The 288,358-nt window shown below is 43.2% G+C and overlaps 13 protein-coding genes across 16 annotated transcripts; 7 read left to right on the plus strand and 6 right to left on the minus strand.

Moving 5' to 3' along the window:
- Positions 1 to 51,085: 51,085 nt before the first annotated feature.
- LOC123483132 (urokinase plasminogen activator surface receptor-like) lies at positions 51,086 to 58,894 on the plus strand. Its single transcript, XM_045212628.1, has 6 exons — positions 51,086 to 51,143; positions 54,045 to 54,072; positions 54,486 to 54,602; positions 54,735 to 54,875; positions 55,212 to 55,322; positions 58,004 to 58,894. The coding sequence occupies exons 1-6, from the start codon at positions 51,126 to 51,128 to the stop codon at positions 58,204 to 58,206; spliced, it is 618 nt and encodes a 205-aa protein (XP_045068563.1). The 5' UTR covers positions 51,086 to 51,125; the 3' UTR covers positions 58,207 to 58,894.
- A 32,438-nt stretch (positions 58,895 to 91,332) lies between these two features.
- LOC121556973 lies at positions 91,333 to 107,351 on the minus strand. The gene is made up of 9 exons (XM_041870859.2): positions 107,219 to 107,351; positions 106,898 to 106,958; positions 106,416 to 106,790; positions 106,270 to 106,317; positions 106,065 to 106,100; positions 92,671 to 92,782; positions 92,423 to 92,503; positions 92,199 to 92,280; positions 91,333 to 91,883 (listed from the first exon to the last, which is right to left on the minus strand). Exons 1-9 carry the CDS (start codon positions 107,282 to 107,284, stop codon positions 91,809 to 91,811), a joined length of 936 nt encoding a protein of 311 aa, XP_041726793.2. The 5' UTR covers positions 107,285 to 107,351; the 3' UTR covers positions 91,333 to 91,808.
- Positions 107,352 to 111,106: 3,755 nt separating this feature from the next.
- LOC121556965 (TBC1 domain family member 15) lies at positions 111,107 to 124,571 on the plus strand. The gene is made up of 10 exons (XM_041870849.2): positions 111,107 to 111,703; positions 113,235 to 113,420; positions 113,672 to 113,790; positions 115,907 to 116,010; positions 118,211 to 118,278; positions 118,722 to 118,868; positions 119,003 to 119,093; positions 120,418 to 120,566; positions 122,548 to 122,689; positions 122,857 to 124,571. The coding sequence occupies exons 1-10, from the start codon at positions 111,406 to 111,408 to the stop codon at positions 123,017 to 123,019; spliced, it is 1,467 nt and encodes a 488-aa protein (XP_041726783.2). The 5' UTR covers positions 111,107 to 111,405; the 3' UTR covers positions 123,020 to 124,571.
- Positions 124,572 to 125,096: 525 nt separating this feature from the next.
- Positions 125,097 to 132,296, plus strand: LOC121556974 (heat shock cognate 71 kDa protein). Its single transcript, XM_041870860.2, has 9 exons — positions 125,097 to 125,227; positions 127,050 to 127,255; positions 129,136 to 129,341; positions 129,774 to 129,926; positions 130,054 to 130,609; positions 130,704 to 130,906; positions 131,013 to 131,211; positions 131,391 to 131,623; positions 131,860 to 132,296. The coding sequence occupies exons 2-9, from the start codon at positions 127,051 to 127,053 to the stop codon at positions 132,058 to 132,060; spliced, it is 1,956 nt and encodes a 651-aa protein (XP_041726794.2). The 5' UTR covers positions 125,097 to 125,227; position 127,050; the 3' UTR covers positions 132,061 to 132,296.
- Positions 132,297 to 136,475: 4,179 nt separating this feature from the next.
- On the plus strand, positions 136,476 to 140,910 carry LOC121556976 (chymotrypsin-like protease CTRL-1). The gene is made up of 7 exons (XM_041870863.2): positions 136,476 to 136,627; positions 136,909 to 137,009; positions 139,021 to 139,100; positions 139,229 to 139,310; positions 139,458 to 139,638; positions 140,088 to 140,218; positions 140,515 to 140,910. Exons 1-7 carry the CDS (start codon positions 136,513 to 136,515, stop codon positions 140,674 to 140,676), a joined length of 852 nt encoding a protein of 283 aa, XP_041726797.2. The 5' UTR covers positions 136,476 to 136,512; the 3' UTR covers positions 140,677 to 140,910.
- Positions 140,911 to 143,124: 2,214 nt separating this feature from the next.
- Positions 143,125 to 145,036, plus strand: LOC121556975 (C3a anaphylatoxin chemotactic receptor-like). Its single transcript, XM_041870861.2, has 2 exons — positions 143,125 to 143,198; positions 143,780 to 145,036. Exons 1-2 carry the CDS (start codon positions 143,189 to 143,191, stop codon positions 144,817 to 144,819), a joined length of 1,050 nt encoding a protein of 349 aa, XP_041726795.2. The 5' UTR covers positions 143,125 to 143,188; the 3' UTR covers positions 144,820 to 145,036.
- A 443-nt stretch (positions 145,037 to 145,479) lies between these two features.
- LOC121556977 (protein lin-37 homolog) lies at positions 145,480 to 150,301 on the minus strand. 3 transcript variants are annotated; one of them, XM_041870864.2, is made up of 10 exons: positions 150,246 to 150,301; positions 149,827 to 149,880; positions 149,633 to 149,708; positions 149,441 to 149,488; positions 149,285 to 149,314; positions 149,099 to 149,184; positions 148,473 to 148,633; positions 148,221 to 148,352; positions 148,054 to 148,127; positions 145,480 to 146,264 (listed from the first exon to the last, which is right to left on the minus strand). In XM_041870864.2, exons 2-10 carry the CDS (start codon positions 149,858 to 149,860, stop codon positions 146,177 to 146,179), a joined length of 729 nt encoding a protein of 242 aa, XP_041726798.2. In that variant the 5' UTR covers positions 149,861 to 149,880; positions 150,246 to 150,301; the 3' UTR covers positions 145,480 to 146,176. The 3 variants fall into 3 exon arrangements, with proteins under 3 accessions (XP_041726798.2, XP_041726799.2, XP_041726800.2); XM_041870865.2 differs by having other exon boundaries at positions 150,265 to 150,284; XM_041870866.2 differs by having other exon boundaries at positions 150,229 to 150,252.
- A 179-nt stretch (positions 150,302 to 150,480) lies between these two features.
- LOC121556969 (proline and serine-rich protein 3-like) lies at positions 150,481 to 161,069 on the plus strand. Its single transcript, XM_045212629.1, has 14 exons — positions 150,481 to 150,728; positions 150,965 to 151,049; positions 151,166 to 151,277; positions 151,402 to 151,697; positions 151,925 to 152,076; positions 152,561 to 152,667; positions 153,244 to 153,329; positions 153,458 to 153,591; positions 153,825 to 154,039; positions 154,171 to 154,682; positions 154,876 to 155,023; positions 155,197 to 155,368; positions 155,907 to 155,988; positions 160,007 to 161,069. Exons 2-14 carry the CDS (start codon positions 151,039 to 151,041, stop codon positions 160,044 to 160,046), a joined length of 2,067 nt encoding a protein of 688 aa, XP_045068564.1. The 5' UTR covers positions 150,481 to 150,728; positions 150,965 to 151,038; the 3' UTR covers positions 160,047 to 161,069.
- LOC121556971 (alpha-crystallin B chain) lies at positions 160,083 to 162,757 on the minus strand. Of its 2 annotated transcripts, none has more exons than XM_041870858.2 (4): positions 162,592 to 162,757; positions 162,024 to 162,189; positions 161,642 to 161,764; positions 160,083 to 161,418 (listed from the first exon to the last, which is right to left on the minus strand). In XM_041870858.2, exons 2-4 carry the CDS (start codon positions 162,180 to 162,182, stop codon positions 161,251 to 161,253), a joined length of 450 nt encoding a protein of 149 aa, XP_041726792.2. In that variant the 5' UTR covers positions 162,183 to 162,189; positions 162,592 to 162,757; the 3' UTR covers positions 160,083 to 161,250. The 2 variants fall into 2 exon arrangements, with proteins under 2 accessions (XP_041726792.2, XP_041726791.2); XM_041870857.2 differs by lacking the exon at positions 162,592 to 162,757 and adding an exon at positions 162,395 to 162,499.
- A 3,752-nt stretch (positions 162,758 to 166,509) lies between these two features.
- Positions 166,510 to 170,690, minus strand: LOC121556967 (gamma-secretase subunit PEN-2). The gene is made up of 4 exons (XM_041870850.2): positions 170,548 to 170,690; positions 170,040 to 170,150; positions 167,110 to 167,214; positions 166,510 to 166,803 (listed from the first exon to the last, which is right to left on the minus strand). Exons 2-4 carry the CDS (start codon positions 170,098 to 170,100, stop codon positions 166,664 to 166,666), a joined length of 306 nt encoding a protein of 101 aa, XP_041726784.1. The 5' UTR covers positions 170,101 to 170,150; positions 170,548 to 170,690; the 3' UTR covers positions 166,510 to 166,663.
- An 820-nt stretch (positions 170,691 to 171,510) lies between these two features.
- Positions 171,511 to 220,921, plus strand: LOC121556964 (histone-lysine N-methyltransferase 2B-like). The gene is given in 35 exon segments (XM_045212630.1): positions 171,511 to 171,908; positions 177,765 to 177,843; positions 180,937 to 185,436; positions 185,620 to 185,813; positions 186,041 to 186,154; positions 186,400 to 186,562; positions 186,712 to 186,946; positions 187,056 to 187,354; positions 187,528 to 187,631; positions 188,281 to 188,391; positions 189,612 to 189,725; positions 189,906 to 190,052; positions 190,445 to 190,655; positions 190,791 to 190,904; positions 202,263 to 202,447; positions 202,793 to 202,894; positions 203,054 to 203,164; positions 204,906 to 204,982; positions 206,096 to 206,331; positions 206,445 to 206,599; positions 206,832 to 206,969; positions 207,130 to 207,288; positions 207,389 to 207,506; positions 207,631 to 207,709; positions 207,802 to 207,962; positions 209,241 to 209,384; positions 209,564 to 209,894; positions 209,897 to 212,851; positions 215,088 to 215,200; positions 215,343 to 215,480; positions 215,808 to 216,060; positions 216,752 to 216,859; positions 217,318 to 217,401; positions 217,822 to 217,951; positions 218,151 to 220,921. Coding segments are annotated over 33 exon segments (8,871 nt in total). The 5' UTR covers positions 171,511 to 171,908; positions 177,765 to 177,843; positions 180,937 to 184,424; the 3' UTR covers positions 218,427 to 220,921.
- A 1,148-nt stretch (positions 220,922 to 222,069) lies between these two features.
- Positions 222,070 to 226,338, minus strand: LOC121556963 (IGF-like family receptor 1). The gene is made up of 7 exons (XM_041870847.2): positions 226,126 to 226,338; positions 225,817 to 226,009; positions 225,627 to 225,666; positions 225,247 to 225,355; positions 224,971 to 225,072; positions 224,666 to 224,815; positions 222,070 to 222,816 (listed from the first exon to the last, which is right to left on the minus strand). The coding sequence occupies exons 1-7, from the start codon at positions 226,232 to 226,234 to the stop codon at positions 222,494 to 222,496; spliced, it is 1,026 nt and encodes a 341-aa protein (XP_041726781.1). The 5' UTR covers positions 226,235 to 226,338; the 3' UTR covers positions 222,070 to 222,493.
- A 13,822-nt stretch (positions 226,339 to 240,160) lies between these two features.
- LOC121556980 (zinc finger and BTB domain-containing protein 16) lies at positions 240,161 to 257,309 on the minus strand. The gene is made up of 5 exons (XM_041870868.2): positions 257,248 to 257,309; positions 251,342 to 252,558; positions 243,472 to 243,572; positions 241,298 to 241,471; positions 240,161 to 241,150 (listed from the first exon to the last, which is right to left on the minus strand). Exons 2-5 carry the CDS (start codon positions 252,457 to 252,459, stop codon positions 240,921 to 240,923), a joined length of 1,623 nt encoding a protein of 540 aa, XP_041726802.1. The 5' UTR covers positions 252,460 to 252,558; positions 257,248 to 257,309; the 3' UTR covers positions 240,161 to 240,920.
- Positions 257,310 to 288,358: the final 31,049 nt, after the last annotated feature.

The raw sequence follows: 288,358 nt of genomic DNA on the forward strand, positions 1-288,358 counted from the left end.
CTTTTATGCACTCACTGGGTTATTTCAACCATAAAATACCCTTTTAGACATACCTATGTTCACATTCGCGCTAAGAAATAAGCAAACAGCTTAACTCAGGAATATTATAAATAGTGCAATAACATTTTATTTTATTGATTTATTTAATTTTTTATTTAATTTTTTAATCTGTCAACATATCTTCTCATTTATAAATTAAATAGATCTCAATCAAATAGTTTCATAGTTAAGCAACAGCCGATTTAACAAACAGAATACTTTAATCGTATGTAAGTCTCCCCCTTTCTTCTCTGTCTGCATGTCACAGCAGCTCAGTGCAGGCAGGGGAGTGGCATATTTGCTCTACATAACTCTAAACTGATAAAATCCCACGCATGCGCAGCTCTTTCACCAATGCGATTTCAGAGTGAAAGGAGCTCTCAAAAGCAGCTCTCTCCAAGCTAAACAACAGAAAGCAGACAGACCAGCTGTCCCTCCGTTATTTCCAACACAGACAAACAGTAACACTTAACAAAACTCACAAACCAACACAGAACATAGAACAGTTTCTTATCTTCACTTATTCTAATCTGCAGATTTATAGTTATTTTCTTATCAATTACAAATAATCGTCCTCCCAGCGGCTCATAGTTTTTTTAACAATTTTTTAACTATTCTCTCTAATGGAGACTCATAAGATTTTAACCGTAACGTCCTCCCAGGGGCTCATATATAGTTAACAAGTATTAAACTTTCTCTTCTATAGAATCAAAGGTCCTCCCGATGGCTCATCGTTTTTTAACAATTATTAAACATTCTCTTCTATAGAATCCAAGGTCCTCCCAGTGGCTCATATATAGTTAACAAGTATTAAACGTTCTCTCTAATGGAGACTCATAAGGTTTTATCCTTAACTAACATATTTCCTTACAAAAAACTAAAACCCCTGTTGTCATAGCCTTAGTCAACACACAGCAGAGACCTCCTCATTAACACACACACGCATAGGCTGTCTGCCTCTCAAACACACAATTCAAGAGGAATGCATCCGTTCATACAATACACTAAGCATGCTACCGTCGCTCCTTATTTCTTATTGTTCCTTCCTAAATTTCTGCTACCTCGAGTTGCAGATATTCAATGAGAGGTTACTTCGAACATATACCTCATCAACTATATTTCGAGAGGTAACGTGCAATTGAATGTATCTTCCACAAACTCACAGTTCCCAGAACTGACCCGAAAGTCAACCTAGTGACTATCCTAGGATTTATGGCCCATCTTAATGATCGCCTCGTTTGAGGGCTTCCTTAAATCAGCGACGTCCTAAAAGTATACTTTTTCCTTATTTTCTGGCCTTATTCCTTCATGCTATTCCTGGACACTCCTTTTAATTTTAGTCAAGCCAAATATTCGTGTGCCCAGTGTTAACAATTCCTATAGACACTCCCCCCTGTTTGCGTTGTTCCCAACGCAAACAATTTAGAAATTTAGAACGGATTCTCATCACACAGCAAATAACAGCAAAGCGCACACACAAGTCCTTTGACGGTACATCTCCTCAACGCACACACACAGCACACGAACCGACCAGCGCCCAAAGTTGTGAGAAAGCTCACCGTATCTGCATGCCTCTTGAGCGGGAGTCACTTCGTAGCCCATGAATGGAACACTGAGAAAAGACGCAACACGTCCCAAATCCTCATCGCCATTCTGTGGTGTCCGAGACAACGATGCCGATATGCTGTGATGACAAGAAATCCGCTGATACTGTGCTTGTTATAATGGTTTATTACATCAAAGATCACAGTATCAATTTACAGACTCCTGCAGCAGTCCGGAGAACAACTGACCCAATCTCTAATATGTTATTCTCTCTCTGTCCTTTGTTTAAAACATGGTATTTATATCCTATGTAAAATAAGATGGGTGGTTTTTGATAGACCAATCCCTGGCCTCCCCATATCTCCAAATGTCCTCTATTCCAAGAAGATGTAGTAATGCTTTCCAGCTGTTTCAGCAAAGCAGAGTAAAGTTCATATATTACACCATTTGCAAATGTCAGCAAAATCATAGACTTTCAGATACTACACTGTCAATTAACTTCTGGGCCACATCCTGACTGAAGGCAGCCCATTCTTGCATAATCAATGCTTGGAGTTTGTCAGAATTTGTGGGTTTTTGTTTGTCCACCCGCCTCTTGAGGATTGACCACAAGTTCTCAATGGGATTAAGGTCCGGGGAGTTTCCTGGCCATGGACCCAAAATGTCGATGTTTTGTTCCCTGAGCCACTTTGTTATCACTTTTGCCTTATGTCCTCCCAGGGGCTCATATATGCTGGAAAAGGCATTGTTCGTCACCAAACTGTTCTTGGATGGTTGGGAGAAGTTGCTCTCAGAGGATGTGTTGGTACCATTCTTTATTCATGGCTGTCTTCTTAGGCAAAATTGTGAGTGAGCCCACTCCCTTGGCTGAGAAGCAACCCCACACATGAATGGTCTCAGGATGCTTTACTGTTGGCATGACACAGGACTGATGGTAGCGCTCACCTTGTCTTCTCCGGACAAGCCTTTTTCCGGATGCCCCAAACAATCGAAAGGGGATTCATCAGAGAAAATGACTTTACCCCAGTCCTCAGCAGTCCAATCCCTGTACCTTTTGCAGAATATCAGTCTGTCCCTGATGTTTTTCCATGGAGAGAAGTGGCTTCCTCACTGCCCTTCTTGACACCAGGCCAAGTATTTTCCTCACTGTGCGTGCAGATGCACTCACACCTGCCTGCATCCATTCCTGAGCAAGCTCTGCACTGGTGGTGCCCCGATCCCACAGCTGAATCATTTTTAGGAGATGGCGCTTGCGCTTGCTGGACCTTCTTGGGCGCCCTGAAGCCTTTTTCACAACAATTGAACTTCTCTCCTTGAAGTTCTTGATGATCCGATAAATGGTTGATTTAGGTGCAATCTTACTAGCAGCAATATCCTTGCCCGTGAAGCCCTTTTTGTGCAAAGAAATGATGACGGCACGTGTTTCTTTGCAGGTAACCATGGTTAACAGAGGAAGAACAATGATTTCAAGCAGAACCCTCCTTTTAAAGCTTCCAGTCTGTTATTCTAACTCAATCAGCATGACAGAGTGATCTCCAGCCTTGTCCTCATCAACTCTCTCACCTGTGTTAACGTGAGAATCACTGACTTGATGTCAGCTGGTCCTTTTGTGGCATGGCTGAAATGCAGTGGAAATGTTTTTGGGGGATTAAGTTCATTTTTATGGCAAAGAGGGACTTTGCAATTAATTGCAATTCATCTGATCACTCTTCATAACATTCTGGAGTATATGCAAATTGCCATCATAAAAACTAAGGCAGCATTAATTTGTGAAAATTAATATTTGTGTCATTTTCAAAACCTTTTACCACAACTGTATAATTCCGAGGGCACCTTGTGTGCCTGACCCATATACTTTGTTGAACAAATTGAAACCTGAGAATGCTTATTTTACAGTGATAGATGTAGCTAATGCATTTTTCAGCATACCGGTACACCCAGATAGTCAAGGCTGGTTTGAGTTTACTTTTCAAGGTCAGAAATGGAAATATTAAAGACTTCACCAGGGATTTTCGGAAAGCCCCACGATATTTAGTCAGGCAACAACCCGTAATCTAGGCCAATTTGACCCTCAGGAAGGCAGCCAAATTTCAGTATATGTGGATGACATATTAATTGCTAGCCCCACCCAGGAAGGTTGCAGGACAGATACAATAAAATTGATACTGTTCTTGGCAGAGCAGGGCTACAAAGTCAGTAAGAAAAAGTTACAACTGTGGCAGGAATAAGTAATCTATCTGGGACATACACTAACTCAGGAGGGGAGGACTTTGAACGCCTCTAGGAAGAAGGCCATCTTAGAAGCTCCAAAACCTATAAACAAGAAACAAATGATGAGTTTTTTGGGAATGATAAACTACTGCATGGCTTGGGTACCACACTTTGCTTTACATACAGGAAAGCTAAGTGAATTAATCTACGGGAAAGCAATGGCTGCTAAAGAGAAGATTGAGTGGACAGAGGAAGCTGAGGCACAGTTAAAGTGACTACCAGTTACACAGGGCGGGGTTCAGACCCAGGGCCCCAAGCTTAGTGATGAGCTTTGAGGGCACTCTGGTGCTGAGCTTTAGTGATGAACAGCATTCTTACATAGGTATTTGTCTTGTCCAGATGGGATATGGCAGTGTGCAGTGCAATGGCTTCATCCGTGGATCTGTTGGCGCGGTATGCAAGTTGTAGTGGGTCTAGTGTTTTCGGGTAAGGTGGAGGTGATATTTTATTTGTCACATGCGCCGAATAAAACATGTGTAGACATTACCGTGAAATGCTTACTTACAGCCCTTAACCAACAATGCATTTATTTTTTAATAAAAAAGTAAAATAAAAACAACAACAACAAAAAAGTGTTTAGAAAAAAAGAGCAGAAGTAAAATAAAATATCAGTAGGGAGGCTATATACAGGGGGGTACCGGTGCAGAGTCAATGTGCAGGGGCACCGGCTAGTTGCGGTAGTTGAGGTAATATGTACATGTCTGTAGAGTTAAAGTGACTATGCATAAATAATTAACAGAGTAGCAGCAGCATAAAATATGGGGTGGGGATGGGGGGGGGGGTGGGGGGTGGGGGGGCAGTGCAAATAGTCTGGGTAGCCATGATTAGCTGTTCAGGAGTCTTATGGCTTGGGGGTAGAAGCTGTTGAGAAGCCTTTTGGACCTAGACTTGGTGCTCCGGTACCGCTTGCCGTGCGGTAGCAGAGAGAACAGTCTATGACTAGGGTGGCTGGAGTCTTTGACAATTTTGAGGGCCTTCCTCTGACACCGCCTGGTATAGAGGTCCTGGATGGCAGGAAGCTTGACCCCAGTGATGTACTGGGCCGTACGTACTACCCTCTGTAGTGCCTTGCGGTCGGAGGCCGAGCAGTTGCCATACCAGGCAGTGATGCAACCAGTCAGGATGCTCTCGATGTTGCAGCTGTATAACTTTTTGAGGATCTGAGGACCCATGCCAAATCTTTTCAGTCTCCTGAGGGGGAATAGGCTTTGTCGTGCCCTCTTCACGACTGTCTTGGTGTGTTTGGACCATGATAGTTCGTTGGTGATGTGGACACCAAGGAACTTGAAGCTCTCAACCTGTTCCACTACAGCCATGTCGATGAGAATGGGGGCATGCTCAGTCCTTTTTCCTGAGTCCACAATTATCTCCTTTGTCTTGGGGTCCTTTCTGCTTATTAATCATTCTATTGACCCCAAACCCACCATTGGAGTGCATAGCCAAAGAGCTGTTTTTTCATGTCATCTGACCATAGCACCGGTTCCAATCCAAGTGCCAGTGCCGTTTAGCAAACTCTAGGCATTTCCATTTATTGGATGACATTAAAATAGAGCTCTTTGGCAATACACACCAGTGGTGGGTTTGCGTCGAAAGAAGGATGCATAAGCAGAAAATAACCCATTCCTACACCGAACAAAAATATAAACGCAACATCTAAAGTGTTGGTCCTATGTTTCATGAGCTGAAATAAAAGTTCTGAAATTGCACAAAAAACGTTTTTCTTAATTTGTTTGCACAAATTCCTTTACATCCCTGTTATCGGGCATTTCTCCTTGGCCATGATAATCCAGCCACCTGACAGGTGTGGCATACCAATAAGCTGATTAAACAGCATGATCATTATACAGGTGCACCTTGTGCTACGGACAATAAAAGGCCACCCTAAAATGTGCAGTTTTGTCACACAACACAATGCCACAGATGTCTCAAGTTGAGGGAGCGTGCAATTGGCATACTGACTGCAGGAATGTCCACCAGAGCTGTTGACAGTGAATGTCTTTACCATAAGCCGCCTCCAACGTTGTTTTAGAGAATTGGGCAGTACGTCCAACCGGCCTCACAACTGGACTTGAATCCCATTTAAAACCTGTGTTTTGAATTGAAGAGGGCAGTCCATAAGCACAGAAGGAGGATATCAAGGCTCTAGAAAGATTATGTATGAAGGAATGGTTTAGGATCCCTCCCAATGTGTTCTCCAATCTCATAAAACATTTTAGAAAAAGGCTCAGTGCTATTATCCTCGCAAGGTGAGGCATTGAAAGGTACCCTTATCTTTGAGTTTTTTTTATTACTTGTTAAACAAAATCTCATTCTCTGAGCAATTGTGTTAGTATAAAATCATATTGTTTGTTTGGCAGTAATGTACATTTGCAGTGTATACTCAATATTTGTCATCCATATCAGGGAACCGTTCAGAAATTACAGGACTTTCTGTACATAGTCCCCCCATTTTAGGGGAGCAAAAGTATTGGGACAAATTCACTTCTATGTGTATTAAAGTAGTACAAAGTTAAGTATTGGTCCCATTTGTTGGATGCATTTGCTTTGGTGCGTCTGTAACTTTCTCACCATCATTCAGGATTATCCGTAATCATGGTAGCATCCACATTCATGTAGAAGTGTTTAGAAACATATTATATTCTTATTTACAATAAAAGTGACTACAAAATGACAGTAGATTGTTTACAATTCATTTCTATTGGGCACTAAATAATCTGAAAGAACCAAAACAGCAAATGCATCCAAAAATGTGAAGTCACAAGCTTGATGTAGCAATACTTTAATTTTTACTACACATAAGTGAATTTGTCCCAATACTTTTGCTCCCCTAAAATGGGGGGACTATGTACAAAAAATCGTGTAATTTCTAAACGGTTCACCCGCTATGGATGAAAATACCCTCAAATTAAAGTTGTCTGCATTTTCACCTCATCTGCATCTTCACTCATGCTGCCAAACATGCCCTCGTAAAACTGACTATCCTACCGATCCTTGACTTCGGCGATGTCATTTACAAAATAGCCTCCAACACTCTACTCAGCAAATTGGATGTAGTCTATCACAGTGCCATCCGTTTTGTCTCCAAAGCCCCATACACTACCCACCACTGTGACCTGTACGCTCTTGTTGGCTGGTCCTCACTACATGTTCGTCGTCAAACCCACTGGCTCCAGGCCATCTATAAATCAATGCTAGGCAAATCCCCGCCTTATCATAGCTCATTGGTCACCATAGCAGCACCCACCCGTAGTCTGCGCTCCAGCAGGTATATCTCTATGGTCATTCCCAAAGCCAACACCTCCTTTGGCCGCCATTCCTTCCAGTTCTCTGCTGCCAATGACTGGAACGAATTGCAAAAATCTCTGAAGCTGGAGACTCTTATCTCCCTCAATAACTTTAAGCATCAGTTGTCAGAGCACCTTACCGATCACTGCACCTGTACACAGCCCATCTGAAATTAGCCCACCCAACTACCTCATCCCTATATTGTTATTTATTTTGCTCTTTTGCACCCCAGTATCTCTATTTGCACATAATCTCTTGCACATCTAGCATTCCAGTGTTAATACTATTGTAATTATTCTGCACTATAGCCTATTTATTGCCTTACCTCCATAACTTGCTACATTTGCACACACTGTATATATATTTTCTGTTGTATTTCTGACTTTATGTTTTTTTTTACCCCATATGTAACTCTGTGTTGTTTTTATTGCACTACTTTGCTTTATCTTGGCCAGGTCGCATTTGTAAATGAGAACCTGTTCTCAACTGGCTTACCTGGTTAAATAAAGGTGAAATAAAAAATAAAATAAAAAAATAATAATAAAAAAAGCGTAACTGTCCCAATAATTATGTCAAGATTTCCAGCAATATCGTAACTTTACGCTAATATGTCCCAAATTAGACATGCTAACTAACCTTTATTTGGTTATTTGGTTGACAACCTACCTTTTATTGTCCTCAACCTCAAGCTCTGATTGCTGTATGCGAAGTGTGAGGTTGTAACTTTCGAGCAGCACATTCAACCTACAAATATTCCTGTTCTGCAAGATATTTTCTATTCAAGGAAAAATGCATCCGTAATTAGACTGCTATCAAAACTGGTGATGGAGTTGATTCTGTACTATGATACTATAATGATAAATGTAAAATGTTTCATTCTGTCTTACAACAGTTATTTTGCTTATCAAGTGTTGCAATCTGCACTTTTTTCTCACATAAAAAGGTAATAACAAGAACAAACAACAACAAATTGTTAAAAAATATAAGTATTTTATTATTTTCTAAAAGATAATAGGTTCAGTAAGCTTAGTGTGACCGGTTGGACACACTAACACACCCTCTCTCTGTCTCGCTCGCCAAGTGCGTCTCGTTCCTAATCATTTACTGAGACCACAGGCGAGACAGAGAGGGGGCGTTTAACCGGTCACATTAGCTTGTGTGGTGTCGAGAAAACGTTGCTAATTATGCTGTGAGACCAAGAAAATCCGCTGACGCTGCACTCTGATTATAAAGGTTTATTTATATCAAAGGGTTACAGCTTCAATTTACAGATATCTGCCGATATCTGGAGAATAATCGCCCCATCTCAAATATGATTATTCTGCCCTCCTTTGTTCAAAACATGGTATTTATATCCTATGCCCTATGTAACATAATATGGGTGGTTTTTCCTACCGACCAATCCCAGGAGGCCACCTAACAGACTTCCTCTGCTTTAGGGTGCCCCTATAGAACTACTCCCCAGATGCTCCCTTTAAGCTGAGTCAACATCCTGATAGATTAATTATTAATGACTAATTATTACACCCTGAAACTGTGTATAATGTGTTAGAAATGTGTGAGTGTAGGACCAGTAAAGGCTATGGCATTGAGCCACTATTTAGCAATGTGAGTAAGAGTTAGGCCAGACAACAAAGACAACTGAGAAACTAAGATAAAGAGGCCTCCCAATTTAGGGAGGGGAGAAACTGTTATGAAAACATGGTGCAGAATATTGTGAGAACGGCAATAACTGAGTAAAGCAGGGAGTAGGATATGTGTGTGTGTGTGTATGTGTGTATGCATGTGTGTATATGTGTGTGTGTTTGTGAACTGAAGGTCAGTAGAGCAGTTTTAGAGTGGAAAACTACAGCCCGCCTACAGAGGAAGGGATTTCTTTTTGTATGACGTATGAGTATAAAAGATGGACTCTGAAATTGTGATGGCAGAATTCTCAATGAATAAATATCTCTGACTATGCAGACCGGGACTCTGGCCGTTACTTAAATCCCAAAAGACTTACAACCTTTTGGGAGACGCACAGAGACACTAAAATAGTTTGTTAAATAATTCACATAACAGCTTGGTCCTTCTGAGCCGGACTCCAATACCCTGTTTCTGTCATTCCAGGTAACTCTGAAAACCGTTGACGGGCGAATGATACATTCGTAAATAGAAAGTCCTGCCCTTTGACATTAAGGGTTAAAACAGGCCAGAGGACACCTGATTAATGACAGAGACGGTGACGGAATCCAAACCTACATTGAATCTCGGCTGCAAGGATAAGGTCAGTAGTCTTTATTCATTAACTTGGTGAAATTGATTTGAGGACTTGCTAAAATATTGAAAAGTAGCAAATTGATCAATGCGTAGCCATTTTAAGTGAAATGTGGGGTTGACTGTCAGGAATTATCAAGATTACATTGTGAGGATAGACTCCTCCGTAGAGTAGGAGATAATTCTGGGGGACTAGTCAACCTGGTGGTGGGTCCGTAATGATTCACGGTAATAGGCCATTACCAAAAGAAACTACCCGGTGTTGAAATAGAAGGAACTATTAAAAGTACACCTATGGGATGTAACCTGTAAGAGATTATTAAACAGTCAACAAATAATCCGGGTTAAACAAATACAAAAAGTACACCAGAAGGAATTAAAGTAGCATGTGTGAGAAATAGAATATTAGTAAAGTCAAAAGTCACAAACAACTGTAGATTTTGCTGTAACTCTATCCGTTCTGGAGCCTTATAAACTCCAGGTTACCGATACAACACCAATAATCATGTAAGGTTGTATACGTGTGAGACCTAATGTTTGCTCAAAAGTCACATGAATAATTCCAGGTGGTTGTATAGAGGAGGGAGAACCCATTCCTGTTGTATGAGACTGTCAGGAATTATCAAGATTACATTGTGGGGATCATTCCCTCTGTAAAAGTATGAGATAATTATGGGGGACTAGTCAAGATTACATATACAGGAAGGGGTGATTCAAGGTGTTGTTGTGTGAAGCTATTTTGAATTACTTGTTAAATTGACTTGTTATATAGAAGAGGTGGCTAAGGGATTTTTAACAGTACCAACCATGTGGGGGGCAAATCCTCACAAGAGGTCCCAGAATTTACTGGGGACGAGAAATGCTTGATGTGATTAAAATGGAATCCAGGGATAGAAGAAATCTCCATTATGTAACCAGGTGGAGGGAGAGGTATGGTTTTGAGGGACATCTAGACGCAGATAAACTCGAATCCATGCTTAAACAGATACATAAGGTGTGTAAAGGATAAATAAGCAGTGAGAGAGAGAGAGAGTAGGAGGGGGCCAGTACCCACTGATAGCCTTACCTAATCTATTGGCGGGGAATGAAAGGGGCCCCAGCAACCTTAGATGTATACAGTAATAATAATAATATGCCATTTAGCAGACAGGCCATGAACACAGAGGACGTGGCCAGAGCGGTAGAAGGAATGACCCACCCCAAAACAGGAATAGTAAGGTTTGGGCTGCCGTTAGAGGGCAGTGGGTTTCAGGGGATGCCCAGAGGACACTTTTGCCATGGGCCGATCACGGAGAGTATGTTGGGAAAATAACTGAATTGTGTAATAGCCTCAGAGAGACATGCAATCCATCATGAGCAGAATAACAGACAGGACAGAGCCAAGAAAGAAGGCAGGAAGAAAAGAGAAGTGAGTGAGAGGGAAAGAGAAGTGAAGGTTGAGGTCTCCGTGCCTCCCCCAGAGCAGAGGGCAAAAAGGTTATATCCAAACTTGGCAGACCAGGCATGGAGAGAAAATCCAGATGATGAATACGTAGGGAGGAGAAGGAGAGTGCAGGGGAATAATGTTGCCCCCCCCACTGGCCCCACCTCCCTATGAGGAAGAAGGGGCTGGAGGAGGAAGGGAAGATGAAGGTGAGGAAGAGCCAGAGGTAGAGGAGTACAGGACAAGGGCAGAGAAAGTCAGACAGGAGAGAAAAGAGAGAAAAGAGAGAAGAGAGAGAGAGAAGTCCATCCCCCAGCTTTGAGCGTGAGGAAGAGGAAGATAAGGCGTGACTAGTCCTTGAGGGAGAAATAGTAGACTCTAGTGGGGGGAAGTAAAGGAACCCTTTGATCCAAATTGTGAGGTGTTTGAATTGGCTACTATTGACTTAGCACTTCAACAGGAACAGAAACCTTATTTGACATTGACAGTAATGGGTATGAAAATTAAATTCCTTTGTGATACGGGAGCCTGCAGGACAGCAACCTGTGCAACAGACAAGCCAGATGGAGTCAGGATTGATGGGGAGAAAATCATAGTGCGATCTGCCTCTGGTCATCAATTTATTGAAAGGTTATCAGCCCCAATAACCCTAAAACATGACCAATCAGGATGAGAGGCAACCATACCCATCCTGATATCTAAGCTGTGTCGGGTAAATTTACTAGGACGTGATGTAATGACTAAATTGAATGTGGCTGTCATTTCCGCTGAGAGGGGAAGGAAAGTACACATAGTCAGAGACGATATGGTGGTCTGTGGGGAAGGGGAGCCATGTTATTGGTATAGGCAAGAATTGTTAAGGGGGGGAATAATTGATATTCCCCGAACCTTGATGGAACTTGCTGATGATGTAGTACCAGGCCCCACTAAAATGTCCCCCGATGACCTACACTGTACTCTCTGGTATAACAAACACCCAAGTCCAGATGCAATATATGAGGAAGCATTATTTAAAACCACAGAAAGGACTATAGCCTTGAAATGGTTTCACTATGACAACACCCACGCAGTAGTGGAAGTGGAACTAGGGCCCCAAAGTCAGAGACTGTTCAGGGAAATATGGAGCCCACATGTGTCCCTAGCAAAGGAGCCAGCAGAGGACTGGAAAGACATGGGCCAGTGGGTATCCAAGGGTAAGAGGATCACTGATTGGGTCAATATTGTGAATGGCGATCAACACAGCCCATCCACAGATAGTACATTTAGATGAGAATAGCAGATGCTGAGGAGAGGAATACCTGTTGACAGAACAACAGGAGTCAGACTTAAAAGAAGTTCCAGAGCATTTGTGGTCCCGGGGTCCAGCATACGTAGGATTAATAAAAGGGGTAATTCCAGTACAGGTGATACCCAAATCTAATCATAGGCCGTACCAGAAGCAATACCCTATGAAACCAGAAGCAATAAAAGGTTTGCAGTTTACCAAGAGCAGATTGTGAGGGACCTTGAGGGAGGGCCAATTCTCGGGGAGATAGTGAGGCCAGAAACAAAGGTGCAGTGTCCTGGAAATCACAGTCTGTTTTGTTTTTTTCAGTTCTGCTGGGAGTACATTTGATGATGGGGTTTTGTGTTGAATTAGAGACAGTGAGACTATTAGTCAATACCTAGGAGAGAAGAGAGGTTACGGTAGCAAAGACAGACAAGAAGGAAATGGTAATAGTGGAGTCAGGAGTGAGTGGAAGTGTTACAATTGTGACAAAACGGGACATTTTGCTAGAGAATGTGAGGAACCGTGTAGTTACTGTGCAAGGAAAGGGCACCAGTTAAGAGACTGTAGGCAGACCTGGCTGTTTGGTTGTTGTTTTTTAATTGGGGTTTTCAAATAAAAAACAACACACCTAGTATGATGTTTATAAAGGGTTGTTGTTTCAATTTTGGGGGGGTTTCAGCAGGTCAAGGGTGATAGGTCTTGGAGGAGCACGCACAGTGAATTTTATGGAGTTTTTCGGTTTTGGCTGAGTTTGGGGTATATATGATTTCTTATGAGAATGAATGTCATGAGGACTTAATAAACACTTGGGATAAGTAACATTTATTAAATATTTAGAATAATGGTAATGTTTGGTATACTATGGGATGGAATTTCAATTGTCTCTGAACTCTGTTTTAACTTTCTGGTGTTAATTAATCATCCACACTGGTAAACTCTAAAGGCATGAGAGGAGGACTTTAAGATAGTTTATTTTACCAATAAATAAAAATAAGGGATGGCAATTGGATGATAAATTACCAATATTACCTAAGTGATTGTTTAGATAGGTGGTAATATTGACACATGGGCAGTGACATGTGTCAAAAGGAGGGATGGATGGTAGAACAGATTAGACAACACTTTGTTGCACATGGGATTACAAATTATAAAAAAATAAAAATAAAATAATAAAATAACTTTTGTTCAAGATGTGTTATCTGTGCTCAAAATAATCACCAGGGCAGACAAAGGGCACCTCAGGGTGAGTATCCTCCGGCTAAGTACCCTTTCCAGCAATTGGAAATGGATTTTATAGAGTTATCACAGAGTGAAGGGAAGAAATTTAGAGTAACCCCAGATAAAGATGGGTTATCCCCCTTTGAGAAAGTGTTTGGAAGACCTTACAGAATGCCACAGTTGGCAGGCCCAGACAGGCAGACATAGAACTAGAGAGCACCCTAGCAGAACACGCGAGAAGGTAGTTTATTAACCACACCTGTATGTCAGAGGTTTTGTGCCCCACAGGTGAACTAAAGGAGAAGGTGACCCACTCTATCTAACCAGGAGACTAGGTGTGGATCCAGTCTCTAAAGAAGAAAAACTGGAAGCAGGCATGTTGGGAAGGGCCCTACCAAGTCCTATTAGATCCACCTGGGTGCATGTCACACACGGCAAAAAGGTAAACCCAGTTACACCTGACGAACAAACACAGAGTTAGGAGAAAGAACCGATCACCACTAGGGCTCGGGGGTTGGCTCCTTAACGAAGATTAACGAAGATTAACGAAGATTAACGAAGATTCCCTTACCCTGTCTGATCATCCCTGTGTGAGTTCGATAGAAGGTAAAGCAATGGGTTGGCCTCTGGCGTCTGACATCTTCTCAGGGCAAGGGTGGGGATTCACAGGTCTCCTGACGGTAGGTAGCTGTCTGATTGTGGGGGCCATATTCCTAACACACTCAGACCCTCCTGATCCGCCAGAAGTAGTAGTTAACCTAACAACAAGTTGATAAAATAATACCTTAACACAGTCTATGAAGGCATAGGAGACAACTAGACGTAGAGAAAGGGGAAGTACTAGGGACTGTAGGGAAGGACATCACCATATGTATGTCACCATGTACAGTGGGGAAAAAAGTATTTAGTCAGCCACCAATTGTGCAAGTTCTCCCACTTAAAAAGACGAGAGAGGCCTGTAATTTTCATCATAGGTACACGTCAACTATGACAGACAAATTGAGAAAAGAAAATCCAGAAAATCACATTGTAGGATTTTTAATGAATTTATTTGCAAATGATGGTGGAAAATAAGTATTTGGTCACCTACAAACAAGCAAGATTTCTGGCTCTCACAGACCTGTAACTTCTTCTTTAAGAGGCTCCTCTGTCCTCCACTCGTTACCTGTATTAATGGCACCTGTTTGAACTTGTTATCAGTATAAAAGACACCTGTCCACAACCTCAAACAGTCACACTCCAAACTCCACTATGGCCAAGACCAAAGAGCTGTCAAAGGACACCAGAAACAAAATGGTAGACCTGCAACAGGCTGGGAAGACTGAATCTGAAATAGGTAAGCAGCTTGGTTTGAAGAAATCAACTGTGGGAGCAATTATTAGGAAATGGAAGACATACAAGAACACTGATAATCTCCCTTGATCTGGGGCTCCACACAAGATCTCACCCCGTGGGGTCAAAATGATCACAAGAACGGTGAGCAAAAATCCCAGAACCACACGGGGGGACCTAGTGAATGAGCTGCAGAGAGCTGGGACCAAAGTAACAAAGCCTACCATCAGTAACACACTACGCCGCCAGGGACTCAAATACTGCAGTGCAAGACGTATCCCCCTGCTTAAGCCAGTACATGTCCAGGCCCGTCTGAAGTTTGCTAGAGTGCATTTGGATGATCCAGAAGAGGATTGGGAGAATGTCATATGGTCAGATGAAACCAAAATATAACTTTTTGGTAAAAACTCAACTCATCGTGTTTGGAGGACAAAGAATGCTGAGTTGCATCCAAAGAACACCATACCTACTGTGAAGCATGGGGGTGGAAACATCATTCTTTGGGGCTGTTTTTCTGCAAAGGGACCAGGACGACTGATCCGTGTAAAGGAAAGAATGAATGGGGCCATGTATCGTGAGATTTTGAGTGAAAACCTCCTTCCATCAGCAAGGGCATTGAAGCTGAAACGTGGCTGGGTCTTTCAGCATGACAATGATCCCAAACACACCGCCCGGGCAACGAAGGAGTGGCTTCGTAAGAAGCATTTCAAGGTCCTGGAGTGGCCTAGCCAGTCTCCAGATCTCAACCCCATAGAACATCTTTGGAGGGAGTTGAAAGTCCGTGTTGCCCAGCGACAGCCCCAAAACATCACTGCTCTAGAGGAGATCTGCATGGAGGAATGGGCCAAAGTACCAGCAACAGTGTGTGAAAACCTTGTGAAGACTTACAGAAAACATTTGACCTGTGTCATTGCCAACAAAGGGTATATAACAAAGTATTGAGAAACTTTTGTTATTGACCAAATACTTATTTTCCACCATAATTTGCAAATAAATTCATAAAAAATCCTACAATATGATTTTCTGGATATTTTTTTCTAATTTTGCCTGTCATAGTTGACGTGTACCTATGATGAAAATTACAGGCCTCTCTCATCTTTTTAAGTGGGAGAACTTGCACAATTGGTTGCTGACTAAATCCTTTTTTCCCCACTGTACATCCTGGGACTATGTAGTTGCTCATACCAAGCGGGGGGGATATGTCAATCTCCATACACAGTTTAAGGACAGGTGTAGTATTGTGAAAGTAGGGAATTACCAGAAAATGGCAGTGCGACCCATATAAGGGTAGGTGCTGTCTGAAAGTCTGAATTACGCTAAAACAGGTTACAGACCTGAACAAGTGAGATATCCTCTTCAACTGGGGCACCCTATAGAGTAAACCTCTCTGAGGGAGGTAGTGAGACCGGGGCTGTGGTGAAGATAGTGCAAACTATAGACCTGAAGGAAGTCGTACAGGTGGAAACGGGGTATAGAAATCTTAACCTGTGGTTGGAATGGATTCAGTATACGGCAAGAACTATGTCTAAAGAGGACTGTTTTGCCTGTGGGACAGCCAAACCAGGGTTAACAACTACTTCGTTCCCCTTGAAAGGCTTTGACTCTCTGTCAGGTTTATCCTCCATGCCAGCCACCTGGGAATGTGGTGAAAGAGTCTTGTAGTAACTTGCACTTTCTGTATCCCCTGATAACAAAGTCACCCCGACCTAGGTTGCCTCCGTTTGAAGTCTCAGGGGATTATTATTGTTTTTCTAGGACTAGTAAGGATAGGATACAGGGTAGGGCATCTTAGCTCCTGCTCCCACACAGATAATGTCACACCTAAAGAGACCATGACTAATCTCTCCTCTTTGTTGCAGCCAGAGGATTTTAGGAACCAAAACCAGGCCTGTGCTGACATCTGATGGTTGTGTGGTGATAACAGATTGTGAACTCACCTACATATGCAAAAAATCAAACGTGTCAGAGACTGGTGAGTTGTCACGTAGAAAGTAGGACCTCGTCCTGGGATCCTTTGATGAAAGGATATATATTGATGGGATAGCAGTACCTCGAGGGGTTCCAGAACAATTTAAAGCTAGGAATCAGATCGCAGCTGGGTTTGAATCAAGTATTTTCTGGTTGTCAACAATTAATAAAAACGTAGATTGGATGAATTATGTTTACTATAACCAGCAAAGATTTATAAACCACACTCGTGATGCAATAAAGGGATTAGCTGAGCAGACAGCGGCAACTAGCTTAATGACATGGCAGAATAGAATAGCTTTAGAAATGCTTTTGGCTGAGCGGGACGGAGTTTGTGTTCTGTTTGGATCTATGTGCTGTACTTTCATCCCCAACAATACAGCACCGGACGGGTCCGTGACGTAAGCGCTTCAGGGACTCACCACGCTGGCGAACGAACTGGCTGAGAACTCTGGTATTGATAGCTCCCTAAATGGTTGGTTTGATAACATATTTGTTAAATGGAAAACTATTGTTGTAACTATTCTGGGTGAAGTTATAGCTTCTATGGGTATACTTGTTCTTTGTGGATGTTGTCTTATTCCCTGTGTCCGAGGGTTGGTGAGCAAGGCGGTTTCCCAACAGATGGTGAGATACGGCCCAATCCCGGACTCCGACCTAAGGAATGAAGGATATGACCTACCAGGCTTGGTGGAGGACGACGACGATCCAGATAATTTGAGACTGGATGTTTTCCTAGAACTATAAATCTCTAGTTTAAAAGTTATTGTAATGATCTTTTGTGAATTAAAGTCTCATTTTAAGTATGATGTACTAGTTACCATTGCTAAAAAGTAACTTTATGCTTTTAATCATGGGGTAACCCTAATGAACCTGTAATGTTTTTATATGCAAACCAACTTATATACTTCAATGAGTGTGATTCATTTCTATAACAACATATATTTTGTGTGTGTAATATTTAGTCAAAGGGTGGAATTGATAGATTAATTATTAATGACTAATTATTACACCCTGAAACTGTGTATAATGTGTTAGAAATGTGTGAGTGTAGGACCAGTAAAGGCTATGGCATTGAGCCACTATTTAGCAATGTGAGTAAGAGTTAGGCCAGACAACAAAGACAACTGAGAAACTAAGATAAAGAGGCCTCCCAATTTAGGGAGGGGAGAAACTGTTATGAAAACATGGTGCAGAATATTGTGAGAACGGCAATAACTGAGTAAAGCAGGGAGTAGGATATGTGTGTGTGTGTGTATGTGTGTATGCATGTGTGTATATGTGTGTGTGTGTGTGAACTGAAGGTCAGTAGAGCAGTTTTAGAGTGGAAAACTACAGCCCACCTACAGAGGGAAGGGATTTCTTTTTGTATGACGTATGAGTATAAAAGATGGACTCTGAAAAATGTGATGGCAGAATTCTCAATGAATAAATATCTCTGACTATGCAGACCGGGACTCTGGCCGTTACTTAAATCCCAAAAGACTTACAACCTTTTGGGAGACGCACAGAGACACTAAAATAGTTTGTTAAATAATTCACATAACACATCCTCTAAAACCATTTGAAACCATTAGCAAAGTCATAAATTCCTCAGATACTACATATTCCCCCCTTCGAGACAAATTAAGTCTCGAAAACAAAAAGAATAGGATTATGACAAATAACAATTTCTCTTATTGAGTATCTTTAACAATAAACCAAAAACACATTTTTCTATGGAGTGTAAATACATTTCTATGAAATATGAACAAATCTTTATGGAGTGTGAATACATTTCTATGAAATATGAACAAATCTTTATGGAGTGTGAGAGCGAAAAACCAGTCTGGCAGCTTTCTTTCCAAATATCCCTCCATCAATCAAGACAGTAAAATTCTCTCACGGCCCCTCTGCCCCAGGCAACCACTTAAGTACTCCAGATCAATTCATACATCTTTATCAATTCATTTTAAATTATGATGCAATTAAATACACATGAAAGCCTCAGCAAACAAAATACAATTAAAAATGTCCACATTCAGGCTGGTCAACCCATCGGACCCTCCTGTGGATTCTCTCTATCCCTGCCTAGACCCAATATCCCTAAGCTTCAACGAAATAAACAAAAACATCTGAGATCCCCACATGTACCCCATAACAGCAAATATCATTCTTCAAAAATTAATACAGAAAGAATATGACACAAATGATGTATTACACATGCAAATATGTCTATATATAATTGCAGACACTGGAATGTAGTCCACTACACTTCCTCTCCTCAGCAGTGTCGACTTTCAATGCATCTTCGATGATGTAATCTGAACCTTTCCACACCTTCCTTGTTCCACTTCCTCCAGTCCCTTCATATTGTCCTTGTTTGAGTATTTGAATCCCCTCTACACATTCCCCCATATGCTTCTGGAAGAAAATAAAAGACCAAACAGTATCTTTTGCAAAACAACACATTCAAATTAAAACATAATAACATATAAAATTATATATAAAATGAATCACATACCATTTCCCCCCTTTGATTCATCACAAAATACTAACTATCACCATAATATTTAAAAACATTTGAAAAATGATCGGATATTCAAAATTGATATCTATCCATCAAAACTCCTTTGAGTCTTGACAGAAGGTTAAACCCTCTTATCGTTTCATTTGCAAAACCCTTCAAATTATAGGTAATATTATCTATGTTATCTTCCCAAATTTTACACCATACCCATGGAAAAAGTACCCACTTCTCTCCTAGACTTATCCTCCAATGGTAGGCTTCCCAGACTATGAAACTTCTCTCTTTCAGAATCAGATTTCTCTTTCCCCGAGCTTCCCCTCTTTTAATTTTTAAAACCTCATATGGAAGCTTCAACTTCAACATGTAACAACATCCTATCCATCCATAGGGTAAGAATATATTCTCTCACCACAAACCCCTAAATATCTCTAAAATCCCCAATAGTCACATTACCATGCAAAACCTCTCTCCTTACTAAATGAAACCTCAAAAGTTACATTATATTTCTCATTACTAACCTTATGTTCCTGCTTACCCCAAAGTCATCATATAATCATCATCATCTGATATTCCCCTAAACATCCCCTTTCCATCATATGTTTTCTTTCCACAAAAACCGCTTTTAGCCCTCACTGGTTTCACCTCCAATGCTTCATGTAGCGCTGTTAACTGATTTTCCTTCCTATGTAACAAATTCACATAGGTTAATTCATTTAACCAAGAACACTTAAACCTAGGCCTAAACAAATGTTTCCACAACTACATTATTTTCTCTTAATGATTGTTGCTGATACAACAGCCATTATAAAACATAAGATTTACACATACTTGATAGAGGTTTACCTACCTTCTAAGATTCAACCCCATGTTCCTAGTGCTGGAATTCTCAACAGACATGGACCCTCAATGAGGTAACTCCTTGAACTAAAGATTCCTACCTGCCCATCCATCTTTAATTTCCAAACAGAAGAATTAAATCCATATGCCTTCCATTTAGTTTCTCTCTTCCCTAACGAACTGTATTGATCAGATATATCTTCTTGTCTTCCATTAAAATCAAACAACTCATCCTGTACCTCCATGATAGTATTCTCCCTCTAACATTACTCAAAATAAGTTAGCAATCACTCATAACCCTCTTCCACTTCATATTGTTCTACAAAATATACTTCCTTTCACTAGGTGAAACAGCTTCTACTTCTAGTCTTCATAACAACACTTCTTCTCCATAATTATCTCTCCACATGAGAGGAATCTCACCTCTACACATTCCTTCTCTCACATCTACAAGGAAGATGAGCTGTACCATCCATCCTAACCCTAATGACAGTCTTTTCCTCTAAAATTGGTGCTGGAGCGATTGGCTCCCTTGTAATCAAATGTGATACATTTATAGCTTTAATAACTGTCAATGTTGAAAGAGTTGAATTGCTTCTCACTGTTGTTTTAATAGACTGAAGTGTTGATGTCATTGTTGTTGATTCATCCATTCTCTCTAAAGCTTTTAACTCCATTCTCATCGACGGGTCTGTAGTGGAACAGGTTGAGAGCTTCAAGTTCCTTGGTGTCCACATCACCAACAAACTATCATGGTCCAAACACACCAAGACAGTCGTGAAGAGGGCACGACAAAGCCTATTCCCCCTCAGGAGACTGAAAATATTTGGCATGGGTCCTCAGATCCTCAAAATATTCTACAGCTGCACCATCGAGAGCATCCTGACTGGTTGCATCACTGCCTGGTATGGCAACTGCTTGGCCTCCGAACGCAAGGCACTACAGAGAGTAGTGCGTACGGCCCAGTACATCACTGGGGCCAAGCTTCCTGCCATCCAGGACCTCTATACCAGGCGGTGTCAGAGGAAGGCCCTCAAAATTGTCAAAGACTCCAGCCACCCTAGTCATAGACTGTTCTCTCTGCTACCGCACGGCAAGCGGTACCGGAGTGCCAAGTCTAGGTCCAAAAGACTTCTCAACAGCTTCTACCCCCAAGCCATAAGACTCCTGAACAGCTAATCATGGCTACCCGGACTATTTGCACTGCCCCCCCACCCCATCCTTTTTACGCTGCTGCTACTCTGTTAATTATTTATGCATAGTCACTTTAACTCTACCCACATGTACATATTACTTCAATTACCTCAACTAGCCGGTGCCCCTGCACATTGACTCTGCACCGGTACCCCCCTGTATATATAGCCTCCCTACTGTTATTTAATTTTACTTCTGCTCTTTTTTTCTCAACACTTTTTTTGTTGTTGTTTTATTTTTTGCTTTTTTTGTTAAAAATAAAATGCACTGTTGGTTAAAGGCTGTAAGTAAGCATTTCACTGTAATGTCTGCACCTGTTGTATTCGGCGCATGTGACCAATAAAATTTGATTTGTTTTGATTTGATTTGATTTGTATTTCCATCTATCACCACTAGTGTTACTACATTAACTCTCAGTCCCAACTCTAATCCCTCACTTTCAAACTGTTGATTATAAAAAATACATTCATAATCACCTTGATCCCCCTGCTGGGAATTGTACACATAAAGACTACAATCACCCTCAATCTTCTCTTATCATTCAGCAACGCATACTTTCTCAATGCATCTGCTCCTAACAGATCTAAACTCCTACCATATCTATCTTCCCACTGAACTCTAAATTTCCCTTCACCCCTGTTCTCTCTCTCTTCCTAACATTGAAGCTTAGCTGACTGTCCTAGAGTTCCTTCAACCCTAGTTTTCATAACTTTTTAGTCTGACTTTTTCTCCTAATTTTTCAAAAACCATTTCATTGATTTATCCACAAAATCCTTTCCCACTAATTTTAGGATATGTGATCGGGAAGTCCCCACCTGCTTATGACTTCTTTACACAAAAACTTGGCAAACGATTGAGCATCTTTTAGCTTAGTTTGAAATCTTATTCCCCTCTTGATGTAGGAATGTAACCAAGAATAACAGTCACCCCCTGTAAACATTATTTTCAGACAGATTGTCCTCCTTCCTATGATAAAGTCAATATTTCAAGCAAATATGGTTCCCAAAATCCCTACTCCTTTATGATCTTACTCCTAATCACCCCCTTGCAACATTAGCTAACCCCTAGCTTCCTAAATCATCAGACCTAATAGGTCAAGAGGCGCTACTATCAACCCCTCATGGTTTCTCCCCAAAACAACAATTGATTCCTACTCTAAGGATTCTTTATTTTGTCTTCAAAACACCTGCTTTTGAAAGTCCTTCAATTTCTGGTTCAATCCCTTGGATTGCTTCATCTTTCAATGGATACTGATTCTTCCAAGGAGGTCTTCCTCCTAAAAATCTTCACTGAGATTTCCAATCCAGAATACTGTAGACAAATCCATCTCTGTCATCATCCACCATTGGTAAACCTTTTCCTTTGGCACTTCTACCAGACAGCCGTCTGGTGTACATCTTATTGTACAATTCAACTTCCACAATGCATCTCTTCCCAACAATGCAATAGGTATATGTTCTGATACCAGTATGGGTATTGTAATTTTCTCATTTTCATAGCAGAGCTCAATTGGTTCCTTAAGAGTAATCAACTGTTTTACTCCCTCAAATCCCTATCCTAATTAGTTGATTTGACATAGTGAGATGTGTAACCTCTTCAGGCTGAACACAGATAAAAGCAGTTCCGCTATCCATCATCACTTCCCATAGTCCATTGTTTATTTTCACTTCAATTGTTGGATCTTTTTCCCCTAACTGGTGCTACCAGCTGACACCCCCCTTTCGGATCTTCTAGGCACCCCTAGAATCCTTGCCCCTATAAGGGTTCACCTGTCCTCCAGATGATCTTCACTTGCTCCTGTATCTTCCTCTGAAAGTCCTTCTTGTGTTTCCTTCTGGCCCATTACACTCACAGCAAAGTCACCAACCTGTCCACAATCACAACCCACTTCTTAAGATTGCTGGAAGTATGGCTTAAATCTTCCTCCTCTTCCTCTTTCTAAGTCTTCTCGTCCTCTTCCTCTCCAATTATTTCAGTCCAGAAACTATCTATGGATATGAAACAACTTGTACCACTAGTTTTGGCTGGTACAATTGCATTTGACCTTGTTCAGTTGAAGCTGTGGCAGTGATTGTTGATTTGGTTCACACTGATTCTTCATAACCAAAGCTTTTCTTCTCCTTCTTATTCTCCCCCCAGTTGTATTTCATCAAGTTTTCTGAGAGTTTCTTGGTCCTGTTCTTTCTAGTTGTTGACATATTGGTATTCTTCAAAGGCTTATATTCTAAGTTTTGTCCTCGGAATATCATCTTCTTACTGGTGCCCTCTTTCCTTGGCCTCAATGTATACTTTTTCTCCAATTCTTGGGGTCCTTTTCTCAGCAGTTTTTTCCTTCTCTTCTGTATCTTCAGCTTCTTGAGTTGTTCTTTGCAGTTTTCTTACTTCTTCTAAATTATTCCCCTTATCCAGGCATAATACACATCAGTCTATATCTCTTTCTATTTCTTCTTTACTAATCATTGTAGGATAAAATCCTCTTGAACATAAAGCACCTTTAATCTCAAAATCTTTATCGCTGTCTCCATCTTCGCTTTCATCAGAACTAGAATATATTGTATTCTTCTTCTTCAAACATCCATCACCCCTTCTTTCCTCTCTTGCCAACTTCCTTCTGATCACAGAGTCATATCCACCCATGATCTCCTCTCAATCACTCTGATCATCATCATCTTCAAGTTCCATCTTCCTTAACCTCACTCCACCCTTAGTTTCCAGACGTATCATTTTCTTCCTACTTTTGGAGTTTTGATTCATCTTTATGGTAGTTTCTGCTTCTCCTCTCTCTATTATTCAATCACTTTCATCATGTTGATGACGTCAGGGTTAAGAATCCCTTCCACTAGCTATGGTTGTTCAATGTCAGGTCAATGTTTATTCCCTTTCCAGATAACCTTGCAATACCATTAACTAAAGGATTACTATTTTCTACTATATCAACAGGAGTCATTACTTTCATAGTTTTTATGTCCTTTTTCCCCCTTGTAACAACTCTTTTATATTCCTTTATTGTAAATTATTTCATTATTTTAGACTAAGTAGCCTATAGTTCCCTCTTTTTTTCTTCCCCAAATTAATTAATTGATCAATTAATTTATTCATCAATTTACTTATTTATTCATTTTATTTTATTTTATTTTACCAAATAATTGATTAGTGGCAATCTTACCACATCCGATCAGGAAAGTAAATGAAAGTAGTCAACTTCAGAGCAACCCAAAAAATAAAGACCTCTAATCCAGCAACACTACAGTACTCACAAACCCCATTGCTTAATAAGCACCCAATTATCTTAATTTTACAGAATAATGTCAGTACTCGATTTCCCCTCAACTCTAATCAAACCCACTCATGCACAAAAACTCCAAAATGCAATTCTTATTTTCATCAATTGATCAGTCTGTTGCCAAGTCCTTGTCAAATTGTCATAACATCAAATATGCTAGGCAACCAAAATATCCTCTATGGGAAGGTACGTTTTGTAAATAGAACAGTACTAGCCTTAGTTTGACTTGATCCGTTGCAGCAGACTCTGTCGCGTCCTCCTCCTTCTCATCGTCTCTCTTTCTCGTCTCTCATATGACAGAATAACAAAGAAACAGACAATAATTTAGTAGTTTATGCACTCACTGAGTTATTTCAACCATTCAATACCCCTCTAGTCACATTCGCTCTAAGAAATAAGCAAACAACTTAACTCAAGAATAGTATAAATAGCTCAATAACATTTTATTTTATTTATTTATTTAATTATTTTTAATCCGTCAACATATCTCTCTTATTTATCAATTCAATAGATCTCAACAAATAGTTTCATCATTAAGCAACAGCCTATTTAACAAACAGAACTCTCCATTCGTGTTCAAATCCCCCACTCCTCTCTCTCTCTGTCTGCTCTGTTCCGAGTCTGTGTCTCCCAGCAACTCAGTGCAGGCAGAGGAGTGGCACATTTGCCCTACGTAACTCTAAAGTCATAAAATCACACGCATGCGTAGTTCATTCACCAATACGATTTCAGAGTGGAGGGAGCTCTCTCCCAGCTCTCTCCAAGCTAGACAACAGAAAGTAGACAGTCCCGCTGTACTTCATCTCTTTTACCCCCCATAGACAAACAATAACACTTAACAGAGCTCACAAACCATAGAACACAAATCCTACTCTATTCTACACACATACACATACATACATACATACATACATACATACATACATACATACATACATACATACATACATACATACATACATACATACAGTTTAAGAGGCTTATCCCATTCCTATGGACCCCTAAAGCAGTATGCTACCTCCATTGCGCCATTTTTCCTTTGTCTCTAAATTTCTGCTACCACGAGTTCCGCGGACATTCGATGAGCGGTCACATCAATCATATAATTTGTCAACCACATGTTGAGAGGTAACTTGAAACCGAATATATATACCACAGCCTCAAGCCCCCTGGACTTACCTAAATACACCTAACGTGCTTTTAGGATTTTCGGCCCATCCTAATGATCGCCTCCTGAGAGGGCTTCCATAGATTCGCAATGTCCTAATTTGTATACATTTACCTTAGTTCCTGGCCTTACCTTCATTGTATTCTTTTTGAATTTTATTCAAGCAAAATATCCCTATAGACACTCCCCCCTTTTTGCGTTGTTTACCAGCGCAAACAAATTTAGAACGGACTCCTATCCCACAGCAAATAACAGCAAAGCACACACGCAAGTTCTTAACGGTGCATTCATTCAACGCACACACACACAGACACACGAACTGACCAGTGCCCAAAGTAGTGAGAAAACTCACCCTTATCTGCCGGACTCTGGAGCGAAAGTCAGCTCGGCGCCCATGAATGGAACGCTGAGAAAAAACGCAATTCGTCCCAAATACCTCATCGACATTTTGTGGTGTCGAGAAAACATTGCTAATTATGCTGTGAGACCAAGGAAATCCGCTGACGCTGCACTCCGATTATAAAGGTTTATTTATATCAAAGGGTTACAGCTTCAATTTACAGATATCTGCCGATATCTGGAGAATAATCGCCCCATCTCAAATATGATTATTCTGCCCTCCTTTGTTCAAAACATGGTATTTATATCCTATGCCCTATGTAACATAATATGGGTGGTTTTTCCTACCGACCAATCCCAGGAGGCCACCTAACAGACTTCCTCGGCTTTAGGGTGCCCCTATAGAACTACTCCCCAGATGCTCCCTTTAAGCTGAGTCAACATCCTCTAAAACCATTTGAAACCATTAGCAAAGTCATAAATTCCTCAGATACTACACTTGTAAATCTGGTAAATTAGTGTACTGTATATTGTATGCACATATTACCAGCACCTTGATTAGTATAATATATATAGGTCATTCAACAAATGGAGTGCCCATCCTTGAGAGACAATCAGCAACCAAGTTGTCCTTTCCAGGAGGGGTAGAGACCGACACATAAACCTCAGTGCTGAAGAGCCAGTACCAAAGTGAGCGTCTCCTTCTCAACAGTACTGTTTTTGATATGAGTCCAATTTCTTTGAAAAGTATCCCACGTGGAGCTCAACGTTGTTATCGTCTTTCTGTAGGAGCACAGCCACTGCTCCTATGGCACTGGCATCAGTATACAAAGCAAATGGACGACCGAACTCCGCAGCAGCTAACACCGGTGCAGAGACCAAAAGGGTCTTTGTCTTCTCGAAAGCCTCCTTACAGTCAGGGCTCCAACGGAAAACAACTTTCGGACTGGTCAAATCTGTAAGTGGCGCAACAACCTGGCCAAAGTTCTTACAAAAAGCCTGGTAGTAACCAGCCATTCCCAAGAAATTGGCACAGTTCCTGGCGAGAAGCTGGCACTGAAAGGCTATTGATGGCCTCCACTTTTGCCAAGACTGGTCGAACTTCCCCTTGCCCCACGACCTTCCCGAGATAATTGACTGTTGCTCTGGCAATTTTGCTCTTACAGTTTTACTGTCAGGTTGGCAGCTGAGAAATGCCTGAACAGACTCCCAATATCTCGAAGATGTTCGGGCCAGGTTGTGCTAAATACAACCACATCTAAATATGCCTCAGCATTTTCTAGGCCACGTAACACAACGTGCATGAGCTTTTGAAACGTGACTCTGGCATTGTGTAACCCGAACGGGAAACGAAGGTAGGAAAACAAACCGTCAGGAGTGACAAAAGCAGATAACTATTTGGCGTGCTCAGTTAGAGGGACCTGCCAATGTCCCTTCAGCAGATCGAACTTGCTAACGTACTTAGCAGAGCTAACACGCTCAACACAATCGTCGAATTTAGGCAAAGGGTATAAGTCTGACTTAGTTACGGCATTGAGTTTAGGAAAATCTGAACAAAATCGCAGAGATTCATCAACCTTAAATATTAATATACAGGGCGAACTACATGGACTGTTGCCATGTTGTGCAATGCCGAGCTCAAGCATGAACTCCATCTCCCTGCGGAGCTTCTCTATCTTTTCAGGGTTCACTCGATAGGCATGTTGTTTGATCGGGGCCGAGTCCCCAACGTCAATGTCAGGCTTTCCTCATACTCTTGAGGAAGACTATAGTCAACTGTGACAGCAGTGGGCACAGGCAGAACATCACTACTGGTTACCACCGACTTCACTGCCCGATCGTAGCGGGTGAAGTATGGTTTCAACATGTTGACATGACACAGCCGGGTCTTTCGCCTGCGTTCCAGTGTAGCAATGATGTAATCCAGATGACATTTTTTTTTCTCCAACTGGGTAAGGGCCTGAAAAGCGAGCCTACAACGGTGACCCCAGAATGGGCAACAAAACCAGGACTTGGTCACCCACATCGAAAGTGCATTCTCGGGCCTTTCGATCGTACCAAACTTTAGTTTGAGCCCTCTCCAGATTCTCACTGGCAAACTCACAGGTGTGGTGCAATTTGTATCGAAAAGCGCTAATGTGCTACAACAGATTTGTTTTTGTTTAAGGTGTCACCCTGCAACAACCTCTCTCTCAGCAAACTCAAAGGATCTCAGACATGATGTCCAAACACAAATTAATTCAGACTAAAACCGAGAGATTCCTGAACAACCTCACGTGCTGCAAATAGCACAAGAGGGACCCCTTCATCCCAGTCTTTCTAAAACTCAAAGCAGTAAGCTCTCAACATAGACTTCAAAGTCTAGATGAAATCTCTCAAGAGCACCTTGAGACTCTGGGTGGTAGGCACTAGAGGGGCAATGTGTTACCCCCAACTATTGTAGCACTTGCTGGAAGACCTTTGACATGAAATATGAGCCTTGGTCCGACTGCACTACCTGCAGAAGTCCAAACATTGAAAATAATTTCACCAGGGTCTTAACAATACTGGGAGCTGTGATTTTCCTCAGTGGAATGGCCTCAGGGAAATGAGTGGCAGCGCACATAATGGTCAAGAGAAACTGATTACCACTCTTTGCTTTGGGCAAAGGACCAACACAATCCACCAGAACCCTGCTGAAAGGTTACTCAAAAGCAGGAATAGGCTGCAAAGGTGCCATCGGTACTGCTTGGTTGGTTGACCCATCCGCTGGCAAATGCGACAGGATTTACAGTAAGACACAACATCCTTTTTCAGACCAGGCCAGAAGAAGTTACGCAAGATACGGTCATACGTCTTGTTGACCTCAATATGTCCTGCCTTACTACCATCGTGAGCCAACCTCAGTATATCTTGTCGAAGCATAACTGGAACGACAATTTGAGATACAGTGGGCCAATAGTCTTGCCCAGAAGTGGCGCCAGAACGCCATTTCCTCATCTCTGTCAAAGTAACCCACACGAACTTCATCAAACTCCTCCTCTGGACGATCTCAGCAAAAAGAGGGGAGAGGGAAATATCTTTACTCTGTTCCGCAATCAGCTGTTTCCTAGACATCTAAGTGTCAACTGTAGGGACCCTCTCTTCCTCCCTCCTACAAACTCACTCACCTTTGGGGTTTTCAAAGGAGAGGTCAACTCAGGAGGTTTAGCAAAATCAGGATCACCAATAACCGTCTCAGACAGATCGACCATGGTGGGATCGCTGACATCCTCCTCAACACTAGACTTGCTCCCGGCTACTTTCTTCGACATAGCCTGTGTAACGGAACGCTGGGAACACTAGGGTACTTTTCTGATAACCCATCAGGTTCCTCCACTCTGGGTTCCTTACAAACGACAGGACTTGGCACAACTTTCCCTCCAGCCAAATCGTTTCCCAAAATGAATGAGACCCCCCTTCACCGGTAGGCTAGGCCTCACTCCAACGGAACCAGATTGGGCTGCCCCAGTGTCTCACAGTATCTTCATTGGCTGCTTAAAAGCATCACCACTCTGCAGAGACACAAACCTGTCTGAAACAAAGGGTTCATACACATTTGATCCAAAATCTTGTTTAGGAGATACCCCAGTCCCAACCAGAGACTTAATGGGCAGCTTTTTTTCAAAAAAATGTATGTTTCAACTTAGGACACAGAGACAATGTGTCCTCTCTCATTTTTGTGTAGGGATACCTACTGGGTGCTTTGTTTGTGAAGGTAGTTGTATGTGTCAACACAAACTCATCTGCAAGAACTGCAACTTTCTCAAGAGTGAGATCCCTGTGCTCATAAATGTAGCTCAAGAAGTATGAGTGTCTTTAAATCCTCAAGGTCCTTGACTTCTTGAGAACCACACCACTGATCAAAAAGACATGCTTGTTCCCTTGCGAACTCAACATGGCTTTGTGATTCTGTCTTTCGTAATTTACAGAACTGTTGTCTGTATGTCTCTGTGACCAAATCATAAACCCGAAGGATAGCAGCTTTAACAGTGTCATAATCTGAACTCTGGTCAAGAGATAAAGTGGCGTACACTTTCTGAGCTTTTCCCACAAGAACACTTTGGAGGAGCAGTGACCAAATATCTCGTGGCCATTTTAGGGATGTGGCAATCCGCTCAAACAGAGTAAAATATACATCCACCTCCTTTTCATTGAAAGGCAGTACACGTCTGTTATTCCGACCAAGATCAAACTGTTGACGGTGTAGAATGGCCTGATTGGATTCGGACTACTTCCAGATCGAGGTCTTTCAATCGATTGTACAACTTTCTTCTTGTTCTAGTCTGGCTACACGCTCTCGTTCTTGTTCTCTTTCCTGTGCTCAAGCTCTGATAGTTGCACGTCTACGGGATTTACTCTACCCATTTCATCAACCTCTATCTCCGGAAGGATTTCCTCCTCCACCAAAGCAGCACCGATCAACTCTTTGACTACTTATTTTGGATCGCCAGATGCCACCTTGATGCTATGCAATGATGAGTAGATTCGCCTTTGAACATGTATCTAGCATCTCCCATGTAGGGTTTTCCACAAATACTTCCAACTTAATGTCCATGGATTTATTGTTATTAGCCTGTGTGTTTATGCAACTTTAAAAATGATTCCACCAATCTTATAACTTATAACCCCACAAGGTGGATGTCAGTGACAGAAACTCTACCCAAATTTGTATTTTAAACACTCAAATATCTGGTCACAGCAGAGCTTCAGAGTATGTGACTAGAGCGACTACCATACTCATGGGAAACAACATCCCGGATGAGCCCCCATTTTGTTACGTTCCCACAAGACAAATGCATAACGTCGCTCACAACAAATGGAACAAACAAAATCACTGACAACCAAACAAAACAGAAAGGGGTTAAAAAGGGGTTCTGAAAGGCACCCATGTGGGTGCCCACTGAAAGTGCAAAGCCACAAGTAAGGGGTTCTAAAACACACCCACCATGGACACCCACTAGGTTTCCTCCGAAAACACAAACTAAAAGAAAAACCCACAACAACTTAGGATAGGGACTAAAAAGAATATGGAACAAAACAGGGGAAACCAAAACTCAGGCTTCTTTCTAACGTATATAGGTGAGCTAGAAATCGCACCATAGCTCTCCCATCTATCAAACTCAATTGGAGCACTGGGCCAACCACTCCTAAATAGCACCTGGGCCAACACAGGTGAAACACCTTCCCACTAACGAGACGGCAACTATGGTAATATTTTATGTATCATTAAGGAAAATGTTGGGAAATGTCTAAGATAAAATATAGTAAACATGATTGACATTTTATAAGTCCAGATGCATGTTTAAATAAGGAATATAGTCAATACAATGTGTAAACATGCTTTAATGAATGTATGCATTTTATTTTAAAAGTGTCTGAGCCACGTCACCAATATAATGAGATAAGGGGAAGAGGCCATATAGAAAAGCGCCCATGGTCTTTTGGAGTAAACAACATGTGTTGTTGGACTTTGAAAGATAATGGTGGCGTGGCAGTTAAAGAAGTTAATCAGTGATCTTAAGGGGAGTAGCTTTATAAGCTATGTATACATGACTGTGCATTTTTGTGTTATATAAGAGATCTCTAAGCAAAAGAGAGACAGTTGTTCCTTGGAGCAAGCTCGGCTTTGTTATGCAATAAAGTCTAATTCTTGGATTCACAAGCTCCGGTCTCTTGAGAAATATCTTTAAGTTGACTACTTTTCAGTCAAATATTTCTACGACATAATTGGCGAGCTTTGCCAGGAGTTGAAAAAAAGGGTCCAGAGACGGTGTACATCTGCAGTTATGAAACGGCTTGGACGAACCATACAAACAAAAGCGGCCGCTTTTAACAGGTAAGCCAAGTTCTTACTTATATAGTATAACGTTTGTATGGTCCGATCCGGGGCACGGCATCAGCTGCAGAAATACCAAGGAAGGTCTCTCCAAATTTAAGAACCAGAAAATTAAAGACTAGGAGCTTTTGAATTTAAGAATACATGTCGCTGTTGTTTGTCTGAACCGTCTGTTCAATTGATTTGATTCATTTGATTCATTTGATTCATTTGATTCATCCTGCTGATCGCTTTGTCTGGGTCATTTCGGCACAGGCGGTTGTCCATCTGGTTGAGCGATCAGACAATAACATGTTAAGTCCTACAGATACCGCTCTAGACGTGTAGTGGAAGTGAATCGTCTTGAGGAATGCTTAGGTAGGCGAAATCCTGTGCAATAACGCTCTTTCTCTGTGTCGTGAAAGTGTATCAGAGAAAGAGGGCCGAATTTACAGGTCGCTTAGGAAAGCGTAGTAGAAGTCCATGTGTGTAGAGGAAGTGTAACACCTGGGCTAAATAAATAGAAATCCTGTGGATACCGCTTTGGAGAGCTAAAATTAGCACTCCAGAGGTCTGAACGGGCAGGTGGCTAGCTAAATTTGGGACCTACGGTACCGCTCTAATGAGGAATTCATTGATAGAGGTCTGCTCGGGTAGGTGGGGCATCATCCTGTGTTGTGGTGATGCCAAAATTAGGTAGGGTCGATCAGGTAAAAAAGTTAGGTCATCCAGCGTAGGTGACACCATAAATTGGAGTAACACCGGTCATCCTGAGTAGGTGAATGGGTTAAATAGCTACAAGGGCTTCAAAATATTGAGAAAGTGTTAAATAGAGTAGGTCTGCTCATCTCGTATGGGTGAATGGGTTGCTTGGGCGGCTGTGAGTCATTCAACTGTCTGATTCATTTAGGCACAAGTGGCTGCTCATCTGTGTGAGTGAGAATAATAAGAAATCCTGCAAGTAAATAGCCTTTCTGTAAGGAAAGTAAATATATTTGAGGTTGTTTGAAGCTTCTGTCTGATGGAGAAAGGGTGTGCCCAATCTCACATTAGAAAAGAGAAGAATAAATGGTGCGTGGATATTCATTGACCAACTGAGTGTAGAAAATTCACGTTACCAGGAGGGGTAGAATAAAACCTGTTGGAGGAACAGTTCACGTGTACCGGTGTGGTCATATGACGTCTATGCATTGTATTTTGATAAATCTTTTAGGGTATGTTTCTGACATTATATTTAGAAACTTTAGAGGTGATGTAGTATTATGATAAATTGACTACAGTAAAATAATAACTAGGATAGGGTTAATATTCCAAATTTGGGCCCTTTGATAGAATAAATTATTCCTGTAGGTTATACAAATAGTAATTAAGCGCGTTTAAGAACAACATTGTATAAATATGGAATAAAAGTGGTATAATGGTGTAAATTAGTCGCACTCTGAAGTTTGAATGATGAGATATAGAGGTGTGTATGATAATTATATATACGTTGGAATAATAAGCTTTTCTTGTAAATTATATCTTGGAGTTTCGTACAACAATGCCTGTCATAGAATTTTGTAAGATCAGGGAATAGTGACCAGTATATATGATTCTGGGAGGATTCTATGACTGAGAGGAAGGATTTGGGAAATTTGTTGTTCGTTCCGCTGAGACTAGATTGTGATTAACAGATTGTGGCAATAAAGAATAATTAGAAACATGAATGGTTTGGTAGATATTAATATATTGGAATATAATGAATTTTACGTGAGTGTGATTTAATACGAGGGATTGGATAAAATTATAGGTGTTGACTTGTCCAAACACGTAGACGTACGTGGGGATGGGAGAAAGTACATAGGGCATATGGTAGAATTAAGCATTATAATAAACTATCTATTATTTCAGAAGCAGAGGTAATATAGTCATGGAATTTTAGTATATTAGGGGAAAAATATAATTCATTTGGTTAGGTCGTTAGATCTGTTTCCAAATCAATGAATATGGTGTTTGACTCGTTGACTGCTAAGTTGATTACGTTGAGCGTGTGAGATCTGTGTCCTTCAAAGCTATTTTCTGATAAAGTATGGTATGTGCCAGATACTAAAACTACTGACCATTATCATTGAAATAAAGGAGGATTAACTTGTCTTTTCAATAAAGCATAGATTCTGCATCGCTGAACAGAGTCTAGGTTTTCTAAGTATAGTTTAGCTATAGTTGTGGGTTGTTTAGATTGAAGGAACATTCAGGATAAGACTGGACGATTTAGCAGCCTGCGTCTTTTCAGACTGGAGGACTCACTTATTCAACGGGAAGGAGTGAGGAGTGACTATAGTCTGAATAGCGTACTGGCAATTGCGATAGAGTTATGGCCATAATTTGAATTGTTTAGGTAGACTGGAATGAAAGTAAGGTATTTTAATAATATGAATATAAATATATTATTAGTTATTGTTGGGATGTGAATAGACTTTACTAATGCCATGAACTGGTTTCCGGGTAAAATAGAGTCGTACTTGCTTGACTGTATCGAGCTGAAAGAGTTATTTAAAGCAAGTTTGAATAGTTGGATGGAAAACATTTATTTGACAAAATTCTAATTGTTATTACTTTATTCTATGGTTTGCGTGACACCAGTAATGTATGCGAATATTTGGTGAATTGTAGAATGATAATGTATTTTCGTTACGTGAACTAGGGGATGCAAGGAGCTTTGGCTATTATGCTGAGTGAATAGCACCAATTTATAGTGGGTTCTAGATTTGTTGAATAAACAAACGTATATTTTAAACTAAAGTAATGCAATAGGCTACAATTATAACATTATCAGAAAAAGGCACTATACGCTCATCTGTGGTCCTCAGTAGCTCAGTTGGTAGAGCACGGTGCTTGCAACGCCAGGGTTGGGTGTTCGATTCCCAAGGGGGGCTAGTATAAGTATAATAATGTTGTTTGGAATAAGAGCATCTGCTAAAATGTTAACGGAGAGGAGAGTACGTGGTAGTCATTGAATAAGGTTTTGCTAGATTAAACGAGTGACAATGGTGGAATATGTCTATAGATAAATTGGATTGTGATGAATGGATGATTTCAATATATGATGGTAAACTACAGCAAGTGTTTGGTGTTACTTGTAGCTTACTTAGAAAGGATAGATTAATAGATCTCATTCATTCTGATAATGGCGGAGTGATGGTTTAATTGCGTGGCTATGATTTTAGTTGATTACAAGAGAAATAGGATATAGTTTACGACGCATGGAGAAGTGAATGTCTTATATGGTAATAGATCAACTGAACCAAACATGACGTTACTACGGCAATTTAGGATGGTTAATGTTGTTAAGTTCGTTTTTAAACCCTATGATAGAGGTAAATGCAGAACACTGTTTGAAAGTGTGTTTTATTAGGTCTGCTAGGAAAAAGGGAAGAATTTCAATTTTTGTCTGCGGGTGTTAACCATTGGGGCTTGCTGAAACGTGAGAGCACTATAAGGGACATTATGGGTTAAGTTATGTGTATAAGGATCGCGTATTTTGTAGGAAGTCGTAGAAGGTTGAATATTATCGGCAGGAAATTGCTAGCTAGTTAGCGGTGAGAGCTAGTGCGGTTTTCGTTGGGTGACGTCACTTGCTCTATGAACTGGAAGTAGATGCTTTGTGTGGCATTTGTGGAGCGACGGGTAACGGTGCTTCGATGGTGAATGTTGTGGATATGTGCAGGGGGTCCCTGGCTCGAATCCAGTAAGCGACAGAAAGTAAATATTTTGCATTGATGCCATTGATGTGAATTACTGGTTTCATTGATAACATTATAGGAAAGATGTTGTCCTACCAATTCATGTCGGATAGGATAACATAGTAATTAAAATTGCATATCGGTGAATTGGATGTTTTATTGGTTTTTACTATAAATGTAAAATAATTTGTCATCTGTTGAGGTACCGTTATGAGGAAAATTAGCGGTAGAGTATGATAGATATTGTAGAGGGTTTAAAAAATATATATATTAAAAAAAATAAGTAAGTTAATTGGGTGATGAGACAGGTTGACTTGATGTTGAATGGGATTGTTTAATAGAAGTAATTAGTTATATTTAGGAGAATGAGAATATGTTATTAGGTAATATTGCTTTGTGGAGCCGATTTACTAATGAAGACCATGTCTCGATAGTTGAATAAGGAATGATATTTGACAATTGATCATTTTTATTATGACATTATATAGTTTGGTTAAACAGCGGTGAGTTATGAAGATGGTTTATTACTTCAGATAACGATAATTTGTTTATAGTACGTTGAACGATGAGAGTAGTTCTGAGGAGTGAGATTGATACGAATGATTGTCGATTAGACAGGACTGGGGATATATGTATGATGTTTTGTGTGTAATTACTATCTTTGGATTGTTGATTATATGTTAACGACATGTATACTTTCTCTTCCAGGAACATGGGGATTTCTTTATATCTCATTGGGATGTTAAAAAAGTCTGTAGGCTAGGGTGGAACTAGTTAGTAAAATTAAGTAGTTATATTTTTATTTTTGTCATAGGGAGCTACCAAAATAAATAAGGCCTGGCCATTTTTTGTTTGTTTATTGTTTTACTAGATGGTGTTCAAATAACCACAAACAAATTACTTAGTATGAAATGTTATTCTGTATAGGATTTTATTTCTATTTTGGGTTTTGTGACAGGATGGAAGTGAAATATCTTAAAGGAGCATACACATGTAATTTGGGTTTTATTTACTGAGGGATAAGTAAATATGTGTGATTTATTTTGAAAAGAGCTGTACTAAAGACATACTGTACACTTGGGATAAAACATTTATGAAAGGTATTGATGGTTGTTAGGAGTAGTATACTATTGGATGAAACAATTCATTGAATGATTTCAATGACCTCTGAAATCTGTCCTGGCTTTATAGTGTGACCTGATCACCCGCACTATAAATTCTAGAGGCATACTGAATTAGGGGGTTAGATATAATAAGGACAATTGTGAAGAAGTTTATAATTTGGAAAAAATCCTATATATAAATTAGTCGAAACAGGACAAGGATGAAGTGAGAGGGTTAGTCCTGAAGGAGAGGTATTCCTTGAATAGTGTTATGGAATTCAGTTAAGTAAAGATATGCTCAAGGGTTGTCATTTTAAGGTTAGTTATTATTTTAGGTTTGATAGGCAATATTGTTGTTGTTTTGTTTTTTGTACACATGAATCACGATGTGATGCATGTGTCCAAGGGGGGAAGTTGGGATTACAGAGGTTTTAATGTTTTATTATGGTTTTGTGGGGAAATATGCAAGGTGTATTAAGGATATGAGCAGTAGTAATAATGTGTTATGGGTTAGGTTAAATCATTTTTGTTTTTGTGATAGGAGGCATGGTGTAGAGGTGGTCTGTCTATGAGATAAGTGGACTACAACAAGCTGGAAGCAGGTGTGCTTCATAATCTCAAGGCTTCTCTTGATGGATGAGAGGACATGAGTAGCATACGGTGTCTCACTTAACCTAACAATGCTCTTAAGATTTATTTTCATGGGTGAAGATAACTCTGCCCAACTAAGTAGGAGTCTGAGCATTCTCTGTGCCCTGGAGACTATGTGATGGCAAAAGACTACAGAAGAAAGAGCTGGAAAGACCCTATGTGAAGGGGCCTGTACCAGGTGTTGTTGGCTACCTTAGTGATGGTAAAAGTGGTGGAGACAGATACTTAGATCCATGTTTCCCACTATAGGAGTGTTCCAACCTCAGCCATTGGGTAGCATTGTTGTCTTTTGTGTGTGTCTGTGCTTGTGTCTTTGCAGCAGTAACTCTGAGCTTCCCTATGGGTAGGCTGATTGAAGGACACTTTTCGCAGACCGATGTCGATAGATTGAGAGGGACTCTGGCTGATCCGGAGACCCTAGTGACGGAGGAAGGTTAACAGCTAAAGTGACCATACATCGTCGTCCAGGTTACACCAACGGCGGTACGGATAGAGGGGAGCGCGATCGGGTATCATCTAAACCATTGTACCAGAGTGAGGAAACTGATGACTAAGAGACCACCGAGACTTTCAAGACCTCCAAGACGCACCAGGAATCCTCATCATTGATTTCTCTGTACTTGACTAGTTCCCTGAGAATAAGGGGAATGGGGTACTGATAATAGTAGAGAGCTGAAGAACAAGACATAAAAGGGATATAGACAGGATTAGAAAGTATATTCTTGCACAGGCAGGAACCATAACTAAAATGCAGGAAGGGATCACTATTAAAATACAAGGGTTAAAATATTATTGGTGTGTGAGGAACCAGCACAAAGAGTATGGGGAAGTCACATGGGGTAGTGTGACTTTAAGATAATGAAAGAAAGAGACAGGTGAATCATAGACATAAGGAGAACAGTCCAAGACTTAGATAAACAATTTGATGTAGTACTTAGTGTTAGAGTTCCAGGGGGAAGTGTTTTTGGAGTAGTTATTCCTTGGGAAAGTGCACTGAACCCTGTACATGTTAGAGCCATACCAAATACAGAAGAAGGGGAATTGAAGGAGCCGTTAAACAATGATTGGTATAGATGAGTACAATATATTGCATTAAAATTAAATAAAAGAATAGTCTAATATGCACCACATCTCCGTTTTAAATAGTTAACAGTAGTTCAACATCTTCACAGTTACTAGGACTATGTGCTAGGATTCAATCATAACTGTTGTAATGTTTAGGAAAGTCTAATTATAAACAATTTTATGATCAACCAGGATGAAGAGAGAAGTGTAAGCAATTGTTGGAATAGGAACAAGGAAAAGGGAAACACCAGAGTAATGTCAAAAAGATTATGAGCAAAAATATAGGAATGTTAAAGTAAAACAATTGGGTTATATAGTTTGGGAGAATTCAAGGGAGAATGTGAAAATAGGGGGTGTTTAAACAGATAGCCTTTGGAATACAGGGACCCCTCAAAGAAAAATCTATCAGGCATTAGATAGAAATGGGTATTAAGAATGAGTGATGAAACATAAGACACGTAGTCAATGTTAATAGGAATGTTTTGGATTGGAAATGAACTCAACTAAACTGTTATGATCTGTCCTTTCCTGAGGTTACTACGGATGGTGTCGTAATGCATTGCAGAGATAATTTGGTCCAGAACGGTGTAAACCTCAATAAAAACCAAAAACCCTTTACCCAGCTGAAGAGGAACAACAAAGGCGTTGAAGACGTTCCTGTCCGACACCACCTCTGCCAGGAGACCTGAATCCAGCATCAAATCAAAGCAATCAATTGCCTTCTCTTTTGTGCCTGTTCTCTCAAGAATGAGACAGGAGTCAATGTGGAGTGAGCAGGGGAGAGAGGTCTATACAAATGCAACATTCTTCCTAGTTTGGGTATACTGGTTTGCACATGGACAAAACAGAATGATGGTGGAGGTATGGCGGTTCAGGTGTGACATTGGAATTGGGACATTGCTATGGGTAATCCAAGATGAACTATGAAGCTATCTGAAGAACATAATGAAGACGCCAGAAGATTGAGTGCCGGTAGAGGAAGGGACTGTTAGTTGGGGTAGTATGTTGATTAAGGAGGTATGATACACTACAAAATTTATAGTAATTTGGACAATGCATTAAGGTACTGATCTGTTGTAATTCTCGTTATGAGGAAGTTAATGCTAGAATTATTATAATATAAATATACATTCTGCCAGTGTCAATATGTGCCAAGGTGAGAGTTTTAACTTTGAATAATGGAACAAAGGTGACTAACTAAGAATTGTCATTCCAAAGTTGTTTTGGGTAATTAATTTGATTATGATTATAAATAATAAGTGGACTGATTGATCTGAATAACTTATTAATATTAATGCTTAGTGATGTTGACATGGCAATTACTTGATTAGATATGGATATTGATTATTTTGATTGTTATAATACTTGTGATATGGGTGAAAAAGGTTATGTAAGCTAAAGATATTGACACCATTCTTAAACATGTCCTAGATATTATTGTTAAGACAAAGTTGCATATGTTGATGTGATAGGATACTAACACATATATGGGAAATGCTATAACTAAACAAAAGTGGGGAGCATTGTTTATAAAGAAATACACCCAGTTCAGGGAGCGCCATGACAGTAGGTAAATTAATATGGGACATTTTGGGAATTTGGGAATCCTGAATGTTTGTATGAAGTTGTTCCTGGGGGTGGATGGGCCTGCCATGGTTACAAAGCCTAATAGAAAAACTTGGAGGTTAATTTAGAGGAAAACCTTCCAAACTTGTATCCAATACCTGACTGGGCTCTGGGTCCTCATCAGGATGGGTCAAACAATGAGGAATATATATTGGTTTAAATATATGCATATGAAAAGTAACCACATATGGCAAGGATAAGAATAAGTAAATGCACATGCTTACATTCATTTAAAAATTAATCTTTGTATTATTTGGGACATTGTTGGAATGTCCCAAAGGGGGGAATTATATGGTAATATTTTATGTATCATTAAGGAAAATGTTGGGAAATGTCTAAGATAAAATATAGTAAACATGATTGACATTTTATAAGTCCAGATGCATGTTTAAATAAGGAATATAGTCAATACAATGTGTAAACATGCTTTAATGAATGTATGCATTTTATTTTTAAAGTGTCTGAGCCACGTCACCAATATAATGAGATAAGGGGAAGAGGCCATATAGAAAAGCGCCCATGGTCTTTTGGAGTAAACAACATGTGTTGTTGGACTTTGAAAGATAATAGTGGCGTGGCAGTTAAAGAAGTTAATCAGTGATCTTAAGGGGAGTAGCTTTGTAAGCTATGTATACATGACTGTGCATTTGTGTGTTATATAAGAGATCTCTAAGCAAAAGAGACAGTTGTTCCATGGAGCAAGCTCGGCTTTGTTATGCAATAAAGTCTAATTCTTGGATTCACAAGCTCCGGTCTCTTGAGAAATATCTTTAAGTTGACTACTTTTCAGTCAAATATTTCTACGACACAACCAGAACAGGGGTAACACATAATGACTGACGAGGTGACACCAATCTGTGTGCCCTACTTGCTTAAATGCTATATGTGCTAAAAGTCCAACCTCGAAACATAAATGGAAAAACCTAAACCTGTTACCTCGGAGGGGGTTTTGGGTTGACAGAAGAAGAATGATCAGAGAAGTGATTATGGATAGCAAAGAAATCTACCTTTGGAGAGAAATGTTGTTAAAGTTATCAATTATTATCGATAATAATTGATTTATCAGTTAATAAAAAAAATTATATTGTCGCTGTCTCATATTGAAGCAGTATTTCCTGTCAGTGCAGCTAACTGATGTAAGGAATCTGCATCCAGACCAAAGTTCTGCTGGTAAGATCTGTGTGTTCATCAACAGAGAAACAACACCATGGTCAGTGTCTCCTGTTGTTACAGCAGTCAGGCATGCCTCTATGGCTCTCCTCCACACAGTCCCAGCCAGAGCCATCTTCTGAATCTCTACCATGGCAGACGAGAGATTAGGCAGTGACAGGAGGAAAATGTAGCGTTTGTGGCCCTCAAGCTCCTTCTCAATGGTGGTGTGTAAGAGGGGGAAGTAAAAGCTCTGTGGTTGAAAGCAGGACAGTAAGAACACTTTGGCCTGCTTTACCCCAGCCTTCCTCAGACTCACCTCACAGTCAGCTCTTATCTGACTCAGAATTTCAGCTTTAGTGAGACCCTTGCCGCTCCTGCACCTGAATGAGGCCTCCAGGTCACTGTCCGCTTTGTTTCTAACAAAATAGAGACATTTCCCAGCTTGTCTTATGGCGTCGGCCAGCTGGATGTGGTATTCCCTGAACCGCTTAGCCCTACAATTATAAAAAATTAAATAAAATAAATCCAGAAGAAAACATTTGAATTCCACAAAATAGTCCTGGCTGTGCCTCTGCAGTGCAGGGTATTGTTCTCACTGTGTTAGCTGCCCTTGGGTTGCCATAGCAACATGTTCAGGGATTGTACAACTCACAGGGAGGTCCTGTGAGGGGAGACCCCGTAGCTAGCTAGATAGCAACTGAATCTAGCTAACAAGCTAGCTAGCAATGTCACGATCAGTGAGAATGCCCCAAAACACACAAAAAACATCTGAAAGTCCACAGAAAAAAATTCAAAAAACTAAAATACACTTCTGACACCAGTGTTGTGTTTTGAGCTCTTTACTTAGTATGAGCTAATGTTAGCTAATGCTCAGTGGTGTAAAGTACTTGGGTAAAAATACTTTAAAGTACTACTTAAGTAGTTTTTTGGGGGTATCTGTACTTTACTTTACTATTTATATTTTTGACAACTTTTACTTCACTACATTCCTAAAGAAAATGATGTAAATTATGTCTGAGTGTTGGAGCATGCCCCTGGCTATCCGTGAATAACAAAATAACAAGAAAATGATGCCGTCTGGTTTGCTTTATATAAGGAATTATACATTATTTATACTTTTACTTTTACTTTTGATACTTAAGTATATTTTAGCAATTACATTTACTTTTGATACTTAGGTATATTTTTTACCAAATACTTTTAGACTTTTACTGAAGTAGTATTTTATTGGGTCACTTTTACTTGTGTCATTTTCTGTTAAGGTATCTTTACTTTTACTCAAGTATGACAACTGGGTACTTTTTAAACTCAATCAACTAATCAGCTAACCTTACCATGGCTAGTGCTATGAATCTACAGTAGTTAACTAATAACTCCCTGTACAGCTGATGTGGAGGATATGGGTGGAAGGACCACAACAAACCTTCTTCTTTCCGTGATGTTTATTGAACACAAACACTTTTAAGGACTCATCGATGGGGCTTTAGGGGAACAGGTTCAGAGCTTCAAGTTCCTTGGTGTCCACATCACCAACAAACTATGGTCCAAACACACCAAGACAGTCGTGAAGAGGGCACGACAAAGCCTATTCCCCCTCAGTATTTGGCATGGGTCCTCAGATCCTAAAAAAGTTATACAGCTGCACCATTGAGAGCATCCTGACTGGTTGCATCACCGCCTGGTATGGCAACTGCTCGGCCTCCGACCGCAAGGCACTACAGAGGGTAGTGTGTACGACCCAGTACATCACTGGGGCCAAGCTTCCTGCCATCCAGGACCTCTATACCAGGCGGTGTCAGAGGAAGGCCTTAAAAATGGTCAAAGACTCCAGCCACCCTAGTCATAGACTGTTCTCTCTGCTACTGCACAGCAAGCGGTACCAGAGCACCAAGTCTAGGTCCAAAAGGCTTCTTAACAGCTTCTACCCCCAAGCCATAAGACTCCTGAACAGCTAATCATGGCTACCCGGACTATTTGCATTGTCGTCTGTCGTCCCCCATACATCAAGTCAACTGCCCCAAAATGACAGTTACAGAGAACATGAATGTGGTGCTGACTGGTGATTGGCCAACAATATTGCCAATCACCAACAAGGTAGGCGGGACATAAAAGGGGTGCAGTAGACAGTATCTGCATTCACAACAATATCAACCAAATGATATTTATCAAAATGGTTTCAAAACAGTTGTGGTAATTTAGGGCCGATTCAGATTTAGGAAATGTACACCTTTCCTACGCACATCTCAGTAGTTGGTATTCAGATGTACCTTATGCATGTGCATAACAAGCTTTGCCGGCGTGGTTCCCTTGCGTGTGCTGAATAAATGTAATTAAACAGCTGAATATATTTGTTTTATTCCGATTTTTCAGAGGGTGCTGCAGCACCCCTACTTCCTGCGATTATGGACATAACACCCCAATAATTTCAGTGGTTAGTTTTAACCTTCTTCATAACAGTATTGTTCAGTCGATATGTTTTATTTTCATCATTGATTTATATTCAAGAACAAGATCCCTAGTCTATCTGCTTTTTTGGTCTATTTCCATACTCTGTAATAATGATAGGGTAGTATAAAACGTAGGTTAATGAACTTGGAATGATTATGAATGGTTGAAAAGGTGAAGTTGGCACTGCCAGGGTAATGTTCTTTGAAAAAACATTCATTCTCACGCAACCACAGAGCAGCCAATTTCCCTTAGGTGTCTTTTACAGGAGGAAAAAAACTGTAAAACGCCCTCAGGCATAGGCTGACATTTGAAGTTTTCAACCTAACTCACACCCATCTGCACTACCATCTTATTTCACCTGACCTTTACAGAGCATTTTGTTAGGATAACACATGTTCTGACACATTCTTCTCAGGGCTTTAGGAGGTGTTTTCCTCTGACTGGGATCCAGATAGTTTTCCCGGATTCAAACAATAACAAATAGGAGCAACACAGACAGAGGCCGCTATTTTTTGCAGGCTCATGACACAAAACATAACTGAGAGAAACAGAATCTTTAAAATGGAAGATATTAAAGTGGGTCAGGGTTTATCAATTCAAAAGTACAGTGGGGAAAAAAAGTATTTAGTAAGCCACCAATTGTGCAAGTTCTCCCACTTAAAAAGATGAGAGAGGCCTGTAATTCTCATCATAGGTACACGTCAAATATGACAGACAAAATGAGATTTTTTTTCTCCAGAAAATCACATTGTAGGATTTTTAATGAATTTATTTGCAAATTATGGTGGAAAATAAGTATTTGGTCAATAACAAAAGTTTCTGAATACTTTGTTATATACCCTTTGTTGGCAATGACACAGGTCAAACGTTTTCTGTAAGTCTTCACAAGGTTTTCACACACTGTTGCTGGTATTTTGGCCCATTCTTCCATGCAGATCTCCTCTAGAGCAGTGATGTTTTGGGGCTGTCGCTGGGCAACACGGACTTTCAACTCCCTCCAAACATTTTCTATGGGGTTGAGATCTGGAGACTGGCTAGGCCACTCCAGGACCTTGAAATGCTTCTTACGAAGCCACTCCTTCGTTGCCCGGGCGGTGTGTTTGGGATCATTGTCATGCTGAAAGACCCAGCCACGTTTCATCTTCAATGCCCTTCCTGATGGAAGGAGGTTTTCACTCAAAATCTCACGATACATGGCCCCATTCATTCTTTCCTTTACACGGATCAGTCGTCCTGGTCCCTTTGCAGAAAAACAGCCCCAAAGCATGATGTTTCCAACCCCATGCTTCACAGTAGGTATGGTGTTCTTTGGATGCAACTCAGCATTCTTTGTCCTCCAAACACGACGAGTTGAGTTTTTACCAAAAAGTTATATTTTGGTTTCATCTGACCATATGACATTCTCCCAATCCTCTTCTGGATCATCCAAATGCACTCTAGCAAACTTCAGACGGGCCTGGACATGTACTGGCTTAAGCAGGGGGACACGTCTCGCACTGCAGGATTTGAGTCCCTGGCGGCGTAGTGTGTTACTGATGGTAGGCTTTGTTACTTTGGTCCCAGCTCTCTGCAGGTCATTCACTAGGTCCCCCGTGTGGTTCTGGGATTTTTGCTCACCGTTCTTGTGATAATTTTGACCCCACGGGGTGAGATCTTGCGTGGAGCCCCAGATCGATGGAGATTATCAGTGGTCTTGTATGTCTTCCATTTCCTAATAATTGCTCCCACAGTTGATTTCTTCAAACCAAGCTGCTTACCTATTGCAGATTCAATCTTCCCAGCCTGGTGCAGGTCTACACTTTTGTTTCTGGTGTCCTTTGACAGCTCTTTGGTCTTGGCCATAGTGGAGTTTGGAGTGTGACTGTTTGAGGTTGTGGACAGGTGTCTTTTATACTGATAACAAGTTCAAACAGGTGCCATTAATACAGGTAACGAGTGGAGGACAGAGGAGCCTCTTAAAGAAGAAGTTACAGGTCTGTGAGAGCCAGAAATCTTGCTTGTTTGTTGGTGACCAAATACTTATTTTCCACCATAATTTGCAAATAAATTCATAAAAAATCCTACAATGTGATTTTCTGGATTTCTTTTTCTCAATTTGTCTGTCATAGTTGACGTGTACCTATGATGAAAATTACAGGCCTCTCTCATCTTTTTAAGTGGGAGAACTTGCACAATTGGTGGCTGACTAAATACTTTTTTCCCCCACTGTAGGGCTTGTCACATGGTTCGGTTTGAGGTTTTGACAGGAAATGTAACTAAAGGAATAGAAACTTAAGGGCTCATTTGCAGAGGAAATGAAAGTAAAAACAAGTGTGTGACAAACTAATATCAACAAACAAATGAATTGTAAATAATTTGTAAATCTTTTACATATTACATTCAGTTCATGGGCAAAGTGTTGTATGCGTTTGTGTTACTTTGCTTCATGTCCCGTTTCTTTGTCCCCTCATCAGGATGCAATAATGTGCATATTCTGTGTATGCTTTGCACAGCCACTCCAGTGACATTGTTGCAATCATTGTAAAAACATTTTATCACAGGAGTCTGTTCAATTCTGTTCTATTGGACAAATTGCATATACATTTTAGTAATTTAGCTGACGTTTTTATACAGAGGGACTTACAGGAACAACTAGGGTTAAGTGTTTAAATAAATGTTACTTTTTGTCCAGAAAAATAACATTATTGTTATTTGATTACATGGGTGGTCAGATTTCCTGAGCGCTCATAACATCTCTGGGATAAATATTATTAGAGTATTCTAAACCTCAATGATCCTTGTTGGATTGAGAACAGAAGGGAAAACTCTTGCCATTTATTGTGAAACTGCAGGAATCTTCCCCCATTAGAGAAGGCACGTTTGTGTCAGAACAGATATATTTGAGTCAAGTTTAAAACTTTTAGCTATAAGTCTTGGGAACATGGAGACCACACCTTTAGTGTAATGTATTGAAAAGTATGCAAGCACTTACAAGACTAATACACATTAGTCAGCAGGGATTGAATCATACGTCATGTACCATGCCAAGAAGTCCATGTGAGTGATAGGCACATCCTACTGCCATTGTCACGCCCTGGCTCTGGGACTCTGTTAAGTTGAGCAAGGGTGTGTTGTTTCTATGTGTTTTGTGTGCTAGGGTGATTATCTAGTTCATTTGTTTCTATGTTGGCCGGTGTGGTTCTCAATCAGAGGCAACGTGTATCAGCTGTTGCTTGTTGTCTCTGATTGGGAACCATACTTAGGCAGCCTGTTTTCCACAGTGTGTTGTGGGATCTTGTTCCGTGTTGGTTTGGTGTTGTAGACCAAGGACTTCACGTATCGTTTGTTGTTTTGTTTGTGTGGTGACATTAATAAAGAAGTATGTTCACTTATCACGCTGCGCATTGGTCCACTGTATTCGACGATCGTGACAGCCATCAATAAACTAAACTCAGCAAAAAAAGAAACGTCCCTTTTTCAGGACCCTGTCTTTCAAAGATAATTCGTAAAGATCCAAATAACTTCACAGATCGTCATTGTAAAGGGTTTAAACACTGTTTCCCATGCTTGTTCAATGAACCATAAACAATTAATGAACATGCACCTGTGGAACGGTCATTAAGACACTAACAGCTTACAGACAGTAGGCAATTAAGGTCACAGTTATGAAAACTTAGGACACTAAAGAGGCCTTTCTACTGACTCTGAAAAACACTAAAAGAAAGATGCCCAGGGTCCCTGCTCATCTGCGTGAATGTTCTTTAGGCATGCTGCAACGAGGCATGAGGACTGAGGATGTGGCCAGGGCAATACATTGCAATGTCCATACTGTGAGACGCCTAAGACAGCGCTACAGGGAGACAGGACGGACAGCTGATCGTCCTCGCAGTGGCAGACCACGTGTAACAACACCTGCACAGGATCGGTACATCCGTACATCACACCTGCGGGACAGGTACAGAATGGCAACAACAACTGCCCGAGTTACACCAGGAACGCACAATCCCTCCATCAGTGCTCAGTCCGCAATAGGCTGAGAGAGGCTGGACTGAGGGCTTGTAGGCCTGTTGTAAGGCAGGTCCTCACCAGACATCACCGGCAACAACGTCGCCTATGGGCACAAACCTACCGTCACTGGCAAAAAGTGCTCTTCACTGATGAGTTGCAGTTTTGTCTCACCAGGGGTGATGGTCGAATTGGCATTTATTGTTACATCGAGGCCTGTACTCTGGAGCGGGATCGATTTGGAGGTGGAGGGTCCGTCATGGTCTGGGGCGGTGTGTCACAGCATCATCAGACTGAGCTTGTTGTCATTGCAGGCAATCTCAACGCTGTGCGTTACAAGGAAGAAATCCTCCTCCCTCATGTGGTACCCTTCCTGCAGGCTCATCCTGACATGACCCTCCAGCATGACAATGCCACCAGCCAAACTGCTCGTTCTGTGCGTGATTTCCTGCAAGACAGGAATGTCAGTGTTCTGCGATGGCCAGCGAAGATCCCGAATCTCAATCCCATTGAGCACGTCTGGGACCTGTTGGATCAGATGGTGAGGGCTAGGGCCATTCCCCCCAGAAATGTCTGGGAACTTGCAGGTGCCTTGGTGGAAGAGTGGGGTAACATCTCACAGCAAGAACTGGCAAATCTGGTGCAGTCAATGAGGAGGAGATGCACTGCAGTACTTAATGCAGCTGGTGGCCACACCAGATACTGACTGTTACTTTTGATTTTGACCCCCCCTTTGTTCAGGGACACATTATTCAAGTTCTGTTAGTCACATGTCTGTGGAACTTGTTCAGTTTATGTCTCAGTTGTTGAATCTTGTTATGTTCATACAAATATTTACACATGTTAAGTTTGCTGAAAATAAAGGCAGTTGACAGTGAGAGGACGTTTCTTTTTTGCTGAGTTTATATGAAGAGAAAGAGAAAGAAAGTGCTTAACGTTCGGGAGGAACGCATTGAACCAGGTGCAGGTCAGATTGAAGCACTTGGGAGCAGAATATGCCATGTGCAGGGGGTGGAGCTCATCACACATCAGCTACTACAGTGGAGAAATGACTGTTGTGCATCTAACAAACCTGAGTCAGATACACACTGCATGTTAAAGGCCCAGTGCAGTCAAAAATGTTTTAGTTTTATATACAGTGCCTTCAGAAAGTATTCACACCCCTTGACTTTTTCCAAATGTTGTTGTGTTACAGCCTACATTTTAAATTGATTAAATTTAGATTTTTTTTGTCACTGGCCTACACACAATACCCCATAATGTCAAAGTGGAATAATGTTTTTCCAGTAAAACAAAAAAATGCATTAAACATTTAAAGATGTCTTTAGTCAATAAGTATTCACCCCTTTGTTATGGCAAGCCTAAATAAGATCAGGTGTAACCATTTGCTTAACAAGTCACATAACAAATTGCATGGACTCACTCTGTGTGCAATAATAGTCTTTAACGTGATTTTTAAATGACTACGTCATCTCTGTACCCCACACATACAATTATCTGTAAGGTCGAGCAGTGCATTTCAACAACAGATTCAACCACAGAGACCAGGGAGGTTATCCAATGCTTCGCAAAGAAGGCCACCTATTGGTAGGTGGGTTTAAACAAATTGCAGACATTGAATATCCCTTTGAGCATGGTGAAGTTATTAATTACATGTTGGATGGTGTATCAATACACCCAGTCACTACAAAGATTCAGGCGTCCTTCCTAACTCAGTTGCCGGAGAGGAATGAAACCGCTCGGGGATTTCACCATGAGGCCAATGGTGACTTCAAAACAGTTACAGAGTTTAATGGCTGTGATAGGATAAAAATTTGAGTTATTCCACAATACTAATCTAATTGACAGAGGGAAAAGAAGGAAGCCTGTACAGAATAAAAAATATTTCAAAACATGCATCCTGTTTGCAACAAGGCACCAAAGTAATAATGCAAAAAAAATGTGGCAAAGCATTTAACTTATTATTCTGAATACAAAGTGTTTTATTTGGGGCAAATCCAATTCAACAAATTACTGATTAACACTCTCCGTATTTGCAAGCATAGTGGTGGCTGCATCATGATATGGGTATGCTTGTAATCGTTAAGGACTGGGGAGTTTTTCAGGATAAAAAAGAAACGGAATGGAGCTAAGCACAGGCAAAATCCTAGAGGAATACCTGGTTCAGTCTGCTTTCCACCAGACACCAGGAGATTAATTCACCTTTCAGCAGGACAATAACCTAAAACACAAGGCCAACTGGAGTTGCTTACCAAGAAGACAGTGAATGTTCCTGAGTGGCCGAGTTACAGTTTTGACTTAAATCAACTTGAAAATCTATGGCAAGACCTGAAAATGGTTGTCCAAAAATGATCAACAACCAGTTTGACAGAGATTTAAGAATTTTAAAAATAATAAAGGGCAAATATTGGACCCATGGAAATGAATTTGGTCAGACATTGATCACGCAAACAGATTTTTTTTATTTGTGGCATGGCGTCAGTGAGATTCAGGTGTGTTCAATTTGTGGGCGTGGCCATCACACCTGAACACACTTAAAAAGATAGAGGATAAAGAGAATGTGTTTGACGTTGAGAACGGAATGTATACTGTATGTTTTTCAATAACATTGTTAAAATGTTCTTTGAACGTTACTAATGTTTTCTTGTGGTTTTTATAGAAAGGTTTCTTAATGTTCTGAGAACATTACTTTAAATAGAGCCATGAGGAAAACCTGCAGAAAACGTTATACTGAAGTACTGAAATTCCAACAGAATAACTTTTTTTCAGGAAGGCACTTAATACTGCAAAAAGGCCAAAATGCAAAGCGTTACATTTGGGTCAAAGCCAACACAACATTTCATTGAATAACCCTCCAAATGTCCAAGCATGGTGATGGCTGTATCCTCTTATGGCTGTCATTGGCATGGAGCAGAGGAGTTTTGTCAGGATCAAATGGCAGGTATGGAGTGAAGCAAAGGCAAGGTCTTAGGCCTGCTTCAGTCTGCTTGAGACCTGACACTGGGAGAGAAAACAGTTTCTTACCAAGTCAAGACAGTGGAAACTCCTGAGTGTGACTAGGATTTAACTCCTTTTTATTTTAGTGTTTGCTGTTATTAAATCAGTGTTTTCTCATCGCCAATGACAAAGGACAGATTTCATTACAGGAAATACAACAGCATACATAAAAATGAATAAAAGTCCTATTCACAATGGGGCTGTCACATTTTTGACTGCAATGATCCGCAAAGTGTGCAAAGTTGGTGGAAGCCTATCCAAAAAGAAAATAATATTTATTTGACATTTATTTTTTATTTTGAAATTGTGAAGGTTTTGCAGAACATGGAGCATTGAAACAAGTTCATGAATTTTAATTCCAGGATGTAAGACCACAGAAAACAAAATGTGAAAATTCTAAAAACAAGTTGCCACATTCTACAAATGGTATGTGTTGCAACAGAACACTGTATTCAAAGCTCAGTTATTGAACAGTGGATTTCGATAGCTCTGTGAGTGTGTGAATGCTTCTAGACAAAACATGCCACACCTCTAAATGATCACAGATAAATGCTGTAACTCGACACACCCTATATCATTTCACCTCCTTCAGCTCCAAGTCAAAATGCACCTTATTGTAACCATCCTGTCACGATCGTCTGAAGGAGGAGACCAATGCGCAGCGTTGCGAGTGAACATGATGACTTTAATAATCAAAGCACGTAACTACAAAACAAAATGACGAAACGTGAAGTCCAACAGTACATAGACTAAACAGGAACACGGAAACAATACCTTAACTTGGAACAATAACCCACAACCCACAGGAGAAAACACACAGAATATATATGGCTCCCAATCAGAGATAACGAGCCGACAGCTGACACTCGTTACCTCCGATTGGGAGTCATAGACCAATCACCACTAGACACAAAACAAATGAAACTCACCCAACCCAACACCACCAAATGAAATACACCCTAGCTCTAACACACAGTCCCGGAGCCAGAGTGTGACAGTACCCCCTAAAGGTGCGCACTCCGGGCGCACCAGCATACAGTCTAGGGGAGGGTCTGGGTGGGCGTCTGTCCCCGGTGGCGGCTCTGGCCCCCGGTCGTGATCCCCACCCCACCGCAGTCACAACCTGCTTCGGTAGCCTCCTCCCAATGACCACCCCCCAACTAAACCCCACAGGATTAAGGGGCAGCCCTGGACTAAGAGGCATCACCGGACTCAGGGGCAGCACCGGACTAAGGGGCAGCACCGGACTAAGGGGCAGCACCGGGCTAAGGGGCAGCACCGGGCTAAGGGGCAGCACCGGACTAAGGGGCAGCACCGGGCTAAGGGGCAGCACCGGACTAAGGGGCAGCACCGGCCTAAGGGGCAGCACCGGACTAAGGGGCAGCACCGGGCTAAGGGGCAGTACCGGACTAAGGGGCAGCTCCGGACTGAAAGGCGGATCCTGGCTGGCTGGCTCTGGCGGATCCTGGCTGGCTGGCGGATCCGGGCTGGACGGCTCTGGCGGATCCGGGCTGGACGGCTCTGGCGGATCCGGGCTGGACGGCTCTGGCGGATCCGGGCTGGACGGCTCTGGCGAATCCGGCCTGGACGGCTCTGGCGGATCCTGGCTGGACGGCTCTGGCGGATCCTGGCTGGACGGCTCTGGCGGATCCTGGCTGGACGGCTCTGGCGGATCCTGGCTGGACGGCTCTGGCGGATCCTGGCTGGACGGCTCTGGCGGATCCTGGCTGGACGGCTCTGGCGGATCCTGGCTGGACGGCTCTGGCGGATCCTGGCTGAACGGCTCTGGCGGATCCCGGCTGAACGGCTCTGGCGGATCCTGGCTGGACGGCTCTGGCGGATCCTGGCTGGACGGCTCTGGCGGATCCTGGCTGAACGGCTCTGGCGGTTCCTGGCTGGACGGCTCTGGCGGAACCTGGCTGGACGGCTCTGGCGGATCCGGCTGCTCGTGGCTGGCTGACGGATCTGGCTGCTCATGGCTGGCTGACGGATCTGGCTGCTCATGGCTGGCTGACGGATCTGGCTGCTCATGGCTGGCTGACGGATCTGGCTGCTCGTGGCTGGCTGACGGATCTGGCTGCTCATGGCTGGCTGGACGGATCTGGCTGCTCATGGCTGGCTGACGGATCTGGCTGCTCATGGCTGGCTGACGGATCTGGCTGCTCGCGGCTGGCTGGACGGATCTGGCTGCTCATGGTTGGCTGGACGGATCTGGCTGCTCATGGTTGGCTGACGGATCTGGCTGCTCATGGCTGGCTGACGGATCTGGCTGCTCATGGCTGGCTGACGGATCTGGCTGCTCATGGCTGGCTGACGGATCTGGCTGCTCATGGCTGGCTGACGGATCTGGCTGCTCATGGTTGGCTGACGGATCTGGCTGCTCATGGCTGGCTGACGGTGCTGGCTGGGCGGCTGGCGGTGGAGGCGGACCCCAGCCTCGGAGAGTGGTCATCACCTCCCAGCAGGGCGGCTCCCATCCGCATGAGCCGCTCCTGCCCGTCACGAACCCGAGCCTCCAGTCCAGCATAGGCTGCGTCGGCTCCTGCTGATTCCATAGCAGGTGTATGATTCTGTCTGGCAGAAGGCTCTAGCGGCTCCGGTCTGGCGGACGGCTCTGAAGGAACAGGCCGGGCTGGGCTGGTGACGCACCCCGTAGGATACGTGCTTGGAGCAGGAACAGGCCGGTCCGTACCGGGAACACACACCACTGGCCTCAACCGAGGATCAGGAACGGGCCGGACCGGACTGGCAACACACATCAGTCCTTCACGCCGTGCCACACACACTTCCCCTCCTTCTACTCGCCACTGGCTCCCGTGACTCGTTAGCCTTCTCTCCTTTTCTCCCTGTGGCAGCCTCCTGCTGCCCAGTCGCCCAAGCCATGTGCCCCCCAAAATTTCTTGGGGTTGCCTCTCGTCCACAGGCCTCCAGCCTCGCCTTCTTGCTGCCTCCTCATACCACCTCCTCTCGGCTTTGGCTGCCTCCAGCTCTTCACGAGGGCGGTGATATTCCTCTGGTTGTGCCCAAGGACCCTTTCCAGCCCGAATCTCCTCCCATGTCCAAAAATCCTTAGGAGGCGTCCATAACTCCTGTGTAGGTAGGTCCTGTTGCCGCTTGTTACGCTGCTTGGTCCTTTTATGGTGGGTTATTCTGTCACGATCGTCTGAAGGAGGAGACCAATGCGCAGCGTTGCGAGTGAACATGATGACTTTAATAATCAAAGCACGTAACTACAAAACAAAATGACGAAACGTGAAGTCCAACAGTACATAGACTAAACAGGAACACGGAAACAATACCTTAACTTGGAACAATAACCCACAACCCACAGGAGAAAACACACAGAATATATATGGCTCCCAATCAGAGATAACGAGCCGACAGCTGACACTCGTTACCTCCGATTGGGAGTCATAGACCAATCACCACTAGACACAAAACAAATGAAACTCACCCAACCCAACACCACCAAATGAAATACACCCTAGCTCTAACACACAGTCCCGGAGCCAGAGTGTGACACATCCTCGTGAGTGTGCTTCTTCACAAAGGTAAGAGGACTATCTAGGCCATAGCCTACGGTTAACATGCATTTCGATTCTAATTTATTTTAAATGTCAAAATAGTACACAAAGAAAATCTCTAAATATGGCTATGGCCCATATCATTTTTGTATTACTTAGGCTACCTTTGGCTGCATTTGGATTAATTCTGCTTTGAAGATCAAGTTCAGCAATTATTATACTTTCTTTTGCAATTTCAGTTTAGCCTATAGCCCGCAGTTTAGAACTATAATGAAGAAGAAATAAATATATAACTTCAACAGCATTGATCAATTTACCTTTTGAATGACAAACGCATTTCAGCCAAATAAAAAAGGGTCCACGTTTTAGTCTATTATATCCCTGATAATTTATGAAAATAATTTCAAATAATGGGATGCTGTAACTTTTCACCTTCTCAGCATATTCACTCAAGTGCTTTGAGTGCACACCAGGACAATCGGGAACATGCACGGACAAGCAGATTGACTGTCCTAATCCAACCCAATGTGGAAACACGCGGATTACATCCTATATGGGTAAATTAATGGCAGGTTCATTTAGCTCATAAATGTTAGCCTAACGATAAAACAAATATTCTGGTTCATTTTATTACGTTTTTTTACCTGTATGTTTTTTTTCTTGACTCGACCTCTTCTTTCCATTTCCAGGCGATACAAAATTAGTAGATGTCAACGCGAAGTCTTGCGCGGTGCCAACTGAGAGTTTCAGTGTCAATTTCGGAATCTCGCGCACTACGTTCGCCAGCAAATGCTGCAATACGGACCTCTGCAACTCCCAAAGCGTCCCTGGTAACTATCTCAATGAGAATGTATAGGCTATGTTAGTTTATAATCAATGCTACTATTAAAACATTCGATTTGATAGCATGTTGAAAGGTTGAATTGAAATTAATCATTTTAATTGATAGTTCTATGAGGAAAGTTTGAGTTGCTGAATTAGACTAACTCAATTCTTAAATTGAAATACAACCAACCGATTTATTTAGCATAATTATTTAATGGCTGCCAAGTGTTTTCAACATAGAGGAATACTCGAAATAGGCGATTATAAGGAATAGAATTAATCTATTTTGATTTTGGTTTGTGGTGAGGTGGAAGTGAAAAGTGCAATCACTTATCCTGTAGAGTCCACTAAACCCACTCCTAATGGCAAGAAGTGCTTCACCTGTACCGGAACGGACTGCACGAGCGCTCTGAGCTGCTTGGGAGACGAGGACCGCTGCATCTCAACATCAGGTAGTGTGTCAGATTTATGGCTCACCGTTACCTGCACATTCTTTACATTCCTAAAGCCTATTTATTTAGTCTCTCAGACTGGTCTCATAGACTAGACATAACATAGTAAACGTAAATCCGGGACACTCAAATTAGTATGATATGTTATGTTTGGTTTAGTTACATCAGATAGAAGGTTAATTAAGGCAAAAACGTAAGGAGGGTGGTTGGTCAGAGTGGATGGGTGGGCATATAATGCTAATGTCTAGCAACCCAAAGGTTGCATGTTTGTATCTCATACAACTTTAGCGTTTTAGATCCATTCCCCTAACTTTTTAGATAACCCTTGCCCTAACTTCTAACCTTAACCCTAACCGCTAACACGAACCCTTACTGCTAGCTAATGTTAGCGTTAACCATCTAGCCACATAGCTAATGTTAGCAACAAATATTTTGGAATTGAAATCAAATAAAATTGTATTGGTCACATACACGTGTTTAGCAGATGTTATTGTGGGTGAAGCGAAATGCTTGTGCTTCTAGATCCGACAGTGCAGTAATATCTAATAAGTAATACCTAACAATTTCATAACATATACCCAATACACACAAATCTAAGTAAGGAATTAATTAAGAATATATACATATATGGACGAGCGATGTCAGAGCGGCATGGACTAAGATACAGTAGAATAGTATAGAATACAGTTTATACATATGAGATGAGTAATGCAAGATTTGTAAACATTATTAAAGTGGCTAGCGTTCCATTTCTTAAAGTGGCCAGTAATTTCTAGTCAATGTCCATAGGCAGCAGCCTCTAATGTGCTAGTGATGACTGTTTAACAGTCTGATGGCCTTAAGATAGAAGCTGTTTTTCAGTCTCTCGGTCCCAGCTTTGATGCACCTGTACTGACCTCGCCTTCTGGATGATAGCGGGGTGAACAGGCAATGGCTCGGGAGGTTGATGTCCTTGATGATCTTTTTGGCATTCCTGTGACATCGGGTGCTGTAGGTGTCCTGGAGGGCGGGTAGTTTGCCCCCGGACCTCGAGCTTAATGATGAGCTTGGAGGGTACTATGGTGTTGAATGCTGAGCTATAGTCAATGAACAGCATTCTTACATAGGTAATCCTCTTGTCCAGATTGGATAGGGCAGTGTGCAGAGTGATGGCGATTGCATCGTCTGTGGATCTGTTGGGGCGGAAAACAAATTGAAGTGGGTCTAGGGTGACAGGTAAGGTAGAGGTGATATGATCCTTGACTAGTCTCTCAAAGCACTCCATGATGACAGAGGTGAGTGCAACGGGGCGATAGTTGTTTAGTTCAGTTACCTTTGCTTTCTTGGGTACAGGAACAATGGTGGCCATCTTGAAGCATGTGGGGACAGCAGACTGGGATAGGGAGAGATTGAATATGTCTGTAAACACACCAGCCAGCTGGTCCATGCATGCTCTGAGGACGCGGCTAGCGGGCCGCGTCGGTGGAACTGTGTTATCCTCAAAGCGGGCGAAGAAGGTGTTTAGCTTGTCCGGAAGCAAGACGTCGGTCTCGGCAACGTGGCTGGTTTTCCTTTTGTAGTCTGTGTTTGTCTGTAGACCTTGCCACATACATCTCGTATCTGAGCCGTTGAATTGCAACTCCACTTTGTCTCTATACTGACGTTTTGCTTGTTTGATTGCCTTGCGGAGTGAATAACTACACTGTTTGTATTCTGCCATATTCCTAGTCACCTTGCCATGGTTAATTCGTAACTTATCTTACATTTTGCAATTTGTAACATATCATATGAATTGTAATTCGTAACATATCATACGAAATGGATGATGGACATCCACAAATTAATACATACAATACGAAATGTAACATATCATACTAAATGGAGTTCCCAGAATTTACTTACAGAATAATACGAAATGCTCTGAGACCACGTTGCAGAGTCTGCACATCTCATATGTATGATAACATGCTTACTCTGAGGAATTATTTATATTCTGTGTGTTTATATAGTCCTGGCCTCTGATAGCATGCAGTTACCCTGAGCAAGTAATAACTGAATGTAGAGTATTTTAATTGAATGTGTCCTGCAGCACTGCAATGAAAAGTTTTCCAATCTCCAAATAAACCTCCAACCCGTTGCATAACTGCAGCAACATAATTACCCCATGGCCCGACGTTTTAATTACGCCATGTGGTGATGTATCTTGGCTGTCAGTCAAACTCCTTAAAAGTGAAACTAACATGTAAGTTAAGGCATTCATTGCCAATGGTTAAGGTTAGGGCTAAGGTTAGGGATAGGGTTAAACTTAAGTTTAGACATTAATTCAGAGTGGTTAAGTTAAGGGTTAAGGTTTGGGAAAGGCTTAAAACAAAAAAACAAAAATCAAGTGCCTAGCACTGGGATTGAACACGCAACCCTCTGAGCCAGAGACTGCGGCTTAAACGGCCTATCCCCCATCACAACAACCTAGCAAGCGTACTAGATGGTAATAGGTGCTCACATTGCCCCTAGTGGACAGTATAGCTTCACATTTCGCCAGGTCCAAATGTAATCTGGTACCTACAGATTCAGCACCCCCTGGAGTATTCCATAAGAGAATGGGCTGAAAGTTTTATCCAATGTGCACTTATCAGGACTTGACTGGACTTGCGAAGCATTGAGTCTTGTGAATATCAGTAACATTGTATTTTGTGTGCTGCTAGTGAACACGGGTGGCAAGAAGATGACAATGAAGGGATGTGCCTCCAAGAGAATCTGTGTGGGAGAAGTGTCAGGAGCTCTGGGGCCCGCCATGGGCGTGGACATGAAGTGCTGCGAGGGCAACCTGTGTAACAACGCCCAGAGCATCGGACTGAGCCTCCTGCTCCTGGTGACATCCATGGTCTCTGTCGCCCTGTTCCACTGAGGGGCACCGTGCATTCACCTCCTCTCCTCTCCTCTCCTGGCCATGGCCTCGTTCTGTTTACTAGTTCCATCGTATTTGGAACCTCCCTGTCATTTTACACCCCCACCCCATCTCCCCACTCCCCAGCTCCAGTCTCCACTATTCACATGTTGTGTGTGTTAATAATGGATGTTATTGAATAGCCCCTTTCACTAGACGCTCCCTTGGGGCTTCACATTGTGTAGGGTTAACTAAACCTCTCCACCTCCACTAGCGTAATGCTGCAGCCACCTGTGGAATGCACTATAGACATTTCATTTTAGGGACAGCTCTCGCAAAAAAACACACCCACAACAACCCACACCCACAACTACATCCATCCCATAACCCCTACACACACCCACACCTGTCCTCTTCTCTCCTCAATGTCCTATGAGTCAGTGAGGCATGGATGTTTGGTGAGGCATCTGCCAATCTAAACAAGTGTTGTACATTGCTTGAAATCATTGGCATTGCTAGCTTTCACATGTTGCTAACATTCAGAATAATGTAAAAAAGGCTATTGAATCCCATTTTTAACCTGGCAGAAATATACTTCAAATGAAATATGTCACTGGATGTGTACGGTGTTATTGTATTTGCTATGCCTAATTGATGAACAAGATGAATTCTACAAATTAAAAAGATTAAAAGTATATGAATTACTGTATAGATTATCTGACTCTTTATTCTCACAACCTCCTGCTTCCAAGTCCAATGAGGCAATGAATAAAAATAAAATAAATTCCACAATATTATTTACAAGATTTAGTTGAGGTTTAGGATGTAGTGAATGGTTTGTCCCAAATACAAGGCTTTCAGTTTTTGAAATACTTATAACTATCTTATTACTTGCCACCCATTCTAAAACTGACTGCAGCTCTTTGTTAAGTGTTGCAGTGATTTTACTTGCAGGGGTAGCTGATTTGCATAATAATGAGTCATCAGCATACATAGACACACATGCTTTACTCAGTGCCACTGGCAGGTCATTAGTAAATATTGAGAAAAGTAAGCGGCATAGAAATCTGCCCTGGGGAATGCCCTCCTTGACCTGGATTATGTTAGAGAGTTTTCCATTAACATGCTATTTACAGAAAGTTATGGCTTGAGCAACTTATTTACAAGTAATAGCTTTGAGAACTGTGCACCATTGGCATTTTGTCAGGAGTTGCTATGGTAGGTGTGGTGTGGAATCAGGCGCAGGAGGCGGAAGTAAAGTCCAACAAAAATACTTTAGTAGATATCACAATAAATATCCAAAACCAGCCCAGAGGCGAGAAAAGCGCGCACAGGCGTATACAAACGGGCGCAATCAACAAGTGCGTAATCTACTCCTAAAACACAAACAAGGAGGAAAGCACAAAATAGCGCACCAAAATACATGCAGCGCAGCAACACGACATGGAACAATTACACACAACACCTAACTAACAACAAGGAAACTAAATAGGGTGCTAATTGAGACATAACACAAAACAGGTGTGACAAACAGACAAAACCAATCAAACAAGAAACATAGAGCGGTGGCAGCTAGTACTCCGGAGACGACGACCGCCGAAACCTGCCCGAACAAGGAGGAGGGGCCACCTCGGCCGAAACCGTGACACATTTCACACTTTAGTTGATCACATTACGGTAACACATTTACATTTCAATAAAATGTGTAATGCGTAATGTGTAATTAATAGTACAACATTGTTCAGTTTTAAAATGAACATCAAAACATTTGAATAAGCTAAATATGAGGAACAATATCATATTATATATCAAGACTTCAGCTGCAGAAAAGGATGATGGGAAATATGCAATTTTTTGTGCACATGTGTTTTTGAAAGTATACCGTACCTATATTTTGTGGACATTTAAGTTAAATATACTTTTTTGAAATATATGAAAGATATGAAAAAGGATACTCTCAGGATGCATGTTCCTCAGCTGTGCAATAAACAATCGTCATCATTGTCAACTTTCTCTGCACTCTTCTGAACAGCAATTCAGAAAATACTTCAAAACTCATTATTGGCAATGAAACTAAAGTGCCTTGCAAAAGTATTCACACCCCTTGGATTTATTCACATTTTGTTGTTACAAAGTGGAATTAAAATGGATTTAATTGTCATTTTTTGTCAACAATCTACATCAAATACTCTATCAAAGTGGAAGATTTCTATAATTGTTTTGGAAAAGATTGATAGAAATGAAATAACTAAAATACAGTCGTTGCATAAGTATTCAGCTCCCTGAGTCAATACATGCTAGAAACATTGTTGGCAGCGATTACAGTGGGGAGTCTTCTTGGGTAAGTCTCTAAGAGCTTTACACACCTGGATTGTGCAATATTAGCCCTTTAATATTTTCATAATTCTTCAAGTTCTGTCAAGATGTTGGTGCTCATGGCTAAACAGCCATTTTCAGGTCTTGCCATAGGTTTTCAAGCAGATTTAAGTCAAAACTGTTACTTGGCCACTCAGGAACATTCACTGTCTTCTTGGTAAACAACTCCAGTGTAGATTTGGCCTTGTGTTGTAGGTTATTGTCCTGCTGAAAGGTGAATTATTCTCCCAGTGTCTGTTGTAAAGCAGACTGAAGCAGGTTTTCCTCTAGGATTTTGCCTGTGCTTAGCTCCATCCCATTTATTTTTATCCTGAAATACTCCCCAGTATTTGTCGATGTCAAGCATACCCGTACCATGATGCAGGCACCACCATGCTTAAAAATAAGGCGGCAGTTACTCAGTGATGTGTGGTGTTGGATTTGCCACAAATATAAGGCTTTGCATTTAGGCTAAAACTTTTTTTTGCAGTATTACTTTTGTGCCTTGTTGCATACAAGATGTATGTTTTGGAATATTTTTTCTTCTGTATATTTGTATTACTATTTTCACTCTGCCATTTAAATCATTATTGTGGAGTCACTACAATGTTGTTGATCCATCCTCAGTTTTCTCCCATCACAGCCATTGAACTCTGTAGCTGTTTTACAATCACCAATGGCCTCATGGTAACATCCCTGAGCAATTTCATTCCTGTCCTGCAGTTCAATTCAGAAGGACGACTGTATCTTTGATGTGTCTGGGTGGTTTAATACATAATCCACAGCAGAATTATTCACTTGACCATGCTTAAAGAGATATTCAATGTCTGATTTTATATTGTTACCGATCTACTAATCACTGCCATTTTATGAGTCTTTCAAAAGGCTCCCTGGTCTTTGAATCTGTGCTTGAAATTCAACACTTGACTGAGGGACCTTACAGATGTTGTATGTATGGGGGACAGAGGAAGGATTAGTCATAAAAAAATCATGTCAACCCCTATTATTTCTGTGATTTGTTAGGCCACATTTTTGTCCTGAACTATACTGAACAAAAATATAAACACAACATACAACAATTTCTAAGATTGTACTGTTCATCAGTCAATTGAAATAAATAAATTAGGCCCTAATCTATGGATTTCACATAACTGGGCAGGGGTGCAGCCATGGGTAGGCCTGGCCTACCCACAGCAAAGCCAGGCCCAGCCAATCAGAATGAGTTTTTCCCCACACAAGGGCTTTATTACAGACATAAATGTTAAAGTGCACCTGTGTAATGATCATGCTGTTTATTCAGCTTCTTGATATACCACACTTGGATGGATTATCTTGGAAAGGAAAAATGCTCACTAACAGGGATGTAAACAAATTAGTGCACAATTAGTGTATATTTCTTTCAGTATAATTTAGGCTTGCCTAAACAATACTGAATACTTATGCAAAGACTATATTTGTGTTTGTTAATGTTTCGGCTGTCGTTAGTGTGCGTGTTTGTTCCCTCCCTGCGTGGACGTTGTTATGCTTTCTTTTACCTTCGAGTAAAGTATGCCTTCTGATTAGCTCTGTGTCCTGCGCCTGACTTCGCCTACCGCATTACACTGACGCCTTGACAGAAACACACACCATCTACATGGAGTCAGCAGGTACAGCGATGCCAGCCGGATCAATGGAGGAACGCGTCCAACAACAAGCGGCCATGATCCAGGCTCTCGGCACCACCATGGAACGAGTGGTGAACACTATGGAGCGATGGGAGAGAGGAGGTCTCCCTATACCTCCTCCGATTACACCACCACCTACACCGATATCCATCGCTTCACCTCCTGGGTCCAGTGGGATTCGGCTCTCGCTCCCGAGGGCTTATGACGGTACAGCTGCCGGGTGTCAGGGTTTTCTGCTCCAGGTAGAGCTCTACCTGGCAACCATCCACCCGGCTCCCTCGGGATACGAGAGCGTGTCCGCCCTCATCTCCTGTCTGTCCGGTAAAGCGCAGGAGTGGGCCAACGCCGAGTGGGGGGGAATAGACGCCGCAACTGTAAGCTATGCGGAGTTTACCCGCCGCTTTAGGGCGGTATTCAATCATCCACCAGAGGGGAGAGCGGCGGGTGAGCGTCTATTCCACCTCAGACAGGGGAAGAGGAGCGCGCAGGAATTTGCACTGGACTTCTGGACTCTGGCTGCCAGCGCAGGATGGAATGAGAGGGCCCTCATCGACCACTACCGTTGTAGCTTGAGGGAGGACGTTCGTCGGGAATTGGCCGGCAGGGACACCAACCTAAACCTGGACCAACTGGTGGATATGTCGATTCGACTGGATAACCTGTTGGCTACCCGCGGACGTCCGGATCAGGGGCCGACCATTCCATCCCCCAGCACCTCCGACCCTACCTCTATGGAGCTCGGAGGTGCTGCTATGAGGGAGACCGGTAGAGGGGCCGTCCCCTGCACCAACTGTGGCCGCAGAGGACACACTGCTGGTCGATGCTGGGGAGGGCCTCCAAAGAGTCGAGGCAGTAGGCAGCGCACTGATGAACCGTTTCAGGTGAGTAGGCACCCAACTCACCCAGAGCTCCCTGTTGCGCATATGTGTATTAATGTTGTGTTTCCTGGGTTTCTTCTCATTCCCAGCATAAGGCGCTAGTAGATTCAGGCGCAGCTGGGAACTTTATTGATCGTCAGTTTACCCGTAAGTTAGGGATTCCTATTGTGCCAGTCGATGTGCCCTTCCCTATCCATGCCCTAGATAGTCGCCCTTTAGGGTCAGGTCTGATTAGGGAGGTCACAGCGCCACTCTGGATGAAGAAGCAGGAGGGGCATGAGGAAATTATTAGTTTATATCTGATTGATTCTCCTGCGTTTCCCGTGGTGTTGGGGCTTCCCTGGTTAACCTCTCATGACCCCACTATTTCATGGCAACAGAGGGCTCTCAAGGGATGGTCTAGTCAGTGCTTGGGGAGGTGTGTAGGTGTTTCCATAGGGGCAACTACGGTGGAAAGTCCAAACCAGGTTCCCACCATGCATATTCCGCCTGAATATGCCGATTTGGCTCTCGCCTTCTGTAAAAAGAAGGTGACTCAATTACCACCCCATCGACAGGGGGATTGTGCGATAAACCTCCAGGCAGGCGCTGCGCTTCCCCGGAGTCACGTGTATCCTCTGTCACAGGAAGAGACGGCGGCTATGGAAACATATGTCACCGAATCTCTGAGACAGGGATAGATTCGGCCGTCCACTTCCCCTGCGTCATCAAGTTAATTTTTTGTGAAGAAGAAGGATGGTGGCTTACGCCCGTGCATTGACTACCGTGGTCTAAATCAGATCACAATAAAATACAGCTATCCATTACCTCTGATTGCGAGTATGACGGAGTCATTACATGGGGCGCGCTTCTTCACTAAATTGGATCTCAGGAGCGCGTACAACCTGGTGCGTATCCGGGAGGGAGATGAGTGGAAGACAGCATTTAGTACCACCTCGGGGCACTATGAGTACCTCGTTATGCCATACGGTTTGATGAATGATCCTTCAGTCTTCCAATCTTTTGTTGATGAGATTTTCCGGGACCTGCATGGACAGGGTGTAGTGGTGTATATCGATGACATTTTAATATACTCCGCTACACGGGCCGAGCATGTGTCCCTGGTGCGTCAGGTGCTTGGTAGACTGTTGGAGCATGACCTGTATGTGAAGGCGGAGAAATGTCTGTTCTTCCAAGAGTCCATCTCCTTCCTAGGACACCGCCTGTCCGCGTTAGGTGTGGAGATGGAGATTGACCGCGTTTCGGCCGTGCGTAATTGGCAGACTCCAACCACGGTGAAGGAGGTGCAGCGATTCTTGGGTTTTGCCAATTACTACCGGAGGTTTATCCGGGGCTTTGGGCAGGTAGCGGCTCCCATTACCTCCTTGCTAAAGGGAGGGCCGGTGCGTCTGCAGTGGTCAGCTGAGGCGGACAGGGCTTTTGGGCATCTGAAGGACCTGTTTACTTCGGCTCCGGTGCTGGCTCATCCGGATCCTTCCTTGGCATTCCAGGTTGAGGTGGATGCGTCCAAGGCTGGGATTGGTGCTGTACTGTCTCAGCGCTCGGGTACGCCACCAAAACTCCACCCCTGTGCTTTCTTCTCTAAGAAGCTCAGTCCGGCGGAGCGCAATTATGATGTGGGGGACCGGGAGCTGTTAGCTGTGGGTTAAGCCCTGAAAGTGTGGAGGCATTGGCTTGAGGGGGCTAAACACCCTTTTCTCATTTTGACTGACCATCGTAACCTGGAGTACATCCGGGCGGCGAGGAGGTTCAACCCTCGTCAGGCAAGGTGGGCCATGTTCTTCACTCGTTTTGTGTTTACTCTCACTTAGCGTTCTGGGAACCTGGTCTGTAAGGCAGACGCCCTGTCCCGACTGTATGACACAGAGGAGAGGTCCATTGAGCCCACTCCCATACTCCCGGCGTCGTGTCTGGTGGCACCGGTGGTGTGGGAGGTTGATGCGGACATCGAGCAGGCGTTACGTACCGAGCCCACTCCCCCCCAGTGTCCAGAGGGTCGGATGTACGTGCCGCTCGAGGTTCGTGATCGATTGATCTATTGGGCTCACACGTCACCCTCCTCTGGTCATCCTGGCATCAGTCGGACAGTGCACTGTCTTAGTGGGAAGTACTGGTGGCCCACTTTAGCCAAGGACGTGAGAGTTTATGTTTCCTCCTGCTCGGTGTGCACCCAGTGTAAGGCACCTAGACAACTGCCCAGAGGGAAATTACAACCCCTACCAGTTCCACAACGTCCGTGGTCCCACCTATCGGTGGATTTTGTGACGGACCTTCCCCCCTCGCAAGGGAACACCACGATCCTGGTCATTGTGGATCGGTTTTCGAAGGCCTGCCGTCTCATTCCTATGCCAGGTCTTTCTACAGCCCTACAAACTGCTGAAGCCCTGTTTCCACACGTCTTCCGGCACTACGGGGTACATGAGGATATTGTGTCGGATCGGGGTCCCCAGTTCACCTCAAGGGTCTGGAGGGCGTTCATGGAACGTCTGGGGGTCTCGATTAGCCTTACCTCAGGTTTTCACCCCGAGAGTAATGGGCAGGTGGAGCGAGTTAACCAGGATGTGGAGCGAGTTAACCAGGATGTGGGTAGGTTTCTGAGGTCCTATTGCCAGGACCAGCAGGGGGAGCGGTCAGGTTATATCCCCTGGGCAGAGATAGCCCAAAACTCACTCCGCCACTCCTCTACTAACCTTACGCCTTTCCAGTGTGTGTTAGGTTATCAGCCGGTCCTGGCACCTTGGCATCAGAGCCAGATCGAAGCTCCTGCGGTGGATGAGTGGTTTCGGCGCTCGGAAGAGACCTGGAACGCTGCTCATGTACACCTGCAGCGGGCAATCAGGCGACAAAAAGCGAGTGCCGATCGCCACCGCAGTGAGGCCCCGGTGTATGCACCGGGGGATCGGGTCAGGCTCTCGACCCGAAACCTGCCCCTTCGCCTGCCCTGCCGGAAGCTGGGTCGGCGGTTTGTGGGGCCATTTAAAGTCCTGAGGAGATTGAACGAGGTTTGTTATAGGTTACAACTTCCCATTAATTACCGTATTAACCACTCGTTCCATGTGTCTCTCCTCAGGCCGGTAGTAGCTGGTCCACTCCAGGAGTCTGAGGTACGGGAGGTTCCTCCGGCCCCACTGGACATCGAGGGGGCTCCGGCGTACTCGGTCCGTTCCATCTTGGATTCGAGGCGTCGGGTGGGGGGCCTGCAGTATCTCGTGGAGTGTGAGGGGTACGGTCCGGAGGAACGGTGCTGGGTCCCTAGGAGGGACATCCTCGATCCCTCCATGTTGAGGGATTTCCATCAGAGTCATCCGACCCGCCCTGCTCCGCGTCCTCCTGGCCGTCCCCGAGGCCGGGGTCGGCGCACGGCTGGAGCCGCGTGTCGGGGGGTACCGTCACGGATTCAGCCGAGGCTGCCCCTCCTCCTTGCTCGGGCAGGCTTCGGCGTTCGTCGTCACCGGAGTACTAGCTGCTACCGATCCATCTATCTATGTTCGACTTGTTCTGTCTTTATTGGTCACACCTGTTTCCCATTATGCAGTTATGTCTTCCCTATTTAACCCTCTGTCTCACACTGTGTGTTGTGTGTGTTTGTTCATGTTTCGGCTGTCGTTAGTGTGCGGGTTTGTTCCCTCCCTGCGTGGAGGTTGTTGTGCTTTCTTTTACCTTCAAGTAAAGTACGCCTTCTGATTAGCTCTGTGTCCTGCGCCTGACTTCGCCTACCGCATTACACTGACGCCTTGACAGTATGAATACTTTGCAAGGCACTGTATACTTACCGTGTACTTGATCACTCACAAGTAGATCAAGTGATCAAGTTTAATGATAGTGAACATATAGTATACTTAAAGACTGAAAAACAAATAATTTAAAGTAGACTTTTAATAAGTGTATAGAAGGTTAATCATAGTATATTTATAAAACTCTAAAAGACTGAAAAAAACATTCATTTAAAGTTATTTTTATACGTGTATTGAAGTGTGATAATATTGTATTTATAGTATACTTAAGATATACTAGAAGAATACATCTCGTATTTGAAGTATATTATTATAATTTTTTGTATATTTAAGTATACTTTAGTATACTTATAATATATTAAAATATATTATTTTTTTCCGCTTGGGGCAGGATGACTAATATCTGACAACACCTTTTTAATTCTATGTGCTATGCATTTTGCTAGGATTTTTGCATCACAATACTGACGTGTAAAGGGCCTCCAGTCTTTTAGATAGACTTGATCTTTATACTTACCACCTGGGTCCTATTTCAGTAATAGTGAAACCAAACCTTCTTGCTGAGGACCTAACAGTTTTCTATAGGTGGTTAAAAGGTTTCATATACTATACCTCAACTGGTATGTTTTCCCTGGCTTAAAGGCTTGTCAAGGACGGGTCAGACCAAGGCGCAGCGTGATATGCATACATGTTTATTTGAACCGAATAAACAACGACAAAACAACAAACTAAACGAAACGTGAAGTCCAAGGTACACAAACAACATACCTCACACGGAACAAGATCCCACAACTCAATAGTTTCAATAGGCTGCCTAAGTATGGTCCCCAATCAGAGACAACGAGCGACAGCTGCCTCTGATTGGGAACCACACCGGCCAACATAGAAATACCCCATACTAGATAGAAAACATAGAACTACACAACATAGAATATACCCACCCTGACTCAACATATAAGCGTCCCCTGAGTCAGGGCGTGACAGTACCCCGCCCAAAGGTGCGGACTCCGACCGCACAACATAAACATAACAGGGTAGGGGCCGGGTGGGCATTGCGCCTCGGAGGCGGATCCGGCTCAGGGTGTGACGACCTCTCACTCTTCGCCTCCCTGTTGCGCCCCTGGTCTGGTCTAGACCTCGGCGCGTTGCTTCCCCTCTCCTTCCTCCCACGATACGCCAGGCCCAGTCTGGACCCTGGTGTGGGAGACCCCAAACCTGGAGAGGGGCTGACGTCATGGTCTGGATTGGAGCCGCTGACTGAAGCTGGACTGGGCACCGGTGGAGCGGACTGCTCTGGCTCCGGAGTGGAGCCGCTGACCGGAGCTGGATCAGGCACCGGTGGAGCGGACTGCTCTGGCTCCGGAGTGGCGCAGCTGACCGGAGCTGGATCAGGCACCGGTGGAGCGGACTGCTCTGGCTCCGGAATGGAGCAGCTGACCAGAGCTGGATCAGGCACCGGCGGAGCGGACTGCTCTGGCTCCGGAGTGGAGCAGCTGACCGGTGCCGGACCAGGCACCGGTGGAACAGGCACGGGCCGTGCCGGACTGGACACACGCACCACTGGCTTGGTGCGAGGAGCAGGAACAGGCCGGACCGGGCTGGCGACGCGCACCACTGGCTTGGTGCGGGGAGCAGGAATGGACCGTACTGGCCTGGCGACGCGCACCACTGGCCTGGTGCGGGGAGCAGGAACAGGCCGGGCCGGGCTGGCGACGCGCACCACTGGCTTGGTGCGAGGGGCAGGAACAGGCCGGGCCGGGCTGGCGACGCGCACCACTGGCTTGGTGCGAGGAGCAGGAACAGGCCGGACCGGGCTGGCGACGCGCACCACTGGCTTGGTGCGTGGAGCAGGAACAGGCCGGGCCGGGCTGGCGACGCGCACCACTGGCTTGGTACGAGGAGCAGGAACAGGCCGGGCCGGGCTGGGAACACGCACCACTGGTTTGGTGCGAGGAGCAGGAACATGCCGGGCCGGACTGGCGACACGCACCACTGGCTTGGTGTGAGGAGCAGGAACGGGTCGGGCCGTACTGGGAACACGCACCACTGGCTTAGTGCGGGGAGCAGGAACGGGCCGGGCCGGCGACGCGCACCACTGGCTTGGTGCGAGGAGCAGGAACGGGTCGGGCCGTACTGGGAACACGCACCACTGGCTTAATGCGGGGAGCAGGAACGGGCCGGACCGGACTGGCGTCACGCACCACTTGGTTGGTGCGAGGAGCAGGACTGGGTTCCTTTATTAACCCCCGCTCCTTCTGCTGCCTAACCAGCTCCTCTCGCTGTGCCTCTACACTTTTCTTCTCCCTTTTAGCCTCCTGTAGCGCCTCCCTCAGACCGAATACTTCCTGCTCCCTCTGAACCAATAGCCCCCGTAACATGGTGGCCTCCTCTCCTAACCTGCAGATTCGCCCTTCCACGGCCTCCTGCTGCCTCGTCATCCACCCCGTGTGCCCCCCCAAAATATTTTCTTGGGGTTGCCTCTCGGGTCTCCGTCGTCGGCACTGTTGGCGCCGTTTCTCCTCTCTATACCGGGCCTCCACTGTCTCCTCCCAAGCACGGCGATCCATCCCAGCCTGAATCTCCTCCCAAGTCCAGGATCCCTTACCGTCCAGGATCTCCTCCCAGGTCCAGGCTGTCTGCTCCTGGACACGCCCTTTGGTCCTCGTTTGGTGGGATCTTCTGTCACGCTCGTTCAAGGACGGGTCAGACCAAGGCGCAGCGTGATATGCATACATATTTATTTGAACCGAATAAACAACAACAAAACAACAAACTAAACGAAATGTGAAGTCCAAGGTACACAAACAACATACCTCACACGGAACAAGATCCCACAACTCAATAGTGCCAATAGGCTGCCTAAGTATGGTCCCCAATCAGAGACAACGAGCGACAGCTGCCTCTGATTGGGAACCACACCGGCCAACATAGAAATACCCATACTAGATAGAAAAACATAGAACTACACAACATATAATATACACACCCTGACTCAACATATAAGCGTCCCCTGAGTCAGGGTGTGACAAGGCTTTACTTGCATCAAGTTCCTCCTCTGCAATTTGGCCTTTACACAAGTCTTTCTGTACAGCTGTTCATTAAAAAAACTTCATTTTTTTGTGGAAATGGAGAAGACTGAAAAGAGAACATATGTTTAAAGTACTTTGCTTCCTCTTTCAAATGATAATTTGGTGAATCATGGTGAATCATTTCGAACAAGTTTCTGTAAATTGTTTTTGGTAGCATTTCAATGTTGAAGATTTAAAAAAGTATTTGGTGCCCGATGTTACCTTACAGCCTTATTGTAAAATGTATTAAATAAAACTATTTCCTCATCATTAAAAAAAAAATGGGAAAAGTGAAGAGACTATAAATATGTGTATTTTATACCAAAAAACAACAACTAAACTGTTCATGTTGGATTTTATTACTAGGTTTGTTTTGTTAGTGAATTGACAGCTACTGTCCTATTTTATAAAAGGCAAGATGTTATGGGTGTAAGATGGCACATTGATGCCATCTCTTGGTAAATGTTATTTACTGCAACACCAGAGTTTTTACCGGTGTGCTTGATATACCCAGATGAATTACAATGTGCTGAACAAGACTGGTTACTCACATCAATTACATTTACATTTTAGTCATTTAGCAGACGCTCTTATCCAGAGCGACTTACATGAGCAATTAGGGTTAAGTGCCTTGCTTAAGGGCACATCGACAGATTTTTCACCTAGTCGGCTCGGGGATTAGAACCAGCGACCTTTCGGTTACTGGCACAACGCTCTTACCCACTAAGCTACCTGCCGCCCTCAATGACTCTGTCTCGTCATTTAACATCCAAACAGCTACTGGTGTTACACATCTGGCTAAAAGACTACTGTGGCTCTGTTGTCATAACTTTTATAGATCACTTTGACACCTTTTGGAAACAGAAGATGCTCTACAGGAATGACGGAGTCCATCCAAATCATCTTGGTGCCTGGACCGTGCATTTCAAGGCTGTGTTGAGACAATGACCAAGCCCTGCTCAGATAATCCCTACCATTGTGTCACTGAGTCGTAGTGCTGCTGCAAATGTACATTGGCCGAGGGGTGTTGAAAGTCATAATGTAAGAAACCTAATTTATGTTCCTCTAACTCACCTGAATGCCTCTGTCAATCCAACAGCTATTGCCAGCAGTAATCATGCACCTATGAATCATATCTAGGAAAACCAAAGTTCCAAAGGCTGGGCCTAATATAGTGTATAAGAGATCATCCAAGAGGTTTTGTAGTGATTTCTATGTTGAAGATGTAAATCATATTTGCTAGTCTGTTGTGTGTAATGAGGAGCAACCAGACTTTGCACTTGACGTATTTATGAAATGGATTATTACAGTTACTAATAAGCATGCACCCATCAAGAAAATGACTGTAAAAACTGTTAAATCCCCGTGGGATTGATGAGGAATTAAAAATGTGTATGGTTGAGAGGGATGAGGCAAAAGGAATGGTAAATAATGCTGGCTGCACAGCCGATTGGAAAACTTACTGTAAATTGAGAAATAATGTGGCTAAACTAAACAAAAAGAAGAAGAAACTGTACTATGAAACAAAATAAATGATATAAAGAATGATAGTAAAAAGCTTTAGAGCACCTTAAATGAAATCTTGGGCAAAAGGGCAAACTCAGCTCCATCCTTCATTGAATCAGATGGCTCATTCATCACCAAATTCACTGATGTTGCCAACTACTTAAGGATTTTTGCATTGGCAAGATTAAAAAATTTAGGCATGACATGACAACAACAAACTCTGAACCTACTAATCCATTCATAACTGACCAAATTATGAAAGACAAACATTGTAATTTTGAATTCCGTAAAGTGAATGTGGAATAGGTGAAAAAATGATTGTTGTTTATCAACAATGACAAGCCACCTGGGTCTGACAACTTGGATGGAAAATTACTGAGGTTGATAGCGGACTATATTGCCACTCCTATTTGCCATCTCTTCAATCTAAGCCTACAGGAAAGTATGTCCCCTCAGGCATAGAGGGAAGCAAAAGTAATTCCGCTACCCAAGAATAACAAAGAACCCTTTACTGGCTCAAACAGTTGACCAATCAGCCTGCTACCAACCCTTAGTAAACCTTTTGTTTTTCCAGATACAATGCTATTTCACAGTAAACAAATTAACAACTGACTTTCAGCACACTTATAGGGAAGGGCACTCAACATGTACAGCACTTACACAAATTACTGGTGATTGGCTGAAAGAAATTGATAATAAAAAACTTGTGGGAGCTGTTTCATTGGATTTCAGTGCAGCTTTTGACAGGATCAATTATAATCTACTGCTGGAAAAATGTATGTGTTATTGCTTTACATCCCCTGCAATGTCATGGATCGAGAGTTACCTGTCTAACAGAACACAGAAGGTGTCCTTTAACATTGGCTGAGAAGATGCCTTGGTCAATCAATGTAATCTATACATGGCTAATTACAATAGCTAATGTGGTTAATGAGTTGGACTGTATTTGTAAAAGTATACTTGAAAAATTATAAATACACTTTTTTTGTAAAGAAAATGCAGGAATTAAAATTCAAATACCATTTAAATACCACACAAAATGTACTTAAGATGTATTCAAAGTATACTTGTTTTTGTCTTTATCTAATATACTAAGAATAGTACATAAAGTGTCCCAATTTAGATAGTTTTAAATATATTTAATATACTTGAATGCCAATCAAATACAAATTAAATTGACAGATGCATTAAATCAATAAATAATTGTTCCAATTTAGGTCATTTAAAATATACTTAAAATATGTATGTTCTGCTTGGGCGATTATTTTAGTATATTTAAAATATATATGTTCTGCTTGGGTGATCAGACATGGAAGATACATTGGAGACAATATAAGACAAGTACTTGAAACAATAGAACACTATGAAAAATATAGGAAACTAGGTCTGGTATTCATAGCAGATTTTGAAATGGCTTACGATAAAGTACTAGTAGAGTTTATATATAAATGCCTGGACTATTTTAATTTAGGAAAATCTCTTATACAATGGGTTAAAGTTATGTATAGTAACCCCAGGTGTGAAATAATAAATAATGGTTATTTCTCAGAGAGTATTCAACTGTCAAGAGGAGTAAAACAAGGTTGTCTACTGTCGACATATCTATTTATTATGGCCATCAAAATGTTAGCTATTCAAATCAGATCCAACAATAATATAGAGGGGCTAGAAATCCAGGGCTTAAAATCAAAGGTGTCATTGTACACTGACGACTCAAATGTCCTTATTCTAAAATGGATTAAATAAATGTTTTCTGTTTTTTATTTTTTATTTTTAATAAATGTGCAAAAATGTCTTAACCTGTTTTTGCTTTGTCATTATGGGGTGTAGAGGAGGAAAATTGTTTATTTAATCAATTTTTTTTAAGGCTGTAATGTAACAAAATGTATAAAAAGTCAAGGGGTCTGAATACTTTCCGAATGCACTGTAGAATCTGATGGGATGTATAATGTACTGTATATAATAGGTAGAGTTACAGGACTGGAAAAATACAGAGCCTCAATCATCAATCAAATTCAAGTACTCAAGAATCTGAAGGTCAAGTAATTATTAGTCACAAATGAGCTGCTGTCTCCGCTGGTCAACCTCTTCTCACGAACGTGTGTCATCTGCAAGTCACCACAGTTCCACCTGTTGGTTTGTGCAAGGAATTATAAATATACATTTTGAATGGATACAAACTAAGCACCAGATTTTGTCTGAATAGTCTAGATCTTTTCATTGGGGATTAGGATCAGATTCTGGTAACACAGTAGTAAAATTAAGTATATTCAATTAAGTATTCTAATTCCTAATTATATGTTAGTAAGCCTGTCTGGAGAACCTATCCAAGTGAAAGGGGTGTTTTTGAATTAGGCAAGAAAAATGGAAGACACAAACGTGTGCACGCACATGTCAACCAATTCCTTCTTTACTCTTTGGGGCTTGATTCAATCCGTATTGTGGAAGGTCAGCATTTTAGCACGATTGAAATTCAAAGGTATTTTCAAATTGAGCCGTTATATGCAGCATTTACCATGTAGCAGGAATGCACGTTTGACATGTAGCAGGAAGCAAATGTTTGACACGCACATGCATATGTTTGTGCCTTACATCTGTCTTGCCTAATTCAATAACACCACTTTCCTTTTAATTTGGATAGATTCTCCAGACAGGCTTCTGTGTTACCAAATGTTTTGTCTGTTTTGCTAATTCAGCTCGCAGCAGGGTGCTCTCTAAACAGTGTCTCTCCCACTGGATTCCCTGGCATATAACAGCAAGGGTTACCTACCGGTGTCGGAGCCCACTCCAGGGTTCTGGCAGCGTCTTGGGCATTTTTTAAAGGGTTGACTATAGGAGATTTGCGCTGCATCGAGTTGGGCATCACCACACACACTTTTGTGAGGTTTTATTGCTTGGATGTCAATGCTTCCAGTGAGGCCCAAAGCATGCTTACGGCTGGAACAAGGGAAAGTCACTAAGCAGCGCACCATGTGCGCAATACCCAGACTGCCGCATCTGGGGGGGTCAGGTTTGGGTGGTCTGCTATGGACCGTTTCATTTAGTATCCTTTGCGGTCGACTTGGGGCGTGATTCACCATAGTATGTTGTACCGAAGTTGACCGACTGAAACGTAATGTTATGACTATAACTGCTTTTCCCTGATGGAGGGAAACGAGGTACAACACCTGTTTGGCCCCCCACAGCCCGTTCCTGGGCTCGGTGAAGAGCGGTATTAAATTGAATGAATGAATCCGAGCCTCACACTGATCACCTGTGGAAGGTGGGATTTCCAGCGAGGTGCGGATCTCTTTGGCCTTGTCAGGCGTGATTGTATATCCTTCATCCGAAGTCGCGAGAGTGCGACTCCTCATAGTATGTTGTACCTCGTTTGCCTCCTTCAGGGACCAGTAGTTATAGTCATAATGTTACATTCGCTGGTACAGCCCAAATCATCCTCATACATTTCTGGAGGTTCTGTTGGAAGAATATGGAATGATTAGTTTACAGCCACACACAGAATATTTCCCACGCCACTTTGCACATGGAAGTCAGGCTTTCCTCTTGAACATATGACTACAGTACCAAGAAAATGAATATATCAGATATGTTACATACCATCAGAGGGAGCAAGGGGTGGTGTGAAAAGATAAGACTTACACAAGGCCTTCGGTCTGATTATCTACTGTTCTCTCCATAGAGTGTACTCACTCACTTCCCAACAATACATAGAATAATGAAGACACATCCTGTGTAGGCTACTGTGTAGGCGACATGACCCCCTCCTTAGGACCATCTGGCAGAATATATGTTCTATAAGTTAAGATAGGAGACGGTGCCAGACACATCCCGGAACCAACCCAATGAACTATAAATACAGTGGGGAAAAAAGTATTTAGTCAGCCACCAATTGTGCAAGTTCTCCCAATTAAAAAGATGAGAGAGGCCTGTAATGTTCATCATAGGTACACGTCAACTATGACAGACAAATTGACAAAAAAAATCCAGAAAATCACATTGTAGAATTTTTAATGAATTTATTTGCAAATTATGGTGGAAAATAAGTATTTGGTCACCTACAAACAAGCAAGATTTCTGGCTCTCACAGACCTGTAACTTCTTCTTTAAGAGGCTCCTCTGTCCTCCACTAGTTACCTGTATTAATGGCACCTGTTTGAACTTGTTATCAGTATAAAAGACACCTGTCCACAACCTCAAACAGTCACACTCCAAACTCCACTATGGCCAAGACCAAAGAGCTGTCAAAGGACACCAGAAACAAAATTGTAGACCTGCACCAGGCTGGGAAGACTGAATCTGCAATAGGTAAGCAGCTTGGTTTGAAGAAATCAACTGTGGGAGCAATTATTAGGAAATGGAAGACATACAAGACCACTGATAATCTCCCTCGATCTGGGGCTCCACGCAAGATCTCACCCCGTGGGGTCAAAATGATCACAAGAACGGTGAGCAAAATCCCAGAACCACACGGGGGGACCTAGTGAATGACCTGCAGAGAGCTGGGACCAAAGTAACAAAGCCTACCATCAGTAACACACTACGCCGCCAGGGACTCAAATCCTGCAGTGCCAGACGTGTCCCCCTGCTTAAGCCAGTACATGTCCAGGCCCGTCTGAAGTTTGCTAGAGTGCATTTGGATGATCCAGAAGAGGATTAGGAGAATGTCAGATGAAACCAAAATATAACTTTTTGGTAAAAACTCAACTCGTCGTGTTTGGAGGACAAAGAATGCTGAGTTGCATCCAAAGAACACCATACCTATTGTGAAGCATGGGGGTGGAAACATCATGCTTCGGGGCTGTTTTTCTGCAAAGGGACCAGGACGACTAATCCGTGTAAAGGAAAGAATGAATGGGGCCATGTATCGTGAGATTTTGAGTGAAAACCTCCTTCCATCAGCAAGGGCATTGAAGATGAAACGTGGCTGGGTCTTTCAGCATGACAATGATCCCAAACACACCACCCGGGCAACGAAGGAGTGGCTTCGTAAGAAGCATTTCAAGGTCCTGGAGTGGCCTAGCCAGTCTCCAGATTTCAACCCCATAGAAAATCTTTGGAGGGAGTTGAAAGTCCGTGTTGCCCAGCGACAGCCCCAAAACATCACTGCTCTAGAGGAGATCTGCATGGAGGAATGGGACAAAATACCAGCAACAGTGTGTGAAAACCTTGTGAAGACTTACAGAGAACGTTTGACCTGTGTCATTGCCAACAAAGGGTATATAACAAAGTATTGAGAAACTTTTGTTATTGACCAAATACTTATTTTCCACCATAATTTGCAAATAAATTCATAAAAAATCCTACAATGTGATTTTCTGGATAATTTTTTCTCATTTTGTCTGTCAAAGTTGACGTGTACCTATGATGAAAATTACAGGCCTCTCTCATCTTTTTAAGTGGGAGAACTTGCACAATTGGTGGCTGACTAAATAATTTTTTCCCCCACTGTATGTAACGTGTCTGTAAGCAGTATATAAGGGATCTAACGGGACTGCCCCGGAAGAGCTCCTGATCGACATGTGTACTTGGTGCACTGAGTTGGTTGGAACCTCTCCAGCGCGCTGATAATAAAGAATGATTCCTTTAAGATTGACTTTGAGTGTCCCTGTGTAGAATTCCCACAACACATGTTTTAGTTGATGCATTCAGGTGCTATAACCAGGGGTGAGCCCAGTGAAAGTTGCACCCCTGGCTATAACCATTATCTATCTATGAGGTCCTACAGTTAGACCACTTGCTACTTCCTGACTGAGTCATGAAATGCCATACATGACAAGCGAGGGAGGGGCACACTACGTTGAACCAAAACTTTCTCACCATACCCAAATCTCCTTAAAGACTAGACATTGTTATAAGGTAAAGCCCATTTTAAGAATTGCATAGTGTAGTAGGATATATGCAGCACATATGGAATCATGTAGTAACCTAAAAACTGTTAAACAAATCAATATATATTTTAGATTTTAAAGTAGCCACCCTTTGCCTTGATGACAGCTTTGCACACTCTTGGCATGCTCTCAATCAGCTTCACCTGGAATGCTTTTCCAACAGTCTTGAAGGAGTTACCACATATGCTGAGCACTTGATGGTTGCTTTTCCTTCACTCTACGGTCCAACTCAACCCAAACCATTTCAATTGGGTTGAGATTGGGTGATTGTGGAGTCCAGGTTATCTGATATAGCACTCCATCACGCTCCTTCTTGGTCAAATAGCCCTTACACAGCCTGGAGGTGTGTTGGGTCATTGTCCTGTTGAAAAACAAATGATAGTCCTACTAAGCGCAAACTAGATGGGATGGCGTATCGCTGCAGAATGCTGTGGTAGCCATGCTGGTTAAGTGTGCCTTGAATTCTAAATAAATCACAGACAGTGTCACCAGCAAATCACCATCACACCTCCTCCTCCATGCTTCACGGTGGGAACTACACATGCAGAGATCATTCGTTCACCTACTCTGCGTCTCACAAAGACACAGCGGTTGGAACCAAAAATATCAAATTTGCACTCTAAGGACAGATTTCCACCGGTCTAATGTCCATTCCCAGTGTTTCTTGGCCCAAGAAAGTCTCCTATTCTTATTGGTGTCCTTTGGTAGTGGTTTCTTTGCAGCAATTCGACCATGAAGGCCTGATTCATGCAGTCTCCTCTGAACAGTTGATATTGAGATGTGTCCGTTACTTAAACTCTGTGAAGCATTTATTTGGGCTGCAATTTCTGAGGCTGGTAACTCTAATGAACGTATCCTCTGCATCAGAGGTAAGTCTGGGTCTTCCTTTCCTGGCAGTCCTCATAAGCTAGATGGTTTTTGCGACTGCACTTGAAGAAACTTTCAAAGTTCTTGAAATGTTCTGGATTGGCTGACCTTCATGTCTTAAAGTAATGATGCACTGTCATTTCTCTTTGCTTATTTGAGCTGTTCTGTCTTTGACCAAATAGCGCTATCTTCTGTATACCACCTCTACCTTGTCACAACACAACTGATTGTCTCAAACGAATTAAGAAGGAAATAAATTAACCTTTAAGAAGGCACACCTGTTAATTGAAATGCATTCCAGGTGACTACCTCATGAAGATGGTTGAGAGAATGCCAAGAGTGTGCAAAGCTGTCATCAAGGCAAAGGGTGGTTACTTTGAAGAATCTTGTTTAACAATTTTTGGTTACTACAGTTGAAGTCTGAAGTTTACATACACCTTAGCCAAATACATTTAAACTCAGTTTTTCACAATTCCTGACATTTAATCCTAGTAAAAAATCCCTGTTTTAGGTCAGTTAGGATCACCACTTAATTTTAAGAATGTGAAATGTCAGAATAATAGTAGAGAGAATGATTTATTCAGCTTTTATTTCTTTCATCACATTCTCAGTGGGTCAGAAGTTTACATACACTCAATTAGTATTTGGTAGCATTGCCTTTAAATTGTTTAACTTGGGTCAAACGTTTCAGGTAGCCTTCCACAAGCTTCCCACAATAAGTTGTGTGAATTTTGGCCCATTCCTCCTGACAGAGCTGGTGTAACTGAGTCAGGTTTGTAGGCCTCCTTGCTCGCACATGCTTTTTCAGTTCTGCCCACACATTTTTTATAGGATTGAGGTCAGGGCTTTGTGATGGCCACTCCAATACCTTGACTTTGTTGTCCTTAAGCAATTTTGCCACAACTTTGGAAGTATGCTTGGGGTCATTGTCCATTTGGAAGACCCATTTGCGACCAAGCTTTAACTTCCTGACTGATGTCTTGAGATGTTGCTTCAATATATCCACATAATTTTCCTTCCTCATGATGCCATCTATTTTGTGAAGTGCACCAGTCCCTCCTGCAGCAAAGCACCCCCACAGCATGATGCTGCCACCTCCGTGCTTCACGGTTGGGATGGTGTTCTTTGGCTTGCAAGCCTTCCCCTTTTTCCTCCAAACAAAACGATGGTCATTATGGCCAAACAGTTCTATTTTTGTTTCATCAGACCAGAGGACATTTCTCTAAAAAGTACGATCTTTGTCCCCATATGCAGTTACAAACCGCAGTCTGGCTTTTTTATGGCGGTTTTGGAGCAGTGGCTTCTTCCTTGCTGAGCGTCCTTTCAGGTTATGTCGATATAGGACTTGTTTTACTGTGGATATAGATACTTTTGTACCTGTTTCCTCCAGCATCTTCACAAGGTCCTTTGCTGTTATTCTGGGATTGATTTGCACTTTTCGCACCAAAGCACGTTCATCTCTAGAAGACCGAACGCATCTCCTTCCTGAGCGGTATGACGGCTGCGTGGTCCCATGGTGTTTAGTCTTACGTACTATTGTTTGTACAGATGAACGTGGTACCTTCAGGCATTTGGAAAGTGCTCCCAAGGATGAACCAGACCTACAATTATTTTTCTGAGGTCTTGGCTGATTTCTTTAGATTTTCCCATGATGTCAAGCAAAGAGGCACTGAGTTTGAAGGTAGGCCTTGAAATACATCCACAGGTACACCTCCAATTGACTCAAATTATGTCAATTAGCCTATCAGAAGCTTCTAAAACCATGACATCATTTTCTGGAATTTTCCAAGCTGTTTAAAGGCACAGTGAACTTAGTGTAGGTAAACTTCTGACCCACTGGAATTGTGATACAGTGAATTATAAGTGAAATAATCTGTCTGTAAACAATTATTGGAAAAATTACTTGTGTCATGCACAAAGTAGATGTCGGGCGGCGCACAATTGGCCCAGCGTCGTCCAGGGTAGGGTAGGGGAGGGAATGGCCGGCAGGGGATGTAGCTCAGTTGGTAGAGCATGGCGTTTGCAACGCCAGGGTTGTGGGTTCGATAAAATAATGTATGTGCTAACTGTAAGCCGCTCTGGATAAGAGCGTCTGCTAAATGACTAAAATGTAAAATGTAAATGTAATGTCCTAACCGACTTGCCAAAACTATAGTTTGTTAAAAAGAAATGTGTGGAGTGGTTGAAAAACAAGTTTTAATGACTCCAACCTAAGTGTATGTTAACTTCCGACTTCAACTGTACATGATTCCATATGTGTTATTTAACAGTATTCATGTCTTCACTATTATTCTACAATGTAGAAAATAGTAAAAATTAAGAAAAACCTTGGAACGAGTAGGTGTGTCCAAATATAATTGTAAATACCGTATTTACAAGTTTTATACACATTTTCTGTATAAATAGCCTCTAAAAAATCAGGAAACAGACCATAGAGGTTTCAATGTTTGTTTTCTTAGAAAACTTTGAGTGTTATACAGGTAATTCGGCAAGTATTCAGACCCCTTCACTTTTTCCACATTTTGTTACGTTACAGCCTTATTCTAAAATGGATTAAATAATTTTCCCCCTCATCAATCTACACACAGTACCCCATATTGACAAAGTGAAAACAGATTTTTAGACATTTTTGCAAATATATTCAAAATAAAACAGAAATACCTTATTTACATAAGTGCTCAGACCCTTTGCTTTGAGATTCGAAATTGAGCTCAGGTGCATCCTGTATCCATTGATCATCCTTGAGATGTTTCTACAACTTGATTGGAGTCCACCTGTGGTAAATTCAATTGATTGGACATGATTTGGAATGGCACACACCTATCTGTATAAGGTCCCACATGTCAGAGCAAAAACCAAGCCATGAGGTTGACGGAATTGTCAGTAGAGCTCCAAGACAGGATTGTGTCGAGGCACAGATCTGGGTATGGGTACCAAAAAATTTCTGCAGCATTAAAGGTCCCCAAGAACAAAGTGTCTTCCATCATTTTTAAATGGAAGAAGTTTGGAAACACCAAGACTCTTCCTAGAGCTGGCCACCCGGCCAAACTGAGCAATCAGGGGAGAAGGGCCTTGGTCAGGGAGGTGACCAAGAACCTGATGGTCACTCTGACAGAGCTCAAGAGTTCCTCTATGGAGATGGGAGAACCTTCTAGAAGGACAACCATCTCTGCAGCACTCCACCAATCAGACCTTTATGGTAGAGAGGCCAAACGGAAGCCACTCCTCAGTAAAAGGCACATGACAGACCGCTTGGAGTTTGCCAAATGGCACCTAAATACTCTCAGACCATGAGAAACAAGATTCTCTGGTCTGATGAAACCAAGACTGAACTCTTTGGCCTGAATGCCAAACGTCACGCCTGGTGGTGGCAGCGTCATGCTGTGGGGATGTTTTTCAGTGGCAGGGACTGGGAGACTAGTCAGATCGAGGGAAAGATTAATGGAGAAAAGTACAGAGAGATCCTTGATGAAAAGCTCCAGAGCGATCAGGACCTCAGAATCGGGCAAAAGATCCACCTTCCAACAGGACAATGACCCTAAGCACACAGGCAAGACAACTCAGGAGTGGCTTCGGGACAAGTCTCTGAATGCCCTTGAGTGGCCCAGCCAGAGCCCGGACTTGAACCCAATCGAACATCTCTGGAGAGACCTGAAAATAGCTGTGCAGCGACGCTCCCCATCCAACCTGACAGAGCTGGAGAGGATCTGCAGAGAAGAATGGGAGAAACGGGAAGCAACGTCAGCATGAGACCTGTTCGTCGGAAGCTTCATGAAATGGGTTTCCATGGCCGAGCAGCAGCACACAAGCCTAAGATCACCAAGCGCAATGCCAAGCATCAGCTGGAGTGGTGTAAAGCTCGCCGCCATTGGACTCTGGAGTGATGAATCACGCTTCACCATCTGGCAGTCTGACTGACAAATCTGGGTTTGGCGGTTGCCAGGAGAACGCTACCTGCCCCAATGCACAGTGCCAACTGTTACGTTTGGTGGAGGAGGAATAATGGTCTGGGGCTGTTTTTCATGTTCAGGCTCCTTAGTTCCAGTGAAGGGAAATTGTAACGCTACAGCCTACAATTACATTCTAGAAGATTCTGTGCTTTCAACTTTGTGGCAACAGTTTTGGGAAGGCCCTTTCCTGTTTCAGCATGACAATGCACAAAGCGAGGTCCATACAGAAATGGTTTGTTGAGATCGGTGTGGAAGAACTTGACTGGCCTGCACAGAGCCCTGACCTCAACCCCATCAAACACCTTTGGGATGAATTGGAATAACGACTGCGAGCTAGTTCTAATTGCCCAACATCAGTCCCCGACCTCACTAATGCTCTTGTGGCTGAATGGAAGCAAGTCACTTCAGCAATGTTCCAACATCTAGCAGAAAGCCTTCCCAGAAGAGTGGAGGCTGTTATAGCAGCAAAGGGGGGACCAACTCCATATTAATGTCAATGATTTTGGAATGAGATATTCGACAAGCAGGTGTCCACATACTTTTGGTCACGTAGTGTATGTTGGTATAGACCCCTTTCTGGGTTTACAAACATTGCCGCACAAGGGCGATGCGTGCATGTTGCTGTCAGAACAAGGGGAGATCTCATAGAATGGCAGCAAAAAAAATCCTCTATTTACATGTTGCTTATGAGTACATTTCATACTACTTTTGGATTATAATTTGATTTTATGGCTAGTATGAATGTCCTGCTTAATTTTATATTTCGTCATCATCGCAAAATCAACTGCGTTATACTTAAAAAACACTTTTACTTTAACCAGTAAAATGGCTCTTTGGCTAGCTTTTGCTACAGCCTATGTCAATGAGCGTTAGCATTCTAGCTAACAACTGCTGCATCCAAAATAGCTATTTTACAAAGATCACAACCAAATATAATCTTAGTGAATGTTCAAGCAAGAATCAAAACATAACTGTAAGCTTATGAGAACCCCAAAAAGTAATTTTGTTTAGAAGTAATAAAAACATAAATGACGTCAGTGTGTCGTATACTGAAAAAGGGTATATTGTACTTCAAACTTGTAGGATTCAAACCTTCTCAAACAGCCTAATTCACCCCCCCTCCCCCTTTTTGTTGTTGAGAGGTGTGTTGTGTACTTCTAATCAAGTTGATTTGAGAATTTTCATAGAGATTGGTGTCATATTGGCTTAGTTATGGTGAGCTTCATCCAATCCCTATAATAGACGTGATTATCGTCACATCTATAATGGTCACAGCACAGATCATGATACAGGATGTGAAAGACTTGATCACAAATATATTGTTTGAAGGAAATTGTGAATTGCAATGCATATGACAAAAAGTTAGATTTAATCATGTGGTTTTAGTGGTACTAACTCATGAAATGGGTTTCCATGGGGGAATAGACCTGACTAAAGTTAACATGGGGGAAAGGTACAGTAACAGTCATAAGATTTTCTACTAATTTCAAGAGATTTCACCTTTAGCTTCTGAAAACCTTTGAGTTTGGCAAAGTGAAAAAATATTTTCAAAGACATTACAGTTCAGGGGGTTAACCCTCAAGGGAAGAGCTAACTACAAGAATTCCCAAAATAAAGAAACCACGTTATATGTGAAATGGGTAGTGTGAGCAGATGGTAATATTTCCTTTATATGTCAATGCCATTAGTCTCTGAAGGAGGGTGGTTATCAGACTACAGCAAGAAAGATACAAGTAAGCAGGATTTTAGACATTGAAAGTCTCATATGTAATGTTAAATATTCTATGGAGAGTTACTTTTTCCTTTTTCCTACAGGTCCAGCACTGAGAGGAAGTGATGGGGATTGAAAAATTACCATGCATTTTCTTACTCACTGCTTTTGGCTTGGAGGTATGGCATATATATTGTATATAGTAAATAATTTGAATTTGTTAGAATTTGTTAAAACTAACCAGTGTGGTCAGTTGAATGTCTAACTGTCTACCACCTCTTACTAAAATGTTTCACACTGCTATTTGAGTGATGGGAGTTGATGCCTCGTCATGGACTGCTGAGGTGCCCAGCTCAGTATCCGGCCTGCAGGGCTCATGCATTGTGATTCAATGCTCATACAACTATCCAGAACCAGAGAAGAAGCCCTCTGAATTCACTGGCATCTGGTTCAAAGACAACGGTTATGATGTTATATACCACCCAGACAGTTCCAAAGTTATCGAAGACTACAAGGGTCGTACAGAGCTGGTGGGAGACCTCCAGCAGAAGAACTGCTCACTCAGAATCGACCCGCTCCATCGCAGTGACAAAGGCCCCTTTTATTTCAGGGTTGAAATCAAAGACCATGACAAGTATTCCTACATACCTGACACAGTCTCCATTGCAGTGAGCAGTAAATTCCCAGGGGAAGAATTGACAAGGAGAATTTCAAATGTTGTATTATAGTTTCCCATTATTTATCCTAATGATAGCTATAGCTTCTTGTATATCTAAATTATAGTGCTGAAAGGACAGACCCAATAACTAGTGGAAGCACACCTAAAAATAACTGCAATAAGTATTATTTTCTCTTTGTTGATTTAATGCTCTCCAGACACCCCCCCCTGTCAGTGAGGGAGGAGGTGAAAGTGGGGGAGGAGGTATCTGCCTCCTGCTCTGTGTCTCACTCCTACCGATCTGATTCCCCTCTCCTCACCTGGAGCCACTCCGGAACACCCAGTGTCCAATCACAGCAGCTGACCAACGGCCAGTGGGAAGTGACATCATCCCTGACCTTTACCCCCAGCAGCACTGATAACAACCAGTCTCTGGTCTGCACAGCAGCGTACAGGGGAGGGAAGACAGTGAAAAGGTTTGAAAACTCTCAATGTCAAATGTAAGTGGACCACACCTGTGTGTTAACAACACTGTTTGGTAGATTTACACATTAACTGCTGTGAAAACAGAATACTTCTGTGCATATGACAAAAGTGAAACTAGATTTAAACTTATTTGAAAAGGAAACATTAATTTTGTCCACAGCCTCCATTTTGAAATCTAAATAGATTTAAAGGATGTGGTTGATCTACTGAATTGGTCCTAAGATGTTTATTACATAGTAATAGCATTCTTACTAATGATGTTATTCATAGATGCCCCAGTGGATGTGAAGGTTGAGGGAGTGTCCAGTGTGAAGGAGGGAGACTCTGTAGAGCTGAGAGACCTACCATCACACTGGAGAATGTGACCAGACTCACTGAAGCCCTCTTCTGCACTGCCATCAGCACAGAGGGACAAGGCCAATCCATCCCACTGAAACTCAATGTAGAGTGTAAGTAGATGCCGCCATTCTGTCAATAAGAAACATGCCCTTTCTGTGTATATAATATGAAGACAATATTCTTCAGTTCATTCTCATCCCAGACCTCCCTGAGATCAAATTGGGCTCCGCCTGCACTTCAGACATCTCCATGGTAACCTGTCTGTGCATTGTGGATTCGGAGCCCCCGGCACCGTGGAGTGGTCTCTTCCAGCAGGACCCCTGCCCATCCTGCCCAGTACCAGAGTGGAGAGGCATGGGTCAGTTAACATGGTGACCCTACAGAGGGCACTAGGCTTCTCAGAGACCATCCACTGCCATGCCATTAACACACAGGGCAATGCCACCTTGTCCTTCACTGTGTCCACAAATGGTAAGGGAAACAGTGGGGGAAGGGTATCATAAATGAAGTATTACAGACTATATTAACATCATAAAGGTTATTATTTGTACATTAATAAATACTATTTATTTGTTTTTTGACAGATAAGATGTTGATGCTGTACATTTCAATTGGTATTGCTGCATTGGTGGTGGTAGTAATACTGATTATCATGTCAGCTTGCCTGTTGACCAAGAAGGGGTAAGTTACTATTTTATTTATTTTTTTGGAGGGAGCTACGTAGATTTGTGTTTCTTTTTAGCTGTTTTGTTCTGTTTGAATAACTTAGCATTATTTTTCTCATCAGTGGGAGGAGTCATAGTGACCAGCCAGTAACCATAAAGCAGGACATGGATGCATCCAAGTGTGCTTCCACAGATCCCTTAACGTACAGGCTGTTCTATCTGTGATCAAAATGTATACATCCTGATGAGTTGCTAAAGACCATTAGCTTACATTCACTCTTATTGTGTCTGATCGTATGAAGAGAATGCATCTGAGAGTGGCCCTAACTCTATCCACAGGAAAGTGCAGAAAGACACCAGCAGTGAAATCCACACAAACTACTACACCAACAATCACCTATATGGCAACATGGAGGTATGTACTGTAGGCCTACTGCAGACATTTACAGTAGATATCTGAGATCTGAGAAGAACTTTGCTCTAAATACAAAGGATATGAAAAACAAGGTGTTGATGATATCCCTGCTCTGGTTTCCTGTAGGCTGAAGAGGCTGGTGACCAATTCGAATGTGTGAACATAACAGGAAACGTGGGAGGATATAAAAAACTATAGAGGTGGTGTAAGTCGCTTTGGATAAAAGCGTCTGCTAAATGGCATATTATTATTATTATTGTTGTTGACGATATCTCTTATCTGGTTTCCTGTAGGCTGCAGAGGTTGGCGACCCATACGAGTGTGATGGTGGAGACGATGCAGTCTATGCTAACGTGTGAACACAACAGGAAGCATATGGAAGTCAGCTGGCTAAGAGGCCATGGTACTCAGTCTGTCAAAGTTTCCAGAGAAATATTAAAATGTTAACCCAATGTAGCAGAACAGGTGACTGCTTATATCTGATAGCTTTATGGTTCTTGTGGCTAATTAATATGGTACATTCTTATTTGGGCTGTGGCTTTGTGTTATGGCTTTTACAAGGCTTTTGTTTAATATCTATAATTCAGAAATGTTTTTACTAAATGTTAAATATGCACAATAAAATAACCAGTGTTTAACAATAGCTTGTTTCACACTTCCCCAGCTGTCTGTTGCAATTGTGTCTTGAGGGTAATCTGAGGATCTGAATACGAGTATGGGACTTTCAGTGTTTCTCCACTTGGGGTTGCTCTTTCATTTATTGAGATTTTCAACGTCTGTTTATTTCCATAGGGTTTGAGCTATTTCACAATACTGATTTTGTCAATATAGCTTTAGGTTTCTTGACCCGCTCTATAAGAACATACCAGTAACAGGCATACAAATCAAAATACATACAATGATTAATTTGTATTAGGTTTTGATTGTAGCTCTGTATACATTATAAAATCTGAATAAATAGTTTGTTTCACAAAACATTTTTTTAAACAAATCCTTTATATGTATAAATGGATTCAGTGTATTGAAGTGTGGGCATGGTGTGTTCTCCTACCTACATCATTGAAAGGGTGAGAAACATAGAGATCCTATTCAATTATTCTAATAATTTATATTTTAATAATATTCTAGTATTCTAATTCCTAATTATATGGTGAGAAAGGCCTCCCCATACTCATATAGTGTCCTTATCCTCAAACTCCCCCTCTACTAAAACTGTAGAGGTTGAACCCACTGTCAAACTGTTGACTAGCGTTATAGATGCACTTGTCCAACTGATCTCTGCAGGGGGGTGGGCATCCACAACACACTGACAAGTCAAATCTGTGGTTTTGTTGGTTCAGCCCGAGTAATCCACATACACTTTTGGAGGGTTAGTTGGGAGAATATGAAACCATTAGTTTACAGCCACACATAGCATTTTTAACAGACCACTTACAGAAGTGTTATAAGCTACAATAACCCTAGAATCTCCCCAATTACTGTGGTCTTCATGAAATACCCCTGTTAACTTGTCATGACAACCATAACTAGTGAGAAACATTTATGTGTGTATCCAGTTATAGGAAGTGCTTGTTAATTGGCTGTACCTGTCTAAAGGCAAAGCTGGGTAATAGAAGTTGTAAATGCTTGGTACTTATAATCTACCGTGATTGTCCATTGTCTGGAGCACCCATGTCCCTCTGTGTTGATGGCAGTGCAGTAGAGGGCTTCAGTGAGTCTGGTCACTCCAGTGTGTGTGGGTCCTGTGGTTGGCATAGGCCCTTAATTTGTTGTGCTGCCAGCGGTAGCTGTGGGCAGCAGGATTACTGTCACTGGAGCATCTCAGCTACACAGTCTCCCTCCTTCACACTGATCACTCCCTCCACCTTCACATCTCTCGGCAGTCTGGAGAAGCAACAACGCACATGAGCCACTCACTGGGTCATTCTTTCCCACAAAGCCACAATCATGAGTTTGTGTGATCAGCCCAACAGCAGACCCGCCACTTGGTTTGGAACAACATTGTCAGGAAATATAACCACTCTCATTTATACTATACAGGTAATTGAGAGTGACATTTGACATTGAGAGTCTTGGAGCTGTTCACTGTCTTCCCTCCCCTGTACGCTGCTGTGCAGGCCAGAGGTTGGTTGTTATCAGTGATGGCGGGGTAAAGGTCATGGATGATGTCACCTCCCACTGGCCCTTGGTCAGCTGCTGTGATTGGACACTGGGTATTGCAGAGTGGCTCCAGGTGAGGAGAGGGTGTTCAGATCGGCAGGAGTGAGACACAGAGCAGGAGGCAGATACCTCCTCCCCCACCTTCACCTCCTCACTCACTGACAGAGAGGGGGGGGGGGGGATCTGGAGAGCCTGACATGGAAGATAAGCATCCATTTAACAATTAGTCAAAGACTGATATTTGGCCTTTTGAAAGGCACATTTAATAAGCCACGTTTAACAATTCAATAACAGCATACAGATAGCCAATAAATAAACATAGGCCTACCCTTTCAAAATGATGGAAACCATGTTACTAACATAAGAGAACTGGTTGTACCCCTGGCATGTCAGTCCTGAAACAGAACGGTCAAACGTCATCGCGCTGAATACTATCGATCCAAAGGATGCAGTTTGCCTTTCTCAGGTCTCCCAGGATCTGGGTGCGAACACTGGGGCCAACCTGGTGTTCTCATGTAGGTTGTAGATTAAGTTGACCTCCCCCCACCAGGACAGGGTATACCAGGAGCCTCTATAGTCTGTGATGTGCGTCCGTGGGGGAAGGTACCTGAATGTACAGGGATACCTGGGATATCTGTTGACCACCTGGGACGTCTGCTGACCTGAGACTGGACCCCCTGGATCACTGGAGAAGTCATTGGGCTCAAGTCAATCAAGAGTTAAAATAAATCCTTCCTAGTGTACATACACAGCTTGCACAAACATGACTGCTGTAATATTATCAGGAAATGAAGGAGGTACTATATAACAGCAAAACATGGAACAGCTCCATCACAGGTGACTGGAAGATTTGGGTTAAAACAGATGCCATTGAGATGAAATCCTAAAACCAAGGCAATTGAAATAGCTCTCATTCGTCAAACACAGAATACAATGTACAGTTGAAGTCAGAAGTTTACATACACTTAGGTTGGAGTCATTAAAACTCGTTTTTCAACCACTCCAAACATTTCTTGTTAACAAACTATAGCTTTGGCAAGTCGGTTAGGACATCTACTTTGTGCATGACACAAGTAATTTTTCCAACAATTGTTTATAGACAGATTATTTCACTTATAATTCACTGTATCACAATTCCAGTGGGTCAGAAGTTTACATACACCAAGTTGACTGTGTCTTTAAACAGCTTGGAAAATTCCAGAAAATGATGTCATGGCTTTAGAAGCTTCTGATAGGCTAATTGACATAATTTGAGTCAATTGGAGGTGTACCTGTGGATGTATTTCAAGGCCTACCTTCAAACTCAGTACCTCTTTGCTTGACATCATGGGAAAATCAAAATAAATCAGCCAAGACCTCAGAAAGAAAAATTGTAGACCTCCACAAGTCTGGTTCATCCTTGGGAGCAATTTCCAAACAACTGAAGGTACCACGTTCATCTGTACAAACAATAGTATGCAAGTATAAACACCATGGGACCACGCAGCTGTCATCCCACTCAGGAAGGAGACGCATTCTGTCTCCTAGAGATTAACGTACCTTGGTGCGAAAAGTGCAAATCAATCCCAGAACAGCAAAGGACCTTGTGAAGATGCTGGAGGAAACAAGTATCTATATCCACAGTAAAACGAGTCCTATATCGACATAACCTGAAAGGCCGCTCAGCAAGGAAGCCACTGCTCCAAAACCGCCATAAAAAAAGCAAGACTACGGTTTGCAACTGCACATGGGGACAAAATCTTACTTTTTGGAGAAATGTCCTCTGGTCTGATGAAACAAAAATAGAACTGTTTGGCCATAATGACCATCGTTATGTTTGGAGGAAAAAGGGGGACGCTTGCAAACCGAAGAACACCATCCCAACCGTGAAGCACAGGGGTGACAGCATCATGCTGTGGGGGTGCTTTGCTGCAGGAGGGATTGGTGCACTTCACAAAATAGATGGCATCATGAGGAAGGAAGATTATGTGGATATATTGAAGCAACATCTCAAGACATCAGTCCGGAAGTTAAAGCTTGGTCGCAAATGGGTCTTCCAAATGGACAATGACCCCAAGCATACTTCCAAAGTTGTGGCAAAATGGCTTAAGGGCAACAAAGTCAAGGTATTGGAGTGGTCATCACAGCCCTGACCTCAATCCTATAGAAAATGTGTGGGCAGAACTGAAAAAGCATGTGTGAGCAAGGAGGCCTACAATCCTGACTCAGTTACACCAGCTCTGTCAGGAGGAATGGGCCAAAATTCACCCAATTTATTGTGGTTGGCTTGTGGAAGGCTACCTGAAATGTTTGACCCAAGTTAATCAATTTAAAGGCAACGCTACCAAATGCAAATTTAATGTATGTAAAATTCTGACCCACTGGGAATGTGATGAAAGAAATAAAACCTGAAAAACTAATTATTTTATATATTATTATATTATTCTGACATTTCACATTCTTAGAATAAAGTGGTGATCCTTACTGACCTAAGACAGGGAATTTTTACTAGGATTAAATGTCAGGAATTGTGAAAAACTGAGTTTAAATGTATTTGGCTAAGGTGTATGTAAACTTCGACTTCAACTGTATGAGTTTGAACTGTAAAAATGAGAACGTAGAAATACCTTTTCTGTGTTGAATTAGTTCAGGTCCAGTAATATTCCAGAGTTTCACCCACTCTTACCCCTGAGACTTTGCATTTGAGTACCAAAGGCCTATATATGCACCCCCCTAAAAAACAGTGCCAGTTATTGTCTGCAAAGTTTCTTATCAGATACTGTTTGTTCACATATGCAACATAGAAAACTTAAAACTCAACCAATCAAAACTCTAAAAATGTATTCACTTTGACACGTCAATCTCATGTGTTTGACTTCATTCACTCGTGACTACCCAGAAAGATTGTTAAATTTCTGGCAACATTATGTTTCTGTCCAACTCAGAACAAATGTTACGTTTAGTTGCGAATGCTTGTCAATATAGGACTGCGAGAGCTGTTTTTGTGTGAAATGTTTTGACATAGATTGAATCAAACAACCGGAAGCATATCATCTCAGTAACTATGCTTATTTGAAAGTCAGTCCTTTCAAAAATAGTTACATACTGAATTATGTATATTACATTTAACAAACAAACTGCACATATTTTTGTCTAACCAAGTGAAAGTCAAACAGGATGTGAGAAATGAGGGCTGACACTCTGTAAGCTGCCTTTCGACAAGAAAACAATCAAGATAAAAAACAAACACACACACAACAAGTATTATTAAGCAATGCTGATGTCTGAGTTGCGGCTTTATCACTGTTTTACATCATCCACATTTGCATATACACTGTCCATTTGATCCATACCGTCCATCGGATCGTTTGGATACTGTAAAGAGAAATGGGTAAATCAGGCAGGGAAGGAATATATCATGAAGCTATGAGCACAACACTAAATGGCCAACATGGTAAACATATATATTACCCACTGGCCACAGTCGTCAACTCAACGTCTATTTCACGTTGCTTAAATGTCATGTCATTGAAATGACGTGGGAACGTTGAGTCAACCAGTGTGTGCCCAGTGGGTAAAGACCATCAGGTCCAAAGCTGATGACTTATCAACAGTCTACGTATACTATCACTATAAACTATATATATACTGTCAGTTTAAAACAGATCTGCTCAGGGTGCTGTAATGTACCTGGACGTTGCCATAGACGGGCTCATCGATGACCTTTGGAGGAGGAACTTGGGCATCATCTTTCTTCTTTGTAGTTTTGACTCTGTGGAGATAGGGGAAGACAAGTAGTTCACTGACACTATAGGTCCACTCAAAGAACACATTTTAGAGTAACGTTCAGAAGAAAAAACGAAATATGTCAAACTAGCAATTTACTGAAGGATGTTTCATAGTTTTAAGCATACCTTTCAGGTTTGGTCGTTGGAGTTGTCATGGTGAAATTAGCATAATACCCAGACTCTTGCTTAGTGATGACACACCTGGACCTATAAAATCAATTCTGTTGTTATTTTAGTGAATGTTGGAAAAATATATTTAAAATGTATCTGCAATGACTAATAGAAGGCAGAGGACATCATGTTGCTAAAGAAATGGATCAATTTCAGTCAAACTTGAGAGTATCCCTCTGGGGACACCCATCAACCGGACCCACCTTTTCCTGTACTTGAAGAACCAAACACTCCCCAATACAGAAACCAGTAGAACTGCAACCACTGGGACCGCAATGGCAATAGATATGGTCATGGACAGCCCTTCCTCACGCACTGTGAAAAAGATTCTGATTAGGACTGAGGAATATTTATTAATTCACTCTTTACATTTATATTTTTTATGTTAGTCATTTAGCAAACACGTTTATCCAGAGCGACTTACAGGAGCAATTATCGTTAAGTGCCTTGCTCAAGATTTTTCACAGCTTGAGGATTCAAACCAACAACCTTTCGGTTACCAGCCCAACGCTCTTAACTGCTAGGCTACCAGCTAAATCAACAGACCCTTTCTCAAATTGATTTTTTATTTATTTATTTCACCTTTATTTAACCAGGTAAGCCAGTTGAGAACAAGTTCTCATTTACAACTGCGACCTGGCCAAGATAAAGCAAAGCAGTGCAATAAAAACAACAACAACAACACAGAGTTACATATGGGATAAACACAACGTACAGTCAATAACAGAATAGAAAATCTATATACAGTGTGTGCAAATGTAGTAAGTTATGGAGGTAAGACAATAAATAGGCCATAGTGCAAAATAATTATAATTTAGTATTAACACTGGAATGATAGATGTGCAGAAGATGATGTGCAAATAGAGATACTGGGGTGCAAATTAGCAAAATAAATAACAATATGGGGATGAGGTAGTTGGGTGGGCTAATTACAGATGGGCTGAGTACAGGTGCAGTGATCGGTAAGCTGCTCTGAAAACTGATGCTTAAAGTTAGTGAGGGAGATAAGAGTCTCCAGCTTCAGAGATTTTTGCAGTTCGTTCCAGTCATTGGCAGCAGAGAACTGGAAGGAATGGCGGCCAAAGGAGGTAATGGTTTTGGGGATGACCAGTGAGATATACCTGCTGGAGTGCATACTACGGGTGGGTGTTGCTATGGTGACCAATGAGCTAAGATAAGGCAGGGATTTGCCTAGCAGTGATTTATAGATAACCTGGAGCCAGTGGGTTTGACGACGAACATGTAACGCGGACCAGCCAACAAGAGCGTACAGGTCACAGTGGTGGGTAGTATAAGGGGCTTTGGTGACAAAACGGATGGGACTGTGATAGACTACATCCAATTTGCTGAGTAGAGTGTTGGAGGCTATTTTGTAAATGACATCGCCAAAGTCAAGGATCGGTAGAATAGTCAGTTTTATGAGGGCATGTTTGGCAGCATGAGTGAAGGAGGCTTTGTTGCGAAATAGGAAGCAGATTCTAGATTTAACTTTGGATTGGAGATGCTTAATGTCAGTCTGGAAGGAGAGTTTAGGGTCTAACCAGACACCTAGGTATTTGTAGTTGTCCACATATTCTAAGTCAGACCCGCCGAGAGTAGTGATTCTAGTCGGGCGGGCAGGTGCAAGCAGTGTTCGATTGAAGAGCATGCATTTAGTTTTACTAGCGTTTAAGAGCAGTTGGAGGCTACGGAAGGAGTGCTGTATGGCATTGAAGCTCGTTTGGAGGTTTGTTAACACAGTGTCCAGTGAAGGGCCAGATGTATACAAAATGGTGTCGTCTGCGTAGAGGTGGATCTGAGAGTCACCAGCAGCAAGAGCGACATCATTGATATACACAGAGAATAGAGTCGGCCCGAGAATTGAACCCTGTGGCACCCCCATAGAGACTGCCAGAGGTCCAGACAACAGGCCCTCCAATTTGACACATTGAACTCTATCTGAGAAGTAGTTGGTGAACCAAGCGAGGCAGTCAATTGAGAAACCAAGGCTATTTAGTCTGCCAATAAGAATCCGGTGATTGACGGAGTCGAAAGCCTTGGCCAGGTCGATGAAGACGGCTGCACAGTACTGTCTTTTATCGATCGCGGTTATAATATCGTTTAGGACCTTGGGCGTGGCTGAGGTGCACCCATGACTAGCTCGGAAACCAGATTGCATGGCGGAGAAGATACGGTGGGATTCGAAATGGTCGGTGATCTGTTTGTTAACTTGGCTTTCAAATACTTTCGAAAGGCAGGGCAGGATGGATATAGGTGTCACGAGTTACAAAGCCAGAACCCAGAAGCAGACCAGGACAAGGTAAGTTGAAACGAAGGTGAGTGTTTATTTACAAATTCAAGAGTGATGCTGAATAATCCAGGGAACAGAGCGGGCGGCGTTGATTAGTTGTTGGGGGTGCAGTGGTTGATCCCATCATGGCTCGGCAGCCGCCGACCACCAGGCAGAGGTTGGATGAAGGTCCCGGATGAGTGACTGCAGATGGAACAAAACGGAGGTAAGTAAACAACAAACCAACAAGGTGCAAAACAACAAAACTAACGCTAGACGCTCTAAGACTGATACTCTGGTAAACCTACTGTTCATGGCTAACGATCCGGCAGGGAATGGATGTTAGGCCAGAGCCTAAGAAGGGTGATGATCAGGACCAGGTGTGCAGATTGCTGATGGGATGCAGGTGCGGAAATCAAGAGAGCTCCCCGGAGCGTTCCAGAACCCTCGGGAAACTGGAGATCATGAGCAGAAAAACTAGTCCACAGACAGGACCCGACTCAGACTGCCGGGATCGTTACAATAGGTCTGTAACAGTTTGGATCTAGAGTGTCACCTCCTTTGAAGAGGGGGATGACCGCGGCAGCTTTCCAATCTCTGGGGATCTCAGACGATACGAAACAGAGGTTGAACAGGCTGGTAATAGGGTTTGCGACAATTTCGGCGGCTAATTTTAGAAAGAAAGGGTCCAGATGGTCTAGCCCAGCTGATTTGTAGGGGTCCAGATTTTGCAGCTCTTTCAGAACATCAGCTATCTGAATTTGGGTGAAGGAGAAGCGGGGGGGCATGGGCAAGTTGCAGCGGAAGGGTGCAGAGCTGGTGGCTGGGGTAGGGGTAGCCAGGTGGAAAGCATGGCCAGCCGTAGCAAAATGCTTGTTGAAATTTTCGATTATCGTAGATTTATCAGTAGTGACAGTGTTTCCTAGCCTCAGTGCAGTGGGCAGCTGGGAGGAGGTGCTCTTATTCTCCATGGACTTTACAGTGTCCCAGAACTTTTTGGAGTTAGTGCTACAGGATGCAAATTTCTGTTTGAAAAAGCTAGCCTATACTTTCCTAACTGATTGTGTATATTGGTTCCTGACTTCCCTGAAAAGTTGCATATCACGGTGGCTGTTCGATGCTAATGCAGTACGCCACAGGATGTTTTTGTGCTGGTCAAGGGCAGTCAAGTCTGGGGTGAACCAGGGGCTATATTTTTTCTTAGTTCTGCATTTTTTGAATGGGGCATGCTTATTTAAGATGGAGAGGAAAGCACTTTTAAAGAACAACCAGGCATCCTCTACTGACGGAATGAGGTCAATATCCATCCAGGATACCCGGGCCAGGTCAATTAGAAAGGCCTGCTCGCTGAAGTGTTTTAGGGAGCGTTTGACAGTGATGAGGGGTGGTCGTTTGACCACGGACCCATTACGGACGCAGGCAAGGAGGCAGTGATCGCTGAGATCCTGGTTGAAGACAGCGGAGGTGTATTTAGAGGGTAAATTAGTCAGGATGATATCTATGAGGGTGCCCATGTTAACGGATTTAGGGTTGTAACTGGTAGGTTCCTTGGTAATTTGTGTGAGATTGAGGGCATCTAGTTTAGATTGTAGGACGGCCGGGGTGTTAAGCATATCCCAGTTTAGGTCACCAAGCAATACGAACTCTGAGGATAGATGGGGGGCAATCAATTCACAATTCACAGTGTCCAGGGCACAGCTGGGGGCTGAGGGGGATCTGTAGCAAGCGGCAACAGTGAGAGACTTATTTCTGGAAAGGTGGATTTTTTAAAGTAGAAGCTCAAACTGTTTGGGCACATACCTGGATAGTATGATAGAGCTCTGCAGGCTATCTCTACAGTAGATTGCAACTCCGCCCCCTTTGGCAGTTCTATCTAGACGGAAAATGTTGTAGATGGGAATGGACATTTCTGAATCTTTGGTATCCTGGCCTGAAGCCAGGATTCAGACACTGCTAGAACATCAGTGTTGGCGGAGTGTGCTAACACAGTGAATAACTCAAACTTAGGGAGGAGGCTTCTAATGTTAACATGCAAGAAACCAAGGCTTTTGTGGTTACAGAAGTCAACAAATGATAGCGCCTGGGGAGTAGGAGTGATACTGGGGGCTACAGGGCCTTGGTTAACCTCTACATCACCAGAGGAACAGAGGAGGAAAAGAATAAGGATACGGCTAAAGGCTTTAAGAACTGGTCTTCTAGTGCATTGGGTATAGAGAATAAAAGGGGCAGATTTCCGGGCGTTGTAGAATAAATACAGTGCCTTCAGAAAGTATTCTCACCCCTTGACTTTTTCCACATTTTGTTGTGTTACAGCCTGAATGTTTTATTGATTAAATTTGTCACGATTCAGACAGACGACCAGGGGACCACAATTGCGTCACACCAGAAAGTTTATTAAACTTAAGGGAAAAGGGAAGTAGGGAGTGAATGAAGGCTCCAGGGGTAACAGGGATCCCGTCCAATGCGCTGGGTCTGTGCCCCCCCCAGTGGCAGCGATGCGTCCTATGAAGCCGGTGGTGGGTGGTCCAGAAGTCCTGGGGGGGGGGGGGAGACACAGACACAACAGGGCGGAATGAAACCAGGCAGCAGTACAGTTCAAGGGAAATCCAAAATACGTAGTAGCAAGGCAGAAGGCTGGTCAGAGTTACCGGGATTGAAGAGTAGTCAGGAGTCGTAATGGCAGAAGCAGGTCTGGATCTCCTGAGGCAGAAGAGTATCCAAAAACAGGCAGGTCCGGGGTCACAAAACCAGGGTGAGCCAGAAGCGCGAGCAAACAGGTTCCGGGTGTGAGCTTTGCAGACGATCTGACACCGGAGAGCTGAAAGACAGGGCCTTAAATACTGGGAGAGGTTAGTGGGTAATGCAGCGCAGCTGGCAGAGTAATTAGAGCCGAGCAGAGCAGGGACAGGTGGAGCTAGTTAGGCTGAGTAGAGAGAGGGAGGTGAGCAGAGTGGAAGATAGTGGAAACAAATTAAGGTGGTAACCCGGTGGAGTGAGAGGGCTCATGACAGAACCCCCCAAGGGACGGCCCCAGAAGTCCCAAGAGCAACACCACGCCGGGCGGGAGGAGGGGAGCCGGAGGAGGGCTAGAACTCCTCCGAACGGTCCGAGTGAACGTCCTCATCCTCGGAGGAAGCCGGAGGGCCGTGGTCGGGAGATGGGACAGGTCCCGAGACAGGATCAGGCACAGGACAGGAAGCCGAGCGGGCCGGACGGTTAGGGACCCCTCTGGGGCGGCCCCTACGGATTGCAGGTTGATCAGGATGCCGTTGGTGGAAAGCGGTGATGAGAGTCCTATCCACAATCCGACTAGCTGGCAACCAGGTCCTTTCCTCAGGTCCATAGCCCTCCCAGTCAATGAGGTACTGGAGACCCCTACCCCTCCGTCTGGACCGAAGCAGGCGGCGGACGGTGTAAACCAGACCACCATCGACGAGCCGTGGAGGAGGAGGACCAGGCGCAGCAGGGACCAGCGGACTCTCATGGATGGGCTTAATCTTAGACACATGGAAAGTGGGGTGCACCCTCAGGGAATTAGGCAGTTGGAGCCGGACAGCAGTTGGGCTAATCACTCTTATGATAGGGAATGGGCCAATGAACCGAGGTGCCAGCTTCTGCGACTCCACCCTGAGTGGCAGGTTCTTCGATGACAACCACACCCTTTGACCAACATGGTAGGTGGGAGCAGGAATTCTCCGACGGTTGGCCCCGGTAGTGTAGCTGGCAACGGACCTGAGGAGTGTGGCTCGGGCTTGTGACCAGGTGCGGCGACATCGACGGGCAAAAGCAAGTGCAGATGGGCAAGTAACCTCCTCCTCCTGGCTGGCAAATAGAGGAGGCTGGTATCCATAAACACATTGGAAAGGGGACATACCGATGGCAGAGCAGGTCAGAGAATTGTGTGCGTACTCCACCCATGTCAATTGCTGCGACCAGGAGTGGGGGGTTGCGTGAAGTCATGCATCGCAGTGCCTTCTCGAGCTCCTGATTAGCCCGCTCTGACTGCCCATTGGATTGGGGATGGAATCCGGAAGTCAGACTGACTGTGGCTCCCAGCAGGTGACAGAACTCCTTCCAAAAAGCGGAGGAGAATTGTGGACCACGGTCAGAAACAACATCCCTTGGCAGTCCGTGGATCCGGAAGACGTGTTCCAGGACCACCTGGGCGGTCTCCTTGGCGGTTGGGAGCTTGGGGAGGGGAATGAAGTGTGCCATCTTGCTGAAACGGTCAACGATGGTGAGAATGACGGTCATGCCACTTGAAGGGGGCAGCCCCGTGACAAAGTCAAGGGCGATGTGAGACCAGGGGACGTCTGGGCACAGGCAGGGGCTGCAGCAATCCGGCTGGGGGCTGGCAGGACGACTTGTGTTGGTTGCAGATGGGGCAGGCTTGGACGAATTCCCGTACATCCTTCCTCAGAGAGGGCCACCAGAACCTCTGGGCGAGCAGGTTGTAAGTGCGGGTGGAGCCAGGGTGACAAGCTAGGCGGGAGTCATGTCCCCACTGAATGACCTGGGACCTCAGGTCTTCGGGGACAAAAAGGCGGTCAGCTGGGCAAGTGCTGGGACCTGGCTGGTTACGGAGAGCCTCCAGCACCTGTTCCTCAACAGCCCAGGTCAGAGCTGCAACGATGCAGGGACTTGGCAGAATCGACACAGGATCCTTGGAGGGGTTGTCATCCTTCTGGAATTGACGGGAGAGGGCGTCTGGCTTGGTGTTGCGTGATCCAGGCCGGTATGACAGAGTGAAATTAAACCTGGTGAAGAACAGGGCCCAGCGGGACTGCCTGGAGTTCAACCGTTTGGCCGTGCGGATGTACTCCAAGTTCTTATGATCGGTCCAAACGAGAAATGGAATGGTGGACCCCTCCAGCCAGTGACGCCACTCCTCCAAGGCAAGCTTCACAGCCAGCAGCTCACGGTTCCCTATGTCGTAATTGCACTCAGAGGGGGACAACCGACGTGAGAAAAAGGCACAGGGATGGAGCTTCCTATCCTCCGCAGCCCACTGAGAAATCACAGCACCAACTCCCACATCCGAGGCGTCCACCTCCACAATGAATTGCCGGTCCACATCAGGCATCTGGAGGATGGGAGCGGAGGTGAACCTCACCTTGAGGGTACTGAAGGCTTTGTCGGCTGCTGGGGTCCAGGTGAAGGGTTGCTTGGTGCTGGTTAGAGCAGTGAGAGGGGCAGCAACGGTACTGTAGTTCCGGATAAACTTCCTATAGAAGTTAGCAAACCCCAGAAACTGTTGCAGCTTCTTTCTGTTCTCCGGAACTGGCCATGAAGTGACTGCTGATACTTTGGCAGGATCCATTTGGATACTTCCTTCTGCCACTATGTACCCCAGGAAGGCCACTGTCTTGACGTGAAACTCACATTTCTCTGCCTTGGCGTAGAGGGAATTCTCCAGAAGACGATGAAGGACTTGCTGGACATGGCGGGTGTGTTCAGACAGGTTTCTGGAGTAAATTAAGATGTCATCCAGGTAAACGAAGACAAACTTGTTTAACATGTCCCGCAGTACATCATTCACTAGAGCCTGGAACACAGCAGGAGCATTGGTGAGGCCAAAAGGCATAACCAGATACTCGTAGTGGCCTGTTGGTGTATTGAATGCGGTTTTCCATTCATCTCCCTCCCGGATCCGCACTAGGTGGTAAGCGTTTCTGAGATCCAACTTGGTAAAAACAGTGGCTCCCTGGAGCAACTCAAAAGCAGAGGTGAGCAGAGGCAGAGGGTAACGGTTTTTCACTGTGATGTCGTTGAGTCCCCTGTAGTCGATGCAGGGGCGAAGAGATCCGTCCTTCTTCCCCACAAAGAAGAAGCCAGCACCAGCAGGAGATGAAGATGAACGGATTAATCCTGCGGACAGAGAGCCATTGATGTAGTCCTCCATGGACTTTCTTTCAGGAGCAGACAACGAATAAAGACGACCCCTTGGAGGAGCTGTTCCAGGGAGGAGGTCGATGGCACAGTCGTACGGTCGGTGAGGGGGCAGAGATGTGGCTCTTGCTTTGTTAAACACCTCTCTGAGACCATGGTAGCATTCTGGGACATTGGAGAGGTCAGGAGCGGAGTTAGTAGGTACTGGCCGAGGGGGTAGTGCGGCAGCAAGCAGGCAGGTTCGGTGGCAGTCCTCTCCCCACTCCCTGATCACCCCGGTCACCCAGTCGAGCTGAGGGTTGTGCCGGGCGGAGCCATGGGTAACCCAGGATGAGGGGTTGGCCTGGAGAGGGGGAGCAGGTGAAACTGGATAGTTTCTTGATGGTTTCCGGACAGACCCATCGAGACCGGGGCCGTGACATGAGTGACCGATCCGAGTAAGTGTCCGTCCAGTGCCCGGGCAGGAATAGGAGGTGTCAAACGGAGGTTCTCCAGTCCCAGTTGGCGTGCCAGCTTGATGTCCATTATGTTGGCTTCGGCGCCAGAATCCACCAGAGCAGCCAGGGTGTGAGTTGAGTCAGAGAGGCGGAGGTGAACTTGCAGCAGGGGTTTGCGGTCGGAGGACTGGATGGTCATTGAACTCAACCGGACTCCCCCCTACGCCCGGTGAGCTTCGGCCCTTTAAAGGGCAGGTTACCACACGATGTCCATCACCTCCACAATAGAGGCAGAGGTTTGAGGTGAAGCGGCGCTGGCGCTCTGCAGGAGTGAGGGAGGCTCGCCCAATCTCCATAGGCTCAGACTGATCAAGCTGACCTGGGTGAGTGGCAGTAGATGACAGGAGCCCAGTCGGATCTCTCCGAATGCCGGTAGTAGGTGGACCTTGGCGCCCCCTCTCACGACGACGGGTCTGTATCCTTCTGTCGATCCTGACAGTCAGTGCGATGGCTTCATCAAGAGTGGAAGGCAGTTCATGGGAGACCAACTCGTCCTTGATATAGTCAGCCAAACTATGGAAGAACGCGTCCACCAACGATGGTGTGTTCCAAGAACTTCGTCTAGCCAGGGTTCGGAAGTCGATGGAATGGTCTGCGACTGTACGTCTGCCTTGTCGAATACTGAACAGTTCACGAGACGCCTCTGCGGTGGGTGAATCCAGGTCAAACACCTTCAGCATCTCCTCAGCAAACAGGTCGAAGGTTGCACATGCGGGGGTTTGACGTTCGAACTCTGCTGTTCCCCAGAGTCGAGCTCGGCCCGTCAGGTGAGTGATGGCATACCCAACTTTAGCCCCCTCCGTGGCGAAGGTCCTTGGCTGCAAGGAGAACTGAAGTCGGCAGCTAGTCAGGAATGGCCGGACCTGGGTTGAATCGCCGTTGAACCGCTCGGGGTTTCCAATCTTGGGTTCCGGAGCAGCGGCTGCAATGACCGGGGCAGGTAACTCGGGGGCTGGGCTGGTGGGCAGACTGGCTGGGGTAAGGTTGGTGAGGAGTTGAATGATCATGGCGAGTTGTTGTTGCTGCTGCTGGAACTGCTGCTCATGCTCATCGGTTTCCATGTCGGGGAAAGTGTGCGCTGAGTCCATAATGGTCAGATCGTACTGTCACGATTCAGACAGACGACCAGGGGACCACAATTGCGTCACACCAGAAAGTTTATTAAACTTAAGGGAAAAGGGAAGTAGGGAGTGAATGAAGGCTCCAGGGGTAACAGGGATCCCGTCCAATGCGCTGGGTCTGTGCCCCCCCAGTGGCAGCGATCGTCCTATGAAGCCGGTGGTGGGTGGTCCAGAAGTCCTGGGGGGAGACACAGACACAACAGGGCGGAATGAAACCAGGCAGCAGTACAGTTCAAGGGAAATCCAAAATACGTAGTAGCAAGGCAGAAGGCTGGTCAGAGTTACCGGGATTGAAGAGTAGTCAGGAGTCGTAATGGCAGAAGCAGGTCTGGATCTCCTGAGGCAGAAGAGTATCCAAAAAACAGGCAGGTCCGGGGTCACAAAACCAGGGTGAGCCAGAAGCGCGAGCAAACAGGTTCCGGGTGTGAGCTTTGCAGACGATCTGACACCGGAGAGCTGAAAGACAGGGCCTTAAATACTGGGAGAGGTTAGTGGGTAATGCAGCGCAGCTGGCAGAGTAATTAGAGCCGAGCAGAGCAGGGACAGGTGGAGCTAGTTAGGCTGAGTAGAGAGAGGGAGGTGAGCAGAGTGGAAGATAGTGGAAACAAATTAAGGTGGTAACCCGGTGGAGTGAGAGGGCTCATGACAAAATTGAGATGTTGTGTCACTGGCCTACACACAATACCACATAATGTCAAAGTGGAATTATGTTTTTAGAAATGTTTGCAAATTAATAAAACATGAAAAGCTGAAATGTCTTGAGTCAGTAAGTATTCAACACCTTTGTTATGGCAAGCCTAAATAAGTTCAGGAATAAAAATGTGCTTAACAAGTCACATGTTGCAAGTCACTGTGTGCAATAATAGTGTATAACATGATATTTGAATGACTACCTCATCTCTGTACCCCACACATACAACTGTCTGTAAGGTCTCTCAGTCAAGCAGTACATTTCAAACATAGATTCAACCACAAAGACCAGGGAGGTTTTCCAATGATTTGCAAATAAGGGCACCTATTGGTAGATGGGTAAAAAAAAGCAGCATTGAAAATCCCTTTGAGCATGGTAAAGTTATGAATTACACTTTGGATTGTGTATCAATACACCCAGTCACTACAAAGATACAGGCATCCTTCTTAACTCTGTTGCCAGAGAGGAAGGAATCCGCTCAGTGATTTCACCATGAGGCCAATGGTGACTTTAAAACAATTACAGAATTTAATGGTTGTGATAGGAGAAAACTGAGGATGGAACAACAACATTGATACAGTGAGGGAAAAAAGTATTTGATCCCCTGCTGATTTTGTACGTTTGCCCACTGACAAAGAAACAGTGAGAGACAGAATAACAACAACAAAATCCAGAAAAACGCATGTCAAAAATTTTATAAATTGATTTGCATTTTAATGAGGGAAATAAGTATTTGACCCCCTCTCAATCAGAAAGATTTCTGGCTTCCAGGTGTCTTTTATACAGGTAACGAGCTGAGATTAGGAGCACACTCTTAAAGGTAGTGCTCCTAATCTCAGCTTGTTACCTGTATAAAAGACACCTGTTCACAGAAGCAATCAATCAATCAGATTCCAAACTCTCCACCATGGCCAAGACCAAATAGCTCTCCAAGGATGTCAGGGACAAGATTGTAGACCTACACAAGGCTGGAATGGGCTACAAGACCATCGCCAAGCAGCTTGGTGAGAAGGTGACAACAGTTGGTGCGATTATTCGCAAATGGAAGAAACACAAAATAACTGTCAATCTCCCTCGGCCTGGGGCTCCATGCAAGTTCTCACCTCGTGGAGTTGCAATGATCATGAGAACGGTGAGGAATCAGTCCAGACCTACACGGGAGGATCTTGTCAATGATCTCAAGGCAACTGGGACCATAGTCACCAAGAAAACAATTGGTAACACACTACGCCGTGAAGGACTGAAATCCTGCAGCGCCCGCAAGGTCCCCCTGCTCAAGAAAGCACATATACATGCCCGTCTGAAGTTTGCCAATGAATGATTCAGAGGAGAACTGGGTGAAAGTGTTGTGGTCAGATGAGACCAAAATGAAGCTCTTTGGCATCAACTCAACTCGCCGTGTTTGGAGGAGGAGGAATGCCGCCTATGACCCCAAGAACACCATCCCCACCGTCAAACATGGAGGTGGAAACATTACGCTTTGGGGGTGTTTTTTTGCTAAGGGGACAGGACAACTTCACCGCATCAAAGGGACGATGGACGGGGCCATGTACCGTCAAATCTTGGGTGAGAAACTCCTTCCCTCAGCCAGGGCATTGAAAATGGGTCGTGGATGGGTATTCCAGCATGACAATGATCCAAAACACATGGCCAAGGCATCAAAGGAGTGGCTCAAGAAGAAGCACATTAAGGTCCTGGAGTGGCCTAGCCAGTCTCCAGACCTTAATCCCATAGACAATCTGTGGAGGGAGCTGAAGGTTCGAGTTGCCAAACGTCAGGCTCGAAACCTTAATGATTTGGAGAAGATCTGCAAAGAGGAGTGGGACAAAATCCCTCCTGAGATGTGTGCAAACCTGGTGGCCAACTACAAGAAACGTCTGACCTCTGTGATTGCCAACAAGGGTTTTGCTACCAAGTACTAAGTCATGTTTTGCAGAGGGGTCAAATACTTATTTCCCTCATTAAAATGCAAATCAATTTATAACATTTTTGACATGCGTTTTTCTGGATATTTTTTGTTGTTATTCTGTCTCTCACTGTTCAAATAAACCTACTATTAAAATTATAGACTGATCATTTCTTTGTCAGTGGGCAAACGTACAAAATCAGCAGGGGATCAAATACTTTTTTCCCTCACTGTAGTTACTCCACAAAATTAACCTAAATGACAGAGTGAAAAGAAGGAAGCATGTACAGAATACAAAATATTCCAAAGCATGTATCCTGTTTGCAAAAAAATAAAAAATAAATGACATGTATGTCCTGAATAAAAAATATTATGTTTGGGGCAAATCTAACACAACACATCGCTGAGTACCACTCTTCATACTTTCAAGCATGGTGGTGGCTGCATCATGTTATGGTTATGCTTGTCATTGGCAAGGACTAGTGAGTTTTAAAAAATTAACGGAATGGAGATAAGCGCAGGCAAAATCCTAGAGGAAAACCTGGTTCAGTCTGCTTTCCAACAGACACTGGAAGACAAATTCACCTTTCAGCAGGACAATAACCTAAAATACAAGGCAAAATATACACTGGAGTTGCTTACCAAGACGACATTGAATGTTCCTGTGTTGCCTAGTTAATCGCTGCCAAAGCTGATTCTAACATGTATTGATTCAGGTGTGTGAATACTTACTGTATGTAAATAAAATATTTCTGTATTTCATTTTCAATAAATTTGCTAACATTTCTAAAAACACGTTCTCTTTCTCAGTATGGGGTATTGTGTGTAGATCAGTGGAGGCTGCTGAGGGGAGGACGGCTCATTATAATGGCTGGAACGGAGTAAATGGAATGGTATCAAACACATGGAAACCATGTGTTTGATGTAGCGTCTGCTAAATGACTCAAATGTAAATGTAAATGTAATGTATTTGATACCATTCCACTAATTCCGCTCCAGTCATTACCACAAGCCTGTCCTCCCCAATTAAGGTGCCACGACCTCCTGTGGTGTAGATAGGTGAGAGAAAACAAAATATTTCATCCATTTTGAATTCAGGCTGTAACACAACAACATGTGGAATAAGTCAAGGGGTATGAATACTTTCTGAAGATATAGCATGCCTTTTAGTCCAAGACTAGGCTTAATCTGGTTCTGGGAAACTGGCCCTGAGAGTCTACTTACATTCTGTGGTTAGTGGGACAGTAGTCGTGGAATCACCTGAGAAGAAGACAAAACAACATCAGCCCATCTTTCACCTTTGACAAAGGCATTGTTATTGCTGTTATCAACTGTGTCAGGTTCACTGGTCATTTCTAAAGTAATATCTGATTCAGAGCAACAGTTTAAATTCTGTGTGTATATGAAAATTCTAAGCTGAATATTTCACCTGTGTTTGACTTGTCCTTTGGTATGGTTGGAATAGTCCCGGAGGTTCCTGAATGGAAAAATACAGTAGGGATTAGTTTCCTCCAAATCAAATGAATGACACTGCACTGAACAAAGCCACTTTATATTGCATCCTCTACTGCTTACCAGATATGTTAATGTAGACAAGTTCTTTAATAAAACTGAAGTTGTTGGCTCCAGTGGCAATTCTGAAGTAGAAGGGCCCCATGTCGCCATTTTGAATTCTCTTGATCTCCAGGGAGCAGTTTCCCTTACTGACATTTCCTATCAGCATGGTCCTGGTCTGAAAACTCTTGATGACGAATGTGTTGTTGGGGTGATAGAGGAATTCATTCTTGTCATTATCAGTGATGTTTAGTTCAGTTGGTCCCAGGCGTTTCCAGTAGGCCTGGATAGGCTTTTTAGATGGGGATGTGGGATAGGTAACATTGCATGGTATGGTCACATCATCTTCCATATTGGTAAAAACAACCTTTGGGTAATTAGCTTTCCAATCCACACCTGTGTTTGAATTAACAACAAAAGTATTAGGATTATTCAATTCGTGTTGTTTAGGCATAGTATAAGGAAACACTGAGTGCGTATTGACATAAAAATGAATCACTTACCACTAGCGCCAGAGGCCTGAGACAAAATGAGCATCATTTCAATCCACATTAATGGTCTCATCTGGTCCAACAGAGATATTTTAAAGTTAACTCTAACAAATGACACACCAGATTCCTAATATTGTTTAAATTTTTTTGTTAAAGATGCCTGGTGTCAGATGGCGCAACCATCATAATTGTGTCAACCAAATACAACATTACCACTGACCAACAAGCATAGCATAGACTGTAAAGCATTGGGAAATAATGTTGGTTCAGCAACAACAAAATAAAACAACAGCAATAACAAAATAAAAACTCTAATCCACGGAGGATACTCACTGTGTGGTGAAAAGAGGTGCCAAAACAGAAGGCTACAGGACCAAGGAAAACACTAGCAGTGACCATGGCACCGGCACATATCTTAAAAGCCAACTGGTTACGGTAAAATGTATGACAAGCAGTTATAACAAGAGTGGTGTCAAAAGTATTGTGTGTATATTTCCTGTTACTTAACAATGATGGTGGTTGAACGAAAAAAGGAATTTGAGGAAGTTTTGTGTAAATGTGCAAACTGAATGTGATAATTACTTGAGACCCTGCTAGCACATAACGTTCTGAGAACCATATGTTTCTTAGAGCTTGGTGAGAGTGTGGGTGTCCTATGGTTATTTTGCATACAACCTTGCCACAACATTCTGGGAATGGTGCAGGATACCCAGCTGGCACATAACGTTCTGAGAACCATATGTTTCTTAGAGCTTGGTGAGAGTGTGGGTGTCCTATGGTTATTTTGCATACAACCTTCCCACAACATTCTGGGAATGGTGCAGGATACCCAGCTGGCACATTAAGTTTTGAGAACCGTATGTTTCTTAGGTGGGAATTTCAGTACTTCAGCATACCGTTTTCTACAGGTTTCCTCATGGTTCTATTTAAAGTAATGTTCTCAGAACATTAAGAAAAGTTTCCATAAAAACCACAAGAAAAAAATTGTAGGCAAGAACGTTACATTTTTTAAATTAAAAAACATTCAGTTCTCAGCATCAACAAAACTCTCTCTATCGACACCTAATCTTAATGAGTGCTTGTTTCCTTTTAAATTTGGCCTGTTTGTATATCCTGGTGGCGCAGTGGACTAATTTCATGACTAGAAAACAGAAGATCATATGTTTGAATCTCACCGATGCCGTGCCACAACAATAAAAAACACATAAAAAAGCCTTAACAAATGAATTTCCATGTGTCCTATCTGTGTTTAAAACTAAGCTAGCAGTGTTATTGAAACATGTTCTCAGAACGTATTTAATTACCTTCAAATAGCCTATAATTTTTGTTCTCATAATGTTAATAAAACCTCCCAGGAAAACTTTCAGGGTTGACTAAGAGCCCCAGACCATTATTCCTCCTCCACCAAACTTTACAGTTGGCACTATGCTTTCGGACAGGTAGCGTTCTCCTGGCATCCACCAAACCCAGATTCATCCGTCGGACTGCCAGATGGTGAAGTGTGATTATCACTCCAGAGAACTGGAGCTGTGTGCTCTATTTGTATACACATGTCATCAACGGGTGTGGCTGAAATAGCCAAATCCACTAATTTTGAAGGGATATACTGTATATATGTATGCACTCACTAACTGTAAGTCGCTCTGGATAAGAGCGTCTGCTAAATGACTAAAATGTAAAAAATAATGAAACGTTCTCAGAACCTCCCTGTACCCTAAAAATGAACATTCCCAGAACAGATTAAGTTTTCACTTCCGTTCTCAGAAAGTTTAAAAAACATTCAGTTTTACCGGTCAGGAAACTTATGGCTTCATTCCCAGAACCAATGGGTAACCAAAAATGTACGTTCCCACAACTTTCAAGGAACCAAATATGCTAGCTGGGGAGTCTCTCTCTCTCTCTTTTCTCTCTCTCTCCCAGTAAGGGAGATGAGAGAGAGAGAGAGAGAGAGAGAGAGAGAGAGAGAGAGAGAGAGAGAGAGAGAGAGAGAGAGAGAGAGAGAGAGAGAGAGAGAGAGGGGGGGGGGAGAAAGAGAAGGAGAGAGGGGCGGGGGAGAAAGAGAAGAGAGAGAGAGAGAGAGAGAGAGAGAGAGAGAGAGAGAGAGAGATGACCCAAGGTCTCTAACCTGTGGTTGCTGAAGAGGTTTTGTCATGCTGAAAAGCTCAGAGAGTCATGAGGCTTCCATTGCACACAAGGTAGAGCTCTGTTAGCTAGGTACATGGTCTACTGCTAGAGAGGGGCTGCCACGGGGTGGGGGGTGTGGGGTAGTGAGGGTGAATATGAGTGTAACTGACACATGATCAGGAACGCAGAAAAAATCTCTCATATAAACTCTCTCCCTTTCTCTCACCCCTCCCTGTCTTTCTCTCCCCCCTCTCTATCTTTCACCCCTCTCTGGTACTTTTAAAGTAGAACAACACAACCACTTTTATATTGTTTAGGCCTTTGCAAGGTCAATGATTTAAACATACACATTAAGTATTTCTGATATCCCCGTCCCATTGACATTTGTTTACACAAAGCTACATTGGAAACCACAGTGGGTTTGACTCATATCTAGAAAACATATTACCTCAGAGTGTAGGTAGAGCATCAGGAAATGAACTTAAGGAAGTAAAGTTGGTTATCGTAATTGTTGCAGTACTATTTGGGGGCATGAGGTAAGACTTTAATGACACATTTATTACATTTCTTCTCTGAATCTCTTATCTGGATGGAATTCTTCCAGTATTCAACCCACAAAATCTGACTTTTAGTATCATACAACATGCTAATTATTTGGCTCTTCTTGTTGACCTAAGGAATGACTACCTTGCACATTGTCCTAATTGTGATCATCCTTCTCAAAGGTAATGGTTTTATATTGTTTGATTTTTTATTTAGTTTTGTGTAGTTGGCAGACACAAACCCCAATGTTGACTATAGGAGAGATCTACACAGGTGCATCTAGTTTCACTTTTGTATACTCTCCTTTGTCTTGATGACAAAGAAAGTAATCCCCTTGACAGGAATATAGTTATTTATACCATAATGAGACCATTTGTCACATGTATTTGTCTATTCTGTTGTCCAGTCCCTCATCAGGCTTTCTGTCATGTATGGGTGGACCAGGACACTGTGGTGACCGGCACACTGGGCCAGATTGTCTCCATTGGATGCCGTGTCCTGTCGGACAGCGGGGAGCTGATCACTAGCTGCAGGGCAGAGTGGTACATCAACACGGCCACTCATGGCCAGAGGAAGGAGTGGAGGGAGGTGGGTGACTTGCCCCGATTCAAGTGGAGGTTTCAGAAAACATATGACCTGAACACAACAGACACAAGCATCATGATGACCTGGTTAGAGCTGAATGACACTGGCTACTACTTCTGCACTCTGCAGTGCTTTGTCAATGGGAAGGACAAGCAGTACCATGGCAATGGGACAAGACTCCTCATCAGCGAGGCTAAGCCTACACCTTATGGGTTAATATTTACCTCAGTTATCCCAGGTAACACACCTACATTTTTTCACATATTAGGCCAAATAATATCAAATGTATTACCTTACTATTGTATTGCTCAAAAGGTATCAAGTTATCATAGAGATGATGTTGTCCATCCCTTTGTAGTTAATGTTTTCAATATGATTTGGGGTTTTTTAAGGTACAGAAGAGGAGAATACTTCAGAGATGCAACTATTTAATTTTTATGCTTTGCTGGCAGTGAAGCTGTTGGTCGTCATAGTGCTTGGAGGCCTCACAATCAGTTCCTAAAGTTTTCATTTGGACGATTTAATAAAGGTTAAATAAAAAATTTTAAGTAGTCATCCAATTAATTCATAAAAAAGTCCACAAATATTGTATGGTCATTATATTGGTCGTTAGTTTGTACTTTTAGTGTTGCACTGAATCTGCATTTCCCAGACCACTTCCATTCACAGTGTGGGAGGAAATCTAATGATTTCAGTTTGGGTGTTGGGTGACAAAAGAGCAGTTTAGACTAGATTGTCTGTGCCTAGTCCATCATAAGAAGCCAAGAATATGAATGAAGGCGTTTCACTTTCAAAGTTTATTTATGACAGACTGACCATGGGTAGCCTAGCCCTAGACAGTAGACAGAGCTGTCTTGTAAATAAAACCACTAGGTGGTGTTAAAATGCTCCTGTAGCGGAAAAATTGCGGCTTTCAACCCGACATAAAACCTAGAATGTAGGCCACACACACAAATCAGCAAGGTTCAGTCATATGACTGACTCACAGGAAGAACTTTGGTCGGAAGGTTTAAAGTGGGCAGAGCATAGAAGTCTCACACAATATGGATTCCTGCCTGAACTGGAAAATGTCCTAACTTCTGTGTATTGAAGGATATTCCATTTAAAATCGGAGCGCAGGGCATCATAAACAGAAACTGAAAACTGAAAGGAACGTACAACTGAACGTATTTTTTTTTTGTAAACAAACAAATGTAGCAGACACTCAAAGCGGTTTCACGAGGAGGGATAGTGTTTTACACTCCTTGTCATTGGTGAGAATATACATAATGGACACTCTACAGGAGAACGGGCTCCCGCCCTCACCTGCGCACAATATTCCCGTTTGTGAAAGTACCGCCAAAGAACTCGGGGTATGTGGGACTCCCCATAAAACAAAGGGAAAGAATGGACTAACGGAAAGAAGTTCACCTGTGAATAATGTCACCGCAGAGTTTGGCGACCAGCTGAAAGTACCATCGGTAAACGCACCTGCTCCATCCACGACACCTCTCGGGTTACCTGGCGTTATGGACGAAGAGGGGAGAGTGGACGAGTCCAGGCTGCGGATGCACATTTTCAAGAATGGTAAGGATGGGAGGATAAAAAAAACAAAAACAGGATACGATATTCTAAAGAGAAATTCAGCAATTCATAATTCAACATATTAATTGATTGAAAATTATTTAATATTCAAACATTATGGACCAGTATGCTGGAGCCTATCACAAAGTTTAAATTAAGTAAAGTTAAATTGTTTCCCAGTGCTGGGTTTCCCATATTTGGTATTGCTCTATCAATATCTACAAGTCAAGTGATGTTTGCCTGAGGAGCTAGCTGACTGCAGTACAGTTCAACCATTCTCTAGAGCCATGTATGAAACCTCACTGAGGCCCCTCAAGCAAAGACTCCCAACATGACTTTTAGAAACAGACAATGGTTTGGTTTTACAGTTATCAGTCAAGACCTTTGGTGTGATCTGACAGATTATTTTCAGAGGGAGGAAAAATCATGAGATTCACATGAAATGCATCAGTCATGGTTTGTGGGTATGACATCAAGAGCCCACACACAGCTACTCCTGAGGGAAAACAAGAGGGGAGTGTATGAATGGGTGAATAGATGGGTACAGTATACTTTCTAGCTTCTATCTGCATCAATGCTCCATAAGTAAGTTACAGTCACCGGTACACTCAGGGCCTTCACTTGTGGTTTTCAAGGTGAAATGGACCTTAACTACAGATCTAGGATCAGATTATCCAACTACCAATCATAACCTTAACCATTTAGGGACGACAAAATATCTGACCCTGTATCAGTGGTTTGGGGAAACAGCTACAGTATATGACCGAGAGGTAGGACTCAGGGTGCATAGTGTTGACTGTAAACACTGAACCCCCACTGACTTTAGTTCTTGGGAACCCCTGGGGCTTCGTCATGCTGAAAAGCTCAGAGAGAGTCATGAGGCTTCCATTGCACGCAAGGTAGAGCTCTGTGAGCTAGGTACATGGTATACTGATACAGAGGGGTTACTACTGTGATTGTGTTGATGAAAAACATAACCAGGAACACGGAAAAATCATCTCCCCCCTCTCCCTCTTTCTCTCTTTCATTGATGCACATTCCTTCTCTCCTCTGGCGCAATATCATTAGCTGCAGTGACTATGGTGCAAAAACATTATATAATGATCCCTGTCAAATATCTAAGAAGGGGGCTAAAGACTTGTTTTGCACACTAACCAATATAAGCCACTCAGATTCCTTGAGAAGCCTAGTTTGTTTAGGGATAAATGAGCTAGAATAAATAAATTAGCCACTTTATCTAGTCAGAGGCCAAGTGATCCAATAGCTTGTCTTTTATATTTTAGTTCTAGTCTAGTCTTCACTTTCCTGTGAAATGATGCAAAAGTCCTGGTCTGACCATTATAACCTGAGTTGATTCTGTTGAAAAGCTAAAGAGAGACCTACCAATCCAGAACACCAAGTGGACATGTCATTGCATCTCTCACCTATCCAGTTGTTTCCCATCAGTGAGGATGAGGAGTGAGGAAATAGAACACACAGGGGGAAAGAAGCCATTGTAAAGTATCTGGATTCAACCTGTGCTGAATGTGTCTAGGTGGCGTGTCCCCTTCGGAGCGTGGCCCGGTGTGGCGTTTCCTGTTTGGGATGTACCCCTGCAGCTCCACCTCTCTGGAGCGTCCCCTACTGCAGGAGCAGCTCAAGGTCCGCTACCATGCGATGAAGAGGAAGTGGCAGCAGCTATTTCCTGCCGCCGTCCGCCTGCGTCTAAATGGCACCGATGGTAGGGCCCGGATGTAGGGGCCGGATGTAGATAAACTTGTACTCTCTCTCTCTTTTTCTCTTTCTCTTGCTATCTAGTGTACAAAATATATTATTGTTCAGCACCTCATTCTAGACTCATCAACTTTATGCTGGAATCTATGAGCTCAACCAATTTCGTAAATTCTCCCCGGTTCCTCCTGTAACGTTGCTTCCTTCACTCTCGCTCACCTGCCTCCCATTCTCTTTCTACCTCCCTGTGTGTGTTTCTAGCTGAGTTGGTGGCAGCGGTGCAGTACTTCGATGTGAGGCAGGAGAGAGTAAAGCTGCAGGCTCAGAACCAGAGTGATGAGGTCAGGGAGAGGCTGTCCTTCCTGGAGCTACAGGCCCAGGTAAAACACCAGCCTCAGAAAGTACACAAAACTCCCTGCAAAATACATGGTTTAACCGCTTCTCCCGCTTTGCATTTTTATTGAGTATAAGAGATTCAAATTACCATACACCTTCCCTATTGACCATTCACCTATCCATAGTGGCTTGTGAAAGTATTCAACTCCCCTTGGCATTTTTCCTATTTTGTTGCCTTACAACCTGGAATTAAAATAGATTTTTGGGGGGGTTTGTATCATTTTATTTACACAACATGCCTACCAAAATATTTTTTTATTGTGAAACAAACAAGAAATAAAACCAAAAAGAAAAACAGAAAACTTGAGCGTGCATAACTATTCACCCCCCCAAAGTCAATACTTTGTAGAGACACCTTTTGCAGCAATTACAGCTGCAAGTCTCTTGGGGTATGTCTCTATAAGCTTGGCACATCTAGCCACTGGGATTTTTGCCCATTCTTCAAGGCAAAACTGCTCCAGCTCCTTCAAGTTGCCTACCAAAATATTTTTTTATTGTGAAACAAACAAGAAATAAAACCAAAAAGAAAAACAGAAAACTTGAGCGTGCATAACTATTCACCCCCCCAAAGTCAATACTTTGTAGAGACACCTTATGCAGCAATTACAGCTGCAAGTCTCTTGGGGTATGTCTCTATAAGCTTGGCACATCTAGCCACTGGGATTTTTGCCCATTCTTCAAGGCAAAACTGCTCCAGCTCCTTCAAGTTGGATGGGTTCCACTGGTGTACAGCAATCTTTAAGTAATACAACAGATTCTCAATTGGATTGAGGTCTGGGCTTTGACTAGGCCATTCCAAGACATTTAAATGTTTCCCCTTAAACCACTTGAGTGTTGCTTTAGCAGTATGCTTAGGGTCATTGTTCTGCTGGAAGGTGAACCTCCGTCCCAGTCTCAAATCTCTGGAAGACTGAAACAGGTTTCCCTCAATAATTTCCCTGTATTTAGCGCCATCCATCATTCCTTAAATTCTGACCAGTTTCCCAGTCCCTGCCGATGAAAAACATCCCCACAGCATGATGCTGCCACCACCATGCTTCACTGTGGGGATGGTGTTCTCGGTGTGATGAGAGGTGTTGGGTTTGCACCAGACATAGCGTTTTCCTTGATGGCCAAAAAGCTCAATTTTAGTCTCATCTGACCAGAGTCTCCCACATGGCTTTTGGCGAACACCAAACGTGTTTGCTTATTTATTTATTTAAGCAATGGCTTTTTTCTGGCCACTCTTCCATAAAGCTCAGCTCTGTGGAGTGTACGGCTTAAAGTGGTCCTGTTTGGAGAGCTCCTTGGTCTTCATGGTGCCGCTTGCTTGGTGGTGCCCTCTGGGGCCTTTCAGAACACACACACACACACACACACACACATATATATATATATATATATATATATATATATACTGAGATCATGTGACAGATCATGTGACACTTAGATTGCACACAGGTGGAGTTTATTTAACTATTATGTGACTTCTGAAGGTAATTGGTTGACCAGATCTTATTTAGGGGCTTCAATGCAAAGAGGGTGAATACATATGCACGCACCACTTTTCCGTTATTTATTTTTAAGCATTTTTTGAAACAAGTTATTTTTTTTCATTTCACTTCACCAATTTGGACTATTTTGTGTATGTCCATTACATGAAATCCAGATTAAAATCAATTTAAATGACAGGTTGTAATGCAACAAAATAGGAAAAACGCCAACAGGGATTAATACTTCTGCAAGGCACTGTAGTTAATATGTTCAAGAGGAGTGCTATGCGTTGCAAATTTACTACAGTAATTTTGCTTTGGGTTGTTTTAAATGTTGTCAGTTTATATTGCACCAGGATATGGGTGTTAGGCTAACAAACTGTGTGTTTTAGTCATGGACATGCCTATGTCAATATAATCCACTCTGTCATTGTATTACTGAATATTATATATAGTATTATATTTTACAATCTCTAAACAGCTGGTCACACTCTCAGAGGTTGACATGTCTTACAGACCTTTATAATCTACAGTATGTTACAGACCTAAGTCTGAGATGATGACACAGGGGTTTAGAAATAGTCCATCTGACCACTAATATCTTTCTTTCTCTGACCCCTGACCTCAGGTGTTGTTTGAGCGGGTGACCTTTGATCTGGAGGAGCTCCAAGAGGCCATCCGAATTATCGACAAGGACGTGCCTCGGACAGACAGAGACCTACCCTACTACTCGTGAGTCGCTTTAGTTCATTGTCCGCCCTTTTAGTTCAACTTCAGTCTCTGTACATTGAGGCAGAGGGACAATGAAATTAGCTCACAGATGAATAATCAATACTTTTGGGTGATCAAATAGTAAGTTATATCCAGTATTTATGACGACATTTTGTGACGTTTTTGTTCGTTTTGGACTTCGGGAAGGGTTTTTTCGGCTGTTCGGGCACACCATTTTATTTTTAGAGGCAAGCCGAAGTCGGTAGTCAAAGTCTGTTGTCAGTGCCTGTTGTCATTCAACAATATATTTATTTTTTCACTTGAGAAATACTGCACCAAACATCCTAGTCAGATGCAAAATTGCAAGACTAAGATCTCCTCTGGAAAAACGTCAAAATGAATGACAGATTTCTTGAGTTATCCTATTTTGAGGAAGTGTATACTGGCTACGGTGTTTCAAAATGGACAAACAGTACTATTGCCACCTTTTTCTCATTTTTCAAGTGAAGGTTTTTTGAGGGAGTATGCGAACACATTAGTTCGGTTTCAGTTAGCCTTTACAGGGAACATTGCTCAACACTTAGCAGAAACAGGAAGGTTAACAGGATTTATGTTTAAACTCCTCTGGCAAGCCGGCTGTCAGCTACAAACAGTTCAACACTTAAATCAACAGGGCATATTGGAGTAGGGCCTTAAGTGTTGGTTCTCTGTCATCATGTGTAAGCAGTGACACACTGACTACCTGTTGTTGGTTTTAGGATAAGAAGGCTGTGTAGTTACAACGTTAAAGGTTTTCAGCTTGACATTACAACCCATATAAAGCCAGTAGGCTACATGCAGTTGCTCATTTTAAGGTTCACACTGTCTTTTTATACGAGGTATCAGTGTATTTGATTTGTGTTAATGAGGGTTGCAAAACTACTGGTGATTTACCAAAGTTACCAGATTTTGTCAAAGTAATTTGAGTAATTAACAGGTCATTTATACTTAAATAACAAAAAAATAGATTCGTATAAAATATTCATATTATCTTAATCTTTTCATTTGCGTGTCCATATTGCCCATTAGTTTCTCCTGCAGCGTTTCCCAAACTAGGGGTCGTGAGAGAAAATCTACAAAAATAAAATAATAATTGCACTCAGTAACCTCCGGTAGATGTTAGATGCGGTTGTAATAAACAGAGCAGTTTCTGTTTTCTTCCTACAAATGTGGCTCTATCTTTAGAACGGTTTAAGCTACAAAATATTATGACCCCTTCACTGACAGATAAGACTCTCAGGAATACGTATGAGTCTTCTGTTTACTAAATCAGACTGGGGGGAAAAGAATATCATCAATGATGATGTTATTTTCTACACAGAATATCATACACAATTATTGCCTGATGATCTTCTGAACTTCCCAATACCTTTCTGGTGCATTTCAGTCACATCAAACCATACTTCCTTCAGATTGAAATACTGTCAAAAGTACTCTCAAACTGATTTCTAATAGACTGCCATAGCCCCAATTCTAAAAGTAAACATTGGCCTTTGATTACATCACTATTTTTACATGGTGTGGTCGCAAAAAAAAAGTTTGGGAACTCCTGTTTTAGTGTAGGTTTTCCCAAACTCGGTCCTGGGGACCCCCCTGGGTGCACCTTTGTGTTTTTGCTCTAGCACTACACAGCTGATTCAAATAACCAACTCATCATTAAGCTTTGATTATTTGAATCAGCTGTGTAGTGCTAGAGCAAAAACAAAAATGTGCACCCAGGGGGAGCCCCAGGACCGAGTTGGGGAACCGTTGTTCTAGTGAATAGACCAAATGGTTCAGGAAAAAATAGCCTAAATAAGGAAAAAAGCATCTAAACAACGAGGACATCGTTTGCAATTACCTCTGCAGCTCTTCCAACTATTTACTTTTTTCACAACTGCCACCAGTTCGGCCCCAAAACATTTACAACAAAGACAAATTGACATACCCGTAGTAAAATAAATAAAAGTGTACAAAAATATATAAAGGATATTCCATGCTGAAATCCTCATATTAAACACCAACTGTATTCATAAATTAATGGGTTATATTAAGGATTATTTTATCATTTTATTTTTTACATGTTATGAAAATTACCAAAAATCCTAGAAAGTGTCCAAATACCAGTAGTTTACTGGTAAAGTTACCAGTAACATTCTCTCCCTTTGCAACCCTAGTGTTGATGGTTTGTTTGCTACTACAGGGGTGAAGGCTTAGGCAATCTGCTGGTGTTGAGGGATATTCTCATCACATATGCTGCTTTTCATCCAGGTAATCTCTCTCTCTTCTCTCTCTCTCCCATTGTCTCTCTTTCTCTTCTGTCTAATTTTTTTCTTTCTTTTCTCTCTCTCTCTGTTTATCTTTGATCCTGCCTGTCTCAGTTTTTAATGCTGCAAATACTGTATGCTGGTCATCAGTCACTAACCGGTTGTCACCCAACCACTGAAAGAAATAGTGTCGTTAGAGAGCCCTCTAGTGGAGAAATATATGTTGGAGGAGTAACATGACACAATCCGAACTTGACAAATGTGCGTGGACGTTTTCACGCCTATCTGCCGTGGAAATAAATGCAAAATGTACAATAAAGTTAGCAATTTACATATTTCATGTTCAGATTATCCCCTTAGTCTTAGTAGTAAGATAAAGTAACTGTATTTACTTACTTTCGTCATACTGTGTGTGTGTGTGTGTCATGCTGATGTGCTGGGTGTCAGAGGTGAGCTATGCCCAGGGGATGAATGACCTTTGTAGCCGATTCCTGGAGGTGCTGGACTCTGAGGTGGACACCTACTGGAGCTTCTCCTGCTACATGGAGAAGTTCTCCAAGGACTTCCGCGCTGACGGCCTGCACAGGAAGATAGGTTTGATTTTAGTTTTAATATGAAGTTTTTATTTTATTTGTCTGTCTTCTCTGTACATGTGTAATAATATGGTAGACTTGATAATAAGGTAATGTTATTACACATGTTCTAACGTTTTGATTGTTGCCACTCAGAGCTGGAGGCGGCACTGCTGAAGGAGTTGGACCCACAGCTCCACACCCACCTGATCACAGATAGCATGGAGAGTTTCACCTTCTGTCACAGGTACACAACACACGCACACATACATACACATGTACACACATACACACACATACATTTGCATATGCTGCATCTATATGTGTTTGCAGTACATACACTACATGGCCAGAAGTATGTGGACACCTGCTCGTCGAACATCTCATTCCAAAATAATGAGCATTAATATGGAGTTGGTCCCCTCTTTGCTGCTATAACACCCTCCACTCTTCTGGGAAGGTTTTCCACTAGATGTTGGAACATTGCTGTGGGGACTTGCTTCCATTCAGCCACAAGAACATTAGTGAGGTTGGGCATTGATGTTGGGCGATTAGGCCTGGCTCGCAGTTGGCGTTCCAATTCATCCCAAAGGTGTTTGAGGTCAGGGCTCTGTGCAGGCCAGTCAAGTTCTTCAACACCGATTTCAACAAACCATTTCTGAATGGACCTCGCTTTGTGCACAGGGGCATTGTCATGCTGAAACAGGAACGGGCCTTCCCCAAACTGTTGCCACAAAGTTGAAAGCACAGAATTTTCTGGAATGCAATTGTATGCTGTAGCGTTAAGATTTCCCTTCACTGGAACTAAGGGGCCTAGCCCGAACCATGAAAAACAGCCCCAGACCATTATTCCTCCTCCACCAAACTTCACAGTTGGCGCTGTGCATTGGGGCAGGTAGCGTTCTCCTGACATCCACCAAACCCAGATTATTTTGTTGGACTGCCAGATGGTGAAGCGTGATTCATCACTCCAGAGAACGCGTTTCCACTGCTCCAGAGTCCAATGGCGGCGAGCTTTACACCACTCCAGCCGACGATTGGCATTGCGCATGGTGATCTTAGGTTTGTGTGTGGCTGCTCGGCCATGGAAACCCATTTCATGAAGCTCCCAACGAACAGTTATTGTGCTGACGTTGCTTTCAGAGGCAGTTTGGAACTCAGTAGTGAGTTCTGCAACCGAGGACAGATGATTTTTACGCACTTCAGCGTTCCCATCTGTGAGCTTGTTGGCCTACCACTTCGCGGCTGAGCCGTTGTTGCTCCGAGAGGTTTCCACTTCACAATAACAGTACTTACAGTTGACCGGGGCAGCTCTAGCAGGGCAGAAATTTGATGAACTGACTTGTTGGAAAGGTGGCATCCTATGACGGTGCCACGTTGAAAGTCACTGAGCTCTTAAGTACAGGCCATTCTACTGCCAATGTTTGGCTATGGAGATTGCATGACTGCATGCTCAATTTTATACACCTGTCAGCAACAGGTATGGCTGAAATGGAAGAATCCACTAATTTGAAGGGGTGTATTTGCATGAATATGTGTATACTTACACTTATGCGTGTCCCCTCTCCCAGGTGGCTGCTGCTGGGTTTCCAGAGGGAGTTTGAGCACTGTGACGCCCTGCGTCTCTTTGAGATCCTGAGCTGTGACCACCTGGAGCTCATCTCCCAGCAGGTGGACCGCGCACGCTACCAGGAGAGGATCGCCCGCAGGCACAGTATAGGTGAGACGGTAGTCACAGTATAGGAGAGACGGTAGTCACAGTATAGGAGAGACGGTAGTCACAGTATAGGAGAGACGGTAGTCACAGTATAGGAGAGACGGTAGTCACAGTATAGGAGAGACGGTAGTCACAGTATAGGAGAGACGGTAGTCACAGTATAGGAGAGACGGTAGTCACAGTATAGGAGAGACGGTAGTCACAGTATAGGAGAGACGGTAGTCACAGTATAGGAGAGACGGTAGTCACAGTATAGGAGAGACGGTAGTCACAGTATAGGAGAGACAGTAGGCTCCTGTGGCCTTCCTGCCAAGTCCCAGGCTAGTGAGACAGTGACATGTCACGTGTGTGACAGTACATAAGAAACAGTACACAGCCTATGGTTTCAAACACACTATATATACAAAGTATGTGGACACCCCTTTAAATTAGTGGAGTCGGTTATTTCAGCCACACCCGTTGCTGACAGGTGTATAAAATTTATACACACAGCCATGCAATCTCCATAGACAAACATTGGCAGTAGAATGGCCTTACTGAAGCACTCAGTGACTTTCAACATGGCACTGTCATAGGATGCCACCTTTCCAACAAGTGAGTTCGTCAAATTTCTGCCCTGTTAGAGCTGCCCCGGTCAACTGTAAGTGCTGTTATTGTGAAGTGGAAACGTCTAGGAGCAACATGGCTCAGCTGCGAAGTGGTAGGCCATACAAGCTCATAGAACGGGACCGCTGATTGCTTAAGCACGTAAAAATCGTCTGTCCTCGGTTGCAACACTCACTACCGAGTTCCAAACTGCCTCTGGAAGCAACGTCAGCACAATAACTGTTCGTCGGGAGCTTCATGAAATGGGTTTCCGTGGCCAAGGAGCTGCACACAAGCCTAAGATCACCATGCGCAATGCCAAGTGTCAGGTGGAGTGGTGTAAATCTTGCCGCCATTGGACTCTGGAGCAGTGGAAATGCTTTCTCTGGAGTGATGAATCACACTTCACCATCTGGCAGTCTGACAAACTAATCTGGGTTTGGCGGATGTCAGGAGAACGCTACCTGCCCCAATGCATAGTTCCAACTGTGACGTTTGGTGGAGGAGGAATATTGGTCTGGGGCTGTTTTTCATGGTTCGGGATAGGCCCCTTAGTTCCATTGAAGGGAAGTCTTAACGCTGCAACATACAATGACATTCTAGACGATTCTGTGCTTCCAACTTTGTGGCAACAGTTTGGGGAAGGCCCTTTCCTGTTTCAGCATGACAATGCCCCCGTGCACAAAGCGAGGTCCATACAGAAATAGTTTGTCAAGATCAGTGTGGAAGAACTTGACTGGCCTGCACAGAGCCCTGACCTCAACCCCATCGAACACCTTTGGGATGAATTGGAATGCAGACTGCGAGCCAGGCCTAATCGCCCAACATCAGTGCCCGACCTCACTAATGCTCTTGTGGCTGAATGGAAGCAAGTCCCCGCAGCAATGTTCCAACATTTAGTGGAAGCCTTCCCAGAAGAGTGGAGGCTGTTATCGCAGCAAAGGGGGGACCAATTCCATATTAATGCCCATGATTTTGGAATGAGACGTTCAACGAGCAGGTGTCCACATACTTTTGGCCATGTAGTGTATATGTCCATACAATTGGTAATATGAACTTATAGAAGCCCCTTTTGGTCCTTCTGTATTTGCTTATAACAATGGTGGGAGACCCATGGGGCGGCGCACAATTGGCCCAGCGTCGTCCAGGGTAGGGGAGGGAATGGCCGGCAGGGATGTAGCTCAGTTGGTAGAGCATGGCGTTTGCAACGCCAGGGTTGTGGGTTCGATTCCCACGGGGGGCCAGCATGAAAAATAAAACAAATAAAAATAATGTATGCACTCACTAACTGTAAGTCGCTCTGGATAAGAGCGTCTGCTAAATGACTAAAATGTATGTTGTCCTTCTTGTGATTTGTATGTTTGTTTGTGTGGCAACGGATGCTCTGGGATGGTTCCAGAAGATAAACCAGTGTCTGAGGCACAGGCCGTCAACACAGAGTTCACCTTTGAACTCTTCATCTGTGCCACCATATTATTGGACAACAGAGATGCCCTGCTGAGGTGTAGGAACGACGTGCAGCTCATCCAGTTCACCAACAGGTGTGCGTGTGTCTGAATGTCTGAGTATCTGCGTCCGTCCATCCTCTGAAATATAAATGATTTCTATGATTACCTGTTTTGAAACAAATAGCTACTATATGCCTTGCCATTACAAAGCAATACAACCAGACTCATCAGTCTTTGGCTCCGTGTTTCTCTCTGTGCAGTTTGCAGGGCACTCTGGACCTGAACGGCACCCTGAAGAAAGCAGAAGAGCATTTCTATAACTACTGCAAGCGCTCTGCCTGGGACTATATGAATGGCCGCTGCAGGACAAGTAAACACAAGGAGGACAACTTCCTGTTCCAGCTCCGCAGCTTCTTCTCCTGAACCCAGATCAGTCCATAACTTAACCTCCTGAACATTCAGCTACAACCTGTAGTAACTGTGGGGTGGACTCAAAACAAGGGACCTATTTCCTAAGAGGAGTGTTTACTATGTACATGTCTTGTCCACTGATGTTGAAGTATTAATATTGCTGTGGGATCTACCTTCAGTGAGTGATGCTGCTTACTTACCCACAATTCTATCAATTTGGACTCTCTCTTTGTTGTTGTATCTGATTATGCTAATGTGTATCTATTTAAAACATAGCTATTTATTATTTGGAAAGGTGTCAATGAACGGGTAGAAAAGTGTGCAACGCTGAACTAATTACAGTATACATTCACCTGGTGTTTGGCCTACACACTGCAAGCCTTGATTGCTATGTTTTTCTTGGTGAGTTTAGAAGAAAGCCCTGTTTATGAAATTATATAATAATATTTAGGACTATGATGTGGCCAAAAGGATCTGAGATTCAACTATAATATGTGATACTACTGGAAGAAAACAAGTCTTGGGACTGCATCAAGACCACTGAAGAATTGCATGTAGCAACAGTTTGCATGTGTTTGTGACTCCCTGGTGATTGCTAAACACAGAAATAGAATTATGGAGATGCCTGTTCTAGGAAGTATATTTCTAAGGATATAAAATAGGATGCCAGCTGACCTATGTGTCATAGTGGACCTGTGTGATAGGAGTAGCTGTTCATCTGTTCAGTTCTGAGAAAGAGCTGGGAGGTGGGGTCAGGTTTGATTAGTTCTACAAGGGCCCTCAGCCCTGGCTGCATTTTAAGACCGTACTCGTGTGTCACCTCTCCTGAAATAGCTCAGAGTATGGACAGGACATCCCTCTGGAAATCCCTAAACATTGACGAGTAGCACGTTTAGCATTTTGCCACATTTCCAATACAGTGGCATACTGCAGTTTTATAGATAATCTCATGCTATTGTAATATTTTGCCATGAGGCTGAGAGAATTCATTGTAAACATTTTTGACATGGCTTAATCTTTTCTTTGTGGGGGGGTCCCAGAGCCCCAGAGACCTTGTGTGGGGGGTGCAGTACTGTCACAATCTTGCTTAGTGAAGGTTTAATATTATGTGTGTGGGTTAGTTTGTTGATGATTTAGAGTTGTTTTATTCGGATCCAGCTAATTGCCATAAAGGAAATGTCACTTTCAGACGTCCAGTGCTTTTACGTATATAGGAGTGAACATGTAATTCCGAGTATAATTGGGTTTGGAGCAATTAATTAAAAAATAGATATATAATACAAACAAAGGCCCAGTGAGAAGGAGAATGTATAGCTGCTTGACATTTCAGTTCCTCTGCCTGCGAGTTGGAGAGTGAAGAATAGGTTTCAGCATGTTGGAGGGACAGGGTTGTCATTGTATGTATGGACTGTTATTAAGGGTTAAATGTAATAAACTGTGGGACATTAAAGGCGTGTGCATCTTGACTTCATTTGACCTTTTTAGAATAGCCTTTGTGTAACCTACTTGACTTAAGCCGCTGGTGAATGCTTTCATGGTTAGTGTAGTATTTTCATGGAGTATGCTATGAAAGGTTCAGACAACTATATAAAATAAATATGCTTCATTTATTCCAAAATACTGTCAATTCATTACAGCATGTGCTTTGCTGCTTTTCTAATGAATGTGAATCCACAGGCTGGATGCTGGTAGCAGTTATCTGTAGTTTTCTCACAGTGCTTATCTCACTGAACAGCCCCTAGACCATGTGAACCAAGGTAAACATGCCCTGAGAAAACATCCTGCTTACTCTGTGGACAGGACAAACTTGTTTCAAAAGAAACTTTCATTTTTAATAAAACAGGAATTAAGAGAAAATGTAGAGAGAAAATTCAACATTCTTCCTTTTCTAATTTCTACTCTTTTCATTCACTGAAAGAGGGCTAACAACAATTAAGCTAACTCCTATATCAGATAAAGTTAGAGCAGGCTAGCACTGAATGGGCACATGCAGACCACTACGTGGGCCTGGAACTTTCTCTGGCTGAGTCACCTGACTCCCTGATGGAATCTCAGTGAGCCGTGTGCTGTCTGTCTGTGGCTATATACTCTGGAGAGACCCGACACTCGTCCTCTTAGTCTGTCCAGGAAAGGGAGAGGAGTGCTTCAGTGGAACTGAGCAGCAAGTGTTGTGTGGTTTGTGTGGTAATCTTTGAAGCATTGTACAACTGACTGAGCAAGGTAACTCCTTTTCTAAGAAGCGTTGCATTCAGCTCGGCTTTTTCAGCTTGACTTGCCTGCTGCTGTCAAACTCAAGGGACAGGACCCCAGGAAAGAGTGACACTCGCATGCTTTCTGTCAACTAGTGTCTGACATTGGCTGACGGAGGAGCATTAACAACTAGCATAAAGCTTATCTCAAATTGTTTAAGCAGCATGAAGCCAGAAGTTATTGTCTAGCCTGTTTGAATGATTTGTCTATTGCATGACTTTCTGTTTCTGGACACACAGGTCGTCCAATGTCCAGTGTCCACTGACAGGCTTGACCAGTGGAAGTTGTGCAGGTGTTCCCTCCGTGTCATGCCTGGTCTTACTGTATGTCACAAACACTGTCATAGTTTCACACACCACACCCAATGGTGTCTGCTCTGTCTGTGTGCTTGATCCATGCTTGATGCTTCTCTGTCAGTTTGAACACTAATCATGCACATACTGTATGATTAAATATACGCAGCTTATCTAAATATGGGTACAGTGGTATGTATGGTATGCTTAGCACCGATAGTTATTAGATACGTTTTTTAAAAGGATGGTAACAAGAGCTCATTCAAATGAAATTCCTATACCAGGAGTAACAGAATTAGATCATAAGTGATCATGAACTTACCAGTACCATTAGTTTGTGTGAGGTGGCTTTGTCTATTTAATCCATCCCGGATATGAGAAATGCTACTTTTATCCTTTCACCAGAATACAGTGAGTGGCTGTATGACAGAATTAGGTACAGTATTTACTTGCCAAACATTTAAGAACTTTTGTTACGATCAAATATTTGGGCCTCACCACATGATCTGGCCCTGTTTGGCATGTTCAACATTTCAAAAATCCCCCTTGTTTCCCCACTGACTTATTGTATTAGTTAATTGTGAGGTAACAGCTTGAAAGTATATCATAGTTCTTTCTCCAGCAGTTTCTAAGGCCTTTACTGTTATTACAGTCCAGGTCCATAGTAACTTCCATATTAGACAATAGTGAAGTACAGTAGTAAGTATTTCAACAAGGTAACTAACTGCCCAGTAGATTTGATATTGCCAAAGTCCAGTTTACTTAACAGCTCATTAATAATCACTTAATTTAATCCAACCCGTGTTCCAACAACAGATCTGTGAGCCATATTAATAGAATGTGTTGGTAGTTTGTGGGATTCAGCTGTCGGAAAAAAGCCACTGTGTTAATACATCACATTGACTTAGCCTGGCTGGTAACAGTTGGCTGTTGTGTTGCCAGAAGGATCTGTGGAGAAGGGAGAACAGGATGAGGGAGGGGAGGGTGAGGGAGGGCGGCCTGTTGGCTCTGGTGGCATGCTACTGGTGGTATTGCTGCTTTAAGGAGTTGTGGGGTTGTTACCACACCCCTGGTTGGCATGTTGCCATGACAGCACTTTCTAGAACAGCTGAGCCCCGGGGATCACTTCCAATTTGGGGGCTCACGTGGGACTGCATCTGCTCTATGTGAATGACAGGGACATTCAGGGAAGGAATAAAGACGTGCGCGTGTGCACGCATACACACGCATGTGCATACATGAACATGATGACCTTTAACCCCAAAGGCTTTCAACACGTTGAAACATTTGACGGTTGTCATCCAATTATGTCATAAAGCCACTAACTACCTGCTGCTAGTTACTAATAACTGATCATATTCAAAAGAGAAGACGTTATAACAATGTCTTCATGAAACGCATCTTTCAACATTCTTGTATGATAGGCCTACGTAATTCTCAAATAATTCAAGTAATTCTCCTCTTACTAATGAACTGTAATTCTGGTCTTGTTGTTGCAGGATGTCTAAAGGACCAGCAGTGGGCATTGACCTGGGGACCACATACTCCTGTGTGGGCATCTTCCAGCATGGCAAGGTGGAGATCATCGCCAACGACCAGGGCAACAGGACCACACCCAGCTACGTGGCTTTTACTGACACGGAGAGGCTGATCGGTGACGCCGCCAAGAACCAGGTGGCCATGAACCCCACCAACACCGTGTTCGGTAAGCACATCACCTAACCATGCCACACAGTGGGTAGTTAGATGATGCCTCTAGTGGACAAAGGGAACAGAATAAAGGTTTATTTTAAGCTCAGCGCTGTAGCCTCTTGCCTGTTGTTATCAGTAGTCCCCACTACTGTACTACATTTACAGTGGGGAAAAAAAGTATTTAGTCAGCCACCAATTGTGCAAGTTCTCCCACATAAAAAGATGAGAGAGGCCTGTAATTTTCATCATAGGTACACGTCAACTATGACAGACAAAATGAAGAGAAAAATTCCAGAAAATCACATTGTAGGATTTTTATGGAATTTATTTGCAAATTATGGTGGAAAATAAGTATTTGGTCAATAACAAAAGTTTCTCAATACTTTGTTATATACCCTTTGTTGGCAATGACACAGGTGAAACGTTTTCTGTAAGTCTTCACAAGGTTTTCACACACTGTTGCTGGTATTTTGGCCCATTCCTCCATGCAGATCTCCTCTAGAGCAGTGATGTTTTGGGGCTGTCGCTGGGCAACACAGACTTTCAACTCCCTCCAAAGATTTTCTATGGGGTTGAGATCTGGAGACTGGCTAGGCCACTCCAGGACCTTGAAATGCTTCTTACGAAGCCACTCCTTCGTTGCCCAGGCGGTGTGTTTGGGATCATTGTCATGCTGAAAGACCCAGCCACGTTTCATCTTCAATGCCCTTACTGATGGAAGGAGGTTTTCACTCAAAATCTCACGATACATGGCCCCATTCATTCTTTCCTTTACACGGATCAGTCGTCCTGGTCCCTTTGCAGAAAAACAGCCCCAAAGCATGATGTTTCCACCCCCATGCTTCACAGTAGGTATGGTGTTCTTTGGATGCAACTCAGCATTCTTTGTTCTCCAAACACGATGAGTTGAGTTTTTACCAAAAAGTTCTATTTTGGTTTCATCTGACCATATGACATTCTCCCAATCCTCTTCTGGATCATCCAAATGCACTCTAGCAAACTTCAGACGGGCCTGGACATGTACTGGCTTAAGCAGGGGGGACATGTCTGGCACTGCAGGATTTGAGTCCCTGGCGGCGTAGTGTGTTACTGATGGTAGGCTTTGTTACTTTGGTCCCAGCTCTCTGCAGGTCATTCACTAGGTCCCCCCGTGTGGTTCTGGGATTTTTGCTCACCGTTCTTGTGATCATTTTAACCCCCACGGGGTGAGATCTTGCGTGGAGCCCCAGATCGAGGGAGATTATCAGTGGTCTTGTATGTCTTCCATTTCCTAATAATTGCTCCCACAGTTGATTTCTTCAAACCAAGCTGCTTACCTATTGCAGATTCAGTCTTCCCAGCCTGGTGCAGGTCTACCATTTTGTTTCTGGTGTCCTTTGACAGCTCTTTGGTCTTGGCCATAGTGGAGTTTGGAGTGTGACTGTTTGAGGTTGTGGACAGGTGTCTTTTATACTGATAACAAGTTCAAACAGGTGCCATTAATACAGGTAACGAGTGGAGGACAGAGGAGCCTCTTAAAGAAGTTGTTACAGGTCTATGAGAGCCAGAAATCTTGCTTGTTTGTAGGTGACCAAATACTTATTTTCCACCATAATTCTCAAATAAATTCATTAAAAATCCTACAATGTGATTTTCGGGGGAAAAAAAATCTCAATTTGTCTGTCATAGTTGACGTGTACCTATGATGAAAATTACAGGCCTCGCTCATCTTTTTAAGTGGGAGAACTTGCACAATTGGTGGCTGACTAAATACTTTTTTCCCTCACTGTAACTCCATCAGCCTCACCCCAATCCATTAGGGGGAAATGCAAAACTGACCTTAGACCAGTGTCCACAGACAACTTCATCCTACTCTTAAAACTCAATCCTACTCTGCCATCCCTGTGTCCCAAGATGCCAAGCGTCTGATTGGTCGTAAGTTTGACGACGCCGTGGTGCAGTCGGACATGAAGCACTGGCCCTTCACAGTGGTGAGCGATGGTGGCAAGCCCAAGATGGAGGTAGAGTACAAGGGAGAGAGGAAGACCTTTTTCCCTGAGGAGGTGTCCTCCATGGTTCTCACCAAGATGAAGGAGATCTCTGAAGCCTACCTAGGCAAGGTAGGGAGTCTGACTAACCAAGAAAAATACACCTCAATTCCAAATCTACTTTTAGCCCCTACCCACTCCATGCAGGTTTGAGAAGATTGGATGGGTATACGTGATTTTTTTACATTTATTTTTAATTTAACCTTCATTTAACAAGGCAAGTCAGTTAAGAACAAATTCTTATTTACAATGACGGCCTACACCGGCCAAACCCGGACGACGCTGGGCGAATTTTGCGCCGCCCTATGGGACTCCCAATCACGGCCGGTTGTGATGCAGCCTGGAATCGAACAAGGATGTCTGTAGTGATGCCTCAAGCACTGAGATGCAGTGCCTTAGACCGCTGCGCCACTCAGGAGTTATTATATGTTAATAACTCCAACTGAAACTCTATTTAGGGATGATACACACTAGATCTTGCTAATAGTGTTTTTCTCTCTTCAGCCAGTGAACAACGCTGTCATCACAGTCCCCGCCTACTTCAATGACTCCCAGCGCCAAGCAACCAAAGATGCTGGAGTGATCTCTGGACTCAACATCCTGCGTATCATCAATGAGCCCACCGCTGCAGCCATCGCCTATGGCCTGGACAAGAAGGTACAGAAACCCCAAAACAAACTAAAACACTTGAACCCTTACATTACACTGGGCTGTACAACTCACAGGAGGTCTGCTTGATTAATCCTTTGAAAGTCCTACTGACTTATTTGCTCTCTCTTATCAGGTCGGCGGTGAGCGCAATGTCCTGATCTTCGACCTGGGCGGCGGCACCTTCGACGTGTCCATTCTGACTATCGAGGACGGCATCTTTGAGGTCAAGTCCACCGCCGGCGATACCCACCTGGGAGGAGAGGACTTTGACAACCGCATGGTCAACCACTTCATCGGCGAGTTCAAGCGTAAATTCAAGAAGGACATCAGTGGCAACAAGCGGGCGGTGCGGCGCCTGCGCACTGCCTGTGAGCGGGCCAAGCGTACCCTCTCCTCCAGCACCCAGGCCAGCATCGAGATTGACTCCCTCTATGAGGGGGCCGACTTCTACACCTCCATTACCAGGGCTCGCTTTGAGGAGCTCAATGCTGACCTGTTCCGCGGCACCCTGGAACCCGTGGAGAAGTCTATGAGAGATGCCAAGATGGACAAGGCCCAGATACACGACATCGTCCTGGTGGGAGGCTCCACACGTATCCCCAAGATCCAGAAGCTTCTGCAGGACTTATTCAATGGCCGAGACCTCAACAAGAGCATCAACCCTGATGAGGCTGTGGCTTATGGGGCCGGTAGGTATCTCACTGTATGCTGCAGGCAAATCTCACTGTGTCAAGTGTATGTGATTCAATGTTTCATCCAACATCTCCTCTCTGTCCTCCACAGCTGTGCAGGCTGCCATCTTGTCCGGTGACAAGTCAGAGAACGTGCAGGACCTGCTCCTGCTGGACGTCACACCCCTGTCCCTGGGTATTGAGACGGCCGGAGGGGTCATGACCGTGCTCATCAAGAGGAACACCACCATCCCGACCAAGCAGACCCAGACCTTCACAACATACTCAGAAAACCAACCCGGAGTGCTCATCCAGGTGACTCTTTTATCAGCTGTACAAGGCCAGCGTTTGTGTAAAGTAGCCACCTATACCCTCCGTGATTCTATCTGGTATTACTCCATTCCCACTATTTCTTTCTCAGGTGTATGAGGGGGAGAGAGCCATGACCAAGGACAACAATATCCTCGGCAAGTTTGAGCTCACCGGAATCCCCCCCGCCCCCAGGGGCGTCCCCCAGATCGAGGTGACCTTTGACATTGACGCCAACGGCATCCTAAATGTGACTGCGGTGGACAAGAGCACCGGCAAGGAGAACAAGATCACCATTACCAATGACAAAGGTATGCCTCCTTAACCTTGAACCTCACAACATAATCAAAGGTCTTACTGATTTCCAACTCTTTCCTCAAAGAAAAGAGTCCCAAAAAGAAAGAGAGACAACAGGAGAGAGTAGGAGATAATGAATATGTCACATATGGGCAATTATATAATGATGTGTCTGTGTTTTGTTATCCCCCAGGACGTCTGACCAAGGAGGACATTGAGCGCATGGTGCAGGAGGCTGACCAGTACAGGGCTGAGGACGAGGCTCAGAAGGAGAAGGTCACAGCTAAGAACTCCCTGGAGTCCCTGGCCTTCAACATGAAGAGCACTGTGGACGACGAGAAGCTCGCGGAAAAGATCAGCCCGGAGGACAAGAAGACCATTATGGACAAGTGCAACGAAGTCATCTCCTGGCTGGACAGGAACCAGGTAAACCACAGGGGGCTGGTGTAGAGTTCCACCTAGATTGAGTGTTCTTAGTGCAACATCTGTTAGTTAGCAATTGTTCCACATTGATGCATTTCCTCCCATGGTAAAAGTAGGCTACACAGTAAGTTAGAAACAAATAAATCATATAAGATAGAATATTGTGATCGCCACCTGTGTCTCTTACCCTTTCATACTCTCTCCCTTCCTATGTCATCTCTCCCCTTGTCTTTATCTAGACGGCAGAGAAGGATGAGTACGAGCACCAGCAGAAGGAGCTGGAGAAGGTGTGTAACCCCATCATTACCAATCTGTATCAGGGTGCCGGAGGCCCGCCAGGCGGTATGCCAGGAGGTATGCCAGGCGGTATGCCTGGAGGCTTCCCTGGAGGTGCTGGAGCCGGCTCCTCATCTGGCCCAACCATCGAAGAGGTTGACTAAAATCCCTGACTACAGGAGAGAGAATCCACATCCTGTCCACATTTCAGCTCCTAGGCTTCACACAATACCTACTGCAGGCCTGGCCTGTGTCATCACTTCTCTTCTTGAGAAGATCCTGTGTAATATTTATATCTACCGCAGGCTCCTACAGCTTTGTACTGTTGTGCAGTTCACACAACCTTCACTTTTATCAGATTGAATAAATCAATATCAATAAAGCTGGATTCTGATAAGCATTTTTTGTGTTTTTCTTTAACCTCCCCCCAAATAACCTCCGAGTTTTGAGAAGACAAAATACATTTTTGCATCAGCAGTTGTCACAAAGTGCTTGAAGTCTTATAAACTTTGTGATGTCACGAGAGGCTGTGTCCTGGAGGGACGTTACATCCCCCTGAGATGGCTGCAAACCCAGACAGCTATGGCTCCATCTGCTGGTATGGTCGGGAACTCCAACCCTCTATGGCCAATCTTCCCACGCAGCTGAAACCAATCAGGAGCTGATGAGCTGAAGGTTTGTTGAAGGGAAGAGACACGGTCTCCAAGCTGGGCTCTCTGGAGGACAAGAGTGCTGCACGTCCACTTCCATGAGGAATATAAGGATTTGGAGATACTTACCTTTGGGAAATACTCACCTTTGGATATATGCACCTGTGGAAATACGTGTGGGACATTTGGAAGGACGTTTTGCTGGGTTGGCCACTAGCTGCAACGTGGAATACAGTAAGACTGGGGAAAAGTTATTTGAGCGAGGGAGAGTTATGATTTTGGATGTGGAAGAGACATCCCTGAACTGTTAACCCTTAAAGAGCCACCAGAGAACAGAATTGTGTTATACTTTCGTTAGTTTCCCAAGACCTTTAATAAAATCCTTGTTTTGGTTGAACCTGGTCTCCTTGCACTACTTGAGCAATCCCGCTGAAAGCTGTGTAGCCTCTCGTGACATCACAGATGGTGGAGAATACAGGCACGCTCAAGCGTTAATAGTGCATGTCAGAGGAGGATACCGAAGGTTTGATCACACAGTTTTCCAAGTTGGCCGTAGGCTCCCCGCCGACTGAAATGGAGGACATATTGAAAGCCCTTGTTGCTGGCCAGCAAGCCCAGATGCAAGCAAACGTGGCTCTCTTGGAGGAGCAAAAGAAAGCCAACCTTCTGAAGGCAGAGGAATTGCAGTTGCAGAGACAGATGGTTGTCCAAAATACCCGCCCAATAAAGGCAAGTGACTTTATATCTAAGATGGGAGCTACCGATGACATTGAGGCATACCTGCATGCATTTGAGGCCACGGCCACTAGGGAAGCCTGGCCCAAGCAACAGTGGGTTGGTCTGTTAGCCCCCTTCCTAACTGGGGAATCGCTGAATGCTGTCCGGGACCTGGGCCCTGACCAGGTTACTGACTATGATGCCCTGAAGTCTGAGATCCTCAGCAGATATGGACTCACAAAGTTTGGTATGGCCCAGCGCTTTCACAGCTGGACCTTCCAACCAGACCAACCTCCTCGGGCGCAGATGCATGAACTTGTCCGAATCGCAAGGAAATGGCTGGATCCGCAGAGGAATACAGCAGCGGCGGTGGTGGAGGCCGTTGTGGTGGATCGTTACCTACGCGCCCTGCCTTATGAGGCAAAACGGTTCATCAGTCAACAGGCCTTGACCACGGCTGATCTGACCGTGGAAGCTGTGGAAAAGTACCAGGCCACAGCGGAGATGCTGAATGCTTCCCGAAAAGACCCCAGGAGTGCGGCCCCACCACAAATGGGAAGAACCCGTCCAAAGGACCCCAAGGTCTCGAACCCAGCCACGTCAGGACTTATCCCGGCTCCAGGGGGAGCCAGAAACCAGGCGGGTCCAAGAAGAGTACACCAGGAGGGGGGAAACTCGACAGTGTTACCGGTGTGGGGGAGATGGGACATATCTCCTGGCAGTGTGGGAAACCAGCCGATGAACCTATGCCCACTGCGGAGTCCTCCAGCTCAGCACCCACACACCGTTTTGCCTCGCTCTTGGGAGTCGTAGATGGCGGCCCAGATCGACCCCCACCTGCCCGGTAACTGTGAATCACCATGATGTGGAGGCCTTACTGGATTCTGGTAGCCGGGCCACCCTGGTGCGTAAGGATTTGGTGGGCCCAACGTGTCTGACCCCGGGTAAAGTCCTCCCAGTTTCCTGTGTCCATGGGGACACCAGAGAATACCCCATTACTGAACTTACAATGACCAGCACACGGGGAACCATACACACGACGGCGGGGGTGGTTGATTCCCTCCCCGTCCCTGTCCTAATTGGACGAGACTGCCCAGCCTTTTACCCACTCTGGAGAGAGTCTCAGGAGAGGATAACCCGAGTACCTCGGAAACGGAGAGGCAAGACTCATCCTGGGAAGGCTCCGGTGCAATCCTCCGAGTTACTCACTCCCGCCCGGGCTCTGATAGGGATGGCAGGTGCCCAGACCGACACAGAGACGGAGCTACAGAATCTGGACAAAGAACTGTCTGGTCTGAAGGGGACCGCTGAGAGGTATCGTTTGTTAAAGCAACAGTTAGACATGAAGACAGAAGAGTTAGATATCCTCCAGGCTAAACTCCAACAGAGCTCCTTCCCTAAGCAACAGGAGGAGCTGGAGAGGCTGCGCAGGACCATCGAGGAGTGTGAGGAGACCCTGCGCAGTAGTAAGGAGGTCCAGAAGAAGGCAGAGGAGAAGTACAAGGTGTTGGAGAACAAGATGAAGAATGCGGAGGCAGAGAGAGAGAAGGAACTGAAAGCTGCTCAACAGAAGCTAAACTCTGCTAAAACCAAGGCTGATGCGTTCAGTAAGAAACTCAAGGAGAGACAACAGGAGGCTGAGTCCCTGGTCCTAGAGTTGGAGGAGTTGAAGAGAGAGCAGTCTGGCAAGCACCACGGCAATGCGGACGCCCTCTCCCGGCGTGATGCCTTCTTCGCTGCCTTTACCCCGACGAGGACGTCGGTCCCGAGGAGGGGGATGTGTGATGTCACGAGAGGCTGTGTCCTGGAGGGACGTTACATCCCCCTGAGATGGCTGCAAACCCAGACAGCTATGGCTCCATCTGCTGGTATGGTCGGGAACTCCAACCCTCTATGGCCAATCTTCCCACGCAGCTGAAACCAATCAGGAGCTGATGAGCTGAAGGTTTGTTGAAGGGAAGAGACACGGTCTCCAAGCTGGGCTCTCTGGAGGACAAGAGTGCTGCACGTCCACTTCCATGAGGAATATAAGGATTTGGAGATACTTACCTTTGGGAAATACTCACCTTTGGATATATGCACCTGTGGAAATACGTGTGGGACATTTGGAAGGACGTTTTGCTGGGTTGGCCACTAGCTGCAACGTGGAATACAGTAAGACTGGGGAAAAGTTATTTGAGCGAGGGAGAGTTATGATTTTGGATGTGGAAGAGACATCCCTGAACTGTTAACCCTTAAAGAGCCACCAGAGAACAGAATTGTGTTATACTTTCGTTAGTTTCCCAAGACCTTTAATAAAATCCTTGTTTTGGTTGAACCTGGTCTCCTTGCACTACTTGAGCAATCCCGCTGAAAGCTGTGTAGCCTCTCGTGACATCACAACTTGTATAAACTTGAATGAACATCTGCACTATTGCTCATCAGAAAAGTTCCCTCAAAAGTGACATTCATCTTGTAGCAATCTTGTTATGAAGAAGTAGAAATAGGTACAGTATGTATGTGAATATAATACGTGAAGACAGCACCATATGCAGATTGATATTTTGTTCCTGATTGGTTGATAAACTTGTCTCTTTCTCAAAACTCAATGGGATAATATAATCTTTTATGAGTGTTTTCTCAGAGGCCTCATCCTCGTGGTGGTGGGCCCTCTGTTACAACCTTCAAATGTAGTGACATTTTAAATGTGTCAAAGTATGAACTTGAATAGCAATGTGAACACATGACCTTACTGCTACTTTGTATAGATGAATAAATCCCAATATCTCCCTTTCTTAATAAAAACATGTTTTTGTCACAGAGGGCTGCATAAAACATATGGTCTGAATCCATAATGTTAATAAAGTGTTTGTTTTTTATTTTGTTGATGTCATGTACGGCTGCATAGAAGCAGAACGGTCTGACCATGTTTTTCCACCCTGCTTGTAGGATTGCAACACACTGTTACAAGATGTTATTGGTCCAGAAAAATAGGCATCAAGGGCATTTCAGAGGGCCAAATTTGGGTTCTGGGCATATTTTCCACTCAGCATAAAGATAAAGAATTATGACTGCATTTTTCCCTGGAATCATAGTGCAAAGAATTGTTTGCTTAGGCCTGTCCCACATAGAGTACAGTACAGTACATGGCAAACACAAGCATGTACCTGACTGTCCCTGAGGCGTGAGATTTTCCCACCTGTTCCACCTGACTGTTCCCAGCTCTATCAGACCTTGGGGGAACCCGTGGGTGAGTGGGAGACATGGCTGATGGGCCTGCCAGGGTATAAGAGGGAGAGGGACAAAGAGAAGTCAAGCGCAGTCTACTACACTATGGCAATGCTCTGGATCGTCAGCTGTCTCGCTTTGGTGGCCTCAGCCCTGGGTGAGTGGTGTCATCATCAATGTCTGGTAATATGAACTGATTTGATCTTTCTGATCCTTTCTTTATTCACATAGGTGAGTCCTATTGAGATGAATAGCTAAAAGAAGCCCGGGCCAAGAAGTAGACGAAGTGTTGTATTATACTTTGGCAGTTACTGAAGGCATGTCAGTTCATACTCTGAGGCCAATCAAAACTATGTAGGACTTTGGTCAAAAGTAGTGCACTATATATGAGGATAGGGTGTGTTTTGAGACTGACTAGACTGTGTGTTTGTGCCCTAGGTTGCGGAGTGCCTAGCATCCCGCCGCAGGTGAGCGGCTTGAAGATTGTGAACGGACAGAACGCCGTGTCTGGCTCCTGGCCCTGGCAAGTGTCCCTTCAGGTAACCCCATTTCCACTCTTTCATTCTATACATTGTTTTTTCACACCGCAATGCAGTTATCACTGATGATTCTTGTTAGCCACTTACAGTAAATGTATGTTGACAATAATGTTGGGAAAGTGCAACATACTGATAAGGCACATACTATCTACGGTCTTCACATTATTGTCAGACCCATACTATCTATCTACTGTCTTCACATTATGGTCAGACCCATACTATCTATCTACTGTCTTCACATTATGGTCAGACCCATACTATCTATCTACTGTCTTCACATTATGGTCAGACCCATACTATCTATCTACTGTCTTCACATTATGGTCAGACCCATACTATCTATCTACTGTCTTCACATTATGGTCAGACCCATACTATCTATCTACTGTCTTCATATTTTGGTCAGACCCATACTATCTACTGTCTTCACATTATGGTCAGACCCATACTATCTACTGTCTTCACATTATTGTCAGACCCATACTATCTACTGTCTTCACATTATGGTCAGACCCATACTATCTATCTACTGTCTTCACATTATGGTCAGACCCATACTATCTATCTACTGTCTTCACATTATGGTCAGACCCATACTATCTATCTACTGTCTTCACATTTTGGTCAGACCCATACTATCTACTGTCTTCACATTATTGTCAGACCCATACTATCTACTGTCTTCACATTATTGTCAGACCCATACTATCTACTGTCTTCACATTATGGTCAGACCCATACTATCTATCTACTGTCTTCACATTATGGTCAGACCCATACTATCTATCTACTGTCTTCACATTATGGTCAGACCCATACTATCTATCTACTGTCTTCACATTATGGTCAGACCCATACTATCTATCTACTGTCTTCACATTATGGTCAGACCCATACTATCTATCTACTGTCTTCACATTTTGGTCAGACCCATACTATCTACTGTCTTCACATTATTGTCAGACCCATACTATCTACTGTCTTCACATTATTGTCAGACCCATACTATCTACTGTCTTCACATTATGGTCAGACCCATACTATCTATCTACTGTCTTCACATTATTGTCAGACCCATACTATCTATCTACTGTCTTCACATTATTGTCAGACCCATACTATCTACTGTCTTCACATTATGGTCAGAGCCATACTATCTACTGTCTTCACATTATTGTCAGACCCATACTATCTATCTACTGTCTTCACATGGTCAGACCCATACTATCTACTGTCTTCACATTATTGTCAGACCCATACTATCTATCTACTGTCTTCACATGGTCAGACCCATACTATCTATCTACTGTCTTCACATGGTCAGACCCATACTATCTATCTACTGTCTTCACATGGTCAGACCCATACTATCTATCTACTGTCTTCACATGGTCAGACCCATACTATCTATCTACTGTCTTCACATTATTGTCAGACCCATACTATCTACTGTCTTCACATTATTGTCAGACCCATACTATCTACTGTCTTCACATTATGGTCAGACCCATACTATCTATCTACTGTCTTCACATTATTGTCAGACCCATACTATCTATCTACTGTCTTCACATTATTGTCAGACCCATACTATCTACTGTCTTCACATTATGGTCAGAGCCATACTATCTACTGTCTTCACATTATTGTCAGACCCATACTATCTATCTACTGTCTTCACATGGTCAGACCCATACTATCTACTGTCTTCACATTATTGTCAGACCCATACTATCTATCTACTGTCTTCACATGGTCAGACCCATACTATCTATCTACTGTCTTCACATGGTCAGACCCATACTATCTATCTACTGTCTTCACATGGTCAGACCCATACTATCTATCTACTGTCTTCACATGGTCAGACCCATACTATCTATCTACTGTCTTCACATGGTCAGACCCATACTATCTATCTACTGTCTTCACATGGTCAGACCCATACTATCTACTGTCTTCATATTATGGTCAGATCCATACTATCTACTGTCTTCCACCTCTCCTTCAGGATACCTCTGGATTCCACTTCTGTGGAGGTTCCCTAATCAGCCAGAACTGGGTTGTCACTGCTGCCCATTGCCGTGTCACGTAAGTGCATTGAATTCCATTCAATAGTGCTTTATTAGCACCATGTACATATTGCATTCCTCTTAGTTGCACTCAGGTGAGATGTGTTCATTCATACACACTATAATCTGTTTTCTCTCTCTTTCCAGTCCTGGCCGTCACCAAGTGATCCTGGGAGAGCACGATCGTCAGTCCAATGCTGAGCCGATCCAGGTCAAAAGCATCTCTAGGGTAAGTCCAGGAGCCTGGGGAGAGATCCACTCACTTAACCTCAACATGCCTGCATGCTTCAGAGGTTTTACCACAGTTCTGAGACTCTGTTCACTTCGAAGATTAATCACTTCACCATCTGTGTCTGTCTTCCCTTGATCCCTATAGGCTATCACCCACCCCTACTACAACAGCCAGAACTTCAACAACGACGTGACCCTGCTGAAGCTGTCCTCCCCCGTCCAGATCACCTCCCGCGTGTCCCCTGTGTGCCTGGCCTCCTCCAGCACCTCCTTCCCCTCTGGAACCCGCTGTGTCACAACTGGCTGGGGCAAGACTGGCACCACCTGTGAGTGGCCACACAAGCTACTGAACCATTATAGATACATGATAGATTTACAGTTAATACAAGAGTATATGCAACTGGATGGTAAAATACACAAAAACTGTTTTATCAGTAAACCAGTCAGCATGGGCATGGCTCTCAAGAAAACTGTTGCATCATAGCTAAAGGTCTAATGTTTCCAACATGATTTTTGAAATCCAGCTCAGTTTCCTTCCTCATTCTCAGTTAGTGGTAAGAAACTCCCACACCCTGCACTTGCAAATGTATCACTATTACGTTATTTACGAAAAAGTATGAAAATGTATGCACTCACTACTGTATGGTGCTCTGGATAAGAGCATCTGCTAAATTACTAAAATGTAAAAATGTATTTTGCTAACGTTTCCACCTCAGCTTTCATCAGAGCACTCAGCTCCTGCCTAACCATGTCCCTTGTCCTCCCCTGTCCTCAGCAAGCCCCCGTATCCTCCAGCAGGTGGCCCTTCCTCTGCTGACCCCTGCTCAGTGCAAGCAGTACTGGGGCCAGAACAGGATCACTGACGCCATGATCTGCGCCGGAGCCTCCGGAGTGTCCTCTTGCCAGGTAACTGACTGACCTCCCATGTCCTCCTGGAGCAAGTTGAGGCTACCTTTCTCCAGTCAGTTACTGAACATTTCTCTCTAATCACCCTTGCATCATTTCGTCCGGCAATAACCTTTCCCCCAACACAACCGCTATCTTAAAGTAGCCAGGTACAGATTTGTTTAGCCAAATTCTCTGGAAATGGCATGACAATGGAAGTCAGACATACATACATACAGATAGGCCACCACTCTGCCCCTATTACAATAATCTCCACCAGTGCTCCTAACCTCTCCCTTCTTCTCCCCCATCTCCAGGGTGATTCTGGCGGTCCTCTGGTGTGTCGGAGCAGTGGTGTGTGGTTTCAGGTGGGTATCGTGTCCTGGGGCACCTCCAACTGCAACGTCAGTACCCCTGCCGTCTACTCCCGTGTCGCCTACCTGCGTGGCTGGATTGACCAGACCGTCGCTTCCAACTAGAGTCACAGTGGACCCCAGCTGCAACAGCAGCCATCTCTCCGCACACAAACTCCTATTCCTGTAAACAGTGGTTCTATAAAGTGTGTGATGCTACACAGGCTTGATCCGGATAGCTTTCCCATCACCTAGTGACATTTCAACCTGTCCCATTCACAGCTGCTCACTGTGTTGCCACAGTCTAATTGTTTTAAATGTAACTGAAAATGATGCATTCAATTAAAGTTGTATAAAGAAGTTGTTTCTGTTTTAAATCAGAGCAGTGCTGAGAGACCACTCAGGAAAAACATAACCAACAACAAAACAAAACACACATGCATGCATGCACACAAAAAACATGTCATTCATCAATAGTAAGACTCTCCAAGGGTTACTAACACACATTTGGCACAGTTTTTTTTTTTTTTTTGTGAACTGTCCTGGGGGAAAGTAATGTAAAGTAACACTTTTTTTTGGCTAAGCTCTATTTCCCAACTTTTCCCACACAGCTAATATACAAAATAATGTGTCAAGCAAGCAAGCCATACTAGGGTTAAATATTTTACTGGTATTTTACAAATGTTCCATCCCGAGAATAAATTATCAGGTATTTCCCGTCAAAACTGGAAGTGCCATTCTAAAGTATATAAATATGTCTGGATTTGATTAGAGCTTTGATTGGCATAAAAATTCAAGCCTGATGAGCCATATATTAAATAAATTTTATGATCCCAAGCCCAAAACCTGATAGTGCCATTACCAAATACATAGCCTATGATATAGGCTACCGCACATTACACAAAAACATAAAAGCCCATAGATGTAACTATGCTCTCTTGGGTAAATAAAGGAAAGACGCTCGTTCCAGCAGCCTAATCTTTTTGAGTGTGGACTGTATTAGTATACTGTATTGTACTATACTGTATTATATGGACTGGAATTACTGACCTCATTCAAACCATGACGCTGGGAGAGAACGTGATGCTGGTGCAGGACATGCAGCCTACAAAGTTACAATTATAGGCTAGCGAATTTGATTTTAATTTGGAAATATGTTTTATTTGTATAATTTGTAGGCTGACACATATATATCTTTCATGATATTCCCCCTAATCTGGTGCCATGTGTGTATTAGCTTACCTCCTCTTTCTCTACTGTCAAATCAAATCACATTTTATTTGCAACATGCGCCGAATACAACAGGTGTAGACCTTACAGTGAAATGCTTACTTACAAGCCCTTAACCAACAATGCCATTTTTTTTCATTCCTTCCTTGCTTGGTTTCAACAGTTAAATGAAATACATTTTGTTGTCCTTATCTTCATCATTGTAATGACATGCTTGAATAATAAATATAGGACTAGAATAAGATGCAGATGGCTATCACTTTTCTTCACGAAGATTGACTAGTTATGGGTCTGAATAAATAACTGCTATAGCCTACCATCTTGCACTGTTCTTTCAAACTACCTGTGAGATATATTGGCTGCTGTAGGCCTATTTAACATTTAGCAAACAAAAGATTGCATCCCTCTTCAAATAGTCTATTATGTCTAGTAATGCTTAAAATAATGTTCAGCAAGCTATTATTCTAGTCTAGCTTTTCCTGGGACTCCAATAACTAAGGAGAATTTTTGTAAAGGAGAGAGGCCAGCAGAGCGTAGATGCGGATTATGCAAGAGACAGAGCTATAAATTAGAAGTTTAGCCTATGCATAACCCATCATTCATTAGCCAAATATAAGGCTAATACTACATGTAATTTATGACCCGAAAGAGGTAGGCTAGAACATCCATAGGCTATCAATCTTGAACAGGATTAGGCCTATCTATTTTGGATGCAATTTGAATGGAATTGATGGAGTGAGAAAGACTGTGAGAGAGTGCTTGCATGAGCACTGATTTAAGCAACGATATTCGACTCATAGGCTGTTTTAAAACTCTGCAGCTGCAATTTAAAAAATGCATCTTTACAATGAAAAAAGAAGGTCACCCCGAAATCCAGATGGAGAAGTGTATATTGGACGCTCATTTAGTCCTTATATTACTATAGCATAGGCTATGCTGCAGCAAATGTAGTCCTACCTTTCACAATAAAAAACGTTACCAGGATGATATGATACATACATTGTGAAATACGCGCCATACTGAGATGCGCTGTCTGTCCCCACCCTGAGCGTTGATGATTGATCATGCAGATAGCAGAGTAGGACATGGCCGGTAGAGAAGACAGATTTAGATATCGCATATAATTTAGGAGTTCCATTTCACATCATGCTGAGCCTGTTCATATAATTTACCCGTTTCTCGCAGTTATTTATACTGGGAAAATGGAGTGGGTTTGGGTGGGAAATATATTTAACCCTAAGGCATACCATCTTCAAATATGAAAAAAAGCACTTGAAACTTTGAGAGGATGTTTGGCAAGAAAGGGAGGGAGGCAGAGGGCGACACCGCGCGAGAGAGAGAGAGCTGTGTGGCTAATTTCATTTGTGGTGAGAGAGAGTGGGTGATATTCATTGCTATAGAGAATAAGATGGAAATGGGTAAGACGCTTTATAGTCTATTCTTTGCTACCCTTGTGATCTCTGCACTGGGTGCTCTAACTTTTCATTCAGACTGATGCTTCATTTGTAGAAGTAGAGTTTCATGACAAATATGCAATTCTTAATGTCGTCTCGATTTTTGTCAGTTGCTTTTTACTCATACTTTTTAGAAACTCGTATGCATTAGAATTGTTGCATTATGTGTGAATAGAGAACATATCAGGGCTAAGCCATGTACTAAATGTGTTCTATAAATCTAATGACTTTGCTTGTTGAAAGTCATACCAGGTCATAATAGGTGGGAAATTAATGAAAACTGGGGTAACAAATTACCACAATGTAACCTTTTCTCTTTCCCCCCCATTGGGCCATTTCTGTGTGAATAATTTATCCAAATAAACAGATATTTAAGGCTCATCTATAGCAGTGCAGTAGATGTGTGCAAGGTTGCACAAAATATGCACCATTTTGCAAGATACTGACTTCCCTGTTTCAAATTCTCTCTATGATCAGCACTATTTTTCAGATTACAATGTGTCAGAGCCTAAAAGAGAATTGGTAATATTTCTTTCTAATTTCAGAAAACTCTAACATGTTAGATTCCAGTGTGACAACTGGGATGGACTATGAGTATGCTGTCTTGGACACAAAGCACCTGGACATAATATCTCTGGTTGTCTACTGTGTGGTGTTTGTGCTCGGCCCCATTGGCAACGGCTTGGTGATCTACGTGACGAGCTGCAGGATAAAGAAGACTGTCAACTCTGTTTGGTTCCTCAACCTGGCCTTGGCTGACTTCCTCTTCACTTCCTTTCTGTTGCTCTATATCATCAACATCTCCCGTGGCTATGACTGGCCTTTCGGTGACATCCTTTGCAAGTTAAACAGCATGGTGACTGTGCTCAACATGTTCGCCAGCATCTTCCTCCTGGCGGCCATCAGTCTGGACCGCTGTCTGTCCACGTGGGTGGTGGTGTGGGCCCATAACAAGCGCACGCCAGGCAAGGCAGAGGTCATCTGTGTGGGGATCTGGCTAGCCTCATTGATCTGCAGCCTCCCGTTCACCATCTTTCGGCAGATTCAACACAATGATAATAGGACAACGTGCAGTTATTCATTGCCCCATGAATCTTCCACCTACAGGAACTTGGTTGTGTTCCGCTTCATGCTGGGCTTTCTCATCCCCTTCCTGGTCATCATAGGCTCTTACGTTGCCATATGGATACGCGCCAGGCGCCTTCAGAGAGGAAGACCGCACAGGTCCCTCCGGATCATCGTCTCCATCGTCTTGGCCTTCTTCATCTGCTGGATGCCCTTCCACGTCTTCCAGTTTCTGGACATCATGGAAGACGGCAGCCCAGGCCTCAAGCTGGTCGTGCATATTGCGATTCCCCTGTCCGCTAGCCTGGCCTTCCTCAACAGCTGCCTGAACCCCATCCTGTACGTCTTCATGTGTGACGAGTTCCAGAAGAAGCTGCGCCAGTCCGTGCTGCTCGTATTCGAGAACGCCTTTGCAGAGGACCACGGGATGAACTTTGTGTCATCAACGCGCTCCCTGAGCTCCCATCTCTCCCGGATCTCCCGTAGGTCTGAGTCTCTGGCTCAAGGAGGAGGACACTGACGCCTCACTGGTGACCAGGTCTGATATTAAAGTGGAAACCGAGGTGTGAGATGTCTGTAAAAGACAGGGCTAGTACATCTGTATTACAGAGTGATTGGACTGTATCTATACTGTAGCTTTGGGACTTGAAATCATCAGTAGATGTTGTCATTTTGGTTTTCATGGTGGTATTAATCAAAATCAATCAAATGTATTTTATACAGCCCTTTTTACATCAGCAGTTGTCACAAAGTGCTTTACAGATGCCAAGCCCAAATCCCATAGAGCAAGCAATGCAGATGCAGTTACCGGATTGAACTTCTGTTATAGTGATGTTATGTTGACGTTATGGGGACCATAATGTTAATGTTATGGTGACGTTATGTTGATGTTTTGGGAAAATTATGGGGACATTCTCACACACAAATAGACAACACTCCTACACCTGTAATTTCAAAATCTTACAAAACTGCATTGATGGTTAAGGGCTTGTAAGTAAGTATTTCACTGTAATGTCTACACCGGTTGTATTCGGCGCATGTGGCAAATAAAATTTGATTTGATTCCAAAACAACTGATAGATATCTTGGACCCATTTCATCCATGTGGACTGTGTTTCTGACCCGCAGATGACAATATCCCTCTGAAAAACCCTGTCCCAGAATAACTGCTGAGGAGAAATCCTTTGAATTACATTTATTTCAGAAATCAATCAATTGTAAAAACAGCACTCTGCCAGATTTATCATAGCGATAAATAAATTACAATAGCCCAATACTTTATAACTATATATATTTTTCTTTTACAGTTTCCTTACTTTCATTTTAGATGTGTGTGAGACTGTTCTTTTGAATGTCTATACAAAAAATATTCCCAAGGCCACTGCTTGTCTGGGAAACTGGTGATCCTAAAACCTGGAAGCCTGGAATTGATTTACAGTATCCCGGAATTTGAACAAATGTTGTACACTACTCAACCTGTTTACAAATGTTTCATGACACATCGTTGTGATCGACAACATACTGTATAATGCATCACCAGATTCTGTAATATGACAAAAAACATTAATGTAATATTTATCTAAATAGAATCCCAATACCCCAGTCACAGGTGAACTTGGGCCCACCAGAAGGATCAACTTACTTAAAATATTGCTACATTTTCAAAACGAGGACTTTGGGTCGTTAATTGTGGCAGTATATGGTAGAAATGGGCTCCATGAGGCTCCTCTGACAGTCACATGTAATGTCCTCCTTGGGGAGAGGACTAAGGCAGTGTCCTAGGGTCGATGACTTCCTTGTGGCTCCTACATGCTCTTCTTTTCTCCTCCCTCTACTCTCCTCCCTCTGCTGTGGGATACTGCCTGGGGGATTCCCAGCTAGCGGTCGTACATCTCCTTCATCTCTTTCAGGATCTTGATGCTCTCACTATACCTCAGCTGATTCTTGTTGGACGCTTCTTTCCATCTGAACACAGAGTTACAGTGAGGGAAAGAAGTATATGATCCCCTGCTGATTTTGTACGTTTGTCCACTTACAAAGAAATGATCAGTCTATAATTTTAATGGTAGGTTTATTTGAACAATGAGAGACAGAATAACAACAACAAAATCCAGAAAAACGCATTTCAAAAATGTTATAAATTGATTTGCATTTTAATGAGGGAAATGAGTATTTGACCCCCTCTCAATCAGAAAGTTTTTTGGCTCCCAGGTGTCTTTTATACAGGTAACGAGCTGAGATTAGGAGCACACTCTTAAAGGGAGTGCTCCTAAACTCAGCTTGTCACCTGTATAAAAGACACCTGTCCACAGAATCAATCAATCAGATTCCAAACTCTCCACCATGGCTAAGACCAAAGAGCTCTCCAAGGATGTCAGGGACAAGATTGTAGACCTACACAAGGCTGGAATGGGCTACAAGACCATCGCCAAGCAGCTTGGTGAGAAGGTGACAACAGTTGGTGCGATTATTCGCAAATGGAAGAAACACAAAAGAACTGTCAATCTCCCTCGGCCTGGGGCTCCATGCAAGATCTCACCTTGTGGAGTTACAATGATCATGAGAACGGTGAGGAATCAGCCCAGAACTACAGGGGAGGATCTTGTCAATGATCTCAAGGCAGCTGGGACCATAGTCACCAAGAAAACAATTGGTAACACACTACGCCATGAAAGACTGAAAACCTGCAGTGCCCGCAAGGTCCCCCTGCTAAAGAAAGCACATATACAGGGCTGTCTGAAGTTTGCCAATGAACATCTGAATGATTCAGAGGAAAACTGAGTGAAAGTGTTGTGGTCAGATGAGACCAAAATGGAGCTCTTTGGCATCAACTCAACTCGCTGTGTTTGGAGGAGGAGGAATGCTGCCTATGACCCCAAGAACACCATCCCCACCGTCAAACATGGAGGTGGAAACATTATGCTTTGGGGGTGTTTTTCTGCTAAGGGGACAGGACAACTTCACTGCATCAAAGGGATGATGGACGGGGCGATGTACCGTCAAATCTTGGGTGAGAACCTCCTTCCGTCAGCCAGCGCATTGACAATGGGTTGTGGATGGGTATTCCAGCATGACAATGACCCAAAACACACGGCCAAGGCAACAAAGGAGTGGCTCAAGAAGAAGCACATTAAGGTCCTGGAGTGGCCTAGCCAGTCTCCAGACCTTAATCCCATAGAAAATCTGTGGAGGGAGCTGAAGGTTCGAGTTGCCAAATGTCAGCCTCAAAACCTTAATGACTTGGAGAAGATCTGTAAAGAGGAGTGGGACAAAATCCCTCCTGAGATGTTTGCAAACCTGGTGGCCAACTACAAGAAACGTCTGACCTCTGTGATTGCCAACAAGGGTTTTGCCACCAATTACTAAGTCATCTTTTGCAGAGGTTCAAATACTTATTTCCCTCATTAAAATGCAAATCAATTTATAACATCTTTGACATGCGTTTTTCTGGATTTTTTTTTTGTTATTCTGTCTCTCACTGTTCAAATAAACCTACCATTAAAATTATAGACTGATCATTTCTTTGTCAGTGGGCAAATGTACAAAATCAGCAGGGGATCAAATACTTTTTTCCCTCACTGTATGTATATTAATAAGATTGATCACAGCTAGATAAACAATGTTTACTGACAGAATTTTGATCAACTTTTTCCCAATCGAGATTACATTCGGTTCAATAGTTGATGTTCGACTCCCCAATCGATCCATGTCAACAAAGTTAGCTTTTGTGATTATTTAGATGCCTTGGACTTACTTTTGCCTGATCTTTTTCCAGCGTTCTATGTGGTTGTATATGAGGGGACCAGACACAAGAGCTGTATCTGCAGACTGGTGACAAAGACAGACAGATTGAAACAATCAACCGTTTTAATGTGGCAAATATGAAAATGATGGCTAGGCGTAACAGATGTTATACAGTACCTTGCTGACAATAGGCTTTTCTGTGGGCGGGATCCTCAGATTGACAGGATCTCCAGAAGGGTTGAGAGGACAGGAGGTGGGCGGAGGGAGGCGATACACATTCTGTCCCTTACCATTGAGCATGTCTGCAGCCTGGCAAGATGCAGGTGAAAAGTGAGAAAACAAATACTGAACAGAGAGCGCTAATGAAAAAATATATATTTATGTCCACATTGTGGGCATCTTTGTCCTGCTTTATGGGTGTGAGCTTACCTCCTCTTCCCCCATGCTGTGTGAGGGGCTTGGGGATGCAGCTCTCTCTCTGACCGCTGGGTTGTTCCTCATCCAGGCCCGGCAAATGGGGTAAAGTGGGGTACTGGTGGTGTACTGTGCCAGGTCCACACTGCGGTCAAACAACTTGATAATGTAGGCATCTAGCAGAGAGGGAGGAGAACAAATGATTGATAGATATAGATATCTATATCTATATCTATATATACATACATACATACATACACACACACACAGTGAGGGAAAAAAGTTTTTGATCCCCACTGACAAAGACATGATCAGTCTATAATTTTAATGGTAGGTTTATTTGAACAGTGAGAGACAGAATAACAATAACAAAAATCCAGAAAAACGCATGTCAAAAATGTTATGAATTGATTTGCATTTTAATGAGGGAAATAAGTATTTGACCCCTCTGCAAAACATGACTTAGTACTTGGTGGCAAAACCCTTGTTGGCAATCACAGAGGTCAGACTTTTTATCTCACTGTATATATCTATGTGAATATCTAGAGCGTGAAAGGTAGAGTCAGTGAATGAGAGAGAAAAGGTTTTAAAAGTCAAACTATCTGTGTTTGGCAGGGGAATGACATCTGCAGCAGACTTACTTTGTTTATGTTGGTTGCTCTCTGTTAAGCTATCGTCCATCTCTTTCCGTTTCTTCCTCCGGTGCTGTGGGAACCGTGATGATGGCCTAAGACATCAACGACCAGGGAAAGGGGACAGGTCAAGGCCTTTCAGTGTCTGACAGCCACACAGTCAGATGTGTCTAACAAAACTCAAATAAGGCTTACCGCTTCCCAGCAGAAGACGGAGACACATCCCTATGGAAGAAACAGGCAATCGTAATTACTACAGAAGTAGTGGAACTAACAGAACCGCAATAGGCTATTGAGTATGTCTAAATAGCATACTTCTATGAATATAAAATGTTTTTTTTAAGGCCATACTTGCTCAGAGATTCTTCTGCTATCTTTGTCTCATCTTCATTTTGCTCCCTGGAAAAACAGGAAAAGCAACCTTTCGCATCACCTCAGCTTGATTAGACAGTGCGCAGCCAAGGAAAAATTCCTGAAGCTGTAAGTTTCAGTGTCAAGCCAGTTAATGTACTGTATCTTTGCAAATAAAATAAACACACTAACCTCTCACTGTCACTCTTCTCCACCAGCCCCTGTAATACTGCATCTAGTCGGCTGCGTGCACCACTCCCCTCTACATCTGTCAAATAGAATTAAACAGTCGACTTTACTTAGGAGAGATTCCTAGTAGCTAGTGTTATGTGCCACTGTATCGTCAGCTGAATGAGTTTTTGGTTTTGAAATGTTCAAGCTCTCACCTGGCTTCTCAGTCTTGATCTTGACGTGATGCATGATCAGTATAGCCGTTCACACTGACATTCAGAAATCCCCAAAACAAAATATAAAATACAAGTTAGTTGGTAGCTAGCTACAACGGCAAGTTTGCTAAATTGATTAGGGACTACAGGGAAACACTGATTCAAAACATGTAGCTAGATATTAAGTGACCCAAGAGGACACTGTTATTGTGCCTGGATACCGTGAATAGCTAAAAGTAGCTAACTAAAGCAAATTGAAGCAGTCTTTTCTTTTGAGTAAGCGTGTGTAGCCGTATAGCAAGCTAGTAACATTATTTGACTTATGTCTATATGATACATAACTTTTCATCTGCAGAATATTATTGTCGAATTAATGTCTAAAGGCCACGTATCTATACATACAAAATAGTTTTGTTTACCCTCCAAACAACTAGCTACCTGCCTGGTTAGCTCGGTGGTCGGATTTGTTTCATTAGACTTTCCTCTTCCGCGCGCAAGTCGTTTCCCTTCTACTGGTTGGACAATGTGGAGTCGACTACACGATTATCATTGGTTCAGATCGATGTCTGTCACTTCCCAACTCTCTCTTGATTGGCCAGAATTGATCGTTGTCGATAATGACGTTCTACGTAAAGATAAACTTAAGATCTTTGAATCTGTCAAATAGTTGAATAAAAAGTTATCATGCGAGGAATGTAACATTTAGAAATGTATAACTAATTGTCTAGACTATACATATGATTTTCCTAATCTAACTATTTTATTTAGCCGTTTGGTTGCCTGGTAACTGACACAAAAACCCAAGCCAGATAAAAACCCGGAAGGCAGACTATGTTTTTCTTTAATTGAATCAACCCAGGCAGTGATGAAATCGAGATGCTCAAATAACATTTACATGGAAAGTACGTGCTTTAAAAAAAAGTATTTAATACGTTATCCATGTCCGTGATCTAGCCTTTCTAATTGAACAACATTTTTTAAAAACTGCAATGCTGTTTGCTAACTACAGGGATAACTTGTATTTTGTAGTGCCAGCTAGCTAACGTTAGTTGTCTCTTTTCACTCTTGTTAAATCAAATGCATGTGTGTTAGCTATTTACTTGACACACACTAACACTGTCTCATCCTATGATTATAGCTAAGAGTAGTCTACATGTGGGCTATAACACTTCTCTGCCCAGTTTGTGAGTTGGTGCCGGTGGTACTGTCAACATGAAATCCAGGTGAGACGTGGAACAAAGAATTAGGAATGCAGAGTTAAGTAACCGTTTTCAAAACCAGAACGATGTGTTTTTACCACAATGAAAATGGTCACCTTTTGCCTCTCTTGCTCTCTTAGTGGTGCTGCTGTGTTCACAAGGAAGAATCCCTTTCCGCCAGACCCACCTCTGGGAAAAACACATCTTAACCCCTCACGCACCAAGAAGTTTACAAAGCAACAGAGGAAAACCGTAAGAACTGAACTTGAGGGGCTGTCAGAGTATTTTCCAAATACACAACCTCCTACAGTAAATACATTTATTGTCAGTACAGTCTCCTCATCAAACTGTAGCTTTTTTTCCTGGTTTGCCTTAGACCCTGAGCCCTGTTCGCCTTGCCCAGCCGTCCAGCCCTCCTCCTCTCCAGACACACTCACTGAGCCCAGAGGACCAGCGCTTCCTTGGGGCAGCCAATCACTTTGTCCTCTGTCCTCCTCCTGCCACAGAGGCCCAGCCTAGTTTCTTAGAGTCCTGGCCCTCCACTGATCTTGGGTCCTCCCCGGCGAACACTGCCGCCTCCCCGAACACAGACACACTGATACGGGACCCAACATCGGGAAAGTCCCTGGTCTCCACTGGGGGAGGAGAGCAGGAAGATTCAGTGTTGGCAAAGTATGCTTAATACTATTCCTAAAATTACATAATGGTCATTTATGTTTTATGTGTGACATGTCATACAGCATTTGTGACCCTGCATTCTTATGTATGTCTTCATTGTACTGTGTATCATGATATCCACAATAAGCTTGCAGGTGATGAGTTTATAGGATTTTTGCATTGATTTATGGTGTTATTCCCTTTACATGTCTCATTACTAACTACAATAATTCATTTTCCAGGTACATTGAACGCTTTCGTCACGGAATGCCACAGAGTCGAGAGGAACGTCAGCAGATGTCGGCAATGGTGGGAGAGGGCCAGCAGCCTTTCTGGTGGCTGTCCTCCTCCCCTCTACCCTCCAGTTCTACACCCACTCAAACCACTGACAAAGGTACTTCACTTGGATCATTCATAGTTCTTTCCTTCTCATTGAAACTCACTGAAAGTTTTGCTCGCTCTGTAAAACAAGGAATGTAGTGATCGTTGTGATGCATTTGATCAACTGTCTTGCTCTGCTCGCCATTTCAAATCAAATCTAAGTTTATTGGTTGTGTACACAGTTTAGCAGATGTTATAGTGGGTGCAGCGAAATTCTTATGTTACTAGCTCTTAACAATGCAGTCAAATGTCAAACAATTAAAACATAACTTTTTTTAAGGAAAGAAATCAAGAACGTCAACCCAAATAGCACTGTATCAAAATGCAATCTATACACCGGATGAATTTACACAAGATATACTAATAATGATATGTACAGCAGTAGATATTTTAGAGGGAGATATATCAAGAATCCAGTATATAAATAAATATGCGGTGTGTATAAACAGCATAAGTAACATACTTGTCATTTATTCCCTATGTCTTTATGTACACAGGCCTTTCCCTTAGAAGAGACTCAGCCACCATCCTCAGTCCAGTTGGGCAGTTTCAGCATGGCACCACCTTCTCCCCATGCAGGGGACTCCTTGATCTTAGTGCCATGGTGAGTGATGAACCTTGTCCGTTACGAGTGTATATTGAATTGGGGGGGTCAGTGTAGCCATCTAGTGGTGTTATTCAGAACAACATTGTCCTGTTCATGCTGTGTTTTGGTAGGAATTTCAGTTTTTGAGATGGTGAGATATATTGGTATTAGACAGGTTTATGTAATGCTGTCAAGTGTGCCAGAGCCAGAATGGCTGAGATGTATTGGAAAAAAGACTCCCCATGCAGAGTGCTGCTCCTCATAAATATTTGCATACCAACACCAGACGACATGTTCTGCCCGACCACTATGTTTATATGAGCTAGTTAGAAGATGTTCCCTTTGATTATGCAACTGTGATTGATGCCTTTGTTAATACCCCTTCTGGTCAAAACACAGCTCCATATCCAGCTTGCTGCATATCCCTGAGCTTCTATAGAAGTGATCCATAAAGCGTGTTCAAAACAGAACCCGCTGAGGGCTCACAGTTACACAACATTTGTTTATGTTCTAGAATGTTGGTGAAAGAAATGGTAACAGGAGATGATGCCTCTGGTGCACTCACTGGCCTCTATCTGTCTGATCCCCTGGCAGGGCCTGACAGACTCCTCTCACGGTGACCTTGGAGACTCAGAGATACTGAAGCTACAGGAGAAGGCCAGCAGACTGCTACACAGAAGGTAGATATGCTGGGAGGAATGGAATACATTGAGTAGGGTTGGGGTCAATTACATTTCAATTCAGTTAGTTGCAATGAGGAAAATTGTAATTGGATGAATCTTACAAAATCTATATTTTCTGTTTTCAGTGAGTACTCACTCAGTAGTGGATCTATCCCCATCAGCTCTGAGGGCCTGGGCTGCTCCAATTTTTCCTCCCCTGTGAGCATAGATGAGCCAGTCCGAAGGCCTATAATTACCAGTCTTATCGACTCAACCACTGGTGAGCCATGGGGGTTGGGAAGTTCAAAACATCTGATTTGCATGAATTTTCCATGTCTCAACCACATGATATTGCTTTTTCAAACTCCTAGAGCCACTGTTATTCTGTGCTTTTGCCACGTCCCTCATTTCTCATGGTCATGTTTTTGTTTCCTTTTGCAACTTTCTTTATTCTCACTTTATATCTGAATACACATATTGCAATAACTTTTCTTGTGCAACTGCTTCCTCAAGTTATGGGGAACCTAAGATCAGCAGACCTCTATGCTGGCACCGTGCCCAAACCATCCGTGGTTGGTCCCCCTGCTCCCCGTACACGCCCAGAGGAGGACATCCTGTTTCAGTGGCGTCTGAGGAGGAAGATGGAGCAGGCCAGTCAGTGTGTCCAGTCACACCCACAGCAGGGTCACACCCTTCATCAGCACTCTGTCAGCTGGCAGGCTCACATGGTACTTAACCCCCTGTCTACTACACCTGCTATTGAAAATAGGTTTTTGAATGTGTGCCATTGTGTGGTCGGATTGTCCAACGTATGTAGCTAATCACAGAGCATATGTTTTGATTTGTTCTCCTTTGTTAGGTACAGCGGAATCCCCTCCCTGCCTATTCCTCTCATAGAGTTACCCCCTCCTTCACCCCAGCCCCCCAGGAGACCAGTGCCCCCTATGGACCGTTCCCCCCTGCAGCTGCCCCCTCCCTCCCCATCTCCAGCCCCACCATCTCCAAGCTGCAGCCGGATGCCCCGGTCCCACCCCACATGCACCTCCTCTGTGACATCCTGCCCTGCACCTCTCAGCCCCGCTCCCCTCCACCCAGCCACCAGAGGAGTCCAAAGAGGAGGGAGGTCTCTGGGGCCGACTGGACCCTCAGGCAGCCCAAAGCCCAGGTCAGTTCCACAGACACCTCCACTGAGGAGCCCTTTAGTAAACACGAGTCCTCTCCACCACCGCCCGCCTTGTCTGAGATCACAGAGGAAGAGTGGGCAGTTCAACAGAGGACAACCGAGAGGACAAAAAAGGAGACACTACAGAAGAAGGAGGAGAGGAGTGACAAGCGGACAGGGCCGTCCTGCAGAAAGAAGAAATCAGCCAGGTATGACCTGTATGTAAGAGGGGTGCCATTTTGATTTAATGACATGTGAAGCAGATGCGTTATGTGGCCCAGTCTGTAAACTCAATGACAATATCTCTGTAGGCATCATGTTGGTGATGCGGACCATGCTGAGAGGCCCAGCTATGCAGATAGGAGTGTGAGCCAACACATTTACATTTACATTTTAACACAGCACCAGAGGTCCAGACAGGGTCACCCCATGGAGGGAGGAACCCAGAAGAGACTGGGGGCAACAGGAAAGAGTGCCGGGGGTAGTGAGAGAGGGCCGCCCTGGAGATCGTGCTCCACCACCCTCTCCCATACACAGCGCACTGGGACAGGTCAGTTAACACTGTGGGTCATCAGCATCACTGATGCTAGATGCCATTTAGACATTGAAGAAAGGCTATTATGAATTTTTAAGTGTTACAATATTATTAATTTACTTTATCCAGATTAGTTTAATTTAAATAAAGATATTAGCTGAGTAAAGCATATTAATTTACCTTGGCAGGTAGTTTCAGAGGTACTGTTCCTGACCCCGGACTCCCCAGACCCACCCAGAACCCCTGTGTCCTCTGACTCTCCCAGATACACCCCCCCTGCGCCCCCACAGTCCCCCGCCCCGCCTCCCAGTGCACAGCAGCCACGGGAGGTCGTAGCTCAGCTGCTGCAGGAGGCTGAAGGTGAGACTGCCTGGTGCAGTGGGGACTGCTGACCTTAACTCTCTAGGTAGCAGAGGTGGAATAGACTCTGGCCGTATAGTACAGTATATATAGCATTCCAAGTTCCACCAGGACTGAATCCTAACTTGAACTTTCTCCCGAATATCCCATTCCTATACATGCATTACTTACTCTAAATAATAAGTTAGGATGTTGCCCTGAATGCTAAAGGGATCTTTTGGTAAATGTAAAGGGCGAAATAACAATTGAGTGATGCCATAGTCCTCTCTGTTACAGGAGTACATTAACCGTGTGGACCAGTGCCAGTTGTCTATTTTCACTTCACCTTGCTGGTGTTCATGTGTACATTTCTGGCTATTTATACCAGTGTACAATTAACATGTGATCTAATATAACATATTATGAACACCTGGCATAGCTTTGCTGCAAAGTAGCTAAAGTTAGAACAAAAATAATTGGTCATGTAATCAACTGCTCCTAAAGTTATTTTTGTTATCTGCACAGTGACATTTCAACTGCATATCTTTTCCCCCTTAAGATTCAGATGAGCAGGAGTTCAAAGATGACCCCTTACTGAAGGTCTTGAGGCAGCAGAAGAAGTGGGTGAAGGAGCAAATCAGGTAAAGAACTGGGATATGTTCCCTAGATGCAGTACATCCTTCATCATTTATTTCATTGACCTTTCCTTTAGTCATTAAGATAATTAACTTAATATATTTTCAGAGTAATTACAGTGCCTTCAGAAAGTATTTACACCTCTTGACTTTTTCCACATTTTGTGTTACAGCCTGAATTTAAAATGGATTAAATTGAGATTTTTTTTGTCACTGGCCTACACAATACCCCATAGTGTCAAAGTGGAATTATGTTGTTAGAAATCTTTACAAATTACTGAAAAATTCAAAGCTGAAAAATGTCTTGAGTCAATAAGTATTCAACCCCTTTGTTGTGGCAAGCCTAAATATGTTCAACAGTAAACATTTGCTTAACAAGTCACATAATAAATTGCATGGACTCAATCTGTGTGCAATAATAATAATATAATATATAATAATAATATGCCATTTAGCAGACAGTAATAATAGTGTTTAGCATGATTTTTGAATGACTACCTCATCTACAGTGGAGAAAAAAAGTATTTAGTCAGCCACCAATTGTGCAAGTTCTCCCACTTAAAAAGATGAGAGAGGCCTGTAATTTATCATAGGTACACGTCAACTATGACAGACAAATTGAGGAAAAAAAATCCAGAAAATCACATTGTAGGATTTTTAATGAATTTATTTGCAAATTATGGTGGAAAATAAGTATTTGGTCACCTACAAACAAGCAAGATTTCTGGCTCTCACAGACCTGTAACTTCTTCTTTAAGAGGCTCCTCTGTCCTCCACTCGTTACCTGTATTAATGGCACCTGTTTGAACTTGTTATCAGTATAAAGACACCTGTCCACAACCTCAAACAGTCACACTCCAAACTCCACTATGGCCAAGACCAAAAGAGCTGTCAAAGGACACCCAGAAACAAAATGGTAGACCTGCACCAGGCTGGGAAGACTGAATCTGCAATAGGTAAGCAGCTTGGTTTGAAGAAATCAACTGTGGGAGCAATTATTAGGAAATGGAAGACATACAAGACCACTGATAATCTCCCTCGATCTGGGGCTCCACGCAAGATCTCACCCTGTGGGGTCAAAATGATCACAAGAACGGTGAGCAAAAATCCCAGAACCACACGGGGGGACCTAGTGAATGACCTGCAGAGAGCTGGGACCAAAGTAACAAAGCCTACCATCAGTAACACACTACGCCGCCAGGGACTCAAATCCTGCAGTGCAAAACGTGTCCCCCTGCTTAAGCCAGTACATGTCCAGGCCCGTCTGAAGTTTGCTAGAGTGCATTTGGATGATCCAGAAGAAGATTGGGAGAATGTCATATGGTCAGATGAAACCAAAATAAAACTTGACGTGTTTGGAGGACAAAGAATGCTGAGTTGCATCCAAAGAACACCATACCTACTGTGAAGCATGGGGGTGGAAACATCATGCTTTGGTGCTGTTTTTCTGCAAAGGGACCAGGACGACTGATCCGTGTAAAGGAAAGAATGAATGGGGCCATGTATCGTGAGATTTTGAGTGAAAACCTCCTTCCATCAGCAAGGGCATTGAAGATGAAATGTGGCTGGGTCTTTCAGCATGACAATGATCCCAAACACACCGCCCGGGCAACGAAGGAGTGGCTTCGTAAGAAGCATTTCAAGGTCCTGGAGTGGCCTAGCCAGTCTACAGATCTCAACCCCATAGAAAATCTTTGGAGGGAGTTGAAAGTCCGTGTTGCCCAGCGACAGCCCCCAAAACATCACTGCTCTAGAGGAGATCTGCATGGAGGAATGGGCCAAAATACCAGCAACAGTGTGTGAAAACCTTGTGAAGACTTACAGAAAACGTTTGACCTGTGTCATTGCCAACAAAGGGTATATAACAAAGTATTGAGAAACTTTTGTTATTGACCAAATACTTATTTTCCACCATAATTTGCAAATAAATTCATTAAAATCCTACAATGTGATTTTCTGGAAAAAAAATTCTCATTTTGTCTGTCATAGTTGACGTGTACCTATGATGAAAATTACAGGCCTCTCTCATCTTTTTAAGTGGGAGAACTTGCACAATTGGTGGCTGACTAAATACTTTTTTTCCCACTGTATGTACCCCACACATACAATTATCTTTAAGGTCCCTCAGTCGAGCAGTGAATTTCAAACACAGATTCGACCACAAAGGCCAGGGAGGTTTTTCAATGCCTCGCAAAGAAGAGCACCTATTGGTGTAAATCATTACAATTTGAATGGTGTATCAATACACACAGTCACTACAAAGATACAGGCGTCCTTCCTAACTCAGTTGCCGGAGAGGAAGGAAACCGCTCAGGGATTTCACCATGAGGCCAATGGTGACTTTTTAAAACAGTTGCAGAGTTATTGGCTGTGATAGGAGATAACTGGGGATGGATCAACCACATTGTAACCACAATACTAACCTATCCACAATACTAACCTAATTGACAGAGTGAAAAGCAGGAAGCCTGTACAGAATACAAATATACCAAAACATGCATCCTGTTTGCAACAAGGCACTAAAGTAATACTGAAAAAAATGTGTCAAAGAAATAAACGTTTTACTGAGTACCACTCTCCATATTTTCAAGCATAGTGGTGCCTGCATCATGTTATGGGTATGCTTGTAATCGTTAAGGACTGGGGAGTTTTTCAGGATAAAAAATAAACGGAATGGAGCTAAACAGGTAAAATCCTAGAGGAAAAGCTGGTTGTCTGCTTTCCACCAGACATTGGGAGATTAATTAACCTGTCAGCAAGACAGTAACCTAAAACACAAGGCCAAATCTACACTGGAGTTGCATACCAAGAAGACTGTGAATGTTCCTGAGTGACCGAGTTACAGTTTTGACTTAAATCTACTTGAAAATCTAAGGCAAGACCTGAAAATGGTTGTCTAGCAATGATCAACAACCAATTTGACAGAGCTTGAAAATTTTTGAAAAGAATAATGGTCAAATGTTGCACAATCCAGGTGTGAAAAGCTCTTACAGATTTACCCAAAAAGACTCACAGCTGTAATCGCTGCCAAAGGTGCTTCTACAAAGTATTGACCCAGGGGTGTGAATACTTATGTAAATGAGATTTCTGTATTTCATTTTCAATAAATGTACAATAATTTCTAAAAACATAGATGGGTGAGAAAAAATATATATTTCATCAATTGTGAATTCAGGCTGTAACACAACAATGTGAAATAAGTCCAGGGATAATTATACTTTCTGAAGGCACTGTATACAGTGCCTTCGGAAAGTATTCAGACCCCTTGACTTTTTCCACATTTTGTTACATTGCAGCCTTATTCTAAAATGGATTAAATAAAACAATTTCCTCATCAATCTACACACAATACCCCATAATGACAAAGCGAAAACAGGTTTTTAGAACAGGACAATGACCCGAACCACACAGCCAAGATAATGTCCTTAAGTGGACATGAACCCGATCTAACATCTCTGGAAAGACCTGAAAATAGCTGTGCAGCTACGCTCCCCATCCAACCTGACAGATATTGAGAGGATCTGCAGAGAAGAATGGGAGAAATTCCCCAAGTACAGGTGTGCCAAGCTTGTAGCGTCATACCCAAAAAGACTTGAGGCTGTAATCGCTGCCAAAGGTGCTTCAACAAAGTACTGAGTAAAGAGTCTGAATACGTATGTATATGTGATATTTCAGTTTTTTATTTTTAATACATTTGCAAACATTTCTAAAAACCAGTTTTTGCTTCGTCATTATGGGGTATTGTGTGTAGATTGATGAGGAAAAAAACAATTGAATCAATTTTAGAATAAAGCTGTAACGTAAAACATTTGGAAGAAGTCAAAGGGTCTGAATACTTTCCGAATGCACTGTATAGTTCAATCATGATGTGTTATACTGATTGTTTTGTCTTTGGAGTAACAATTTTTTTAATGTTGTTCTCATATTGCAGACAAATGGTTCCTAGAGTGATATAATATTTGGCTATGCAAAGCGTAGAAGCAACTTTGGAACATGCTCTAAAACATTTTTATTTTTTTTTCAGCGAGGTGGACTCACTGTTGGTTGAATTCCAGGAAGAGTGATCACTGGTGGCTAGCACACACGGAACAAAAACAACATTCAATTCAACAGCATTTTTTATTTTCATTTTTGTACAGAAATATATAGTGCATTTATTTTTGTTAACAAATTCTCTTTTTACAATAAATAGTTAGAAAATATACAACAACCTTACTGTTGGGTTTTGTGAACATACTCGATAATCTCTGAGTGTTAAAACATTTACACACGATTTAGAGGGCATTAGAAAGTACACAATACAAATAAACATTTTCAATGGTGTTATCATATTTACAATGAATGGTTCCATAAAACATTAAGATTGATGAGTTCAATGGGATTATTTAGGACGATGGATGCTTTTAAATTAGGAATCTGTCCTGTTAATATGTACAAATCTCAGAGAGTGCAATCTTAATGGTGTGATGGCGTAGTTAACGGGTGTTTTGGCGCAGGCAGGCACCAGCTCCTTGGTGAGTGTTTGATTATATGTCTGTTGCAGGAGAGCGTGCCTGTATTTTTGCCACTATCCTTATTTGGTTTGTCAGTCAGTTTCCCAAGCTGTGTGTGTGTGTGTGTGTGTGTTGGGTTCCATTGAGAACTTTTTTAAACGTTTTCTCTCCATGGTGGGTTCCTATCAGTGTTTCCCTAGCTGTTCCCTAGCTGTGTGATCCTTGGCATGTAATTAAAGGTGTGTGTGTGTGTGAACATATAGTTTTCCAAGCTACCAATTACTTCACACTGGAAGAAGTTAAGCTACACTCAAGTTACCCTTAAGAAAACATTTGTTTTCTTTAACTAAAGTTAATTTGAAAAAATAGTTCACTACATAGAAAACTACTTTGTGATAAATTATAATATTTAAATCTGAATGTCATAGACTACAAATTGCAAGAACAGATCTCTCTGGAGTAAGATGTTAACAGAATGTGTAATTTAGCATATTAAACACAAAACTGTTTTAAGTGAGAATTAGAAAGGGGTAATGCTGAAAAATAAAGGAAAAGCCTACTTCACCCATATTTTATTTTCTATTTGAAAGAAAATGTAGTGTGTAGTTCCAGTAGTTAGCTACACCACATGGCAAAAAAGTAGTTAATTACTACCAAGATCTGAACTGCCACTAAGCTACTGCAAAATGTAGTTAAATTACTAGTTGAACTACATGTAGTTTACTACTCCCCAACACTGGTTCCTATGAAGTGTTTGTTCCTATGGCGTGTATGCTCATGGTTCTGAGTGGGACAGGTGTCTGGAGTTCTCCCCCTGAAGCATAGGGGCAGATATGATGAGGATGCCTTCAGGTGACACAGCTGACTCCAGAGCCATGGAGTCCACTCCCTCTGGAATCCTGTAGCGGCGGCTGAACTGACGCGTCACCAGCCCTGACCCATCCTGCAAACACACGTTATAGTGAACACAGTCAGTGAGGAATACTCGTTTTCAGGCTAACAAGTGGCCTTGTTTCCAGTCTGTTTGGTCGGTAGTTGGCTGAAGCAGAAACAGACTGCATAGCAACCAGGCTATATTCAATGTCTGTCATCACATAAACTATGGAAGTGTGATTATGAACAGAGAACAACTCTTACATAATACATATAACACAGTAGTTGCTTACTTTTTTCTCTTTGTGTTTCCCTTGGACCTCCACAAAGTCTCCCATCACCTTGACCATCAGCTCCTCTGGGTTGAAGTGTTTCACATCAACCTGAACTGTGAATCCACTGTGGTCACAACACACCTGGCAACAGGGGAAGATACCCACTATTACTACTCAAAATGACACGCTATTGCTGCTCTTTTGCTGCTGTTTAATCTACTTTTATGAAATTCCATTCAAACGATAAGAAAACGCAAGAGCACCTGCAGTAAATGGGCATTCATTAAAAAGGTCAGTAGAATATAGAAAATACAATTCATTAATCAAGGCGACCTCAGTGATACAGAACAAAGAAATGTATCTGTGAGAGACTAGAGCACTGCAACGGGAATAAGCCTACCTGTGCAGAGCCAGTGTGCTCCGTCACTGGGGTGAGCAGCTCCGACGGCGTGAATGAGTACAACCCGAATGTCCCGTTCAGCCCTGGAAGAAGAGGCGGCAGGACCCTCTCCCATGCGATACCGCTGGCTGGAAAAGTGGGTGGCAGATCGAAGTCCATTTCGCGTCTGAGGTAAAAAGAAAATATGCACAGACGATTACTACAGCCTTTCACACCTGTATTGGCCGGGGATGTTACGAATATTCTAGGCCACAGGGAAGAAATAGCATATGGGTAAAATTATAGTCCAATAAATGCAGGTCTATTCGAGAAAATATTAGCCTAATAGAAGTGTATAGAAGGAAGCAATAAATAATTAAACCATAATTTACCAGCTGCTTCACTGCTGAGGTTCAGAACGGGATTGATTCGTAAAGGCTACAGCGATGGTTTTTATAGTCCTTGTCAAATCTGGAATATTGCAGTAAATAATACAGAATCCGCTTGACCCTCAAAGACCTTTCAAATTGTTGCTGGGAAAGGTCACAGTGTAAAATCCCGTCTGAGATGCAGATGCATTCGCACTTACCGTTATGAGATGCCTGCAAGTCCTATTAGGTTCTGACTGCCAAAAGGATGGATTGCTGCGTCCGTGTGTCTGTGACTCTGTGCCCTTTTCTGTGGCATAAACTGTGGACCTGCCAGTTATGGTCTGTATTTATGATAGCAGGAGTAGTTAGCAAGTCGGAAATTTCCGAGTTTCCTAATTCTGACTGGCACTTGAACGCGGCATATGTCCCTTTAGGCCTACACCCTTTACTGTCACTGCTGTGACTGTCTGGCACGGATGCACTGGGGGGCGTTCACCCCTTTAATGTTATTTTTAGACAGACAATCCCGGAAAGTAATGATCAGATACAGCAACAGACTCTGAGAAAGTGAAATTGTATAATGCATAAAAATTATCTAGAATTAAATTAAAAAGCTATATGATTTTGAATGAGAATTGTAACAGTTTAAAAAGTATATATGATTTTAAAGGAGAATATGGTAACGATTCTTCGTATGATAGGGAGGAGTATTCCTCAAGGGCGGTCCCTGTGCTATCGAAGCCTTTGATAACAACTAAAACAAAACTATAATTCCCAGGGGGTCTGGTGGTTAATCCAAAGCAATGCAAGGTGCCCCACAGCGAATAGTTCCCGCCTCATTATGTAAACTGGTTGAATGCGGCACTTGTATAACTACAACCAGTTAGCAAGTCGGGAATTTCAGAGTTTCCTAGTTCCGACTACTACCTGAACGTGGCAATATTCACATGCCAGTGCACGTGTGATAATAGGAATGTTTCCATCTCATGCACCTTTTTAATGAACCCTTACATGGTTGTTTTCCTTGACACCTGCTGAGAGCGCTGGTGGAGCCCCTTTTGGTGATTTGGCAATTGGCATTCAACACTGCCAATAGCGGTAATCTCAATACCGTGTTCTGCCAGGCAACAGTTCAGCCTCTTCCTTCTTGGGATACACTTCATAACGGACTGGACTGCTCAATAATTGCTGGTACAGATTCATTGAAAACCCCTCCAGAACAATTTCTTTCTGATATTTTAATGATTGTATTTTCTGACAGGCTTAATTGGAATGATGATATCCATTAGTCCTACACTGCATAAACTGTCCTTATCCCCGGTTATCAATTGGTGCATGGTAAATCAATGTTTACCTCAGTTTATTAAACAGAGGTTGGACAAGGTCACAAACATTGTCAATGTCACACCCTGTAACAATATTTTCCCAAACACAGGAATGTTAAAGATGTTACAATGTTTCTCCTATAGGTCTACATACTTCAGATGTTTCTGTTAAATTGTTTATGTAATTAACTTTTGATCAATGTGAAGCAGGTGTTGAACACACAAATCTTTAACCACATTGGCTTTATTTGGAAATATTTATATTCGAAATAAAAATTATTCAATATTTGTATTAATTCTATAATTTATACAGAGATAGAAATCCCAAAGAGAGGGATGAACAAATCTGTGATTAATGTTGGCAAGTTTCTCTGAGCCACTTTGTCCTGGAGAGGAATGGGGGCTATTAAAACGACCATATAACAATTAGGTCATCATGACATGCAGAGTGAACATCATGTTCTACAATTACACTGACACCACATCCACAACAATGTCATATAAGCCTCCAGTATGTCACAGGTCTTAGCACCTCATCGATTGGGTACCTTATGACCATCCGTCACACACATCTGATTTGGGTTTACATCAACTGCCCCATGACCCCATTTAGAGCAGACAGCCGTGTGACTTCTACAACCCTGGCAGACACAAAGGACATGTGTTAAGTACTGTAGGTGGTGGGATGACGTGCCCTTCCTGCCATGGCGTCGGTTGGTAATAGAAGTAGAGTCTTTGACTCGGAGTACCTAAAAATGGCACCAACCATAATCCTGAAGGTGTGTGTGTGGGGGGGGACATTTGCTACAGAGAGATTGAGTTTCATAATAGGCGCCTAAGAGATTGGCCAGAGGCGGAGCTCAGTTAAGCACTTAAAAATCATATATCGCTGCAATCATAAAGTACTTTACTGGCTAATATCTCATCACTGTTGGAATTGTTTACACTGTGAGAGCACAAAGGAGCCTATGAATTAATTATCTGGGAAAAGTATGTTGTCATCATGAGCACTCAGTGTTACAAATACTCACATATTAAACACAAAGCCAATTGGATATTGTTATCCAAAGCTATGCACATAGCCATCATATTACTCATAATATCCATATGAGCCAAATTTCTAATAAAATGCACACTAAACCACAATCCAGCATCTACAGTGGGGGAAACAAGTATTTAGTCAGCCACCAATTGTGTAAGTTCTCCCACTTAAAATGAGAGAGGCCTGTAATTTTCATCATAGGTTCACGTCAACTATGACAGACAAAAAGAGACATTTTTTTTCTCCAGAAAATCACATTGTAGGATTTTTAATGAATTTATTTGCAAATTATGGTGGAAAATAAGTATTTGGTCAATAACAAAAGTTTCTCAATACTTTGTTATATACCCTTTGTTGGCAATGACACAGGTCAAACGTTTTCTGTAAGTCTTCACAAGGTTTTCACACACTGTTGCTGGTATTTTGGCCCATTCCTCCATGCAGATCTCCTCTAGAGCAGTGATGTTTTGGGGCTGTCGCTGGGCAACACGGACTTTCAACTCCCTCCAAAGATTTTCTATGAGGTTGAGATCTGGAGACTGGCTAGGCCACTCCAGGACCTTGAAATGCTTCTTACGAAGCCACTCCTTTGTTGCCCGGGCGGTGTGTTTGGGATCATTGTCATGCTGAAAGACCCAGCCACGTTTCATCTTCAATGCCCTTGCTGATGGAATGAGGTTTTCACTCAAAATCTCACGATACATGGCCCCATTCATTCTTTCCTTTACACGGATCAGTCGTCCTGGTCCCTTTGCAGAAAACAGACCCAAAGCATGATGTTTCCACCCCCATGCTTCACAGTAGGTATGGTGTTCTTTGGATGCAACTCAGCATTCTTTGTCCTCCAAACACAACGAGTTGAGTTTTTACCAAAAAGTTATATTTTGGTTTCATCTGACCATATGACATTCTCCCAATCCTCTTCTGGATCATCCAAATGCACTCTAGCAAACTTCAGACGGGCCTGGACATGTACTGGCTTAAGCAGGGGGACACGTCTGGCACTGCAGGATTTTAGTCCCTGGTGGCGTAGTGTGTTACTGATGGTAGGCTTTGTTACTTTGGTCCCAGCTCTCTGCAGGTCATTCACTAGGTCCCCCGTGTGGTTCTGGGATTTTTGCTCACCGTTCTTGTGATCATTTTGACCCCACAGGGTGAGATCTTGCGTGGAGCCCCAGATCGAGGGAGATTATCAGTGGTCTTGTATGTCTTCCATTTCCTAATAATTGCTCCCACAGTTGATTTCTTCAAACCAAGCTGCTTACCTATTGCAGATTCAGTCTTCCCAGCCTGGTGCAGGTCTACAATTTTGTTTCTGGTGTCCTTTGACAGCTCTTTGGTCTTGGCCATAGTGGAGTTTGGAGTGTGACTGTTTGAGGTTGTGGACAGGTGTCTTTTATACTGATAACAAGTTCAAACAGGTGCCATTTATACAGGTAACGAGTGGAGGACAGAGGAGCCTCTTAAAGAAGAAGTTACAGGTCTGTGAGAGCCAGAAATCTTGCTTGTTTGTAGGTGACCAAATACTTATTTTCCACCATAATTTGCAAATAAATTCATTAAACATCCTACAATGTGATTTTCTGAATAAAAAATTTTTTTTTCTCATTTTGTCTGTCATAGTTGATGTGTACCTATGATGAAAATTACAGGCCTCTCATCTTTTTAAGTGGGAGAACTTGCACAATTGGTGGCTGACTAAATACTTTTTTTCCCCACTGTAAGCTCAATACTTTATTACAACAAATAAAAAAAGGCATACACTTCCGTTTCATTTAGAATTTAATGAATTGGCGGTACAGTTTTAGCCTAATGAGAATAGTTCTAGCTACAGTATATGGGACATGATTTGGTGCGTATGAGTGGTCCATCAGTGACAAAGAGTGGACTGAGGAAGCTTTCTTGTTTCCTGCCTTGTCTGTCTCAGGGAATGCCAAGTGGAATGGTGAAGGAGAGGTAGTCGCCCACCTCACCCCATTCTGCTCTGAAGTGTTGGAATATGGTTATCCATGTGGTGAGTACTGCAACCCACAGTAGCAACCCCAGCCCTGATCGCTTTACATCTGAAAGAGAGATGTAATCTATTGTAGTCATGTTTGCATAGAAACTGCATGCTTTCACTGATACTTAAACTAATGTTAAACTAATACAAAGCCAACTTTGTTTTAGCTAGATCATCTTATCTCATGGACCATAGGCCTACATCTCATAAGACACACAACCTGTAACATAAATGTATTATTTATCCAGTATGTGGATGAGCCACAAGAAACCTGGACTTCTAATAATTTGTACAGGAATCTTTAGCTATATTAATTCACAGCACTTTCTCTGTGTACATATACTCTGATTGGCTGATTGACACTCACATGTTTTGATCTGGAGTTGTTCAGTATATGTTGGCTTTACAAAGGCCTCTTTGAAAAACCACACCACATTCACCAGCCACAGGAACGGAAGGAATGCAAATCCCCCTGATGTAGAGAAAGTCATTACAGTATTACTACATGATTCTTGCATTATATATTATATACACTACCGTTCAAAAGTTTGGGGTCACTTAGAAATGTCCTTGTTTTTGAAAGAAAAGCAATATTTTTGTCCATTAAAATAACATCAAATTGATCAGAAATACAGTGTAGACATTGTTAATGTTGTAAATGGATATTGTAGCTGGAAACGGCTACATAGGCGTACAGAGGCCGATTATCAGCAACCATCAGTCCTGTGTTCCAATGGCACGTTGTGTTTGTTAATCCAATCTTAATCTTTTATTTTTATTGGCCAGTCTGAGATATGGCTTTTTCTTTGCAACTCTGCCTAGAAGACCAGCATCCCAGAGTCGCCTCTTCACTGTTGACAGTTGAGGACCTGTGAGGCGTCTGTTTCTCAAACTAGACACTCTAATGTATTTGTCCTCTTGCTCAGTTGTGCACCGGGGCCGCCCACTCCTCTTTCTATTCTGGTTAGAGACAGTTTGCGCTGTTCTGTGAAGGGAGTAGTACACAGCGTTGTACGAGATATTCAGTTTCTTGGCAATTTCTCGCATGGAATAGCCTTAATTTTTCAGAACAAGAATAGACTGACGAGTTTCAGAAGAGTTTCTGGCCATTTTGAACCTGTAATCGAACCCACAATTGCTGATGCTCCAGATACTCAACTAGTCTCAAGAAGGTCAGTTTTATTGCTTCTTTAATCAGCACAACAGTTTTCAGCTGTGCTAACATAATTGCAAAAGGGTTATCTAATGATCAATTAGCCTTTTAAAATGATAAACTTGGATTAGCAAACACAACGTGCCATTGGAACACAGGACTGATGGTTGCTGATAATGGGCCTCTGTACGCCTATGTGGATATTCCATTAAAAATCAGCCGTTTCCAGCTACAATAGCCATTTACAAAATTAACAATGTCTTCACTGTATTTCTGATCAATTTGATGTTATTTTAAAATGGAGAATTTTTTTTATTTTCCTTCGAAAACAAGGAAATTTCTAAGTGACCCCATATTTCTGAATGGTAGTGTGATATATATATATATATATATATATACACAGTGAGGGAAAAAAGTATTTGATCCCCTGCTGATTTTGTACGTTTGCCCACTGATAAAGAAATGATCAGTCTATAATTTTAATGGTAGGTTTATTTGAACAGTGAGAGACAGAATAACAACAAAAAAACGCATGTCAAAAATGTTATAAATTGATTTACATTTTAATGAGGGAAATAAGTATTTGACCCCCTCTCAATCAGAAAGATTTCTGGCTCCCAGGTGTATTTTATACAGGTAACGAGCTGATATTAGGAGCACACTCTTAAAGAGAGTGCTCCTAATCTCAGCTTGTTACATGTATAAAAGACACCTGTCCACAGAAGCAATCAATCAGATTCCAAACTCTCCACCATGGCCAAGACCAAAGAGCTCTTCAAGGATGTCAGGGACAAGATTGTAGACCTACACAAGGCTGTAATGGGTTACAAGACCATCGCCAAGCAGCTTGTTGAAAAGGTGACAAAAGTTGGTGTGATTATTCGCAAATGGAAGAAACACTAAATAACTGTCAATCTCCCTCGGCCTGGGGCTCCATGCAAGATCTCACCTCGTGGAGTTGCAATGATCATGAGAATGGTGAGGAATCAGCCCAGAACTACACGGGAGGATCTTGTCAATGATCTCAAGGCAGCCGGGACCATAGTCACCAAGAAAACAATTGGTAACACACTACGCCGTGAAGGACTGAAATCCTGCAGCGCCCGCAAGGTCCCCCTGCTCAAGAAAGCACATATACAGGCCCGTCTGAAGTTTGCCAATGAACATCTGAATGATTCAGAGGAGAACTGGGTGAAAGTGTTGTGGTCAGATGAGACCAAAATCGAGCTCTTTGGCATCAACTCAACTCGCCGTGTTTGGAGGAGGAGGAATGCTGCCTATGACCCCAAGAACACCATCCCCACCATCAAACATGGAGGTGGTAACATTATGCTTTGGGGGTGTTTTTCTGCTAAGGGGACAGGACAAATTCACCGCATCAAAGGGATGATGGACGGCGCCATGTACCGTGAAATCTTAGGTGAGAACCTCCTTCCCTCAGCCAGGGCATTGAAAATGGGTCATGGATGGGTATTCCAGCATGACAATGACCCAAAACACACGGCCAAGGCAACAAAGGAGTGGCTCAAGAAGAAGCACATTAAGGTCCTGGTCTCCAGACCTTAATCCCATAGAAAATCTGTGGAGGGAGCTGAAGGTTCGAGTTGCCAAACGTCAGGCTTGAAACATTAATGACTTGGAGAAGATCTGCAAAGAGGAGTGGGACAAAATCCCTGCTGAGATGTGTGCAAACCTGGTGGCCAACTACAAGAAACGTCTGACTTCTGTGATTGCCAACAAGGATTTTGCCACCAAGTACTAAATCATGTTTTGCAGAGGGGTCAAATACTTATTTCCCTCATTAAAATGCAAATCAATTTATAACATTTTTGACATGCGTTTTTCTGGATTTTTGTTGTAGTTATTCTGTCTCTCACTGTTCAAATAAACCTACCATTAAAATTATAGACTGATCATTTCTTTGTCAGTGGGCAAACGTACAAAATCAGCATGGGATCAAATACTTTTTTCCCTCACTGTATATATACACACAACATTGTGAAAACATCAATTCACAACAGTAACATTGGATAGTTCATGCAATGTTTTTATCTTTGAACTATGCCAGGGGACAGAAATCCCCTGGTCACGTGACTTATAATTAGAGAAGAACAGCACTTGGTGGTTCACTCTTACCAACTTACCTAAATAGTATTTCCTGCAGAGGGTGAGTTTCTCCTCATTGGGAAGGCGCTCTAGGTTCATGTTGATTTCCTGTTATTTCCCCCTTCGTATTGACAGCTTTTCAAAGAGACCTTGAAGTATGAAGGAAGAGTATAAAAGTGAGAGGGTTTGATGAAGATCTAGACTGTCTGTAAAATACGAGGGTGCCCCCTATCGATAACAGCGGGAACAAGTCTTGTCATCCCACTCAACTTTGGCCTGGCTATCTGCCCAGATTACACAGATCCGCGATAAAATAACATATTTCAACACCACTGTTGCGAACTATTGAAGTATTTTGAGGGGAAATGTGTAGGCTCGTAGCTAAGTTTTGAAAAAGCAGTCGAAAATACTGCGTGCTGATATCTGCGCTAAGATAGCTGGATGGCTAACTATATGCTACAATGTTAATAGCAATATCCTATATTCCTCTATAGGAAGCACTATTACAGAAAAGACAGAATGAATAATATTTGCAGAGGCTTTTACCTGTAATCTTTAATTATATAGACGTCAAATAGCTCTAAATTGCTCGAGAATTTAACGTTAAACAACTCAAAACATCAACACAAAAGAGCATTTCCCCTCTGCTTCCTGCTCCAGTTTTTTGTAGAGGGGGATGTGACGTCCACACTGGTCCCCCAGTTCATTGTGGGTAATGTAGTTCAGCTAGCGTACATGGCATTTAAATGAAAATATATTTAAACAGTGAAATTAACTTTTGCTCGTAGTAAATCACATTTGATTGCTGACTGCAGATGATCTGAATTGCCATGCAAAAGATATGCAAAATATGTGCCTTGCAGTTGCAAAATTACTGTAAACCTGCATGTCTCATTCTGTGAATAATTTCCATCAGTGAAGTGTATTGCAATATACAGCCTATATCCCCCCACAATTCTCCTCTTATCAATGCAAAAAATATAGGCCTAGACTTGTGGATGTGTAATTCTTCTTTTCAAATTATGTTTAGAGTTTGATTTAATTGCATTGACTCTCTTATTTTCAAATTATGTTTAGAGCTTGATTTAAGTGCATTGACTCTCTCTCTCATGTAAGGAGCGCGCAGATCATCTACAGTGGTTAATTCAGTATGATCATATCAGAAGACGACGACAAGCCGCTCGGCCACTGAGTTATAGGGACAAGCCTAAAAATCTTGGTACAGCGGTAGATAGCCATTCACAAAATGTGTATTTTTTTTTGCATGGAGGTAAAACTGGGCCTTGTAGTTAATTATCAATAATCGTAATGGTTGTAATCAAACGATGATCGAGCAAAGTGTCCTTTGTTTAATATCAAATGGGTTTATTACTTGCATTACAAAGCATATTGCATTGCACACACCACTCCTATAAATTCCAATCATCATTTAAATAAAGATTTGCAAGTTACCCTGTGAAGCTTTCCCGTGGAAATACTTCATTTCCCGGCAGCCTTGCGGGGTCCCCCCCTCCCTATCTCGCGCCTTCCCTCTTGTCTCACCTCAAGTTGCTATCGGTGTTGTTTTTGAAGCTATGATGGCGGCAGCGGGATGCGGATCAGCAACCGCGGCTGCCATAGGAGGGCAGGTTGGTACTGCTGCACCCCGAGGTCGCTTCCCTGGTCGGCCTTGGTCGTCTCGCAGCCGCTTGCGTTCTGAGAAGCGATGGCAACTCGACCGATCAGGGGCAGAAGCTGACGATGCGACTAATGCTGGAGGCCCAAGGCCCACAAGCCTGGTACTATCGTTAAACGAGGACCAGTCTCACTTGCGCTTACTTGGGATAGAGTCGAACCACAAGAACCTAGCGGAGGCTGGGTACAGCTCAAGTGGGAGCGAAGAGGTGAGAGCCCAAATCGCTGCTGGAGTTAGTATTTTTTTGCTTATTTTATCATGGCATTTTGGTTACCTGTGTTGGTGTGTAGTTTTGTGTGTGTGTGTCTTGTAGAGTTGGCTCCGTTTCATAATACTTTGCTATAAGTGTCAACATTAGTTAGCTAACGTTAGCAGTAGCCACTTCATGGGATGTTCGTCAATAGCGCTAGCTAACAAAGAAGGGGAAGGCTAATGTAATGTTTGTCTGCATTGGAGATCTATGGTTAGTTAGACATACGATTTACCACGAATAACTTACACCTACGCTAGATAGTCAGGTATTTGTCTTAAGTTGGTGTTTAGCTGGTTTATGCCTGTAATTGCTGCAGTGAGTAACGAACGTAGCTACATAAATGTTTCTATGAATTCAAGAGGGGGAGGGGCTACGTCATAAATACTCTCTATGATAGCTAGCTAACTACCGTTTATGGGGATCATTTCACGTTCCTTTAAAAAACATGGCTTGCAGAATGTCACCCAGGTCCGTTTTTTGTCACAGTCACTGAGTCAATCAATGTAACGCTTGCTAATGTAACTAGCTTGTTGGAGAAGTCATTGGAGGGAAAACTATGATAACGAAACCCGGTAGTGGGTAAATTTGTCATGATGTGAGATGCAGTCCATTTTTTATTTCATTACAAGCAAGAGAGGAGCACCACTCAAAAGCATATTAGATGTTTCGATTTGACATATAAATGACCTAGGCCTACCTAATGACTGCAAGTATTCATATGTTGATAATCTGTCTTGGACCCTAGCTCTACATTAGCTGACAAAATGCTGCTGCCATAATATCGACTTTATTTGCATATTAACAGGCATGTAGCAGATGTAGCTAGAGGCCTGCAACCCCTCCCAAGTTCCCAGGCATGACTGGGTAAATTGCTGCTGGTTTCTTGGTAATGCAGCTTTGTTCATGGATGGTGAGGCATTACCTGGAGGAGGAGAGAATTTGAAAGATGTGCTTGGACTGTTTGTGAATGATTAACTTAACTAGTTGATGTAATGGCTTGTCCCGTGCACTTGTGTTGGGTTTGTAATGGTATAGTTTGGTGCTCAAGACTAGCACGATAATCTACAGGTAGCTTAGTGGGTAAGAGCGTTGTGCCAGTAACCGAAAGGTCGCTGGTTCTAATCCCTGAGCCGACTAGGTGAAAAATCTGTCGATGTGCCCTTGAGCAAGGCACTTAACCCTAATTGCTCCTGTAAGTCGCTCTGGATAAGAGCGTCTGCTAAATGACCAAAAATAAAAATAAATAATCCCAATGATGGTAAACATTTGACATGAGAGACCTATTCCAAGAAGGCAGTAACCTATAATAATATAAATATAATATGCCATTTAGCAGACGCTTTTATCCAAAGCGACTTACAGTCATGCATGCATACATTTTTGTGTATGGGTGGTCCCGGGGATCGAACCCACTACCTTGGCTTTACAAGCGCCGTGCTCTACCAGTTGAGCTACAGAGGACCACACTATACTATAACACTATACTTGGTCATTTCCATGTAAAAGGACCCATGAGCACCAACACGAAGTTCGTAGGAGAATATCAAATTGGTTGTCAAATGAAAGCTAAGAGTCTATATTTTTGGAAAATGAAGGCACAGATCCATAAAAATAAATACATGTCATTTTATAAATTAGACATAAGTAATGACTTTCTGGTCAAATAGATGGAAAAGGGATCTTAGAAAATATCTACCAGAAAGTCATAAAAGGTATTAGAAATACATCAAAACACAATGTTGAAGTAAAGACACCCTGCCAACTAATATCATCAATTATATTTAGAAATTATTTGCCTTTAAGTTGAAGAAAAATGTCCTTGTGCCTTGTAATTCCATTACCAAAATCCCACATCTTTAAGATATTTTCACATTTCTCTCCCTCATGTGGAGGGAGGATAATGAACGTTCACAGAAGTAACAAGTAAAGGTAGACCTACCAAATAGTTAGTGTTTTTACTGATTTTTTTGTTGTTTATCAATTATTTAGTAATCATTAATACAGCAATTGTCAACAATGGGAAATCATAGTTGTCACAAACCACAGTTGAATCACCTGCTACTGTCCTCTCTCCCACTGGCATACTGTTACCGTGCACTCGGAAAGTATTCAGCCTTATTCTGAAATTGATAACAAATATATATTTCCTCATCAATCTACTCACAATACCCTATAATGACAAAGCAAAAACAGGTTTTTAGAATTTTTAGCAAATTGATTAAACATTAAAAACAGAAACCTTATTTACATAAGTATTCAGACCCTTTGCTATGAGACTCGAAATTGAGCTTAGGTGCATCCTGTTTCCATTGATCATCCTTGATGTTTCTACAACTTGATTGGAGTCCACCTGTGGTAAATTCAATTGATTGAACATGATTTGGAAGGTCCCACAGTTAGTGCATGTCAGAGCAAGGAATTGTCTGTAGAGCTCCGAGCCAGGATTGTCGAGGCACAGATCTGGGTAAGGGTACCCAACATTTTCTGCAGCATTGAACGTCCCCAAGAACACCGTGGCCTCCATCATTCTTAAATGGAAGAAGTTTGGAACCCCCAAGACTCTTCCTAGAGCTGGCCGCCCGGCCAAACTGAGCAATCTGGGGAGAAGGGCCTTGGACAGGGAGTTGACCAAGACCCCGATGGTTACTCTGACAGAGCTCCAGAGTTCCTCCTTGGAGATGGGAGAACCTTCCGGAAGGACAACCATCTCTGCAGCACTCCACCAATCAGGCCTTTATGGTGGAGTGGCCAGACGGAAGACACCCCTCAGTAAAAGGCACATGACAGCCCGCTTGGAGTTTGCCAAAAGGCACCTAAAGGAGTCACACCATGAGAAACAAGATTCTCAGGTCTGATGAAACCAAGATTGAACTCTTTGGCCTGAATGCCAAGCATCACGTCTGGAGGAAACCTGGCACCATCCCTACGGTGAAGCATGGTGGTGGCAGCAACATGCTGTGGGGATGTTTTTCAGCGGCAGGGACTGGGAGACTAGTCAGGATCGAGGGAAAGATGAATGGAGCAAAGTACAGAGAGATCCTTGATGGAAACCTGCTCCAGAGCGATCAGGACCTCAGACTGGGGCGAAGGTTCACCTTCCAACAGGACAACGACCCTAAGCACACAGCCAAGACAACGCAGGAGTGGCTTCGGGACAAGGCTCTGAATGTCCTTGAGTGGCCTAGCCAGAGCCCGGACTTGAACCCAATCTAACATCTCTGGAGAGACCTGAAAATAGCTGTGCAGTGACGCTCCCTATCCAACCTGACAGAGCTTGAGAGGATCTGCAGAGAAGAATGGGAGAAACTCTCCAAATACAGCTGTGCAAAGCTTGCAGCGTCATACCCAAGAAGACTCAAGGCTGTAATCGCTGCCAAAGGTGCTTCAACAAAGTACTGAGTAAAGGGTCTGAATACTTATGTAAATGTAATATTTCAGTTTTTTTTTAATACATTTGCAAACATTTCTAAAACCTTTTTTTTGGGGGGTCATTATGGGGTATTGTGTGTAGATTGATGAGGGGGGGAAAGCAACTTCATCCATTTTAGAATAAGGCTGTAACAAATGTTTTGTGTGGAAAAAGTCAAGGGGTCTGAATGCGCTGTATGTTTTGCCCCCCCAGTTAATGTTACCTCTCCCGGGTCTTACTGACAACTACCCATGAGACCCCTTTCTTTGCATTTACTGTAACTAGCATCTGAACCCACTGAGCACCGACCGACACCGGATGTCCATGGACGTTGAAATTTGGTCAGTCCGCCCCGGCCTTGATTTCAACGTCCACAGACGTCGTTTTTTTGGTGGGTCTGGACCGGCCTTGATTTGACCCAAACATAGACGTCCATGATTGGTTCAGAATTGGTCCGATCACCAATCATAGACGTCTATGTTTCACAAGTTTGCACAGTACTGTGAAGCACAGCTGGGTACAGTAAAGAAAAGTAGAGTATAGTTCAGTACGTGTTAATGCAGAATTCTGCGTTTTCTCACGCAGAAAAAGAAGAGCAGGCATAAGATACTGTATCTTGATGCATTTTGTAAACGCAGATCTAAAATGCTTCTTATTGTAAGTTCTGCTCGGCATGAGACTAATTTTGTGCTTCAGTTGCACTTTTCCACTCAAATGAGAATTCACGAACTGGCGTTCTATCAGCAGACAGTGCTCTGACTGATGTGTAGCTACTTTTCTATGGTACTTTTCTCAGTGTAGCCTCCTTTTCTCTGGTAAAATGCAAGATTAACTTCAAGCAACACATTAGTAAATGTAGCTGGCTACGTTCTTTCTATTATAAACAATAGAAATATGATGGCCGTATGTGTTGCGCTAATGTATTTTCTGTGAAGGAGAACTATAGTTGCATGCCCCTGATCACCCTATTGAAACAAAAAATCACTGTCTTTCAACATAAATCGCATGGGAAATGGTTTAAAACGCAGATTTTGATCAAAATGCAGATTTCTGAACTCTAACGCAACCCCTGGTACAGTAAAGTTTGGTACACTAGAGCACACTAGAGTCTACAGTACTGAATAGGGATCTTTAACATTTAACCATTAATTGGTTAGCAGCCGGAAATACATTTGACCGCTTATGTTTATCAGTCTATATAGGTTTCTAACAGAGATTTTAATCTCTGTCACACATGGAACCGCTCGCATTAGGTGCGCTGTTTAGAACAGTTTTTTCCCGCATAATGAATTTTGGCAAATGTTTGAAAATTGTTTTATTTGCTGCTTCATTACAAGAGTTGCATGTTCCATAATAGGCTATAGCCTTTTGACTGTAAGACGATAGGCTTGCTATTGTTGCATGTTTGCATTAAGCGCTTAATGAAAAACGTCAGCACCTTTTCAATGCATATTTTCGGTTGGTCACGCCATTTTACTGTTAGGAAATGTTTTACTGTTTTATTGACCGGTTAATGAGGGTCTTGTTTGGGGGCGGAGATCATGAGAATAATGGCCAGTGTGTAGAATAATACCCATATATGCAAAGTATGATATTGCATATTTTTACGTTTGTGTACCTAATTCAGGATACATCACCATGAAGAGTGACATTCATATCCATAATTATGCATTTCTGTGTAGTACAGATCAGTGAACCATTATGTAATTCCGTTATCATAGTTCTGTTACCGGTTGTAAATCCACTTCACGTAGTGTATTCAATAACCAAAATAGATTTTTCTAAGTCAAGGTGTCATGTCATAGCTGACACCCCATTCTTTCTGCAAACATCTTTGAATCTTAATTCGGATAGTTATTTAAGAGTTTTTGAAAAATGTGGTTGTGTAAAAAATAGAGTGAGATTTGACTGTTACCAAATTTAGCATCTGCACAGTTTTTACAGTAAATGTGTTTTTGTGAAATGTTCTGTGTAAATTGTTCAAAGTAGTCCTTGTGCATAGAGTTGTATGGTTTGTTCAACTTTTAAGTCAATGGTTTTTGTTTAGCATACATTTTAAAGTGAAAAATCGGAGTCTCTCATGGAATTGCCCACTCACTACATGACATTACACAAATCAAATGTAAAAAAAAAAATTGATTGCCATGCCACTGTTCTCCCTCAAGGTTGGGGTATAAAAAAGCTTCTGTAGTCAACAGTACTTGTACTAGCAGTCAATTGCATAGGCCTAGTTGTGTTCTGTTGTGTGTGTTAGGTCATTGTCACATTGTCAAAGCTGTTAGGCCTAATTGTTGCATGTGAACTAATATTCATCCATTTCAAATGCATATTCGGTATCAAACTGTTGTGATGTTATGGAAAATTGTGAAACAGTTGGAAAAAGAACATTGGGTGTCCAAAGTTACTAATCTGTCCTTGCCTTTCAGGGAGAGGATTTCACAGGATTTGAATCTCATCGTAAAGGATATCAAGGCCCCGTACGGTCCAGACATAATCCCTTCAAAAGTAAGTATTAGCCTATTCTACACCTATGCCCATCCCTTGCCACCTATCTATTATTCTTGGGCGGTATTGAGATTTCCATACTGTTCTTCTGCCATCCCGGGATTTACGGTATTACTGGCATAGCACACAATGGGCGCTAAAAACACAAAAAAGGCCCATTGGGAGTCTGTTTACAAAATTAGCACACGTAATAGCGAATTCTCATGGACGCTTTTAGCTACATGCTAACGAGCGCAAACAAACAAACCAATTGCAAAGACTGGCAAATCTAGCTCATAAAGTTATGCAAGTATAGCGAGTAGCCATTTTCAGTGTGGACATTTACAAGCTAATGTGACGAGAGAAATTGTGCAGATAAACAAAGTTGTAATGCATGTTTGTCTGAAGAACAGCACGTGTACACTGAGAAGAGGGGAGAAGAACGGAGAGGAGGACAAAACGCTAGTTGGAAGCACAGGGAAAAAAATGGCAGCTGTACAGATTATTCATCCAGAGCTCTTTGACTTATCAAACACGGCAGAAAGCTAACCGCCCATCTCCTTATTAATTCGGCCACTTACTTAGATAACTAACAAGTAACCAAATACACAGCTGGAGAGTATAGCACATCTTAGACAGTTTTAAGATATCTGATGGCAAACATTTAGTAGTGAATTGCATACAAGTGTAACTTTATCACCTCATGTGCACCACACAACAGAGAGAGACTCACCGATAGATATAGAACGCTATGGACTCACCAGCTCCCACTTTCTCCCATTGTGTTCTTTACAACGAACAAATTACTGGCTGCTGTTCTGGGAAACTATGGTAAGCTTCATTTAATGAAAAATATGACTGGAGACATGAAGAATGTGATCTGCTTTATCTCCTAACGTATCGTACAAGTTGACTGCAGGTATTTACTTAAAAAGTAGCTGCAAATATTTTAATGTATTCAAAAACTTCAAATAAATAGTTTTGACGGTATATGAAAACCATCCCGTGGGTATTTCCAAATACCCCGGTATACAGTATACCGCCCAACCCTACTCTCAATTATTGAATGGGTAAAGTATACAGATTCAGAGCATTACCTGGTTGTACAGTTGAACTACCAAGTCATAATCTCTAAGGTACAAGGGTAATTCTGTGTTACCAGTGAATATAACATCATCTTAATGATCTGTCTTAAACAGTTCTCCAATGGAAATGTTAATGCAGTGGAAATTATTTTGGAATGTCTCATTTAAACTATGCAAAGTATTCACACCCCTTCACTTTTTCCACATTTTTGATTGACTACCTCATCGCTGTACCCCACACATACAACTGTCTGTAAGGTCCCTCAATTCGAGCAGTGAATTTCAAACACAGAATCAACCACAAAGACCAGGGAGGTTTTCCAATGCTTCGCAAAGAAGGGCACCTATTGGTAGATGAATTTAAAAAAGCAGACCCTGAATATCGCTTTGAGCATGGTGAAGTTATTAGTTACACTTTGGATGGTGTATTAATACACCCATTCACTGCAAAGATACAGGCGTCCTTCCTAACTCAGTTGCCGGAGAGGAAGGCAACCGCTCAGGAAAATCGTGACTTTCAAAAAGTTACAGTTTTAATGGTTGTGATAGGAGAAAACTGAGGATGGATCAACAAGATTGTAGTTACTCCACAATACTAACCTAAATTACAGAGTGAAAAGAAGGAAGCCTGTACAAAACATGAATCCTGTTTGCAATAAAGCACTAAAGTAAAACTGCAAATAAATGAATACAAAGTGTTATGTTTGGGGCAAATCCAACACACCACATCACTGAGTAACACTCTTCATATTTACAAGCATGGTGGTGGCTGCATCATGTTGTGGGTGTGCTTGTCATCGGCAACTACTAGGGAGTTTTTTAGGATAAAAAGAAACGGAATAGAGCTAAGCACAAGGAAAATCCTAGAGGAAAACCTGGTTTGGTCTGCTTTCCAACAGCCACTGGAAGATGACAAATTCACCTTTCAGGAGGACAATAACCTAAAACACAAGGACAAATATACAGTGGTGTAAAGTACTTAAGTAAAAATACTTTCTGTACTTTACTATTTGTATTTTTGACTACTTTGACTTCACTACATTCCTAAAGAAAATAATGTACTTTTTACCCCATACATTTTCTGTGACACTTGAAAGTACTCATTACATTTTGAGTGCTTAGCAGGACAGGACAAGGGTCTAATTCACACACATCAAGAGAACATCCCTGGTCATCCCTACTGCCTCTGATCTGGTGGACTCACTAAACACAAAATGCTTCATTTGTAAATTATGTCTAAGTGTTGGAGTGTGCCCCTGGCTATCCGGAAATGAAAAAAACAAGAAAATGGTCCTGTCTGGTTTGCTTAATATAAGGAATTTTCATACTTAAGTATATTTAAAACCCAATGCTTTTAGACTTTCACTCAAGTAGTATTTTACTGGGTGACTTTCACTATTATTTGAGTCATTTTCTATTTAAGTATCTTTACTTTTACTCAAGTATGACAATTGGGTACTTTTTCCACCTCTGCAAATATACGCTAGAGTTGCTTACCAAGACGACATTGAATGTTCCCGAGTGGCCTAGTTACAGTTTTGACTTAAATCGGCTTCAAAATCAATGGCAAGACTTGAAAATGGTCGTCTAGCAATGATCAACAACCAACTTGACAGCTTGAAGAATTCTAGAAAGAGTAATGTGCAAATATTGTACAATCCAGGGGTGCAATGCTCTTAGACTCACCCAGAAAGACTCACAGCTATAATCGCTGCCAAAGGTGACTATAACATGTATTTACTCAGGGGTGTGAATAGTTATGTAAATGAGATTTCTGTATTTCATTTGCAATAAATTAGCAAACCTTTTTATTATTATCATTTTGTTATATAATTTTGTTTTCACTTTTTCATTATGGGGTATTGTGTGTAGATGGGTGAGACATTTCATTTTAATCCATTTTGAATTCAGGCTGTAACACAACAAAATTTAGAATAAGTCAAGGGGTATGAATACTTTCTGGAGGCATTGTACATCATCTTAGATATGATAGTAATTTCCTCTCTCATTTGTTCTTTTCCTCCATAAGGTGATCCTGTCAAAACCAAATCAAGAAGGATACGAGAGAAGCCACCTCTTGTATTCACCCCAAAAGAGATAGAGGAGTCTCCGACTCCTAAAGAAGATGCACAATCTTCACAAGAAGTCCACTGTGCAATTCCTCCAGATGCAGTGCCTTCCAAGGATGGTAGGAAGGGTTCAAAAAACAAGCACTCAAACCCAGCAAAGGAGAGGCGTCCTGCGAAAAACGGGGCAACGTCAACTCCAAGGATTACCATCAAGTTGGTGGCCAAGAAGACGGTGAGAAAGGAAAAGGGAGGACGTCAAAAATCTGTGGAGAAGCTGAAGGTAAAAGGATTTAATTTTCAGTCAAAAGCTAATGATGTCGAAGGTGACCAGATCTCCAGTACCCATGTCAAATTAAAGACAGAGACACAAGCTGATGAGGCACAGCATCTGAATGGCACTGAGGATGAGGGAGGCGGAGGAGCCATACCTGCAAGGAGGCGTGGTAGATCTGCCTCCAAGATCACTGACCCCTGTGTTCAAAGTGGGGCCAAAGTTGGGGAGGTTGATGACCAAAAATCAGAGGGGGGTAGAAAATCAACAGGCAAACAGGACATTGCACTGGAAAGTGGAAATGCGGAGCCAAAAACGGACATTAAGAAATTCAAACGGAAAGAAAGAACCGCAGAGGTTAGCACTGAAGTCAATAAACTGGTGATCCGAAGAAGAAATAGAACTACTAATCCACCCTCCGAAACACATGGAGGCCTTGTAACAGAATCAAAAAACCAGAGCAATGACAAAGTATGTCTGGCAGAGTCCTTGTTAGAGGTTTCAAGAATAGAGGAAGCCAAACCACCATCCAGAAAGAGTAGACGTAAACAAAGCAAGGCACATCAAGAAGAGAAGATGGTCACAGAAATCAATGTTCCATTAGCCACAGAACCTGAAAAGCAAATTTTTGAATCCAATGACGGTCTGGCTTTTAAAAATGACGATGATATAATCGGGATTCCAACTTTTAAGCTGATTAAAATCAGAAACCCCAAATTGGAAGGCTCATCTCGGTCTGACAGTAAGTGCTCCTCTCGTAAGAAAAAACGAAGCAAATTTGTGTGGACACTTACATTGGTTAAGGGGAAAAGCAAGGAAACCCTAGTGCAGGGCTCTGGAAATACTGTCAAAGGAACAGAGAAGCAGCGGAATACCACTGAATTGGACAAAGCCTCTCTTTTTGAACCCAGTGTGATCGAGAGTGTAGAGAACCCTGCAGCGAAAGAGGCCACGAGTTTTACCACCTCCAGAGATGCTGAGCACACACATAATGAGAGGTCTTCCAAGAAGAAGACTAAGGAGACTTCGTCTCTTGAGGATAAGTCCTCTCTTCATGTTGAAGTGGGACGGGTAACGCAACCACATCCAGAGGAGACCACTCAACCAACTGACTGTTGTGATACTGTGGCAAAGGCTGTTCCACCCCTTCAGATAAAAAAGGTATCCTCACCCGATAAACCTAAACGCTCAAAACCATCATTCTTGATCCAGCAAACTAGTCCTGCGCCTGAAGAAAAAAATATACTGGTAATCACAAAAGAGTCAATTGAAATTCTGGATGAAAAAATTACTTTATCAGACACAAATGCTGTGACTACTCCCAAAGCAAGGAGGAGAAGGTCGGCAAAGATTTCTACACCACGAAAGAAGCGTGGAAGTCATAAACCCTGGACAACCCACAAACACAAGCTTAATTTAAGTCCAAATGCGGAACATCCATCTGAGGAACCTGCCAGTGAAGCAGAACCACAGACCGATAAGGTGTTGAAGACTGAGGTTTCCACATTGTCTGTTGTCTCTAAACCTAGAAGGAGAAGAAGTTCGAGTGTTTCAGTTAGAAAGAGGCCAGGGAAGACACAGATGTTACCTGAACCCACTGAAACTCCAAACACAGAGTTAGCCTCATCTGAACCACAGACAGAGGAGGTCTCCACATTGTCTGTTATCTCTAAATCTAGAAGAAGAATACATTCTATCCTTTCAATTAGAAAGAAGTCAAGAAAGACATCAACATCATCTGAAACTCTGAACACCGAGATGGCCCCATCTGAACCGCAGACAGAGAAGGTCTCCACATTGTCTGTTGTCTCTAAACCTAGGAGAATACTTTCTAGCCTTTCAATTAGAAAGAAGTCAAGAAAGACACCAACATCATCTGAAACTCCAAACACAGAGATGGCCCCATCTGAACCACAGACAGAGGAGGTATCCAAATTGTCTGTTGTCTCTAAACCTAGGAGAATACATTCTAGCCTTTCAATTAGAAAGAAGTCAAGAAAGACACCAACATCATCTGAAACTCCAAACACAGAGATGGCCCCATTTGAACCACAGACAGAGGAGGTCTCCACATTGTCTGTTGTCTCTAAACCTAGGAGAATAACTTCTAGCCTTTCAATTAGAAAGAAGTCAAGAAAGACACCAACATCATCTGAAACTCCAAACACAGAGATGGCCCCATCTGAACCACAGACAGAGGAGGTCTCCACATTGGCTGTTGTCTCTAAACCTAGGAGAATACATTCTAGCCTTTCAATTAGAAAGAAGTCAAGAAAGACACTAACATCATCTGAAACTCCAAACACAGAGATGGCCCCATCTGAACCACAGACAGAGGAGGTCTCCACATTGTCTGTTGTCTCTAAACCTCGGAGAAGAACTTCTAGCCTTTCAATTAGAAAGAAGTCAAGAAAGACACCAACATCATCTGAAACTCCAAACACAGAGATGGCCCCATCTGAACCACAGACAGAGGATGTCTCCACATTGTCTGTTGTCTCTAAACCTAGGAGAAGAACTTCTAGCCTTTCAATTAGAAAGAAGTCAAGAAAGACACCAACATCATCTGAAACTCCAAACACAGAGATGGCCCCATCTGAACCACAGACAGAGGAGGTCTCCACATTGTCTGTTGTCTCTAAACCTAGAAGGAGAAGAAATTCTAGGATTTCAATTAGAAAGAGGTCAAGAAAGACACCAACATCATCTGAAACTCCAAACCTAGAATTAGCCCTATCTGAACCTGTGACTTTGGCTGACACTCAACCAGAGGTAAAGGTGGAGCCAGAGACCCAGCCAATAGTGAGTGGAAAGGTGCTGCTGTTAGAGCCCCCTGTTATTGAACAGACAGAACCATGCCGTCATAGAAGTCTGTTCAAACATGGCAAAAAGAAGCGAAGAGCCTTGATTGGACAGAGGCAGAAACAAAGGCAGAGGCCAAGAGGGATAAAGAGTGATGAGAGTAAATCGCCAGAAGGTAAGGTACCTGAAGCTGTTGAAGAGGTAGACCTAAAGGAAGTTTCCTCCCCAGAGGCTGCTTCCACACCGGCAAGCTCTAAACTCATTGGCATCCTCAAGACCAAGTACAGAAGGAAAAAGGTCCCCAATTCAAGCCTTCAGTTCCTTGGTACCAAAAGACCAAGAGCCAGGCCTAAAACTCTATCTAAGCAGGTAGAAATGGATCTCACCCAGCAAATTTTGGAGGAGCAGGATATACAAGACACTGTGGATGATGAACCACAGTCTGATGCTTTTGATGACCTGCCTGGTAAATCTAAGTACCTTAAAAACATAAAGCACTTCATCATGCCTGTTGTCAGTGCCCGGTCCTCACGGGTGATCAAGACTCCACAGAGGTTTATGGATGATGCTGGCATGTCCGTTTTGCCACGTAGAAACTCTCCGAAGAAAGGCCAACTATTCGGCTTACACCCACGCACTGGAAGGAAACGAGAAGATGGCACAGGTAGAGAGCTTACTCCTGATCTGCCTATCGACGAGGAAGAATTTCTAAATGAGGCGCAGTTAGATGTCGATTTGTTCTCAACTCAGGAACTTGACCAGGAAACCACTGACGTGAGTGACAGCTTATCCTCTGAAAAGCAGTCTGGAAAGAGGAAGTCCCTTTTGAGGAATCCCAGTTTCAAGTGGCATGTGCCAGGAGAGTCTGGTGAGGAGGTATATACACTGGACAAAACTCTACAGAGCGAGTATGAGACTTTACTTTTATCCAAAGAATTCCAAATTGCTTCTGACCCATCAACCGATCCCCAGGAGGTTCAGAAAAATAAAAGGCCCTACAAGTTCAACAAGCAAACATCTCACCTAAAGATGTACAAGCGACTGAAGAAGCTGCAACCAGGACTTCCCAAAAGGAGAATAAAAAATATGATGACAGATGGTGTTTGCAATACTCTTCAATCTTCTGTTCATGTGCTAGCGGAAGGTCTGGATGATGAAGTCAAGAGCATCTGTCTGAAGAAACATCCCACAATCACAGCTCCAAGCAAACCCAAATCGAAGCAAGGCAAATCCAAGCTCAAGATTGAGGACCTTGATAGTCCTGGGGTTGTGCGAAAAGTCTCTGTGTGTGTTCGGACTATGAACTCAAAGTTCTTAACATTTCAATATGGAGAACATGAGGAGTTGACAGAGGAAGACAAAATAAATGCAGAACAATGTCTTGCAGGTAAGCAAAGAGCTATCAATGAGCCATTTCATGCTGATAGTTGTTTAACATTAGCTTGCTTGATAAATAACTGCACATTATGTAAACTTGGTATTTTTGTTTGTTTGTATGTTACTTGGTTTTCACTGCTTAAACTACCCTGGAAAGTAAAGTGGCATACCTTTTGGACTTTCTCTGTCCCAGAAAAAGGAAAGCTTGAGCCAGAGGAGCTGCATCTGGACATGATCGCTGAGGCTGACCGTGCTGCTGCTGAGGAGAAAGGAGCCACCCAGAGAGTTCGCCTCACAGGGGCCAATAAGAGGATGTTCAATCTGCTCAAGAAAGCCAAGGTCCAGCTCAACAAGATCGACCAGCAGAAACAACTCAAGTCCTCAGGGGTAATAATTGTTTCACTCATGAAAATAATACACATCAAAATTGGCATGCAGACAGTTATTTTTTTGCAGTAAACAACATGCATGATGGGACTTTTTTCTGATACAGAATATGCTTTATGTTTCCCTTCATTGTCATTAAATAGGATGATATTCATTAACACCAATATTGTGATATCTCTGGAGAGCTTCCTGTGTAAGCCCATAGTGATGAAACATGTTACCTGCAGCTTCTATCAGGGCCTGCTGGCTCCAGAGATGCAGCTGGGAAGAGACAAAGGAGGAAACAGAAAGAGCAGCTTGAGCCTGCTGCCTCAAACATGACTGACCCTCCCCTGTCACAGGTATGGGCATATAAACACCATCCTGGTCTGTGCTGTTCTCTGCATGTTTTACGTTCAGTGTCTCAGTTTTGTTATTCAATGTGTCTGAATGTTACTTTTTCTTTCTCTTACTCAATAAAGTATCAGTGTGTTGTTTTTCCCTCACTAAGACCCACCAATTCTGGTCATAAATACATTTTTCATTGTGATGAATGAATGTGTCATAACAGCATCCCTCCCTGTCCCCCCTCTCTCCTTGTTAACAGGAGTTCCGCAGAGCGGGGGGTCCACGCATCAAGCATGTGTGCCGTGCAGCAGCTGTGGTGCTGGGCCAGCCTCGTGCGCTTGTGCCTGAAGATATGATCCCCAGACTCAGTGCTCTGCCACTGCATGAGAGAACTGGCATATCCCCCTCTGGCAAAAACCAAGGTAGAGCCTAAAGCTTTCAAAACTGATTATCAATGCAAATCTCTCAACAAACATTTTTGAGTGACATTCTGCGTTCTTGTCTTTCCACAGAATTTTCTTTGACTTTCCTATGAAAGATATCATAATTATATACCTTACATCTATTGCAGGTGGTCTGTCTCCCTCTGGGCCAGACAGCCCTGGGCTGCCGGATCAGAAGGTTACCAAGGTCAGGAAGTCGGGAGCAGGTTTTGCTAAACAAAAGAGCCTTGGACCGTTTGGGCTCCGCTCTCGGAGGTGTGGGATCTGCAAGGGCTGCAACCACGAGGAGGACTGTGGCGAGTGCATGAACTGCCTGGACAAACCCAAGTTTGGAGGACCCAATACGAAGCGACAGTGCTGCATGTAAGTGTGCTGCTCATCAGAATTGCAAAGGTGACCAACTCACATATATGATACTAAATTATATAGATTGAGTAGACAACTAAATGATCCATTTTTTCCCCTCCAAAAGATATAAAAGATGCGATCAGATTGAAGACCGAAAGGCACGTCGTCTGAGTGGCAAGTTCCCTAGAGGTCCTGGGAAGCGCAGGCGGCATTCCCTCAGCGTGGTTCAGTCCAGCAACGAGGAAGTTGATGGGATGGAGGTGGGGGACAGCCAGAGCCCGTCTGTGAGGAAGCAGCCACGGCGCTGTGTGAAGCCGCGCTCATACTTTGACCTGCTGGACTATGACTCCGACCTGGAGATTACTGTGGGCTCCAACTCTGCCTCCCCTGGCCGGAGGAGAGGCCCCGGCCCACGCAGCCAAGGTAGTAGTATAACATTATTGAGAAGTGATCATACAAAGGGATTTTCCTCTGTTTATTTAATATTGTCAGATCTTTTAGAAGATCCTGGTCAAAGCTGTGAGGGAATGCATTAACTCTGAAGTATTAACGCTGTATGTCTAATGACCACTGCAATGGTTCCTTTTCGTCTTTAGACTTTGTCTCTCTGGATGGATTCCTGGGAGACCTATCAGACGACGGCGTGAGACATCGCAGGCTGCACCACCGAATCCCTCCTGGTCGCCGTAAAACTGAGAAGGTAAATAATCACAACAGGGCTGCTGCTCTGATGCCACTGAGCAGGTGGTGCTTGAATTAACAATTTCTGGGTCTCCTAGGTGAATAACACAAAGGATCTGCACAACCCACTCCCCACCTCTCTCTCTCCAATCTCTCCTCTATCTTTCCACTCACTTCGTCTTCTCTCTGCTGCACCTTATGGTGGGATTCCCTGTCCTCTCTTCCTTCTCTCTCCTCCTCTCATTCTGAGTTAAGCTGCTGCTTGTTTATAGGTGCTCATGGCAGATAACGCTGGTGCTCTTTTGCTTTGGCCTCAGCAGTCCTACCCTTCACAGGCACAGCGGAGGCGGACAGGCCCGTGGAGCGGTGGTGTCTACAGCTGGCTGGACGATGACCACCAGGGAGAGAGAAGGTCAGAGGGGCTGTCGGCGGAGCAGCTATTGCTGCAGATGATGCAGTCCCCCCCACACCCACAGTCAGACCTGGAGCTATCCTCCTCCTACCCCGAGGACCAGGGGTCCCCCCACCCCTGGCGCCTGCTATCCCACACTGGGGCCACCCCGGGGTGGCCAAGGGCCAGGGCAAGGGTAGGGGGTGAGAGGGGAAGGATGTTGGTGGAGGCGGGGTGGGGACGAGCCCATTTTCATGCTCCGTCATATTTTTCCCAGAATCCTCTTGAGCAGACGCCACCCAGCGTCCTGGCCGCCCTGGCCAATGGATTCGACCAGAGGGAGAGGGAGCCCGCCGAGCCTACGCACAAGATCGGAGTGGATTTCAAGGTCGGATGCTTTTCTCTGACTCTTGTAGCTGTGGCTTTAGATATATAATTTACCAGTTAGCTACTGATTTTGCTTGTCAAGCCAATATAGAAAGATATACACTACCGTTCAAAAGTTTGGGGTCACTTAGAAATGTCCTTGTTTTCGAAAGAAAAGCAATTTTCATAACATCAAATTGATCATAAATACAGTGTAGACATTGTTAATGTTGTAAATGGCTATTGTAGCTGGAAACGGCTGACTTTTAATGGAATATCCACATAGGCGTGCAGAGGTCCATTATCAGCAATCATCAGTCTTAATTAAATAGTACCCGCAAAACACCAGTCTCAACGTCAACAGTGAAGAGGAGACTCCGGGATGCTGACCTTCTAGGCAGAGTTGCAAAGAAAAAGCCATATCTCAGACTGGCCAATAAAAATAAAAGATTAAGCTGGGGTGTCTGAGATAAGGGTTTTCTAATGATCAATTAGCCTTTTAAAATGATAAACTTGGATTAGCAAACACAACGTGCCATTGGAACACAGGACTGATGGTTGCTGATAATGGGCCTCCGTACGCCTATGTAGATATTCCATTAAAAATCAGCCGTTTCCAGCTACAATAGCAATTTTCAACAATAACAATGTCTACAGTGTATTTCAAATCAATTTGATGTTATTTTAATGGACAAAAAAAACTTTCTTTCGAAAACAAGGACATTTCTAAGTGACCCCAAACTTTTGAACTGTAGTGTAGGCCCAGTGCAAGTGCATTGATTTAGACAACTAAACTTGAGCCTTGCATTATAATTAAGCAATAAAGCTGAGGAGATGTGGTATATTGGCCAATATACCGGAAATTCCTGAGGTGCCTTATTGCTATTATAAACCGTTACCAACATAAATATAACAGTAAATAAGTCGTTTTGCATCATACCCGTGCTATATTGTATGCTAAATACACAGGAATGCTGTTTCAGCCAATCAGCATCCAGGACCCAAACTACTCATAATTTGCCATTATCATCAGGCTTTGTGTGTCTTTGGTTAGGTTTAGTTATGTAATTACATTATCTATCCACGGGATGTCAGTGTTCTTCTACATCAAGAGTCCAAAAGGCTGTTTCCCCATCTCTGTATCACCCACTCTGTATCACCCACTCCTGTGTCTGACTCTGTCCTGTGGCCTCAGCATGAGAGGTGAAAGCTGTGTCTAATCATCCCCTGTCTGCCCTGCAGGAGGACTGTGACCTCCAGAACGTGTGGATGATGGGAGGCCTGAGTATCCTAACCTCTGTGCCCCTCATGCCCCCCTGTGTATGCCTGCTGTGTGCCAGTAAAGGACAACAAGAGGTAAAGGCTCACAACATGGCTCTGTTATTACAATGTCCCATTGGAGGAATGTCTTTGTTTTCAACCCTGCTATTTGCTATAGGATGTTTTGACATGTAGGGTGTTTTGTCATTGAAGAAAATGGATCCACCATTGGAAAGTCTTAAACCTGCAGACCGTTGTCTGTTCCTATCCTAGCAGATGCTGTACTGCCAGGTGTGCTGTGAGCCCTTCCACCGGTTTTGCCTTGAGCCAACGGAGCGGCCCTCTGAGGAGAACAAGGAGAACTGGTGCTGTCGCCGCTGCAAGTGCTGCCACGTATGTGGCAGAAAAAACAAGCACTCCAAGGTATGGGTCCACACAAGGCCCCAGTCACTCCAGTCTCACCTGAGGACTTATCCACCTGGTCACTCGTTTTAGGCTATATCTAGGGCCTATAGTTAACCCAGAGACGGAAGAGGAAGCGAGACACTCCACTCAGTTTTTTTTCTGGTTCAATGAGAGTCAATGAACTAAGTAGACATGATCTAGCTGCTATTGCATTGGTGTCTATGGGAGAGACACTTAAGTAGACCGGAACTGACAATTTTTTTCAATTGTTAACGGCCTGAGTGTGATCTATCTTCATATATCCACATCTTTGGTTATCCCTGATCAGGAAGAAACTGTGACCCCGACATCAGTATAGCCACCAATCTATGTGTAACTCTGTAATACCATATCTCTCTGGTGTTCCTCAGCCTCTGCTGGAGTGTGACAGATGTCAGAACTGTTATCACCCTTCATGCCTGGGGCCTAACTACCCCAAACCCAACAAGAGGAGGAAGGCCTGGGTGTGTATGACGTGCATCAGGTGTAAAAGCTGTGGGGTTACACCAGGGAAGAGTTGGGACACAGAGTGGAACCACGATAAAGGACTCTGTCCGGACTGCACCAAGCTCCACGACCAAGGTGAGATGACGTGAGCACGCTGGGGAACTCAATCTGCAAACACAAATGTTAAAACATGATAAAAGACAAGTTCATTTCTTTGATTTCACTGTTCATATGGGATTGGCAGGATATTGACGATATCTCCCTCTAAAGGCAACTACTGTCCAATCTGCTTCAAGTGCTATGAGGACAGTGACTACGACAGTCAGATGATGCAGTGTGCCACCTGCAACCACTGGGTACATGCCAAGTGTGAGGACCTAACAGGTGAGTCTTCCAGTGTTACTCCCAACTTCTTCTGCTGTGTAACGGGTTCCCATGCTCAGCAGTACCTTTCACAGGGATGCAAACTTGAGCTGGGGTGCGCAGACAGTGATGGGAATTCTGTAGTTACATTTGTTTAATTATTGGAGCAGCTCGCAGTGCAAGCAAAGTGGATACATAATATTCGGTATCATGATACTTGGTCTGGTAGCACATTGTTAGTAAAGTGTTGGTATGGTGACAACCCCATTCTGATAATAGGCAGATTTTTTTTGCAGTTTACGTGCGAATAATTTCTGTCACCTTTTTAGGCCCTCACCAGTTTGCACTGAGGGTATAAAACATTATAAACACCTGCTCTTTCCATGACATGCCTGACCAGGTGAATCCAGGTGAAAGCTATAAGCCTACACCTTCAATCAGTGTACTCACCTCCCTGACGAAGGCCCTTCTCCCCCGATTGCTCAATTTGGCCGGGCGGCCAGCTCTAGGAAGAGTCTTGGTGGTTCCAAACTTCTTCCATTTAAGAATGATGAAGGGCACTGTGTTCTTGGGGACATTCTTGGGAAAGTATTCAGACCCGTTCCCTTTTTCCACATTTTGTTACATTACAGCCTTATTCTAAAGTTGATTAAATAACACATTTTCCTCATCAATCTACACACAATACCCCATAATCACAAAGTGGAAACAGGTTTTTAGAAATGTTTGCAAATGTATAAAAATAAAACATAACTTATTTACATAAGTATTCAGACCCTTTGCTATGAGACTCGAAATTGAGCTCAGGTGCAGCCTGTTTCCATTGATCATCCTTTAGATGTTTCTACAACATGATTGGAGTCCACCTGTGGTAAATTCTATTGATTGGACATGATTTGGAAAGGCACACACCTGTCTATAAGGTCCCACAGTTGGCAGTGCATGTCAGAGCAAAAACCAAGCCAAGAGGTCGAAGGAATTGTCCGTAGAGCTCCGAGACAGGATTGTGTTTGAGGCACGGATCTGGGAAAGGGTACCAAAACATTCCTGCAGCATTGAAGGTCCCCAAGAACACAGTGGCCTCCATCATTCTTAAATGGAAGAAGTTTGGAACCAGTGCTGGCCGCCCGGCCAAACTGAGCAATCAGGGGAGAAGGGCCTTGGTCAGGGAGGTGACCAAGAATCCGATGGTCATGCTGACAGAGCTCCAAAGTTCCCCTGTGGAGATGGAAGAACCTTCCAGAAGGACAACCATCTCTGCAGCACTCCACCAATCAGGCCTTTATGGTGGAGTGGCCAGACGGAAGACACCCCTCAGTAAAAGGCACATGACAGCCCGCTTGGAGTTTGCCAAAAGGCTCCAAAAGGACTCTGACCATGAGAAACAAGATTCTCTGGTCTGATGAAACCAAGATTGAACTCTTTGGCCTGAATGCCAAGCGTCATGTCTGGAGGAAACCAGGCACCATCCCTACGGTGAAGCATGGTGGTGGCAGCATCATGCTGTGGGGATGTTTTTCAGCGGCAGGGACTGGGAGACTAGTCAGGATCGAGGGAAAGATGAATGGAGCAAAGTACAGAGAGATCCTTGATGAAAACCTGCTCCAGAGCGCTCAGGACCTCAGACTGGACAATGACCCTAAGCACCCAGCCAAAACAACGCAGGAGTGTCCTTGAGTGGCCTAGCCAGAGCCCGGACTTGAACCCAATCTAACATCTCTGGAGAGACCTGAAAATAGCTGTGTAGCGATGCGCCCCATCCAACCTGACAGAGCTTGAGAGGATCTGCAGAGAAGAATGGGAGAAACTCCTCAAATACAGGTGTGCCAAGCTTGTAGGCGTCATACCCAAGAAGACTCAAGGCTGTAATTGCTGCCAAAGGTGCTTAAACAAAGTACTGGGTAAAGGGTCTGAATAGTTATGTAAATGTGATATTTCTGTTTTCTTTAATACATTTGCAAAAAAATCTAAACCTGTTTTTGCTTTGTCATTATGGGGTATTGATGAGGATTCTTTAAAAAAAAAAATCAATTTCAGAATAAGGCTATAACCTAACAAAATGTGGAAAAAGTCAAGGGGTCTGAATACTTTCCGAATGCACTGTATATTCCTTCCTCTCATTCCTCCAGCCAAATCACAGGTAGCTTTGCAAATATGAGCAAATCAGCCATTCTATGCAGTATTCTATTATACACTGATCAGTGTTATGTTCAATTAGTTTTTTTGAGTAGTGTGAATTTCACTGACAGGTTTTTGGAGAACGTTTAGAAAACTTGAACAAGCGTCCGGGGGAAGGGGAGAACAAGATGCTAGGCCACTGATTGTGTAATGGGACCAGTAGCATTAAAGAGCATTCAACAAATGACTCATCACAGTAACCACAGGAGTTTCCAATAAAGAACTAGTATGAAAGTTCTCTTGAATTACGTGGGTGATTCTCAAAATAGTTAGATGTGATGCCCTGATGTAATTTTCTGGCGAAAGGAGTTGTGAAAATGCACGACTAGAGTTCTGCTTTGTAGTGGGTTTTTTCTCCAGTTATGAGGAAGTTGACCTTTGCTCTGGCAGGAACATGTTTCTCACATTTTTGGTTTGTTTGTCTAGTTTCAGTTCGTTGTCCTTGGAATTGACACCATAGGCGAGGCGCATGCGGTTACCGATAGGACGCGTGGGGAGTGATTGGTCCCTTTATTCCAGACAAAACTGTGGTTATATGTAGAAACCAGACATCAAAGTTTAAATTAAGCCCATAAAATCGATAGATTAATATATCCCCAAGCACCTGGAAGAGAGTGAGTGGTCAGTTTTGTATAACAGCAAACCAGTCAGTTGGTAAAGTGACGCGGCGACACAACCATGGCTTCTCTCAGTGGAAAAGACAAGGAACAACTTGGAGATGCAAATGAGAGTAATGAACAGCTGAATGATATCCAGGAAAACATAGCTAAAATACTCTTGATGCTCACCAAAACAAACAAACTGTTACAATCTGTGGTGAAAACAGTAGATTTGCTCGAAAAGACACGCACCAACAAGACATGCCCAAAAGAGAACAAGATGACAAATTTATTGTTTTGGAAACAAAGCTGCTAACTTTGGAAGATTAATTGGACCAACAAGAAAATACTATAGAATGAGACGAAACAACATGAAAATATTGTCCTTACCGGAAGACGAGTAACAAGAAGACCCTTCCAGCGACGTGGTCATACTGATATCAGAGGAACTTGACGTGGGTCACCAGAGGATCTGGAACGATGCCATCTGTGAGAAATAGAAGCACGCAAAATACCCTTTGCATGGTAATCTTCAAGTTGTGGAACTATCAGACCAAAGTCAACATTCTGAATGCACAGGGGGGTAAGGAGATTAAAATCCATGGCCAATTCATTAGATTCATCCAGGACCTGTCTGCTAGGCTGCGATCAGACAGTTACTGGAGAAAGGAGGAATCAAAACTCCTCTCCGATTCCTGGCAGTGCTGTGGGTATGGAAGAGAAAGCAAAGGATGGAATTCACAAGTGCAGATGAGGCCCTTGACAAGCTGGAATAATCCCTTCCAGTGAAGGAGAGACCCCTGGTTTGAGGAAAAGAAGAAGCAGGAAAAGGTGATAAACACTCTAGGCTACATACAGGGATGCTAGGACCAGCACATCGTAAATTGAGACATTATTATTCCCCCCCTCCCCCCAATACAATCTATGCTCTACCTTCCCCAAGTTATTCTCCTTCTATATGAAGTAACGATTGAAGTAACCGATGCTAATGGGCTACATGGACATTGAAAAGACAATTAAAAAAGGGAAAAATAGCATGTACAGTGCCTTCAAAAAGTATTCACACCCCTCAACTTTTTCCACATTTACAGTGGGGAAAAAAAGTATTTAGTCAGCCACCAATTGTGCAAGTTCTCCCACTTAAAAAGATGAGAGAGGCCTGTAATTTTCATCATAGGTGCACGTCAACTATGACAGACAAAATGAGAAAAGAAATTCCTGAAAATCACATTGTAGGATTTTTAATGAATTTATTTGCAAATTATGGTGGAAAATAATACATATCCCAAATGAAATAAATGATCTCACTCAATACATTTTAATAGAAAGTTAGCAAAAATAGATAAGATCTTGCTACCATGGCAAGGTAAATCCCTGTCTATTTGTGGAAAATTCACCCTGAATAACTCTTTAGTATTATCCCAGTTTACCTTTTTGCTTACGGTCTTGCCTACGCCTAGCGAACAGTTTTTTAAATTATATGAGAAAAAAATATTCAATTTTATTTGGAACGGCAAGCCAGACAAAATTAAACGGGCCTATTTATATAATGAATATGAATTCGGAGGACAGAAATGATTAAATATTAAAGCATTACACCGATCACTAAAAGCTTCAGTCATACAAAATGTATACTTACTTCCGAACTGGTTCTCTAGCAAATTAGGAAGATTGTCTCACCAAATGTTCAAGAATGGTCTTTTTCCCTTTTTTCAGATTGCAACCTGTCACTTTCAGTTATTTGAAAAGGAAATAATCTCCCAAATATCACTTTCTAAAAGAAGCCATAGAAAATTGGTTGCAATTTCAATTTAATCCTCCAGAAACGACAGAACAAATAATGCAACAAATATTGTGGTTAAACTCAAATATACTAATTGATAAAAAAAACATTATTTTTTCAAAAAATGTTTTAAAAAGGTATAATCTTCATAAATTATATCATAGGTAGGACTGGTGGAGTTATGTCGCACATGCAGCTAACAAAAACATATGGAAATGTCTGCTCTACCCAAAATTACAACCAAATATTTGTAGCATTACCTCAAAAATGGAAGAGGAAAGTGGAAGGGGGAAAAAGTAAGGAACTTGTCTGTCGGCCTTGCATTAAAGAACATCATTGGTGTAAGAAAATGTGTGATAAATAAACTACACCAGTTTCATTTAAGGACCAAAGGATTGACAGCCGTCCCATATAGATTGCAAAATAGTTGGGAAGAGATTTCTGACGTACCGATTCCATGGCATAGTGTTTATGAACTGATACGCAAAACGACGCCAGATTCAAAACTTAGAATTTTTCAATTTAAATTATTGTACAAAATTCTTGCTACCAATAGAATGTTATTTATATGGGCGGTACAATCTTCAACAACCACAATAAATTGGGTGAATTTTGGCCCATTCCTCCTGACAGAACTGGTGTAACTGAGTCAGGTTTGTAGGCCTCCTTGCTAGCACACGCTTTTTCAGTCTGCCCACAAATTTTCTATAGGATTGAGGTCAGGGCTTTGTGATGGCCACTCCAATACCTTTACTTTGTTGTCCTTAAGCCATTTTGCCACAACTTTGGAAGTATGCTTGGGGTCATTGTCCATTTGGAAGACCCATTTGCGACCAAGCTTTAACTTCCTGACTGATGTCTTGAGATGTTGCTTCAATATATCCACATAATTTTCCTTCCTCATGATGCCAGCTATTTTGTGAAATGCACCAAGCCCTCCTGCAGCAAAGCACCCCCACAGCATGATGCTGCCACCCCCGTGCTTCACGGTTGGGATGGTGTTCTTTGGCTTGCAAGCAACCCCCTTTTTCCTCCAAACATAACGATGGTCATTATGGCCTAACAGTTCTATTTTTGTTTCATCACACCAGAGGACATTTCTCCAAAAAAGTACGATCTTTGTCCCCATGTGCAGTTGCAAACCGTAGTCTGGCTTTTTTTATGGCGGTTTTGGAGCAGTTGCTTCTTCCTTGCTGAGCGGCCTTTCAGGTTGTTGTTATAATAATAATAATAATAATAATAATAATAATAATTATTATTATTATTATTATTTCCATGTAGGACTTGTTTTACTGTGGATATAAATACTTTTGTACTTGTTTCCTCCAGCATCTTCACAAGGTCCTTTGCTGTTGTTCTGGGATTGATTTGCACTTTTCACACCAAAGTACGTTCATCTCTAGGAGACAGAACGCGTCTCCTTTCTGAGCGGTATGACGGCTGCGTGGTCCCATGGTGTTTATACTTGCGTACTATTGTTAGTACAGATGAACGGTGGTACCTTCGGGCATTTGAAATTGCTCCCAAGGATGAACCAGACTTCTGGAGGTCTACCATTTTCTTTCTGAGGTCTTGCCTTATTTAATTTTGATTTCCCCATGATGTCAAGCAAAGAGGCACTGAGTTTGAAGGTAGGCCTCAAAATACATCCACAGGTACACCTCCAATGGACTCAAATTATGTCAATTAGCCTATCAGAAGCTTCTAAAGCCATGACATCCTTTTCTGAAATAGTCCAAGCTGTTTAAAGGCACATTCAACATAGTGTATGTAAAGTTCTGACCCACTGGAATTGTGATACAGTGAATTATAAGTGAAGTAATGTCTGTAAACAATTGTTGGAAAAATTACTTGTGTCATGCACAAAGTAGATGTCCTAACCGACTTGCCAAAACTATTGTTTGTTAACAAGAAATGTGTCGAGTGGTTGAAAAATTAGTTTTAATGACTCCAACCTAAGTGAATGTAAACTTCCAACTTCAACTGTGTAATATATATATATATATATTTATTTATTTATTTGCGAGAGAAAAAACATATGGGGGATTGGAAGTGATGCAGACAATGTAATTGATGGAAGTTACAATCTATCTGCAATATTAAAGCTGATCTACCCCCCCCCTTTGCACGCCTGGATTGTACAATATTTGCACATTCTTTTTTAAATTCTTCAAGCTCTGTCAAGTTCATTGTTGATCACTGCTTGACAGCCATTTTCAAGTCTTGCATAGCATTTCAAGCAGATTTAAGTCAAAACTAACTAGGCCACTCGGGAACATTCAACATCGTTTTGGTAAGCAACTCCAGTGTATATTTGGCCTTGTGTTTTAGGTTATTGTCCTGCCGAAATATGAATTTGTCTCCCAGTATCTGTTGGAAAGCAGACTGAACCAGGTTTTCCTCTAGGGTTTTGCCTGTGCTTAGCTCTATTCCATTTATTTTTTATCCTAATAAACTCCCTAGTTGTTGCCGATGACAAGCATACCCATAACATGATGCAGCCACCACCATGCTTGAAAATATGAGAAGTGGTACTCAGTGATGTATTGTGTTGGATTTTCCCCAAACATAACACTTTGTATTCAGGACATAAAAGTAATTTATTTGTCAAATTTTTTGCAGTTTTACTTTAGTGCCTTACTGCAAACAGAATGAATGTTTTGGAGTATTTTTTATTCTATACAGGCTTCCTTCTTTTCACTCAGTCATTTAGTTAGTATTGTGGAGGAAGTACAATTTTGTTGATCCAGCCTCAGTTTTCTCCTATCACAACCATTAAACTCTGTAACTGTTTTAAAGTCTCGATTGGCCTCATGGTGAAATTCCTGAGCGGTTTCCTTCCTCTCTGCCAACTTTGTAGTGACTGGGTGTATTGATACACCATCCAAAGTGTAATTAATAACTTCACCATGCTCAAAGGAATATTCAATATCTGCTCTTTTTTTTCAAACCCATGTACCAATAGGTGCCCTTCTTTGTGAGGCATTGGAAAAACTCACTGGTCTTTGTGGTTTAATCGGTTTGAAATTCACTTCTCAACTGTGGGACCTTACAGATAATTGTGTGTGTGGGGTACAGAGATGAAATAGTCATTAAAATAATTCATAAAAAAATCATGTTAAACTCTATATTTACACACAGTCCATGCAACTTATTATGTGACTTGTTAAAACCCTTTCCTGCAGCCAAATTACCAAATCTCCCTCTAGTGGCCTCATGGGTGGAACGTTATTAATATTTGAATGAATAAATCCAGTGTTTCTATGTCAAATGGTTTTGTTATATTTTATTCTTCTGTGATGTATGTAAAGTGTAATATTGAGATGCAAACTGAAAATGTAATACATTTCAACTCTATATCTGACATGGTACAGGTGTCTTTTTTTTGTATTGCCCTTGACTGTGTGGGAGGTGTATACTTTTGTTTCAAAGTACACTGAAACAAAATGTAACCGCAACAATTTCAAAGATTTTACTGAGTTACAGTTCTTATAAGGAAATCAGTCAATTGAAATAATTAAGTTAGGCCCTAATCAATTGATTTCACATGACTGGGAATACAGATCACCATCCCTACGGTGAAGCATGGTGGTGGCAGCATCATGCTGTAGGGATGTTTTTCAGCGGCAGGGACTGGAGACTAGTCACTAGGGGCGTGGATCAGAAAACCAGTCAGTATTTGGTGTGACCACCATTTGCCTCATGCAGCGCATAGAGTTCAGTTTGTTGATTGTGGAATGTTGTCCCACACTCTTCAATGGCAGTGCGAAGTTGCTGGATATTGGCGGGAACTGGAACACACTGACATATACGTTGATCCAGAGCATACCAAACATGCTTAATGGGTGACAAGTCTGGTGAGTATGCAGGCCATGGAAGGACTGGGACATTTTCAGCTTCCAGGAATTGTGTACAGATCCTTGCGACATGGGGCCGTGCATTATCATGCTGAAACGTGATGACGGCGGATGAATGGCACGACAATGGGCCTCAGGATCTTGTCACGGTATATATATGCATTCAGATTGCCAGCGATAAAATGTAATTGTGTTCGTTGTCTGTAGCGTATGCCTGCCCATACCATAACCCCACCGCCACCAGGGGGCGCTCTGTTCACAACGTTGACATCAGCAAACCACTCGCCCACACGACGCCATACAATCGGTGTGCCATCTGCCCGGTGCAGTTGAAACCAGGATTCATCAGTGAAGAGCACACTTATTCAGCGTGCCAGTGGCCATCAAAGGGGAGCATTTGCCCACTGACGTCGGTTACCATTCCAAACTGCAGTCAGGTCAAAACCCTGGTGCGGACGACGAGCACACAGATGCACTTCCCTGTGATGGTTTCTGACAGTTTGTGCAGAAATTTTCGGTTGTGTAAACCCACAGTTTCATCAGCTGTCCAGGTGGCTGCTCTCAGACGGTCCCGCAGGTGAAGAAGCCGGGCTGGTGTGCTTACGCGTGGCCTCTGATTGTGAGGCCGGTTTGACTTACTGCCAAATTCTCTAAAATGACGTTGGAGGCGGCTTATGGTAGAGAATTGAACATTACATTATCTGGCAACAGCTCTGGTGGACATTCCTGCGGTCAGCATGCCAATTGCACGCTGCCTCAAAACTTGAGACATCTGTGGCATTGTCTTGTGTGACAAAACTGCACATTTCTATGGCCTTTCATTGTCCCCACAAGTTGCACCTGTGTAATGATCATGCTGTTTAATCAGCTTGTTGATATGCCACACCTGTCAGGAAGATGGATTATCTTGGCAAATGAGAAATGCTCACTAACAGGGATGCAAACAAATTTGTGCACAATTTGAGAGAAATAAGCTTTTTGTGCGTATGGACGTTTTTTTCTTGGAATTTTTATTTCAGCTCATGAAACATGGGACCAACACTTTACATGTTGCGTTTATATTTTTGTTCATTATAGATTTGTTTAAGATTACGAAGAAACACTCTGTGACACTGATTTAACCAACTGCAGTAAAAGGTTGAGGAAATGTTTGCTCCTGAGCCTATTTGGGCTTGCCATAACAAAGGGGTTGAATACTTATTGACTAGACATTTCAGCTTTTCATTTTTTTAATTAATTTGTACAGATTTTGAAAAACACAATTCTTCTTTGACATTTTGGGGTATTGTGTGTAGGCCAGTGACGACGACATCTCAATTTAATCCATTTTAAATTCAGGCTGTAACACAACAAAATGTGGAGAAAGTCAAGGGGTGTGAATATTTTCTGGAGGCACTGTATCTCTATTAGGGCTGACCCCATTTAGTGGACTGGTTGATGGGCTGTTGGTCGACCGAGATTTCTGTAGTCGAGCTGTCGCAAATATATGTATTTTTTCATGGTGCACATGACACCTTTTTTGATTCGCGCCTGTCTCAGTGGACTACTCCATTGCCGAGGCCACGAGGATGGCACAGTCCATAACTCCAAGACGTGCTACTGAAATTGTAAATGGTTATATTACATAAGAATAATGGTGCAACGCTAATAAATATAATATTTTATAACTAATGCTCTTTCTCCCGCGATGGATAGCGGTCGCTGTCCGCGGTTCTGAAACATAATCTTCAGTGCGCCATTGAATTGGTTCCTTTCCCTGTATGTTGCTATGTGCATAATAGCTAAGTTAACCAGCATACTGGTGTTGAGAACAATGTGGCGGAGGCAGCAGCTGAGTCGAGGAAACAGCCCTTGCCTTAATTGTCGTAAGAAAATTGAGGAGAGGGGAAACCCCAACTTAATTAGGTCTATAATCAATAGCCTAACACACCGGGCACGTGCCATTGCACGCATGTTGGTTTTGTCCACCCACACCAGACGCGGGTTGAAATATCAAAACGAACTCTGAACCAACTATATTCATTTGGGCAGATCGAAAAGCATGAAACATTTATGGCCATTTAGCTAGCTAGCTTGCTGTTGCTAGCTCACTTGCCCTGGGATATAAACATTGGGTTGTTATTTTACCTGAAATGCACAAGGTCCTCTACTCCGACAATTAATCCACAGATAAAAGGGTAAACAGAGTTGGTTTCTAGTAATCTCTGCTCCTTCAGGCTTCTTCTTCTTTGGACTTTATATGGTGGTTGGCAACCAACTTTAAGGTGCATTACCACCACCAACTGGACTGGAGTGTGGACCTCAGCTCATCTTTCAATCACCCACGTGGGTATATGCTCCTAAAAACCAATGAGGAGATGGGAGAGGCGGGACTTGCAGCACGTCAAGCGTCACAAATAGATCCAAGTTCTATTTTACCGCCTGGCATGTGATTATTATAGGCAATACGCCAGTCCCTATTGGTCACGTGCATGCAATGCATACATTTTTCATGTAAAGAGAGCAAGAGTTGAGGGAATAGGGAATGTTTTTCCTAAACAAATGAGGTATTTCGGTAACAGAACTTTTCAGCTTTGGCATGGACAGCGCAATAAACACATGCTGTGGTGTCTGTTTGCTGCAGCACGGAGGAGTGACTTGCTGTCGTTTATTTTAAAATGTTTTACTCAGCGTGGCCAATGGGCTCCCTCGTGAGTAATTTGTTTCTTAATTATTTAATTAAACAGTGTGCTTAAAGCGTCAGGCAAGCTCAGTTGATTTTATTCAAATGCATAGGGTGTGTCTATATATGGGAGAGAAAAAAAATGTAATGTCGAAAGAACAGACGACTTGGTCGACCAAGATAAAACATTTTTTGTCTGGGACAGCCCACATCTCAAGTTTATTACACACTGTTATGTCCCATGCTTTGATGTGGTGCCATGAAATGGTTCTGATGGTTGTCCGCCCCTCTCCCCTCTAGGTGACCTGTATGAGATTCTGTCCAGCCTGCCAGAGAGTGTAGCGTATTCCTGCCGGCCCTGCAGCCAGTCCCAGCCCAGCGCCTGGAGGGAGCTGCTCCACATGGAGCTGAGGGCTGGGATAGAGAAGGTGCTGGCATGCCTACTCACCTCCACCCTCACCCAGCACCTCATCGCCTGCTCACAGGTGAGAGATACCAGGCCGTACAATGCTTCTTGCCACAGGATGCTAAATGAGACAGGATGCGCAGGCTGAACATAGCAACAGGCGTTTTAACACCTGTCATGACTTGTAGTCAACCTACGTTTTGATGGGGCTTTTCTGAATAAATAATTTCAAAGAACGAGTGCAACGACTCTCTCCTCTCTTTTTTAAAGTTGATTAGCTGATATCAGATGTACATTTACAGACTGATATCTGCTAGGACTATTTGCATGGTCCTCTTGAACTGTTGCACATAAGTTCTCGTGTGGCTATATTTTCAGTGTTTCTCTGTAACATACTACATTTGTCCCTATTCCCCTCCCGTAGTGTGTGACCCAGGTTGACCCTGACAGTGGAGCGGAGGGCCAGCCAGCCTGTGACCTCCGTGCTGTGGGCAAGAAGTTTGACAAAGGCCTCTACACCACCCTGGTCAGTGTCTATCTATATAGTATCTGAATTGGCAGGACAGGATCTCTTCTACATTCAAACTCTCATTTGAAGGAAGATTTTAAAGGAAGAAGAATGAGTGTTACAAATTGTCAGCTAAATAACCATGTTTGTATGTTTCCATGTCTATTTATGTTGTAGAAATCGTTCCATGAAGATGTGGTGCAGGTGGTGCGGAGGCGTCTGGATCAGGAGGAGTCTCTCCCGGAGGACGAAAGGCCCACAGCCTTGGCTCGCTCCTACTACTTGAAGGTAATGCTGAGTACTCAGAGACGGCAACACTCTGGGAGGAAAACTCCTTACACAGGCAATCGTCCAGTACAAATCAGAAGTATTTACTTGACGATGTAGCTACAAGCACAGTGTACTTTCAGTATGACGGAAAAACAGTTGGTTGAACTATAAGTCTTCTGCAATGTTATCGGGTGTTTTTTTTTTAAACACAATTTTTTTTTTATCACACAAACATGTCATAATAAACGGATATACAAATGTTCTCACTACACTTGGCTGCACTTTGTCAACACAGCTGTTTTACACTCATCTTGCTTGAGACATTCTCAACTTATTTTGAAATATTGTGTATAGACTGTACACACTACCGTATTTTCCGCACTATAAGGCGCACTTAAAAGCCTTTAATTTTCTAAAAAAAACACAGTGCGCCTTATAATCCGGAGCGCCTTATATATGGATCAATTGGTTAATTGGTTGATCCATACTGGTTGTACACGGCGCTCAAGGCGCTCTGTCAAAATGTTTCAGTATGAAAAACCAACAAAAACAATTTAATAATAATGAAATGTTTCAGTACGACTGGTAAACTACAAAGCCGCACCGCTTGCAGCATTACGGCTACCGTAGTCAGTAAACACCGGTACTGTGCTTACTCACAGTCCCACACCACTTGTGTGTGTATAAAGACCCCCAAAATGGCACCTTTCAAGAGACACGCTTACGACGCAGAGTTCAAGCTCAAGGCTGTCGGTCACGCAGTAGAATATGGGAATAGAGCAGCAGCGAGAGAATTCAACATTAATGAATCAATGGTACGGAAGTGGAGGAAGCAAGAAGATGACCTGCGCCAAGTAAAGAAGACTAAACAGAGTTTCCGTTCAATTCGGACACTGAAGAAGAAGAATTCGAGGGATTCGTGGACGGGGAAAGCTTTACGTGTTATACGTAACTGAACCATGTTGAGTTATGCACTAACGTTTGATTTAGTGGTATCAGACTGTTTCTTTTACTACGTGTTTACTGAATCAGGGAAAAGTTCCCCTCCACGTTTGGGAGAAGAGTGAGCAAGGCTGGGAGATATTGTTAATATGCACATTAACGTTTGAACAACGTTACCATGGGAGTGAACGGAGTTGTCAGAACGCTTAATAAAGTTTGACTTTCTGACTGTTTTGTTGACATTCCCTTTAGCACAGCTCCATCTAGTGGATGCATAACGCAACCCCAGTCAAACGTTTGACTTCAGTATCTTCTATTCTATGCGCTTTATAATCCGGTGCGCCCTATATATGAAAACAGTTCTAAAATAGGCCATTCATTGAAGGTGCACCTTATAATCCGGTGCGCCTTATAGTGCGGAAAATTCGGTAGTTTTAATGTTTCATAAAGTTACAAATCAGAAGTTAGACTGAACACCGACACTTGAATACCCTCATCCTAACACAATGCATGGTCTGTACTCAGTCAGTCAGTGATGTCAGTCCTCAGTGCATGTCTTGTGGTGTCTAAGTTGTTCCATATGGCTGTCTAGTCAGCAGAACGGTATGTAATTGGGAATGAGTTATGGGGCTCTGTGGTTCTGGTGGTCATGACTCCCCTGGTGGTCATAGGTTCACTTGGTTCAAACTACAGTTATAGAAGATGGCTGAATCCAAGGACATTTGGAATGTTAATTTGAAAGAAAAAAGCTCTACATGTTTTAAAATGGCCAACAGGGGAGTCTAGATTCACCGTCTCCTCACTGTTCTCTCTGCAGCTTCTGGAGGAGGTCTTCAACTGGTTCAACAGTCAGGACCCCAAAGTGTGGGACCCCCGATCCAAAGACCTGCCTGTGTGAGTAGCAATCTGCTCCTCATATCTCCTTGTCCAGGGTATCTCAACTGGCGGCCCCCCAAAGTATTCCCACGCAAAATAGAGAAATATTTGGTTTTATACCAAAAAAAAGTTTTGAAATGATTGTTTTAGTCAAATATTATATCTGTTTGGGCTTCTTGCGGTCATTTTGCAGTCTACAAATGATTTGCAATTATATTCCGGCCCCCTGAACTCAGCATACGATTTACCAAGGGTCTTAGAAGGTTGTCTAAGTCGGTCTGGGAGTTATTTCTCAGATATTGGAATTTGGGCATTTAACGTGATGTCATCAGAAGTTGGCTCATATGGGAAGATTTTAATCCATCTTGAAATTCCAGTTTAACTTTGGGTTGTTGCGTATTGCTTCACTACTTCCCTGCAGTGATTCATGTGGAGTATTTCCCCATGAAGCAAGATAAGCCTAAATTCAGTGGAGCAACTGATTTATGTTTTCTGGTTTGCCGCGCATTTTTATGACACACCTGTTGTTCACATCCTGATGGGAAATCATAATTTGATTGACTTTACTGTCAACAAGGACCTTAAAGTGTGGGAACAGTCATTAAAATCCAGTTTGACAGGAAGTTACAGAAGTTAGTCTTGTAATTATTTTATTATTCTTTATGTTAAAACCAGGACAGTCCCCCTCCTCTCCCACACATTCCCAGTTCACATCCTTCCTTCTCTGCGACGGAGGACACAGAGTAGTGACTTCATTTAGCTCATTGTAGAGTGGTGCACAGAGTGGTAAAGGTAGAGTGGTAAGCTCAGGACCTGACCTGTCTGTCACCATCTTCTTGGGGAAAAGATTGATTCATAAACATGAATTGTTTGTTAATGTAAATGAGTGTAATCCATAATCAGCTAGATGTGAGCCACTGTCTGTTGTATACTCTTCTAGTCAAATCCTAACTTGAGTGTAACTGTGTGCGCATGTAACTCAGATGTTTGCCTAAATCATCCAAATTTGAGTTACGCGCTCGTAACTCAAGTTGGAATCTGGCACAGCATGACTCTAACACATGACTTGACTTCCTCTTCTTTCATCTCCTCACCCCTCCATTCCTCCATCCATTCCCTTTCCCATTGCAGTGGGATGCTGTCCCATGCGGTTCAGCCCCCCACCACTGAGCATGTGTACGCCCAGTGGCATGAGAGGGAGGAGCTACGGTCCAGGGCCCCTCTGGGGACCCTGCAGACGGAGAACGTACCACGCCTGGAGGTGAAACAAGAAGAGGTGCCTCACCCCACCACCCCACTGACCACAGAGCCAACCAGGGGCCTCCACTTCAGGAAAAACAGGGCTTTCAGGCTTAATAAACTCAAAGGTACTTCCCACAGCTGAGGGGAGGAAAAACAATGAGAAAGCAAATATTGAATCGACCAATTTCATAAGGGGATTGTTCTGGTTTTGGTGTGATGTCTTGCGTTTGTCCCTCAGGGAAAAGGGGAAGGGCCGGACGACAGTCCAAGTCTGAGGGACGGCCATCCAAGTCTGAGGGACGGCTGTCCAAGGCTGACCTAGACACAGGGTGGTCCAAGGACGACGGGAGGCAATGCTCACTGTGCCAAAAGTATGGAGATGCTAAGTCCAATGTGAGTAAGAACTAGGTTTCAGAACACTTCTGAGAAGACCTTCTCAAAAGTGACTTAAGGAATCACAGCATGGTGGAAAGAAACACAAACCGCGCTCTGACTTCAGAGCACTAAGCCTTCATACCCTTGTTCAACATAACAGCCCTTGACTCACAGGAAATTAAGTCAACAAATCCACACAGTAGGTAACCCACCAGGCCTGTATTTCTAACCTCCTCCGTGTGTCCCTCAGGAGGCGGGCAGGCTGCTGTACCTGGGCCAGAACGAATGGGCTCACATCAACTGCTCCATGTGGTCCGCAGAGGTGTTCGAGGAGGACAATGGCTCTCTGATGCATGTGCACAGTGCCGTCGCTAGGGGGCGCTTCATGGTGAGGCTTCACTTTATTTGTGCAGTGACATTCTTGTTTTTCCAGCAGCTGTAGTTTGTGTATCATTGTCCAATGTCCATCATCTCTCTCAAACTCATTATCCAGACCTATTCTCTTCTCCTGGACTGATCTAACCTGTCTGTGTCTCTTGTTCCCTCAGCGCTGTGAGCGCTGTAACCATACAGGTGCCACAGTGGGCTGCTGTCTGACCTCCTGCCAGAGCAACTACCACTTCATGTGTGCCCGCTCCCGCAACTGTGTATTCCAGGACGACAAGAAGGTCTACTGCTACAAACACAGAGACCTCATCAGTGGCAAGGTAAAGTCCTGGGACTACTCAGGTAGTGGGACTGTTATGTTTTAAAAAATCTTGAATGAGTTTCCTCACGCATGTGTGCATTGTTCTTGTTCCATTGCAGATGATCACTGGCCAAGGGTTTGAGGTGAATCGGAGGATGTACGTGGACTTTGATGGGATCAGTCTTCGCAGGAAGTTCTTGACCGGACTAGAGCCAGAAAACATCAATTTGATGATTGGTATGTTTTCTCGACACATTACATTGTAATTTGTAGCTCACTTGAGTACAGGTATCACAGTACAGTGGACACAGGACTGGTCATGGGTTATGCATATCTAATCATTGCTCTTTTCTGAATTCAGGCTCTTTGCAGATTGAAAAGCTAGGTATGCTGACTGAGCTGTCTGCAAAGCAAGGAAAACTTTTCCCAGTGGGTTACCAGTAAGTAGCAGCAATTAATAATGAAACAAATTGGCATGTTTAGACTTGGTTTCGTATGACTTCCTTTATTTGAACTCCTCCTCTCTCCCCAGGTGTTCTCGCTGGTACTGGAGCACGGTGAACCCACTGCGGCGATGCAAATACACGTGTACGATACGTGAGGTCCGACCGCCGGTCCCTGAGAAACCTGCTGAAGAAATGCCTGACAATGGAGAGAATAGCACTATAGCACACAGCCCCTGCCCCCAGTCAGGTGAGAGTCCTGGTAACACAACACTGCATCAAACCCTCGCTACTACACTGAACAAAAATATAAGCGCAACATGTAAAGTGTTGGTGCCATGTTTCATGAGCTGAAATAAAAGATCATACAAATTTTCCGTATGCTCAAAAGCTTATTTCGCTCAAATTCTGTGCACAAATTAGTTTACGTCCCTATTAGTCAGCATTTTTCCTTTCCCAAGATAATCCATTCACCTGACAGGTGTGGCATATCAAGAAGCTGCATAAACAGCAGAATCATTACACAGGTGCACCTTGTGTTGGGGACAATAAAAGGCCACTCTAAAATGTGCAGTGTTATCACACAACACCACAGATGTCTCAAGTTTTGAGGGAGTGCGCAATTGGTATGCTGACTGCAGGAATGTCCACCAGATATGTTGCCAGAGAATTGAGTGTTCATTTCTCTACCATAAGCTGCCTCTAAAGTCGTTTTATTTTGGCACTATGTCCAACCGACCTCGCAACTGCAGACCACGTGTATGGCGTTATGTGGGCGAGCGGTTTGCTGATGTCAACGTTGTGAACAGAGTGCCCCATGGTGGCGTGAGGTTATGTTATGGGCAGGCATAAGCTATGGACATCGAACACAATTGCTATTTGAAAGCACAGAGATACCGTGACGCGATCCTGAGGCCCATTGTCGTGCCATTCATCTGCCGCCATCCCCTCATGTTTCAGCATGATAATGCACAGCCCTATGTCGCAAGGATCTGTACACAATTCCTGGAAGCTGAAAATGTCCCAGTCCTTCCATGGCCTGCATACTCACCAGACATGTCACCCATTGAGCATGTTTGGGATGCTCTGGATTGACATGTACTACAGCGTGTTTCAGTTCCCGCCAATATCCAGCAACTTCGCACAGCCATTGAAGAGGAGTGGGACAACATTCCACAAGCCACAATCAACAGCTTGATCAACTCTATGCGAAGGAGATGTGTTGTGCTGCATGAGGCAAAAATAGTGGTCACACCAGATACTGACTGGTTTTCTGATCCACGTCTGTGACCAAAATATGCATATCAGTATTCCCAGTCATGTGAAATCCATAGATTAGGGCCTAATGAATTTATTTAAATTGTCACTCAATAAAATCTTTGAAATTGTTGAATGTTGCGTTTATATTTTTGTTCAGTATAAAATGTGAATGTGTGACTGACTGTTGGCTTTCTTACACTGCAAAGTGGAGATTGGCAAGATTTAGCCGTGGCATAGGAAACAGTTGTTATTGTTTCTTCACCTCTAGAATCTGATGCCCAAGAGGTTGACGTGGCACATTCCCGACCCACTACTCCCAGCTTCTTGGCTCCACTCCCTAAATCTGACCAAGGGGCAAGGCCCAAAATCAGGAGACCAGCTGGAGGACTGTTCCGGCCTCTGCCCTCCCCAGGTAACTGTTCCGTGGTTGGCTGATGTTGTTTTCTAGAACGTCTTTGGGTTTTAAAAAATAAACATTGTTAGGACTCTAAATTGTCAGGTTTTGAGTGATTTTATAAATATTACCCATAAAGCATTGATTGTTTGTATGTCCGTTCAGTTGTCTCACTGCTCTCTGTTTCTCCTCCGCAGGAGCTACCAAGTCCAAACCCCACCACATCCTGACCATCAGTGACCTGGAGGAGACGCGCAGGCCCCGTCGCCACAGCCCCCACTCCCAAACCCGCAGGGACATGTCCTCCCCAACCCTGGGCTCTCCCACTGGACCTGGACTAATCACCCTCCGCACTGGGGGCTCCATGCACCCCAAGGCCTCCGTGCCCACCTATCCGCTGTTTCCCCTCGGTGCTACTGATATTCTGCTGACCTCTCTCTCTGCCCGCCCTGTCGGAGGTCGAAGTGCTTCCTCTGCCCGATGCCCTGGGAACATGACTCACTCTACCTCAGGACTCTTTCCCCAGCCCCGTGGGAAGACAGTGTGGGCAGCTTCCCTTCCCCTGGCCTGTCCCTCTCCCCAACCATCCAGCACTCCCCTAGACCCAGGCTGTCTTTTGACCTGAACCAGTCCGACTCAGTGGAGGTGCCACACAACTTCCTGGCCTCACCAGAACCGGAGGATAACCCTGCACCTAACAGCACCTCACCACTTAGGGGCTCTTTCACACCATTTCACGAGAACTCTGACGTGGCCATGGGCTCCGAGTTGAAGACGGAGCTTGAGATTGAGGAGACGCTAGTGAACGAGGGAGTGGCCATGAACTGTGGCGCCCAGATAGACGTGGAGGGTGACGACAACCAAGAGGAGTTCTGGGAGCCAGAGGTTCGCAAGAGGAAGACGCGTACAGCCCTGACACGCTCAGCTGAGTCCGCCAGGCAAGACTGGGGGAACACTTCCTCCGATGAGGACATGGAGCACTATTTTGACTTCTCGCGCACTGTGGTCAGTCGCACAGGCGCCAGGGACCCACCCCAGGCTCCTGCCTCTCCTTCCTCAAGATCTATCCCTCAGCTGGACGGCGTGGACGATGGGACGGAGAGTGATGCCAGCGTGACAACCACGGGCGGTGCTCAGAAACTGAAGAGTGGCAGTCAAGCCCAGAAACCAGCTCAAACGCAAGAGGTTCCGCCTGAAGTAGAAACGACAACAAATGGTCTACGTGCAGACTCTGGAATCCCTGTTCCAGATCAGTCACCCCTTAGCAACCCTCCCGAGTCTACAACCAGTGTTGTCCTCCCCGCTACCAAACCTCCCCCAGCGTATATACCCCAGGATCCATCCAAAGCCTTTAATGCCACACAACTAGGTGGGACTGAATTGGACAGTGTGACCCTTGCGCCAACTGAGATCTCACCAGAAGCTCCAAGACCAGCTGCAGTGGACCCATCCACAACATACAGCCCTGCTGATATGAGTACTACTCCCCTGCAGTTATACACCTTCCCAACTCCTCTAGAACAACAGAACTCAATCCCCTCCTTAGAAGCCCAGGAAACAGTGTCGATTGCACCTCTTCAAGGAACTCTGCCAGACTTTGTCCATACTAAGGTGCCTGATACGGTCTACCCAGAGGATTTATTCCAAGGTTCCGGTCTAGACTTTGCCCCTGGGGCTCCACTTGTTCTTGAAAGGTGTGATCCTCCCTCCCCCAGCACCTGTTTCACTGAGCTGGTCCCTGTACAGGTTGATGCTCCCATGGAAACCCATCACCCTCAAGACCCAAAAGACCTCTTCTTGGATTCTAACAGCGGCCACTTTGTATCACCCACAGATGGATCTGCCATTTACATGAACCACTTGACAGAGAGTTCAGGAGATCCCTCATTGAGCAGTAGTCAGGGCACCCTGTTGGAGCTTCTTCAGCCCTCTTCTCTTATCTCCTCGGACTTCCCTAACCCCAGCGTAGCCCCGACGGACCCTTTGCAAATGAGTCCCTCTGTGCAGTCCTCTTTGCCTGGCTTTAACCCTTCAAGGCCACCTCTCATTAGCATCTCGCTACAACCCCTGACATCCTCCCAAGGGTCAACAGTCTTGCCGCCCATGGAGACCTTTTGTACCAAATTATCAGCACCTATTCCAGGCAGTGCCCTTCCACATTTGTCCTCAAATTTGTCCTCTCAAATTGATCCCATTTTGTCTGCAACATCAAGTGTCAGTCTCCCATCTTATGGATCAGTCTCTCTGCCTATATTCTCCACACAATCCCAGGCCATGGTCTCCACAGCAATTACCATTGTATCATCCTCTCCCTCCATATGCTCTCTCTCCGATGCTCTATCCACCCAGTGTCACCCCATGCTCTCTTCGCTTCAGCCCTCCGCTGCCCCTGTGATGATTAACGGATACAGCTCCACATCTCTGCAGAAGGAAGCTACCACGGGACACACCATCTCCATCAACTTCTCCACCCCCAGGCCTCCACTGGAGCCCCAACAGCCGCTGTTACCTCAGGGACTACCTGGCCACGCTATCCTTACTGTGAAGGAAGTGGGTGGTCCCAATGTGGACCCTACACCTCACGTTCTGCTGGTGAACCGCCTGGGCCAGATCTTTGTGAAGAACCCAGAGAGCAACACCTTCCAGCTGCCCAGTCAGAGCTCTCCCTCCTATAACTGTGTCACTCAGATAGCCAGCCTTCTTCAGAGCAATGCCCTGTCTGCCACCTTGGCAGCAGCTGGTACAATGTCCACCCCGGCTCCAGGGACTGCCATGCCAACCCATGTCCCTAGGATGGCCACGCCTGTGGTTCAGAACCCAGTTACCATCACTCAACTGCTCACTCATAACAGCAATGGGACAGTGGCAGCAACTGTGGCCAAGAAACCAAGGAAGAACGCAAGCGCAGATGGAGCTATACCAGGGATGAAGAAACCCAGGAAGAAGAAGGAACCTTCCTCAACTTCTAGGAGAAAGAAGTCTGACAAGGCTGCAGACCTGTTTGAGTTTGCTGGTCATGAAGGAAGTTCCTCCATGACCAACACTGAGAGCGCCCAAGCCATCATCAACCAAGCCATGGCCAGTAACTACACCCCCAACCGGACCGGTCCCCGCATACTGAGTCCCTCCACATTCCGTAACAACCCTTCCCTGAAATCTGTGGTCCTGCCCCCAGGACTACTCATCGAACCCGAGCCTGCAGCCACCACACCGCCTGTTTTAACATCCCGCCCTCCTCGCACCCATGTCCGTATGAAGAGGGTCTCCTCCCTTTCAGATCGCATTGGTGCCACAAAGAAGTCCAAGACAGACTTCCTAGAACCAGAGCCCCCTAGTTCTAAGGAAGACCTGCTGGTACCCAAAGACAGCTTTGCTGCTGTCTCCAACAGGGCCGGGGGTGTTCGCATTAAAACCCCAACGGTGAAAGGTGTGTTAGACCTGGACAAGCTAAAGGAGGAGCACTTGAGTGACTCTGAAAGCACAAGGTTAGTCTTTTGGAACTTATCAAGGCAGTAATCTAATGAAATGAGTAATGAGACAAAATGTACAAATAATATCTTCAATGAATAATACAAGAATAGTCATGCCTTTATCTTTAATGGCCAGTGAGTCTCTTGTAGTGTTCCTTTGTTTATAAACATTTTTTAACTTGCTACATCTGCAACTATGCTAAAGGCCAGAATCATATAGAAATATTTATTTTCCACTATTGGCACGTCACTCATGTTTCCAGTGTGGGCCTCATCTCCTTAGTGTCAATAAGATCACATCTGGCTATTTTTAACCTTATGCTTAACTCTACCACTTCCTACTAGTATAACACATAACCTATAGTATGATATGACACATGGAACAAGGCGTTTTACTCCTGAAATAGAACTGTCAATAGGCTATGTAGAGGTCAGTAACTACAGTGGGGGAAAAAGTATTTAGTCAGCCACCAATTGTGCAAGTTCTCCCACTTAAAAAGATGAGAGAGGCCTGTAATTTTCATCATAGGTACACGTCAACTATGACAGACAAATTGAGAAAAGAAAATCCAGAAAATCACATTGTAGGATTTTTAATGAATTTATTTGCAAATTATGGTGGAAAATAAGTATTTGGTCACCTACAAACAAGCAAGATTTCTGGCTCTCAGAGACCTGTAACTTCTTATTTAAGAGGCTCCTCTGTCCTCCACTCGTTACCTGTATTAATGGCACCTGTTTGAACGTGTTATCAGTATAAAAGACACCTGTCCACAACCTCAAACAGTCACACTCCAAACTCCACTATGGCCAAGACCAAAGAGCTGTCAAAGGACACCAGAAACAAAATTGTAGACCTGCACCAGGCTGGGAAGACTGAATCTGCAATAGGTAAGCAGCTTGGTTTGAAGAAATCAACTGTGGGAGCAATTATTAGGAAATGGAAGACATACAAGACCACTGATAATCTCCCTCGATCTGGGGCTCCACGCAAGATCTCACCCCGTGGGGTCAAAATGATCACAAGAACGGTGAGCAAAAATCCCAGAACCACACGGGGGGACCTAGTGAATGACCTGCAGAGAGCTGGGACCAAAGTAACACAATACGCCGCCAGGGACTCAAATCCTGCAGTGCCAGACATGTCCCCCTGCTTAAGCCAGTACATGTCCAGGCCCGTCTGAAGTTTGCTAGAGTGCATTTGGATGATCCAGAAGAGGATTGGGAGAATGTCATATGGTCAGATGAAACCAAAATAGAACTTTTTGGTAAAAACTCAACTCGTCGTGTTTGGAGGACAAAGAATGCTGAGTTGCATCCAAAGAACACCATACCTACTGTGAAGCATGGGGGTGGAAACATCATGCTTTGGGGCTGTTTTTCTGCAAAGGGACCAGGACGACTGATCTGTGTAAAGGAAAGAATGAATGGGGCCATGTATCGTGAGATTTTGAGTGAAAACCTCCTTCCTTCAGCAAGGGCATTGAAGATGAAACGTGGCTGGGTCTTTCAGCATGACAATGATCCCAAACACACCGCCCGGGCAACAAAGGAGTGGCTTTGTAAGAAGCATTTTAAGGTCCTGGAGTGGCCTAGCCAGTCTCCAGATCTCAACCCCATAGAAAATCTTTGGAGGGAGTTGAAAGTCTGTGTTGCCCAGCGACAGCCCCAAAACATCACTGCTCTAGAGGAGATCTGCATGGAGGAATGGGCCAAAATACCAGCAACAGTGTGTGAAAACCTTGTGAAGACTTACAGAAAACGTTTGACCTGTGTCATTGCCAACAAAGGGTATATAACAAAGTATTGAGAAACTTTTGTTATTGACCAAATACTTATTTTCCACCATAATATGCAAATAAATTCATTAAAAATCCTACAATGTGATTTTCTGGATTTTTTTTCTCATTTTGTCTGTCATAGTTGACGTGTACCTATGATGAAAATTACAGGCCTCTCTCCTCTTTTTAAGTGGGAGAACTTGCACAATTGGTGGCTGACTAAATACTTTTTTTCCCCACTGTATAAAGAGCAGGTCATGCATAGTAACCTTTTTTGAAGTTATAACTGAGATTGGTAAATGAGTGGTGACGGTGATGACAATCTACAATACAGCTCCTAGTTTGCAGGATGCTCTCCAATTGTCATCACTGCATTTCTGTCCTAACAGAAGTGTGTATCTGATACAGTGAGTGATATACAGCCTGTATCCAGTCGATTTCAGTGTTTTCTCTTGTTGTATTCCTCACAGGCCAGGGCCTTGGGACCGCCTGGCTGTACCTCGATTAGGGGGGGACACGGGTAAACAACAGAACTGGGACACAGTGGGCCGCAGTGCCCTGACTGACTGGAACAAATACTCAGGTACTTATGTGTAATGATGCCGTATGAACAGTATGTCTGTATGACGATTACTTGGATTATAATGACTGATATTTCTTATACCTGTACTCTGTAAACAAGTCTGCCTGTTTGAAAATATCCTGTGGTATTACCATCCTGTCAGGTGCTGTATCGTGCTCAGATGATGAGCTGCTGCCCTCAGACGAGGACGATGAGTGCCCCCCCAGCCGAGACCAGCCCCACCTCCGCTTCGAGATCAAAAGCGACGACGGCTTCAGTGTGGAGGCAGACAGCATAGAGGGTGAGGTTTCAGGGAGGGAAGAGCAAATAAATAGACTTCATGTGTCTGTTATCTGTAGAGTGTTCATTTATAAAGAATTACGTTACCCAATACTCAAGGCAATGATTTCTGCACAAATACCCACTATTTCTACATATGACTCAACATATGATTTTGAAATATACTTGTTCTCGTACTTGGCTAGAATTAACTTATCTTGTGTAATAAACCATCTAGCAGAAAATGTAGGCTAGTTTCCATATTTATTACATTTATGTGTTATCCTGTGTTACTCATGCCTTACTCTTCTCTCTCTTCATTCCTCTTCCCCCTCTTTTCCCTTGTCAGTGGCCTGGAGGGCAGTGATAGACTGTGTCCAGGAGGCGCGGGCGGGGGCCAGGCTGAGGCAGCTGTCCTTCTCTGGGATGACAGGTGCCCGTATGCTGGGCCTGCTCCACGACACGGTAGTCTTCCTGGTGGAGCAGCTCCAGGGGGCCCGCCGCTGCCATAGCCACGCCTTCCGCTTCTTTAAACAGATCAGCCAAGAGGAGGACCTTCCTGTCAACCCCTCCGGCTGCGCCCGCTCCGAGGTCTACCTCAGGTCAGTGTCCCGGTGTTCTGTCCACTACAGGAGCCCTGGAAGTTAAATATAGAAATAGAAGGAAAGTCATTATTTTGTTATGTAATCTGGAAATTGTGTCCGAGTTGTCTTACAGATTCATCTTACATATCTTGTAAACATTTCACCAATTCTTCCTAGGTATCATGAGTCGTAGATTGGAAGAAGTTTAATAAAAATGTATTCATTTGGAAATTTCAGAGAATTGGTGAATATCTACAAGTGTAATGGTGGGAACAGGTATTACTTTGTCCTTACCTTGCAGTTGGTCAACCCATACCACTAAAGTCTAGCAAATCTCTAGAGAATCTGGGTTTTCCCCTCTGTAGGTGGTTTTCAACCTCAAAGTGGAAGCTAGACTCCCTGTGTGGAGTTTTGGTGAAATGTCTGTTTTGAATGTAGACAGCTGTTAGGTTTAGAGTAACAAAGGATGCGTCTGTGGCTGTTGTGTTTCTATGTGAGTGTCATCTCCACCTCCACAGTCTGAGTAGGCTAGAAATAAGACCTGTATGACGTCTATGCCGCTCCATTCATTAACATATGAAGAATGTGTGGGTGATGTGCACATCCCAAATTCTACACCAGTGCTGGGCAAAAAAAACAATGGTAAAGAAAGTTAAGCCTGCATACTGTAAAATGTAATGTAACACCTTGTTCCTGTCTTCTTTTACAGGAAGTCCACCTTCGACATGTTCAACTTCCTGGCATCCCAGCACCGCCAGCTCCCTGACATCAACCCCTACGATGAGGAGGAGGATGAAGTCCCACTCAAATCCACAAGGTCAGATTACAGAGTTATTGTATGCTGGTAATCACAAAGGAAGCTAGCTAAATGCTAACATCTTAACAAAGGAAACTGGCTTAAATATTGCAGGAGCTAGTCCATGAAAGATCTTGTCTAGCGGAACATTCTTAGAACTTGTCGTACATTCCTTTAAAAACCAACGTTCACATCAACAAATGATCTATTTATAAGTTGGTAGACATAACATAGTAATGTATTCATTCAGACTGATGAGTAACAAAGGACCAGCTGTACAACTACAGGTTTCCACAATCGTTTTATAGCTGTGACTAAACCATTCTGTCATTTCTGTAACTACCTCCCCCTAACAAACAACGTTAAAAATGTGTTCTACCCTCTTGTGGCTTTGAGTCTTTAGAGACTCTTGTCTCAGAGTTCAACGTGAAAGGTCAGAAGCACATCGTCATCTTCTCTGCTTATCCCTTTTCTCCTAGACGTGCCACTAGCTTGGAGCTCCCCATGGCCATGCGCTTCAGACATCTGGAGAGGACATCTAAGGAGGCTGTTGGCGTGTACAGGTCAGCACACAACTAGTCCTGGTCCCCCCTGAGGGGCTGAGGACAAAGCCAATACTATGGACAGAGCCTGTGACTATGATCATGATTCTGGGCTAAAAAGCTCATGTGTTTCTCAGTGGGTGGCCAACTGACCCCACAATAGGTCAGTTGCGGCCTGTCTGGACAGGAAGCCGTCACTGTGGTTCTCTACAGCTGTCACAGCAAACTAGGGACAGAGGCATGGTTTATATTTCCTGCTTCTCCCTTTTTAAGTCCCCCTCAAGAAGCGTCATAGTGAAGTCTGTTATTCTGCTGCAAAATGAGTAACATGACTCATCAGATAAAATTCCAAATCTGATCCTTTGCATCCTTTTAATAGCCAAGGAGATTAGCTATGGAAAATTTTGTTCATGCTTGAGCCTCTTCTGACATCTGGTGTAGGTCTGCTATCCACGGGCGAGGTCTGTTCTGCAAGAGGAACATCGACGCTCAGGAGATGGTCATCGAGTATGCTGGCATCGTCATTCGCTCAGTGCTCACAGACAAGCGGGAGAAGTACTACGATGGCAAGGTGAGATCAATCAGTTCAGAGTGTGGTTGAGGAGACGACATAAACCCTATGGTTCGTCCCAACGAGACCTTAGTTGGTGGACTTTTTAAAGATCCACTAATTCTGGGCGTGAATGAATAAATGTTATTGATACCAACATAATACATGTTCCTTAAACTAAAACTAAGTCCCCTGTCTCTTTTCCCTGCTTCCTCCACAGGGTATTGGATGCTACATGTTCCGTATCGATGACTTTGACGTTGTGGACGCCACCATGCACGGCAATGCAGCGCGCTTCATCAACCACTCGTGCGAGCCCAACTGCTACTCACGCGTCATCAACGTGGAGGGCCAGAAGCACATCGTCATTTTCGCCCTGCGCAAGATCTACCGGGGCGAGGAGCTCACCTACGACTACAAGTTTCCCATCGAAGACCCAGCAAGCAAGCTCAACTGCAACTGCGGGGCCCGGAAATGTAGACGCTTTCTCAACTAGGGGCAGGAGGAGGACGTGGGACTGCCACAGTCCCTGCAGGGGGAACAAGGCACTAGGGGAGGGGGGTGAGAGACCAGAGGCAACATGGAAAAACAACAGAGGTTAAAAGCCTTAAATCAAGGTTTTACTGGGTTGGGAGGTGGGGAGGAGAAAATACAGGAGAGGATGAGCCACTACGACGAGACTGGGAGAGGAACCAGGACCAGGAGATGGGGGAGCAAGAGGGAAGAGGAGAGCCGCACAGGGACATGCATCCATAAGCTCACATTGACTCCTAACCAATATGCATCTGCCAGAGGTTGGGCAAGTTCATAACAGGAAAGGGCGGAAGTAGCTACCGTTATAGCGTGTTTTTTTTCTTGAGAACAGGATACTGAACGCTGCAGACATCTGTTGTGGTTATGCTGGTTCTATGTTACATGAAGGTATTTTCCTTGATGCATAACGTCAAGCCCTTTCTGTTGAAATAAGGGTGGACCAGAAAAGCTAGACTTGGAGAGATTCCTTATCTTTTTTTGTGGGGGGGTAATTTTGACACCAATAATCATGTTGGCTCCATCCTCTCTAGTCGATCCCTTAGCCATATCTCCATCTTTACTTGATCCTTTAATCATTGTTTTATTTATTTGAAATTATATTTCACAGTGCTCATCATGCATCAGGTTGTACATATTTGCTTTCCGTTGACTGTTCAGAGAACCATGGTGCTATTAAGATATGATGGGCCATAGGCTTGGAGGCTCCAAGGTCAGAGACCCTGCAAATAATACATATTTTTCCATCCACTCTCCACTCCCCTCTCACACAGACTGGGGAAGGGACCTCCATTATGTTCAGTTAAACGGTTAGATAATGGTTAGTGTCACCCTTAAAGAGAGTTTGCTGCAGCTAAATCATATCTTTAAGAACTTTCCCTTCACCATTTTTGTATGTAGCAAACACTACCCAATCCAAGAGTGACGAGTTTAGCTGGAAACCTCAGTGCGTCTTTTTTTATTTTAAAATTTATTTTATTACTATCATGGCAAATGCTGATTTCCTTTTGCAATAATATTAGGCCTACGTCTTTGCTGCGCTACAGTTGCACATCTTTAGTGAACTAACAAAATTCAGACTCCCTATTTTTCAACATTAAGTGGAGTTAACAAAGTACTGAATTTGACATTCTCTGACATTCTCTGCAATCCACAAAGGGCGGAACACTGTCCAAGTTACACCACTAAGAGATGCATTATAAACTATATATATACCTGACTGTGTGGACTGACAGCACCCCTGTGCGCTGGAGATCTCAAGCATAGTGTTAGGCCAGTACTTTACTGTAAGTTGCTCAGTAGGATGACTTTAAGAGAGTATCATGTCTTTGTGTAAAACCTAGATAGGGAGAGAATGCACTCAGCACCTTAACGTTTGCTGTCGTACAACTTTAGACAACGCTGTCAGTCAGTTCAGTCAGACGTATTAGGAAATCAAATCTACACACTGTTGTTCACATATTTACAATAAGAGATTGCTTGAGCTCTAGAATAGTTGTATTTATTCATGTTTCTGTTCAGATTTTGGACTGGTGAAACTAGCTGTGCTTTGTATAAATGGTGGTGGTCTTGTGGGAAATCTTCCTCCCCTCGTTTCCTCTTCTTTCTGTCTTTTATTTTAACCTTGATGTTTGAGGACAGTTGTGTATTGCATTTCAGCCTTTACACAAGACATTGTTCTAAAGCAGGTCTTTTTTAATTGTATTTTTATTGTATTTTTTTGTTCTGGTAGAATTTTCATGGAGAGAGTACAGCAGGCCTTAGTATTCGGCAGGCCTTATAACAGGAGAAAATCAAGCATACGAGTCCACACTATTCTTCCCATCTGCGTACTACAGAGAACCCTTCAAGCTAAAGATAATATTCTAAAGGAAATGAGCACTGTCCTTTTGGAATGTAATACCCAGTAAGGAAGAGCTTAAGCCCGCCTGCCTGCGCGACCAATCGGTGAGATGGAGCCTGTATTCCCATGTGTCAATCATCTAACACCCTTAGCAGAGTTTGCCAATAACAGGATGCATCTGGTTTTCAGAGATACAGCTATCCTTAACCTAGCTTCCTTTTCCGCTGAAAACTGGATGTGGGAACATCGCTCAGAGCAGTACGTTTCTCTATGCCCACTCCACTCCCCAACCTCTTGCCAGGATTCTACCTCAGTTGTTCTGAACGATGTTAAAGAATACTAATGCAAAAAAGAGGATGATAATATAATAAGAGTAACTTGGTTTTAATGTCCTGCAGAGCTGGCCTGTGTGTTCGTTGAAGCATTGAAAGCACTAGTTGGAAACCTGAAGTTACCATGACGATCTCTCCCAGAACTGGTTCAGAAAGCTGTATGTTCTATATGGTAGGGTTATTTTAAAGTATAACAAAGTGTGAAAGACATAAAAACAAGAAAATATGTGTGAACTTGTCTTTGTTACCTTGTACAAATAAACCCTGAGTTTGTAAATAATTGTATACATTTCTAAACCCGTTTAATTTTTCTATGCACTTTTTTTATTTATAATGTTATTTGCTTAATAAAGATGTGAAGATGTTTGAACAAATCAGACTTGGTCATTTGAAAAGTGAATTAAACAACAAATGCAGATATGACATTTTATTTATGTATTTTATTTTTATTTCACCTTTATTTAACCAGGTAAGCCAGGTGAGAACAAGTTCTCATTTACAACTGCGACCTGGCCAAGATAAAGCAAAGCAGTGCGATAAAAACAACAACAGAGTTACATGTGGGGTAAAACAAAACATAAAGTCAAAAAATACAACAGAAAATATATATACAGTGTGTTCAAATGTAGCAAGTTATGGAGGTAAGGCAATAAATAGGCTATAGTGCAAAATAATTAAAGTTAGTGAGGGAGATAAGAGTGTCCAGCTTCAGAGATTTTTGCAATTCGTTCCAGTCATTGGCAGCAGAGAACTGGAAGGAATGGCGGCCAAAGGAGGTGTTGGCTTTGGGGATGACCAGTGAGATATACCTGCTGGAGCGCATACTACAGGTGGGTGTTGCTATGGTGACCAATGAGCTAAAATAAGGCCGGGATTTGCCTAGCAGTGATTTATAGATGGCCTGGAGCCAGTGGGTTTGACGACGAACATGTAACGCGGACCAGCCAACAAGAGCGTACAGGTCACAGTGGTGGGTAGTGTATGGGGCTTTGGAGACAAAACGGATGGCACTGTGATAGACTACATCCAATTTGCTGAGTAGAGTGTTGGAAGCTATTTTGTAAATGACATCGCCGAAGTCAAGGATCGGTAGGGTAGTCAGTTTTACGAGGGCATGTTTGGCAGCATGAGTGAAGGAGGCTTTGTTGCGAAATAGGAAGCTGATTCTGGATTTAACTTTGGATTGGAGATTCTTAATGTGAGTCTGGAAGGAGAGTTTACAGTCTAACCAGACACCGTAGGTATTTGTTGTTGTCCACATACTCTAGGTCAGACCCGTCGAGAGTAGTGATTCTAGTCGGGTGGGCGGGTGCCAGCAGCGTTCGATTGAAGAGCATGCATTTAGTTTTACTAGTGTTTAAGAGCAGTTGGAGGCTATTGAAGGAGTGTTGTATGGCATTGAAGCTCGTTTGGAGGTTTGTTAACACAGTGTCCAATGAAGGGCCAGATGTATACAAAATGGTGTCGTCTGCGTAGAGGTGGATCTGAGAGTCACCAGCAGCAAAAGCGTATGTATAAATACAGCAATATCATTAGTTGGTGATAATACATTTGATATGAGATGATAATGATTAGGTGGCCATGATTGTGTGAGGGCCAGGTTGGGAACTTGGCCAGGACACTGGGGTTAACATCCCAGCTTTAAGTGCCATGTTATCACAGTTAAATATCTTATTTGAACCCTAATGCAAAGGAGCAGTGATCCCAATCACTGCCTTGGAACGTTGGGGTCCCCCAGGAAAGCATGCCTCCTACTGGCCCTCCTGTTATATCGCAGTGCCTTGGCAAGGGGTAGAGACTCGCGGCTGTATCTGGATGGAGCCATCTTTTCCGGACCCAACACAGAACACACCCAGACTAGACAACCTTAAGCAATGTGAGCTTGGTGAGCACTGCTACTGCATCGTTCCGGTCCATCTCTCTCAGGTGCCTGGCCAGGTGTCCTACAGTCCACTCTGGGTGCTTGGTGGTGACCCCCTCCAGCACGGCCCTCAGGGGGCTCTTGCTGTCCCTCAGGGAGTAGGTGTAGGTGATCCAGGTGGCGGGGAAGGAGCAGCGAGATGCTAGGTGACTGGTGTTCTTCACCCCAGGGATCACCGGGTCCAGCAGAATCACAAGCTCCTCTAGAACATCCAAGTTGTCCAGAACCGTCTGCAGTGGCGCCGACTGGAGGTCAGGACCTGGTGAGACAAGGGAAAATATCACAAAGGTTGAGTTACGCGTCTGTAATGCTGACTTGTGTTAATCCAGAGCCAAATGCATAAATCATGTATTAATGGGTAATTCCACGAAATGAGTCCTTTTTGGGTAGTGTAACTTGGTGAAGAAAAACCTGATTTCACCTCATTTTAACATTCTGTCATGAAGAGCACACGGTCAACTTAATTAAAAAACATGTTTTCCCATCTCAAGAGGTTAAATAAAATAATGACTATATTAAGTGCCAAATAAAGTAACGGGTTGACTGTATCAGGATTGACGATTTCATCTTAAATCAGCCATACATCCCCTTTTGACAAGAGGAATGGAAGCTTGTGTGCAACCGGGAGAGGCAATTGAATGCAAGCTTCACAATGTAAATTGTTGGGTAACAGGTTTGACGTGTTATGCTCAGTGGTGGAATAAGTACCCAATTGTCATACTTGAGTAAAAGTAAAGATGCCTTAATAGAAAATGACTCAAGTGAAAGTCATCCAGTAAAATGCTACTTGAGTAAAAGTCTAAAAGTATTTGGTTTGAAATATACTTCAGTATCAAAAGTAAATGTAATTGCTCAAATATACTTAAGTATCAAAAGTAAAAGTACGAATAATAAAACAGTCCTTATATTAAGCAGACCAGACGGCACAATTTTCTTGTTTTTTAAAATTACGGATAGCCAGAGGCACACTCCAACACTCAGACATCAAACAAAGCATTTGTGTTTAGTGAGTCCGCCAGATCAGAGGCAGTAGGGATGACCAGGGATGTTCTCTTGATAAGTGTGTAAATAAAATGAAATTGTATTTGTCACATGCACCGAAAACAACACGTGTAGACCTTACAGTGAAATGCTTACTTACAAGCCCTTAACCAACAAGCAGTTTTAAGAAAGAATACCCAAAAAAAAAATATATATATAAGAAATAATTAGAGCAGCAGTAAAATAACAATAGTAAAATAACAATAGCGAGGCTAAATACAGGGGGTACCGGCACAGAGTCAATGTGCGGGGGCACCGGTTAGTCGAGGTAACTGAGGTAATATGTACATGTAGGTAGAGTTATTAAAGTGACTATGCATAGATAATGAACAGAGAGTAGCAGCAGCGTAATTGGGGGGGTGGAAGCTGTTTAGAAGCCCCTTGGACCTAGACTTCAACCATTTTCTGTCCTGCTAAGCATTCAAAATATAACGAGTACTTTTGGGTGTCAGCGAAAATGTATGGAGTAAAGAGTACATTATTTTATTTAGGAATGTAGTGAAGTAAAAGTAAAAGTTGTCAAAAACATAAATAGTAAAGTACAGATACCCCCAAAAACTACTTAAGTAGTACTTTAAAGTATTTTTTTCTTACGTACTTTACACCACTTGTTATGCTCGACCCATTTAGTTTTCCACCTCAAAACACCAGACAATTGCCAAAAAGAGTAGAACCAGCTCACCAGCTTTTACAATATGATTTGATTATTAGATGTTCATTGTTTCTTTTGAAATAATTATTTTAAAAGGAATAGTTTGAAGTCTTTATTCAATTGAAAGATCTGATTTATTGAATTATCCATGTGGTCTATATTAAAGGGCACTTAATTTAATATAACAGGCTTAAAATTAAAAATGGGGCACAATTCCTACTTAAAATATAAAAGAGACACAAAAGGGACCCATTTTGTGGAACCACAAAAATGTCAATTTGCGCTGAAATTCGAGTTGTGCGCTATAACCTTGAGCCTTTTTGCAACTTATGGAACAGTAGTGATGTAGAGGTACTAGTAATACCAATGAACAGCAGACTGGTAGTTCTATTAGTAATAGCACTTGATAACTCACTCAAAAGGTCCTCTAGGCTCCTGGTCTCTGACTGTAGGAGAGCAACCTCTGCTCTCTTACTGCTCCGTGACTGTTGGTTGGTATACAGGATATTGTCTGATGGGAGGCAGTCTTTAAGGCTGACCTTGAAGCACAACGTATTCTCCTTATCTGTGTCAAACCACAACCATTCAAAAACAGGACAGGAAAAAAGTAAATGGACGAGTTAAAGCGGTTTTAAGCAAACATGTCAAACCAGATGGTCTGTCATGAGCATGACTGTCTGACTTTTTTAAATTCTCCCTAATGCTCATCATTCTGCTCACCTCTGATGCAAAAGGCTCTTGATCTGCTCCTTCTCTTCTTAATATAGATGAATAAGAGAAATGCAAGTACAGAGAAAACCAAGATGACAGTAAGCACTATCCCTGAAAGAACACAGAGGACCGTGGCAATGAGTAGTTAAATACATATTCAGCAGTATCCTAACAAAGGCAGTTTAGTCATCTTTTTGAACAGTGAAGGACTGGTATTATCAAACTCAGTACCTTTTTAAATGACTTTTAAAATGGCTCAGATTTGGGGGTTGGGTTGTAACTTACATGCAGTCTGATGGTTGACATGTGAATCACCATCAGTGTGTTTGGCTGTGGTGGGATTTGATGTTGACACTTGGACCCTTAACGTTGTTGACCGTTGGACCGGTTGAGTCTGAAATTGATGTGAAGTCAACATATTAACTCTGTCATTCCTAATTTAATAAGTTTGTTTTGTTTGCTCATTGCCCTATTGGGAAGACATTGACCAAAATTGACAACATTTGTGAATAAATAGCTTCCCTGGGTCACTGTTGTTGATGTAGTTTGGGTCTACAGAAGAATAAAAGCCATGATAAGTTTGAGAGTGGTCTTCACAAAGACTACCACACAAATGCTCATAATTAAATAGCATCATCAGCTTCATCATTATAGATGAAACTCACCGTGGTACTCAGGGCTCCTTTCCAACAGCCTGTCTGGTCCCTAGACATAGGGTTTACAGTTAAACATGTTACTCAGACAACCAAGATCCCATAGTTTCAGCACCAGATTGAAAACAAACGGGCATCCTTTATTTTCCTACCAAGATTTTAAATTACCCTATCCCAGACAGAATTTGCGCTCTCCTCTCACCTTGCTCCGCAGCATTGCGTGTCTGTCTTTGGGTTGCATTCTGACAGCTTTTGATGGATTGGAGGGCAGCTTGAACAGGGTTGGCATTTCACAAAGCTCCCGTTATTGAAGGTCAGTGCGTCACATGGTCGATACGGTGATTCCGATCTTCCCCCATCATCATGCAAGCCACAGTTTGGACTAAATTCGTACCCTGGTCGAAAACAAGATTTGTTTGTAGACTACAAGTGGGCGCTATACACGGAAAAACGTAGCAACATCGAAACTTGATTTCAAATAAAGATAATATTTGCAGCATGTCGAGCTCACCTGGTAGAATTGGATGATTTGGATGTTGATGACATGGCACACATTTATTTATGAATTCATTCCAAAATGTATCCAAGTCATGAGAGCAATTATTAGAATAGTGGCCCATTTCGTTAAGAGATGTATAGAGTAGACTAGGTAGGCTACAGTGCTGTTTGCTAGTAAAATACAAGTTGCTGAATGCGGGCTCGGCGTTATGAGCGGCCCGCCCTACCGCATGGCCCGCCCTACCGTACCTCGCCCATCCAAATAAAATATTGAAATATTGAGATCATTCATTTGACCGACATGCACGCCGAAAGTTAAAGCATCCGATCAAGCGAAACAGCGCCCCTCTGTCTCAGTATGTGTAGACCAGGGGTGTCAAACGTCCGGCCCGCGGGCCGGATCAGGCCCGCAAACGGGTTTAATCCGGCCCGCGAGATGATTTACAAAAAAAATAAAAAAAATAAAAATAAATAAATTTAATAATAATTTTGTAAAGTATAAAAATGCGCTGCAATTTTTCAATAAAATAAACTGCTGTTCCAATTGCGTCCACTGGATGGCGCAATAGCAATTGTGTTAAGCAAGCAAACTGTTTATACCGGGGCAGAGCAAGTAGGTCAAGCACGTGCAGCCAATGAGCTACTTTGTTTTGCCCGCGATATTTATTACGGCTTCTACTTTTAACATTATGTGCTTTGGCACCCTCATTGCCCCAATATGTCTCTGTCAAAAAAGAGAAAAGTGGACGCAGAGTGCAGAGTGTTCCAAGAAAAATGGTCATCCTATTTATTCACGGAATTGAATGGGAAAGCTGTATGTTTGGTGTGTTCGGAGCATGTTGCAGTGCTGAAAGAATATAACCTTCGTCGCCACTATGTGAGTCTTCATGCCGACAAATATGGCAACTTTCAAGGACAGCGGAGATGAGAGAAGGTGAATGAACTGTTGGCGGGTCTGAAGAAACAGCAGTCTGTGTTTACTCACAGCCGAGACATCAGTGACGCTGCAGTGAAAGCTAGCTACCTCATTGCTAATGAAATCGCAGTGGCTTCAAAACCATTTAGTGAGGGTGAATTTGTAAAAACATGCATGATGAAGGCAGCGGAGATTGTGTGCCCTGAAAAGCGGCAGGCTTTTGCAAATATCAGCCTGACAAGAAACACAGTTGCAGACAGGATTTCCGATCTTTCAGTGGATTTGGACAGCCAGTTGAAGCAAAAAGTAAAGTCATTTATTGCGTTTTCGGTTGCAATTGATGAAAGCACGGACATTACAGATGTTGCACAACTGGCCATTTTCATCCGCGGAGTTGATGACACATTGACCGTCACCGAGGAGTTCGTGGAGTTGGTGCCGATGACAGATACAACGACAGCAGCTGATATTTTTACCGCACTCGTCGGGCGCGCTGGACAGGGTCGGAGTGGACTGGTCCCGCGCTGTCAGCCTGGCTACAGATGGTGCGCCCTCAATGATCGGGGAAAAAGCAGGCGTTGTGACAAAGTTCAGAGAGAAAGTGCAATCTGCAAATGGAGGACGTGATTTTTTGACTTTTCACTGTATTTTGCACCAGGAGGCTTTGTGTTGCAAGTCATTAAAGATGGATAACGTCATGAAGGTGGTCATCCAAACTGTTAATTTCATCCGATCCAGAAGCCTGAATCACCGTTAGTTTGACAGCCTTCTCAGAGAGAAAGACCACATCTATGGCCTGCCATACCACACTGAGGTAAGATGGTTAAGCCGAGGTGCTGTGCTGAGGCGTTTCTTTGATTTACGAGAAGAAATTGAACAGTTCATGGAAGAAAAGGGCAAACCAGTGTTAGAATTTCATTCCGCAGAATGGATGCAGGACCTTGCATTTATGGTGGATGTTACAGAGCACCTGAATAACTTGAACAAACAGCTGCAAGGGCGCAACAAAGTTGTCACGCAGTATTATGACAGCATACGTTCTTTCAAGTTGAAGCTGTCATTGTGGGAGACGCAACTTGCCAGTGGTGATGCAGCTCACTTCCCCTGTCTGAAAAATGTGTGCGCGACCCAACATGTGGCAGACATGAAGCGGTTCAAAGATAAAATAACGGGACTGTTACGGGAGTTTGAGCAACGCTTTCAGATTTATGTTTTTATGTTTTTATGTTGATGTGCTATTGTTTTTAATTGATTTGATTTGATTTGTATATTTAACCTATTCTTGACTCTGTGGTTCTTGCACTTGTTTGGGGAACAGGATTTCATTATTTTTATCTACATTTCTGCCTGAGAAATGACACCCTGATATAGTTCTGTGATCTGTGATATACTTCTGTGAATCACTGAGGCATTGTGTGTTTGTGTGTTCTTTGTCCTCAGAACTTTCAAATAACTTGAGGTGTTTTATGATTAATAGTGATGTTGTGCTTTTGGACACTGTCCTCAGGCTCCAGCTTTATGTTTATATGTTTTTATGTTGATGTGCTATTGTTTTTAATTGATTTGATTTGATTTGTATATTTAACCTATTCTTGACTCTGTGGTTCTTGCACTTGTTTGGGGAACAGGATTTCATTATTTTTATCTACATTTCTGCCTGAGAAATGACACCCTGATATAGTTCTGTGATCTGTGATATACTTCTGTGAATGACTGAGGCATTGTGTGTTTGTGTGTTCTTTGTCCTCAGAACTTTCAAATAACTTGAGGTGTTTTATGATTAATAGTGATGTTGTGCTTTTGGACACTGTCCTCAGGCTCCAGCTTTATGTTTATATGTTTTTATGTTGATGTGCTATTGTTTTTAATTGATTTGATTTGATTTGTATATTTAACCTATTCTTGACTCTGTGGTTCTTGCACTTGTTTGGGGAACAGGATTTCATTATTTTTATCTACATTTCTGCCTGAGAAATGACACCCTGATATAGTTCTGTGATCTGTGATATACTTCTGTGAATGACTGAGGCATTGTGTGTTTGTGTGTTCTTTGTCCTCAGAACTTTCAAATAACTTGAGGTGTTTTATGATTAATAGTGATGTTGTGCTTTTGGACACTGTCCTCAGGCTCCAGCTTTATGTTTATATGTTTTTATGTTGATGTGCTATTGTTTTTAATTGATTTGATTTGATTTGTATATTTAACCTATTCTTGACTCTGTGGTTCTTGCACTTGTTTGGGGAACAGGATTTCATTATTTTTATCTACATTTCTGCCTGAGAAATGACACCCTGATATAGTTCTGTGATCTGTGAAACAGTTCTGTTAATCACTGAGGCATTGTGTGTTTGTGTGTTCTTTTTCTTTAGAATTTTCAAATAAACTTGACGTGTTTTATGATTAATAGTGATGTTGTGCTTGTACTATTTTGGACACACTGTCCTCAGGCTCCAGCTTTATGTTGTATGTTGATCGTATTAAAACAAAGAAAACAATCTGAAGTTGTTGTTTTTAAGTTATATATACCATGATTTTTCCGGTCCGGCCCACTTGGGAATAGATTTTCCTCCATGTGGCCCCTGAGCTAAAATGAGTTTGACACCCCTGGTGTAGACCATGTATCTGATGCTGTCTGGACCAAAAGTGTATGGCATGTCATACTATTTATGGCCAGACAGCATCAGATAGGCCTACATTGGCTACAAATAGAGAGGCGGCGTTTCGCTCGCACGGGTACTTTCTACCGTGATAAATTTCATGACAGAGGAAGCGGTGAAGCGAGATGGCTCACTCGCAAAAATCTGTCCAAAATAAGCCCAATTCGTTTCTATGGGAATAATATGCAGACCTAAACTTGTCGCCTGCCTTCCCGCATTTGGAATAAAGACTCCTATTGTTAGGGCGGAGACATGAGCATCTCGTCGTTATATACAGCTCTCTGGTTTCAGCGTCTTGCAAATTGGGAAGAACAGTTGGTGGAATGTTGGATTGCCCTAAAGTGAATTGATGTTACGCCAAAATTATATAATTACTCCTGTCTAAATAAAATCGTTTAAAATACTTCACCAGAGAGCATGACATAGCCACAGAGTATCATTAGCTTATTTTATTAGCTGTGGATTGTTTAAATCACAATTGTGTTTGGGAAGTACCAATTTGGGTTATGCGTGTGTGGCAATAGGTCTAGCTGATTGAGTTGCAGCTGCCAGTGAAAAGCGTCCAAAATATGTGTGAAGATAATGTGTCTCGAGAATAATTAAAAATGTTGCATCAATAAGAAGTGGAGGAGTGTGTGGCGAAGATATGGTGCGTCTCTCTCCAGAATGCATGCTAATGTAGGAAAGTGCCCATTTGGCAATGTCTTATTTTTGATTGTCTTAACTCACCATGTACACCACTAATAAACTGAGCTTCTCAGTCATTTTTTCTTCACCGCACACAAGTCAACAAAGTCTGTTTTATTAACATCCATTGCGAATTATAGTTCTTCATTATTTGAAAGATATTTCCAACACACCCGGCCTCGATACTCATCTTGCCTCGGTGTGAAATAACAAAATATAATGATCTGATGATCCCATATATCCAGTGGAAACGTCATTAAAAAAACATCTGTCTGTCCCGAGCTCACTGGCGCAGGAAACTCTGAGGGCCTGGAGTAGGCTAGTTGATACCATGTTGCAAGTTCATTAGTGACGATTTCACCAGTGATGATTTGATTTAATGTTGCACTTCACTGGCGATAGCTCAAGTCAAGACAGATAGAAAGGGAGGCAGACAGACGGAGTAGAGACATGAATGTGATTGAAAGAAGTTGCATTTTCATCAGGATATTTCCTACAGTTTTTATTTGTTGGCTTTAGGCCTATGTATTTTACTTAGTTGACGATGGAAGTATGATTAAAGTGACAATGAGTTTGAGAAACAAAAAACGTTATTATTGAAATGAAACTGTTCCACAAAAATGTGCGTATAACAATAATCATAACTGGTACACAGATCCGCAGAAATTGTATGATAAATTGTAAGCTTCAGGAAACTTGAAACTCACGAGCTGCCTATGGTCTTTACTATTACACCCATTTAAAAAACTGTCAACGTGCAAGCACGTGCACACATAGGAGGTCCCATAAAAAAAAGTGCCCCCCTATGGAAATCAAAGGCCTGTCCAACTGATTCATTCTGCTGCTGGCCCTGGAAAAGGGTATTAGGGTCCAATTGTGGGAGGTGGCTACATGGTAGCAGATAGAGCTCAACTACATTAGGCTTCAGCTTAATTATTGGATATGAGACACATGGCCTGCATTTACACAAGCAGCCCAATTCTGATCTTTTGCCCAATTATTGGCAAAAGAGCTGAGCCAATTGGTCAAAAGACCAATTAATGAAAAAAAATATCAGAATTGGGCTGCCTGTGTAAATGCAGCCTAAGTTATTTGTTCATCTTATTCATTAGTTAAAAGCAGTGGAGGCTCCTCAGAGGAGGAAGGGGAGGACCATCCTCCACAGCGAATTTCATAAAAATATAAACAGTGAAACATTAAAAAAGTTAACCTTTTTAGATAAAACTATACAAAATATATTCAAATGTCACCAAATAATTGATTAAAAAACACTGTTTTGCAATGAAGGTCTACAGTAGCCTCAACAGCACTTTCTAGGGTAGCACCATGGTGTAGCTGGGGGACATCTAGTTTCCGTCCTCTGGATACATTGACCTCAATACAAAACCTAGGAGGCTTGTGGTTCTGACCCCCTTCCATAGATTTCAACAGTAATTATGACAACTTCCGGAGGACGTACTCCAACCTAGCAGAGCTCTTGCAGCATGAACTGACATGTTGTCCTCCCAATCAAAGGAGAATGAAGCTAGTACTGAAAGCCTAAGCTACAGCTATGATGCAGTGCATCAAATGTGGTGAATAGTTGACTCAAAGAGAGAGAAAGACAAAAATGGAACAGTTTTGAACAAATTCATTTTTTCCAAAATGAAGGAGAAGCAATAGAGAGAGCTAGCTCTATTTGGTTGTATTTTTTTTCAACTTTCACTTTCACTTAGCTTGCAAATACAGCTAGCTAGTTTAGCCTACTCAAACACCTGGCTCAAACAGAGAGGGATGCAATGTTAGCTAGCTGGCTATGGCTATCCAACACTGGAACTCTTCCAAGTCAAGGTAAGCTTTTGGTTGTATTAATTTATTGCCACCGGGGCCCGCCGGTGTAACTGCTAAACTTGCTGCTGGCTACACTGTACTGCATGATTGTAGTGTGTTTACTAACGCGTTAGTTCTAGTAACTATGTTGACTATGATGTTAAAATGGTGACAACGATGTAGGCTGTGTGTAGCGGTTATGATATGAAGGTTTGGCTTGGAAAGTTTTTTTCACCTGGTCACAGAAAGCTGATGTGTTGTCCACTGAAGTCCACAAGTGAAGGGAAAATGTGAGAGGAGGAGAGCGCGTAGATGCGAGAAATAATTATACAACAAAGAGATCATGCTGTTTGTATGTGGCTGCTATGAAAGTGAACTCTATTTGCGTGTGATCAGGGGTGTATTCATCCGCTGATTCTGTTGAAAAACGTTTCTTGAACGGAAGCAAGCCGAACAAAACGGGAAAAACATACCTGAATTTGTCCAATAGAAACTCTTGTTTGCAACTGTTGGACTAATGATTACACCCTAGATCAGCTAGTTGCAGGTAATAGTGTGTAACATTTGTATTGACTGTGTCAATGTCTGTCACCTTGATTACTCAAATGTCTCTCTACCTGTGCACTTACTATACGTTGCAAACTTTGATTCATAGGCTAGGTTGTAGCAACCTCATTATGTGTATAGAGAAAATTTGAGTATCATGCAATAGCCTAAACCTGTCGATGTTACATTGAGCTGGGTGAATAGAATATGAATGACAGTCATCCAATATGCTGTAATAGCAAGAAGACCATGTTCATAAAAATATATATTGTCATCCCTCATCTTAAACGGCACCGACAGCCACTGTTTAAAAGTTGCATAAAGGTAAATGTGTGTATTGGGTTCGCATTAATCTCAGGTGTGATGTCCTGCTCATCATGTGACCAACCAGACTAAGGGATAGTATAAGCAAGCACTTCAGCCTTGACAGACAGACAGACACACTGACCGATGGTCGACGCCTTGACTGGGATGGAGTGTAGGCCGACCTGGCTACTTTTACCTTGAGTTCGGAGTATCAACATTTCATGAGGCAAGTCAGATATAATATGGATTTTTCAACAGACTACATTTTATTTTTTTGTTAAAATTTTGTATTGCATTTTCTGAATGACTAATAGTTAAACTAGTTTGCAAATGTTGTTTGTGTTTCTTTGTGCTGAGGGGGTTAAATTATTCATTCTTCTTGAAAGAACAACCTCATTCATTTCCCCTCTAAATAAAGCATTTTGCTAGTCGTAACCCCCTCTCCAGTGAGGTGTCACTGCAAAAGGAAATATTCTGCCAACACCTGCAAAGACATTTGATCAAGTTTGCCATTGCTATTTCCTTTAGATACTCTTGGCCTAATTCCAATACTTCCAAAGTATACAGCGAATAAGGGCAGCGTTTTTCAGTCCGAGTTTTAATGCTAGTTCACGCACGCATAGTTTCAGGGCGCTAAGTTAAATCTGAGCTGTCCGTGGTTCTGAAATGGGAGCTGGTCAACTACACCTATGACTGTTCCCCTAACTCTGCCAACAAGGTTTTGTTTGCTTGAGTTACAAAATAGTTATGGAAGTGTACTTTATCTCCTCTCTCTGGTCATCATGGATGAACCAGTAATCTGTAAACAGCTTTTAATGAGCTCAGACTGCCATGGTAAATGACCACCCACTGGGAATACTGGTTGAATCAATGTTGTTTCCATGTTTCAATGAAATTACGTTGAACCAACGTGGAATACACGTTGAATTGATGGCAGTGCCCAGTGAGCTATAACCAGCTGCTCTGGAGATGTAAAGGATACCTGGGATCACATCACCTGCTGCTATTTCAAGACCAAGTACTCATCCGTCCCTGTGTTCTGTTTGTTGTTGACATGCACTTATGTTTCTTTACGTCTTGAATGACTGGGAGTAACTCCCCTGCCATCAACCTTGTTCCCATATCTGAAGACTCTCCTTCAGCTATAGTAAGTTGACAAAGGCCAAAGGGGCCCCTAGTGCTGAGGCCAGGGGTTCCACAGGATCCACAGGGACCATACAGGAGGGTCCACGGGGCCGGCAGACATCCATCACCATGGGGGTCTAGACCAGAGCTCCAGGGGAGAACGTTCACTATCATCCTCACCTCATCAACGCGAGGGAAACAAATGTTTACGCGGATGTTTATTAAATATTGATGAATGTTCTTATAACATGATTTGTTAATAGTTTCTTATATCTTTTCTGAAAAAGTAATTCCAATGATTAGATTTGTTTGCTCAAAAAAAGGAAAACAGAAGCGATAACAGGGTTTTTATTTAATTACATTTTCTATATTGCCTATATTACAGTTTTCTAGATGAAAAAGGCATCCCCTGAGAAGAAGGTGTAGAACGTTTTAAAGTGTAAGTCAGGCAGAGCAGCATGAGGCACAAAAAGGGAAGCTGAATGTGAGCACGAAAATAACCATTTCTTGGCCAGGATCCTGGGAAAGTGGTTTATGAATCAGTGGTTCCTTGTGCTTCCAAGAAGAGTTCCTCTCAGGACAAACCTCTCCCTCTCTCTCTCTCTCTCTCTCTCTCTCTCTCTCTCTCTCTCTCTCTCTCTCTCTCTCTCTCTCTCTCTCTCTCTCTCTCTCTCTCTCTCTCTCTCTCTCTTTCAATTCAATGGGCTTTATTGACATGGGAAACATATGTTTACATTTCCAAAGCAAGTGAAATAGATAATAAACTAAAGTGAAATAATCAATCAAACATGAATAGTAAACATTACACTCACAAGTTTCAAAGGAATAGACACATTTCAAATGTCGTATTATGGCGTTGTGCAGTGTTATAACGACGTGCAAATAAGTACAAAAGGAAAAATAAATATGGGTTGTATTTACAAAAGTGTTTGTTCTTCACTGGTTGCCCCTTTCTTGTGGCAACAGGTCACAACTCTTGCTGCTGTGATGGCACACTGGTATTACACCCAATAAATATGGGAGATTATCAAAGTTTGATTGGTTTTTTAAAATTCTTTGTGGGTCTGTGTAATCTGAGGGATTTATGTGTCTCTAATATGGTCATACATTTGGCAGGAGGTTAGGATGTGCAGCTCAGTTTCCATCTCATTTTGTGGGCAGTGTGCACATAGCCTGTTTTCTCTTGAGAGCCTGGTCTCTTTCAATAGCAAGGCCATGCTCACTGAGTCTGTATAATATGATATAATATGCCATTTAGCAGACACTTTTATCCAAAGCGACTTACAGTCATGTGTGCATACATTTTTACATATGGGTGGTCCCGGGGATCAAACCCACTACCCTGGCGTTACAAGCGCCATGCTCTACCAATTGAGCTACAGAGGACCACATAGTCCCAGTGTACATAGTCAAAGCTTTCCTTAATTTTGGATCAGTCACAGTGGTCAGGTATTCTGCCACTGTGTACTCTCTGTTTAGGGCCAAATAGCATTCCACTTTGCTCTGTTTTTTGGTAAATTCTTTCCAATGTGTCAAGTAATTATCTTTTTGTTTTCTTATGATTTGGTTGGGTCTAATTGTGTTGCTTTTGTTGTCCTGGGGCTCTGTGGGGTCTGTTTGTGTTTGTGAACAGAGCCCCAGGACCAGCTTGCTTAGGGGACTCTTCTCTAGGTGTTATGATGAGTTTCTCTGGTATCAAGGAATTCAGGATGCAAGAAAATAGCTAAACGCTTAGATGGAGAGTTTATACAATGTATTTAATACAGTACCGGATTCAACACAAGACACAAATCAATTGCCTCTTGCTATTTGAATGATAGACATAGAAAATCTCTCAGTTTATATACTGCTTTGCAATCCAATTCTAGCCCACAGTTGCCAGACATTATTAGGTGTCACTCCCAACTACAATAGTATCAACCCAGTCAGGACATTCCATCACGTACTCATTCTAAGATTAACACAAGTGGCCCTCCAGCCTTCCTGGCAGGAAGACTTTCTGGCACCCACCAGTGACATAAATAAATGGAATGTCCTCATCCTCAAAATCCTATGTAACACGTAATATCACTAGGTTAATCTCTCTGTAGGTGATGGCTTTGTTATGGAAGGTTTGGGAATTGCTTCCTTTTAGGTGGTTGTAGAATTTAACGGCTCTTTTCTGGATTTTGATCATTAGCGGGTATCGGCCTAATCTGCTCTGCATGCATTATTTGGTGTTTTACGTTGTACACAGAGAACGTTTTTGCAGAATTCTGCATGCAGTCTCAAATTGGTATTTGTCCCATTTTGTGAATTCTTAGGTTTTTGCATTCTTCATCAAAGATTTTGTAGATTTGATCATCTCTCTCTCTCTCTCTCTCTCTCTCTCTCTCTCTCTCTCTCTCTCTCTCTCTCTCTCTCTCTCTCTCTCTCTCTCTCTCTCTCTTCCAGACAGACACAGAGTCCCCACGCAGCATCAGCCCCCTCTCCCTTCCTGACATCATGCCCAGTGGCTCCTCCCAGCCTGACCCCCTCATGCGTCCACACAAGAGCACCACGGACATCCCCCACAGCCCATACCGGTGGCACAGCTCTATCCGGGGCCAGCGGCCCTCCATCAAGGGCCCCACCGAGGCAGAGCTAGCCCTGTTCCACCGCTGCTCCCAGGCCAACGGTGTGCCCCGCCACGCCCCCAGCGTGCCCAACATGGCCAACCCCAGCCCCCTACGGGGTTTCACCCCCAGTCCCCACCGCACCCCATCACGCAGCCCCACCCCCAGCCTCACCCGTGAGATGGACAGGATGGCCAAGGCTTACAACAAGCTCTTGGAGAGTGAGTGTGCCCACATGCCCACGTTTCCACCAGAGGCCCGTGAGCAGCTCCGCTACGTGTCCAAGGACGGGAAGTGCCGGGTCAACCTGTGTCACATCGCCGAGAGGGGCCGTTTCCTGTGTGACTTCTTCACTTCCTTCGTGGGTGAGGAGGGACCCATGGACAGTGTGGTTAAGAGCCACGTATACATGTCCTATCCTGGATGGGGGACTCCCACCACCAGGACTGTAGCACTGACTCAGAGCTAGAATAACACATTGTGTAGAGTAGGGACATAAATGTTTAGTCTAAAATCAGAGTCAGATTTGGATTTGTAATTTTGACCATGAATCAGATAAATATTTAAAAAAGCGAAGGATGATGAGTAGCTGTTTTTTATGTTGAGTGAATACATTGGTTCCGCAGGACTGTAGAGGGGCTGTGCCATGTAATTACTGTTGCACAAGATCACAGTTATCTAAACCACGTTAATTACAATAATGTGTTGTTTTCTAGCACACTGACAGATAAGCATTGCATTTACCTCTAAAAGCCTAAGCCACTAAAATATGGAATTGTTTTTGATTTTGAATTTTGAACCCCTTTGGGTATAAAAACAATATATATAAAACATGTATTTGATCAAATATTGAATTTGGCCTTTACTACTATAGCCCATAGAAACACATTGAATAACAAATTCATAAATGGCAAAAAAGACAGTCCAAAAATAAATCATAAGGAATAAGGTTTTGAAGTATCTGTCCTATATCTAGGACTGCATAGTCAGGCCTTTATTCATTGAGAATTCTGTTATCACAATTTCAGAGTCCATCTTTTATACACACACGTCATACAAAAATCCCTCCCCTCTTTAGGCAGGTTGTAGTTTTCCACTTGAAAATTGCTCTCCTGACCATCAGGTCACACACACACACACACACATACACATACACATACACACACATACATACACACACACATGTTCTTATCATAGTCTCTCTCCTCCCTAAATTGGGAGGCCTCTTTATCTTGGTTTCTCAGTTGTCTGTAGACAGTTCTCCTTGTCCTTTGTTGTCTGGCCTAACTCTTACTCACATTGCTAAATAGTAACACAATGTCATAATCTTTACTGGTCCTACACTCACACATTACAAGGGAGTAGATTCTAACACATCTCACACAGTTTCGGAGTGTAATAATTAGTCACTACTAAGAAAGTACTAATCATGCTTAAAACAAGAATATTTCACAACTATATTTAAGGGTGGAACATTTAGTCATTACTTTTAACCTGTCTATATTTGTCACGCCCTGGCTCTGGGGACTCTTATATGTTGAGCCAGGGTGTTAGTTTCTATGTGTAGTGTCTATGTTTTGTGTTCTATGTTCAGTTTCTAGTTCATGTGTTTTCTATGTTGGCCGGGGTGGTTCCCAATCAGAGGCAACGTGAATCAGCTGTTGCTTGTTGTCTCTGATTGGGAACCATACTTAGGCAGCCTTTTGTGCACTTGTCATTTGTGGGATCTTGTTCCGGAGAGGTTTGTGTTTATGACCGAGGACTTCACGTTTCGTTTTGTTGTAGTGTGCAAAGTACGCATTAAAAGATGTACGCATTTCACGCTGCGCCTTGGTCCACTCATTACGACGATCGTGACAATATTTTAATTTCTATATCAAGTACTCTAAGTAAAATGGTATAACACTGACACAGACAACCTGTCAAAATAAAGATGTATTTATTTAAAACATTTATTCTCTGGAGAGATAATAATTGCAAATACACTCTGCATGCCAGCTGCTGTGTAATTTATGCCAAAAACGCATTTATACTCAAGTTCAGAGCAAATCAATGGTCTCATATCATAAAGGTTTGACAGGCTACTGTTTATTTGTTGTTGGGTGTGACTGTGTGAGGATCTACATTCAATACAAAAACAGGCCATCTGCCAAATGAGTACATTTATTATATCAATACTATCATTAAAATAGCAACAGGCTAAATCAAATATACAGTGCCTATAGAAAGTCTATACCCCCTTTGGATTTCTTCACATTTTATTGTGTTACAAAGTGGGATTAAAATTGATTTAATTGTCTTTTTTTTGGTCAACAGCCTCCACAAAATACTCTGTAATATCAAAGTGGAGTCAATACATGTTAGAAACACCTTTGGCAGCGATTACAGCTGTGAGTCTACTTGGGTAAGTCTCATAAGAGCTTTGCATACCTTTTTTGTGCAATATTTGCCCATTATTATTTTCAGAAATCTTCAAGCTATGTCAACGTGTTGGGGATCATGACTAGACAGCAATGTTCAAGTCTTGCCATACATTTTCAAGCTGATTTAAGTCAAAACTGTAACTTGGCCAACATTCACTATCTTCTTGGTAAACAACTTTGTGTTCTAGGTTATTGTCCTGCTGGAAGGTGAATTCCTCTCCCAATGTCTGGTGTAAAGCAGACTGGAGCAGGTTTTCCTCTAGGATTTTGGCTGTGCTTAGCTCCATTCGTTTCTTTTCATCCTGAAGAATGTCAAGCATACCCATACCATGATGCAGCACCACCATGCTCGAAAATAAGGAGGCAGTTACTCAGTAATGTGTTGTGTTGGATTTGCCCCAAACATAAGGCTTTGCATTTAGGCCAAAAAGTGTATTCCTTTGCAGTGTTTCTGTTGTTGTTGCAGTATTACTTTAGTGCCTTTTTGTATGTTTTGGATAATTTTTATTCAGTATATTTGTATACTTCTTTTCACTCTGTCATTTAGGTAGTTATTGTGGAGTCACTACAATGTTGTTGATCCATCCTCAGTTTTCTCGATCACAGCCATTGAACTCTGTAGCTGTTTTAAAATCACCAATGGCCTCATAATAACATCCCTAAGCAGTTCCGTAATGTCCTGCAGCTCAGTTCAGAAGGACGACTGCATCTTTCATGTGTCTGAATGGTTTAATACATAATCCACAGCATAATTAATAATTTGACCATGCTTAAAAATATATTCAATGTCTGATTTGTTATTGTTACCCATCTACCAATCACTGGCCTTCTTTATGAGGCTTTCGAAAAGCTCCCTGGTCTTTGTAGTTGAATCTGTGCTTGAAATTCAATACTTCAAGTGGGACCTTACATATGTTGTATGTATGTGGGACAGAGGAAGGGGTAGTCATACAAAAATCTTGTCAACCCCTATTATTTCACACAGAGTGAGTCCATATGTGATTTGTTAAGCCAAATTGTACTTCTGAACTCATTTAGGCTTGCCTAAACAAAGCGGGTGAGTACTTCTGCAGCTACTATATTTTAGTTATTTAATTGTTATTAATTTGTAAAAATGTGTAGAATTTTCTTTTCACTTTGACATTAGGGAGTATTTTGTGTAGATCAATGACAAAAAAATTAAAAGTAAAAATATTTATATCCCACTTTGTAACTCAAAAGAACGTGGAAAAAAATTCTAGGAGGTGCAGACTCTATAGGCACTGTATCAAACAACATCTAAATGTACTAAACACTTATGGTTAAATGAAAATAAGACAAAAAGATTGCTCCAAGTCTTCTTGAGAGAGATAACGGCCAGACATAGCTGGAAACATTCATATGAAACATGGGCACATTAAATAGTCTCTATGTTTTATTTCCTTGTCTCTTGGAAGTGACTGACTCTTCAGCTGCAACCATGATGGAATGGTAATAATACTGTGCTTGATAATGATAATGCTGCTGGTGCTAGATATGTTTTACATTATTTTCTGAGACCCAGTCTCCATCTAGTGGTGGAAATATGTATTGATGTACTCCATGCACTTTTGGAGTACATGGATAAATGTTACATGTTACCATGTATGTACATGACATTCAATGAGTTGAAGTGAAAAAGTATTTCTGAGATAGTTTCCCTAAGATGTAGTTGTTCGGTAGTAAAACTATTCTCTATTGACATTACATTTGCCTTGAAGCTAGCTCAGGTATGGCATGTGTACAGGTAGGTGCTGCTGATGGTCCAGTCTGGCGGGAAGTCCTGCAGCGGGTGGTTCTTCAGGTGTTTCTGCATGGCAGCCAGGCTGCTACAGAACTCCAGGCAGGCAGTACACTGGTAGGGTGTGGCCCCGTCGTGGGTCCGCAGGTGCTTGATCATGGCTGAGTAGTCCCTCGACCGCTGGCCACACAGACGGCACTCAAACGGCTTCTCTCCTGGGGTTGACATTGGGAGTGAGCAGGCAAGCACATACACAATGACTGACACATTGAAACACACACACACACACACACACACACACACACACACACACACACACACACACACACACACACACCAGCAGTATGATGGGGTTGTAATACCTGTGTGTACCCGGTGGTGTGTATCCAATTGGTGTTTGAGGCTGAACCTCTTGGAGCAGCGTTTACACTGGTAGGGCTTCTCTCCTCCCTGATCTCGCCGGTGGGACGGCAGTGACCGCTCCACCCTGAAGCCACGATCACAGTACTTACACCCCAGAGAGGTCTCACCTGAGCCTGGGGAGGAGAGAGCAACAAGAGGGGGTGGGGGTGGAAGTGTAATCATTCCATGTCATGTAAATTCCTTCTTTCATTTAGTATCTTGTGATGAGTAACTTCTAATTAGTTATAGTTCACTTTACATTAATATATATTATGTGTATACAGACAGAATCGTCCACTGAATATCAGTATTAATAAACCTGGCTTAGCTCCATTTCTATTTTGTAATGTGTTTCGGCCCGACTTTCCCCCTGTGCTCCCCACTGCAGCCTGTATAATTGAGCGTATGGGTTAATTGTTTTCTCACACGTCTATATTTATCAGCACAAGCATTGGTGACCATTACCCGATTAAACAATAGTGTCAGGTCCGAGTGATGACCTACTATAGCACTAAAGGGTGATGTGAGCTGAGCCACATTGCATGCAGATGGGTTCTCTGTAGAGTAGGGGTCACACTCATGACTGTAAAGGCTCATGTCTCTATTTGCACTGTTGTCATAGCAGCAACCTTCTTGACTCTACATTTTTTGTTGTCTTAATTTGTGAAGATAAATTCAAAGATTACATATTTTAAAAACTACAGTGTGGTGTATGAAATGGTATTATACAACTGTAATGTAGCCTACGTGTGTGTCAGTCACACACCTAGATAATGATAACTTGCTAAGACCTCCTTTTACCAGAGATAGTTCTATAAATACACCACATCCTTTCACAAGGTTCAAATTGACAAGAAGAACCTTGGTTTCCTCTCATCTTGTACCTTTGTATTTCTCTATAATCTGATCGAGGTGTGACTCTGCAGTAGAGCTGTCAGCTCTTTAGCCCTTTGGTGGCAGTTACTGATACTGTTTTACACAGTTACTATAGGGCCCTGTAGAACACATACAGGATGCTGAATGGGGGGGAGATGATGAGAGAAAGAGAGAGAGGTGGGGGAGAGCAAGGACCAAGACCACAACAATAAAGTGTTCTCTCCTCTCTCGCCACAATTCAGTCTGTTCTCAATTAGCTTCCTGTCCAAACCTTCCTTGGCCTCTCGCTTAGAACACAAACATCTGATTGATATCTAAGCATTATAAGTGTCCCACTTATGGGGACTAAAATGATCAAGGCTGATAAAAGTGACTAGTTGAAGTCAGTGAAACACTCATTATTCAACTAAATGTGTTACTCTTGGCTAGCCATTCAATTTGGTGGAGACAATCAGTGGTGATAATCCTGCGTCACATGAATACCGTTTCTCAGTCGTACTGTAACGAGCGAGTGACAGTGCTAACCCCATCACACAAACACAGACTGTAAAGATGTGAGGCTGATTTGACCACCCTACATAGAGTGAAAATAAGATGTAAGCTTTTTTTCCCTTTGGCACTGTATCAAAACCACCAGCACATTGCAGAATGTACTGTTTGTTCTGCCTGTTTACCGCACTGCTGCACCGCCAGCACAAAGCCACAGCTCACTCACTCACTCACTCTGTCTGTCTCTGTCTCTCTCTCTTTGTCTCTCACACTCTCACACTCTCTCTCACTCTTAGTCTCTGTCTCTTACTCTTTCTCTCTTCCCCACTCTATCTCTCCCCACTCTCTCTCTCACTCTTTTACTCTCTTTCTCTCTCGTTCTCCCTAAGACACCCTTCTCTCTCTCTCTCTCTCTCTCTCTCTCTCTCTCTCTCTCTCTCTCTCTCTCTCTCTCTCTCTCTCTCTCTCTCTCTCTCTCTCTCTCTCTCTCTCTCTCTCTCTCTCTCTCTCTCTCAGGCACGCTTCTCTCTCTCTCTTTCTCTCTTTCTCATGTTTCCTATATGCTCTGTCCCTATGACGATAGACGTTAAGGGTCACACTTTGTTTGAAATGTCACTGCCATTTATCCATTAGAATATTAAGAATACAGTCACATCTTAGTTCTGTACAGCTCCCAATACAGTATTCACATTTTGAGATTAAGCTTTTTGCAATTGACCCCAGTTAGAGGTCTAGTGAAAAAGCACTGAATGTTGTGACATTACAGTACCTGGTGGGTTGGTGGTTGAGGCCTGCAGCCATGAGCTTCCCAGGAGGAACTTGCTGCAGTGCTGACAGTCCTGGGTTCTTCCTGGACGTTCCTGGGAGTATCTGGCTCCATAGAAGACAGAGGTTCAAAATATTTTTTTTTTTAAAGGACAAGAGTCAATGTAACTCTTCAGGTCTCAGGCAAGGAAAACACGCGAGCATGGTGGTCACCGAACCACCACTATTAGATAACCCAGTTGATGTGTTGCAATGAGTGTCATGCCAAAGCAGATTGATTTGCACACCATCTTTAGACATCATGTCCTTCTCCCCTGTCTCTCCAACCACAAGCTATATATAAGCACACAACTGTCATAGGTTGGGGTTCTGAGGAAGAGGACAGGCGTTGCAATTGTACTGTGTGTTTAGTGTCACATAGAAAAGGGACTTTCCACAGCATCTGACACACTTTGTTAGCTAGACTGAAAAACCATAGGTGAAAGATTTTTCAGAGATTAAAGGAAGAGTAGTAATGCTCTTTATGTGGCCCTAAAATCTCCAAAATAAACTAAAGTGACAAATCTGCTACAAAGTGTGCTAGATGGTTTCATACGCCACCTAAATGAAATGGCCACAGATATCAGAGAAACCTCAGAGATCAGCAACAGGAGGGAGGAGGAAGTCAGAGAGATGTTGACGACCGATAGTTTCCACACTGAAACAGGATCACATAAACACAGTTTTAAGACTACTTACAGTCATACTGTAGTTCTCTGATCTGAGCCACATGTTAGTTCTGACCTAGGGGTAAAGGTGGTATCTGAGGGAGTGCAGTATGTATCATGTTATGCATGCGCGTGTGTGTGCGTGTGCGTGAGCAATGTGTATTACGGGGACCTTATACCAAATTGTAACCTGTATTTCTTTATAGATATATATATACAGTGGGGAGAACAAGTATTTGACACACTGCCGATTTTGCAGGTTTTCCTACTTACAAAGCATGTAGAGGTCTGTAATTTTTATCATAGGTACACTTCAACTGTGAGAGACGGAATCTAAAACTAAAATCCAGAAAATCACGTTGTATGATTTTTAAGTAATTAATTTGCATTTTATTGCATGACATAAGTATTTGATCACCTACCAACCAGTAAGAATTCCGACTCTCACAGACCTGTTAGTTTTTATTTAAGAAGCCCTCCTGTTCTCCACTCATTACCTGTATTAACTGCACCTGTTTGAACTCGTTACCTGTATAAAAGACACCTGTCCACACACTCAATCAAACAGACTCCAACTTCTCCACAATGGCCAAGACCAGAGAGCTGTGTAAGGACATCAGGGATAAAGTTGTAGACCTGCACAAGGCTGGGATGGGCTACAGGACAATAGGCAAGCAGCTTGGTGAGAAGGCAACAACTGTTGCCGCAATTATTAGAAAATGGAAGAAGTTAAAGATGACGGTCAATCACCCTCGGTCTGGGGCTCCATGCAAGATCTCACCTTGTGGGGCATCAATGATCATGAGGAAGGTGAGGCATCAGCCCAGAACTACACGGCAGGACCTGGTCAATGACCTGAAGAGAGCTGGGACCACAGTCTCAAAGAAAACCATTAGTAACACACTACGCCATCATGGATTAAAATCCTGCAGCGCACGCAAGTACCCCTGCTCAAGCCAGCGCATGTCCAGGCCCGTCTGAGGTTTGCCAATGACCATCTGGATGATCCAGAGGAGGAATGGGAGAAGGTAATGTGGTCTGATGAGACAAAAATAGAGCTTTTTGGTCTAAACTCCACTCGCCGTGTTTGGAGGAAGAAGAAGGATGAGTACAACCCCAAGAACACCATCCCAACCGTGAAGCATGGAGGTGGAAACATGATTCTTTGGGGATGCTTTTCTGCAAAGGGGACATGACGACTGCACCGTATTGAGGGGAGGATGGATGGGGCCATGTATCACGAGATCTTGGCCAACAACCTCCTTCCCTCAGTAAGAGCATTGAAGATGGGTCGTGGCTGGGTCTTCCAGGACCTTAAGAAGCATCTCAAGGTCCTGGAGTGGCCTAGCCAGTCTCCAGACCTGAACCCAATAGAAAATCTTTGGAGGGAGCTGAAAGTCCAGCGACAGCCCCGAAACCTGAAGGATCTGGAGAAGGTCTGTATGGCGGAGTGGGCCAAAATCCCTGCTGCAGTGTGTGCAAACCTGGTCAAGGCCTACAGGAAACGTATGATCTCTGTAATTGCAAACAAAGGTTTCTGTACCAAATATTAAGTTCTGCTTTTTTTATGTATCAAATACTTATGTCATGCAATAAAATGCAAATTAATTACTTAAAAATCATACAATGTGATTTTCTGGATTTTTCTACATGCTTTGTAAGTGGAAAACCTGCAAAATCGGCAGTGTATCAAATACTTTTGACCGGTAGTATATATATATATATATATATATATATATATATATATATATATACAGTGGGGGAAAAAAGTATTTAGTCAGCCACCAATTGTGCAAGTTCTCCCACTTAAAAAGATGAGAGAGGCCTATAATTTTCATCATAGGTACACGTCAACTATGACAGACAAAATGAGATTTTTTTCCCCAGAAAATCACATTGTAGGATTTTTAATGAATTTATTTGCAAATTATGGTGGAAAATAAGTATTTGGTCAATAACAAAAGTTTCTCAATACTTTGTTATATACCCTTTGTTGGCAATGACACAGGTCAAACGTTTTCTGTAAGTCTTCACGAGGTTTTCACACACTGTTGTTGGTATTTTGGCCCATTCCTCCATGCAGATCTCCTCTAGAGCAGTGATGTTTTGGGGCTGTCGCTGGGCAACATGGACTTTCAACTCCCTCCAAAGATTTTCTATGGGGTTGAGATCTGGAGACTGGCTAGGCCACTCCAGGACCTTGAAATGCTTCTTACGAAGCCACTCCTTCATTGCCCGGGCGGTGTGTTTGGGATCATTGTCATGCTGAAAGACCCAGCCACGTTTCATCTTCAATGCCCTTGCTGATGGAAGGAGGTTTTCACTCAAAATCTCACGATACATGGCCCCATTCATTCTTTCCTTTACACGGATCAGTCGTCCTGGTCCCTTTGCAGAAAAACAGCCCCGAAGCATGATGTTTCCACCCCCATGCTTCACAGTAGGTATGGTGTTCTTTGGATGCAAATCAGCATTCTTTGTCCTCCAAACACGACGAGTTGAGTTTTTACCAAAAAGTTCTATTTTGGTTTCATCTGACCATATGACATTATCCCAATCCTCTTCTGGATCATCCAAATGCACTCTAGCAAACTTCAGACGGGCCTGGAAATGTACTGTCTTAAGCAGGGGGACACGTCTGCACTGCAGGATTTGAGTCCCTGGCGGCGTAGTGTGTTACTGATGGTAGGCTTTGTTACTTTGGTCCCAGCTCTCTGCAGGTCATTCACTAGGTCCCCCCGTGTGGTTCTGTGATTTTTGCTCACCGTTCTTGTGATCATTTTAACCCCACGGGGTGAGATCTTGCGTGGAGCCCCAGATCGAGGGAGATTATCAGTGGTCTTGTATGTCTTCCATTTCCTAATAATTGCTCCCACGGTTGATTTCTTCAAACCAAGCTGCTTACCTATTGCAGATTCAGTCTTCCCAGCCTGGTGAAGGTCTACAATTTTGTTTCTGGTGTCCTTTGACAGCTCTTTGGTCTTGGCCATAGTGGAGTTTGGAGTGTGACTGTTTGAGGTTGTGGACAGGTGTCTTTTATACTGATAACAAGTTCAAACAGGTGCCATTAATCCCGGTAACGAGTGGAGGACAGAGGGGCCTCTTAAAGAAGAAGTTACAAGTATGTGAGAGCCAGAAATCTTGCTTGTTTGTAGGTGACCAAATACTTATTTTCCACCATATAATTTGCAAATAAATTCATTAAAAATCCTACAATGTGATTTTCTGGATTTTTTTTCTTCTCAATTTGTCTGTCATAGTTGACGTGTACCTATGATGAAAATTACAGGCCTCTCTCATCTTTTTTAAGTGGGAGAACTTGCACAATTGGTGGCTGACTAAATACTTTTTTTCCCCACTGTAAAAGTTTTAGAACACTTACTCATTCAAGGGTTTTTCTTTATTTTTACTATTTTCTACATTGTAGAATAATAGTGAAGATATCAAACTATGAAATAACACATAAGGATCATGTAGTAACCCAAAAAGTGTTAAACAAATCAAAATATATTTTATTTTTGAGATTCTTCAAATAGCCACCCTTTGCCTTGATGACAGCTTTGCACACTCTTGGCATTCTCTCAACCAGCTTAACCTGGAATGCTTTTCCAGCAGTCTTGAAGGAGTTCCCACATATGCTGAGCACTTGTTGGCTGCTTTTCCTTCACTCTACGTTCCGACTCATTCCAAACCATCTCAATTTGGTTGAGGTCGGGGGATTGTGGAGGCCAGGTCATCTGATGCAGCACTCCATCACTCTCCTTCTTGGTAAAATAGCCCTTACACAGCCTGGAGGTGTGTTTTGGGTCATTGTCCTGTTGAAAAACAAATGATAGTCCCACTAAGCCCAAACCAGATGGGATAGCGTGTCGTTGCAGAATGCTGTTGTAGCCATGCTGGTTAAGTGTGCCTTGAATTCTAAAAAATTCACAGACAGTGTCACCAGCAAAGCACCTCCACCATATCAACTCCTCCTCCATGCTTTACAGTGGGAAATGCAGAGATCATCCATTCACCCACACCGAGTCTCACAAAAACACAGCGGTTGGAGCCAAAAATCTCCAATTTGGACTCCAGACCAAAGGACACATTTCCACCAGTCTAATGTCCATTGCTCGTGTTTCTTGGCACAAGCAAGTCTCTTCTTCTTATTGGTGTCCTTTAGTCGTGTTTTTTTTGCAGCAATTCGACATGAAGGCCTGATTCACTCTGTGAAGCATTTATTTGGGATGCAATTTCTGAGGCTGGTAACTCTAATGAACTTATCCTCTGCAGCAGAGGTAACTCTGGGTCTTCCATTCCTGTTGCGGTCCTCATGAGAGCCAGTTTCATCATAGCGCTTGATGGTTTTTGCGACTGCATTTGAAGAAACTTTGAAAGTTCTTGAAATGTTCCGTTTTTGACTGACCTTCATGTCTTAAAGTAATGATGGACTGTCTGTCACGTCTCCTCCCGTTGCTCCCCTCCGGTGCTCTGATTCGCTGGTCTACTGAGCCACCGGTCTGAGCGCACCACTTCGGCAACACAGGAATGGAAACCCAACGCACCCTAATCACCTCCAGCGCACCTGCACCTCATTATCTCATCACCACCACTATATAGCCCTGGACGTCATTGTTGTGTGTAATTGTTAGCGTTGTGTCGTTTACTCGCGCCTTGTTATTCTCTTTCTCATTGTTAAGTAAACCTTTACCTTGTTGATTCCTGCGTCTGCGTCCTGCCTCTTCATATCCTCAGTACTCGTCACAGAATTACACACCTCTCACGAAAATGGATGCAGCAGGTAATCCTCCTGGAGTTTCCCAGTGCCTCGACCAGCACCAGCAGCAGCTTGCCCAGTTGAACGCCGCCATGCAGGAAGTGCTCCAAACTCTACATAATCTGCCCAGCGTTCCGGTTCCACCTCAGGGAGCAGCGAGTGTACCCAGTCCACCTGTTCCTGTGCTATCACCAACTTCTGAGGCACCCCTCGCCCTACCAGAGCGCTATGACGGTAAAACTACTAAATGTAGCGGCTTCCTGCTACAGGTTTCACTTTATCTGGCGCGTCAGCCTGGGGCATATCCATCTTACCAAGCCAGGATAGCGCTGGTGATTTCGCTACTTAAAGGAAAGGAGCTGGATCAGGCCACGGCAGTCTAGGAAGGAGGTGAGGCCGAAGCGCTTCCCTACTCCACCTTCCTCGCTCGGTTCAGGGTGGTGTTTGATCAACCCACGGAGGGAAAGGACGGGGATGAGCGTCTCATCAAGCTACAACAGGGAGAGGGGCCCGCGTCTGAGTACGCTCTGAGCTTTCGCACGGTGGCAGCGTCTTCCGGCTGGAATGAGCGTGCTCTGCGCACGACTGGAATGAGCGTGCTCTGCGCACGGCCTTCAGGAGAGGCTTACGGGAGGACCTCAAGACGGAACTCGCATGTCAGGATGACGAGATGGACGTTGACACCCTCCTCGCCATGTCCATCCATCTTGACGACATGCGAGTTCCGTCTTGAGGTCCTCCCGGTCTGAGCGCACCACCTCGGTAAACACAGGAATGGAAACCAACGCACCTTAATCACCTCCTGCACCTCATCTCATCACCACCACTATATAGCCATGGGCTGTTCAGTCATTGTGTGTAATTGTTAGCGTCGTGTCGTTTACTCGCGCCTTGTTATTCTCTTTCTCATTGTTAAGTAAACCTTTACCTTGTTGATTCCTGCGTCTGCTTCCTGCCTCTTCGTAGCCTCAGTACTCGTCACACTGTCATTTCTCTTTGCTTATTTGAGCTGTTCTTGCAATAATATGGACTTGGTCTTTTACCAAATAGGGCTATCTTCTGTTTAACCCCCTTATTTGTCACAATAAACTGATTGGCAAAAAAACACGTTAAGAAGAAAATAAATTCCATAAATTAACTTTTAAGGCACACCTGTTAATTGAAATACATTCCAGGTGACTACCTCATGAAGCTGGTTTAGAGAATGCCAAGAGTGTGCAAAGCTGTCATCAAGGCAAAGGGTGGCTATTTGAGAATCTCAAATATAAAATATATTTTGGTTTGTTTAACACTTTTTTTGGTTACTACATGATTCCATGTGTTATGTCATAGTTTTGATGTCTTCAATATTATTCTTCAATGTAGAAAATAGTAAAAATAAAGAAAAACCCTTGAATGAGTAGGTGTTCTAAAACTTTTGACCGGTAGTGTATGTCATTTAGCAGACGCTCTTATCCAGAGCGACTTACAGTGAGTGCATACATTTTCATACTGGCCCCCCGTGGGAAACGAACCCACAACCCTGGTGTTGCAAACGCCATGCTCTACCAACTGAGCTATATCCCTGCCAGCCATTCCCTCCCCTACCCTGGACCAATTGTGCACCGCCCCATGGGTCTCCCGGTGGCGGCCAGCTATGACAGAGCCTGGATTCGAACCAGGATCTCTAGTGGCACAGCTAGCACTACGATGCAGTGCCTTAGACCACTGCGCCACTCGGGAGATATATAGTTTTATTTTTATTTGTTGGGAATGTTTGTTGAATTTGTTGTCCTCAGGGCTCAATGGGCTCCCCTGATTAAATAAAAGTTTAATAAAAAATAGGCAGACATTGTTTAAGGACTGAAACAGCTTGTAACCGATCCGTAGGTGGATCTGAATGTCTTTCAGGTTTGATATTTGCAAGGGAGGGGAGAAACTAAGGGGGCTCCCCTTTAGATACCATGCAAAAGACTGCTTTATAGAGACTTTCAATTACACCATACTGTACATCATGTCTCTGTATTAGAAAGAGGAAGTAGCTTCACTGTAAAACCAGAAACCAGATACAGTGTAATGCCACCATCAAGGGACAGACCACATAACATGACTTCAGTAGCTGTTCTGTGGTTTGGACACAGCTAATATGAATGACCATCTACATAATATACATTATCTGAATATGACAGACAGGAGACGGTTAACTGGAGACAGGGGAAACTCTGCTTGTAGGAAAGAACAGGAGACTAGAACTTTCATTCAGATCCACCCAAACAACAATGAGTCAGATAGCTGTGTCGATATGTGCTACTTAATGTAAGCAAATGAGGGAGATTCTGAACTATATTGTAAAATTGAGAACAGGGAAAGAAAGAGAAGAATGAAGACCAAAACGTCTGTAGTATAAAACCCCTCCAGAGCAGTCTTACCTTTGCCCTTCCCCTGGTGCTCCACCTATCAACACTTTATCCATTGGGTCTCTTTTTCCCAGCAGACCTTGCTTCAGGATGTCCCCCAGCTCCCGAGACCCAGAGAGCAGGGGGTGGTGGTGGTAGGGATGCAGGATGCCCGGGTAGCCCAGGACGGCGCTGTGGATCTGGGGCGGGATGGAGGACGTTAGCAGGGGGTACATGTGGGGAGTTGAGAGGTGGAAGGGGTATGTCACCAGGTGCTGTGAAGGGTGAAGGGAAGAGGAACTGGCTGCCAGGAGGTCGTTATAGTTCCAGGCCATCCTTTTCAAGGTGTTGACTTGGTGCCACATGACCCTCGATGCTGGGGGAGGAGGGGGAGGGGGTTGGATGGTGGAAGCGGTGGTGGCGATGACACTGTCTCTGGATGGAGGCGGTGTGGTGGTCACTAGTGTGGGTGTGAGTGGCTTTGGCCTTTTTCTCTGTGGGGGTGATGAACCAGAGGAGTTCTCCCTAGTGTCAGGAAGAGTGGGGTCCTCAGTGAATGGGCTGCTCTGGGGCTCCAGATCAATGGAGGGAATTGTCTGGGGATCCCCCTCTTCTGGAATGGGACTTCCTTTCAGGGATTCTTTCTCATCTCTCTCCTCTGTCATCTGAACTTCTCTCGTTTCTGTAATTTCTCTAGTTTCTTTCGTTCCTCTCACTTCTCTTATTTCTCTCATCTCTCTTCTCTCTCTCGTCAGGCACCCCAGATTTCTCTTCAGCTGGCTGCGACACTGCTCCTCCAGTGGATGCATCTCCAGGAGCTTGGCGGCCCTCAGAAGCTGGGGAAGATCATCAACAGGGACCTCCAGGGTCTCGGTGTAGGCAAAGTCCAGAACCTGCTGGAAGGTTTGTGGGGAGAGGAGCTCCAGACTACAGTGGTGAGGTTGGTCGAGGCGATCAGGCTGGTCTGAGCGTGCAGCCTGCAGGGTAAGCTGATGCTCCAGGGTCTTGCTAGCGCAGGCCAGCACCAGCCGATGGGCCCTGAACACCTGGCTCTCGACTGAGATGACAGCGTCACACAGCGTCCCTGAGCGACGCAGGACATCTGCCTGGCGCAGGAAGAGGGAGTACTGGGTGTTGTGAACTCGGATCATCTTAGAGGTATGGAGGAGGAAGGGAGGAGTGATGGGAAGAGGAGATGGGCAGGTGGATAGGAGATGGTTTAGAAACTGTCTGAGAAAACGCCATTCGACCTATAGGAAAAAGGAACAGTGAAATTATCTAAATGTGGTCATTTTCTGTCATGTTTCTGAGAAATAAAAAATGTCAGATAGCAAGTTGGAAAATGAATTTGTATAAATAGAAGATTAGGGTTGTGATAAATAGATTATATCCCACGCCTCTGGTTCTCAGTGTTTTTCCATAGATGCCAGATGGTTAGGATGTTTTCAAGCTATAAGGGGTGAGAGAAGAGGAGGTTGGAAACTCAGAGGGTAGATCATATCACCTGCTGACGTAGGTTAGGTTAATAACATGCTGTTGGTTACTAGGGTTTTGGAAATTCATAGCCCGAAAGGGACTGACTCAATGCAAGAATTACATAAAAAGTTCAGGAGCAATTTATATGTCAATCATGTTACATATCAATAAATATTGAGTGGCATTTCACAGTCTGTAGCATGCACTGAAATGAATCTCAAGAACATGTCGTTTGAAATTATATCCATTCATGATATTATCTTTAAGTCTATTTCCCCTGAAGTACTTGGTTATCAATCTGGGGCTTAAAAGGTCTATGTCAATTCTGTGGTTGATGAAGTACAGTATATTTCAGTTGTTTTTAGCATGTCTTATATCTGAACTCTGTAGTAAAAATTAGTGGTGGAGGCTGTATGTCTGGTTGACGTGTGGAAATGTTTTATGTTTCATGTCAGCTTTGAAATTCATCTCTCAGGTATATGCTCAGAAGCCACAAACCTCCTCAGAATATGACACTGTGACTAATGCCAGTACACGCAGGCTTCACAGACAGACGACAAGTTTGTTTGATCAACAACAACCTATAGTGTACTGTAATTTGGTTTAGATAGGCATCTACAGTTGTAACAGTGTGCTGTATGTGGTATAAATCAAGTTGTGCTATTTGAACATGCAGTAGTGAGTCTTGATATGACAGGATTGTGTCGAAAAGTAACGGGTCACGTCAATTTACAAAAGTGGGTTAACCGCAGATCTGTACTATATTGTGCACAATCCTACTAAACAGCAGTGGTGGAAAAAGTACTCAATTGTCATACTTGAGTAAAAGTAAAGATACCTTAATAGAAAATGACTCAAGTAAAAAGGAAAGTATTCCAGTAAAATACTACTTGAGTAAATGTATCTGGTTTTAAATGTACTTAATTACAGTGGTGGAAAAAGTACTAAATTGTCATACATGAGTGAAAGCATAAAGTTAAAGTAAATGCTGTACATCAAATTCCTTATATTAAGCAAACCAAGTGGCAAGATTTTCTTGGTTTTCTTATTTACGGACAGCCAGGGGCACACTCCAACACTCAGACATTATTTACAAATGCAGTGTTTGTGTTTAGTCAGCCAGATCAGAGGCAGTAGGGATGACAACGCGTTAAATTGATAGATGCGTGAATTGTCCCATATTGCTGTCCTGCCTGAGCATTCGAAATGTAACGGGTACTTTTGGGTGTCAGGGAAATGTATGAGAGTCAAATTTACATATTTTCTTAAGGAATGTGGTGGAGTAAAAGTAGTGAAAAATATAAATAGTAAAGTAAAGTACAGATACTAAAAAAAACTACTTAGTTGCTTTACACCACTGCAAAACAGGTATAAGATAAAAGTTAAAACAGATTTTATTTTGTAACTAATTAAAACCCCCTTCATTAAAATATCAAAGTGGTCAGTTATGTGTGTGCTGTGTGGTTGTGTATCCTCTGTTCTGCTCCTCCAGCTGACCTGTCTCTGAGAGAACTGTCCCATGGAGCACTTTGGCATAGTAACCTCTGTTCAGTACAGTAACTCAATTTCTTTCCGCCAACGGCGACAGTCGATAAAATCGGAAGTAGACATACCGGTACTGAAATGACAGCACTTTATTGTCATCGTTACTGTAATTGATGCTTAATCTCTTTCCAACACACACATAGTGTGGAGAAAAGGTCAGTCAGTTCCAATCCCAAAAGTGGAACTGACTCATTATTTGAAGTAATACATTCCTTTATTTGCTTATATATTGCTAAACACACTAAATGTGGTTTGTTTGCTGAATGGGTCTATAGACCCCAGAGTGAAAATACTAAAACTAACTTCTCTTCAACTATAGTATGTATTGATGGCCATGGACAACTGTTATACGATGCCTGCTCTCTCGTACTCTTGTTTGTGTATCTCTTGAACTTTTCCTGCAGCTACCCTGCTAGTACCCCTAATCTGTAGCTTTAGGAAATAATAATGGCCTCTGTATTATTATAGATTATGTCATATTATAAACTGGATAGTTTGAGCTCTGAATGCTGATTGGCTGAAAGCCGTGGTATATGAGACCGTATACCACGGGTATGACAAAACATTTATTTGTACTGTTCTAATTATGTTTGTAACCAGTTTATAATAGCAATAAGGCACCTCAGGAGTTCATGGTGTATGGACAATATACCACGGCTCCGCGGTGCGTCGTGCCTAAGAACAGCCCTGAGCCGTGGTATATTGGCCTTATTGCTTAACTATATCGTATTTATGCACCACATAATGGATTCACATTGTCCACAAATGTGAAATACATTTTCTCTGCCAAGACACACACACAAAGGCCAATCATTCAAGGCTCAATAATGCTGGTTATTGGTGGTTGGGACACAACAGATCATAGAAATCAACATATTCTGATTTAAATGTTTTTGCAAAACTTTCTCTACACAACATGAGGGATCCCACAATCAAATTTTCGAATTTCTTATTGTTGAGAAGCAACTGCTTTAAGTTAATTGAATTAAATTAAATTGACCACCCTTCTCGAAAATGACAATGAAGTTCATGCGTAAGTGAAACTGCAGATTAGCAGTTATCGTACTTTTTATTCCAGCATCACTTCATCCCTATCTTTGTTGGTACAGTAATTCTTTATAGGGTGCAAATTTATACAACGTATTCACTGACATTAATTTGACTATTTACTGTTTATTTGAGTACTGTATGAGTGATTAAAAAAAGTATATTCTATTCTATTATTTCCACCAGTAAGACATAAGGTATTCTATTCAATTCAATTCTATTCTATTCACATTTGTCTCTAATGCATTCAAAGTCATTACAGAAATGATTGTCAACCTCGATAAAGATGAGCAGAAAATACTGTATAAAATACATAATACAAATACTGAGCTATATTGTATGCTGAAAAAAACTGGAAATTATATTATTTTCTACTAATACAATTTTGTTTAACAATAAAAAAAATAAAAATCTTAAAAAGATAGGGGTCACAATTATCGGCACCGCTGTTTTCAATACTCTGGCACCCTCCCTTTGTGAGGATAACGCACTGAGCCTTATTCTAAAATGTTTTATGATATTGGAGAACACACTTGGAGGGATCTTAGACAACTTCTACATACAGAATATTTCCAGATCATTGATATCCTTTATCTGCGCTTATGGAGTGAGTGCCCTTTTCAATTCAAACTACAGGTTTTCAATGATGTGTGCTTGGAGTTATTGTCTTGCTGGAAGATCCACTTGTGGCCAAGTTTCAACTCCCTGTCAGAGGCAACCTGGATTTTGGCTAAAATGTCCTGGTACTGGGTAAAGTTCATGATGCCGTTGACCTTAACAAGGGCCCCAGGACCAGTGGAAGCAAAATAGCCCCATAACATCAAAGATCCATCACCATATTTTACAGTAGGTATGCGGTTCTTTTCTGTTTATCACATCCGTCTTGCATGGCCAAAGAGGTCTACTTTCATGTCATCTGGCCATAGCACAATAACTCCAAGCACACATAAAATTCCACAAAGAAATGGTTAATTGGCCACAAAATCAACATTTTGCAATGGCATCTCAGTCTCCGGACTTGAACCCCATTGAAAACCTGTGGTTTGAATTGAAGAGGGCAGTCCATAAGCACAGACGAAGGAAATCAATGATCTGGAAATATTCCGTATGGAGGAGTTGTCTAAGATCCCAATGTGTTCTCCAAACTCATAAAACATTTTAGAAAAAAATCAGCATAGTTTGTATTTATTTTATACAGTCTTTTTTGCTCATCTTTATCAGGGTGCCAATAATTTTAGTCACGACTGTATGTTCCTTTACTGCTACTGATATGTGCTATAGAAGTAAAATGCATTATTATTATTGACATCTAGGACTATTGCAGGTAGAAATATTACATGTATCACCTTTAACAACAGCTTGATCCACCATCAATGCAACCATCCATACAAACTAATCGATCCACAAAGTTGAATGAGTAGACTTTCCCTGGCGATACGCATACAGTACAGTACCATCATAAATCAGGTACTGATGGTGATATGATTACTGAATATCACACGTACAGTAGTGGGCTACAGACAGACATTAGGCCTACAGTATGCAGGCCTAAATATTACCCCAAGCAAATCTGCATGTCCTCAATAGCACATAAAGCTAAGGGGAAAACCTAGTGTGCACTGACACACCTTCAACATCCTCTGACAACACATGAAAAACCAGCCTCTACTCACATGTAAAGGCTGGAGTTGCATGCGAGAAACTTTTTGAAGCTAAAAAACACAGAGACACCAGCTAGATGACAGGATCAACCGAGAGGAGATAGATAAAGAGAGAGAAAATGTTTAAAATTGAGCAGAACGGCTTGAGAGACCATGCAGGGACGGAAAGTGTAGTAAAACAGAGATGTTCAGTGCAATGGGGAGACTCACCAGTTCACGAGTGACTCAACCCACCCACAGTGGAGAGTGTCAACCCTACACGCATTGTGGCCTGGCTGTTGAATGACAGGGTTGGCTGGGTCTCCGTTTAGGTAAGGGAAAGGGTGGTTACCTCTTCTCTCTTCTCAGTCCCTCCTCCTAACCTCATCTGCCCCTGATTGGTCTGTCATGGGAGCATCCGTGAGATATGATCGGTTAGTACAGTATACAGAGTTGAACTTGGAGTGTCTGTAATATTTTGTTTTGGGAACTAACTAAGTACATTTTAAGTGGCAAGTTATTGATCGTGGTTGATTATCTCATTTCAAAATAATGTGTTAGGCTGAGACTGACAGTTTGAAATGTAGGTAGGCATAGGTTATGCCAGAGTAATCTCTTTAATCATATTTATGATCTTAAAGCCACAAACATTTATAATTTTTTTCCCACCCACATCACAGTTGCAGGTTACTGAAATGTTCTAATTGGCTGAAGTACAATGCTGTGAGAAAAACATTTGCACTTTGTTTAGCTTTGACAGTATGTTGGAGGCTAGAGAGGCCGGAGAGGCCGTAATAACATAGAACCCAGCTAAAACCTGTGTACCTGAAATAGCACACACATCAGCCTGATGGTGCAGCATTTCATGTGCATGTGAGATGGCTGATGTGAAAACTATGATCATTACTGATATAGATATATATAGATATGCTGGCTACCTGTGTGGGGTCAATGGTCAGACCTTGCACTCTTTACAATGCATGCATCATGTTTAGTAATACGTTATACAGTAGTGAAGCTTTGAAATGTAAGGCTCTGTTTTTCAAAGATATTTATGTTGATTAAAGGACCAGTTCAGTCCAAATTCACTTTTTCCTGTGTTTTGTATCATATTGTACAGCTGATGAAACTAACACTGTAAAAGTGTGAAGAAATTTGATTGTTATTTCCTGATAGTTGCTGGTTGAAAATACAATCTACACAGGACCTAACCAGCAGGTTTTGCATAGGTGGAATTTCGGCTTGCCTGGTGACATCACCAGGTGGTAAATTACTTAATAGATCAATCACAACGAGAGTTCCAAATTTCTCTGCTAATAACAGCTATTTTTCCCATCCCTACTCAGACCACTCCCAGACTGTCATAGCTAAATTCTTGCTTGAGAATGTTTTCTTTTTTCAAAAACTATTACAGTAAGATACTTATTTGTTACCCAAAAATGATTTGATATTAATATAAAACATCTGCATTGGGCCTTTAAATTAACCATTGTGTTGAGAAGACATACTGTAGTATGGAGAGTCTTGACCAATCATTTGTTCTGTACTATGCCTGATATTTTTTCAATATTACTAAGAGAGTGGGTGGGTGAGAGGGACACTCAACCATCTGAATGGTCCAGTGGTTTCCCTTTCACCCCTACCCCTTCACCCTTAACGCCTGTTTTTGCATATCTGCCCAACGGCTTTCCGAGACAGACATAGCAACGATGACACACACGGGGGGAAACCATGTCAACTTTAGTGTCAAACCCTTATTTGGGGTTCCCTGCCTAATCCTCCTCTCTATAGGTGCATGCAAAAATAAACTGCATTTTGAAATTTTCGTTTTTTTACGGGACAACTTTTTTTCAGCAGAGAAGATAACTGATCATGTGATTTGATTGATCCAAAATGTAACATTCTGAAGAGCCTTTCATCCTTATAACGTTCATAACACTTTGACTCTGGATGTGCATGTGCCTGTTTGAATGCCATGATGAAGTGCAGTAGGCATTCCATTTGAAATGATAGAGGTGTTGGTGGCCACCTTGCCATCTCTGTCACGATCGTCGTAGGAGTGAGTAGACCAAGGCGCAGCGTGTGAAACAAACATGACTTTAATTAGTTAAAGTTACAAACAAAACACGACTCGTGAAGTCCACGGTAACACTGACCGAACACGGAACAAAAACCCACAAACACAAAGTGAAACACAGACAGTTAAATATGGCTCCCAATCAGAGACAACCAGCCGACAGCTGACACTCGTTGCCTCTGATTGGGAGTCACACAGGCAAACATAGAAACAGACAACCTAGAACACCCAAACAAAGAAACAGAACACAATGAATGAACACACCCTGGCTCAACATATAGAGTCCCAGAGCCAGGGTGTGACAGTACCCCCCCCTAAAGGCGCGGACTGCGACCGCGCCTAAATACGAGCAAAACAGGGGAGGGCTGGGTGGGCATACCTCCTCGGTGGCGGTTCTGGCTCCGGCCTTGCCCACCACCCTCCAACAAACCCCCCATAGTGCCCCTGGTCCGGTCTGGCCCCGCTGGCTGGAGCTGGACTGGACGTAGCAGGGGCGGTAGGCTTCAGCTCCTTAGTGGAGCAGTTGAGCGGTACCTGAATTGGCACCGATGACCCAGGCACGGGTTGTGCCGGACTGACGACTCGCACCCTAGGTTTGGTGCGTGGAGCAGCGACGGGCCTTACCAGGCTGACGACTCGTACCCCGGGCTTGGTGCGAGTAGCAGGAACGGGCTGAACCAGGCTGACGACTCGCACCCCTGGCTTGGTGTGAGTGGCAGGAACGGGCTGGACCAGGCTGACGACTCGCACCCCTGGCTTGGTGCGAGTGGCAGGAACGGGCTGGACCAGGCTGACGACGCACCCCGTAGGCTTGGTGCGTGGAGCAGGGACAGGCCGGACAGGGCTGGCGACGCACACCGTAGGCTTGGTGCGTGGAGCAGGGACAGGCCGGACAGGGCTGGCGACGCACACCGTAGGCTTGGTGCGTGGAGCAGGGACAGGCCGGGCAGGGCTGGCGACGCACACCGTAGGCTTGGTGCGTGGAGCAGGGACAGGCCGGGCAGGGCTGGCGACGCACACCGTAGGCTTGGTGCGTGGAGCAGGGACAGGCCGGGCAGGGCTGGCGACGCGCACCGTAGGCTTGGTGCGTGGAGCAGGAACAGGCCGGACAGGGCTGGCGACGCACACCGTAGGCTTGGTGCGTGGAGCAGGGACAGGCCGGGCAGGGCTGGCGACGCACACCGTAGGCTTAGTGCGTGGAGCAAGGAACAGGCCGGACAGGGCTGGCGACGCACACCGTAGGCTTGGTGCGTGGAGCAGGGACAGGCCGGGCAGGGCTGGCGACGCACACCGTAGGCTTGGTGCGTGGAGCAGGAACAGGCCGGGCTGGGCTGGCGACGCACACCGTAGGCTTGGTGCGTGGAGCAGGAACAGGCTGGGCTGGCGACGCACACCGTAGGCTTGGTGCGTGGAGCAGGAACAGGCCGGACAGGGCTGGTGACGCACACCGTAGGCTTGGTGCGTGGAGCAGGGACAGGCCGGGCAGGGCTGGCGACGCACACCGTAGGCTTGGTGCGTGGAGCAGGAACAGGCCGGGCTGGGCTGGCGACGCACACCGTAGGTTTGGTGCGTGGAGCAGGGACAGGCCGGGCAGGGCTGGCGACGCACACCGTAGGCTTGGTGCGTGGAGCAGGAACAGGCCAGACCGTACTGTGAACACACACCACTGGCCTTAAACGGGGATCAGGAACGGGCCGGACCGGACTGGCAATACACCTCAGTACCTCTCGCCGTGCCTCTACAACTTCCTTCCCCCTTCTCACCAATGGCTCCCGTAACCTGGTGGCCCTCTGAACTCGCCCCTTGTCTGCCTCCGTCAGCCCCGTCGTCCATGCCGTGTGCCCCCCCCTAAACATTTCTTGGGGTTGCCTCTCGCCTGTCCGACGTTGACCCGTTTGGCGCCGCTGCTCCTCTCCTGCCTGGGTCTCCCCCTTTATCGCCTTCCGGTACCGGACGGCCTCCTCCTCAGTAATCTGCCCCCAACCGAGGAGGACATCCACAAGAGTCACCTCCTGCGTGTGTTCCTGGACACGCTGCTTGGTCCTGGTATGGTGGGTTTTTCTGTCACGATCGTCGTAGGAGTGAGTAGACCAAGGCGCAGCGTGTGAAACAAACATGACTTTAATTAGTTAAAGTTACAAACAAAACACGACTCGTGAAGTCCACGGTAACACTGACCGAACACGGAACAAAAACCCACAAACACAAAGTGAAACACAGACAGTTAAATATGACTCCCAATCAGAGACAACCAGCCGACAGCTGACACTCGTTGCCTCTGATTGGGAGTCACACAGGCAAACATAGAAACAGACAACCTAGAACACCCAAACAAAGAAACAGAACACAATGAATGAACACACCCTGGCTCAACATATAGAGTCCCAGAGCCAGGGTGTGACAATCTCCCTTAGTTAGTCATCATCAAGCACTCCTGTTGTTTGGGTTAACCACACGGTGGTCTGTTCATCACATTATTTAGATCACAGATAATACAAGTTGTAAGGGTAGGTGTCCAGAATCACACCCACACATCTTTCTCACAGGAGAGAGAGAGAGAGAGAGAGAGAGAGAGAGAGAGAGAGAGAGAGAGAGAGAGAGAGAGAGAGAGAGAGAGAGAGAGAGAGAGAGAGAGAGAGAGAGAGAGAGAGAGAGAGAGAGAGAGAGAGAGAGAGAAGAATTCACAAAATGGGACAAACACCAAATAGAGACTCTGCATGCAGAATTCTGCAAAAATATCCTCTGTGTACAATGAATAACACCAAATAATGAATGCAGAGCAGAATTAGGCTGATACCAGCTAATTATCAAAATCCAGAAAAGAGCCGTTAAATTCTATAACCACTTAAAAGGAAGCGATTCCCAAATCTTCCATAACAAAGCCATCACCTACAGAGAGATGAACTTGGAGAAAGTCCCCTAAGTAAGCTGGTCCTGGGGCTCTGTTCACAAACACAAGCAGACCCCACAAAGCCCCAGGACAACAACAACAACACAATTAGACCCAAGCAAATCATGAGAAAACAAAAAGAGAATTACTTGACACATTGGAAATAATTAACCTGACCACTGTGACTGACCCAAACTTAAGGAAAGCTTTGACTATGTACAGACTCAGTGAGCATAGCCTTGCTTTTGAGAAAGGCCGCCGTAGGCAGACCTGGCTCTCAAGAGAAGACAGGCTATGTGCACACTGCCCACAAAATGAGGTGGAAACTGAGCTGCACTTCCTAACCTCCTGGCAAATGTATGACCATATTAGAGACACATATTTCCCTCAGATTACAGAGATCCACAAAGAATTTGAAAACAAACCACATTTTGATAAACTCCCTTATCTACTGGGTGAAATACCATAGTGTGCCATCACAGCAGCAAGATTTGTGACCTGTTGCCACAAGAAAAGGGCAACCAGTGAAGAACATACACCATTGTAAATACAACCCATATTTATGTTGATTTATTTTCCCATTTGTACTTTAACTATTTGCACATTGTTACAACACTGTATATACTGTATACATAATATGACATTTGAAATGTCTTTGTTCTTTTGGAAGTTCTTAGTGTAATGTTTACATTTAATATTTATTGTTTATTTCACTTTTGTTTTCTATCTACTTCACTTGCTTTGGCAATGTTAACATACAGTGGGGAAAAAAAGTATTTAGTCAGCCACCAATTGTGTAAGTTCTCCCACTTAAAAAGATGAGAGAGGCCTGTAATTTTCATCATAGGTACAAGTCAACTATGACAGACAAAATGAGAAAAAAAAATCCAGAAAATCACATTGTAGGATTTTTAATGAATTTATTTGCAAATTATGGTGGAAAATAAGTATTTGGTCAATGACAAAAGTTTCTCAATACTTTGTTATATACCCTTTGTTGGCAATGACACAGGTCAAACGTTTTCTGTAAGTCTTCACAAGGTTTTCACACACTGTTGCTGGTATTTTGGCCCATTCCTCCATGCAGATCTCCTCTAGAGCAGTGATGTTTTGGGGCTGTCGCTGGGCAACACGGACTTTCAACTCCCTCCAAAGATTTTCTATGGGGTTGAGATCTGGAGACTGGCTAGGCCACTCCCGGACCTTGAAATGCTTTTTACGAAGCCACTCCTTCGTTGCCCGGGCGGTGTGTTTGGGATCATTGTCATGCTGAAAGACCCAGCCACGTTTCATCGTCAATGCCCTTGCTGATGGAAGGAGGTTTTCAATCAAAATCTCACGATACATGGCCCCATTAATTCTTTCCTTTAAACGGATCAGTCGTCCTGGTCCCTTTGCAGAAAAACTGCCGCAAAGGATGATGTTTCCACCCCCATGCTTCACAGAAGGTATGGTGTTCTTTGGATACAAATCAGCATTCTTTGTCCTCCAAACACGACGAGTTGAGTTTTTACCAAAAAGTTATATTTTGGTTTCATCTGACCATCTGACATTCTCCCAATCCTCTTCTGGATCATCCAAATGCACTCTAGCAAACTTCAGACGGGCCTGGACATGTACTGGCATTAAGCAGGGGGACACGTCTGGCACTGCAGGATTTGAGTCCCTGGCGGCGTAGTGTGTTACTGATGGTAGGCTTTGTTACTTTGGTCCCAGCTCTCTGCAGGTCATTCACTAGGTCCCCCCGTGTGGTTCTGGGATTTTTGCTCACCGTTCTTGTGATCATTTTGACACCACGGGGTGAGATCTTGCGTGGAGCCCCAGATCGAGGGAGATTATCAGTGGTCTTGTATGTCTTCCATTTCCTAATAATTGCTCCCACAGTTGATTTCTTCAAACCAAGCTGCTTACCTATTGCATATTCAGTCTTCCCAGCCTGGTGCAGGTCTACAATTTCTCAATTTGTCTGTCATAGTTGACGTGTACCTATGATGAAAATTACAGGCCTCTCTCATCTTTTTAAGTGGGAGAACTTGCACAATTGGTGGCAGACTAAATACTTTTTTTTCCCACTGTACGTTTCCCATGCCAATAAAGCCCTTAAATTGAAATTTAATTGAGAGAGAGAGAGAGAGAGAGAGAGAGAGAGAGAGAGAGAGAGAGAGAGAGAGAGAGAGAGAGAGAGAGAGAGAGAGAGAGAGAGAGAGAGAGAGAGAGAATTTAGCAGAATGGCTTGGCTAACCATGCAAGGACAGAAAGTGTAGTAAAGCAGAGGTGTTCAGTGTGATGGAGAGACTCACCAGTGACTCAATCCACCCACTGTGGAGAGTACTGACCCTACACGCATTGTGGCCTGGCTGTTGAATGACAGGGTTGGCTGGGTCTCCGTTTAGGTAAGGGAAAGGGTGGTTACCTCTTTTCTCTTCTCAGTCCCTCCTCTTAACCTCATCTGGCCCTGATTGGTCTGTCATGGAAGCATCCGTGAGATATGATTGGTTAGTACAGTATACAGAGTTGAGCTTGGAGTGTCTGTGAGATTTTGTTTTGGGAACTAACTAAGTACATTTTAAGTGGCAAGTTATTGATCGTGGTTGATTATCTCATTTCAAAATAATGTGTTAGGCTGAGACTGACAGTTTGAAATGTAGGTAGGCACAGGTAATGCCAGAGTAATCTCTTTAATCATATTTATGATCTTATCCTAAAAGGCACAAACATTTATTCATTTTTTCCCACCCATATCACAGTTGCAGGTTACTGAAATTTTCTAATGGGCTGAAGTACAATGCTGTGAGAAAAACATTTGCACTTTGTTTAGCTTTGACAGTATGTTGGAGGCTAGAGAGGCCGGAGAGGCCGTAATAACATAGAACCCAGCTAAAACCTGTGTACCTGAAATAGCACACACATCAGCCTGATGGTGCAGCATTTCATGTGCATGTGAGATGGCTGATGTGAAAACTATGATCATTACTGATATAGACATCTGTGGGGTCAATGGCTACTTCTGTGGGGTCAATGGTCAGACCTTGCGCTCTTTACAATGGTTGTAGCATCTTTAGTAATACGTAATACAGTAGTGAAGCTTTGAAATGTAAGGCTCTGTTTTTCAAAGATATTTATGTTGATTAAAGGACCAGTTCAGTCCAAATTCAGTTTTTCTGTATTTTGTATCATATTGTACAGCTGATGAAACGAACACTGTTAAAGTGTGAAGACATTTGATCATTGTTATTTCCTGATAGTTTCTGGTTGAAAATACATAATCTACACAGGACCTAACCAGCAGGTTTTGCATGGCATCACCAGGTGGTAAATTACTTAATAGTTCAATCACAATGAGAGTTCCAAACTTCTCTGCCAATGACAGCTATTTTTCGCCTCCACACTTAGACCACTCCCAGACAGTCCTAGCACAATTCTTTCTTGAGAAATCTTTTATTTTCTTTTTGACCATTTTAATTGAAAACTATTACAGTAAGGTACTTATTTGTTACCCAGAAATGATTTGATATTGATATAAAACATCTGCATTGGGCCTTTAAATTAACCTCCATTGTGTTGAGAAGACATACTGTAGTATGGAGAGTCTTGACCAATCATTTGTTCTGTACTATGCCTGATGTTTTTTCAATATTACTAAGAGAGTGGGTGGGTGAGAGGGACACTCAACCATCTGAATGGTCCAGGGGTTTCCCTTTCACCCCTACCCCTTCACCCTTAACGCCTGTTTTTGCATATCTGCCCAATGGCTTTCCGAGACAGACATAGCAACGATGACACACACGTGGGGAAACCATGTCAACTTTAGTGTCAAACCCTTATTTGGGTTTCCCTGCCTAATCCTCTTCTCTATAGGTCCATGCAAAGATAAGATGCATTTAGAAATTGGGGTTTTACGGGACAACTTTTTTTCAGCAGAGAAGATAACTGATCATGTGCTTTGATTGATCCAAAATGTAACATTCTGAAGAGCCTTTCATCCTTATAACGTTCATAACACTTTGACTCTGGATGTGCATGTTGCCTGTTTGAATGCCATGATGAAGTGCAGTAGGCATTCCATTTGAAATGATAGAGGTGTTGGTGGTCACCGTGCCCTTAGTTAGTCATCATCAAGCACTCCTGTTGTTTGGGATAACATTGCTTTGGCAATTTAAAGGGAAAGGGAAAGGGAGAGAGAGAGAGAGAGAGAGAGAGAGAGAGAGAGAGAGAGAGAGAGAGAGAGAGAGAGAGAGAGAGAGAGAGAGAGAGAGAGAGAGAGAGAGAGAGAGAGAGAGAGAGAGAGAGAGAGAGAGAGAGAGAGAGAGAGAGAGAGAGAGAGAGAGAGAGAGAGAGAGAGAGAGAACACAAACAGAGCCCCAGGACAGCAACACAATTAGACCCAACCAAATCCTGAGAAAATAAAAAGATAATTACTTGACACATTGTTGGAAAGAATTAACAAAAAAACAGAGCAAACTAGAATGCTATTTGGCCCTAAACAGAGAGTACACAGTGGCAGAATACCTGACCACTGTGACTGACCCAAACCAAATTAGAGACACATATTTCCCTCAGATTACACAGACCCACAAAGAATTAGAAAACAAATCCAATTTTGATAATCTCCCATATCTATTGGGTGAAATACCACACTGTGCAAACCCAGCAGCAAGATTTGTGACCTGTTGCCACAAGAAAAGGGCAACCAGTGAAGAACAAACACCATTGTAAATACAACCCATATTTGTTTATTTATTTTCCCTTTTTGTAGATGAACTATTTGCACATTGTTACAACACTGTATATAGACATTTGACATTTGAAATGACTTTAATCTCTTGGAACTTCTGTGTGTGTAATTTTTACTGTTTATTTACTGTTTATTTCACTTTTGTTTATCCATTTCGCTTGCTTTGGCAATGTTTATCCATTTCACTTGCTTTGGCATAGGTTTCCCATGCCAATAAAGCCCTTTGAATAGAGAGAGAGAGAGAGAGAGCAAGAGAGCAAGAGAGCAAGAGAGCAAGATAGCAAGAGAGCAAGAGAGAGAGAGCAAGAGTGCAAGAGTTAGAGCTTGTGTGTCATGCTCTGAGACTGCTTCACTGTTTGGTGTTGAAATGAGTTGAACTCAAACCACTGGACTGTCTGGTCTACTCTATGTGGCTGTAAGTGAGTATGAGTGGTCCCTCTAACCAAACACAGAAATGTCACCCTTTCAGATACCGGGCAGAGACAGCGAGAGATGGTATATGAGGCTTCTCTTTACTGTCTCTTATACAGTAATAGCAAGAGTACATCTCCCCCACATCCCACCCCCTAACACCTGCTACTCCTCTACTGTCAGTTTAACATTCACTACACTCGCCATGCGTCTATGCTGACTCACTGGTATGTGTCACTGGAGTGTGTGTGTGTCTAGCCTTTATCAACCAAACCAATGTATGTGGAATGTCTGTATGGTTGCTGACATGGTCGTCCATTCAGCACATCTGTCACTTTGCTACAGATATTTATTCCAGTTCTCCTAGTCCCAGGTGACCTGGATGACAACACATATTTCACTCATCATTCAGACGAGACAAACTCACTGTTAGTTCTCCCTTCTTTGATCTGAGTCTCTTGAAACACATACTTGTTTCTGTTAGAAACAGTTTTAAATTGTCTCTGAATGAATCAAAGAGTCCATGAAAGAAAAACAGGAGTAGCAGGTGAGATGTTAACAGCAGTGATAAGGTCACCATCACTGAATGTGATGCTACAATGCTGCGTTGTTACACTACAACACGGTAAACGCCTGAGTCTGAGTACTTCAGAGGAACCACTACCAAGATGACTGTGACTTACACAAAACGCATGAATGGCAAACCGTCACTGTACGGCCGCAGACCCGGTTCAGAGTAATCTGTGTACACAGGTCTTACTGTCAGTAGAGCAGAGACGCCTAAACGTTGTGGTTTGGTAGAGATTAAGCTGCAGTGAGAAATAAAGAAGACAGGTCTGTGAAATTCTCTCTAATTTGTGGGTGATGGTGGAAATGACAATGAGATCCTGTACACATTGACTATCAGGTGGGTCATAGCCTGGGAACTGTGTCAGAGACTGCTGAAGGTATTTGGTCTTGTGTCCAATGTATGCTAATGCTACTACTGCAATTAATGTAGGTGCATGAAAAAAATGTAATTTTGTAACTGTAGTGTTGTATTGGGCAGGGAAAGGTGGTGCAGACAGATAAAGCGTTGTGTGTCGTGCCAATGTCATTGATTGACCCATTTGCACAGAATCATTTGTATAGGGACCATACCTTGTATAGCCCTGGTCAATAAGCTCTTGCCCATAATAGCACTGGTTCAACTTCAAATAAAATAAATGTTATTTGCAAATGCTTCGTAAACAACAGGTATGAACTAACAGTGAAGTGCTTACTTATGGGCACTTCCCAACAAGGCAGAGAGAAAGAAAATAGAGAAATAATAGAAAAGTAAAACACATAGTGATAAAATACACACAATGAGTAACGATAACTTGGCTATATACCAGAGGTACCAGTACCGAGTCCATGTGCAAGGGTATGAGCTCATTGAGGTAGATACAGTGGGGGAAAAAAGTATTTAGTCAGCCACCAATTGTGCAAGTTCTCCCACTTAAAAAGATGAGAGAGGCCTGTAATTTTCATCATAGGTACACGTCAACTATGACAGACAAAATGAGAAAAAAAATTCCAGAAAATCACATTGTAGGATTTTTAATGAATTTATTTGCAAATTATGGTGGAAAATAAGTATTTGGTCAATAACAAAAGTTTCTCAATACTTTGTTATATACCCTTTGTTGGCAATGACACAGGTCAAACGTTTTCTGTAAGTCTTCACAAGGTTTTCACACACTGTTGCTGGTATTTTGGCCCATTCCTCCATGCAGATCTCCTCTAGAGCAGTGATGTTTTGGGGCTGTCGCTGGGCAACACGGACTTTCAACTCCCTCCAAAGATTTTCTATGGGGTTGAGATCTGGAGACTGGCTAGGCCACTCCAGGACCTTGAAATGCTTCTTACGAAGCCACTCCTTCGTTGCCCGGGCAGTGTGTTTGGGATCATTGTCATGCTGAAAGACCCAGCCACGTTTCATCTTCAATGCCCTTGCTGATGGAAGGAGGTTTTCACTCAAAATCTCACGATACATGGCCCCATTCATTCTTTCCTTTACACGGATCAGTCGTCCTGGTCCCTTTGCAGAAAAACAGCCCCAAAGCATGATGTTTCCACCCCCATGCTTCACAGTAGGTATGGTGTTCTTTGGATGCAACTCAGCATTCTTTGTCCTCCAAACACGACGAGTTGAGTTTTTACCAAAAAGTTCTATTTTGGTTTCATCTGACCATATGACATTCTCCCAATCCTCTTCTGGATCATCCAAATGCACTCTAGCAAACTTCAGACGGGCCTGGACATGTACTGGCTTAAGCAGGGGGACACGTCTGGCACTGCAGGATTTGAGTCTCTGGCGGCGTAGTGTGTTACTGATGGTAGGCTTTGTTACTTTGGTCCCAGCTCTCTGCAGGTCATTCACTAGGTCCCCCCGTGTGGTTCTGGGATTTTTGCTCACCGTTCTTGTGATCATTTTGACCCCACGGGGTGAGATCTTGCGTGGAGCCCCAGATCGAGGGAGATTATCAGTGGTCTTGTATGTCTTCCATTTCCTAATAATTGCTCCCACAGTTGATTTCTTCAAACCAAGCTGCTTACCTATTGCAGATTCAGTCTTCCCAGCCTGGTGCAGGTCTACAATTTTGTTTCTGGTGTCCTTTGACAGCTCTTTGGTCTTGGCCATAGTGGAGTTTGGAGTGTGACTGTTTGAGGTTGTGGACAGGTGTCTTTTATACTGATAACAAGTTCAAACAGGTGCCATTAATACAGGTAACGAGTGGAGGACAGAGGAGCCTCTTAAAGAAGAAGTTACAGGTCTGTGAGAGCCAGAAATCTTGCTTATTTGTAGGTGACCAAATACTTATTTTCCACCATAATTTGCTAATAAATTCATTAAAAATCCTACAATGTGATTTTCTGGATTTTTTTCCTCAATTTGTCTGTCATAGTTGACGTGTACCTATGATGAAAATTACAGGCCTCTCTCATCTTTTTAAGTGGGAGAACTTGCACAATTGGTGTATGTGATGAGTCAAACATTTGGTTAACTATTTAACTAACTATTTAGCAGTCTTATGGCTTGGATGTAGAGTCTGTTCAGGGTCCTGTTGGTCCTGTTGGTACCGCTTGCCATGCGGTAGCAGAGAGAACAGTCTATGACATGGGAGGCTGGAGTCTTCGACAATTTTTGCAAACTAGACCCTCTCTTGGTCCAGGAGACATATAAAGCCAGTACTTCTGCTTCAGCTGGGACAGCAGGTATCATAGTGGTTAACAGCATTGGGCCAGTAACCAAAATGCTTAATGAGAATCTCAACCAAGTCAGACTGGGTGGAAATACTGTAGGTCTAGGTCTGGGTGTAACTAACACCACATTAGGTGTGTGTTCAGATGGGGACAATAACATCATGTGCAAAGGTTTCAATGGAACCAAGAGGTGGTTTGGCTCCTAACAAGGAGGTAGAGAACATTTCACCATGTGGCTGGCCAATGTGCATGTACCATGACCACAATTCATGACACAAGCCTGAATACAGCAAACACATTTTCCATGATGCCTCTTTTTTTTCAGTCTAGCTTTCTGAACCCAATAGGCCGGAGACCCCCAGCCTTTGGTCGAATCAAATCAAATCAAATCAAATCAAATTGTATTGGTCACATGCGCCGAATACAACAGGTGCAGACATTACAGTGAAATGCTTACTTACAGCCCTTAACCAACAGTGCATTTATTTTAAACAAAAAAGTAAGAATAAAACAACAACAAAAAAAAGTGTTGAGAAAAAAAAGAGCAGAAGTAAAATAAAGTGACAGTAGGGAGGCTATATATACAGGGGGGTACCGTTGCAGAGTCAATGTGCGGGGGCACCGGCTAGTTGAGGTAGTTGAGGTAATATGTACATGTGGGTAGAGTTAAAGTGACTATGCATAAATACTTAACAGAGTAGCAGCAGCGTAAAAAGGATGGGGTGGGGGGGCAGTGCAAATAGTCCGGGTAGCCATGATTAGCTGTTCAGGAGTCTTATGGCTTGGGGGTAGAAGCTGTTGAGAAGTCTTTTGGACCTAGACTTGGCACTCCGGTACCGCTTGCCGTGCGGTAGCAGAGAGAACAGTCTATGACTAGGGTGGCTGGAGTCTTTGACAATTTTGAGGGCCTTCCTCTGACACCGCCTGGTATAGAGGTCCTGGATGGCAGGAAGCTTGGCCCCAGTGATGTACTGGGCCGTACGCACTACCCTCTGTAGTGCCTTGCGGTCGGAGGCCAAGCAGTTGCCATACCAGGCGGTGATGCAACCAGTCAGGATGCTCTCGATGGTGCAGCTGTAGAATTTTTTGAGGATCTGCCAAATCTTTTTAGTCTCCTGAGGGGGAATAGGCTTTGTCGTGTCCTCTTCACGACTGTCTTGGTGTGTTTGGACCATGATAGAATCTGGTGTTTTGTGAAAATCTTTTACAGTGGAACCCTAGGGGGTTCTACTAAGCTATGTGGAATTGTTTTAAGAAGGTCATACCAAGGAGCATTTTGCTATTTGATTTTGGATTAAAAATATATATATATTTTGGGCCTTACTGCTATTAGCCCATACAAACACATTGAATAACAGATTCACTACATGGAACAACATAGAACCCCCCCCCCCAAAAAAAAATAATATCTAAAGGAAGTTTGTTCTGAAGTGTTTGTCCTATATCTGAGTGATATAAGAAAGATCAGGATTTTTTTTTTTTTTAATGCATTTAACCCGTTATTTTTGTCATTAACTGCCTGAAGTCTGCAACCCATTGACCCACCAGACGTTGGGTATCTTCTCTGGTGATGCTGTTCCAGGTCTGTACTGCAGCCATCTTCAGTTGTTGTTTGTCTTGAGGTCTTTTTGCCTTAAGTCTCATCTTCAGCAAATGAAATGCATGTTCAATTGGATTTAAATCTGGAGATTGACTTGGCCAGTCGAGCCAGTCCACTTTTTGTCCCTGAAAAACTCCCTAGTTGCTATGCAGTATGTTTGGGGTCATTGTCTTGCTGTATGAAGAAGCGCAGTCCAATGAGTTTGGAGGCATTTGCTTGTACTTTAGCACAGGGGTTCCCAAACGTTTTTGCTTCGTGACCCACCAATTGAGGTGTCTTTTGAGTCGCGACCCACCATAAGGGTTGAGCGGTAAAAAAAACATACACAGACCAAAGACTAAGAAAAATATATTATATTGGCAGCGGACAGAACATTTTGCAGTTTCAAAGCTAATCTCCTGCAATTCCACACATTCTGCCATGGAGCTGAAAGAACATTTTGCAATTTTCAAGCCAATTTCCTACAATTCTACACATTTTGATATGGCTGGTGTTCTTATTCTCAATCATTATAACAAAACCAATGGGGGCCTGATTGTCTAGCTTTTATTTCATTGATTGTAAATTCTCAAAGATTATAGACTATTATTGAAAAATGTATAGGTCCATTATCTTTTCTATGTACTTTGTATTTGGTTTTAGTCATTTAAGTTTACACTGAAAACATTTTTCTATGTCATCCTGCAACCCACCTGGACCCCTGAAGCGACCCACAAGTGGGTCCCGACCCACAGTTTGGGAACCACTGCTTTACCAGACAAGATGTTTCTGTACACTTAAGAATTAATTCTGCTGCTGCCGTCAGCAGTTACACCATCAATGAAGACAAGTGAGCCAGTTCCAGTGGCAGCCATACATGCCCAAGCCATAACAACCCCTCCACCATATTTCACAGATGAGGTGGCATGCTGTGGATCTTGGGAAGTTCCTTTTTTTCTCCACACTTTCCTCTTGCCATCACTCTGGTACATGTTCATCTTTGTCTTATCTGTCCACAATACGCTTTTCCAGGTCATCCACTGTAGAGGTCTTCCTTGGCCTACCAGGCCGTTTGTGATTGCTGAGCTCACTAGTGCTTTCTACCTTTTTAATGATGTTCCAAACTGTTGTTTTTGGTAAGCCAAAAGTTTTGGTTATGTTTCTGATTTATTTTTTCCCCAAAATCTTTCAGCCTCATAATGGCTTCCTTGACTTTCATTGACACCTTTTTGGTCCTCATGTCGACAGACACCAATAGCAGTCTTCAAAGGCAAACGCAAAACCTACACAACCTGCACAAATCATGTGACAGAACACACCTGATAAACCAGAAACACCTGTCAAGCCAATTGTCCCAATATTTTTGGTGCCGTGAAATAGGGGGACTATGTATAATACACATTTCTAAATGGTCCAACCAATATGTACACAAATACCCTCAAATTAAAGCTGACAATCTATACTTTAACCTCATAGTAATTGTTTGAATTCAAATCCAACCTTTTGGAGTATAGAGCCAAAATAATAAAAAATGCTTCACTGTCCCAATAATTACAGAGGGCACTGTAGATAAAGGGCTTCATTGCCAAAATCTCGAACTATCCATTTTAAGCCATATCTCCCCTGGAAGATCATATGACAACCCTAATTCACAAAAAAAAATCTGGATTCGAATGAAACCTTAAATGTGTGTGTTTGTTAGTTGTGTGCACATGTACATTACTATCTTTCTGTATAAACTCATGTAAGTTTCTATTTCCTAAGAAAAGCAATTTTTCCAGCTTGAATGTGCACTGGTTTGAGTCAGAGGGCCTTCCCCCTACCCAACATTAACCATTCAATGACAATCTATACACTACACAGGTAGCATAATAACAGATCCAATGACTTACCCCTTCTATACATAGCCTCTCTTATTTCAACATCTCTGCCATGATTAACTTTCCAAGGAAGCAAGGAAACATTCAAGATTCAATACTTTATTTAACCGAAGTTGTTAGGAAATTGATTTAGTTCCGATTATTACAGCGACAAAGTTACACATTAATATAAATCTTTATACTTGCATAACCTGTACATACAGTAGACACAGTGAACCTAATTCATGGTAGAAAAGTTAAAAATAAAGGGAATATAAAACACTAGTCCTGAGTAGATTGAATCGAGCCCTTAGCTAGTGAGCCAGCAGCTCACTGCTTGCACAATACAGTAGTAACTTAAGATATGTGATATGAAAGGGTGTGTGATTCAACCTGTACCGTGCTGTGTAGGGATAGAGAACAGCATATAGAGTGTGGGAGGGGGGTCTTCCCCAATTTTAAAGAGGGGGAACCCACTTCAGTGCCTTGGGAAAGTATTCAGACCCCTTGACATTTTCCACATTTTGTTACGTTACAGCCTTATTCTAAAATGGATTACATTTTTTTTAACCATCAGCAATCTGTACACAATACCCCATAATGACAAAGCAAAAACAGGTTTTTAGAATTTTTTGCAAATGTACAATTTTTTTGTTGTTGAAATATTACAATTACATAAGTATTCAGATCCTTTGCTATGAGACTCGAAATTGGGCTCAGGTGCATCCTGTTTCCATTGATCATCCTTGAGATGTTTCTGCAACTTGATTGGAGTCCACCTGTGGTAAATTCAATTGATTGGACATGATTTGGAAAGGCACACACCTGTATATATAAGGTCCCACAGTTGACAGTGCATGTCAGAGCAAATACCAAGCCACTAGGTCGAAGAAATTGCCTGTAGAGCTCCGAGACAGGATTGGGAAAGAGTACCAAAAAAATTCTGCATCATTCAAGGTCCCCAAGAACACAGTGGCCTCCATCATTCTTAAATGGAAGAAGTTTGGAACCACCAAGACTCTTCCTAGAGCTGGCCGCCCGGCCAAACTGAGCAATCGGGGGAGAAGGGCCTTGGTCAGGGAGGTGACCAAGAACCCGATGGTCACTCTGACAGTGCTCTAGAGTTCCTCTGTGGAGATGGGAGAACCTTCCAGAAGGACAAACATCTCTGCAGCACTCCCCCAATCAGGCCTTTATGGTAGAGTGGCCAGACAGAAACCACTCCTCAGTAAAAGGCACATGACAGCCCGCTTGGAGTTTGCCAAAAGGCCCCTAAAGACTCTCAGATCATGAGAAACAAGATTCTCTGTTCTGAAGAAACCAAGATTGAACTCTTTGACCTGAATGCCAAGCGTCACGTCTGGAGGAAACATGGCACTATCCCTACGGTGAAGCATGGTGGTGGCAGCATTATGCTGTGGGGATGTTTTTCAGCGGCAGCAACTGGGAGACTAGTCAGGATCGAGGGAAAGATGAACAGAGGAAAGTACAGAGAGATCCTTGATGAAAACCTGCTCAGGACCTCAGACTGCGGCAAAAGTTCACCTTCCAACAGGACAACGACCCTAATCACACAGCCAAGACAACACAGGAGTGGCTTCGGGACAAGTCTCTGAATGTCCTTGAGTGGCCCAGCCAGAGCCCGGCCTTGAACCCGATCGAACATCTCTGGAGACCTGAAAATAGATGTGCAGCAACGCTCCCCATCCAACCTGACAGAGCTTGAGAGGATCTGCAGTGAAGAATGGGAGAAACTCCCCAAATACAGGTGTGCCAAGCTTGTAGCGTCATAACCAAGAAGACACGAGGCTGTAATCGCATTTGGTTTTCGCAATTCAACAAAGTACTGAGTAAAGGGTCTGAATACTCATGTAAATGTGATATTTCAGTTAGATTAAAAAAAAAAAAATTAGCAAAAATTATAACCAGTTTTTCCTTTGTCATTATGGGGTAGATAAATGAGGGGAAAAAAACGATTTAATACATTTTTGAATAAGGCTGTAACGTAACAAAATGTGGAAAAAGTCAAGGGGTCTGAATACTTTCAGAATGCACTGTATGTACATTTTACATTTACATTTTAGTCATTTAGCAGACGCTCTTATCCAGAGCGACTTACAGTTAGTGAGTACATACATTATTATTATTATTATTTTTATTTTTTTCATATCAAATCAGGTCCTTCATACAGGGTGTTCCCTCAGCTCCCCTTTCACACTATATTACACAGAACCATTCAACTTTCTGTGAAGTCAAATTCATATAATTAAATTATAAAGACTAGTGCAAATGTAGTGTTCATGCCATTTAATGATACTTAATTAGTTGCATATTTAGAACTATTGGAACTGAAGAAATTTGACAGAATGCACATTCAATCGAAACAAGTAAACACAATACAATAATATATATATATATTTTTAAAGCCAATAAAAGTAGGCCTTAAGGAGATGAAGGGTGGGATAGAGACACTATGTCAAAACATTGAGGAGTCCTCCAATAGAGCACGATGGAGTATGTGACTTTGTTCTTCATTGATATTGATTTCAATCAAAACTATAATATTTTGCCATAAGAATCCACGTTGATATGCCTGATATTTACCTTGACAACTCCCCCAGCCTCTCCCTATGTCTGTCTCTCACTAAAGCAAGACACTGCCCTCTTGTAACAAAAGGGTGGAGTTACTGTAAGTATATCAACAGAGCTCATTTAGGCAGAATTCCATCATTGTGGATAACGTATCAAAGTCCACAAAATAACAAACAATTCATATTGGAAATACAAAGGAAAGTTAGGATGGGAGTGGCTGCATACTATCCAATGACAATGTCAATAAAATGTCATTATTTGACTCCCGAGTGGCGCAGTGGTCTAAGGCACTGCATCGCAGTGCTAGCTGTGCCACTAGAGATCCTGGTTCGAGTCCAGGCTCTGTCGCAGCTGGTCGCGACCGGGAGACCCATGGGCGGTGCACAATTGGTCCAGCGTCGTCCAAGGTAGGGGAGGATTTGGCCAGCAGGGATGTGAGTTCGTTTCCCATGGGGGGCCAGTATTAAAAAAAATACATAAATACATGTATGCATTCACTAACTGTAAGTCGCTCTGGATAAGAGCGTCTGCTAAATGACCTAAATGTATTTGAGTGCACAGGGTTGTGATAGGAAGCAGACAAGTTTATCAGCCATAATATGCAGGCACATCTGATACACAACCTGAGAGAAGTAGCAGAAAATCTGCAATGATTGAATCCCAGCCTTATTCACTTGGTTTAGTGTCTGTTAATCTCCCTGAGCATTATGGCACATGAGGTCATGTTACATCATGAACATAGTCACAGTTTAAGGGTGTTGCTAGGTATATGGTAAAATCAGGTGCCTGCACCAATATAATTACCTTTGCATATTAGACTTGCTTATTTTTTCCACAGTTTTCACATATTTCTGGTTATTACAAATTATATAATTCTTATTTCACATTTTCCGTTTAGATTCCATAATACAATTTGATGGGTCAGGTACGCTCGTGGTCATTGAGAAAGGAATCTTCACCTTATTTAAAGTTGCTTAAACATCTAAAATGTAACATCTACAATTACAATGAACAATTCAATAATTTAGCTGATGATCAAGCAATGAGTGCATCCAAATAAGTATAATGTAGCAAGCACAAAATACACCATAGGTACTGTAAATATAAAAACCACAGTGGAAGAAATACCCACAATTATGAAATCCGTACAAAGTAAAAAAGATTACAGAAAAAATTTAAATAATGAAAATGTATTTTATATTTTATTTTGTTAGCTTTAAAATAGCAGGACACTCAAGCAAATGAGTAAGTGCACAACCACAATAAGTATTTAACAGTAGTAAACAATAAGTCGTAGGGGAGGGTAAGACAAAACAGTAACTACACTATATGTAAAGTAGAAAGGTCAATCTACCATTCCAGTGACATGGACAATAAAGAGTAATTTGCCCTCTTCTAAAATGAGTATCTTATCATGTCTTAACAAAATATAATGTTATTTGTTTGGTATCTTGAACCATCTTTTGTAATTGGGGTTAGGAGGAAGTCAAAATGCTCATATCAGTTGATGATTCATCTCTCCAGTGTAGTTAGTAGTGTTGCAAACATTAAAACAGGTGCATCCACTTTGAACCACAGCAGTGAACAGTAAGATTGAGTCATGGGGAGTAGATTGGTGAGTGGATGTTAGAAAACCTCCCACCTTCCACCTGAGTCATGCTTCACATATCAGATTATTAAACTAATAATAGAGGAGGCAGAAGTCCTTGATTGTATGTCATTTTGTGGCTGTCATATTAATTACTCCTTTTAATAACATTTGTAGTAACTACTGTAAACCATTTTCAAACTTTCTGTTAAGGTACAGTACCAGTCAGAAGTTTGGACACACCTACTCATTCCAGGGTTTTTCTTTATTTTTACTATTTCAACATTGTAGAATAATAGTGAAGACATCAAAAATATGAAATATCACATATGGAATCATGTAGTAACCAAAAAAGTGTTAAACAAATCAAAATATATTTTATATTTAAGATTATTCAAAGTAGCCACCCTTTGCCTTGATGACAGCTTTGCACACTCTTGGCATTCTCTCAACCAGCTTCATGAGGTAGTCACCTGGAATGCATTTAAATTAACAGGTGTGCCTTGTTAAGGTAATTTGTGGAATTTCTTTCCTTCTTAATGCGTTTGAGCCAATCAGTTGGGTTGTAAGGTAGGATTGGTATACAGAATATAGCCCTATTTGGTAAAAGACCAAGTACATATTATGGCAAGAACAGCTCAAATAAGCAAAGAGAAATGACAGTCCATCATTAAAAATCAAATAAAATTTTATTTGTCACATGCGCCGAATACAACAGGTGTAGACCTTACAGTGAAATACTTACTTACAAGCCCTTAACCAACAATGCAGTTTTAAGAAAGAATACCAAAAAAAATCACACAAAACATACACACAAAACATACACATATAAAATAATACGAAATAAAAATAACAAATAATTAAAGAGCCGCAGTAAAAATAACAATTGCGAGGCTATATACAGGGGGTACCGGTACCGAGTCAATATGCGGGGGCACTGGTTAGTCGAGATAATTGAGGTAATATGTACAGTTGAAGTCGGAAATGTACTTACACCTTAGCCAAATACATTTAAACTTAATAATTCCCTGTTTTAGGTCAGTTAGGATCACCACTTTATATTAAGAATGTGAAATGTCAGAATAATAGTAGAGAGAATGATTTATTTCAGCTTTTATTTCTTTCATCACATTCCTAGTGGGTCAGAAGTTTACATACACTCAATTAGTATTTGGTAGAATTGCCTTTACATTTTTTAACTTGGGTCAAACGTTTCGGGTAGCCTTCCACAAGCTTCCCACTGTCACGTTCGTCGATGAGAGAGGACCAAGGCGCAGCGTTACGAGCGAACATATTTATTATTTAAACGTACACACGAACAAAACAACGAAAACGTGACGTCTATGGTACAACATGAAACCACACGAACAAAATCCCACAAACACAAGGTGAACACAGACAGTTTAAATATGGCTCCCAATCAGAGATAACGAGCCGACAGCTGACACTCGTTACCTCCGATTGGGAGTCATAGACCAAATAAGGGAAACACAAAACCAATGACAACCCAACCAAAACAAAACACAACCAAAACGAACACACCCTGGCTCAACATACAAAGTCCCGGAGCCAGAGCGTGACAGTACCCCCCCCTAAAGGCGCGGACTGCGACCGCGCCTCAAAACCCCAAATAGGGGAGGGCTGTGTGGGTGTTGCTCCTCGGAGGCGGCTCCGGCTCCGGGCTTGACCACCACCCTACTTCAATCCCCGCATAACGGCCCCGATCCGATCTGACCCAGCTGGCTGGATCAGAACTGACGACGCGCACCCCTGGCTTAGCGCGTGAGGCAGGAACGGACCGGACCTGGCTGACGATATGCACCCTAGGCTTGGTGCGTGGAGCCGGAACGGACCTCACCAGGCTGACGACTCGCATCCCTGGCTTGGTGCGAGTAGCAGGAATGGGCTGGACCGGGCTGACGACTCGCACCCTTGGCTTGGTGCGAGTAGCAGGAACGGGCTGAACCAGGCTGACGACTCGCACCCTTGGCTTGGTGCGAGTAGCAGGAACGGGCTGAACCAGGCTGACGACTCGCACCCTTGGCTTGGTGCGAGTAGCAGGAACGGGCTGGACCAGGCCGACGACTCGCATCCCTGGTTTGGTGCGAGTAGCAGGAACGGGTTGAACCAGGCTGGCGACTCGCACCCCTGGTTTGGTGCGAGTGGCAGGAATAGGCCGAGCTGGGCTGGCGACGCACCCCGTAGGCTTTGTGCGTGGAGCAGGAACAGGCCGAGCTGGGCTGGCGACGCACCCCGTAGGCTTTGTGCGTGGAGCAGGAACAGGACGAGCTGGGCTGGCGACGCACCCCGTAGGCTTTGTGCGTGGAGCAGGAACAGGCCGAGCTGGGCTGGCGACGCGCACCACAGACTCGGTGCGGAGCGCAGGAACGGGCCGGGCTGGGCTGGCGACGCGCACCACAGACTCGGTGCGGAGCGCAGGAACAGGCCGGGCTGGGCTGACGACGCGCACCACTGACTTGGTGGGAATGGCAGGAACAGGCCGGGCTGGGCTGACGACGCGCACCACTGACTTGGTGGGAATGACAGGAACAGGCCGGACCGTACTGGGGACACACACCACTGGCCCCACGCAGGGATCAGGAACGGGCCGGACCGGACTGGTAACACACCCCAGTACCTCTCGCCGTGCCTCCACACTTTCCCTCTCCTCTGTGCCCAGTGGCCCCCTTAACCTGGCGGCCTTCTCTGCCAATGCCTTGCATCGCTCTAACCCGTACACCTGCTGGCCCGACGTCGTTAGCCCCCCCCCCTAAAAATTTCCTGGGGTTCTCTCCTCCCTCTTGCCACACTCGCAATCATCTCCTCCCACGTCCATCCTCTCTCCTCGTCCCGCTGCTTGATCCAGTCGAGGTTTCCACGGAGATCTGCCAGCGATGGCTCCTGAACACGCTGCTTGGTCTGGTTATGGTGGGATTTTCTGTCACGTTCGTCGATGAGAGAGGACCAAGGCGCAGCGTTACGAGCGAACATATTTATTATTTAAACGTACACACGAACAAAACAACGAAAACGTGACGTCTATGGTACAACATGAAACCACACGAACAAAATCCCACAAACACAAGGTGAACACAGACAGTTTAAATATGGCTCCCAATCAGAGATAACGAGCCGACAGCTGACACTCGTTACCTCCGATTGGGAGTCATAGACCAAATAAGGGAAACACAAAACCAATGACAACCCAACCAAAACAAAACACAACCAAAACGAACACACCCTGGCTCAACATACAAAGTCCCGGAGCCAGAGCGTGACACCCACAATAAGTTGGGTGAATTTTGGCCCATTCCTCCTGACAGAGCTGGTGTAACTGAGTCAGGTTTGTAGGCCTCCTTGCTCACACACGCTTTTTCAGTTCTGCCCACAAATTTACTATAGGATTGAGGTCAGAGCTTTGTGATGGCCACTCCAATACCTTGACTTTGTTGTCCTTAAGCCATTTTGCCACAACTTTGGAAGTAGGGTTCATTGTCTATTTGGAAGACCAATTTGCGACCAAGCTTTAACTTCCTTACTGATGTCTTGAGATGTTGCTTCAATATATCCACATAATTTTCCTTCCTTATGATGCCATCTATTTTGTGAAGTGTACCAGTCCCTCCTGCAGCAAAGCACCCCCACAGCATGATGCTGCCACCCAAACAATTATATTTTTGTTTCATCAGACCAGAGGACATTTCTCCAAAAAGTATGATCTTTGTCCCCATGTGCAGTTGCAAACCGTAGTCTGGCTTTTTTATGGCGGTTTTGGAGCAGTGGCTTCTTCCTTGATGAGCGGCCTTTCAGGTTATGTCGATATAGGACTCGTTTTACTGTGGATATAGATACTTTTGTACCGGTTTCCTCCAGCATCTTCACAAGGTCCTTTGCTGTTGTTCTGGGATTGATTTGCACTTTTCACACCAAAGTACATTCATCTCTAGGAGACAGAATGCATCTCCTTCCTGAGCGGTATGACGGCTGCGTGGTCCCATGGTGTTTATACTTGCGTACTATTGTTTGTACAGATGAACGTGGTACCTTCAGGCGTTTGGAAATTGCTCCCAAGGATGAACCAGACTTGTGGAGGTCTACAATTTCTTTTCTGAGGTCTTGGCTGATTTATTTTGATTTTCCCATGATGTCAAGCAAAGAGGCACTGAGTTTGAAGGTAGGCCTTGAAATACATCCACAGGTACACCTCCAATTGACTCAAATGATGTCAATTAGCCTTTCAGAAGCTTATAAAGCCATGACATCATTTTCTGGAATTTTCCAAGCTGTTTAAAGGCACAGTCAACTTAGTGTATGTAAACTTCTGACCCACTGGAATTGTGATACAGTGAATTATAAGTGAAATAATCTGTCTGTAAACAATTGTTGGAAAAATTACTTGTGTCATGCACAAAGTATATTTCCTAACCGACTTGCCAAAACTATAGTTTGTTAACAAGAAATTTGTGCAGTGGTTGAAAAATGAGTTTTAATGACTCCAACCTAAGTGTATATAAACTTCCGACTTCAACTGTATGTAAGCTATTATTGTAGTCCATCATAATTATGTAAGATAAGTATTGCTATGGTTGAGATAATGGGTGTTATTTCTAAAATAAGAACGTAAGACACTTTTACCTTGAACATTTTCAAAAGATGTTGACAATCATACTGCATGTAAGTTAAGGTTAAAAGGTAGTTCAGACATTCATTACTATGCATGTTTGTTTCCTCCTAGTCCCTGCAACTGCCAGGGTGTGGGTGAACCAGTGGTCCTTAAAGAATGCTTACATAGTAGGGGACACAGCCACTCTTTATTGCAACATAACCTCAGATCATGAGGAAATAAGAAATTGCCAAATGAGATGGATCATTGAAGATCAAGGTGATGTCATAAGTTTGGAGTTGTATAAGCATTGTGCCAACGTGAATTCGGGCAACACAGCTACTTTTATGACATTGAGAAACCTGACCTTGAATGACACCATTATGCCAACTTGCATCGCACAGTGCATCATTGACAGTCGCAACAATAAGGCTCATGGGGAGGGTGGCATACTTCAGATTTTTGAAGGTATCATCAACACCACCATTGACATGTAATTGGTTTAAAGACAGATCTATATTTTGAGAAAATATGGATACAAGTTTAGTTTGCTTTCAAAAACTTTTGCGGGTGTTGGAAAACACCAAAGAAGCTCTTATACAGTTGTATTTCCTTTATGCTTTCCAACGTTTTGTACTGTTACATAATAATTAATAATGAGAGAAAGCACATGTTGAGGTGTTACTCAACAATCACAAAATGGTGGTAGCTTAGGCATCCTTTTGAATCACTTTTAAGAGTGTAACAAGCATATAGGCTACATTACAAAAGAAACCGTTGTTATACTGCTGAATTCTGATGAAATTCTAAAGAAATGGTTTATATATTTGTAAAGTGGTCATCTCTCTTTTTTCCTGTGTAAGACATCAACCAGATGACACTGCTCTCAAAGTTGACAACACCGGTCCCAGAGTTGACAACACTGCTCCCAAAGGGTAAGTATTGGTACAACTTGACATGTGTCTGTTTTGTAGGCCTACTATTCAAGCAGACATGACCGTAACAACCACTTTTCTCTTGTTTCAGAAATCAAACAGGAAAACGGTCTCACTTGGCTGAACTATGTTTTTCTCAGCATAAACATCCTGATTTTCATTGTGGGCACAATTATTTGTGTGTCATACATCAGAACCCGAATGAATATAAATTAAAAAGGTATTGCATTAGTTGTTATAATATTGCCTCAAGCACCCTTCAAGTTATAGCCTAAAGCCTATGCTCAAACACCTTTAGTAAACTGTAAACTGTGATTTGAAACGTTTTCGTAACTATAGCTTTCTTTATGCACTGCGTTTTTATTGTGTTTTTAGGCCTGTTTATATTTTATCACTCTTTAAAGTAAAGAATGTAGGCCTACTGATATATTGGTTTTATTGTCATGTATTATTATCTGGAAACAATCAAGTAAGGTAAAGGTGAAACGTCACCAGCATCTGGTAAATGCATTCCAGAGTTTAGTTGGCAAAAGTCCACATTTGATTTACTTTCGTTTATTAGCCATGTGGAAATTGTGACTACACTCTGCTAATATTTATTTAATCGTGTAGCCTAATCATTGCTATGATAGAGTATAGATTCAAGTTAATAAAGTGTAGACTATTTATTAAAATTAGCTAATAAATTGGAAACTAAATTAAATATATACATTGGCTTGATTGTTTTAGGCTACTGCAAGGTTGAAGTCTAGGCTAAATTTGAATTGAAGAGTCAGTAAATTCAGGAAGTTTGAATTACAAATTAAAACATGGAATAACTTCTGGGATAGTTGATCATTTTCAGAATAGGCTACGCATGATATGGATACATTTTCCGACATCCACCAACCCACACACCAGCCTGGTCTCATAGACTTAGACTAGACGTAACATAGTAAACGTAAGTCTGGACACTGAAAATAGTATGATATGTTATGTTTGGTATGGTTACATAAGACAAAAGGTTACTTAAGGTCAAACCAAAAGTAGTGTGGTTGGTCGGGATGATTGGGTTGGCATATAACACGAATGTCTTGCAACCCAAAGGTTATGTTTTCGAATTTCATCATGGACGACTTTAACATTTTTGCTAATTAGAAACTTTGCAACTACTTACTACTTTTTTAGCTACTTTGCAACTACATAGCATGTTAGCTAACCCTTGCCCTACACTTAACCCCTAACCTAACGTTAGCCACCTAGCTAACGTTAGCCACAACAAATTGCAATTCTTTACGTATCATACGAAATGGATTATGGAAATACACAAATTAATACAAACCATACAAAATGTAAGATATCATAGTAATTGGAGTTTTTTGGATTTAGCTTTACTATTTTACGTCTACCCCTGAGTCTAGGTTGCAGCCACACACTAGGCCCCCCACGTTTTGTTTAGTTAATTGTTTAAAATATAATTACATTAAAACTAAATAAAGTAGCTCACCTTTGACGTTTTGTATGCGGAGAGCCAATGGAATGGTCGTAGGGAATGTAAATGCAGAGCTGCTTGCTGTGAGCTGTGTGTGATGACGTTAAAAAGAAACTTATGTCACGACTTCCGCCGAGGCTGCCTTCCCTCCTTGTTCGGGCAGGTTTCGGCGTTCATCGTCACCGGCTTACTAGCTACTGCCGATCCCATTCTCATCACTCCACTTGTCATGTCTTGTGTTGTCAATCACACACACCTGGTGCTCATTCCCCTAATTAGTATGTGTATAAGTGTTCCCTCTGTTCCCCTTGTCTTTGTGAGTGATTGTTTCATTGTGAGAGCGAGTAGCTCGGTTGAGCTTCTTTTCCATTTGTTATTGCCAAGGTTGAATATTTCCCTTGTGATAGTTTCGTTTTTGACGCTGGGTGCGTTTGATATATGTAAACGGAATAAACTCTGGACTTCGGTGTTTTACCTCCTGCGCCTGACTCCTTCATTCACACAAACGTCACAGAATCACTCACCCGTTGAATGGAGTCAGCAGGAGAAGACCGCATGCCTGGAGTTGTGGCAAGGGTCCAGGAGCATTCCTCGATGCTGACCAGCTTGGGGGAAGTGATGGATCGGGTTCGTCAGGTAGTAGAACGCCTGGAGAGGAGAGGACCCAATCTATCAAGACCAGCTAGTCAACCGGATCCAGCCACCTACACCCCAGCCCCTGCAGGGATCCAGATTTCCCGGCCACCAGCGTTTGATGGGACGGCAGCGCGATGTAAGGGATTTCTGCTCCAACTAGAGTTGTATTTATCCAGTATCAGGCCGGCGCCACTGGAGCGGGAGAAGGTATCCGTCCTCGTTTCCTGCCTTTGTGGGAGAGCCCTGGAGTGGGCCAACGCGGTGTGGAACGAGGGAGGTGCCGAGGTGCCGCGTTGGAGGACTACGGGGAGTTTGCACGCCTCTTTCGGGCCACGACTGGTCCATCTTAGGCAGGGGACGAGGACCGCACAGGACTACGCGCTGGGGATTCGGACGCGGGGTCCGGGTGGAACGAGCAGGCCCTGATCGACCATTTCCGGTGCCACCTAAGGGAGGACGTCCGACGGGAGCTAGCCTGCCGTGATGCCATGCTATCGTTCTCCCAACTGGTGGACATGGCCATCCGGCTGGACAATCTGCCAGAAGACGTCCTGGTAGGGGTCTGCCCGTTCCCACTCTGGATGACTCTGACCCCGAGCAGATGGAGCTGGGGGGAGCCGCCGGTCGAGAGAGTGCAGGAGGACAGCGACAGTGCCACTCTGGGGGCACGAAGGGACAATACACCTCACGTCGTAGTCAATGTTCCTTTGGGTCTGGAGGCGGTAGGCAGGGTACTCACGCATCACCCCAGGTAACGAACACCCAAACTTGTTCAGAGCCCTTTGCGGCGCACTGTACCTTATCTATCTCCTTTCCCGATCACCTGGTAGTTTCCCAGTGTAAGGCGCTAGTCGATTCAGGCGCAGCTGGGAACTTTATGGACAGGGCATTTGCACGCCGTCAAGGCATTTCATTGGTTCCCCTATCCATTCCACTCCCCATCAGAGCACTTGATAGTCGACCATTAGGGTCTGGGTTGGTTAAGGAGGTTACTGTACCAGTCACCATGATTACACAGGAGACGCATTATTTTTAATTGAGTCTCATGCTTACCCTGTAGTCTTAGGTACTCCGTGGTTAGCCCTTCACAACCCCAATTTTTCATGGCCGCAGAGGGTTCTTACGGGGTGGTTGCGTGAGTGTCCGGGTAGGTGTCTAGGTGTTTCCGTTGGTGCGACCACGGTGGAAAGTCCAGACGGTACCCCCACCGTGCGCATTCCCCCAGAATACCATGATCTGGCGCTCGCGTTTTCCAAGACGCAAGCGACTAAATTACCACCTCATCAAGAGGGGGATTGCGCGATAAACCTTTGGGTAGACGCTGTACCTCCCAGGAGTCATGTGTATCCCCTGTCGCAGGCTGAAACGGAGGCTATGGAAACATACGTCACCGAGTCCCTGAGCCCGGGGTATATAGGTCCCTCCACTTCACCTGCTTCCTTGAGTTTCTTCTTTGTGAAGAAGAAAGCTGGCGGTTTACGCCCGTGCATTGATTATCGACCACTGATTAAGGTGACGGTATGATTTAGTTATCCTCTTCCCCTCATTCCTTCAGTGATTGAGTCAATGCATGGGGCCCGTTTTTTCACCAAATTAGACCTCAGGAGTGCCTACAACCTGGTGCGTATTCGGGAAGGGGATGAGTGGAAAACAGCATTTAGCACAACCTCGGGGCATTATGAATACCTGGTGATGCCCTACGGTTTGATGAATGCTCCATCCGTTTTCCAGTCCTTTGTGAACGAGGTGTTTCGGGACATGCTTGGTCGCGGTGTGGTGGTCTACATCGATGACATCCTGGTGTATTCCACTATGCGCGCAGAGCATGTGTCCCTGGTTCGCAAGGTACTGGTCCGACTGCTGGAGAATGATCTTTATGCCAAGGCAGAGAAGTGTGAGTTTTTCCAGCAGTCAGTCTCCTCCCTCGGATACCACATTACTACCACAGGTGTGGAGATGGAGGGAGATCGCATTTCAGCCGTGCGTAATTGGCCGACTCCAACCACGGTGAAGGAGGTGCAACGCTTCCTTGGTTTTGCCAACTACTATCGGAGGTTTATTCGGGGCTTTGGCAAGGTCGCAGCTCCCATTACCTCCTTGTTGAAGGGTGGGCCGTCCCGACTCTGCTGGTCTGCTGAGGCTGATTTGGCCTTCAGTAGATTGCGGGGTCTGTTCACCTCAGCCCCGGTACTGGCTCACCCCGATTCATCACTACCATTCGTAGTGGAGGTGGATGCGTCTGAGGTAGGGATAGGCGCTGTCTTATCCCAACGCTCGGGCACGCCACCCAAGCTCCGCCCCTGTGCCTTCTTTTCGAAGAAGCTCAGCTCGGCGGAGCAGAACTACGGCGTTGGTGATCAGGAGCTGCTGGCTGTTGTCTAAGCTTTGACGGTGTGGAAGCATTGGCTCGAAGGGGCGAAACATCCTTTCCTCGTCTGGACAGACCACCGTAACCTGGAGTACATTCGGGCAGCGAGGAGGCTGAATCCTCGCCAGGCCAGGTGGGCCCTCTTCTTCACCCGGTTTGACTTCACACTCTCTTACATTCCGGGTACGAAGAACGTGAAGGCAGACGCACTGTCTCGGCTGTATGACACAGAGGAGAGACCCAGAGACAACACCCCCATAATTCCGGCCTCATGCATTGTGGCGCCGGTAGTTTGGGCGATGGACGCGGATATAGCGCAGGCATTACGCACAGATCCATCCATGACCTCTGGTCATCCAAGTATCGGTCG

Source organism: Coregonus clupeaformis, unplaced genomic scaffold (genome assembly GCF_020615455.1).
Source record: "Coregonus clupeaformis isolate EN_2021a unplaced genomic scaffold, ASM2061545v1 scaf0033, whole genome shotgun sequence".
NCBI lineage: Eukaryota > Metazoa > Chordata > Actinopteri > Salmoniformes > Salmonidae > Coregonus > Coregonus clupeaformis.

Bases quoted from the DNA above. Each gene is read 5' to 3' on its own strand.
- LOC123483132 (XM_045212628.1), top strand. The intron at 54,876-55,211 runs GTAACTATCTCA...CTTATCCTGTAG, and splicing joins CAACTCCCAAAGCGTCCCTG to AGTCCACTAAACCCACTCCT. The intron at 55,323-58,003 runs GTAGTGTGTCAG...GTGTGCTGCTAG, and splicing joins CCGCTGCATCTCAACATCAG to TGAACACGGGTGGCAAGAAG.
- LOC121556973 (XM_041870859.2), bottom strand. From the start codon at position 107,284: ATGGTCACTGCTAGTGTTTTCCTTGGTCCTGTAGCCTTCTGTTTTGGC. The intron at 92,783-106,064 runs GTAAGTAGACTC...TCTTTTTCACAG, and splicing joins TGTCCCACTAACCACAGAAT to TGCGTGAGGAAGGGCTGTCC. The intron at 92,281-92,422 runs GTATGCTTAAAA...CTATCTCCACAG, and splicing joins CCAACGACCAAACCTGAAAG to AGTCAAAACTACAAAGAAGA.
- LOC121556965 (XM_041870849.2), top strand. From the start codon at position 111,406: ATGGACACTCTACAGGAGAACGGGCTCCCGCCCTCACCTGCGCACAAT. The intron at 113,791-115,906 runs GTAAAACACCAG...CCCTGACCTCAG, and splicing joins TCCTGGAGCTACAGGCCCAG to GTGTTGTTTGAGCGGGTGAC. The intron at 120,567-122,547 runs GTGAGACGGTAG...GGATGGTTCCAG, and splicing joins CGCCCGCAGGCACAGTATAG to AAGATAAACCAGTGTCTGAG.
- LOC121556974 (XM_041870860.2), top strand. From the start codon at position 127,051: ATGTCTAAAGGACCAGCAGTGGGCATTGACCTGGGGACCACATACTCC. The intron at 130,610-130,703 runs GTAGGTATCTCA...TGTCCTCCACAG, and splicing joins GGCTGTGGCTTATGGGGCCG to CTGTGCAGGCTGCCATCTTG. The intron at 131,624-131,859 runs GTAAACCACAGG...GTCTTTATCTAG, and splicing joins CCTGGCTGGACAGGAACCAG to ACGGCAGAGAAGGATGAGTA.
- LOC121556976 (XM_041870863.2), top strand. From the start codon at position 136,513: ATGGGCCTGCCAGGGTATAAGAGGGAGAGGGACAAAGAGAAGTCAAGC. The intron at 136,628-136,908 runs GTGAGTGGTGTC...TTTGTGCCCTAG, and splicing joins TTTGGTGGCCTCAGCCCTGG to GTTGCGGAGTGCCTAGCATC. The intron at 137,010-139,020 runs GTAACCCCATTT...CCTCTCCTTCAG, and splicing joins CCTGGCAAGTGTCCCTTCAG to GATACCTCTGGATTCCACTT.
- LOC121556977 (XM_041870864.2), bottom strand. From the start codon at position 149,860: ATGCATCACGTCAAGATCAAGACTGAGAAGCCAG. The intron at 149,489-149,632 runs GTTAGTGTGTTT...CTGTTTTTCCAG, and splicing joins GAGAAGAGTGACAGTGAGAG to GGAGCAAAATGAAGATGAGA. The intron at 146,265-148,053 runs GTAAGTCCAAGG...CTCTGTGTTCAG, and splicing joins TGGAAAAAGATCAGGCAAAA to ATGGAAAGAAGCGTCCAACA.
- LOC121556969 (XM_045212629.1), top strand. The intron at 153,592-153,824 runs GTGAGCCATGGG...TGCTTCCTCAAG, and splicing joins TCTTATCGACTCAACCACTG to TTATGGGGAACCTAAGATCA. The intron at 154,040-154,170 runs GTACTTAACCCC...CTCCTTTGTTAG, and splicing joins TCAGCTGGCAGGCTCACATG to GTACAGCGGAATCCCCTCCC.
- LOC121556971 (XM_041870858.2), bottom strand. From the start codon at position 162,182: ATGGACTTCGATCTGCCACCCACTTTTCCAGCCAGCGGTATCGCATGG. The intron at 161,765-162,023 runs GTAGGCTTATTC...CCCTGTTGCCAG, and splicing joins AGCACACTGGCTCTGCACAG to GTGTGTTGTGACCACAGTGG. The intron at 161,419-161,641 runs GTAAGCAACTAC...GTGTGTTTGCAG, and splicing joins GGAAACACAAAGAGAAAAAA to GATGGGTCAGGGCTGGTGAC.
- LOC121556967 (XM_041870850.2), bottom strand. From the start codon at position 170,100: ATGAACCTAGAGCGCCTTCCCAATGAGGAGAAACTCACCCTCTGCAGG. The intron at 167,215-170,039 runs GTAAGTTGGTAA...TCTCTACATCAG, and splicing joins CTGCAGGAAATACTATTTAG to GGGGATTTGCATTCCTTCCG. The intron at 166,804-167,109 runs GTGAGTGTCAAT...TCTCTCTTTCAG, and splicing joins ACAACTCCAGATCAAAACAT to ATGTAAAGCGATCAGGGCTG.
- LOC121556963 (XM_041870847.2), bottom strand. From the start codon at position 226,234: ATGGGCCACTATTCTAATAATTGCTCTCATGACTTGGATACATTTTGG. The intron at 225,073-225,246 runs GTAAGTTACAAC...GTGTTCTTTCAG, and splicing joins TGTCAACCATCAGACTGCAT to GGATAGTGCTTACTGTCATC. The intron at 222,817-224,665 runs GTGAGTTATCAA...TTGTCTCACCAG, and splicing joins GAGCCTAGAGGACCTTTTGA to GTCCTGACCTCCAGTCGGCG.
- LOC121556980 (XM_041870868.2), bottom strand. From the start codon at position 252,459: ATGATCCGAGTTCACAACACCCAGTACTCCCTCTTCCTGCGCCAGGCA. The intron at 243,573-251,341 runs GTAAGACTGCTC...CTATGGAGCCAG, and splicing joins GCACCAGGGGAAGGGCAAAG to ATACTCCCAGGAACGTCCAG. The intron at 241,151-241,297 runs GTATTACAACCC...TGTCAACCCCAG, and splicing joins ACACCACCGGGTACACACAG to GAGAGAAGCCGTTTGAGTGC.